The sequence below is a fragment of the Puma concolor genome, chromosome B1 (assembly GCF_028749965.1).
Source record: "Puma concolor isolate L17-30 chromosome B1, mPumCon1.1.hap2, whole genome shotgun sequence".
Taxonomy (NCBI): Eukaryota; Metazoa; Chordata; class Mammalia; order Carnivora; family Felidae; genus Puma; species Puma concolor.
The window spans coordinates 178,701,661-178,990,018 of record NC_141670.1 but is presented as its reverse complement, the minus strand read 5'-3'; positions in this window follow the sequence as shown (position 1 = coordinate 178,990,018).

Here is a 288,358-nt window from a genome sequence, read left to right as displayed (position 1 = left end):
AAAAATAAGCTCCTATGTAAGGGGTTGGACTAGTGCAATGTCAATGTTTCTTATAATTTTAATATTTTTATCTTTTATTTCCACTTTTATCTATCATAAATACACTCATACATCCCCCCTCAGCACTCTTGCATTAATTTCAGCATTTAAATGTTTGGCTTAACTTTATTTTCCAATATTTCCAGGCTTCCAAAGAGTTAAATGCTTAAATATGATGGCTAGGTAGTAAGACACTACACATGTACATATAGATTCTATAAGCATACATTAATAAAAATTAATAACCACATAATATAGCCATATTTACAGAAAAATATAACATCAAGAATACTGTATATTACAAATAACAATAAAATACAATTGGGAGGAGATAGTTTGTAAAAAATTTATTACTTTAGTTTCTTCAATTGTATGTATTTTTTCTTCACAATCATCTCTCATTCTTCTAACAAAAATATTATGTGAGGTTTAGAGTGATTTTGTTGTATATATTCCTAATTTATGCAGGGTGGCTTTTTCCTTCTTTGATCTTTGTATCTTTCCCCCGCCTCTCAATCAAAGTGAGAACCCCCAAGCCATTTTTTTACATTTTAATTTATTTATTTGTTTTTATTTTGGAGAGAGAGAATGTGAGTGGGGGGCAGGGCAGAGGGAGAGAGAGAGAATCTTAAGCAGTCTCCACACTCAACATGGAGCCTGACATGGGGCTTGATCCCAAGACCCTGGCATCATGACCTGAGACAAAATCAAGAGTCTGACACTTAACCGACTGAGCTACCCAGGCAACTGCACCAAGTTATTTTGGTTAGAGAAATACTGTAGGTAATTGTTAAGTTTTTCACAATAAAACTATTTGCTGTCAAGTGTCAGTTCTTACCATTGCTTGTGTGACCATGCACAATCTCTTTATTTAATAATGTTAGGTATAATATGGGCATGAAATAATATTAATATGGTAAGGTTGTTGTGGGTGTAAAATTAGGCACTTGACGATGTGCTCGATCAACATTATGTACAACTATTTTTATTAAATATTTATTATCATTGATGAGTTTCCCCCCACTTGAGATAACCAACTATCTGATTAATTTTGGGATTAAATCTCCTGTTAAAGTCAAACCTGGATATAACTTCATCTCTGGTCAACAGCTTGACTGCAACCTTGTGAGAAATCCTGAGCCAGAAACACCCAGAAAAGCTTCTGTCAGATCGGACAGAAAGAAATTGCATGAGATAATAAAGTATTATTGTTTTAAACTGATAAATATTGGAATAATTGATTTTGTTGCGATAAGCACTTAGTATTTGTTTTTGTATGTGGAAGTGAGTTACTATTGTAAGAAAAAACAAAATGTTGGAATAGTTTTGAGCTGCCCAATGGACTTGGAGAAGAAAATTTTACAAATAAATAAATTAAATAAAGTCTAATGTGTGTTAAAGAAATTGTTAATAGACCCCCCATCTTGGGGAGCCTGCCTGGGTGGCTCAGTTGGTTAAGCGTCTGACTCTTGATTTCATCTCAGGTCATGATTCCAGGGCCATGGCATCCAGCCCTGCATTGGGCCCCACACTGAACATGAAGCCTGCTTAAGATTCTCTCTCACTCTCTCTCTCTCTTTCTCTCTCTCCCTCTTCCTCACAAATAAAATATAGTAAAAAAATAAATAAATAAAATAAAATAAAATAAAATAAAATAAAATAAAATAAAATAAAATAAATGTTTGTCACTTTAAGCAGCAAAATTTTGGGATAATTTGTTACACTGCAATAATCAGAATTGCAGTGTAAAACTAGATGCAGGAAGTCTCTGCAGCAGTATTCCCGATCGCTATTTTATTAACACTTACTATATTTAACGAGATTGCCCATTGATTATCATATTCCAAGAATTTAAGAGTATGGCTCTACCTTTTTCAGCCTTTCAAGAACTTCTGGATAGGCTGCAACACAAAAAATTGACTTCTAGACTAAAGTTGGACAAGCTATTAATCTATACTTGGCAAAAGCATAGCTCATTTGGGTTCTTGTACTTTATTCTTACGTAAGTCTATTTGGTAAGTTTACTGTACCTTACTTCACCCATCCATAAAATTGAGAAATAATTTCTACCTATACACCTCACAGGTGTGTAAAATTAATGAGGTAGTATGCATAAAGCTCTAGAAGCCTTTAGATAGTGCTATAAAACGAGTATTTTATCTCTGTGGAAGGGTCTTATCTATTTTTCTGAATGCTTCCAGCATGATGATAGAAGAGATAAGGGGTAGGTAAGTTGGTAGATAGGCAGATGGGAGGAAAAGTGAATGAAAGAGAGATAAAAATAGAATAATAAATTATAGTACATATTATCTTTTCCTTAATGAAAGTACCTTTTTTTTTTTTACTTCCTGACCACAAGTATCTTAAAGTACATGAAACCTTATATATGATGGCAATCTGGTTTCTTTTTAGTATTCTAAACTAAAGGAAGCTTAGTTGTATCTTCATATTTCATTTGACACTTATTTTTTTCACTTATATACAATTCTTCTTTTTTTAAGTTTATTAATATTGAGAGAGAGAGAGAGAGACAGAGAGACAGTGAGTGTAGGGAAAGGACAGAGAGAGAGGGAGAAAGAGAGAATTCCAAGCAGGCTCTGCACTATCAGCACAGAGCCCAACATGGGGCTCATGAACGATGAGATCATGACCTTATCTGAAACGAAGAGACGGCTGCTTAACCAACTGAGCCACCAAGGCACCCCGAAACCTATATATCGTTGTTTTTAAAGTGAAATGAAACAAAAAGTCGATTGAAAATAATCCAATTTTCTATCTATCAATGATGCTTTTGTATTTCTGTGTTATACAGTGTTTTATACATGAATGTGTGTATATAAATACAACAACATGTAGTAGGACATTAAAATGGAAACTTTTCTGGCTGATGTTAAATGACACACAAAGTAGCAAGAGCAGAGATAATGTGTCACACCAAATTTCCAAAAAGAGAGACAGACCCACCGCTGACTATACCTTCTTCCAAATCCAGTCCAATAAAGACTCTTAATAATGAAGGATATTGGAAATTTAGAGAGAGTCTTTGGTGAGCTTCAGGTTGTGGAGACCTTATAGGGCAGGTTAGGGGGAACTTCCTCCTCATAGCAAGGCTGGTGGGGAGAACACGGAGAGTTTGTGTATGTTCACCGGAACTTGGAGAAGACCGTGTTTGGCATGTGGTTCACACCTTGTCATTCCAAAGAATACAAAACTGCCTTGACTGCCTTGAAAGAGTGAGATAGAAGAAATGGATCAAAAGCAACTCTACTCAAAACAACCAGGACTTAAAGTTGAATTCTTCTTGCCGATGTGAACGTGGATTGTTTAAACAGTGTGCCTTAAAAGTTACCCGGAAGGGTACAAAGACTTTGAAATATAGAGGAAGATGAATATGGTTGAATCCTGGGGAGCCGAGCAAGCATCCTCGTAAACAACACACCAGGAGATACGCAGGACTGTCATGCATGAGCAGAGAGGCCTTCTCTGATGACAGCGCAAAAGGGCTCCCTCCAGAGTGAAATTGGCTCCACCATGTCTGCTCATTATTATATCACTGACCCCTCCGCTGACCACCGCCCACCTCACTTCACTGCCGAAGCCTGGTGGGGCCAAAGGCAGTCTCCTGGTGGGGGGGAGAGGGAAAAAGCTTCCTTTGGACACGCCCTTGCAGGCTTCTCAGCACTGAAGTAGTCAAGAGCCATGGAATGAGAGACGCTTTGAGTTTCGAATTGTGAATTTCCAAGGTTGTGGGCATTTTATTAAAATGAGTCTGTGTTTAGACTTGAAGTTATGTGAACATTTTTTAGTACCTGAGGACTGTAAGACAAGCTAAGGAATATGCCATAAATTTTATCCGAGGACAAAAAGGAACGGATCTCCTGAGTAGTTTGAACAGGATGCGGGAGGAATAAATCAAGTTGTTTGCTGTTGTAGCTGAGTCTCCACTGCACGCATACAAACACACACACACCTACACACGCAATACCAACACCTATATACATCTGTTCCTCAGTTTATATACAAATATATTCCTAATGCACATAGCATATTATATGCCAGCCTTGTTCTAAATACCTTTGTATTTTATGTATATTAGTAGCTTTAATCCCTCATAAAATGTATATTATATATTAGTACTATTACTCCCATTTTATAGATTAGAACATTGAATACCAGAGTAATTAAATCATATGTAAATGTTCACATAGCTGGAGATAGGGAGAGGGAGAATTAAGACACAAACATTCTGCCTTCAAATTCATGCTCTTAACTACTACACTCTATAGTGCATCTTTTTGTTCAAATATTTATGACTGCAAATTAATGTATATGCACATATCTACATTGGTATGTTTATACATATATTTTTATTCTTGTTAATCCTTTAAAGAGCAGTTTGGTTAGGTCTCCTGGGTGGCTTAGTCAGTTAAGTATCCAACTCTGGATTTCAGCTCAAGTCACAATCTCATGGTTGATTCATCACATGGAGCCCTGTGTCAGGTTTTGCACTGAAAACGAGGAGCCTGCTTGGGATTCTCTTTCTCCTTCTCTCTCTGCCCCTCCCCTGCTCATGCTCTCTCTCTGTCTCTCTCTGTGTCTCTCAAAATAAATAAACATTTAACCAAAATAAAGTAGTTCAATTATTTGGGGGAAATAATCATAGTGCATTAGCAATTCCACTTCTTATCTGAGACTATGCTCTGAATCAGAAGTTCCCATAAATTTTATAAGATTGACTTTTATTTGATCTAAATTGCTCTAGATGAATTTCATACACATAGAAACCTACTCCTTTCCTTTGAATTATTAAAAAAAAAGAATGAACATGCCTTTCATATGAGTATACAGTAGTAGGGGGTACTTAGGTGGTTTTTTTTTTTTGCCAAAATAGTGCACTAAGATCTCTCATTACCCTCTTGGGTGAGGCTATATGAGACATTTGTGCTATTTAAACTAGCTTTGGAATGACTTTCCTTCCTTACATATACTTTGCTTTTGGGGTATAATCACAGTCTCCATTTTTTAAATTTGTTGTTACAATGAATGTATTTATCAAAATGGAGAAATATGGCTGGAAGCAGCATATCATAGTGTTTCAAATAACGGACTTTGGAGCTAAATGACCTACGTTTGAATTCTGGCTCACTTTCTATCTTTGTGCCCTTGAACAAGTTACCTAACCTCTTTGTGATCTAATTTCTTCATGTTTATAATGGAAATAATAATAGCAATAACTCATAGGGCTGGGATAAGCACTAAATGAGTTGATATTTATGAGCTCTTAAAACAGCACCTAGAAGGTAATAGGCAAGAAAAAATACTTTGTTAAATAAAACGTTTTTTTGTTAGTTAAGTTGGAACTGAAGTATGTAATTTTTCTTGCTGTTTTTAATATAGTCTTCATTTATAACTCATATTTTATATATATCTCATAAAACATATTTAAATCTCAGACATTTCACTGAATCATTAACTTTTTTTAAGCTTAGAAGACATTAAAGAAGTATGTTGACCAACAAAATAAAACTAAATGACGCTCTAAAAACTGGAAATGTTCATATCGTCATTCATCAGGACTGTCACACAGAAAAAAGACTAGAATATACTATTTATGGATCATGCTATTTCTATAGTGTTCTGGAAGCCCTGGGGAGGACCTTTGGAATGAAACCAAGAGAAAGAAGGTATAATGTGGTAGGAGTGAAGTACAGAGGGAAGGGACCAGCAAGTAACTATGCATGAAGGCAGTAAATCATAGCCACACTACATGTATTCACACACACACACACATGTACCCACACATGCACACACACACACACAAATGACTATTAGTCATTACTTTTTTACATAGCAGTAACATTTGATCATAAGGTACAACTTATGCAATCAGAGAAATAGAATAGGAAAGAGACCTTTTAGCATATATTAGAAGTGGCCCACCTTCCCTTCTGCTTAAGTGACAAACAAGCTAGCTTATGCACGACACCCATATCACTCACTCTGTTTGTCACCAGATAATAGAGATTTCCTGTTCTGGACTCAGGATATCTCTTACTTCTCTGGCGGCACCAGTCTTATACACTCCCAACAGCTGAAGCTGTTTGAAACTCATTTTACATCAGATGTACTGCTCTCTCTCCACTTACTGGCAATAATAGGCTAAATATACCAGTTTCTCATAAAGCAGCAATTTTAATTGAATATGTCTGAAAGTCTGTAGAAAAAGACTTGTTGGGGCGCCTGGGTGGCGCAGTCGGTTGGGCGTCCGACTTCAGCCAGGTCACGATCTCGCGCTCCGTGAGTTCGAGCCCCGCGTCGGGCTCTGGGCTGATGGCTCAGAGCCTGGAGCCTGTTTCCGATTCTGTGTCTCCCTCTCTCTCTGCCCCTCCCCCTTCATGCTCTGTCTCTCTCTGTCCCAAAAATAAATAAACGTTGAAAAAAAAAAAATTTTATAAAAAAAAAAAGAAAAAGACTTGTTGAAGATATTTGTGGGTAGCTCCTTTTTTGCAGACATAGAGATGCAAACTTTAGTGAAGGAAACTCTTATCCTCCTTCTGGCTATGATCCAGAATTACAAAATATTCACACAGTGAGTTTATGTGTTGCAGTGACAAATATAAAACACCTAGAAAACCAGGACAGCCAGCCCAGGATGTCCTACACGTCAGTATATCACGTTACAATTATTCCAGAACACACACACACACACACACACACACACACACACACACACACACAGAGTTCTTGTCAAATTGAGTAAATTGGTCTTATTTAGTTAAAAAAGACCATTATTTTTCTAGTAACATATAGACATCCTTAAGCCTATATTCTTCCAGTGTAGGTAAAAAGGCTTTCAATTGAAGAAAAAAACACTCAAAATATCAACATATTTGGCTATAAAAAAGAGAAAGGTGTATAAATATGTGGGTTGGGGTTTGGAGACATTGATATTTGAATCCGGCGGGGGGTTGAAATCAATGGGTTCTAAAACACCTGAACATGACTATAGTTGATCATCAGATTATTTTAAAAATTTGTTCTTGGGGCGCCTGGGTGGCGCAGTCGGTTAAGCGTCCGACTTCAGCCAGGTCACGATCTCGCGGTCCGTGAGTTCGAGCCCCGCGTCGGGCTCTGAGCTGATGGCTCAGAGCCTGGAGCCTGTTTCCGATTCTGTGTCTCCCTCTCTCTCTGCCCCTCCCCCGTTCATGCTCTGTCTCTCTCTCTGTCCCAAAAATAAATAAACGTTGAAAAAAAAAATTAAAAAAAAAATTTGTTCTTATGTATAAATTCTGTTCCCTAATTAAGTTTTTTAATTGAAGAAATGCTGCTTCCTCAGTAAAATTCTTTATATTAAAAAAAGTTTGCTGAAGCTAAAAAAGAATTATCTTTCATTTTTCTTTGATTTCCAAGGCTGATAGCTAATTTATTCTTAAAAGAGTAACTCTGTCTCTCTCTTTTTCTCTCTCTCTGTCTCACACACACACACACACACACACACACACACCTTTTTCGTTTTAAGAAGCTGGTGAGTACACACCCATATTTGGAAACACAAAACTTTAAAATCATTTTAGGCTTATATTTTATGTGTGGGTATAGCTTTAAATAGTATTCTAGTTATTTTCCATGGATATTTTTATTCGGTGTTGGAATTACTCACAGGACCATCATCAGAAGAAATGTAAATTCATGGAACTAGAGTCATATCAATGAATACTCCCCAGCAATAAAAAGAATGAACCACTGACACATGAAACAACACAGATAAAACCCAAAATCATGTTGAGTGAAAGAAGCCAAATTCAAAACCAATCTATTATATAAGTTAAAAAAATGGCTACTTCTGGAAGAGGCTGAGCATTTGACTAAAAAGAACATGAGGGATTTTTCTGGCTTGATGAAAATTTTCTATATCCTGTTATGATTACACAAGCATATTCAATTATCAAAAACCCAACTGAAGACTTAAGATACCTGCAGGTTATTGCAAAAATAAATATATAAAAGTTTGGAAGGAAATGTGAAAATGTGCTTGTATGATCTATTATCACTAAGTTTTCATCTGTTTTTCTAACTTTTGATATTTTTTAAATTTTTATATGAAGAAACATCAATATTTATACATTTATAACCTTAAACATTTATGCACATACATATTTATAACTATACATTTGAAGCACATATTTGATTAGAGAAAGTAAGATATTCAGTTTTTACTGCTAGGAAAAAAATATATAAGAGCTCCCTAGAAGACATGAATAGAGAAAAGTGGAGGTATCTGAGTTTTCTTGGTCCTTGGAGTTTAATTTTGTTGTTGCTATTTGTTTGTTCAGTTTTTGCAAAAGGCTTCCTTCTAATCCTTTAATCTAACATCCAAATCTCTATTCAGCCCTCTTCTGTAGATAGATTCAAGACCAGATAACATAGTTCAGGTCATGGTCTCGTGGTTTGTGGGTTCAAGCCCTGCATCAGATTCTGTGCTGACAGCTCGGAGCCTGGAGTCTGTTTCAGATTCTGTTTCTCTTCTCTCTCTGCCCTTCCCTTGCTCGTGCTCTGTCTCTCTCTGTCTCAAAAATAAATAAACATTATTTTTTTTTTAAATGTTGAGAAAGAAAAAGAAAGAGAGATACATAGAGAGAGTGGAGAGATGATGAGTACTGGAAACCATAAATTATTTCAGAAGTTTGTTATATGAAACTACAGAGGTATAAGAGTATCAAAAGAAGGATGCAAAATCAAGAGAATATTTTCAGGTGTATGTTTTATTTTTAATGACAGTAACTATACAAACAACTATATTTTTCACCAGTACATTTTGAATAACAAGGATCAAATGAAAATTAGGGGATTTTCTAACTATCGAAAATTTTGTGAAATTACTAGAATTCAAAGCATTCTTAAAACTACTTCTGGATTATCAATAAGTACGTTATATTAAAAGTCAAAAGAAAATATTTGAGAATAAGATCTAGACTGGACTAGAATATACTATGATCTTTATTTTGAATAGTAAAGTGCAGATTTACCTTTTTATATTTAGGTATGTGAAGGATATATTCATCTTTTTGAAAATTAACAATAGGCTTCTAAATCAAACTTTGCAAAGTCAAAATTCTGTTTTCCATTATAATACAATAGCAGAGAAGAAAACAGAATTGTTTTTCTTTAAAAACCTGTTAAATGTTTTAAGGTAAAAATGATTTATTAAATATTATTTGGGTTATTTATGCATAACTAGACAACAATCCAAAAGATTAGATATAGGAGATCCAAAGATTACATATCTTACTTCAACCATTTATTTACTCAAGCTATGCAGTGTATCTCACTCAAATTATACTTCTCCTGAGATTCTCTTGGCCCCACCTGTTTTTTGGTCCTTAGCCATCTGCTCATTGGAAAGTCTGCCCACCACATTCATCCTGCTCATCACATTTGTCCTATCTCTAATAATCAGCTCTCTTAGCCTTCCCAGAGTTAGGGTTTTAACTCTGCTTATCTCTTTATACCCACAGCACAGCACCAGTGTCCAGTGCAACCCAAACTATGAAGGCCAGTTTCTTCCACCATGTCTGGGCTTGCACCACACTGTAGGATGTGGGATCTTGCTTCCCTAGCAGGTACTCAGAGATGCACACTCCAGAAGTGTAGAGGAATTTCTACTTCACAGAGTAAACTCTGTGTAATGGGTAAAAGGAATTAAGAAAGAAATGTCAGATTAATCCATTTTCCCTCTTTGCCCTGAGAGGTTTTTTCAAGGATCAGTAGTCTACATTGTAGTTCTTGAAGACGTCTTGCCAGACCAAGTAACCAGCTATGTTTTCTTTGGAAACTCAGTCCAGCTTCTTGATCAACTTCCCTTTTTTCTTATTCTCTTGCTATTGTATCACACAATAATGCTTAAGTGCATAAGCTTTGTCTCAGGCTTTGTTTTCTAAGGAAACTTGGTGAAGACATTTAGCAACAATAAATCCAGACTATAATAAGATGATATTAAGTCCCCTTACTAGTGACTGTTATGAAATAAACTTGTTTAGGGAGGAATCTCTGTAATATTAGAGGAGATTGAGCATAATAGGGATAAAATGTTGGCTCAGGTTTGGTTTTCTCTTTGAGTTGTGAAGAAGCTTGAGTGTCTATCACCATTGTAATGTAGCAATTATGTGATTTGCAACTAAATTTATATACATCTGACATCATATCACATATGTGATAATGTACATGTTAGACACTATATCTACTTGTGAAAATGGCTAAGATTAAAGTTGCTCTCACAAAACTCACAATTTTTATCAATTTTACATAATTAAGCCTAATTAATTATATGAAGAAAATATTAATTAAGGTACAATTGGTATTTATTTACTATACCAATATGTAAAATAACATGTTATATGTATTAACTGATGTATAACATCAAGAGATTTGAATTATATTCTCAATTCTTTTTTTGGCTTAGCTAGTAAATAACACCTTGAAGAAATCACCTAGCTTTCCCAGTTCTCATCAATTAATAAAATTAATGAATTGAACTATATACATAGAAAGGCCTAATGTTGTGAAAAGCAATATTAAGAAGCATTATTTGGGACAGTATAATAGAGTACACAGATGATGGCTAAAGATCAGAAAGCTTGTCCTATCTCAATGTAGCTGCCTGCTATAAAAGCATTGACTGCATTCAGAAATACTTTAAAGAATGCTCAATAAAATAAATGAGGTCAACGTTTATTACGCTCATTCTGGGTAATTCAGGGCATGAAGAATATAAACAAAATGTGAGATTTTTTCATTAAGTCATGCAACAAGTATTTGTTGAATATCTACTGTGAGATTACTTTTGTATTTGATACCAATAATACAGTAGCAAGAGAGAAAGAGGTGCCCTCGTCAGTTAAGCCACTCACACATATATGACCCAAAATGGCGGCAAACGCCCTTGAGAGTTGTTAGTTGTGTAAGGAACAAGAGAGCGAGAACTGCTCAGGCTAACAGTGGAATTTGTGGTTCTATAACCTCTTACAGAAAGGTTGAAAAATCAAGCTGTGGAAAAGGCAGTCTGGAATTCAAGAGTGACCCTCTCATTCTGTTCATCATCCCTTCTGCACACTGTGTTTTGGCATCCTTCTCCCTAACTGCATCTGGTTTACTCCACAAGGGAAGAAACATGACAATTGGGGGCTGATGAATTCCATCTCTTCCTGTTAAAGCCACTGGTGAGAGACTGATAAGCAGCATCTTTTTGTCTTTTGTCCCAGGCCAGATATCTTGGAAAAAGAGATAGTGTCACAGCTTGACTTAGGTCTACATCCAAGACTCATCAAATTCAGTCACACATTTATCAACTTGTTCCAGGGCTGGGTCTCTGACCAATCAGAATGGACACAGATAGTGCTGCAGAGGTTTCTGGAGAAGGTTTTACTCTCTAATTCCTAGCTCATGGTGCAGTCCAGGGGATCCACGAAAAGGGTCACATAAGCCAGGATCTAAGTAGAAAATGTTGGGAGCTTGAATTTCAACACTGCCTTCCAAAAAATGATCATACTGTTTTAGAAATTGGTATTAATAAAATAGTATTCTTTCTGGGATATAGAGTAATAATAGATTGAGAAAATATATTTCATTTGGTACCTAATAATAAGTATCAAATATACACAAATGAGTATTGGGTTTGCTAGGATTTTCACTTTCTTACATACAAGATTTGTTTATTTTTAATAGTCACTAGGTGGCAATTCTGGGGCCAAAAGGCACAGTATCAGATTATTAGTGTAGTTTTATGATCTATTAAATTTGCTGTTCATAATGGAAAGATAGCATTATCTGGGGAAATTAGCTATATGAGCTTTTTTTTTTCCCCCAAATATATCTGTTTTCATAAGGTTGACCGACTATACAATCCAAATGCAGATAACTTAGTGTTCTTTAAATGTTATTTGACTAATACTCATAATTATGAAAAGCTTCCTACATTTTATTTTATATTCTTCACTTCATGGGATTTCAACAGCTTCTTTTTGATCACTAGGAGTACTGCAGCATAGTTATAGAAAATGTTTGTCTCATTAAAATTTACCCTCCTGCAAGTTCAGAAGATTGTAAGTGTATGTATAATTTTATTTCCACTGGGTGATTTTTGTAATGTGTATGAGCCATTCTCTCTAATGGAAAGTGCAATCGTAAGGTACTTTAAATAGGCATTAATCCTCACAATACATTTGCAAGTTAGGTAAGCAACATGAAGCGTGGAGTCATAATAGGCATTATCCACATTCATCCACCTTCACAGCCTGCAAAGCTAGAAATCACATAGAACGATAAAAAAAAAAAAGACATTTGCAAAAGGAATAGCAAGGATAGTTGTAGTATATTTCCTTTCTGGTTGTCATAGACAGATGAAGTAAAAAAGGAGCACAAAACTGTATTTTTTTTAGAAAAAGAAGGAATAAATTAAAATCGCACAAAGCAATGCAAGATAACTGTCATGTAAAAGAAGAAATAAAGTCTTAGATAATTTATCCAGATAAGGGCATTTAGATATTGACACTATAAAAAATACCTCTTCCCATCCTCTTGCTACAAAGCCTCCTTTCCTCTGTACCTTCATTGACACAATAACTTGTTCTTACCAAATAAATCAATGGAGATAGAGCATTAATTTATTTGGGTGGAAGCTGAAAAACTAACAAACAAAAAAACCAAAACCAAAGCAAACAACAATAACAAGAAAATGTCTTTGAGACGGTCAATACTTCCATGAAGAAAGGATTCCTGCATATCTTACTTAGAAGATACAGAACCTCCCCTGAATCTCCTAAAACTGATGTCATCTTATTGAATAATTTATTTTGTCCACCTTGGTCACAGAACATATTCTATAAGCCTCATAGCAGATATTTGGAATCAGTTGGAACATAATCTGTTTAAAATATATATGGAATATAGATAGGCACACATTAATACTTAAATAATGAAAATAGAAATTTAGTAACTTAGGCTATATTTACACTAGTCAAATCACCAGGTTAAAAAAAATAACTTTATGGGTTTTTTTTTTCATTTTTTTCATATTTATTTATTTTTGAGAGAGAGACAGAGTGCGAGTGAGGGAGGGGCAGAGAGAGAGAGGGAGACACAGATCCCAAAGCAGGTTCGAAGCTGTCAGCACAGAGCCCTATGTGGGGCTCAAACCCATGAGCCATGAGATAATGACCTGAGCCAAAGTCAGACACTCAACCAACTGAGCCATTGGGTGCCCCTAACATTGTGGTTTTAAGCCATCTTCACTTCTCAACTGGATTAAGTGTTTGCCAGTATTCTTGATTACACAAAAAATGAGTCAGTAAGCCACTAAATTAATGTTCAACCTATATTTTTTTATCTACTCTGATGTGATTTCAGTTTATATGTTTATTAATGCCTGCCCTTAAACAGTAACCTTAGATTGTTTATGATATACTGTAAACAATATTAATTCTTATTATTTAAGGTGACTGTGCATTTATATCATTTATGATTAGCTCAGACATGAAATTTTGATCATTCCCACATTTTTTTCCATACTTCTTTACATAAAATAAGGAATAGACTTCCTGAATGTTTTTTTTTCTGTATTTTTCCATTATTAGAATGAAATGAATAAGTGCTTAGATAAACAGTATAAAAATTGTGAGTCAAAAAAAACCCTTCACTATCTGTACCTTGCCTTGGCATACTGCTCTTGCTGATCCAACAGAACTTTAATTTCAAAGACAAACTTTAAATTTCTATCAAATATTTCAAGGACAGGAAAGAAGACCTTTAAAATGTCATTCTTTTATAATAAGTATTTAAAGATTTATGCCCATACCAGAATATCAATTAAAATGTCATAATATATGCATATACGTCAGAGAAACTTTTTATCAGAGGGAAAAAACTTCTAGCAACAGGAATTGAATAATAAAGATAAAAGAGTCACAATCTTCCTAAAAAATATGTCTATTGACAGGTATGTAATTATTCACTTGTTGTCAATTTCCTCCTACGGTTTTTCTACTTATTCTTTTTACTATTGTAGAATTTTAAATCTCATCAAAATATTCCAAAAGTCTCAGTTTCCTTAATCGAAGACTAAAACGCATTCAAAATTTGCCAAATAAAATACCACACAACTTTTAATACCATCAGTATAAAATCTATGTGATAGATACAATCATACGGATTTTGTATGGTCCGTTTGGGAACTGTTTACATACATATACTGTTACTTCTGTTTGTCCCTCAAAAGTCTTATAGAACATTAACATAATTGTCCATGTTTAGTGCAAATTTGGTTTTGGAGCAGTAGAGTATATTGTGACAGGCAGAGACTGTCTGTTTCACTTAAATCTAAGAACCTTAATTCTGTACACATTGCTACTTGACTGCATGAAAAGGCAAAAGGTGGTCATACTATCTGAGGAATACCTGAGGAAGACCAATCAAGCTTCAAGTGCACTGCTGAATTCAGCCCTGAAGTGCCAGAGAACCTAACTGGAGCTTGATGGATGGGATCATGTCAAGTGGTAAGACTGCTGAGTGTTTGCGTAGCCAGAGGCCCAACCTCACTTCTCCAAGGGGACTTTAAGCACAAGCAACAGAGTTGCTTCAATGTTTGTCTTTTTCTGAGAAAAGAAAAAGCTCAGTGCATCTGAAAGCACATTTAGGTCTCCCTGAGCCTATGAGTTTGCACAATGGGTAGACAAGTCAAACAGAGGTGGCTGATCATAACTCTTTTAAATATGGATTCCAAAGCTGCCAACTGATGGCCCCCGGAAGGGGAATAGGGGGCGAAACGCAATCAGATTCGGTGCTAAAGAGGAGCTCTACCATAAGCTAGCTATTTTTAACTTGATGTTGTTCATTAAACAAACAAATAAAACAGTGTCTGGTGAGAACCAGGAGATCTAAAATTAACGTGATGGAACATAAATTGGAAAAAGAGAACATCTAACAACATATTGTGGAAAAGATGTTGTGAGATAGCGTTACTGAGATTTGTGCAGGCAAATAGATGAGTGAAATAAATAAGAATATGCCGAACATTTCCGTGAGGAGAACAAAGAATTATGTGCAAAACCATGGAGAATTTTGAATGCTATGTTCATGTGGAGTTTATTCCCACTTAAATAAATGTTCTAAGAACTCTATTTCTTTTCCTAGCCAAATTTGGCTCCTACATCCCTTGAGAGTTCCTACCTCGGAGTCTTAGCAGGCACACTACTCCTCTTTCCATGAAAATCAAATGCTTTCTGTCAGCTTACTCAAAGTCTATTCCTTAAGGTTTACTTCAAAATTGTCATTTGCATCAAGCCAACCCCAAACACTCCAGTCAACAGAAATCTACCTCTTTGAAAATTTTAATTGTTACTCTGTGCCCTCTCTCCGGAACTTATTTTCTTATTCCCCTTTGAGTTGTTGGTCATCTCAACAACTCAAAACATGTGAGTTCTGTTTCGGACATGTTGGCTTAAAGTGTTCGCATGCCATCCAGGTGAAGATGGCAGCTTCACAGCAGACAACCTCCCCTGTGACGATGAAACTGCGGAGGACGTTTAGAGTCAGAAAGCAGTCTGTGGCTCAAATTCAAGTCCTAACGAAAACTGAGTGGATTGAATGGATTGTAAGAAATAAATTCAGAGAGACGCAGCAGAAAGCTCATACTTTCTGTCCTTCAAAAGTGTTTTTTTCCTGAGATGGTAAGAATCAGCATAAGATTGCAGGAAGTCTGGGCCATGAACGATATTGGAAATCTTGCCTCAGGCACGAGAGCTCCTAGCCATTAGCCATGTGGAAATTCTGCCTTCACTGTGGGAGGGGTGTCAGGGGAACAGAACTTGATAAACTCCTTTGGGAACGCACAGCACCCATCCTCAAGAGATAATTTGCTTAAGTCTCGACAAGAGCAGGAATTAGACTTTAATCTTATTATCTGAAAATTTGTGCATATTTGTTACTTTGTAATATCTGTTAGAGGGTTGAAGAAATCAGCCTCCACTTCCCACGTGAGAAAAATAAACAGTGACAAGATTTTGTGCGTGGAACCTGCATGTGGAAGTTTCTGGAATTTTTTTCTTTGTTACCCCCCACTCAAACCAGGGTGGAGGTGGAGGAGGGAATGGCACTTACTTCTGCAGTTTCACTTTGAATTTTGAAACCATTCAAGAACAGGAATTTAATCAGCAAAAGTGATGAAACCAACATGGGCCATATGTGTTTCTTACTTAATATTATCTGAAGTGGAAAATAATAAAGAGGCTTTAAAAATGATTCTGACAACTATCTTTCTCACAAAGCTTAAACTTCGCATTTGCTCCCGACAAACAGGAGCACATAAATGCATATTGATGTGTTTAGGTTCTGACCGGTAATCAGATAGCTCCCTGGATAAGCATTGGCCTAAAACACCCCCTCAACCTAATATGCAAAATGGGCAAATATACCAGGTCCTGTGGTTTGTCCTGAGTGAGGGTAGAACGGGCTGGGCAAAAAGTGGAGAAGAAGAATAAATCTATCCGTTTTCTAAGTGCTGACTATTTGCCTGACGCTTCACTTGCATTATCTATAATGCTCATAACTACTCGGTGAAGTCGATAACATCCCGGATTTATGGATAAGAAAACCACAAGTCCGGAGGTTAATTAAGTTGTTGGAGGTCACATATGGAGTAATTAGCAGGACTTCAATTTGAACCCGGGTGAAGAAATAGATTTCATCCTGGTCTAAACCTGTTCTGCTGGAGCTTTGAAACATCACGAAGGCTGACCCGTAAGATCCTTTGATCCAGCCTCGGAGACATCTTTGCAAAACTTGTGCCTGGATTTTCATCATTATTCGTAATGGTGGAACAAGCAGGCACTTAACTAGATATTGCAGAAAACATGAAGGAAGCAGAAAGCTACTAAAACCAAAAGTGAAAATGTCCAGGTTGATTACGAAGCCGTGAATTATGCAGAGTGGCAGTGACAGCAAGCAGCACGCTGAGGATGTGAGGGCCAGGCTGCTCCTCTAGTGTTAAGCAGGCTTCAGAATTTCTGACGGGCACTGCCATCTCCAGGCACGTTGTCTTGACTTCCTTTGGCTTCCTCGGGTAGCACATTTCCTAAACTATTAGGAGCTGCATTTGTTTTCTGTAGCTACCACAACAAAGTACCCTGAGTTGGTACCTTAAAACAAAAGACACGTATTCTCTTACAGTTCTGGAGGCCAGAAGTCTGTATCAGTATCAACATCAGTATCACCACCTGTGGCCAAGATCAAGGTGTTGGAAGGGTCACATTTCCTCCAGGGACTCTAGGGGAGAATCTGCTCCAGCTTCTGGGGGCTGCAGTACTCTGATCTCTACTTCTGTCTTCCTACCACCTTGTCTTCTGTGTGTGTCTTTGTGTGTCTCCCTTGTATGGATGTGTTTGATGACGTGCGAGACTCACTGAGATCATTGAGGGTAAGCTCCTTTTTTTAAGATCCTTAACTTAGTTACGTCTTTTGCCCCAGAAGGTAATCGTCACAGGTTCATAGATGAGGGTGCAGACACATCTTTTAGGAGGACATCAATCTGTCCAATATAGCTACCAAAGGACAAATGGACACCTGGCCAGTTTGATTTGAATAACATATGATTTGCTTTGCCTTTTTGGCACCTACTGCATTCTTTTGACTGAAAAGTATGATGGTGATACAGGACTGGTGGACAGATATTTAAAATAGAATTTTAGAGTTTAGATATAATTCATTAGGAAATACAAGTTGAAGGTGGAAGACAAGTCTTCTTCAGATTACAGTTCTTGTCCTTGGAGAGCTAACCCTTCCAAGGGATGTGGACCAGTGTTTGAGTGGATTTTCATATGTGTGCATTATCCAACAGTAAGAAGAAAGTTACAATTAATGCTCTGTTAAATGAGTCTCAAAAGTAAGCACTTACGTGCTTTGGCTACAAAATAAAAGGTTCAGTCAAAATGAGTAAATGTAATTACTATATGCATCATGGAGAATATTATCCATGGATATTCGGAGAATATTCTCAGAAACCATGAAAAAAATCAAATTCAAAAAGTTTGGCAATCTACTCTCTACCCCCAGAGGGGGGATTTTAAATTTATAAACAGTTCATAATAATATTCGTTTCTACGTCTATCAAGAGTTCAGAAAAATCATTTCTCTAACACATATTTATTTGTGTATTTATGTATTTATTTATTTATGTTTATTTGTTTTTGAGAAAGAGAGAGAGAGTGGGTGAGTGAGTAAAGAAGGGAATGAGAGAGAGGGAGAGACAGGATCTGAACAGGCTCTGTGCTGACAGCAGAGAGCCCAATGCGGGGCTCAAACTCACAAAATGAGAGATCACGACCTGAGTAGAAACAAAGCGTCAGACACTTAACCCACTGAGCCACTCAGGTGCCCCTTTAACACATACTTTTATAAAATAGTTACTAACTTTTTAAGTCAATGCTACTTCTTTTGTTTTTGCCTGAATTTCAGCAGATGATTTGGCACAGAAATATCAACAATGAACAAAGATAGTGACAAGGGGATATGTGCAATCCCCAGAGCTTTGTAACTGTGAAAGCATAACTTGTTGGAGACAGACACAGAAGAAAGCGAAGTCTACAACCCGAAGGGTAGAGTTTACAGCTACAAGAGTTTACAGAGGGAAATTATGTAGATAACATCAACAGTGCTAATCTGGTAGAATATTTTATAAACATTAATTCAGACCCAACTCAGAACCAAAGTGGAAAGAACTGATTGGAACCAAAGCAGCACAATTCTGACGTTCCCACCATAAACATAGACAAGGGCTCACAGAAATTTCACTCTTCCTAGTATTTTGATTAATACACCTTTCAATCGTTTGAAGTGTTGCAAAAGATACTTCAAAATGCAAATTGTTATTCTGATTTTAGAATCCCAGGAGGAATATTATAAAAAACTTGTGTCTTATCCAACCTTACAGGGTAAGAGGAATAAAAATGAGGTCTGTTTAAGCTCTAAAGTAGAAAAACCACAAATACAAATTGGGACTCTCTTCCTTTAACATACTAGAGTTCTCTACATAAATTTACATTTCTACAGGCTTTTTCTGTTATATGCACATGCCCGCGAGGTTGGATCTTGAATTCTATATATTTGGAAGCATAGGATGTCAAGTTTTTCAATAAAATGTTTCTCTCTGTTGACAGTTTTATGTGGATGCCCGCTAGGATAGGCTTTGTATACTGTGTTCTGGAATTCAAATAATAGCAATAATAGTAACAATAGTAACAGTAATAAATTTAGCACATATAATGCTTTGAATGAACCAATGTTTGTTCTTATTTTTTTAAGTTTTTTTACTTATTATTTATTTTTGAGAAAGAGAGAGTGGGAGCAGGAGAGGCAGGGAGAGCGGGAGAATCTCAAGCAGGTTCTGTGCTGCCAGCACAGAGCCTGATGTGGGGCTCAAAATCACAAAACTGTGAAATCATGACCTGAGCCAAAATCAAGAGTCATATGCTTAACTGCCTGAGCCACCCAGGCATCCCAAACCAAAGTTTTGTTCTAAAACATTTACATCAAGGATTTAATCTTCAAAGTAGTCTATGAAGTATGACTATGCTATTTTATAACAGAGAAAATTGAGGCATGGATGCATATCTGAAGAAAAAATATAATTTATGAAAAATGGTTGCCAATATTTACTATAAAACCAAGTCAACTAATCTTTGCTAGTGTTATAGCTCTTGTCAAGCTTCAAGTTGTTCCAGATATTTTATTTTATTAAGTTTATTTAGTTATTTTGATAGAGAGAACATGAAGGGGAGGGGCAGAGAGAGAGGGAAAGAGGGAGAAAGGTGGTATCCTAGGCAGGCTCCATAAGGTCAGTGTGCAGAGCCCGACATGGGACTCAAACTATTGAAACTGTGAGATGATGACCTGAGCTGAAATCAAGAGTCAGACACTTAACCAAGTGAGCCACCCAAGCACCCCCCCCACCCCAGATATTTTAAAATAAATTAATGTAATAGCAGAATTGACTCATCTACAGTATATAATTTTAGTACATTATTGCTAGTGCCTGCTTGATTCTTGAATATTTTTAAATGTTTATTTATTTTTAAGAGGGGATAGGGGTAGATGGAGGGAGAGAGAGAGAATCCCAAACAGGTTCTGCACTGTCAGCACAGAGCCTGATGTGGGGATCTAATCTCATGAACCATTAAATCATGACCAGAGCCCAAATCAAGAGTTGAATGCTTAACCGACTGAGCCACCCAGGCACCCTGATTCTTGAACTTAGTTTTCCTTTAATAGAAACTTTGCAGCTTATACATTAATTGTAATAAACAATAGTCACTTAAGCAATTTTTCTCCAAGCATTGTTTAATATTTAAACAAATTCTAATAGCATTAAAGAGCTGAGTGTATTTTCATCTGTAAGGGATATGTTTATGTGTAGGTAGAAATATTATATCTACATCTCTATTTATATATCTAGACAGAGAAAAAGAAACAGAAAAATGAAAGACAAAGGGCAAAACTAGAGACAGGAACAAGGAGTCCAAGAGAGCTACCAATTCTTGAACTTTTAGAGCAAAAACCATTTTTAGCCAAAGCAAACAGTGAAATTGTTTCCTTGATTAACTAAAATGTCACAGAGAATGAGCCTCAACAAAAGCGATTCATGTATGTCTGATTTTCTTTTACTCAGCACATCAACATTCACTTGATAAACTTTTGATATAGGACCAACTGTTTCCCTTTGATGCTGAGTCACAAATTAAGGTTCTAAGTTGTCTTCCATTTATAAACTATACACATAAAAAATAACATAAAGTTTGGTTTGGAAATGGAATTCCAGTAGTGAAATAAAAACTTTAAAAGATAGGAAAAACAATTTAATGCTCTTAATGCTAAATTTGTATAGCATTTTATTATTATTCCCAATTTGTCAGCAGTTTTTTGAATTTATAGTTTAATATTATTATTTTAGTCATTGACTTTCATTTGGAAAAAATACAAGCCCCAAACATAAAAGTGTATAAACATATTAAAAGAAGGTAATTATTCCCTAAATGAACGTTCCTGGAAATCATACAGAAAGACTATAGAAAACAAACAAACAAACAAACAAACAAAACATTTCAGATCTTAGGTGCTTGAAACCTGTAAGGGCTCAAAGTTTTAAATTATTGGCTTAAATATTATGTTATATAATAAAAATTAACATTCTCCATAATTAATATGATAATACAGTATCAAGATAGTCAGCCTACACAAATAGGATATAAATTTACAAAGTACAGTATATGTTTAAAAATTTTCCAGTTAAAGAAATAATCTAAAAAAAATAGGAAAAAATGAAATCATGCAGGGTATAATTTTTTTTCAATATATGAAGTTTATTGTAGCAACATGGATGGAACTGGAGAGTGTTATGCTAAGTGAAATAAGCCATACAGAGAAAGACAGATACCATATGTTTTCACTCTTAGGTGGATCCAGAGTATAATTTAATACTCAAAAATATGAGCCCCCAGTCAGGCTGCTTGCATTCAATTCAAGATTAAAAACCTATCAGCTACAAGCATATGAAAAAACATGTTCACACTCACTGTTCATCAGAGAAATGCAAATTAAAACCCCAATGAGATATTACCTCCCACTCATTAGAACAGGTACTATCAAAAACCAAGGAAGAGAAAATAACAAGTGCTGGCTAGGATGTGGAGGAACTGGAATCCTCGTCCATTGCAGATGGGATTGTAAAATGGTGCAACCACTATGGAAAACAGTATGGAGATTCCTAAAGCAAAATAAAATAAAATTAGAACTACCACATGATCCAGCAGTCCCACTTCTGGTTAAATACTCAAAGAAACTGAAAGGAGGTCTGGAAGAAATACCTGCCTACCCATGTTCATAGCACCACTATTCACAATAGCGAAGAGGTAGAGGCAAAAAGTCCATAGATGGATGGCTGGATAAATGAAATTGGGTATATACATACAGTCGGTGGGGGGAGGGGCTTTTTCTCTACCTATCTCTTATGTTTTTGATGGGGGGGGGCTGAAAACCAAACTGACTAAAGACAATTAGCAAGAGAAGAAACAGACTTTTATTCATATATGTATCTAGGAGTTCAGAGAAAATGTGCCTCAAGAAAGTGGTTGGGACTGGGGTTTTCATACCATCCTTTTTTTTTTTTTCTTTGTAAGTTTATTTTTATTTATTTTGAGAGAGAGAGAAAAAGCATGAGCAGGGGAGGGGCAGAGAGAGGGAGAGAGAGAAAATCCCAAGGAGGCTCTGTACTTTCATCATGGAACCCAATGTTGAGCTCAAACTCATGAACCACAAGACCGTGACTTGAGCTAAAATCAAGAGTGGGGCACTCAACCTGACTGACTGAGTCACCCATGTGCTCTGATTCCAAACAATCTTAAAAAGGAAAAGGGAGGGGAAGAAAGACACTAGAAAATAAATGACTTCTTAAAAAGGGAAGAATGGGAGAGGGAGAAAGGGAGCTTATGGAAAAAACAAAACACTTTTGGCAAAGATGAATCAGCCCTTAGGAGAACAGAGTGGGGATGTGATAGTTTTATAACCATGTATGTCTGTTTAGGCTTGAAGCAGACTTCTCTTGGGTGATGAGTTGATCTTCTGTGGTTGGGAAACTTCTGTGGTTGGGTGATGATTCATGGCAAAGTGAGATCTATTGGAAGGTGTTATTTTCTAGATGAAGGAGTTCAGAAAAAAATAATCCTATTATCAAATGTCTTTAGCTCAAAATTTTTAAGCTGCCATGGTGATGTCTTCTGGAATGCTTTAATATAGTGGAATACTATTCAGCCTTAAAAGAAGGAAATCCTATCACATACTGTAACATGATGAACCTTGAGGACATTATGCTATGTGAAATCAGCCAGTCACAAAAAGACAAATACCATAGGATTCCATTTCTGTGAGGTAATCTAAAGTCATCAAATTTAGAGAAACAGACAGTAGAATGGTGGCCACCAGAGAACGAGAGAAAGAAAGAAAAGGCACATTGTCATTCAATGTATAAAACTTTCAGTTTTATGGGATGAAAAATTCTGGAGATCTGTTTTACAGCATGAATATACTTTATTGAACTGTACCCTTAAAAATGGTTAAGATGGTAAATTTCATGTTACGTGCTTTTTACCACAATTAAAACAAAAACCATATTGAGGAAGGCACCTTTTGGCATGAGCACTGGGTGTTGTATGGAAACCAATTTGACAATAAATTTCATATATTGAAAAAAAATAAAAAATAAAACAAACCCCAACCTTATCAACTAGATAACTTTGACTAAGACACGCTACTTCTATAAGCCTCAATTTTTGTTTCTGTAAAATGGTAATTATGGTAATAGCTCTGGCATATTAAGTAGAAAACTGATATGATAAATGTAAAAGACTTCATGCAAGCCCTGTTCTACATAAACATAAGAGAAAACAAAAAGAAATTATAGGAGGTGAGAGATCATGGGACAAGCTGACGGCAAAATACAGTTTGGCACTCTCTCCCCTCCCCCCCGCCCCCCCCCCCCGATGGAATATGTGTGATCTTCCTCAGACACTCCTGGCTACCCAAGACCAAAGGATAGGGGTTTAAGTGCTTGCCATGGTAGTGTGGGAAACTAAGGCAAATGAAAAATTAAATTCCGTTACTGCCTACAGCCCATTGACAAGTCATTGAAACCAGCAGAGTGACCTCCCTTTAGGAGTTCATCTGTTTTGATGACATTTTGCTAGGGACAAAAGGGAATCTTAACTTGACATTATCCCAACCTCGAGAATTCTGTAAGTCTACTTAGTTTATCTCAACTGCTCCAAGATATATGCTGGCAATCATACTCCAAGCTTATGGCCCCTGATACACATCTGAAGCATCTCATGACTGAGGTTTTATTAAATGGTAATAAATAGCATTCCCCCAGCAACAGCTAGCCCCTCAAGGTCCTAGAAACCTTGCTTCCAAAATACCTTAGAGACTTACACTATCCCTGACCCCCTCCCAACCTGAGGGTATATAACAAGCTACCCCTCATGACCCCGGTGCAGTTCTTCCTGCCCACGGTTCCTGTCCCCGTGCTTTAATAAAATCACCATTGTGCACCAAAGACGTCTTCAAGCATTCTTTTTTGGCCGTCAGTTCTGGACCACCCCCATGATCACACAAAACTTCATCATAGGCATAAAGGCAGAATAATTAAACAATAGTTTGTTTTAAAATGGAATTCATATGACACAAAAAGAGTTTACTCAGATCATAAGTGTGTTAATGATAACCTCGTTGCCTTCATGTGTTTGTTTACTTCTAGAATGAGAAGGCAATAAATCTTGGGACATTTCTAAAGAATTTCTTTTAATAGCCTTGCTATCATGAAGTTGAGATCTTGATTTCCACCAGGATGCATTCCGGCCTCTGAGCACATTGTCCTGCCTCTCACTTTTTTTTTTTTTTTCTTTACAATAAAGCAAACTTTGGCCTGAAGATTTTACCAGTATTTTGTGAAATAATCCAAAGCAAATGGGCAATGCTTTCCAGGATAGCCTGGATTTAGTTAATCAACATTGGAAATTGCCTTGTTCAGTAAGACTGAAATTCAAAGAAAAAATAATGTTTTGGGGTGGAGGGGGAGTATTAACCAGGAAAAAGAAATAGAAGATAAAAAGTCCTAAACTCTCCTTGCATAATGTGTCCATCTTCTCACCTGCTGTTTTTATCTTTTAATTTTTTATTTCCCTCATTATATCCTCATCAGGGAGCATTCCATGCTTCATTGCTTGATGCTATTAAAACTTAAGTTTAAAAAATAATTTTAAATCTCTTCCATCTGTATTTTTCTATTTTCCCATCAAGGATCCCAAGGTTGATTGATATTTGAAGACAGCAGTGCGTGTGTGTGTGTGTGTGTGTGTGTGTGTGTGTGTGTGTGTGAATGCATACACACACATGTGTGCATATGAGTTTTCAAAGCTCAGATTGTTTACCACATCTGGCCTCTCATTCCATAATGACACATCTGATACACTGGAGAATATGTTCTGAATTAAATTTTATCTCTTCAAATATTTGGGAATTGATTGGGAAGGCAATTCACTGGAGAGGGAGAAAGTCCCTTAGGAGTTGATCTCATTTACCTGGTACCTTCATTTCTCAGACCATTTGAGAGGCTAATTACAAATTGGTTTTGATTGTGCTGATGACCCAGGTAGTGACACAGTGGAAAGAAATCACCATTTGAATATATTTTGTTCTAATGAAGGTTACCGACTCAGGAACCCAGACAAGGAATAAATAGAGCAATATATAGGCTGTTTTTCTTTGTTTTCTTAGTATTTACATTGGTAAGCATAAAAAGGTAAAAAGGAACATAAAGCAATAACACTTAAACGATTTCACTTTTATGACTCCTTAGGTAGTAGATTTTCATAGATTACAAATAATTGCTGAAACAACAACATTTGGATATGTCACTTAAAATGACTCTTATTTTCAGAGTAAGAAGGTAAAAAGTATGGAACAGAAGTAGGTGAGTCAGACCATGTCTAGCCATGTTTTGAGTCTCCTACTGTTAATTTAATATTTTACTTTCAGTTTTGCTCACTAAAAACCTCTTAAATTCCTGAAACAACCAATCTTTCCATTGAAGTCCTAAAACATGAGTGCCTGATGTGGATTGAAGGGGTAACTTGAGTCTTGAGAAATCTTATTTATTAAACCCAAACCTCCCGCTGTGAAAGAAGTAGTTGATGTGTTTTTCCTGATGTCTCATTCATTTCCAGTTATCTTTTACCTACAGAAGCAACTGGCTAATCATCTAATATCCTTGATACCTGATGTGATAGTCTAATGTGTTTCTGCTTTCAAACATGAGAAGAAACCCTTCAAAACCAACAATAGGTAAGCAGATGTCCAATAAATCCTTTACACCTTTGGGCTTGAGAAAAAAGAAGCCTCATCTTCACTTCCCTTCTATCATTTTAATATGGCTGAACAAAGGAACAAAGGCTCAGCGGCTGACAGCACTGTCATCTTTCTCCAATTCAGTGAAAGCATACATTTTCCAGGTTTCCTGGCAGTGCATTAATGAGAGAATTGTCAGAGGGAAAGAAGGAGTGGGTTCATGGTTCTCAGTTCCATATGTCAATTCTTTAGCTACCAACCCACTGTATTATGGCTTCTAGAAAATATGCTTCGGTTATTAGTAAATGGTAATTTAGAGAACATTTATGCTTTCACCCTGTCATCTTAGTGACCCTCCTCAGCAATATTCATTTAGATTTTGGGCATGGAGTTACTTTCCTAATATTATCCGACAGCTTCCCTTCTCCTCAAATGCAGATATATATTGGCAATGAGCCACCTCTAATTATTTCTCATTACTTTCCTTCTTCTTTTAGCATGTTCTTACTCTGTGGAGCTTTGCCAATTGCTGACAAAAGCCAAATGAAAAAAAAAAAAGCAGAAGATACTTTGATGGGTAATCTGTTTCAGCAGCACAGTAGTGCCATTCAAAACTCCACTGGAGTTTTCTTGTTGCCAAAGATCATACCTGCTGCCTGCCATGTTAAACACAGGAAATCTGATGCTGCTTTGGCTTTTGCTGTTGCAAACTCTGGAGGCCATAGAGACACCTCAAGAAGACAAAAGTAAGGCAAAGATATACCCATTTATTTATGTGCATATATAATGAGAATATATTTCTCCATCCATTTCTGAGCTCTGCAGGCCTTAACCTGTTATGAAAATGAAAAATCTATTTTCCTTCATTCAACAACAAAAAAAAACATATTGAATGCCTTCTTTATGCAAAGCACTAGGTTAGACACTTGGAAGGGAACGACCTATTAAAAAGGTAACTAAATGTAGCTGGTGCTGAGAAAACTTTTACAGTATCATAGGAAGGATAATGGATAAATGATGATGATGTTGATGATGATGATGATATGGAGGAGAAGGATGAAAAAGAGGAGGAGGAGGAGAAAAAGATGAAGATAGAAGAAGAAGAAGAAGAAGAAGAAGAAGAAGAAGAAGAAGAAGAAGAAGGAGGAGGAGGAGGAGGAGGGGGAGGAGAAGTGGGGGAGGGGGTGGGGAAAATCATCAAACTAGTGTGTGCAATTATATACTTAGGAGTTCAAAGAGACAAGGAAAGTTTCTAGATAGTATTTGAGGAAACTGTTTTGTGAAATAAGTGGAATTTAAGGTCGATCTTGAAGGATAACTATACTTAAGTAAAAGAGAAAGGAAAAATACTTGCCAAACAAGAGAGTATGAAGGTGGATTCATAGAGGTTATATTAAACCTAGTCAGAATCAAGGTTGGTAGAAAAGATATATTATTGGAAGACAGAACTGGAGAAGTAGGTAAGGACCAGATTATAAAAGATATCTCTTACAATACCCAGGGGCATGGATTTTATTCAGAATACACAAAAGTTTACCTATAGGGTGGTACTATCTCTGATCACTACTTCAGGAGTATTAATAATGGAAAATAATGAACATATTGATGGTTATGGGGAGAGGCTCAGATATGCAAGACACTATTAGTAGTCTTAAGGAGAAAAGAAGTGTCTTAATTTGTTTCAGTCTACAACAACAGAATACTATAGCCCGTGTGGCTCAAACAGCAAGCATTTATTTTTCACAGTTCTGGATGGCTTTTGGCATCAAGGCAATAGCATATTAAGCGTCTGGTGACAGACCACCTCCTGATTCAAAGACATTGCTTGTTCACATAGGGTATGGGGTGAGGGAGCTCTCTGGGGTCCCTCTTAAAAGGGCGCTAAGCTCATTCATGAGGGCTCCACCCACCTTCATGGCCTAATCACCTCCCAAAGGCCCCACCTCCTTATGCCATCACATTGGGGGTTAGGAATTCAACAGTTAAATTTTGGGTTGAAGTAGAACAACTGATGGTTACCAAGGGGAAGGTGGGTGGGAGAATGGCTTACATAGGTGATCGTGATTGTGGGGTGCACTTGTTGTGATGAGCACTGGGTGTTTTATGTGGGTATTGAGTCACTGAATTATACATCTGAAAGTACTATTGCCCTGTGTGTTGGCTAACTGGAATTTAAAAAAGAAAGAAAGAAAAAAAACTACACTGTGTATAAATAAAATGTTTTTCAAGTGAAAAAAAAAATGGGTGGGCACAAACATTAAGTCCATAGCAAGAGATAAATGTTCATAATTGCTTGCGTCATGATGACAGCGATGGGAAAGCTGAAGCAGATGATATTCTGCATTACTGGAAACTTTGGAAAGGATGCAGACTCCCTTCTGTTATCTGATCCCGAAACCTCTTTGGGAATCTTTGTTTCTACTCCAAGAAACAGAGGAATAAGAGAGGGGTCAGGGCTGCTTCACAAGAATTCACACCAAAATTCTCTGCTGCACAGTTTATTTCCTACCCTCCAATTTGTGTAAGCAAAACAAATTTAAAACAACTTTATCTAACTTAAGTGATCCCAAAAATGATGCAGGGGAATAAGTAACTGTGATTGCATGTTTCGAATTTTATATTTATTTTATATTTATTCCTAGAACTCTACTTTGAAGGAAACCATCAATAGTTTGAATATGTCATGCAAATGATCTAGTTGCTACAATGGGTCACAGATAATTAGTACTTGGACAGGAGTCTAAGTGGGTGGGCAAGGGTTAACTAAAGACAGTGAACTCACGACCTTTTTTGTTTTAACGGCTTTGTAGAAGGAACTATTTTTGCTAGGTTATTCTTCATACATTTTTCTCTATCTCAATTTTGACTTTCAACCTTCTACCGCAGTCCTTCCACTGGTAACAGGAATCATGAAAATGATATACTGCAGTATTAGCAGGAAAACTCAAAACTTGGCCAGTTAAATTATGTGTAGCACTCCAGGTGTCCTTGCACGGTTTGGAGACGATCAGCCTCAGGGTCTAATCTTATAGTCTTTCATGTGAAGTCCGCACAGAAGAACTGTTCATAATGGAATATCGGTAGGGATTTTCTTATTACTGATGAAATAAACCAGAACTAGGACTCAAATTATTTCATGTATAATATGTTCCTTCCCTTTCATTTTATCTGTGGTCTGAGGATGTGTCCTTGCTGTTTTTTTTTTTTTTTTTTTTTTTTTCAGAAAATGTAAGGGCTTTCTGACCTGATATTCTTTTTTACTGATCTCCAAAAAGCAGCAAATGGTAAAAATTTATTACAGTGAGTGTTTTTAAGTGATATAGGATCCAAATTATGCACATAAGATGAGTTAACCAAAGCCAAACCATCATATGCTAATTGAACTTCTTAGAGGGAGATGAAAAAATAAATATCAAACATGTTAAAAGGAAGTGACATAAATAAGTGTAAATTTACCGGAAGAGCATTTTATTATAGCACCTTTCTGATATTTTAAAAAATGTCATGATGTTTCTTAAGAATTACAAAAATGTTTCCAATTATCTTATATAGCTTATATGCTTACTACAGGTCTCCTCATTCAGTTGTACTTACATTCATTTATTTTCAACAGATATTTTAGGTGTTTACAATATGCCACACAGTGTCCTGGGTGCTAGGGAACAAGATTGCATAAGCCCTAAAGGAGTGGAAAGATTGGTCAGAGAGAGAGAAATTGAGAGAGATCCAAACAAATAATTATTGTCAGTACAGTAATCAGGGAATACATAAGTATGATGCTAGTCAAAAGAGGGAGTGTTTTTGTTTTAACTCAATGAAATAAGAAAAGTTATTTCCAAAGAAGATGCCTGGATTGCATCTGGGAAGGCAGTTTAAGACATCACTAATTAGACAAGAATAATTCCACATGAAAAGAAGTGTCTACGCAATGGGGAAGGAGAGAGCTGGCAGAAGGAACTTATAGAAGTGTTAGGGTCTGATGCTGGGTAGAGTATAGAAAACAGTATTAGTTGTTTTTCCTTTTATTGTTTATCATTACTTGGGTATAATAAATGTTGCATCAACCATGACAAAGAGCAATTGGTTAGGTATTATAAAACACTACACTCAACACACGCACACACACGCGCGCGCACACACACACACACACACACACACACTCCTCAAAATGGCTGATGTTTATCATCCTTGATGAGAAACGCATGACTATCATGGACCTGTTACTTAGAGTTGAGAGAAACTGATCCTGAAATCATTTTATGGCTTATTTTTATCTGTTTTATCATTGCAAATAAAAGCTATCAAATCAAACAACACTTGAAAATCCAAGTTCAAAATTAGACCATTCATGAAGTTTCCATGTTATATTTTCAAATTATGACATAAAGTATAGTGTATTCCTTTCACCAGGGAAATAACATAGTTATAACAGTGTGCCATTAAGTTTACTTGGATACCTTTATTATTTGTGGTCTATTCTAGAATGTGATTACTTCAAATAGAAACAAGAAATTTGGAGAATTGCTGATGTCCTTTACATTATTACCCCCTTGTGTGTGTCTGGTATGTGTGAGTGTGCATGTGTTTAAGTGCAAGGGACTTTCTAGACCTTGGGACTCCAAGGTCTAGAAAAATTGGGCAGCCTAAACAGTTGTTTGGAGTGTACTTACATGTGAATAAAGGGGATCACTTTTAGCATAATTATCTATTACATCAAAAATATTCTGGTCAAGGAGAAACAATGTACTTAAGCATAATTTTAGAGAAAAAGGCTCCCGTTTACAAATGATAAGAGAAAAATCAACTTACTGACATGTAATATCAAGAGATTATTTCTGGGAAAAATTATGGCTCTTATTTTGGCAAAACTGGTTTTGCATTGCTAACGCATTGCATCGGTTAATTGTTAGCTAGTGCATTTGACACCTTTGGTTCCCCGTTTGAGGATAAGTTCCATGAATCCATGACTTTTCTTCATTTTTTTTTCGTATAAGTCATGTTTCCCAGCATAACTTTTTCCTTTACCCAAAAGGATTTTCCTGATGGGACTGTGGAAATTCCACTGACAGAAGACAAATTAACAAGAGAAAAGAAAGCATTTATTAACATGGGCAGTGCACATGCAAGTGAGAGAAACTGATGAGTGTCTCAAAGGGGTGGTTAGAATTTGGGACTTTCATAGCATCTTTGCAAAGAGCACATTTGTAGAAAAGTCACAAAACAAAGGAAAAGGTCTTAGGCTTTTAGAGGCAGCAAACTATGGGGAGGGGAAGGGAAGATAAGGGTTATTTTAATGAGGTTTGTTGTTGTGATTCTTCTCTCAGGACTGTCTCTGGGCTCATGAAGAGTCCAGAGTTGATTCTGGTCATTGGGATTCTAAGTCTGCTTTTAGGCAAATGGTGAGGGAAGACAGAGAGCTTTGGTGTTGGTTGTTTTTCTATTGTTTTCAGCTCAAAGTAATCCTTATGCCAAAGTGGCATATTTTGGGGTGGCATATTCTGCTCCCCTACACAAGGATTCCTCTTGGTGATAATTATTTAAAAAAAAACTATGATTTTTGTTTTCATGTTCATCATCATCATTGTCATCATAGAAAAAGACACTGAGGGAAAATTCACAAATCTGAAGTTGGCAAATAATACACAGATATTTAATACCATGGGAAATGAATTAATAAACAGGAGACTATTTTTCTTTATTTGCCTTTTGATTGAGTTCTCATGTTTCTCAATCTATTAGATGATTGCCTTTGAATTTGAGAAGACTGAAGCCTGGAGGACAAGGTAATTTGCATATTTGTTTACTACCTGAGACACAGTCGATTTAAAATGAACATTATGGAATGTTCTAGCATATTTCATTTTCTGATGTATTAACACTATGCCCTCCAAAGGGCACTTTTCCCAAAGGGTGTTAATAATTGTTACACACATTTGAGAATTTCCAGACTAAATACATTTGAACAGGTGTTGTTGTTGTTGTTGTTGTTGTTGTTGTTGTTGTTGTTTTTACTTGAAGAATTTTTCAGAGTTCAAGATCCTTAGCTTTCACAGGAGTCTATGCATTTTCCTCTGAAAGTAGATGACCATGAAATTTTTTTTTTTTGTCTTCCAAACAGCTTAAAAAATTAATACTAGTTTGGGAATTGATGTCTGAAACAAGAGTTTCATATGTAACTTTAATCAGATTCAACTTTTCGAGAAGTTTAAGCAACATATTTATTGAGAACAAAAAATGATCGGGACTTTTAAAAAAGTAAAAAGAAACACTTGTTTTTGTTTTGTTAGTTGAAGCATGATATTTAAGGATTTTTCCTATAGATACACTTACACATGTGTGAAGTGACATGTAAGAATATTTGTCGCTATATTTTTTATTGGAAAAAATATTAGAACCAACCTAAATATTCACCAATGAGGAAAACCTTGGACATAGTAGGACATAGTATGGTACTTCCATATAACAGAACACTATTATGGCTTGAAAAGAGTAATCTGTTTTTTTTTTATATTCATACTATTAATTCACTCTCTAAGTTGTGTATATATATGTGTGTGTGTGTGTATATATATATATATATATATATATATATACTTGATGAGACTTACATAATAATATGTTTTTATATAAAAATATATACATATTTATATATGTAGAAAAATGCATTAGAATGTCTGTCAAAAAATACTAATAGATAACAATAGTTGTCTGGGATGGGAAAACATTAATGGCTGATTCTCTGATTTTATCTTTTTTATTTTTTCAAATCTTATATTGATATGTTTACTCATCAAACAAACAAAAACATCAAATGATGCAAAAATTATTACAATGATAAAATCAAAATATACAGCAATTATTTTTTTTAAATTTGTTTTTAACATTTATTTTTGAGACAGAGAGAGACAGTCTGAGCATGAATGGGGGAGGGTCAGAGAGAGAGGGAGACACAGAATCTGAAACAGGCTCCAGGTTCTGAGCTGTCAGCACAGAGCCCGACGCGGGGCTTGAACTCACAACCGCTGAACCCCGAGATCATGACCTGAGCTGATGTCGGACGCTTAACTGACTGAGCCACCCAGGTGCCCCTACAGCAATTATTAAATTATAATAAAGCAACCGTATTATTTGGCTAATTCCTTATACCTAGTGCTGAAGCAAGAAGAAAGTCCCTCAAAGGTAAAGTGGAGGGTTGAACTTCTTACTGTTCATGATGGCTATGGTATAGGAAATGTTGAAGAGTTTGGATAATGGTTTTAAATTCCCTTATAAATGTTCTTCAGGACCAGAATCTAGAGATAATCTGTGATGTCACTTTTATTATTTTTTGTTTTTTGTTTTTAGGAATAAAGAATGAGGAGTGTTAGTGTGCTATATTAACAATCCCCTAATATTCTTTTTTAAATGTTTATTTATTTAGTTTTTGACAGAGAGAGGGAGGATGAGTGGGGGAGAAGCAGAGAGAGAGGGAGGGAGGGAGACAGAGAGAGAGAGAGAGACAGAGAGACAGAGAGAGAGGATCCCAAGCTGGCTCCATGCATGGAACCTGACACAGGAGGCTTGATCTCACGACCCCAAGACTATAACTTGAGCTGAAATCAAGAGTCAGGCACTTTACCCACTGAGACACCCAAGCTCTCCTTAACTATTCTTTCAGAAGAATAAATGCATCATCTTGGTTGTTCATATGTGTGGTCTTTTACTAAGATTGTTGCATTTTATTGTTCCTACTATACCAAGCAGAGTGCTGGGCACAGAGGAATTTGGAATTTTGAGATATTGCTGCTATACTAGAGTGATATTCTATGGAAGAAGAGTCTTCCTCCAAATACTCAAAGAATTGGGACAAATTTTAATTTAATTCTGAGCTGAATTCTGTTTTTGATTAAATTTCAAGATATTAGCTCTGATATTAGTGTCACACTACCTGGAAGATCAGATGAGACTAAATGGTGTAGAACTATGTGTAATTAAGGGGTGCAGTAGTGAGAGACAAGGGTTTGCAACACAGAAGAAGGATGATAGCAGGACAAAACCAATGGAGGTAAGATTGGTTTGGAGGGGATTGGAATATATTCCCAGGCTACTATAAAATAAATGATACACTGTCTGGGATTTATTTTAAAAACTGCATATAAACTTTAAGGACTATACTTGTATGCTACTTTAATCTACAATTTAGTAGTTCTTAGCCTACAATTGAAGTATCAAGTACAGTAAAACCTTAGTTTGCGAGCATAATTGGTTCCAGAAACAAGCTTGTAATAAAAAGCACTTGTATATCAAAGTGAATTTCAAGACCAATGGGCTCAGTTGTGATCATGTGACGTTCAGCATCACATACTATTCATATTGACAGACATCGCTTGTTTATCAAATGTTTGCTCTTCTTGCAGAACACTCCCAGAAGTTACTCGCAATCCAAGGTTTTTCTGTACTTCAAATAGTATCAAATATGACAACACCAGAAGATGTTCTAGGCAGAAGTTGGATTGGAATATTGTACACATGTTGTCTTCACTGCATCAACGTAGTGTAAGACTTTAGTCTTTTGAAATGGTGCTCTAAACCTAGGATTCCACACTGGTTCTAAGTTAAAATGCTGTATCCAAGAGTACTTCTTGACCGTAACTGGAAGGTTAGCTTGATGATGCCATTAGAACATTTGCCATAAATGAACCTTTTTTGCAAGGTTGCCAAAGAATATAAAGGGACAGATCACTAAGACTTCATGGCACAATTTACAATATACCAGCAGGTCTTCAGGTTGTAGGGAGGAGTTCAATATCAACACTCAGAGGTTGCTCTGAGTGCTCAATAACTATTGAAATTAATCTCATGTTTGTGAACTGCTTAGCACCATAGGTCAATTTGCAACAAATGAGTACAGATACTGATCTCTTCCCCTAAAATCCCATGTTCCAGGTTTAGTTAGATATTTTTCCAAGCAGAACCCCAAATTCAACCATTGCCAAGCCATTGTTATTCTTTCAAAAGCAAATCTTCCTCTAAATATCTCCATATCTGGAGATGGAATTTTTGTTTTTCTCACTATGTGGACTTAAAAAAAAAAAAAAAGTGGTATCACCAACTTCCTTCCCAGTAGCTAAATCCAAATGTTCATCTTTTGGGAGAAATTTCACATCCACCCACTTTACATCTGCACAACAAACACCCTGTTGCCTCTGTTACCCAGCACAGATGCTCTTGGAATTATATCCTGATTGATAACCCTTCCACTCTCATCTATCCTATTGAAAAAAAAATACTTTAAGGAACTACTGTTATCTACTCTACATATAGATTCATCAGTGCAAATATCTTGTTTGTTCAAAAGCTGGCTCTTCGCACTATTATTAGGACAAAAGCTTACTAGCATCAGGTAGTCTTGAGTGTGTCTACATACACAATATTAATTTCTTTTTCTAGTTATTTGTGAAAGGGATCCAGATATACCACTTAACATGCCATTTTGGCATAAAAATAATTTTGTGCTGATGGCATTTCAGTTCCTGAAATCCCTGGTCTGCCTGAAAGCAGTCTCCCCAAAGAACTCAAGTATCATAAACCCTCTCCCCAGATACAAGTCGGTCTAGTCCTCTCAGAGAGAAGTCAACACCACATCCAAACAGACATCAAAAAATGATCATATCTCACATCTTTTCTCCTAAGGGGCCATTTGTCTTTCCAAAAAGCCTTGACTTTTCCCTAGACACTCCTTCTCCATCCTCCTTTCACCTTACTAAGTTAGGTTTATAGACCCCAAATTCTAACTATCTCTGTGGAGTTACTCATCTCTGAGTACTCCCATGTGCATGCATGAGATGCATAGAAATAACCATTGTTTTTGTGTTGTGAGTCTCTCTTTAGTTAGTCCATGGTGCTCAGGCCAGTGAACCTAAGATGGGTAAAAGAAAAATATTTTTTTTCTCTTCTACACTAACATGACTTTCTCAATCATTTAATTCAGGGTTTCATCAAAGTACCCTAGCAGAGAAGCCTTCCTAATCACCCATAATATATAGCCTCAACCTCTATGTTTACTTACCCTACTTTATTTTTCTTCATAGTATATATCTATACAGTATATGAAGTAATTAGTAATTAACTAATTTAACTAAATCTTTACAGTATCTTTCCCATTCTTTGTGATTGCCTAGAATGATCCTTCTTAAATGGTAGATATTAAAAATATGTATTTGTTGAATAAATAAATTTTAAAAAGTAGTCATGTGGATCATAACTAGGTAATATAGTATATTACTGTAATATTTCATAATCCACTTATCTATGTAGTTTTTCTTATCTAGAATGTACTCATTTCAGAAATTTTGCCTTTCTGTATTTTAGTCTTTAAGATCCATTTCAAATATTACTCTTATAAAATATTTTAGTTATTACAACATGATCCTGTGTCTTCCTGTTATTAACACTCAAAATGCAGTTCTATATGTGTATTCCTGCTAAAATATATATATTCAGTCCTGTATTGGAGTTGTTTGTCTTTTGGCTTTAAAAACACAATGAAATTAGAAACTCCTTGAAGGCAAGCACTGTGTTTTATGTCCCTGAAAATAGACCATAGTAACTGTGACAAGAATCTGACAATAATTTTTGCACTGAATTGGCCATCTGTGGAAAATAAAACTTTCTTCTCAGTCTTCCTATAAAATGTTCTGCCATCCTAATCCACTGAAATGTATGTGTTATAAGAGTAGAGACTGTTTGCTTTCAATTGTCTTATAAATATTTTCACATATTATGAGAACTATATTGGCAGCCATTTTTCTAGTTAACTGCTCTCTGATCCAAAGACTAATAACACTTTTTTTTTTTTTTCATATCCCTCAGAGTGTCCAATGGCTACAGCCCAGACTTGGTCCTATGTTAAACCTCAAGGTGCCTAGGAGACTAGAACATTACCTCCCTAGGAACGTACATGCCAAAGGGATGAAGCCCCAGAACTTGAAAACAAGTTCAGGTCAGAAAATTCTTCTGGAGAGGGCTGGAGTAAGGAGGAAACACTTTCAGAAGCAGAGATAGATGGATGCATTTTCATTTTTATAAAAAGAGACAAATATTGTATGATTTCATGCATATGTGGAATTTAAGAAACAAAACAAATGAAGAAACAAAATTAAAAAGAAAAAAAGAGACAAACAAAAAACTCCAGACTCTTATACAGTGATTAAACTGGTGGTTGTCACAGGGAAGGTAAGTGGGAGGATGGGTGGAAAAAAAAAAAAAAGAAAAAGAAAAGAGAACAAAATAATATATTTTCTTTTTTAAAAATATCTATCTATCTATCTATTTACTTTAAATATATATGTATACACACACACACACACACACACACACACACACACACACACATATATATATTAAGAAAGAATGACCAGGGAGGCAGAGAGAAAAAGGGAGACAGAGCATCTGAAGTGGGCTCCACTCTAACAAAAGCAAGCCTGATACGGGGCTCAAACTCACAAACTGTGAGATTATGAACTGAGCTGAAGTTGGATGCTCAACCTACTGAGCCACCCAAGCACCCCTAAAGTTTATTTATTTTGAGAAAGAGGGGGAGAGCAAGCAGGAGGGCATAGAGAGAAAGAGAAGGAGAGAGAGAGAGAGAGAGAGAGAGCGAGAGAGAGAGAGAGAATCCCAATGAAAATGTGGATGTGGGGCCTGAACCCATGAACCATGAGATCATGGCCTGAGCCCAAACCAAGAGTCCGATGCTTCACTAACTGAGCCAACCACATACCCCCAAAATAATTTTTTTCTTGTCCCTCATTTCTGGAGTGTCTGGATACTCATATAGGAAAATTTCTCATCAGCTTTCATCATGTCATATTAAGGATAAAGACTAGGACTGGAGAAAGGACCAGCACACTTGCGTTCTATGAGGTAATAAGAAATCTCTAACCCAGAAAATATATCAAATGATGCCTTTTTCTTGCCTTTCCCTTGTATACCCTATTTCCTTATGGAATTCATTTTTTTATTTATTGGTTAACAATGAGCTTATAACTTGGTCACTAGGGATATATAAATGGGAAGGATCAGCAGTCACTGGTGAGGCATTTTTTAAAACAAGTGAGAAGTGTTTACTATCTATATAGTATGTGCGTTGGACATTAACAATCATCATGTGGTTATATTTTAGGAAATTAAAATTGGAAGCAATTAAAAATAAAATATTGACCCATACATTTTTATTGCTCATGCGTTATGTGCTTCTGTGGTCCTTGTAAGACTTAGTAGTGCTGTGACAATGAATACAATCATAGAAATGGTTCCATTAAATGCTTTAATCACTTCCCATCTTGAGTATTGCAATTAACTCCTTTATTGTCTTCCTAAATTCTTACTCTCTGAGCATCAGGGGGTCCAAAATGTTGTAGGAAAGAATGGCACTATTTCTAATTCTAGGGCATGGAATCACAACATTATTTTGCTTGTATCTGATTATTAATTCAGTGACAGAACTTGAACCTAAAGTTATCTCATTATATGACTTAAAGAAGCAACTCCTTTGAAGGAAAATTAGGGGGAGAAGTCAAGAGATTGAGAGAGTATCGAAAAGTCATAGCATCAAAGAATGAAAAGAACAAATATTAACAAAAATAAGTAAAAGGAAAGAAATGAAAACTTAAAGATTGTGAAATCTATACACATGATCAGACTTCTATACAAGAAATTCATAAAAAGGAAACTTCAACTTGTGAAGATAAAGGCAGAACATAGTCTTGCTTGGTATATTCTGTTATACCAGAACTTGAGGTTTGAAAAATAATGATTTATAAGAAAAATTAAAAAAAAAGATACTTAGAGTAAATGCATAAGATATTTAAAATATGGTATTTAATATATACTTGCAATGGACTATAATATATATTCATGAAATATTTCAGTATTTGTGAGCTCCAGTTTAGCAAAGTCCATGCAGTTATAAAAATTTATTGAATATTCAGAGGATAATCTTTATCTTTTGACTTTAGGAGCATAGAGGATAAGTATGAAGTTTGATCAGTCTGTTTTTCACTTTCAGTACAGTATTCAATAAGTGACATGAGATATTCAACATTGTTATAAAATAGGCTTTGTAGTAGCTGATTTTTTTTTTTTACAACTGTAGACTAATATAAGTATTCTGAGCACTCTTAAGGTAGGCTAAGCTAAACTACAGTGTTTAAACATTACGCATATTAAAAGTTTTTTTTTTTTTTTTAACATCTATTCATTTTTGAGAGACACAGAAAGACAGAGCATGAACGGGGGAAGGGTGGAGAGAGAGGGAGACACAGAATCTGAAGCAGGATCCAGGCTCTGAGCTGTCAGCACAGAACCTGATGTGGGGCTCAAACTCATGAACCATGAGATCATAACCTGAACTCAAGTCGGTCACTTAACTGACTGAGCCACCCAGGCACCCCAAATGTCAGGTGTATTAAATGCATTTTTGACTTACAATATTTTCAACTTGTGATGCATTTACTGAGACATAACCTCACCTTAAGTTGAGGAACACCTGTAGATGATTATAAACTCGCCTTCTAATGTGTGCATTTAGTATTTGGCACTGCTAATTCATTTGACTTTTTATTATGAATATCCTTCATATCCACCATTTAATGGATATGCATTACACAAAAATGTGGGGTTTTTTTTTGCTATACCTTCACACAGTAAGATAATTGATGTAAAACTTTTCAATTTACATCCAATATCATATTGTAAGATGTTTTGTATTTAATTATATTAATTGCTCTGTGGTTAGCACTTGCTATGGGCTTAGACTTACATCTTTGTCATCTGTTGTTCTGGTTAATTAATTTTTCAATTTTAGTAAATATTTAGAAATAAAATGTCCTCCCATTTTCTTTTTTTCTATAGGTAATATTTGAAATAATTACTTGGAAGATAGATAATTTAGTTTTACTATAGTGTGTGTGTGTGTGCGTGCACTTGTGTGTGCATATCTGTGGTATATAATTGAGAATTTGCATTTATGAAACCATTGTTAATTGAATTTTTGTTCTATACCAGAAGAATAGGGTTCATTCATAAAGTATTAGGTTTTGAAAAGCTGACTAGGAGTTTGGGGACATTTTTGGCTGTGATAATCTTGACGAATATTATTTGCTTCCCTTGTTCTCTGTTGCCTTGAAAAGTATTCAAATTGGCCTCATGCCATTTGAAAAAGCAAAAGGACCCAGTACATGAACCCTAGCCTGGAGCTATTCATTTAATTATTAACACTTCACACATAAACTCTACTTCGTTGAGGGTAAAAAACACAGGGAAGAAAAACATCTTAAGAACTTGTAATATATGTTAACAGTGCTGCCAGCAATTAATGACATTACTATGGACAAGGAGGGGAAGTCAGAAAAAATATGTCTAAAATAATTATTTAGACATTTGTGTTTGGGCAGGTTTTCATTTGGCCTTCTAGATAACAGCACAATTCTTGTTCAAAACATGTTCATTGTTCTCAGCTGCATGTCAGTGACTGGCAGTAATAAAAGATGCCACACAATATGGCTTGTGTCACTTTGTGCAAACTAATTTGTGGTCAAAGGAGAGTCACAAAGCATCCAGCTGGAATATAATTACTTGGTGATGATTATATAAAGAGTCAGTTAAGGCTGTGTCGATGCAACCCAAAGAGAAATGAAGATTTTATACGTATGAAGCTTATTAGTTTGATGTGAGGAGAAAAGAAAACCCAAATTGAATTGCTTTGGATGTAATTATCTTTTTTAGCAATTATCTAGTTTATCTGATCCATGCTCTATTATTTGTCTATTGTGCTCTAACAGCCTACCTTATATTCACATATAAAAAATGGGGGAGGCTATTTGCACTGACTTACCCAAACACTGCTTCTGATTTAAGATAGATGAGAAAAATATCTGGGAATTCACTGACACATATTAATTCATTCGGAAATAGATATTGAGTAAATAGTGTGTGCTGGTCCTGTTCTAAGTGTTAGAATATGGGATAAACAAAACTGAAAAAGTATGTATCAAGGTTATCATTCATCCTAGAATGATATGAATGATAATGAAGGAGTCAAGGTACTGTAGGAAGAGGCCAAAAAAAAAAAAAAATTAGAAAGAAATGTTTTTAAAGCTAGTGTCCACCACATGTCAATATAAATTTAGATATTGATAAATTAACCCTTTACTCTTTTAAATGGTATTTATCAAAAATTGCCATTATTTTCTTGGATCAGAGGGCCAGAATCTGGCTGGGACTGAACTTAGGCTGATTTCATCACATATTATCAGGCCAAATGGTATTTTTTTTTTTTTTTGAGATATTTATTTGAGACAGACACCATCCAGTTCTAGGAAAATGTGTCAGTTTCACTAAGACAATACATTACGAGATCATGGAGAGAGAAGCATAGCCCTTCCTCTATCAGAGATGAGAGAAGCAGAATGCAGAGAGGAGAGTGGTGGACAGTAACTCAAGTCAATTTTTGTTTTAATTAATGTATAATATTATGCCAAAAATTTTTGAGGATTTTACTCAAAAAGATGTTCTATTTTGGGGTGCCTAGGTGACTCGGTTAAGCATCCGACTTCAGATCAGGTTATGATCTCAGTTTGTGAGTTCAAGCCCCCATCAGGCTCTGTGCTGACAGCTCAGAGCTTGGAGCCTGCTTCTGATTCTGTGTCTCCCTCTCTCTCTGTCCCTCCCTGGTTCGCACTATGCCTCTGTCTCTCTCAAAAATAAATAAACATTTAAAAAAATTAATATATGTCTTTTCATTTAGTGTAGGATAAACCATGTACATTCTGAATCTCCAAATGATCATATAAAACAAATAATTTACTAAACTATTATTCAGTAAAAGATACTTTGGTAAATGCTAAACTACAGTAGTTTAGGATTCTCTATGGGCCCCATTTAATCCCTGTGTGGCATTGAAATCATTCTTCCAGCAGGTCACTCTAATTTTGTTGGGGAAGCTGAATCTGATCTGCTCTAAACTGCTGTCAAGATTCTGAAATATGTGAAAACCCTTAGCTCCTGCTACCCCTGGTTAGCACCTGTGTAGACATGAGCAAGCACTGAAACACTTTTGCTCACAAATAGCCTTCATTCTTATAAGAGGATGGAGCTGATAAATCAACCAAAGAAGCTGATAAATCAGCTCAAAGAAATAAAAATATTTGAAAGAATAATCTATAAAGATAATTAACAAAGGTGCTGTGGCAGAGTGACTGAGTTCTTACTCTAGATGAGGGTCACTTTTCTGAAGGGGTGGTTTGAAGATCAGGGTCCATCCAGGTACACAGAAACCACAATGGCTATTTTAACAGAAAGAATTCAATAAAAGGAATTGGTTAAGCAAGCATTGGTGAATGGTAATATCAGAAAAGGATCAGTGAGCTAACAGGGAATATAGTATAAGGAGCAACTCTCACCCTTAACGTTAGTGGAGTCAAGGGGAAATCTGGGACACTCCAAGTACACAAAGTTGGAGGAAGACCAGGGAGGCTGGAAATTCATTGAGAAGGGAGCACTGTGTAGCTCATTTTGATACCATGCGAGCTTAGGGGAAGGGTCTTTCAGAACTGGAACTCAGACCTCTGAAGGAGAAGATGTTGTATGGCTGCTACTGATACCTCCAAAGGGAATGTCTTCATTTTCTCTTTCTTTGTAACAAACTGCCACAAACTTGGTGACTTAAAACAAACTCATTTTTATTATTATTATTATTTTTTTTTTTATATCAAAGTCCTGTAAGTCAGAAGTCTGGGCAGGCTCATCTGCATTTTCAGCTCAGTGTCCCACAAGACTAAAATCAAAACATTGTCCAGAACAGGTCTCATCTGGAGGCACCGGGAAAGAATCACCTCCAAGCTCATTCCAAGCACACCCAGATACTCTCCTTTCTAAGGTCGACTGTTCCATATAACATAACACAATTACAGGAGTGTCAGGAGCTTGTGAATGTGGGGCGGAGAATCCTGGGGACTGTATTAGTTTCAAGGCCTGTGTAACAAAGTACCAAAATTGGGTGATTTAAAACAAGATAAATTTATTCTTTCACGGTTCTGGAGGCTAGAAGTCCAAAGGTAAGGTGTTGGCAAGGTTGGTTCCTTCTGGAAAGCTCAGAGGAAGAGTCTGTTCCATAGCTTTCTTTTAACTTCTAGTGTTGCTGGAAATCCCTGGTGTTACTTGGCTTGTGGCTGTATAATTTCAATCTCTGTTTTCGTTTTCAAATGGCTGTCTTCCCTCTGTGTGTCTGTGTCCTCATGTGGGAACCTGCTTTCCATGTGTGTCTATCTTTAGGTCTTTTCTCCTCTTCTTATTAGAATACCAGTCATGTTGGATTAAGGTCCCAACCTATTCCAGTATGACCTTATTTTAACCTGCACCTCAATTACATCTGCAAAAACCCTATTTTCAAATAAGGCCATATTTCACCAGCACCAGAGATTAGGACTTCAACATATCCTCCTGCTGATTATTTAACACACAACAGATCATCTTTGGAAATTCTGGGAAGAAGAAAGAGGCTTTATCTAGGGGTGGGAAAAGAAGCTGGAAACTGGAGGTGAAACAAAATAAAATTGCTGCTACAACAATTTTCCCACTAGCTTTAAGGGCCGTCCTGAAACAATAGCTAATGAGAATAAGAAGCCAACAGTAAGAGAGAAATATCTTCTTCTCCAGCACTCTAGTATTTGGATATTACCTGCTATTTTCAAAAACATAACAGGGATCCACCTGGAAAAAAAGAAATATACCTTACAGTTGCCCAAGTCCAGGATTGCATATGGGGCATGGAAGGATCAGTTTGGAGGGGAGAAACAAGCTTGATCACTGATGCAAGGAGGGGGAGCACATTGTATTAGTCAGGGTTTTTTACTGGATATACTTATCCCGTATTATATATAATTTAAGAATCGGTTCCTATAATAGTAATTTGTTCATTCAGTTATGGAGGCCAAGAAGTCTCACAGTCTGCCATCTGCAAGTTGGAGAAGCAGGAAAGTCAGTGATGTAATTCAATCTGAATCTGAAAGGATGAGAAGCAGGGAAGCCATTGGTAAACTCCCTACATTGAAACCAAAGACCTGAGAACCAGGAACTCTAATGTCTGAGGGCAGGAAAAGATGGGTGTCCCAGCTCAAGAAGAGAGAGAGAATTCACCCTTTCTTTGTCATTGTGCTCCTTTTGGGCCCTCAGTGGATTGGATAAAGCCTGCCTTCATTGGTAAAAATATATCTCTTTACTCAGTCTACTAAATCAAGTGCTAATCTCTTCCAGAAATACACACTCAGAAATAAGCTATGTGGGCACTTCCAACCCAGTCAAGTTGATAAATAAAATTAACTATCACCTATCTTGAGTTAAGGAAAGAGGTAATTTAAAGGCCCAACCACGAACATGCTTTGCCATGTTTAGGTAAGAAAATTAGAGTTTATAATGAGTGACTAAGAAATAGAAAAACAGACCACTCGGGACTTAGTAAGTGTGTTAAGTGCTATGAGAAGTGTTAGGAAGACTTTCAGCATGGGCTTTTCATAATTTTATATTTATATAAACTCTTTTACAACTATATGGGGAATAAAAGTGGATATTCACTATAAATATCATCTTCTTAGAAATAAATTCTAAATAGAAAAAAAAAAAAATCTATTTGTATTCCCCAATAGTGAACCTGGAAGGTAAAAGAGGAAGCGAGAAGCCTGCTTAGAAAAACATTTCAGTAGTCCAGGCAAAGGGTGACTGTACCTTTGTTTACAGTAATCATACCATTGATTAGATAGCCTTCCCCTAAGCCTGACTAAGCTTTAAACAGGCTTCTTGACTACAGGCCCCGACCTCACTTTGCTTAGAACATTTGTTTTTGGAAATTTGCATTTGTAAATCCCTTCTTAATCTCTTTGAGATATAATTTGTCCTCAATTCAGATCCACCCTCCCCCAAGAATCTGGGACCTATCTCTTTGAAATGTAATCAACAAAAAAGGGCTCTCCTTTCCCAGTCTCAGCGGGACTGTGGGGGTGGGACAGCAGGAACTTAACTTCTTTGTTAAGCTACAATTAGCAAACACAGATGGTCTAGTCACATTGACCAACTTCCTTAACAATGTCCCCCAGTACTTTTCCATTAGGTCATCCCAGCATTTAAAAATCTGTGTTCAGCAGAGTTGAATAGTTGAATGAATCTCTCTCCTTTTTCAATACTTTTGACTCCAATTTTCAATTTTGAATAAAGTCTTTCCTGTCTGTTTAACTGTTTCAGTGCAATTGACCTCTAGTTTATAGATGAAGAGATGTGATTAAACTTGGAATGCTATCTGGAGTTAGAGTTGTTAATAAATTGGATATGGGAATGAATCACAGAGAGGACTAAAAGCTATAACCCAGTTTGCTGAATGGCACAACTGAGTGAATGGTTGTCTATTTACTGTAATGAATAAAGCTTGAGGAATAAATTTAGACAAGATAATCAACAGTTCTTCATAGCTTATTTTAATTTTGAGATATTTATTAGCCTTCCAACTGTTTATATCAGATGGACAGTTGAATATATAAATCTTGATTTATGGGGAGGAGCCAAAGATGGTAATAAAATTCTTGAGTTACCAGCATAGAGATATTTGTACCAGGAGATGATATGAAGTCATTTAGGAAAAATGTTTAGAGTAAGTAAAATATAGAATAAGACAGAATACCTGTGGTATTTCTTTCAACCAAGGATTCTTAAATAGAGGACACACCTTTAAAATAGTCAGCAACAGGGGTGCCTGGGTGGCTCAGTCAGTTAAGTGTTCAAATTCGGCTCAGGTCATGATCTCATGGTTCGTGGGTTTAAGCCCTGCGTTGGGCTCTGTGCTGACAGATCAGATCCTGGACCCTGCTTTGGATTCTGTGTCTCCCTTTCTCTCTCTGCCCCTCTCCTGCTCACACTCTGTCTCTTTGTCTCTCAAAAATAATAAATAAACATTAAAAAAATTAAAAAAAAATAGTCAGCAACATTTTTCTCAAGTAGATGGAGAGTCCAAAGGGATAATATAATGGTTTTATAAATGCATCTATATCTTCATTTATGCCATCTTTATTCAATGCCTGGTAAGATGCCTTGTTCACAGGACCCAAGCATGAAGTGAGGAGATTATATCCCTTTGATGTGGCCTCATGATTTAATTCATATTTGGGATGGAGTGTTGTAAATGTTCTTATCTAGTTCATTTTTATATTAAAATGTCCAAAACCTGATGATAATTAATGGTTTTATCTACATATTTAAATGCATTAATGTTGCATCAGCCCCTCATTTTATCAAATAGCCTTTGAAGGGAATGAGACAGTACAGCATAGTCTCTCCTACAGAAGTTTGATTTGAAAGGCAGGAGATTGAGAAAGAGGGAATTTTCAATAAAAGTGGTTCTTTAGCACAAGCCAGCCCTAAGACAAGGAGTGCGGCAAAGTCATTAAAAAAGCAATAAACAGGGAAAATGTACATCAGATACATGGGACACTTATCAAGGAGTAAAAGGCTTATAAGTGTCCTCAGAAAGACAGGTGGGAGAAAAAAAATCAGCAGAACAAAGTCTCATTCTCCTGATTTCATGCAAGTATACCACACAGAAACTGGCACTTTGCTAACCCTGGGAGAGGTGAAAGAAAAGGTCTGTATTACCAGCAGGAGATGCCCTCAGCCTCTGCCTCCACATCCTTCTTTGTTTTAACATTCTAAGCTCAATTGACAGGACTCACCCCCCACTGTCCATCTCCTCTGTTCCTGTTCATGCTCTGTTGAGTGTTTCTGAGCAAACCAAACTTTAGACTGGACCCCTTAGAATAATTGCTTCTTTGCCTCTTAGTACAGGGAAAATTCTTTCTAAATGACGGTATTACCAGTAACCCAATAGAAAACCCCATCACCAGCAAGTTACTAAACCCCCAGCACACTGTATTTCATGCTTTATTCTTGCAGCGATTTTTATATTCAGTGTATTCATCTCCAAGGATGTTGATTGTCTTTCTTCATCTAATCCTTGCTATTCTCTACTTCTTTCCAAATTTAATTTCGCAGGGTATGCTATATTCGAAGTAGGAAATGTGTGTCCTGGCCTCAGTTTGAGTAATTTCATCCTCTTTGCTCAATAAAAAAATCTATGTTTTCTCCTTTGGTCTGAGAAACAATGTCTTATGAGCTGAATCGTGTCCTTTCAAAATTGGAAGTCCTAACCTCCAAGTATTCGAGAATGTGGCTCTATTTGGAAATGGGATATTTAAAGAGGTAATTAGCATAAAACGAGATCACATGAGTGGGCTTTAATCCAATATGACTGATGTTTTTATAAGAAAAGGAGATTAGGACATAGACACACACAAAGGAAAGACCATGTAAAGACAAACGGAGAAGAAGGTCATCTACAAGCCAGGAAGACAAGCCTGAGAAGGAAATTAACCCTGTTGGCATTTTGATCTTGAATTTCTAGTCTCCAGAATCATGAGAAAATACATTTCTGTTATTTAAGCCACTTACTTTCTCTGTGGCATTTTGTTAAGGCAGCTCTAGAAAACTCATGCACTGTAATACTACTTCTAGTATGGTGTATTTGCTAAGAATGTACACTCTTAAGTCATAGTGTCTTTATACACATCTTGGTTATCATTTAGTTACTATGTAATCATAGAAGAGTTTGTTAATATTTAACTCTTAAGCATTTAGAGAAATAATCTATGCAAAGTTTTTAGCCCTTATGAGAGCTAAACCAATTTTAGCTGTAATTATTATTAGACCCTTACTGTTATTTAGTAAAAATGTTTTTTTAATGGAAACCAAAAGGATTATATGCCTCAAAATGGATTGAAAGACTGGAACTTTCTAAAAATGTCAGGAGTTATGTTTTATAGTTCTATTTTCAAACTTTGCTTCTTGCAAAGTAACAAGCATTTCCAGTGTGCATTGATCTAACAAAAAATTTATGTCACTGAAATGTGAACAGAAACAGAGCAAAGGCAAGGCACTCTTTAAATCTGTTGTAGAATATAAAGGCTTATAGAAATCTCTATGGAATAGATTAAATTAAAAAAGAAAGAAAGAAAGAAAGAAAGAAAGAAAGAAAGAAAGAAAGAAAGAAAGAAAGAAAGAAAGAAAAAAATGATGGCAGAGGCCATGGTCTTCTGATTTGACTACTGTGTTCCCAGTGTCCATTATTCTAATAGGTAAAAACAGGTGGTAGGTCTTAAAATTCGTGAATGAACCAATGTGAATGAGTTTTACAGGGGTATGTAAGAGCATCATACTAAAGATTCAGATGAGAAACTTATTTCTGAAAATTATTTAGTATGTAAAAAATAAAAATAATTTGTAAAAAGTGTCACATATACAATAAGCATAATGGTATCATTTTATGAGAAAATTTATTCTTATATGTTGAGGCTGCCAAAATATCTTTCTTGGTACAGCCAATATTGATCCACATCAATGGACATCTTGTTCTCTCATGCGACATTCACCCAATAATATTTTTCAGAGGTTTGGTAAGACATTTGTCATGTGGTTGTTTCAATTTACTTTATTTGACTGGAATGATTCTGGAATGATAGAAAATAAATGTTTTAGTCTTCTTGCCTATGGATTCCTCTTGATATAGATTTATAAAAGTAATATCATGGTGTGATAGGCAAAATAATGACCATCCAAAGATACCTATGCCCTAATTACTGAAACCTATATTAGATTACATGGCAAAAGAAAATTCAGATTGCACATGGAATTAAGTTTGCTAATTAGCTGACCTTAGGGTAGGGAACCCTACCCTATATTAACCAGGTCCTTAAAATTGGAAAAATGAATCAGAAAATGAAACCAGAGAGGTGGTAACATGAGAAGCCCTTGGCCAGACATTGCTGGCTTTCAAGTTGGAAGAAGCAGGCCACGTGGTAAGGGATGTGGATAGCCCCTAGATGCTGAAAGGAACAGTAAAACCTTTATCTCCTACAGTTTCTAGAAAGGAACATAGCTCTATCAACACTGTGATTTAGTCACCACCCATATCAGACTTCTGAACTACAGTCTTGTAAGATAATAAGTATGTGTGGCTTCAAGCTACCAACTTTGTGGTAATTTTTTTTTTTTTTTTTACAATAGCAATATAAAACTGGTGCACATGACTTCCACTCCACATTAAAATACTTGCATTTTCTCCTCTAGAACACAAATTCATTTTTTAAACTGGCACTTGCTGGTATGAAATTTGATGCATTTTTTATAGAATCAAAATAACCCCAATTTTGTCAAATTCTGTGAAATAATTGATCTATTACATTCACATTAAATCAGCCTGATGCTGAATGATTAAGAGATGATTTAACAATTATGGTCAACTTGTTTAAGAATATTGTGAAAGATTCCTTCTGAAACTATGCAATTCTACGGTAGCTATTGCAAAAGAGAAACAATCAAACACTAATTAAAAGAGATTAGGAAAGATTTTATTTAGTACTATTGCAATAAAAAAGGGCTGAGCTCAATTTCAAATATAGCAAGGACACCTGGGGATTTATAATCAAAAAGCAGAGTGAGGGAATCAATGGATAAAAAACTAGTAGGTGGAGACATCAAGGATTGGGGATTCTTACTAAAGTGGCCTAACAGGATTGTTGCTAAAGGCAGACCAAGGACTTAGCCATCAAGCTGGGGGAAGGGAAACTTATATCAGATATGAAGAATGATCAGATATCAAGAGTAGGGAGATGATTGAGGATTCTTGCCAATACTGGGCTCACCAAGGACAGAGACAGAAGACAAAATTCAAGGCCTAGTGGAGAAGACAGGAACCTAACTAAAGTGTGGCCATGGGAAGAGTCTTTGACTATTATCAAATGTTCATCATGATAAACTTATTTGTCTTGAAAATAGATGTCATAAGAACTAGGAAAGAATTACATCTGTAACATACAGGCCAGCTCCGTTCAATAAAATATTATGTAATCCATTATTATGGATTGAAGGGCATGTGTTGAAATCTAATCTCAAATATGATGACATTTGGAGGCAGGGCCTTTGAGAGCGAATTAAGTGATGAAGATAGTGTCCTCATGAATGTAATCAATGCCCTTATAAAAAAAAAAAAACAAAACAAAAACAAACAAACAAAAAAACGCCAGAGAGATAGATAGCTTGCTGTCTTTTCCACCACAGGAGAATATGACAAGAAGTCAGCAGTCTGAAACCTGGAAGAGGATGCTCACCAGAACCTGATAATATAGGCACCTTGATCTTGAAATCCAGTCTTCCGAACTGAAAAATAACTTTCTGTTATTTATAAGCTGCCTAGTCTATGATACTTTGTTATAGCAGCCAGAACTGATTAATACAATCACAAATGTACATTTATATTTTATAGTATGAGCATTACAAATATAAACAGAAATTGATATATTATGATTAATAATATATTGTATTTAACATATATGATAAATGCTATAACATTTAACATATATGATATGTTTAACATATATGATGTTTAACATACATGATAAATGCTATAATTTATAATTTATAATCTGATCAACATTAATAAGTGTCACAGACTGAGTCTGGAGTTCTTTCTTGTCCAGGAAGAGAGAAGATACAGAAATGAATATGAGAGAGGCTAATATCTGGGAAGAGACAAGAGCTCCCAACAGGGGTCTTGTCTCCTTATTTACTGAGCTCTCAAAATCTTACACACGTGGTGAACGTGAAGAAAACAAGATCTTATATATGTGGTGAACATAAAGAAAACAATCAGAGAGTAATTGTTAACTTGTGTGTGTAAGAAGCAAAGGGTATGGGGGGCAAGTGGATTTTGTGATCAAAGCACAATAGTATATTGTATATATAGTAACAGTATTGGCACCAGACGGAAAGTAATTTCCTGTAAGGGATAAACAAGTTACTTGTGATCTCATTGTAATAACTAGCTAACTAACCTTGGGCGTTTTTGCCCCATTGGTGGCAGCTTCCCGCCCTAAGTTTTTTAGCCTATTTCCCCACAAATAAGACAACTAATGTTCTTTTTCCATTGTAAATCTCAAAATCCAATGTGTGTTTTACAATTATAGCACATTGAAATTCAGACAAGTCATGTTTTATGTGCTCTATAGCAACAAATGACTGATGGTTACATTAGACCGCATGGTTATAGTATTGCCAAACAAAAGTAATGGGTTTGTTATCTCATTCTCTCTTTATAGCTTTCAAATATATTGAGAAACATTGTCCCCTTCAAATAATCTAGAGAGAGGTACTATGCTGGCTAGGAGTTTAGACACAAAACCAGACCACCTGAGTTTAGAAGTCTACTCTACTTCTTACCATCTGTGTAACCTTGTGAAAGCTATTATTTCTGATTGAGTTTCTATATTTTTAAAATGAGAATAATAATAATATTAAGATTTCATAGCATTGCTATGAAGATAATTAGTGGTCTGGCACTGGGGGAGTGCTGTATGTATTAATCTGTTTGCATAGTTAAAGGATATCTAATAGATCTGGGCACTTTACTAGGGAATATACTTAATTTTTTTTTTTTTTTTCTAAGTAATGAACATTCGGGATACCTGGGCGGCTCAATCAGTTAGGCCTCCAACTCTTGATTTAGGTCCAGGTCATGATCTCATTTTTCATGCGTTTGAGCCCTGCATTGGGCTCTGTGCTGATAATGCAGAGTCTGCTTGGGATTCTCTCTCTCTGGCCCTCCTCCGCTCTCATTCTCTCTCTCTCTTTCTCCCTCTCTCTCTCTTTCAAAATAAATAATCTTAAAATAAAAAGAAAGGAACATTTCAAATTTCTCCATTTTTAGGCAACCTGAGCTATCTTCTTCACCCCAGTAGGTATTGAACATATCCTTTCTCAAACTCTCTCACCCTACATGCCAAAAGTAATATTTGGTTCAACTGCAATCTTTTTTTATGTGCAGAAAGTACAACCTCCAACTCAGGCATTGATACCATAGTATAACCATTGATTATTTTTATCTTTCCAATGTATTCTTTAAAACCTGATCAATTTTGATTGTTCTCTTCCTGATAACCTGACAAAAACATTAATTTTGCATCTTTTATATACCAGATGCTATGCCAGACACAAGAGTATAGCTGTGAATAATAAATGCACAAGTTATAGTATGAAAACTTAAGGCTTTGTTTATGTACAGAGTACTAAAGAGACAATTTCAGTATGTTCTGAGAAATGATCTGTTGGGCAAAATTTAAGAGGCTGTCTTCATCCGTTTGGGCCACTACAACAGAATATTGTAGACTGGAGGAGGCTTAGAAAACAAAATAAAATTATTTCTCACAGTTCTAAAGGCTGAGACTACCAAAATGAAAGAGCCAATAGATTTGGTGTCTGGAGAGTGCCTGCTTCCTGGTTTATAAATGACAGTCTTCTCACTGTGTCCTCACATGGAGGAAGGGCGAAGGGGCTCTTTGGGGTCTCTTTTTTAAGAACATTAATCCTATTCATGAGAGTTCTGTCTTCATGATACAACCACCTCCCAAAGGCCCTACATCCAAATACCTGCGTGGGGTGTTTCAGCACCTGATATTTGGAGGACACAAATGGTCTACAGCAGAAGTTAAGGGAGCCAATGACAAGGTCACCTAATCACTTTACAAAAAAATGAGACACACACACACACAAAGCACCTTTTACTTCTTTTCCTGAATCCACTTTCAATTCTTTTTAAAATGAGGAACAGAAAAAAGTCCATTTTCAAACAACCTCTCCCAACATTTATATCACCTCTATGTTTCCTAGTTTTATCAGAGAACCATTAATAGGTTCATAGCATTCTACTCTTCTCAGCTGATTTTTGAATGTCCCAAATATTTTAAATATATTAAGTAAAGTATGTCTACTTATAATTGTACTTCTTTAGAACTTAAAAACTGCATTTGCTCAAAATAATATATGAAGTATCTACTGTATATCCCAAATTATGGGTTGATAGGACACTTAGTGAGTTCAATGGCTATTATAAACATTGAACATAGTAACTCTTTCAGAACATAAAGTAGCTAGAGGTCTTTTCTCTTTCAGAAAAGGGATCATAATTGCCATGGACAAGAAGGAGGTCAAGAAAGTTGACCTCTGTTGTAGAGATGCATATCTTCTTCATGCCTAGAAGGCTAGGAAGCTTCATCTCAATCTGTAGAAAAGCAAGTGAATGTTTTCTTAGTCTTAGTATAACAGAATATTTTTTTTTACTGTGTTATCAGTAGGTGCTATTTGGATATGGAAAACACAGAAAAAGTAGAGAAAAGGCCTATTCTAGGAGAAAGATTCTCAATTGATGTGTGTATTTTATGTAAATATGAAAATTAGAATCACTGATAATGGGAGAATGGTTGTATGAATGGCCCTAATTAATTACCTCCCTGTAGCTACTCTCTTGGCCCTAAATAAATCTAGTCCCCTCTCAGTCTGACACTAGGCCTGGCCATGTGATTTACTTTGTTTAATGGGTTATTAGCACACGGTATAGCAGCTTAAAAATACATGTTTATTTCTGCTTTCACTTTTGTAAAATTTGGCCTGCTCACTCTTGTTTCTCACCACAGCTGTTAGGACATGGCTGGCCTAGCATGTTACGGGTGGAGACACCTGTAACTGAATTGACTTTCCCCAGTTTTCCTGGCCAAGACCATCCTAGATCACTTGACAGTTCACCGCCAAACTCATGAAAGTACACTGAAAGAACATGAAAGAACAGTGGCCAGTGGAACTTGAGCTGATATGCTAAACTCTCCCATTTATGCCCTAAAGTGATCTCAGATGAACACCCTACATGTAGATAAGCATGCACAGTGAAATATATTCCATTTTTGAGACTGATCAAGGCTTTTAGGCAGAAATATCTACCTTAGTTATAATAAAGGATAATTCCTTTCCTTATTACTATTTCCATCTTTTCCTCTGGGTCTGAAATATACTCTGAAAGATAAAACTCAAATTCAAAGTTTACTTTGAAACCCTAAAGGATTAGCTGGGTAGAGCTAGCTTTCTCAAAAGAGAACCAAACATGAACAGGTCCTGCAGCAAAGAGAGAAGAGTGCAATTTCACTCTTATTTGCCTTACTGTTTCCAGATCCTTGTTGTTATTTGTATAAGATCCTTGTTTGGAACAGCCTCCTGTGAGCATATCTCCCAGCTATACCTGGATATGTAATATCAGCCTAAGACTGGGAATTTGCAGGGATATAGCTTCACCATGGGCTTTTTGTGGAGGAGGGAATAATTCTCCTCCTTTGTCCATAATAAGCCGCACGTGAATCATAGTATGCCATTCCTAAACTCCCCACTTTAAAGAAGAAGAAGAGTACCAGCCTGAAAAGCAGAGGAGGACATTTATTTAATGTACATAAATAATTATAAGGTGAGAAGAAGTCTGCACTCTCTAAAGGGAAGATGACATATGGCTCATGGATGCCACAGTAGCACGTGCAAATGTCAAGGCATCACGCTGGAACGCTGGCCTATTTTCTCCACCTTTTGCATTTATCACTTCTTTAGAGATTTATAGTCTCTGAATTTCAGATTTTGGAAGTGTAATGGCTATCACCATGAATAAAATATACCGGTGTACAAGTTATTAATCTCGTGCTCTCCTGGCACTTGCGTGGGGTCTAGCTGAATTTAGACGATAGCATATTCATTCTCTACTGCCTTCACTTAAAACCCTTTTTCGCAACTTTGTAAAATAAGCTTTCTGGTTTGTTTGAATACCTGCTCTGGAATTTTAGTAAGTTGATTCCTTTTCTCAGTGATCTGAAAGATTGCAATGTGTGATGAGAAATGTTCACTCTTGGGGAAAAAAAAAAGAAAAAAACCTTTCTATTTAAAATGTTTACAAACTAGTGTTCATCTAAGATGGGGAAAAGGATTAGCATCAAATGTAACAAAATGCAATAGTACATATTAAGTCAATTTTAATATACGGCAGATGCGGAGATATAAATTCTAAATTATTTTAGGTGCAGTGCCTAAAACATAACATACTCATAGATTTCAAGTAAGATTAAATTTTAATAATATTTCTTTATAAATATGCAGAATCAAAGTGATTTAGATTCTGGCACCATCATAAAGATAGTCTCAAATTTTCAGTTCATCTCTGGTTATTGTCAGTTATGAACAGAATATATGAATTTCTCCATTCTAAGACATTTCATTATGCAAAGATAAATATACAATTATAATACTATAAGATAAATATAGAATTATATGCAAATTTCTTGGATATTTTAATAATATGATATATTCTTTAATAGAATTTTTAAAATGTGACATAAAGTTATCTTCCTAAAATGCTGTGTCCTCAAATTTTTTTAAATTTAAATATTCTAATATTTTGGTAAGCATAACTAACATACATCTATATAAAATAAAGTCTATAGACATGCAGGAGTTCATGAAAATATTGGTGTATGTTGTTTCTCGTTAAAAGTAAAATCTATTTACCAATGTGTTAATAGGTAATTTTAATTCTATGACTACGTGTATTATTTTTTTAACTGGAATTGGTCTTTTGCTGGTTGAATATTTATTTTCATCCCTCTTGAACACGCTTTTCAAACAGCCTTTGGAATAACCCTGCTTCACTTATTAAGAAAACTGAAATCATCAGATCAAAGTATGTTCCATTCTATTGTTGCTTTTGTTTAGAAGGTAAGAAAATTCAGAAATAGTATTGTGGGAAAACATCTGTATTGTGGACTTAAAAAACAAGCAACATACTCGCCACGAAATATTTCAAAACCTTTTGTCCTATTGTCTCGTATTTTCAAACTCATTTCAAACTGTATTCTGTTTTACGATGCACCATCAGGGCTCTAACCACATGTTTTCTTTGCCAGCTCTTAGGTTCCCTGCTGTAGGGAAGCCCAGAAGGGACTTGATCCTTTCTGTCTGCTTCATTTGGGGGCAGTGCTTCTTCAATTCAGCAGGGTACTTGTTACAGGAATAGAAGTTAACTTCAGTTTGTTCATTGTCCCCGTACTTGTAGAACGTGCCTTATCAAATTCCTTCTTGAAGCTACTAGCCAGCCAGCTCCTGTTCCTGAGAGGGCTGGTTGATTCCCAGCTCGTTGGCTCTTCATTTGAGCACCTGAAGTTCAAGCAGCTGAGGCTGGAGCTGAGCAAGACCCATGCCCCTTGGAGAGGTCTGAGTCCCTGTTTTGCAGGGTTCCTTCTCCAAGCTTTAATAATCCAAACCTCTTCCCTTTCTTTCCCTCAGTCCTGTCTCTTGTAGTTACTACCCCTGTAATGCCATAGTGTATCCTCTTTTCCTTTCCAGCTCCCTGACACCTAGTTAACAATACTTTAAATTTTTGGTTTGTATGACTGGGGTGGATTCTGTCTTCTGACCTTGCTGGAAGGTGCAGAAGCAAGAAACACAGTCATTCTGTTTTTCAACATTAATTTTAAAATTAAGGCCTCAATCTTAAGAGTTATGTTCATCCCGGTTTCTAAAACATTATTGTAAACACACCCATACTGTGAATATTGAGGGAGTACCACCTTAAAATAAATGAAAGGACAGAAATTAAAATATAATGAACTGTTCCTGTATGCTAGACCCTATGTTCTAGAAGTTTCCATCATTTACATATAATATCAAACTCAAGGGAAAAAAAGGATTACCCACAGATTATATATAAGAATATTTTTAAATTTTAAATTATTTTTTTATTTTTTAAAAGTTTTTTTTTATGTTTTTTTTAAGAGAGAGAGAGAGAGAGAGAGAGAGAGAGAGAGAGAATCCCAGTGCAGAGTTTGATGTGGGGCTCCAACTCACAAACCATGAGATCATGACCCGAGCTGAAATCAAGAGTCCGATGCTTAACCAACTGAGCCACCCAAGTGCCCCTATATAAGATTATTTTAGAAGTTTGAATTCTTTATACTCTTAAGCGTTCATAATTTAGATAAAAATAATTGCTTAACCTTTAACACAAGTAGAAATTCAATAACACTAGCAATAAATTCCAAAAATATTGCCAGCTACCATGTATTGAACATTTATTTCCTTGTAGGCATTCTATTAAGTGCTTTCCATACCTTATTTCATTTGATCTTCAAAAATCACTCAAGACAATAACAAACTTATTGTCATCACTGTTTTCAAAGGAGGTGTAGATATATCAAATAATTTACAGAAGATTACACGCTAATTGACTGAGAGGACAGGAATCCAGGTTTTGTTTTCTGTTATTTTTTTTAAACAGCAAAGTCTGTGGTTTTGAAAATCATATTTCAATTTACTTTCCAATTATATGGCTAAGGATAAATGAATTTTTACTTAGCTTTTAAAAACTTTTTGTGCTTATTGTTTAATCTGTTGTCAGTAGCTGCACTCATTTCCATAAATTGCCCAAAGTCTCTGGCAGAATGGTCCGCTACTAGTCCTCCTGCTCTTTATTTAGACCTGCTTTTAGTGTTTCTCTTTCTCCTGAACTCGAAGTCTATTCCTCATTTTCTAAAGCCGATATTCATGCAACAATTCTAAAAAAGTCCTATATTTGATTATGCCCCTACATTCAGAGAAGTTAACGGCTATCAAGAGCATCTACACTGTGCTGTGTGATCTAACCAAAAAACTGGAGTGCCATCCATTCATATTTTGGGTCCAAGGGTCATAGTAGTCCATATACTAAACCTAAGTCTTATTACCATTCCTGCACTTACATGAGAAGTGTGAGGTCTAGTGCTTATATAATTCTTTAGATGATTAATGATGCAAAAATAAATGTAATTGATGGTGCCAAAGGTTTCATAATGTTGCTTAGCATAGATTTGCTTGTGTATTAATTAAACCTATTCTATCCATTAGCTATCAATCTATCAATGCTAATTGATAGCTATCAATTAAATAGCTATAGGTACAGAGTTTTGTAGAGGATCAGAATATGCCTCCCCAAATATGCCATTTTGGTGTAAGGATTATTTTGAGCTAAAGACAGTTGGGAAACGGAAGATACCAAAAAGCTCTCTGTCCTCTAAAGGACAGAGGAGTCTTTGACTAAAAAGGAAACTTGCAACAACTCTACACTCTTATGTGCCTGGACACAGTACTGAGTAGAGGCTACTTGACAAATCTTACAAAATGACTCTTATCTTCCATTAGTTTCTTCTTCTATGTTTACCTCTGCACAATTTGCCCTTGTTAAAAGCCTAAACCCCAAGCCCCTTTTCCATTGTCTTTTCACTTTTCTGCAAATTCGTTGTTCTTTACGATGCTATATAAGCCCCAAGTTCTAACCACCCCTTTGCGATACTCACTGAACTTCAGTCACATGTATACATGATGCACATGTTAACAAACTGTTTTCTTGTTAATTTGCTTTCTATCAGTTTAATTTCCAGGCACCCAGCTAGAGAATGGAGGAAGGTAAAGGAAGTTTGGTTTTTTGCTTGTTTCCCCCCCCCCCCAAACTAGTAAAATTCTTTACTTAAGTAAAAAAGCTTGAGTTCATATTGTCTTCTGCCTGATTCTAGAGGAATATGTCTGACAATGGATGCCAGACATATTGTATAAAAAGAGAAAAGTGCTAATATTTGGAACCATCATTTGCTAAAATGTTAAATTGTCTTTGGTAATGGTCACAGAATCCTCCTAAGGAAAGTATTGAAAATGTATTTCAGAATATTTTTCTGGCTAATCTGTAGAACCTGTTCTGTAGAACAGGTGATCCTTCCTTACCAGGATAAAAATATCAAATGGCCCTTGGAAAAAACAAGTCCTGAGTTATTATAAGAATGAGTAGTGAATGAAAAAAAGTGATATTATTCCCCTTTATGGACACATCTTTCACAGGCAATGCAGATAAGGTCTGATTTCTAGACAGGTAGGTAAAGCAGGTGTTGTTGTGCCTGGAGCATGTCAATCCTTGGTGACTAACTCTATTACCAGAAAAGGAGGGGACAAAGTTGTCTCTGAGAACCAGAAGACAGGGATTAGGTGGGGTGGGTGAACACTATTTGAAAAGAATAGTAAGATTTGAAGAGTAAAGATCGCCTGTACTCATTTCATGGTGTTGTAGATAAGTTACAGAAAAGGAAACCACAAAATATCTGACTTCAAGGTTCAAGTATATGATGATATGGGCAATTGTGTCCTGCTGTTCATCATTTTCACAAGATTCAGTATAAGAAGAAATGGACTTTCATTGGAGCCAAGAGGGACTAGGTTTTCACTGAAGACAGAATGAATTGATAGCAAGTATTAAAACTTGATATATGTTGCGAGGGACATTGTGTAACTAAGTATGTCACAGACTCCATGTGGTAAAGAAGTTTAGTGAAAGAAAAATTACTTTGGATTGAAACAAGCAAGGAAGACTTTTTATGGGCCATAAAATGTGACCTGAATTCTATACTAACATCTGAGAATGTCACTGAAATCAAAGTGATCAGGGAATAAACAAGACAGGAAAACATTTAGAATTTGTTCTAACATTTATTTTTTATTTTTCATGTCTTATTAAGTCGGAGAGATTTTTATATGCTGGGCATTGTTCTAAATGTTTGATCTATATTATGTCATTAAATCCTCCCAACAGTGCTATGAACTCAGTCAGGCCCTGGTGTTATCATGACTTTGCAAATGAGGAAACTTGAGCACAAAGGACAAGGTCCCTGATTGTCATTTGGCTACTAAGTTGCTGAAGTGGGCTTTCTTTCCTGCTAGTTTGGATTCAGAGACCAAGGCCTTAACCATTGACAGGGCATGTTGTTCTCTTTCCCAAAACCACACATTACCACGTCCACATACCAAATTAAGACACACTGACATCCAGAATGTAGGGTCGCCTCGATGTTGATTTCCAATTTAAGAATGGCTTTGTTATAAAAAGAAAAAAAAGAATCGCTTTGAATACTGAAAGGTACGCTGAGGTTTTGTTTGTTTTCGTTTCCTTTTTGTAAAAAGCATCTCTTTGTTGGAAAAGGTCTTCAGAGATTAAGAAAGAACTGAAGCTGAATTAAAACTATTATTCTCACAACTAAAGCAGCAAGGTTTTGAAGACAATGAAAAAATGACATGAGCATGTTTTTCCCCTCCATTACTACCTTCTACCCTCCCATGCATACATGTATTATTTTGGTTCTTGATATACAGACATAGTTATTTTCAGCAGTTTACTTTTCTTTGTTTCACCTATTTTAAAAATATGGATTTAGAGCTTCCATGGTCATTTTCCTTTCAATCTGTCCTTCACTCTCGAACAGATATTTAACCTCTTGGTGTGCAGTTAATATTTGGTGCTAAAAAAAGGTCATTGACCTTATACATCATGTAGTGTTGTAAATATGCTTAGAGGGAAACAGCATTCGTTCACTACTTGCTACTGGCGCACTTTATATTTGGCCTCAACACTAATTCTGTTCCCTGCGTATCTGAACGTGGTTAACCGATATTGCCTTCACGTTCTACGGTTAGTTTTTCACCGCAAGTCTATTAACACAGCACTTCTGAGAGACTCTTTGGATTATCGTTTCTTTCTTGGCCTTGAACTTGCAATCACAAATTCCATTTAAAAGGAACGTGTTGCCCCAACGTCCACTACAACAGCCCTGCAAACTAGAAGCCCAGTAGTGAGTTGACAGAACAGATGATTCACACAAACACAAGCAATCATACATAAGAATGAAGCCCCCTAATGCATCCCTCAGCCCACCAAAACAAAACAAAACAAAACAAAACAAAACAAAACAAAACCTTTCTTATTAAGACCTTCCATTACGTCTTTGTCACTTGGTGCAAAGTCTTTAAAAAGTGAAACACTCACTTAACTCTTCATCCCAGCTAGATTGCAAAATTCCCTGGTGGAAAATTAGGTAGTTTGGAGAGTACATTGACTTGTGCAGATGAAAAGCCACCCTAATGGTCTGAAGAGTTAATACGCTCCAACACCCTCCTGCTGTAAATTGGTTGGAGGATGCCCTAGTGATCCAAAACAGTCCATGTTCAAGTGCATCTTTTAACACCTAGTGTGGGAAGGCTTATTTAGCCACTGAAGAAAATTTAAATCACAGACGGCCTGTTGTCTAAAGCATCCTCAAGGGGTGAACGACTACTCTGAAAGCTGCATTAACTCGGTAGAAAAACTTATAAAGCAATCCCCTAGTGGCCTGAAGGAGTTAATGCCCGAGTCTCTGCTAAAGTCAAGTCAATTCTTTAGGGTCAGGAACATAACAGGGTCTTTGCTTCCAGGCCAAAATGCACAAGGGCACTCAGTAACAGCAGAGGGGGAGGCGTTTGATTAGGAGAGGGGCTGACAGAAATGATGGTGTTTCTTTCAGCACTATCTTCGAGGCTGAAGTTGTTAAAGTATTATGATTTGGTGGCTTAAACATGTTGGGATGCTTAAGACTTTTAACTTCTAACCTAGAATAATTTGACACTGTGGGGAAAAGAACAAGTTTTCCTATTTTGAAATATGTAGAGACGAAACCAGCAACTCTGTTGATGCTACAGCTTATTAAAGATGCAAATTAAAAATATCAAAAAGCATGGAGATTTGCTTAACCTTTTACCAAGTGTAAATCTTTAATCTGATCTTAATATGAACTTCATTGATTTACTTAAGTTTAATAACACGGTGAACTTGTGAGGTGTTAACAGTACCTTTAGTGGTCAAGTATTGCATTTTAGAATTGCTAGAATTTTCTAGAATTGCTAGAAAAAGGTTAATTTGAAATCCAGTCAGGAAATCATATTATATTACACAACATATATCTGCTTTAGTGAAGAACTGACAAACTACAAATGCCTCAGAGGAAAAATTCTACTGAATTAAAAGCAAAAGATTAATGTACTTGGAAATGAATTTGCATTCAACTGTAAAACAATGCCATTATGCCATCCTTTCTTTCTTTTCTTCTTTTTTTTTTCTAATGTAAACAGTCATTTCTGAGGCTCCTGTTACTAAATTAGAAGGTTATATAATGCAAAATGCAATTGAAGACATTTGGATTAAAACAAAAAAAAAATCAGTAGAAAGTTTTATTATAAACACTAGCTTTCACTTAGTACTTTATTGTTGGGTTACTTTTGAACTTTTTTTTTTTCATTTTACAATAAACTTAAATTAGCCATGCTACATTAAAAATTTAAAATATACCATGCAGGAAAACAGCCACTGTTATAGCCTTTAGAATATGATTTAATTTAGCAATTTCAGAAGTAGCATTAATAAAAACAATATAATATCCAAATGACAAGAAAATAAGGCAGGCTTCCATGCTTATACAGGCCATTTCTTTCATCTTCTCAAAAAATTAGACTCACAAACATGTCATAATTACTTGAAATTGTCTGCAGTATCAGGAAGAATAGTTTAAAATCACTTTATCACATGCCAAACCACAGTCTATCTCTGACAATGTAAATTAGTCACTACTAAAAATAAGGGATGATGATTAATTACCCGAGAGCATACCTGCCAGAATTACCAGTCACTGGAACCGGATTTCTTGCTGAAACATACACTATAATAATTTAGCTACATGCTTCAACATTTCACCTAGTCTAAGACACAATCTTTATGGTCTGAAAATAAATAAAATATTCCTGAGGTAAATCTGTATGGTGCTAACAGAATAAACAGATAAGTAAACAATTCTGTTAGTGAATATCTACATATAACAAATGCTTATTTTATCCATGACTTGTGATGTCTCAAAAATGGCTGGTCAGGGCAGTTTATATCATTGTCAAATATGACTTCCATCTTGAAAACTCTAATTTGATCCCTATATCCCCAATCATTTTAAATTACTCTTTAGTCTTTTTTTCTTTTCCTTTTTTCTTTTTTGCATTCAGGGAGAACCAGTTCTTCCAGTGAGAAGATCATAATATACTCGTTGGGTTAATATACTCACATGCCTTGGATAGTATTTAGTGGCATGGCTGATTAATTTTCTAAAGATCACTCTTGAACTTCAAACAGGCTTTACATTTCTGACAATTGAGCCATTATGTATATTATATTATCAGATAAAATATGAAATCTTTGGTGATTCTGAGCTAATTGAATTTTGGTTTCCAATTCCTAATGCATTCAATTAATAAATATTTTATTTCACTAGATTTGCAGTTGTTTACTGTTTTCAGTAATAAAGAACTCTGCTAATAACAAAATGCTGCTTTTTGAAATCTCTCTGAAGAACAATGAAAAATTGTTGCAGGAAAGGCCTTTCTTCAGGAAATTATTTAGCTCCTATTGATGGAAATAGATTCCACTCTCCAGAGGTTTTCCTCTTCCCTTATCCCCATGAATTTTTCACAAAGCCCCTAGAGCAATTAATGAATAAATCAGATTAGTTCACTCCACCAATCAAAACTTTTCAAAATGGCCTCTGATTCAGTTTATAATGTTCTACAACATAGATTTGGTGGCCTAGAATGATCTTTGCTATGTCTACCTCTTAGACCTTATTTTTAGCACTATTTCCCCTAACTAACCAAATAAAAGCCAGCGGGTCTTTAATGTATACAAAATGCCAGTCCTCACAAGATATTTGGATGTGCGATTTATTTCTGACACTTGCACTGTTGAATTTGCTTCCAATATGCTTCCACTCTTGATCTGTATAATTAATACTTATTCCCGGTCTCCTTTCATTTTTTAATGTTCCTACCAATATTCCGCTACAACCGCCACCATCACCATCATCACTAAAATCCTTCTGTTATATGGTTGCAAAACATTTTTTTTAACACTTATTCATTTTTAAGAGACAGAGAGGGACAGGGTGTGAGTGGGGGAAGGCAGAAAGAGAGGAAGACACAGAATCCAAAGCAGGCTCCATGCTCTGAGCTGTCAGCACAGAGCCCGATGTGGGGCTTGAACCCACGAACTGTGAGATCATGACCTGAGCTGAAGTTGGATGCTTAACCAACTGAGCCACCCACGTGCCCCAAAACTGTCTTTTGATGTAAAACAGAAAAATGCAGGATGTATTTTTCCTGTATCAAACCTACAAATGCATGCAACATCCATGTTTATTTAGGTCTTTGTTCTGTGCATCATTTTTATAGATTTATCACCAAGTAAATATAATAAGAAAAGAGAAGGAAATATGAAAGAGAAATAGCATGTATAAAAACTTAGGGATCACTCACACAATAAGAGATAGATAATCTGAGTAGCCTTACATCTATTCAAGAAATTGAATCAATTATCAATAAACTTCCTAAACAGAAAACACCTGGCATGGATGAGGTAACTTGCAAATTCTACCAAATGTTTAAGAGAGAAGAGAAAAGCAGAAGGAATGCTTTTGAACTCATTCTATGAGGCCAACATTATCCTAATACCAAAACTCAGACAAAGACACCACCAGGAAAGGAAACTGCCAACCAATGTCTCTCATGAACATAGATGCAAGACCCCTCCACAAAATCTTAACAAATCAAGTCCAACAATGTATAAAAATAAATAGACATGATAACTAAGTGAGATTTATCCCAGGTATGCAGTTTGTTACAACATTTGAAAATAAACTAATATAATCTGTCACATCAATTAACTAAAGAAGAAAATACATGTGATCACATTAATAGAGGCAGAAAAAGTATGTGACCAAAATCCAGCAGTCGTTAATGATAAAAACTCTTAGAGAACTAGGAATGAAAGGAAAATCCCTCGACTTGATAGAGAATATCTACAAACAACAACAACAACAACAACAACAACAACCACACAGCTAACATCATGCTTAACGGGAGAAACTTGAAGTTTCCCAGTAAGCTTTATTTACAATTACCTAAACTTGGAAACAACTGACATGCTCATCAGTAAATGAATGGTAAAAACCAAACAAACAAACTCACAAAAAACCTGTGGTATATCTGTACAATATAATGTCATTCAACACTGAAGAGAAATGAGCTATCAAACTCTGAAAAGACAAGGAGGAAACTTAAATGCATATTACTAAGAGAAAGAAATGAGTCTGAAAAGGCTACATACTTTGGAGTCCAACTATATGACATTCTGAAAAGGTGAAACTATGGAGACAGTAAAAAGATCAGTGGAGATCTTCCCTATGACCCAGCAATAGCACTGCTAGGAATTTACCCAAGGGATACAGGAGTGCTGTACCCTAATGTTTATAGCAGCACTTTCAACAATAGTCAAATGATGGAAAGAACCTAAATGTCCACCAATGATGAATAGATAAAGAATTGTGGTTTATATACACAATGGAATACTATGTGACAATGAGAAAGAATGAAATATGGCCTTTTGTAGCGATGTGGATGGAACTGGAGAGTGTTATGCTACGCGAAATAAGTCAGGCAGAGAAAGACAGATACCATATGTTTTCACTCCTATGTGGATCCTGAGAAACTTAACAAAAGACCATGGGAGAGGGGGAGGAGAAAAAAAAAAAAAAGAAAAAAAGGTTAGAGAGGGAGGGAGCCAAAACATAAGAGACTCTTAAAAACTGAGAACAAACTGAGGGTTGATAGGGGGCGGGAGGGAAGGGAGGGTGGGTGATGGGTATTGAGGAGGGCACCTGTTGGGATGAGCGCTGGGTGTTGTATGGAAACCAATTTGACAATTAATTTCATATTAAAAAAAAAAAAAAGATCAGTGGAGCAGGCCTGGGGGCCTTAGTCCGTTAAGCTTCCGACTTTTGCTTAGGTCATGTTCTCATGCTTTGTGGGTTTGAGCCCCTCTAAGGCTCTGTGCTGACAGCTCAGAGCCTGGACCGTACTTCAGACTCTGTGTCTCCCTCTCTCTCAGCCCCTCCCCTGCTCACACTCTTGTCTCTCTCTCTCTCAAAAATAAAATAAATATTAAAAAAAAAAAAAAAGATCAGTGGTTTCCAGGGATTAAGGGGAGGGATAAATAAATAGGAGGAACACAGAGGCTATTTAGGGCACTTAAAGTAGTCAGTATAACACTATAATGGTAGAGGAATGTCATCCAACATTTTCCAAACCCATACAACACACAACACCAAGAGTGAACCCTAATGTAAAGTGGATTTTGGATGATGATGATGTGTCAATATAGGCTTATCAATTGTAACAAATGTAAACAAATGTACCACTCTGTATGGGATGCCAGAAGTCAACAGTAAGGGACGTCGTGCATATATAGGTATAGGGGGATATGCCAACTCTCAGTACTTTCTGTTCAGGTTTGCTGAGAACCTAAAACTGCTCTAAAAATTAAGTTTATTAATTACAATTATTACTTAAAAAGATAATTATAAAATTAATGAATAGAAAGTGTATTCATTGAAAAAAAAAAGACCACAATGTCTTTTTAAGAAGAACAAAAATATTTAAAAAGAGGAGCATGGGTGTGTGTCAGCAAGATACCTCCTTAATTTGCAAAATATGCAAATACAAAAAAAATAAAGGTAGACATCAATAACTGAACTCAGTTACTGAAGCAGATATTATAAACAAGGCAGTTCAAGAAGGTGAAAACTTGATGAAGAAACTGATGACATAAGATACATCAATGGAATTATAGAAACATAAGTGAATCAGGGAGTTAATCTCCCAATAAGCTGTTTTTTCTTGAAAATATTACCCAACTTTTATAGCCCAATAGGTAAAATAAAGGGATGAACTAAATAATCTCCCAGCCCTAAAATTACAAAATCTTAAGCAGGTATTCCTTAAAATTACTAAGTTCCAGAAGTTGTGAAACATAATAGAAATATGACTCAAAGTATAAGATAATATGGGAAGATAGTTCACAGAATAAAGGTTCTAAAGAAAATAAGATATGTGAAGTCTTTATTGAAAGAAAGAGGATGAAAGAGAGAAAAGCTTGGAAAAAAGATGAAAATAATGTCCTTAGACAATGAGAAATGGAAAGGTAGTTTGAGACGAGGCCAAAGAGAAAAGGGAAAGAGGAAAAATTAGAGAACAGTGCTGTTAAAGGTCAATTTAACCTTCACATCAAAGTTTAACTCAATTTCCTGGATACATTTTGAGGTTAGCAATGTCTTATTAACTTAGTTTTCTCTGACTGCAGCTGGAATCTAAATGTGATCCTTCTGACTGCTGAGCACAGGAACTGGCCCACAGATACTTGAAGGTTTACGGTGGTCACATTCTGCCTGCATTCACCACAGCAATCTCATCAGATCCGGAGGACAAGCACACACCTAAATAAAAGTCTATATGTCTGATATATTGGGATCCTTGATATGCTATGAAGAAGCCTCTCATTTGTAATACTTCCTTCCCCCTTGATTCACAGCTCAATGGGTTAGAAATTTTGGAGGGAACAACCGTGATTTCTTAGAAAGCATACTGGCTTAGAAACTTCAAGTTCAAGTCATGCATCATCTACTTATCAGCCATGCACATTTAAAAGATAATGTTATTTTATTAAATTTTTTTTAACATTTATTTATTTTTGAGACAGAGAGAGACAGAGCATGAACGGGGGAGGGGCAGAGAGAGAGGGAGACACAGAATCCAAATCAGGCTCCAGGCTCTGAGCCATCAGCCCAGAGCCTGACGCGGGGCTCGAACTCACGGACCACGAGATTGTGACCTGAGCTGAAGTCGGGCGCTCAACCGACTGAGCCACCCAGGCGCCCCCAAAATAATGTTATTTTAGAGGCACCTGGGCGGCTCAGTCGGCTAAACAACTGACTTTGGCTCAAGTTATGATCTCATAATTCTTGGGTTCGGGTCCCACGCTGTCAGTGCAGAGCCCGCTTGGGATTCTCTCTCTCCCTCTCTATGCCCGTCCCCCACTTACATGCTGGCTCTCTCTCTCAAAATAAATAAATAAATTTTTAAAATGGTTATTTTATTGTGGTAAAAATATAACATGAATTCTACCCTGTTAACATTTTTTTTAAGTGTGCAATAAATTATTGTGGACTCTGGGCACAATGTTACACAGAAGCTCTCTAGAGTTTATTCATCTTGTGTGACAAAGTGTATGCGCTTTCGTTGGTTGCCCCACCTTGGCCTCTTCCTCTAGTGCCTGGCAACCCCCACTCCACTGTTTGATTCTATGAATTTGACTATGTTACACACCTGATCTAAGTGGTATTATGTGTCTTTCTTTGACTGAACTTATTTCACTTACCACAATGTCCTCAAAGTTCTCCAGGACATGCCACATGATGGGGCAGAGAACAAGTCTTAAATTTAAAAAGGTTGAAATCATACCAAAGATCTTTTCTAATCATAATGGAATGAAACTACTATTTGTCGAAGGAAAGTTGAAAAATTCACAGATATGTGGAACTGAAGACACAGCTTTTTCTGAGTCACCTAAGCTTCCATGAACCTAAATTTCTTAATCTGTGGAACTCTGCCCTCTTATGGTTAAAGTCAGCTTGGGATCTCAGCTGACTTCTCTAAATGAAATGGAGCTGCTGAGAATGTAGTCACTACCTGGGTCATCTGTCCCAGGATATACACATAGTGTGACAATCACCCAGTCTGAGTCTTTTCCTAATAGCCACATCTTCATGAACAGACACTTTTTTAGTAATGAAGCGATTCAGGCAGTCACATGCATGACTGTACCAGAAACTTGTGAATTCACTAATGTCATTATTGCTTTGGCTGAAAGCTACATTCCTGAAGAGCAAATTAAAGTCTGAGGAGGACAGCATATAGAAACAAAGTAGTCGCACAGGCCCATATATGAATGAATTTCTTCAGATCTGCCAATAGCAGTTCTAAAGGTGGGACAAGCAGAGTAATTTCTGGGGGACAGGAACGGAGGGAGACTAAAGCGATTCATGTCATAAAGTCTGTGGGAGCCGAGACTGGCGACAGCGACAATACACATTCCCTACATCCAGTTTTGCTGGAGGCCTGCCTTGCCCTCTGCTTTCTTAGCCCCACCAGGATATGACAAGTTCAATGGAAATTGAAGTGTTTTAGAAAAATTCTAAAATAAACCTCAAATACTTGTTTAGAGGATCCAAGTGATTTAAGTAAGATGTGACAATGGATGAAAACTTGACCGTTAAAAGTAGTATAGCATTCCCCTATACGAGCTATTTGAAAGAGATTATTTTTATCTCAGGAAGCTACATTCTCATATTCGAGAATTTGAATCAAAATTGTTGAATCCTGGTTCACCAGCTTGGTTCCTAACGCAAGGTAATATGAAGAAGATCTAACCCAATTAAGTTTCAAGACGAATGTTTTCAGTTGCATTAATCATTGCTCTGGGAGCTTTGGTAGTTCCTTATATATATGTCAAGATATTAGGGAGTTTGGTTCTATTTTCTTGGGCCTGAAAAAAACTACTCTTTCTGTATTGTCGACATTTCATATTTTAGCCCATACTTTGAGGGTGTTTTCTGGTCACCGTGCCGATCTATTTGGTAATTTTGATAATTTGCCAAATCTGGACATGTTACTTATCACATGCTTCTTCTATATTAACTCCACCAGGCACTCAGGAAAACTATCTCAAAATTGCCTATCATGAAAAGCCATACAATTTGTAACAAACGCTCCGTCAATTTTATAACTTGTAAAAAGTGAAATGGGCACCGATGTGATGGCGGCCAAATGAAAAATCACGGCAAAACCTCACTACTACTGTGTGATTGCTTTCATAACCTCATCCGCTCCGTTTATCCATGAAAAGAATATTCACTATACATTGTTGATCTTCATATCATGTTTCAATCTCTCGTGCAAGCCTTGTCTGAGACCCAGTAATTGTAGGTGTTGTCCACTGCTTTGGAACTCCATTGGGCTGATGGTCAAGGATACAGAGCCACAGCTCTGTGACAGGTGCTAGTGTCCGTGGACATCTATGGTGACCCAGAAGGGGCCTTAGCAGCTGCTTGGATGCCTGGACATAATGAAGGTGAATTTGAACAATTTAACTGACACCATTTCTTCAAGTTGGTCTAAAAAGAAACCCTGATTGTAACACCAGTAACACTTGCTCTAAAAGAAGTAAAATTAGACACTGACGTACTCGTCCAGGTGACAAATACTATTGACTTCCTACTATGTGTCAAGCAGCGTGCCAAGCACTGGGGACAAATGTGAGACAAAGTTCTGTACCACAGGCAGTTGTAGTCTCCCAGAGGGAGATAAGAGACTGAAGAAAAACAAATAGGAAAGTATATTTCTTGGTACTGTTATGATTTATTTCTACATTCCTTCTATGTTCTGTATGTTTTATTTTTAATGTTATTTATTTATTTTGAGAGAGAGAGAAAGAGAATGAGAATGCAAGCAGGGAAGGGCCAGAGAGAGAGAGGGAGAGAGAATCCTGAGCAGTCTTCTCACTGTCAACACAGAGTCGGACGCGGGGCTCAATCCACAAAGTGGGAGATCATAACCTGAATCGGAATCAAGAATCAGACAGTAAACCAACTGAGCCACTCAAGTACTCTAATGTTTTGTATATTTTTTAAAGGGCGTCATCTCTAACAGAAGTCTGCTTTTTTCGGTTAAGTCGTAGCAGTCTTTTATTTCTGAATTGTTTTGATTAATGGTTCAGAAATAGACACACCGCATATATTTTCAAACATTTATTTACCACTAACAAATTATAGAAAAGAAGCTCTACACTCATTAATTATCATTTTCTTCTGGACCTTGCATTTTATTGACATAAACTCAATCAATTTACTTTTTATTCAAACGAAAATTTTGACATATAACCTACATGTAATAATCTGTTTGAAGCATCAAAGTTCAGTCAGCATTGCCAAACATACAACCACCACCACAATCAAAATGAAGAATATTTGCATCGAGACAAAATGTTCTTTTATACCACCAACCCCTGGTAACCATTGACCTGGGTTTTTGTTTGTTTTGTTTCGTTTTTGTCACTGTAGATTGGTATTGCCTTTCCTAGAATCACGTAAAAATGAAATCATCCAGTGAGTACTTATGGCATTTTTTCTCCAGCAGATTTCTGAGATTCATCCATTTTGTTATGTGAATATGTAGTTCATTCCTAATTATTTTTGGGCAGTCAACCAAGTTTGGATACAATAAAATCTGTTTACTCTTTTACCCAAACATTTGGGGTGCATCCAATTTCTATTATAAACAAAGTTGTCATAAACAGTTTTGTAGAAGTCTTTGCAAAGTCATATTTGTGTGTTTTCTTGGGTAAATAAGAGTGGAATCATTCGACTGCATGTTAAGTATGTAAGAAATTGCCAGACTATATTCAGAAGTGACCATAATCTATATTCCCACCAAAAACTAATGAAAATGTGAACTCTAGGTACTGTCAGTATTTAATTTTGAACATTCTAGTGGGCACATAGTAATATATCATTGTGGTTTTAATTTGTATTTTACTAATTCCTAATGCTCTTCTGAATATCTTTTCAGTTACTTGGGGTCATTAGTATATTTTACTTTATGAGGCATCTCTTCAACCATTTTCCCAATTTTATTCAAATTGACTGTCCTTTGATTATTGAGTTGTAAGATACACATGTATATTATATATATATATATATATATATATATATATATATATATATATATATAAACCCCTTACATGCAAACATGCAAACATGTGAGAGATCCATGGAGAATTATCTCTCAACATAAAATTGTATGAATATTAATAATGCAAAACTTAAAATCTGAATATAGATATATCTATAGCTATATATCTATATACCTATATCTCTCTCCATATATATCAGTTAGAAATATCTGTATCTATATCGATATTGATATATCCATATACCTAGATATCTATCTATAGATATTTATAGATACTTATGTATGTATATCTGTATATATATAAACCTGAATGTATATATTATGTATATATATGTATGTATATGTATACATATGTATGTATGTATATGTATATATATATGCATGTATGTATATGTGTGTATATATGTATATATATACAATGACAGATATAGATATTCCAACTGGGAATATTGATATCTATATGTATATCTACATGTATACATGTTTTTACCAACCTTACTATTCATTCTAAAATTACTGTCTCAATTCCTCCCTTTAAATTGTAGTCAAGCCTGAGGGGCCTAGTAGGTTAAGCCTCTGACTTCGGCTCAGGTCATGATCTTGTGGTTCATGAGTTTGAGCCCCATGTCAGGCTCTGTGCTGTCAGCACAGAGCCTGCAGTCTGCTTCAGATTCTGTGTTTCCTCCTCTCTCTGCCCCTCCCTTGCTCGTGTTCTGTCTTTTTCTTTCTCAAATAATAAATGAAACTTAAAAAAAAAAACTTTTAAACACGCAGTCAACTTGTGGACCATTTATGCCCAGTTGAGCATAAAATTTTGTCAGTTTTTTCTATAAGGATTCCCATAGGATTCCCTCAAATCCCATATTAAAAAAATGTTTATTTATTTTGAGAGGAAGGAGGGGGAGAGTCAGAGAGAGAAAGGGAGAGAGAATCCCAAGTAGGCTCCTTGCTATGAACACAGAACTCTACGTAGGACTCGATCTCATGAACCTGACCTGAGCTGAAATCGAGAGTCCAATGCTTAACCAGCTGAGCCACCCATCTCAAATCCAATGAATCAGCATGTAAGGGGGGCCCTCAATATTCCTCTTTCACAAAGTCATACCTCTGTCAGTATCATCATCACCAAAACTGTCAAAATTGTGAATGGTCTGAGATCTTACCTCACTTGCCAGCTACCAAGTTAGCCTGACATGGTCTAATGGATACTAGAAATAAGTAAGACTACTAGGTCAAAGGACATCATTACTCACAACAATAGCAGTCCTCACAGTATTAGATTTTTGTCATGAGGTTCTGTTAAAGAAAACAATATTTATTCAATGACATTTATTGCTGAATGGTAAAGCTGACTTTATTCCAGACCACTGCAGTATGTGTCGGGAGCATTACAGTGGAGTTCTGCAGTGGAGAGAGCTTGGGCTTAATTCCAAATGCAACAAAGAAAACTGGGAATTTATAGCTAAGGGATGAGAGGGGCAGTGGATACAAAATTACTAAGAGGAAACATCGGGGGTAAGAAAGAATTATGCTAAAGTGATCTAACAGGATTCTTACAGAAACTGGACAATGCAGAAATAAACACAGAGGCCCAAAAGTCAGAGAGAGCCTAGTTGAGAAGAGATTTCAGAAGAGCCCTACCTAGATTTTGGTCAAGGAGAAAATCTTTGTCAGTTGCCTACACACCATTACGTGGTGGGAAACGTGAAGAGAGCTATGTGACAGCACACATGCAGTGAGTTGCATTACAGGAGTCTGAATATTAGGAAACTTGAATCTTTCATAATGGAAGTTGACATGTCTATTCTTTGCTCTAGAGAGAGACACTATCTATTAGAATTGGAGAGTAAGTAAACCATCTTTTTGCTCCAGAGAGAGATACTATCCATTATCTAAAGTCATTTGCTGAACAAACATCTCTGAAAAGACAGAACAAAAGGCAGTCAGTGTTTTTGTTTGTAACAGATGCAAACATGGGAGAGATCCATGGAGAATTATCTCTCAACATAAAATTGTATGAATATTAATAATGAAAAACCTAAAATCTGAATTAGAAATAATGTAGCCTATTAGGCACTATACCTGAAATCACATTATTATAATGATAACATTCATTCCAAATATATATATTGGTTCATTACCATGTGCTGAGCATTGCTACAAATTTTTCAGGTCGAAACTTATATTTGGAAAAAGAAATCAGTGTTGCCTTTAGACTCAGACAAGAGGACAAATGATCCTCACATATCAGGAACACAAATATGGATCAATATATAAAAAAACAAATAGTTGACTTTTTTACTTGGAATCTGGAGCTCATTTGTGGTACAGAGAACACTATGACCGTACGTAGCCAGTCACCTTCATTAACACTCATTAGGCCTTAGTGAAATGATTCCCCTTAGCTATTATCCTGTATCCTCCAATAAAAGGGCAACTGTTACAAAACCTATGAAAGTGTTGTATATTGTGTTAGTTTGGAAGGTTCACACTGTTTCAGAGTGTAGAGGAGATTGAAAGCGGGAACCTCTTATATCAGAAAAAAATTAATTAATGCGTTTATTTTTACATAATAAAATAAATCACTTTCCAGTCGTGGAAGAATTTTTTTCCCCCTTTTCCTCTTCCTTTTTCCTCTCTTCCTCTTCTTTCTCCTTCTCTTTATGTTCTAATTCACAGTTCCTGAGGGAAATAACGAGTTATCTCCACATTTGCAATGGTCTCACAGAACACTGAAGTATATTTAAAACATTAACACTGAATAAATCATAACTTTTAAAAATATGTATTTATATTTTTCTAGGCAGAATATTTATAAGACATTATGCTGAATCTTTACATGGTCAACTAAAGAGATATTGGTCATTATAGTTTTATTTTATAGTTATTCAATAGGATTTTAATTAAATATTCAATAATTAATAAAACTTTGTTTAAGCAATTTACTTCAAAGATGGACATATTATAACTATAATCTTGACTTTAAATTTTAACAAAACTTAAAAAAAGAATAAAATATGTTAAACATAAAACCATTTTTAATATTTTCAATTTAACTTTGACTTTAATTTGACTTTTTGTTAAAATACTTAAATATTGTATATGTAGAATAAAATTACATTGAATTTTTTAAACTTTTACATCATCACTATCAATTGAATATAACTTATATGAGAATCTTTATTGTAACAAAATAATTTCAGACATTGCTAAAAAAGCAAAAAATAATATGCACAGATAAGAGCATAACATTTTGTAAGTTATTTATATCTTTATTGCCCATCCAAACATCACTAGCCAGTCAGCAAAGTACAAACACATGCAGAAGAAATATTAAATTCAAACTTTGATATTTTGTAACATTAAATCATACCAAAAAGGCTTTCCACATAGATTTATAAAGCTATAACTTTCAAGAAAAGAGGACAGAGTATATTTCATTTAATAGTTTGTTAGTTTTATTTAGAAACGTTAAATCTTCAGACACATCTTCTGTGGCCCTTCATATTTACTCTTGTCATTTACTGTGCAAATTTCGAGGTGGGCCTTCTGGTTGTAGCCCTTTCTCCTTGCAGGAAGGAAAACATTTCGCATGCCAATGGGAAGAAAATTGAAAGATGTGGATTTCAAAGCCTCTGCTATTTTTGTGATGCTAAATGAAAAACCCAAGGTGGATGGGACATTGTTCAGTAGATAGCATCACAAACATAGGCTGTGCAAAGTTGAGCAAGGATGCTAATATGTGCCACTGAGCTATCCTGTTCTAAATAATAAAAAGAGAACTGATTCTAGGAGGGAAGTTAATATATGGGGTGGAGGGAAGGCAATAACTCCAGTAAACACTTCTTCATGGAGAGTTGCCATATGTGAGTGTGAAGAGAAAAACAAGGAAAATAGGGTTTATCTTTGTAGGGTAATGGAGTCATAGCACCAAATAGTACATCGGTCATAAGACAATCATCTCTGAGCTAACATTTTGGAAGCTGAAGTTCAGATTACATATGCCGTGTAATAGGTGCTATACTAATTTCATTTAAACCTCTCAATATATGGCGCCTCACTTCAAAGTGTTACACAAATGTGAATAAGGCACAACCCCTGCTCTTAGGGAGTTTATAATCTATTAAAGAGAGGCATGTGCACAGATAACTTCAAGTGAGTTTTACAAGTGCTAAAGAAGAATTATATAGAGTTTTACAAAAGATAAGGGAGGATGTAAATAAAATCACCTCATATAATTAGTGAAGTCTCAAAAGGGTGATATTTCAGCTGGTAAACTGTTGATTAGACAGACTGAGGATATATTTTAGAAGGAACAACATCTACATAAGCATGAAGAACCAGATAAAGCTCAGGATGAGCAAGAAATGGCTAGTATTGTAGTTTGTCTAAAAGGTAGAACGTGTAAGGGAGACATTTTTGAAATTACTAAAATCTAAGGGAGAGTTTATTACAATTCATTTTTATAACTTCTAGAGGCATGTCATGCATTTTTTATAGTTTAAAAACGTGTTCCAACTCTATTATCTCCTATTTCCTCCTAACATTTCACTTCATTTTCCATTGAGATCTTTTTTAAACCAAGCCATATGATTGGAAGTAGGGAATTTCATAAGTCTAAATCTTGGACATTTCAGATTCCTGCCAGGATAGTGAGTTACTACAGGCTGCACAATCACTTCTCCAAAGGAAACTAAAAGAGTAACAACAAACAGGATTCTAGAAACTAATGGAGAAAAAAAAAATGATCAAGATCTCTATAAGATAGTTTAAGGATGTCTCATAGATGATTGTATTATGCATCTATATGTATTGCACCTGTCTTATATATTCTGTATGTCTTATATCTGTATGTATTATGTGTCTGTGTGTATTATGTCCTTGAACGGATTATGTAAGTCAGAGGAAAACCAGTGGATACGCATCAATATTATTGGATATGTGCACTATGTTGAAATGAGGCTTGTTGAGGTTTCACATTGTCTTACATTGCCCTCAGAAGATCACTGCATTCACCTTTACTGCTGAAATCAATTGCAATAGCCCAAATTGTGAACTAATAAAATATAATATTTAATATCAGGCAGCCTTATACGGGGGAAAAATAATGAAAATATGAAATATGTGTGACTACCCAGTTGCCTTCTGAATTCTCATCTGTTCTGGTCTCACTCTGTCTCTAAGGATTTTGAGATTATAAATGAAACTGTTGCTTCTAAGGTTTAAAGGTAAAAACCTAACTTGAAGAGTTACTTTCAGAGTGGCAACAAAATTCTCTCATGTGTGTTACACCTATGCCTCCGTATTCGCCATGTCTTTAAAACCACCATGACAGAGAGACTGGAGCCTGGGCTTTAAAATAAGCCCCATGCATGGAATAGCTGATTTCTCCAAGGACAATTGAACTTGCATCAAAATAACTAGATACCAGGAAAAAATCCTTTGATGAAAAATAGCAAATTGTACAATGCATTCCATCTGATGCAGAAATATTGAAACCAGTAGATCAGAATTCGAAATAAATAAAATCAATGCACTTAAACCAAAAAAGATTTTAGCAAAATGAAATAAGAATGAGAAATATAAAACAGAGCCAAGCAGGGAAGTCCTGTTTAAATTGCACAGCATTTGAAATTTGTGCTGGTTTCAATGGACATCTCAATAAACTCACCTTAAAAGAAAGACACGTAAGACAATGTTATCTGAAAACCAATATCACTAATATCCGATATAAGCCATCTTTACAGTTTATCATAAACTGCCATACATTGAACCAATTGTGAATAGGTAGATGACAGATAGAAAGATAGGTAAAGATAAAGATATATGCAAAATGGTAGGGTGTGTAAAACTGTAAAAAAATGTGAGTTTTAAGATTAGATTGTGGAAATTTTCAAGAACAACAGCAGGAAAAGTTAACATGATTGATACATAGAAAAAAATGTTGAGGAAAGATGTACTTATGTACAGATGATCCAACAAGATAAAGTAATTTTTAAAAAATGAGATAAAATGCTTTAAATATTAATAAACACAAACTCCCAAGAATGAAACACAAGAAAATTTATGAAATCAATAAAATTATTCATAAGCTCCAAACATGATAAAATTTACAATGTAAACAAACAAATCAAGAAATGGAGGATTATTTTTAAAGAAAAAATTTTAGATTTATCTTAAGCTGCATCTGTAGATATTATAAATAATAAGTTAATATTTACAAATCATTGAAGGAAAGAACTTCGAGTATAGAATGCTATATATAGCAATGTTTCATTAGTTTATAAAAGCACAAATATTATCATGTATAATTGTACTGAAAAAGTTTTCTAGGTGAAAAATTGGCCTTGACACATTAGAACAATAAATCAAACTGAGATTCTTCTAAGGACATGGAAGACATATGATCAAATAGCTTACTAAATCTTATCACTGCCTAAAATGAATAGTAAAAAATGGCTAAATCCAAAAACAGAGGAGAAATAATAAATTCAATAAGCAAATAACAAAATAGAAAGATATAGATAATATACACTAAATTGGGGAGGGAAAGTAACATGAAGGAATTCTAATATTTTTCTTACCATTTTATTAATTTTGTATTATGTAAAAGTTTTGTTTGTTTGTTTTTTTCTTACATATGCCTAACTGGAAAGTATTAAATACATGATTGCCTTGTGTATTAAATACATATCTGTTTTTATGTTTTCCTACTGGTTTCTGTTGAAAAAGAGAAATGTAGTATTTTTTCTACACTTCCTTCCATAGATAAGCCAATAGGTAGAATTCCAGGAATATTTTTTTCTGTAGCTATTCTTCTCTTTCTTATAACCAGAAATACTGAAACCAATAGATCAGAAATTAAAATAAGTAAAAACTTGTTTTTTAATTGTATATTGGGGAGCCTGGGTAGCTCAGTCGGTTGAGCATCTGACTTCGGCTCAGGTCATAATCTCACCGTCTGTGGGTTTGAGCCCCGCGTTGGGCTCTGTGCTGACAGCTCAGAGCCTGGAGCCTACTTCGGATTCTGTGTCTCCCTCTCTCTCTGCCCCTCCCCTGCTCATGATCTCTCTCTCTCTCTCTCTCTCTCTCTCTCTCTCTCTCTCTGTCAAAAATAAATAAACATTACAAAAAACTTAAAAAAAAAACAACAAAAACTGTATAACATCTTCACAAAAAAACAAAAACAAAAACAAAAAAAAAACCCTGGAAAGTGGCCAACTGCCTACAGATCTGTTTACTACAATAAAGGCAGAGCCTGTTTTGGATTCAGAAGACATCTTCTGAAATGCTTCCCTGGCCACTTCTTAATTGCCTGATTTAGGTACAATTTTCCATTTCCTTGGCCCTAGATATATTTATCTGTAAAATAACAATAAAGACAACTTCCCACCATGCATTCCAGAGTTCTTGTAGTAATATGTAATTCTAGTTTATGAACTAAAAAGATAGGTGAAGTTAGGTTACTAATTAAAGACATGTATGTAACTGTTGCAAATATTTCATTAGTTTATTTTATATACTAAATGTATCTTCCTAAGTGACGACACACCATATATTTAATAACTTTTTTTTACACCAAAAATGTCATTCCTGAAAATATCCAGTCCCCTAAAGAATCAGCGGTCATTTCTAGATTCTTTAAGAAATAGCTACTATTTATACTTAAGTTTATCCTTTAATTATCCCATGAGAAAAAATAAACCCTTGGATCAAATTTAGAAAGAAAGAATGTATATACAGAGATATATAGGAAAGGAAAGGGAAAGACAGAAAGAGAAAAGAAAGAAAAGCTGGTGGCTGTTACTAATACTCAGTGAGATTGTCTATGTATGAACTGGTAGGTGAGCAAAATTCAGAAACACTGAATTATTCCACAAACCACACTAGAATCAGAGCAGAGTCTTGAGAGATTCATCTGGCTGCCATTTGCTTGGGTATAGTTTCTATGCTCTTAATAACCCTTCGTTCCTTGTCAGCAGTGTGTCATAAACACACTGTATAAATCATTAATTGAGTGTTTCACCATTCTACTCTACATAGCCTATTAGCATTCACTGATTCTATAAAAAGTCCATTTTATTTTCCTTTCTCACATGAACCATTGTATTTTTCTATTCACTTCTTTGAGTTCCTGATGTTTATTCATTTATAGCTGACCTAGATTTTTTTTTTCAAATTTTTTAACATTTATTTATTTTTGAGAGAGAGAGAGAGAGAGAGAGAGAGCGAGCAAGCAGGCGAGAGGCAGAGAGAGAAGGAGACACAGAATCCAAAGCAGGCTCCAGGTTCCGAGCTATCAGCACAGAGCCTGTTGCGGGGCTCGAGCTCAAGGACTGTGAGATCATGACCTGAACTGAAGTCAGATGTTTAACCGAGACATCCAGACACCCCTGTAGCTGACCTAGCTTTGAATAAACACTGCAAATATTGCAAAAGAGTCGCATCTTCTTTTTCCTTGAGGAAAGGAAGGCACATACGAACCAGAGTCTATCAATATTGGTCTTCCTCGGTTTAAAATCTATTTTTTTAGGTTCATTTATTTATTTTGAGAGGGAGAGAAAGCATGAGTCAGAGAAGGGCTGATCTATTTTTTTAGGTTCATTTATTTATTTTGAGAGGGAGAGAGAGCGAGAAGCCCAAGCAGGCTCCATATTGTCAACACAGAGCCTCATGTGGAGTTTTAACTCATGGAGGATGAGATCATGACCTGAAGCGAAGTTGGAGGTTAACCAACTGAGCCACCCGGGTGCCCCTGGTCTTCTTCAATTTAAAATTAAACCATAGTTCACAAACTCATAAGTGCATTTCTTTACCTCCCGTTCCTTCACCACTCCTTTCTGAAGAAGATTCATTATGTAACATTATGTTAAGAAAGGGTATATGTATCTGTGGTCATATTTTAGAAACGCATATAAAATCTCAGATGGAGTGATTATATACTTACAGAATCCAATGCAAGAGCTAACACCTATCCCCAGAGGTGACTGGTTTCACTATAAAACTATAAGGACCCTTTGTAGAGTGCCAGTATTTGCCAAGTATTGGTTGGTCATTAAATTTGTTTGCTTGTTTATTTACTTTTTTTATCCCTGATAATATAATTAACACAATAGGGCATAAAGGACAGCTAAAAAGAAATTATATAGTTAAAACTTATATCATTCCATAAAGCAGAGAAGTTTATTGAATGCTTAGCAAATATTTATAAATATTATCTTGAAATTATCCATTGATATACTCATTTGCTTAACATTTATTATGTGACTATTATATAGTAGCAATTGCCCTAGGCTAAAGAGTTCAAACAATAAGAAAAAAAACAATACAAAAAAACCCTTCCCTCCAAAATTAGGTTCTAAACTCAATAAACTTATTATATACAAGTATATTAAATGTGTATATAGATATATACATATATGTAACACAGTAAAATGTCTGTATATAAGTGCATATATATAGTATATATACACACACACAAACATGTTCTAACAACTATAAAATATTAAAATTTTAAAATAAATATTTATAAAATGGGAGATTTAGGGAAAAAGTATTTGAGTGAGCCAGAAAGGTCTTCAGAAAGGCAAATCAGGAAGGTATTGAGGTAAAACTTAAATAATGAATAGGCACCCCACCCCTGAACTCAAGCAGTTAAGTGGGGGATGAGAACTTTCTGATAGAGGAAACAGCAAATGTATTGGCATGAAGGAAAGTTCAATGTATAATAAAGAGTGGCCAAATGCTAGAAAACAAAGAACAAGGACTAGACAACAAAGAGACATTTTTATGTGGGGAGGGAATTTAGATTTTACTTGTTAAGTAATTGTAAAACAATGAAGACTGTGGACTGGGATAGTTTTGTCTTAATTAGCTTTCCCCTTTAAGAGTGATAATTGTGGAGTCATTATAAAGGATAAATTGGAAAGGGGCAAAGTGATTTCCAATTTACTAAGAAGGATGTAATTTTGAATAGATGAAGTGATAACTAATAAATTCATAAGTAGACAGTAGCAATAGAAAGAAAAAAAGATGATATAAGAAAGTTCTTTCACAGAGAGTGGGGAAATAAGGAAACATCTAGGATAATGCCAGTTTGCATTCTTAAAAGAAAATTAGTAAGTCTTTATTGTCCAAATGTGATTGGGGGTAAGACGGATGCTTTCACCAGGGAAAGGATTAGAATATTGTCAATTTTGTGTTCAAATTTAGAGATACTATTAAAGTTGAAATTCTTATGAAGTAAACATTTGTACATCCAAATGAATGTATGGATTCAGTACTTAGCAGGGATCTTGGCTAGAGATACAAATCTAGAAGTCATCAGCATTGATAAAGTAACTTTCTTTGGTAATAAGAGCAATTTAATAATTCCTACAATATTACTACACGAATTCTGAGAGTAGAGGCCCCACGGTGACTTATTATCTCATGATTCATGAGATTGAGCCCCACGTAAGGATCTGCGCTCATAGCATGGAGCCTATTTGGGATTCTCTCTGTCCCCCAGCCCCCTCTCTCTCTGCCCTCCCCCTGCTCATGTGTGCTCTCTCTCTCTCTCTCTCTCAAAATAAATAAGAGTTTAAAGAATTCTGAGGCTATGTCTATTTTAATAATATTTCAAAGGAACAGAAATGGCTTTTAATATTCATTTGTATGATAATAATAGATTAGTGTCATGGAGTGCTGACCATGCTCCATGCAGTTTCTTTGTTTTAGGATAAAATGTATAAACTATGTCAGTTTCATTGAGAATTTAGAGTGCAACTATGAATTCTTTTCCTTTTGTTTCAGACTTCAGTTATACTTATTTATATATAATTTTTCTCTTGAATAGTAAAATTTTATAGATTCTTTATTAACTTTTTATATTTTCATATAATATTCAACACAATAATTAGAAGTCATAATACAATATTTTAAAAGTTAGAAGAAATTTTGTAGCTTGACATTTTTTAATCATATAAAAGGCATATAATATTATACTGAAGTTATTGCAGAAAACATTAGAACATTAGTTCTGGAGAACTAACTAGTCCTTCATGTAGACCTTAATAGAGGACAAAAGTGGGTTTTCTCTATTCATTCCTTGGTTAGAATTTCTACCTAGTCTATGAAGTGCTTTTAGACAATCAATCCAAGTATTTATAAGGAATCAGAAAAATAAATGCTGTCTAAAATTATTTAAAACAAAAAAGAAGACAGAATTTCTTTATGAGAATATTAAGCTACATAATACAAAGATCCACTCATGTGTGGAAGATGGTCACTCATCTATGCAGGTATTAGGCAGTAAGGTTGAGTGAATATGTGTAATGAGATATTTAAATCCCATAAAGACAGAAAATTTTATGGAGAGAGTATTCTCACATCAGTTTTCTTGAATTGTCAAATTCAAGTTCATGCAGCTAGTTATACAAGCCAGATATCTTGGTATCATCCTTGCCCTTCATCTCCTTTACTTCCTACAGCTAATAACCAAGAAAATTAGATCTCTACCTCCTTAATATGGGACAATAATTTTATGTCAATGTTTATCCCCACTGTTTCTACTTTATTTTAGGCAACCATCGTCCCTTGCCTGGATTGACACAACAGCTTCTTATACTTTTACCTGTCACCAACTCATACTCCACCCTGAATAAAGGTTATATTCAATTTCCCATCGCAATCAAAACAATGTCTAAACTCCTGACAACTGTTTTTAGGAGGCTTCGTATAATTTCACCGTCTTACAATGCTCAACACTTTGTGCCTTATGATTCAACCATTATGGATCTTGGCACATGTGTATGTCCTTATTTGCCTTATCTCCTCTCTTTCCTCCCTCGTACCACTTTACCTAGTTAATCACTGAGAGCTCTCTTTTAGTTGCCTTCTCTGAATTCCCAAATCCTACTAAGGTGCCCTTCCTAGAAGTCCCAGGTGCCCACAGACACCTGCTCAATATACTTATATCATGCTAGCAAGGCTGATTTACCCCAAACCCATGACTCAATTACTGCTTACATGAAGGTGAGAATTGTTTTAGATTCACTTTTATGTAATTATTTAGCCACACAACAACAATAAAAATGTAATTACTGGAGTCTGACAAGTAACAATTATTCAGGTATCTTTTGTACTATCTGAAATAATGTGTTATAGAACATAACTGCAGAAAATGTGAAATTGAATTTAGAAGCTTCTTTACAAATGCTTTACATTGGTTTTATAAACTTCATTTTCAATAATAAATAACATATAAATCAGAATATAAAATGTATTTAGATTTCAACATGCACCTATGTTAGACATTTGTCTTCTTTTTTCCCCCTACCTTCATACCTTTTTTCCCTACAAATACATTATAGTATTTAATTTAGTATATATATATATATATATATATATATATATATATATATATTATCTTACCTTCATGTGGCATCCCTCTCTGGCAAGATATCCTGGACTTCATTATAGGATGGTATCTGGGTTCCATGAGAGCAGAAAGAGAGGTATCAGAACTCTTAAGGTTTAGAAATGGAATTTCACATTTTCACTTCGCAGTTTTTTTGGTAAGAGAAAATCATAAATCCAGTCCAGATTCAATGAGAAGGAAAAATGAGAAGACTTAGTTTCTTGAAGGAAAGAGCTGCATGTGGGTACAGGGAGAAGAGAAATTGTGAGCTATTTTTGGAGACTATCTTCTATCACATCTAATATATTATACACATACATATGTGTTATATGTGTGAGTGTATATATAAAATATTAAATATACAATGTTATATATAACATACTGTTTTATATCATATAAGTTACATAAGTTATGTGTAATATAAAAGTTAAGTATACGTTATGTATTATATAGTTATAAGGTATATAAATTTTATATATATTATTTTATATTAGTTATATGTGTTTAGATACATGTTATATGTTATAATGTGACTGAGCATAATCATACACCAGGAATGGCTTTGGGTGTCTAAGCTGCAGATATGAACAAATTAGGCATCTGTCTTATCCTCCTAAGCAAATAATCCAGTGAAAAGAATATTTTATAATTAGGAAGAAAAAAAAGGAAGCCAATAAATACAAAGGGACTTAAATTATGAAAGATAAAATAGAGACGTTGTACTAGATAAGTTAATAAAGGAAAACCTTTATAAAGAGATAATATTTGAGAAGCAATCTGCTTAAGTTTATTAAAAGCTCTTTCTAATTTTTGCAATACAGTGAGTAGAAGTATATATTTGGAGAAGTATGTATATAAAGGAGAATGCATATAGAGTATGTATTTAGAGTAGGAGTACACATATATTACACATATAGAGGGTTTACAGACAACAGAACCTCAGGAGAAAGGGAGGGGCTGATCTGGGCTTGATTATCTAGCTTGCTTGTTGTTGAAGGCAATAGGAATCCAATTAATATTAAAAGGTACTGCCATTCTTGGCATGTAGTCATGGAATAGCAAAAGAAATTATTGCTAATGGACACTGAGAATGAAGTGTCCATTAAAGGCACAATTCTGGGGAACAAATGTCTATTGCCACAGGAAATAAAGGGTAGAGTTACTCAGGACTATGGGTCAGAGTGGCCACTTCTAAAAGATAAACACAGCTTTAAAACTACTGTGGACTGAAGCCTGCCGACATTCTATACCTGTGCTAACATAGTCTTCTGTCTCTTGCAGTTACAGGGTGATTAACCAAAATCCAAATGCATAATCTGTTCCTGCTTATCAGTGAATATAATCAGCTGAAGTCCCAGTCTAACCAGATAGTTGATGTAATGGGACATATATACTATCAGAGAGTGGGAAAGATTCTTAAAATCTGAATCATTTATTTGAGGGATTCAGAAGCCTTGGTATAGCCACACATTCCAAGGCATCTCTTATCCTTTATAAGTAATTATTTATTACCTAGTTGATCAGGCTGTATCTGTGTTTCTAGAAAACCCTTAAAAACCTATGTTTAAGTATCTACCCAGAAGACTTTGATTTAATTGGTTTGGGGTGTGGCTTTGCCATCAATAATTTTTACAAGCTCCTGAGATAATTATAATGTGCAGCCAAGGTTGAGATTCACTGGCTCAGAGTTTTCTGTGCTTTTGTTTTTTCTTTAATGAACAAATTGGAACAGCTGGGACTGGTTTTAATTGGTTGGTTGGTTGGTTGGTTGGTTGGTTGGTTGGTTGGTTGGTTGATTGGTTGGTTGGCTGGTTAGTAGGTTGGTTGACTGAAACCTAGATTCACCTAGGGCACCAAATAAGTTGAGATGACAAACATTCATGGATATTGGTAAAGAAAAGAATCTGAAGAGTATGGGAAGTGAAAGTGCTGGAGTGATTTTAACACATATGACCTTGACGTGTCCATTCATTTCTCAAATAGTAACTTTTTGCAAGTCATTTCATTTCCCCTTTATGAGTTTTTAACAGTAGTTTTCTCATAAGATAATTATGAGAATTAAATAATTTAAGATCACTAAAAAGGTAAGAAAATCCCTGATATGTATTTAGTTTTATATAATTATCAGTAATAATTATGCTGATACTCAGTGATAATGATGAAAAATCACAAGAGGGAAAGTGAACAATCTTTTGTGAAGATCCCAAGAAATATATAAGAGATGGAGTGTGTCAACAAATTTGAGAAGTTTTTAGGCAAGAGATTTCAATGGATAGGATAGAAAATCCTCAGGTGTTAAAAGGAAAGTAATAACATTAACTTGCTAGAGGTATGGTTTGAAGAATTACCAGAATAGGCAATTGAAACAGTCTAGTTAACTAAAGTCATGATCAACATTGATTTTTGGTTTGGGCTATTTACTCATGTAGACAATTAGAATAAAATAGATGGGCAGTCTAACAAAATCCTATATTATTTATAAAAACACACACAAGAAATCAGGAATGGAGATTGGATATGATTTGGAGCCATTATGGCAGCAAACTATGGCTCCTTACTCAAATCCCAGATCCAATTTCAGCCAGTTCACAGATACAGAATTATCTGAATGATGATGACTTATGGCTCTTTACTAGTTTCATTGTGAACTATGGATAGAAAATAGTCCAGGGCGCCTGGGTGGCTCAGTCGGTTGAGCCTCTGACTTCGGCTCATGCCATGATCTCGTGGTCTGTGGGTTCGAGCCCCCGTGTTGGGCTCTGTGCTGACAGCTCAGAGCCTGGAGCCTGCTTCAGATTCTGTGTCTCCCTCTCTCTCTGCCCCGCCCCCCCCCCCCCCCCCCCGCTCGTGCTCTCTCTCTCTCTCTCTCTCTGTCAAAAATAAATAAACATTAAAAAAATTTTTTTTGAAAAAGAAAATAGTTCAATCTTCCATTGGTTTTTTACTACTCTCTGATTCCTTCCCAAAATTATGTTTGTAAACAAGGGGCAAAAGGAAGATTTTCGATTGATTGATAAAAATTTGGGGAAGAGATGCATAAACTTACTTTTTGTATGGATACAGAGTATGAGAACATTTATTATTTGAATGATTACAAAACGATCCCCCATAAACAGGGTAAAAATAATCTCTCTTTAGATGCATGTCAATCTTCTTTCACAGCGATTTCATTTTTGTTCAGTGAACTCAATCACAATATGATTGTAATGGTACAGCTGGAGATTTTGAAGGAGCTGTAAGCATATATTTCCTTACCCTAAAGTAAAACTGGTTACCACTCTTAAAGTTACTTAAGTTTCTAGCAGCAGTGACCAAAGCTGGAAATGCAATATTATATTCCTCTACAAGGAAGTGATAGATTGATTGTATTAGACCCGTTCCATCATGAAGAGACTTTTCCATTCTATCATGTGGTCATGTGTGGGATACTTAATACATTATCATGATCTCCCATACGACAGCACCACTAAAAAGGAAAGTAACTGCAGGGAAAGAAGGCGATAGTTTATGACCATGGAATGCACTGTTCTTTTCACATTCTCATTCACCTAGTGAAGTTAACTCATGAAAAAAAATGGGATATCTAACTTAAGATTCCCCGTAAGCTTGAGATGCTGTCCTGCAGCATGAATTACATGCTCTGGGCAAACTGCTGTTGCTTTTCCCACATCTCAAATATGTGAGTACAAAACACAAAAGGTGGAAATGTAGATAATACATTTCACAACTTTGTCTAATGATCTTCTCCGAAAATATTGTCTTGTATCTAGCATTCAGGAGTGCTATTGAGTTAAATGTTTTAGTAATTAAGGTAAACGTTTCCGACAGGAACCGGTCAGATTCCACCCAGCTCTTCTGGGCTTCTCATCTCTTGAATATACATAAGGGAGAAGAAAAGGGAGGGAGGTGGGTGAGGGTTATTTCAGGGAACTTAGTCTGGCTAAAACAGCAACAGGAAGAAGTATGGATAGAATAAAAGGGGACCTCTGAAGTTTTTCACAATTTAGTCAATGACCAGTGTAAACTTTTATGAGAAGTCTCCTCATCCATACAAAACACAAGATATCAGCTGTTTCAGGAACAGAAGTTGGAGCACCTGGATGGCTCAATGTGTTAAGCATCCAATTCTTGATTTTGGCTTGTCACGATCTCAAAGTTCACGAGATCAAGCCCCGTGTTGGGCTCTCTGCTGACAGAGCAAAGCCTGCTTGGGATTCTCTTTCTCCATCTTTCTGCCTCTTCTCTACCCATGCATACTTACTCTCTCTCTCTCTCTCCCTCTCTCTCTCAAAATAAATAAACAAAAAAGAGAATATTATCTGACTAGGTAAATAACTGAGGCCTCCTGTGTGTTGCCTATAAACAAAGTAAGTATAGAAAGGTTTGAGAGGTTCAGTGTCATGAAGAAAGGCTGGGATCAAAAGCAGAAATGAGGGCTTTTTCACAGTCAGCTATCACCTTCCATTTAGTTTCATGTACATATTTACATCTTTGAGGCAATTCCTTTTCTTTCTTCCTTTAACTAGAAATAGAAAATGAGTAATTATCACCAAAAAATGTGGCATATGGAATTGGACACAGTTTCTGCTGAAACTTTAGGTGTTCTCCCTGAAAATGACAGGTGGAACATAATTGTATGTTGGTTGTGGGGAGCAGTATATTATGGACAGTAAGTTTTATTTTTACTCAGGAAGTGTCATTATAGGAAGAAGGATGTACTTGTATTTGAAGGTGGAAACGGGATGAAATGAACTGGATCACGTTTCTGCAGTTTTTGCGACGGGCTTAACGTTTTATACACACTGTACCTTTCAGCAATTTTGCATAGAATGAATACTGGTGAAAGAGAAGATATTGTCTACCACAAAAGCAAGAAGTCCAAAAAAAAAAAAAAAGAAGGTCTCCCAACTACACTTCTAGATAGACACACCAACAGAGTCAAAAGAGCTACAAACAAATAACTGACCAAATCTCTTGATTTTACTCAGGATTTTTAACTGGATGAAAAATTTAAAGAAGTAACTCCTTAAGTTCTGGGAACGATTCGGTCCAGGGCAAGGACAGTAATGGCATAACCGGTGTCCAGCAGTGGAAGTAGATGGTCATACAGATATCACAAACAGAGGCAAAGTTTTGCACAAGTGTGGTTCTTTAGGTGACTCTGTGGATTTTGTGACCTAGAGCCCAGATATTTGGGGCCATTATTTTTGGCTGTGTACTTTATCTCTTCAGTTATTTTGAAACCTACCCCAATAGCTTCCAAGCAATCATTTATACGCCTAAATTAGCTGAAGTCAAATCCTGAGGTCTGCCACAAAATTATTGGTTAATATATATACCTCCAAGGCTGAAATGAATTCGCGTCCTGGTAAAAGACACTGACAAAAGTGAAACCTAGCAAGAATGGTACAATACTTAAACCGATATTGACCTAAGAGATCAGACACTGGGCTTATTTATTTATTTATTTATTTTTGCTTTTCTAGGAGAAAGTTAAAGTTTAGTAGTGATGAAATTTACCTAAAACAAATAACAATAATGTATTGAGAATTTACAATATAATAAGAAGACACCCTGCCAGAGACTTTGAATACATATTCTCATTTAATTCTAAAACATATATTGGGAAAGGTAGTTTTTATAAAGAATTTTGCTTTCTTCTGGATTGAATTTGTTTCATTATCATATATTCTTTTTTTAAGTTTTTTTTTTTTTTTTTTTTAATGTTTATTTATTTCTGAGACAGAGGGAGACAGAGCATGAGCAGTGGAGGGGCATAGAGAGAGGCAGACAGAATCCGAAGCAGGCTCCAGGCTCTGAGCTGTCAATACAAAGCCCAACGTGGGGCTCGAACACACAGACCGGGAGATCATGACCTGAGCCGAAGTCGGTTGCTCAACCGACTGAGCCACCCAGGCACCCCTTAATTGGCTGGTCAGCTGCAACATTTCATTGTGCTATTTTGGTAGTTGGGCTGGAATTTATGTGATTCACCTTTAACTTATCATAGATGCCCACAAGTCATTTTATAGCACTTCATATAAAGTATGAGAACCTCACTTCACCTAAACTTTCATTTGTTTTTAAGCTTTGTTAGGTGAGCAATAATAAATTCCCATTTTTCTTTTCCTGGTGTCCGTGATATTGTTGTCACACATTTTATTTATACATATCTATAATTCCCATATTATATTATTTATACATTTAAAAAATCAGTGATTTTTGAGGCACCTGGACGGCTCAGTCGGTTAAGCATCTGACTTCAGTTCAAGACATGGTCTCACGTTCACGAGTTCCAACCCAGCATCTGGCTTTGTGCTGACAGCTCAGAGCCTGGAGCCTGCTTTAGTTTCTGTGTCTCCCTCTCTCTCTGACCTTTTCTCTGTCTCTCAAAAATAAATAAACATTAAAAAATTATAATTACAAAAATCAATGATCTTTGAAAAAACTTAAATACTAAGAAAAAGATCATATTCATTCATGTAGTCACTAATCTCTGGTGCCCTTTATTGCTTTTGCAAATACGGGTGTCGATCTTGCATCATTTTCATTGTGCCTTTAGGACTGCATTGAAGATTTCTTGTACTGTGGAAACATAGTTGATAAAGTCTTTCAGTCCTGTATGTCAGAAAATGTCTCTGCCTCATTTTTGAAAGACAGTTTTATTGATACAGAATTATTCTGGATTGACATACTTTTCAAATTTTAATCCCCTGAACTAAAGAATTTAACCTGGCTCAAAGAGAAATATGGCCTTTGCCCTCAGCTTCTAGGAGGTAATTGCTAAATCCTTGGAATATCCTGCCTGATAAGGGCGACTTTTTTTTTTTTTTTTTTTTTTTTTTTTTTTCACTTGAAGGTTTAGGGCAATGCCCAATAGTTAACAGTGTGATTTATGGGGAAGGCGTTGGGTCACAGTATCAGTTTTGACCTGTGGAGGAGTTGGGGACTGAAGTAAACCACGTGGGCTGTTAACCATGCCCACAAAACCAAATCCCAATAAAATCTCTGAGCACCGTAAGGTACTGGACACTTTCCTTATTGGCAATACTCTGCATAGGGTCACATATTATTGTCAGGAACCTTATCACTGTCTGCAAATCCCCTGGGAGAAGACAAGTGAACTTTCCATGTTTAAATTTTCTGGGACTCTGCCCCATCTATCTTTTTTTTTTTTTTTTTTTTTTGCTGATTTTAATCTGTAATCATTTAGATGTAATAAATAGTAGCTGTGAGTATAATAGCTTTCAGTGAATTTTGTACATCCTTCTAGCAAATTACTGAAACTGAAGGGGACCCCCACCGTTACAACTGGTGTCAGAAATGAGAGTGGTCTTGTAGAGCATTGCCAAACTTCACACCTATCTTCTAGTTTGCACTGTTCCCAATGGAAATTTCTTGTCATTCTTCTCTTTCATCCTCTGTACATCATATAATTTTTTCCTTTGGTTGCTTTTAAGATTTTCTCTCTTTTATTGTCTGTAAACAATATGATTATGTATTTTTCAATCTATGTTTCTTGGGCTTGGGATTATTTAACTTTTTGATACATGAGTTTATAGTTCTAATAAATTCGTATTATTTTATTTTCAGCCATTTTTATGAAATATATTTTTGTGTGTGTTTCCCCTCCTTCAAGGACTCCAATTAAGTGTATTAGGTCACTCAGAGTTGTCCCAGAAATAACTGAGGCTCTGTTGATTTTTGTAACTATTTTTCTTCTCTCTATATTCTCTTTTAGACAGCTTTTATAGCTCTTAATCCCTCTTAATCCTTCTGTATATTTTTATCTCAGACATTGCAGTTTTTACCCTTGAAATTTCATTTCAGCCTTTTTTAAATATGTTTCTTATCTCAACTTTCATGTAATCATTCCCCCCCGCCTAGTTTCTAGCACATATACAATACAGAGATATGACATACAATAGTTATATAACTGTTTAAATATCCTTATTAACTAATTGAATAATCTCTTTTATTTCTGGGTGAGTTTGGATTGGTTGTTTTTTCTTCTCATTAAAGGTTGTAATTTCTACTTTTTTGTAATTAAAGAAAACTTTTTTAGTGTTTATTTATTTTTGAGAGAGAGAGAGAGAGAGAGAGAGAGACAAGGGCAGAGAGAGAGAAAAGAGAGAATTCCAAGTAGGCTCCTTGCTGTCAGTACAGAGCGGGACACGGGGCCTGCCCCCATGAACTGTGAGATCATGACTTCAGCCGAAACCAAGAGTCAGTTGCTTAATGACTGAGCCACCCAGGCACCCTTGTAAATTTTTATTCAATATCAGACATTGTATTTTACCTTGTTGGATCAGAATATTTTTGAATTCTTATAAACATACTCAAAGAATTGCTCTGTAATACACCTAGTTTCTTGTAATGTTTGATCCTGTCATTTCTTGTTTTGAAGCTTTGTTAGGTGGTACAAGAAAATTGTTGAGAGTAGGACAATTTTACCCAGCTATTGAGGAAAACAATTCTGAACAGTCTAGCAAATGTCCCGTGACTTTTGAGAATTGTTACTATGGCTGGTGTAATAAGAACTAATCCAAGCCCTTATAATACAAGGGGAAAAAAAAAGAAAAAAACAAAAAAAAAACAAAACAAAAAAACAAAACCCATCAACAACTGCTGATGAGTATCCTGAAGACTGAAAAAAGATCTTGTGCAAATTTCTAGAACTTTGCAGCTCTCTTTTTTGTAATCCTAACTGCCAAGCTCCTAAATGTTAAACTTGATCTTAACTCAAGGAGTTTATTCATAGACTCCTCTCCCTGTTCCACAACCTGGAAACCCTCTCCACTCAGTAAGCTTTCAGAATCATAGTTCTCACCTTATTTTATTTCCATCTCCCAGAGACAACTTTATTTTGTTGCTTAATTTCTAATATATTGAAAAAACATAGATTTAATCTATTTTGTGTGGGGTGTTTCAGTTGCTAGAGGAGAGTAAATCCAGTCTCTATTATCTGATTTTGATAAGAAGCAAAATTCTCTATAACTTAGCATATTTTTTTGTAGACCATTTGTACATATTTTCGTGATGAGTTACCGATAGGTTGAATGGCTTATCCAAGATTATAGCACCAGAAAGAGGTTATAAGGTGTTCAAACCCAGGTTATAAGGTGTATCTGACCCACATCCAAATTCTTAAGGTTTGGTTTGTTAAAGTAAAGATTCCTGAAAAATACCATGGTATTCTTTCCTCTATATTACATCATATCTACTCTCCAAAATAACGTTGCCAGTGTTTTTAATGATACATAAAGGTACCATTTAATGAAATTTGCCTAATATTTATAGTAGGCACAGTGCTCGTTCAACAATCAAAAATCATTAATCCAAATTACAATCACCTTGGTGTAACAGGGTCTTCACTGGAAGTCAGTCTAAATTAAATAACTGATCATTCTATCAAATGCTTACCAGTTTTTCTGTCTTAGAGACAAATCTAGTAGTCAGGCTAGCAAGCAAATATTTGGCAAGCAGTGCATTTCCAATAATGAAACTGATAATTATACTTCTTTCACACAGCTGTAATTGAATAAATCTAATTGCCTCTTCTGCTTAACTTTAATGCTAGGTTTCAAACTGTTGTATGGACAGGAAAGCAACATTAGAGAAATTACTCTAGTGTCGCTGTCTTTCCTATACAGTGGTTTGAACTTCGGCAATAAAGTGAAATGGAAAAGGCTCTATACTCAATTTTCAATTATAGCAAAGGCAGGGAGCCACAATTATCCCTTTCATTACCGTGATGCTTTTCACTGCTGCCTGGGCGAAACCTCTTCACTGTTGTTTGATGCTGCCTTGACTCCAAGTAAGAGCACTTGAAATCAAAGGTTAAAAGTAAGGGACCGAATTAAAGTGATGTGACATATGTAAATGTAAAAATTTACATGAAAAAGAAGAAATGGTGAAGAGAAATACACTGAATGCTAGATTGACTTCCAGAAGCACTATGGAGGATGGAGTGCTTGGAAAAATGTAATCAATCTTTGTTTCAAATTTTAATCATGGCAATAATGCAACTTACTTAAAATTTAGAAGTCTTCCAATAAAGAATATTTGTGTCTTTACATTAGAATATTTTCATAAATTTTGTAATAAACATCTAGTATTTTCTACATTATATTTGCAACATTTCTCAAATAATTAATCCCAAGAGCCTTTACTTAACTGTTATTTCAGAAATATTTCACTGCCCAGCTTCATAATTTTATAATCAGTTGGTTTCCATTTTAGCCATACGTCAACTTTTTCCTTTTTGATATTTTCTTATTTTGAAATGCTAAATTACTAATTACTTGAAAATATCACTCTGGCATCTAAAAATGAATAATGCCGGGGCGCCTGGGTGGCGCAGTCGGTTAAGCGTCCGACTTCAGCCAGATCACGATCTCGCGGTCCCTGAGTTCGAGCTCCGCATCGGGCTCTGGGCGATGGCTCAGAGCCTGGAGCCTGTTTCCGATTCTGTGTCTCCCTCTCTCTCTGCCCCTCGCCCGTTCATGCTCTGTCTCTCTCTGTCCCAAAAATAAATAAATGTTGAAAAAAAAATTAAAAAAAAAAAATGAATAATGCCAACTGCTAATCACACTTTTGTTTGTTAAAGCAGCCACAGATAAACACAAATTTTAATGATAATCAAAGTTATTGAAGGTCAGTCTTGACTCCTAACTGTCCTTTTCCTAAGAAATCTGATAATTAGGTATATGGCTGTAAGTTTATTAAACCCAATGGGGCTGAATGGGGTGTGGTGAATTAACACAGACACCAACGTAGTCACGCTCGTGCACACACACACACACACACACACTTTACTAAGATGCTAAAAACAAAAATCACTTAAAGCTACCAAAGATTTCTTAGGACATGATCCTATTATTACCATTTAAAATACTTTTAGACTATTAAACTAGTGGTAATCCCAGAGAAATTTTCTATTTATTGAAATAATTTTTATAATTTTATTATACATATGGTTCACTTATATTTTTGGATTCTGGGTAGTCACCAATCGTTATATGTTTTAATAAGTTCTGAGAGGGTTTATCTGCTATTCTTAATCTTTAGTTTTAAATTAATTTTTACTTTCCTTTTATTTTTTATTTATTTTTTATTTTTTTTTCAACGTTTATTTATTTTTGGGACAGAGAGAGACAGAGCATGAACGGGGGAGGGGCAGAGACAGAGGGAGACACAGAATCGGAAACAGGCTCCAGGCTCTGAGCCATCGGCCCAGAGCCCGACGCGGGGCTCGAACTCACGGACCGCGAGATCGTGACCTGGCTGAAGTCGGACGCTTAACCGACTGCGCCACCCAGGCGCCCCTCCTTTTATATATAGTGTACGACTTTGTTTTACATAAGAATAATTTGTGATATTAGATTCTTCACCATCCTCAATAATTTGAAAAATTATGAAAAATATGATATTATGAAAAAAATATGAAAAATACCAAATTACTCATATTAATCATCTCAAATTTCTCAATTTGATATTTAATATTATTCAATCTTAAATATGAATATCCACTTAATATTTATTTTATTTGATCGCACTCATATACATTACTTACATAATAAAAATATGCAAATAACCTATCTAAAGATCAAAAGCTCATCTAACAACTTATAACATTTTTAGGCAAAATTGTGGGGACATTTGTATGAAGTAAATTTCTTTTGTACTCTAAAATGGATATTATTGACTGGCATCTATTATTCTTCTAAGTTCACAAATTATGATTCTCATATATTTTGAAGCTTTTATGAATATAAATTGGCACATTGTTTTATTAAAGATGGATATATTTTCCATCCCAAATGTTCTGTGCATTATGACCTTGGCATTCACCCAATAAAAGATGGAGTCCATTTCTCCTAAAAATATAGACAGGCCCACTGCTGACCCTTGGCCAATCAAATACAATGGAATTAAATCTGGGTTGGGCTTTTTAGAGCACTTCATAAGTCTTAAAACAACTGCTTCTTACCTTCTGGACACTGGAGCTGCCTTGTACAAAGTCTAGGCTCTTGTACAAGAGAGAAAAACTGTGTGGAGAGATCCTGAGACACCACATATGTTAATGAAAAAGTTACCTTGAATGTACATCCTTTGAATGATTCCATACAAGTTGCTCTGTAACTGTAAATGTCTGGAAGATCCCAAATAAGAACCACTCAGTATAGACCAGTTAATACACAAAATCCTGAGAGATAATAATAAATTATTATTTCAGCCATCAATTTTGGGGATTGTGATGGTATGTAACAGTAGTTAACAAAAATGGTTCATTTGTGATTTAATATCCAAAATAATAGCTAAACATAATAATAATAATGGTAAATAGTACATTGTACTTCACAGCAGTCTTATTAATTTTACATATTTTAACACATTTGTAGAATCATTATTAAATGTTTCTTCTGGTAATTCTGAATATTCAGAAGCCTAGTTTTGAGTCTATGAGCCAAACTGATTTACATGGAACCTAAGTTCCTGGTTTTCTAAGATTAATCTGTTAACTCCATAGAATTGTGGGAAATAAAGGAAATATAAAATAAAATTAGAGTGATTATTCAGGTATGTTTTATACACATTTTTTCTCAAGTAATATTGATTTACCTCTATTAAGCCCATATACTTTATGGTGAGGAATGCATTCAAATGCAGCAGAAATAAAATTATAGGTTATCACAGTTACACCAAACATATTGAGAACATGGGAATTACCATACCTTCTAAGCAGTTTCTAAACTTTCTAAACACTTTCTAAACACAGTTTCCAAGCAGTTTTTAAACACTTTCTAAGCAGTTTCACAATGAGGAATTATATGGTTGTTAGACCATAACTATACAACAATATTTAAAATCAGCTGTCATAAAATGATAATTTACTGAAATAATAGTTTTTAAAATACCTGCTGTTGGGCGCCTGGGTGGCACAGTCGGTTAAGCGTCCGACTTCGGCCAGGTCACGATCTCGCGGTCCGTGGGTTCGAGCCCCGCGTCGGGCTCTGGGCTGATGGCTCAGAGCCTGGAGCCTGTTTCCGATCCTGTGTCTCCCTCTCTCTCTGCCCCTCCCCCATTCATGCTCTGTCTCTCTCTATCCCAAAAATAAATAAACGTTAAAAAAAAAAAATAAAATACCTGCTGATAAAATTCTTTAAAAAATGCTATACAACTGAAGGCAGAACTGTATTAATTAGCAATGGCTGCATAAAAAAACTTACCCCAGAACTTAAAGGTTTAAATTATAATAAGACATCTTATTTCATAACTCCTGGAGACAGGTATTCAGGAGCAGTTTAGCTGGGAAATTCTCTTTCAGGGTCTGTTACAAAGCTGTTGTTAAACTGTCAGACAGGAGGACAGTAAACATAATGAAGGCTAGAGGAGGTGCTTCCAAGATGGCTCACTAAAATGGCCACCGAGCTTGTGCTGGCTGTTGGTGAGACCTTCAGTTTTGTTCCATACAAATCTCCTCAGTATTGTTTTAGTGTCTTCACCACAGGGTGGTGGGCCCCCAGAATACAACCAAGATTGGGAACAAGGAGAAGCAGCAAAGCCTTTTATATCCCGGCTGTGAAGGCCACACGCTATCATTTCTGCCACAATCTATTTGCTTAGAGACATTTAGGCCAGCCCACATTCAAGCTGAGGGTAACAAGTGCCTACATTTTGAACAGATATGTGCTGAAGAACTTTTGGACATGCTTTAAAACAACCAGAAGAGGTAACCGAATCTTATTTCATCATCACTTTCAAAAATTAATTGATTCAAAATGCTTGGCACATAGTTTATGAATGAGAAATTGAAGGCAAAGAGATTTAACAATGACTGTAGAATTTCTCTGAGATTTTTGGCTCTCTAGGAAGTTTTAATTAGAGATAGCTTGAAACTCAAGTAGTTCCCAATGTCATATTAATTTGATAACTAAAATATAAGGATTTTATTGGGAAAGCATACCACATGTGTTTATATAAACAAGGACCAGCACTGCTGATTGCCAAAGTTAGCCAGTTGATTTGTCTTTATTTTAACTAAACATAGATTGTTATTATCAAATTGAAATGTAAATTCTTTTTTTTTTTTGAAAAGTAAATTATTTCTAACTTTAACATTAATCTTAAACATTTTTTTTTAGGTTTATTCATTTATTTTGAGAGAGGGAGGCAGAAAGAGAGAATCTCAGGCAGGCTTTTCCCTGACAATGCAGAGCCTGAAGCGGGACTCCAACTCATGATCCATGAGATCATGACCTGAGCTGAATTTGTACACTTAACTGACTGAGCCACCCAGGCACCCCAAGCTTAAACGGTTCTGATACACGTTTTTAATAAAATAAACTGAAGCATTAGTAGAGAAGTCAAGTCGTTAAAGACTGAGGCTTGGTCATAAATTTGCTAGGGGTTGAATCTAGGCTTCATACTTGCAAAGTATTTGGCCTTGGGGTAGCTTAATTTCTCTTTATCCTAGTTTACCTAGCTCTACCTAATGAGGATAAACACAGAACCTACTGCGTGGGGTTATTGTGAGGCCTCACAATCTTAGAAGAGTGTAGTTATGCAGCAAGTAATCAATCAATAAATTCAACCTATTATAATTATTAAGAACAATAAGTATCCTGGGGCGCCTTGTTGGCTCTGTCAGTTAAGCGTCCGACTTCGCTCAGGTCATGAGCTCACTGTTCGTGGGTTTGGGCCCCGCATTGGGCTTTGTGCTGATAGCTCAGAGCCTGGAGCCTGCTGCGGATTCCGTGTCTCCCTCTCTCTCTGCCTCTCTGCTCGTGCTCTGTCCCTCCCTCTCTCAAAAATGAATAAACATTAAAAAAAAAAAAAAAAAGAAAGAACAAAAAGTATCCTTAGAGTAAGGCTTTTTAAATTATTTTGATTTTAAGGTAGTGAAATAACCTCAAATGCATGCTTTTTTTCTTATAAAACAAAATATTCAGTTAAAGAGAACAAAGAAGAAGAAAATCAAATTTCCTCTTGAATTTTCATGGCCTCTACATTCAATTTTCCAATGTTTTTTTTTTTTTAATCATCAGAAATCCACTTAACTGACCTACATTGCAGAGATGATTTTGTTTATTATGAAGGAAATCACAGGTAATGGATTAGAAATCACACTCTTATGAATTCTTCGTGATTACCTCCATTGTTTTTTTTTTTTAATCCTAAGCAGATGAGCATCCCCATAAGACCTATTAGTAAGTATTCATTACACTTTATAAAAGGTGTTCCTATGGTGAACTGAGACCAGTAGCCTTAGGTTCACAGGTAAGAATGAGAGGCCTCTGGAGGGAACATATATTTTGCATTTCACAGCTGTGATTGTTTTCCCATTTTATTTATATCCACTGCTTTCTTCTCTCCTATGGGAGAATTAAACAGCAATTTTACTCACTGGGGCAATTAGCACATCACTCACTTCATTTTAAATGAAACATTAAACAGGACCCTTTAGCCATTGTAATAACTGTAACTAGCATCTATATCGTTCTTGATAAAGCCTTCCTGTTCTCTCTGGAATGCTATCTTTATTACTTTTTAATTTTCTTTGGAGGAACCAGAATCAAGTGTTCTATTATAAAGTCGCTGTAAGTCTTGTTTTTATCATCCACTCTTTTTCTTCAACCCAGTTGCCTGTGGATGATTGATAGAAAAACACAAAATGGTAGAACTTATTTTTAATCCTAATATTTTTTTTGATGAAGTATTAATCGATAATCCTTATGCACACAAGGTATATGTAATCTAGTATCCTAGTAATTTTATTTTAATTTTTGTGCTAGAAGAATGCACATAGGAAAAGTATATCTAGTGAGAAATGTTGTCTAGGGAGAATTATTGTCCTGGAATGTCCTAATCCTTACTATGCTCTTTGTGAGGAAGGGCGCTTAATAGTTGTAATGCTTTAGACAGTGGGTGAGGTATTGAAGTCATTACAGGGGGCAAGGAAATTAACATTAATTGCATATATTTCCATTATTAATTAGCACACTGTTTCTATTTTCTATCTTGCCCTAAGTGTGTCACTGTATATTTGTGTTATTACATTAAAATCTATGTACTAGGAAAATCAACTGAAGAATTTTAGGCCACTAAATTAAATGTCATTAATTCTTTTTTATTGTTTTCTATTTTAATTTCAGCATAGTTAAGATACAGTGTTGTGTCAGTTTCAGGCATACAAGATAGTGATTCAAAAATTCTCTACATTACTTAGTGCTTAGCGTCATAAGTGCACTCGTTAAACCCCATCACCTATTTCACCCATCCCCCTTCCCAACTCCCCTCTGGTAACTGTTCTCTATAGTTGAGTCTATATTTTGGTCTCTCTTTTTTTTCTTTGTTCATTTGTTTCTTAAATTCCACATATGAATCAAATTATATGGTATATGTTTTTCTCTGACTGAAGTAGTTTTCTTAGTATTATACTCTCTAGGTACATCCATATTGTTGCAAATGGCGAAATGTCATTATTTTTATGGCTGCATAATAGTCCATTGTGTATGGAATACACAGCTTCTTTATTCATCAGTCAAGGGACACTTCGTCTGTTTCTATAATTTGGCTACTGTAAATCATTCTGAATAAACAGAGGAGTGCATGTATCCCTTTGAATAAGTGTGTGTGTGTGTGTGTGTGTGTGTGTGTGTGTGTGGTTTTTTTTTTGTAAATACTCAGTAGTGGGGTTATTAGATTGTAAGGTAGTTCTATTTTTAACTTTTTGAGAAACATCATACTATTTTCCACAGTTAGATGCCAATTAGTTCTAATAATTTTGGTAGAACTCTGATATTTTTGCATATTGTTTATTGATCAAATCATTCATATTTTCTGTGGCAATAAAAAATGCCAAAAACTTAGTCTTATTCTGTTATTCTCAATAAAATTTTTCATTTGTATTTGAGTGGATGTTTACCTTAGTTTTTTCAAATATTTTTAAATACTCAACAATGGAAATAACTACCATTCTGTATATTTCAATATAAATAACTATAGCAGACTTTATAGCAGTCTTCTCCTCTCTGATGAATCAGTTTTGATTACTTTTAATTAGATCATCTTTTGAGATATTTCTTCAAAATAGCTTAGAAAGTAATTCTTACTGTTTTTCCCCATAGCTAATGAAAGTTTAACCTGCTTATAATTACTCGCTGCATTATATGTCCCACTTTCTGAATAATCATGTTATGTTTGCTTGAAATTATTCACTAGAGTATTTCTAAAAATAACCAAAGAAAATGTATTAGTTTCCTTCTCATTTTTTCAAAGCCTTAGATCTATGAATTGGACATACCGTCATTAAATTTTAATAAATGTAAACTTTGGCTAACTTCGTATAGTTGTCCCTCAAGTCATACACTTTCACGTAAAGAACACAGTCCTACACACAAACTAATCTTGATCAAAGTCACAGAAACTTGTTTGTATTAAATTTCAAACAGTAACACAAACATTCTGATTAAAGGTCCAGTTATTTACCATGACAATCTGCTTAGTTTTCAGGTGCCCAACAAAACACAGACTTAAAATATTTAGCACCTCTAAGTATCTCCTCTAAATTATAAAAGCCAAATTTTACTAAAAGTAGTGATCAGCTCAGTTTTTCCTTCTTAAAGTTTTCACTGTAGCCCTCCATGTTATAAACCCTAAAGTCTGGGGTTTTTTAATATGAAATTTAGTGTCAAATTGGTTTCCATACAACACCCAGTGCTCATCCCAACATGTGCCCCCCTCAATGCCCATCACCCACTTGCCCCTCCCTCCCACCTCCCATAAAGCCTTAGTTTATTCTCAGTTTTTAAGAGTCTCTTATGGTTTGCCTCCTTCCCTATCTGTAACTTTTTTTCCCCCTTCACCTCCCCCATGATCTTCTGTTAAGTTTCTCAGGATCCACATAAGAGTGAAAACATATGGTATCTGTCTTTCTCTGTATGACTTATTTCACTGAGCATAACACTCTCCAGTTCCATCCACATTGCTACAAAAAGCCATATTTCATTCTTTCTCATTGCCAAGTAGTATTCCTAAAGTCTGGGTTCTAAAGTTAGGCCTACATTAAATGAAAGAAGAAAGTATTTATTATTATAAAATGAGAACTTCAATATACTGGCTGTTGATAGATTAGAATTATTGAGTGGAACTGCCCTATTTGTAGTAGAGATTACAAAGTAGTATAATGAAGAAGCTGTCTTCATTTGTATGTTCAACTGCCAACAGCTTTCAAACCCCACTTCACTCTCTGCCTATCTGGGCCCACTTCTAGGAAAGTGAAAAGATAGACTCAGTGTTCCCTCTTTTGGCTCTGGAAGGGAGTTCAAACCATATAATCCCTGGAGAAGGAACCCTCCCTTCAAGCAGACTCCCTAACCATTTGACCCACTTTGCTCTCTTAAACTATTCTTAGACAAGTTTGGGTGTCTGCCCTGCCCTTCATAGAAAACCTCATGATGTGAGCGATAAAAATTAATGTCATTCGTAGTGCATGTGTGGCATCATTACTGTTAATATTTAAATCAAATTTTGGGTAGGTTTTGATTCCACCCTTGAAGGACAAGCATAAAACAGTTAGCAAGTAAAAGGGCTGCTTTATCACATTTCTATATATCTGTGCCAGGGTTAGAAAAAAATCAGTAGACTCTCACAAGCATCACAAATTCAGATTTCTAGGGACACAAAGTTTTAGTAAACAAGTGAAATACATTAGAGGAAATCTGGTCATCTAAGAAACATCTGTGCACCTCCACTAAATTCCCATCATTCATGTATGGCCTTTAAAGTTAGATTTTATAATTTTCTCTCTAACTGATAAAAGCTGACAGAAAGGAAAGGAATATAAGACAAAAACACAGTATCATCAACTGGACTTAACTGACATTTGTATAACACTCCACTCAGTTCTAACAGAATAAACATATTTTAAAAAAAAGTTTTTTATTAGTTTTCTTTATTTTTGAGAGGCAGAGATAGAGGGTGTGTCGGGGAAGGGCAGAGAGAGCGGGAGACACAGAATCCGAAGCAGGCTGCAGGCTCTGAGCTGTCAGCACAGAGTCCAATGCGGGGCCCGAACTCACAAACCATGAGATCATGACCTGAGCCAAAGTCAGATGCTCAACCAACTGAGCGACCCAGGCGCCCCAGAATAAACATATTTTTAAGAATGCCCATGGAAATCTGAAAAACATAGACTGTATACTAGAATATAAAGAAGTCTTAATATATATATATATTTTTAATTTACATCATACAGAGTGTTTTTTTCTGAGCACAAAAAGATTAAGTTGAAAATAAATAAATTATCAACATCCACGGATATCTCATGGATCAAAGAAGAAATCAGAAGGGAAGTTAGAAAATAAAATAACAAAACCTCAAAATTTACATGAAGTAGTCAAAGAGGGGGCTCAAGGGAAAAGTATAGATTTAAAGTTTCATGTTAAAAAAGAATAAACTACATGATAAATGAACGTATTTTAATAAGCTACAAAACAAATGACAATGAATGAAACTTAAAGTAAGCAGAAGTAAAGAAATGAAAGATAAATGCAACTGAAAGCTGAAAATTACTAGAAAATATAGTGAAACCAGAATTTGTCTTTTTGAGATGAATAATTTGGATAAAATGAATATATATCTTGAATGACTCAAATTACTAAAACCAACTGGAATAGTTCAATTGTCCATTGAAAAAATACATATAAATGAAACATCTTTTCACAAAGAAAATTGTCCCAGCTGGTTTCTTTGGTGGATGCTTCCAAACACTTAAGGAAGAGATAAGACCAAAAAATAATCCTTAGGAATATATATCTAAAAATCCATATTTAACAGAATTTTAGTTCATCAAATCTACATTAGATACAATGGGTAATATACATTAAATAATATGTATTTATCCAATGATCGTTCAATAGGAAAAAAATCAGCAAATGTATTCTATCATATTAAAAATAAAAATAGGGACACCTACGTGGCTCAGTCAGTTTAGTGTCCTTTCTTGGTTTCTGCTCAGGTCATGATCGCATGGTTCATGAGTTCAAGCCCCATGTAGGGCAGTGCAGAGCCTGCTTGGGATTCTTTATCATTCCCTCTTTCTCAGCCCTCCCCTGCTTATGCAGGTACTCTCTCTCTCTCTCTCTCTCTCAAAATGAATTAATAAACCTTAAAAAACAATAAAAATAAAAACCATGTAATCAGTTCAGATGCAGAAAAAAACAACATTTGACACAATTCAACATGCCTTAATAATTAACTCTCAGGAAACAGAAAAAAAAAGGTGGTGGTGGAGGGAACCTCGTCAAACTGGTAAAGGGAATTTACTAACAATCTAAAGTTTAGGGGCGCCTGGGTGGCGCAGTCGGTTAAGTGTCCGACTTCAGCCAGGTCACGATCTCGCGGTCCGTGAGTTCGAGCCCCGCGTCGGCTCTGGGCTGATGGCTCAGAGCCTGGAGCCTGTTTCCGATTCTGTGTCTCCCTCTCTCTCTGCCCCTCCCCCGTTCATGCTCTGTCTCTCTCTGTCCCAAAAAAATAAAGTTTAATTTGTACTTCATTACAATACACTGAATATTTTCCCTTGACCCAGTCTGGATATCTAACCTCCCCCTTCTCTTCAGCATTGTACTTGAGTTCCTTGCCATTGCAGTAAAATAAGAGAAAGAAATACCTTTCACACATAGGTGAAAGGAAGCAGTGAAACTACATTTGATTACAAACATCATAGCTGTGTGTATAGAAAGTCCTAAACAATCTATAAATAAGCTTCTAGATCTTGTGAGTTAGTAATGTCACAGGTTAGAATGCTAGTGTACATGTTGGAGAACGTATATACGTAATTTCAAGATGACTTATATGAAGCTATATTAATCAGTAGAGTGAAATAAGTCTATACCTACAGGTCAGTGAAGTAGAAAAAAAAGAGTCTAATAAATAAATAAAACATATGTTACCTATTGAGTTTGGACCAAAGTGACAAGGTAATTTAACGGTAAAACGATAACTATTTCAACAAATTGTGCTGAAATAGCCAGATATCCACGTGAAAAACAAAAACAAAAACGAAAACATCAGTTTGAACCCTCACCTTGCAACCTGTATAAATTAACTTGCAATGTGTCATAAAACTAAATATAAAAGATAAAATTATAGATTCTTAATGAAAAAAAACTCAAGTTAGTCAAAAAAAATTTTAAATAGAAACCAAAAAGTATAAACCTATAAAAAAAATTGACAAAATAGTTTTTTTCAAAATTAAAAATTTCTGTTCCTCAAAAGTTATTTTAAAAGAATGTAAAGGTAAAGGAAATGTAAAGGTAAGCAATACACTTTTATAAAATGTTCGCAAAACACGTGTGACAAATGACTTGTAATGACAGTCAATGAAAACTACGTATATTTAATAATAAAGTTAAGTACATGAACCTGTAAACATAAAGGGAAAGTTTTTCATAGACACTTCAAAAGAAAAGCTATATGAGTAGCTAATAAGAAAGGATGCATAACATCACTAGTCGTCATTAATCGACCTGATTAAAACCATAATTAGATATTACTAATTACCCAATAGAATAGCTAGAATTAAAAAAACGACAAAAACAAGAATTGGCAACTTGTGGAGAAATGGAATTCTTATGATGGTTGTTGAGAATGTATAATGATACATCTGCTTTGGAAAAGAGTTTCATAGCTTAATATGAAGTTAAATCTGTATGTACCATATGACCCAGCTATTGCATTGGTAGGTATTTTATCAAAAGAAATGAAAGCATATGTCCACAGAGAAACTTGTACATAAATGCTCATAGCAGCTCTACTGTAGTATTCTCAAACTGAAAACAACCCAAAAGTCCACCAACAGGTAAATGGATAAATGCAGTCCAGTGTATACACACTTGCATGGATACACATACGGCATGTGGCTCAGCAGTAAAAAAGAAATGAACTATTGGTACATGCAGTGATGTCTATAACTCTCAAAATAAGTATAAAGTGAATTGAAAGTATGAAGAAGCAAAACAGAAAAGAGCTCCTGCCACGGGCACATGCAAACAATGTAAGAAATACAAGACGTAACTCGGCATATCCGCTCTCCAAGATTTTATTTATCATCCTCATGCTTTAATCAGACAAAATATCACTTGAGCTGACCAACAGGTAATGTTCTATTTAATTTTAACGTCACTACAGAATTGCCTTAAATTTTAATTAATTTTGATAGGTATTCGTAGATCCTAAAGCAGATATACTACTACTCTCTAAATTAATTAAAGGGAGTTTATTTCCACTGCCAAAGTATTGTTCAATCGACAAGAAACACAACATCAGTTCTACCTTTATTAAACTATGTCTTTAGTGTGTCAACTATAGGCAGGTAATAAAGTTTGCTTTTTACTATACTTTGTCCAATTTTTGGTACTTTTGGAATATGTAGCATTCTGAGCATCAAGGAATATATTGACAATCCTATCATGTGATACAGATATTCCTAATATTCTCCCGTCCAGTTATATGCAGAACTCCACTTATGGGTTGTTATTTCCCACCTTGTGGCCATCATATGTTTTTGTACTTACACCCATTTATGCCAGTCCTTCCAAGGAAGCCCTCCTTTATTATTTATGGCACCAGCACATCTTTATTTTAGTATTTGTTATATAAATCAAAATGGTATTTCACATTGATGCTATAATTTAGTTAGCTGAGTTACTTTTATTAATGCCCAAAGTAGTGAGATTGTATTTGAAATTATTTGTTGACTACACGTTGTCAATACACACACATATATATGCGGATGGATAGTAGTTGAGATTAAGTAACTGCAAAATAAGGAATACTCAATCTAAAGCATATTTATAAGTAAGTTTTATTTATTGTTTTGAAAAACAGAAGGTGCAAATTAATTTAGAATGGAAAGAGAAGTAAAAAGTAGTGAAAATTGGGGGGGGGGATAAGGGTTTAACACTAGACAATATAGAAGGCAAAATTTCCTGAATTTAATCCCTGTACTCTGATATCATCTATAAATCTAGCAGATGAATACCCTACTTTAATTGGGGCACCCGGGTGGCTCGGTCAGTTAAATATCTGACTCTTGGTTTTGGCTCAGGTCATGATCTCAAGGTTCAGGAGTTTGAGCCCCTTATCGGGCTCTCTATGCTGACAGTGGGGAACCTGCTTGGAATTTCTCTCTCTCTCTCTCTCTCTCTCTCTCTCTCTCTCTCCCCTCCCTTTTCTGCTCCCCAAAATAAATAAATACACTTAAAAAATACCCTACTTTAGTTAATCCACATTGAATGATGGATACCATGTGGATACACTGTGCTAAGCTCTTTTATGTAATAAAATTATGAAACCCTTAGGTTTCATATATATATATATATATATATATATATATATGTACAAATATATATATATATATATATATTTCCTTTACAGAGAAAACAATTCAAATTACAAATTATAACTCACCATAAGAAGATAGTGCTTTTCAAAAGTTCTATAGTACTTAATCACGTATAGTAAAAATAGATGAGAATCAATTATAGTAGTTAATTCATATCATTATTAGAGAATTACAGAAAACTGCTTACATAATTTAAAATCAGAAAGACAGGGGCACCTGGGTGGCTCAGTCGGTTAAGCATCCAACTTCAGCTGAGGTCATGATCTCCTGGTTTGTGAGTTTGAGCCCTGCATGGGGCTGTATGCTGACAACTCAGAGCCTGGAGCCTGCTTCAGATTCTGTGCTTCCCTCTCTCTCTGCCTCTCCCCTGCTTGTACTCTGTCTCTCTCAAAAATAAATTCACATTAAAAATATTTAAAGCAAAATTACAAGATAAATAGTTGCCAATAATGTCTTTGGTGTACTGATACTGAAAATATCTCTGTGTGTTTCAGTGTACAAGAAAGGAATTAAATAATTAGTCGTGAAACCAGGGCTTTAAGATCTCTCTATACTGAGCCAACGTATATGGATTATTTCATAAAGAACTTAACTGATGAGGATAGAGCAAACTATGGGCAGGTGAGCTCCTGCCTCTGAAAATGTCCCCCTTTGGGGCGCCTGGGTGGCTCAGTCGGTTAAGCGGCCGACTTCGGCTCAGGTCACGATCTCACACTCCGTGAGTTCGAGCCCCGCGTCGGGCTCTGTGCTGACCGCTCAGAGCCTGGAGCCTGTTTCAGATTCTGTGTCTCCCTCTCTCTGACCCTCCCCCATTCATGCTCTGTCTCAAAAATAAATAAACGTTAAAAAAAAATTTAAAAAAAAAAAAAAAAAAAAAAAAAAAAAGAAAATGTCCCCCTTTAGTTCCGTCCTACTGTCATGTCCATCATTAGTTAATGCAACAATCCTTCTCATCGCCAACAAGCAAACACAAAAATACCTTTCCCTAGGGTTGCCTGTTGCATGCTCCAAAGAATGCAAGGTGCTTATGAGACCAGGTGTGCACAACAGGAAGGAGTTAAGATAAAGCCGTCAGAATGATAACAATCGTGCCTTGATGAGTTCTTGTTATTTTAAGACACACCTGCTCCAAGTCAGCAGGATTTCTGAGGAAAATCAGAAATGTGTTGGATGTGTCCCAAGGCACATAAAAGATTGAATTCAATTCTGTCGAGCTGATGTTTAGAAATTTACAGCAGTGCTGACTGGGCTAAATGGCTTTCTTGCAGAATTCCAGAAGACACAGTGCTGTATTTGTCAGAGAAAATTACATAGCAGATCCCTTGTGAAAAATGTATAACCTCCTCCCTCACCTTTCCTTCCTCTTTCCTTGAGTAGGTGTGCCAGATTTGACCAACGTAGAAACGTGATAGGAAGTACACCATTATTTATAAAAAAAAAAAAAAAAGACTCACAGTATCAAGGTTGATTGATGATTGCCACAGTGATTGGTATTATATACCATAGAGACTAATCTAATTCTGTAAGTAAAGATATAAAATATGTGTGCATTTATATGTACATACACATATTTATATGCATTCACACACACAAAACTCACTGGATAAGAGAGTTAGATATACAGGTGCACTTTGTTTCATTCTGCTTGCAGATATTGTGTTTTTTATCCATTGAAGGTTTGTGGTGACCCTGCACCAAGCTATTCTACTGGTGCCATTTTTCCAACAGCATTTTTTCCCTTTGTGTCTCCGTTTCACATTTCAGTAATTCTTGCAGTATTTCAAACTTTTCATTTTTATTATATTTGTTTCAGTGATCTGTGATCTGTAAATACAACTTGCTGAAACTCAGATGATGGTTAGCATTTTTCAGCATTAAAGTATTTTTAATTAAGTTATATACATTGTTTCTTTAGACAAATAGACTTGAATATAGTGTAAACATAACTTCTATATGCACTAAGAAACCAAAATATTAGTTTGACTCACTATATTGTGATATTTGCTTCATTGCAGTGATCTGGAATGAACCGAGAACATCTCTGAGGTATGCCTGTGCATAAATATATAATCATTATTGTCGCCTTGTTCTTTGTACTTCCCACTATTTTCTTATTTTGTTCAAAGAAGGCCCACTGGTTTTATAATCAGAAGAAAAGGCAATAAATGTTTATTTCTATTTGTTGGGGAAATGTAGTATATAAAAATATAGAAACTAGAACAGTCCAAATGTATTTGGGAAATTCAAATAACATAATTCGTTGCCTATTGCGGTTTACTAAAATTTAAATGTGTGCTCCAATATCCCATATTTTGAATTACGATGTTCATGGAGAAGTATTGACATGATAATCATACGTCAGAGGCAACCATAAAATGGAATTTTATCTAATATCCTGACAGAAAAAATGTATGCATATCATGTGTCATTTCAAAGAACATTATAATGCTATTTTAGGAAATATATTTAACTCAACATGAATACATGAAGAAATGATATCAAATAGAACAAAAGGCAAAAACTTGAGAAAAAGATCAAACCCATGAGGAAGGTTTGAACAATAAAATATATGCCTTTAGTTCCTGTCTATTTTCTTTGTATGAGATGAAAATTCACACTGACATTTTCAGCAAAGATCACAAAGAGAAGGAAATGGAATCAATTACATGCTATAAAATGGCTATAAAATTAAAACAACAGCGACACAACTAAGTTGGTCTGTGGCCTAAGGGAAGCTCAGCTACTCTATCAGCAGGGCTTTAGGGAAACAATCATTTCCCCTTGGGCACACATACTTTAGATCAACTATTTTGTGTGATAAATATTATCTAAAAATACACTCATAATAAGTACAAAATAAAGGTGTGAAGAGATATTTCTTATGTTACTTAAAATAGATTGATGGGCAGGGTGGCGGGGGTGGGGGGGGAACTCAGCATATACTTTAGTTTCAGAAGCTCCCTTAACAAAGGGCAGGCAAGAAAGGGTCAGAAACCACAGGTTTTGGTGTTTTGTTGTTATTGTTGTCTTCAATTTTTAAAATAGAAATGGGAGTAGGACCTACTTATTAAGTTGTTCTAGAAATTAAATGAGATAATAAGCTTAGCTCAGAATCTGGCATACTAAGCAGTAAAATATATTGGTTATTTTTATTATTTATAAAATGATGAATTGTTATTTGTTCGTAAAACCATCCCAAAATATTATTTCTTTCAGTGATTCTCTCAAGATGTCTTGTTGGGCACTGTGTTCACAGGGATACTCATGAAATGATTAGATTAAATGTACCAATACTGTATGGTTACTAACTATATAAACACAGGCTTCCCCAAGGAAGTACCTACATCATGATCAGATTTAAACCTACTTCTGAAAAATGAGAAGCCCAATGCACCATGAGGGTGAATAGAAAGCCACATCTTTGTCTACAGTCGGTGACATGATGGGCCAAAGGAAACCCCCCTGGCAGGAACTAGTGTAAAAAAAGCAGGTCAGGGGGCGCCTGGGTGGCGCAGTCGGTTAAGCGTCCGACTTCAGCCAGGTCACGATCTCACGGTCCGTGAGTTCGAGCCCCGCGTCGGGCTCTGGGCTGATGGCTCGGAGCCTGGAGCCTGTTTCCGATTATGTGTCTCCCTCTCTCTGCCCCTCCCCCGTTCATGCTCTGTCTCTGTCCCATAAATAAATAAAAACGTTGAAAAAAAAAAATTAAAAAAAAAAAAAAAAAGCAGGTCAGAAGATAACATATATGAATGGACATCTAGTCTGTTATTCTGTGCAGAAAACATAGTCATATTCCTTAAGCCCAGAAAAAAATGAATCAATTATACTAAATGTTTCAGATAAAATAATATAATATGATGCAATGTATAATAATATATAATATAATATACTATAATATAATATAATATATAATATACAATATCTATATTTGAATCAGCCTCCAAACACCTCAAAACTCTAAAAGTGATTATGGAAAAAATTTACTCTTCAGATTCTGAAACACATATAAAGATTAAAGGAAAATAAAGAGTGTGTGTACTGACTGATAAAAAGTAAAAAAGAGTAATAAAGAGTAAAAGTGCAAAGTATGGTCCTCAGACTCCAGGGGGTAAGAAAACAATGTACTGTGATGAAGAAAGTGTTAACAATGTATATGTGTTTGAAAAAAAAAAAAAAAATGGGAGTGCCTGGGTGGCTCAGTCAGTTAAGCATGTGACTTTTGTATTCAGCTCAGGTCATGATCTCATAATTTGTAAATTCTAGTCCCACATCGAGCTTTGTGTTGACAGCACAGAACCTGCTTAGAATTCTCTGCCTCGCTCTTTCTTTGCCTCTCTCTCGCTCACTCTCTCTTTCTCTCAAAAATAAATAAATAAACATTGAAAAAAAAAAAGCTTTAATAATACTCTGAATTTTGGCAATAACATGACAGCTAGCATATGTGAGTTAACCTAAGGGAAGGGTGAATTATGAGTAGGATGCTTTTTCCTTTTAGCATTGAGAATCATGGGTATTTTAAATTTACACTAAAAGATACCACCACCGCCCTTAAAACAAAAACAAAAACAAAAACAAAAACAAAAACAAAAACAAAAACGACCATGGAAAAGAGACTTGAAAACAATCATTCTAAAGAAATTTGGGTTCAAATGTAATTCCACTTATATACACATAAGTGAAAAAATAGGAATAAATAGAGTTGACACTTATGATACACCTGTTATAAACCTACCATATACCAAATCATGAGGCAAGTGATAACCTAATCAGACCCAATAGGAAATAGGCTAAAATTTTCAATACTAAGACATCTTTTATAAATATGGATTTTCTGTAATATGATAAAAATGTAACTTTTCCTGAGTATATTATTCTGAAAATTTCACTGATTTCAGTAAGAGTAAAGTATTATTTTTCATCAGAATTTCAACTAAAAAAGTTCTGCATGTATGTTTTATATTCTAGTTAATACATAGATAAAAACAATTTTTACAAATAAACATACACTCATCACGCTGAAACAACAATATTTTACTGACTCGGATGTGTAATCACAAAACTGGGAGAGCACTGGTGCGCATGCTGGAGTGAATGACCAGCTCTGCGTGGAAATCCATGTCGTGGAGGAGGACGGTTTACAACCTGGCACATGAAGAACTGAGAGTGTTGCTTTGGTGTAGGGTGAACTATCCGACTGAGAACATGATGTGCAGAAGCAAAAACCTACTTTGTGTAGATAGAGATAGGAGATGCTTAGGCAGGCATGACCATAACAGATTGCATGAAAGACCATATATACATTGTTCTTTGTTATTTTTTAAATATTCATTTATTTATTTTGAGAGAGAGAGAGAGAAATAGCATGAGTGGGAGAGGGGCACAGAGAGAGAGAGAGAGAGAGAGAGAGAGAGAGAGAATCCCAAGCAGGCTTTGCCCTGTCATCGCAGATCTCTAAGCGGGGCCCCATCTCACAAACTGTGAGATCATGACCTGAACCAAGATCAAGATTCCAGTGCTCAACCCACTGAGCCACCTGGGTGTCCCATCCTGTTTTTATTTTATGATCATTTGTCATTCTGTCCCCCAAAAGCGGCTCAAACAGAACAATTAAGATGGAATCAAAAACTTTAAAGGTAGAAAAGTTCAAATGTTCATTGAAGAAGTTTTCAAACATTTGGGCTTTTGTCTTAAAGACTTTAATGAGATATAATCTACGCACAACACAATCCACATGTTTAAAGTGTACAGTTTAATGGGTTTTAGTATTTCTGCACATATGTGCCACCATCAGCAGGGTCAATGTTTTCTAAAGTTTAATTAATCAATTAATTAATTTATTTATTAATTTATTTATTTTTAAGTAACTTCTACTGCCCACATGGGGCTTGATCTCAGAGTCCAACCAACTGAGCCATCCAGGCACCCCTGTCGCAGTCAGTTTTAGAATATTTTCACCCCCAATTGTTTTCAGTAGAAATATTTCTTTAGAAAAAGTGACGCCCAATATGTCAATGGGCAAGAGAGACTTTTGGTTCCTGTTCTCAAGTAAGGAGCTTGGAAGTCACCACTCTGTCCTGACAAGTAAGGGCTGAACAGACCGAAAAAGCAACAACTCTTCCAGGATGTTTAAGAGATGGCATTTTTAACTGTTGACCTCAAGGTTGGAGAGATTGGCAAGTGAACACAGGAAAACTTAACTGAGCAGAGACTCTAGAGCAGAAACAGCCTAGGGAATCGGGCCCAAGGAAAGAAAACCTGTTATAACAGATTAATTTCTGGAGGCTCCATGTAGACAACTTTGAGAGTTAAGAACTCCAGGGGTATGCAGTAATAGGGGATTCCCACAATACTGCAAAATATATCTCAAGAAACTCCACTAGGTTCCCACAGTAAATATTGGAGAAACATCCCCTCATGGTTCTAGCAGACAGAGAGGGGACAGGAACCATTTTGAAATAAGCTAGAGCACTCTTGTTTTCAACAAGAGAAACTAGGAGAAACTAGTTAACCAGAGTCTAAACTTTGGGGAGTATTGTCAGGGCCTGACTGACCGCCCGGGGGGGGCGGGAAGGGAAATGTCAAACTCTACCCACCTCTGGCTATCCTGTCCCACCTAAAGGAAAAGAAAAAAAAAATCCCTGAGAAACACTTGTGAAGTTCACAGTCCAGAGGTACAGGCTCACTAAAAAAATGAGACCTAATCACAGAAATACAGATGCTTTCACTCCACCCACACCTCACCACTATATCCCCAAAGGCCTATTTATAACATTTACTTTTACCCAGTACATCATGTTTGGCTATCAAGAAAAAAATTACGGGGTATAGTAAAGAACGAGAAACACAATTTGAAGAGATAGAAATCATCAAAAGCAGACATGGCAGGGATATCGGAATTATCAGACAAGGATTTTATTTTTTTTTTTGTTAAGTTTTAATGTTTATTTGAGACAGAGAGAGAGAGAGAGAGAGAGAGAGAGAGAGGCACAGAAAGAGGGAGACAAAGAATCCAAAACAGGCTCCAGGCTCTGAGCTTTTAGCATAACAGAGCCCCATGGGGGTGGGGGAGAGCTTGAACTCATGAGCCATAAGATCATGACCTGAGCCAAAGTCAGGTGCTTACCTGACTGAGACACGCAGGCACCCCAGACAAAGATTTTAAAACAACCATGATTAATATGTGAGGGGCTCTAATGGATAAAGTAACAGCATTCAATGACAGATGGAAACAGATGTAAATCCTATGAAAGAACCAAATAGAAATGCTACAGATCAAGTACAACTGTAGCAGAAATGAAGAATGCTTTTGATGAGCTTAGTGTAGACTGGACACAGGTGAGGAAAAAAATCTCTGAGTTAGAAGATATATCAATAGAGGCTTCAAAAATTAAAAAGCAAAGAAAACCGGGACTGAAAAAAAATCAGAACAGAATATATCCAAAGAACTATGAGACAATTACAAAAGATACACAGATGTGTAATGGGATTACCAGGAAAAGAAAGAGAAAGGATCAGAATATTTGAAAGAATAATAAATGACATTCCTGCAAATTAATGACAGACACCAAAGCACGGACGCAGGAAGGTGAGAAAACACCAAACAGAATAATGCCAAAAAATGAAGTCGGTAAGAAGTCATGCATAATTTGAGACAGTGTAGACCGTCCAAATGAGTTCAGCCTCCATCACACCCGTTTCTCCTTTTACAGCTGAGAAAACTGGAAACCATATCTGTTATGTCATATGACTAAATTCTCCAACTTAACTACAGAATTAGAACTAGATACATAAGTCTTTCCTTGGATGGACCCTACACATCACTGTGTATAGAGGATGCCATGTCTTAATGATCAAGTAGATATGGTATTACTAATGTAATCATGGTATTCTACAAATTAAATATTCTTAGTAAAATAGCAAGAGCCTATGGAATACTTCAAGGTGCCATTTCATGACTATGGATTAGTTTTAAGTAATAAATAAAATTTCATGACATTTTTCAAATTGAGTTCACATTTTCTGATTTCATCAAGGTATCATTTGAGACCAAATGTGATTCTACATTAATGCATTTAAATACCTGGGATCATTTTATTTTTAGCAGTCAAATCCTTCATAGATGTATTTGCTAAACAGGACACTGAGTTTGATCTTGCTATTTTTTTTTTCTTTTTCATAAACACACTTGCAGAAGCTAATTATTTTCAATGTTTTCCCTGAAGGACAGATATTTGGTGGTGAGAACGGGCACAGTTTGTTTCTCATTGCTTCCTCTGATAACTCTCCCATGATAACTCTCCCATGCAAACAAGACAGGCTGAGAAACACATAATCATGAGGGCACAAGAATCCATATGTGAGAAATCCTCATTATATTTTGTAAGTGACAAAAAGAAAAGATTTTTTTGGTACGGTAGTACACTGTGACTCTGCTAGCTTTCCAGATTTAATCAAATGGGGTTCATGATGGTGGGAAAATAAGCATCCTTCAAATAAAAAGAATTTAAGTATGACATACACAGAAGGAATTTAGACTTTTGTGGTTTATGAAAATTGCATTTGTGCAATGTATTTTTGGGTATTTTCCAACATAGGAACATTTTAATGTGAACATTAGAAAATTTATGGGGCGCCTGGGTGGCGCAGTCGTTAAGCGTCCGACTTCAGCCAGGTCACGATCTCGCGGTCCGTGAGTTCGAGCCCCGCGTCAGGCTCTGGGCTGATGGCTCGGAGCCTGGAGCCTGTTTCCGATTCTGTGTCTCCCTCTCTCTCTGCCCCTCCCCCGTTCATGCTCTGTCTCTCTCTGTCCCAAAAATAAATAAACGTTGAAAAAAAAAATTTAAAAAAAAAAAGAAAATTTAAATAGCCAAAATGTAATTAGATAAACTTATAATAATAATTTAAAAGTTAAAATTTAATTTTACAAGTGAGGCTTAAATTTGCTCAAAATATCATTCGTGTTCATATGTGGTGAAAATATGTGTTCTATTCTTGTCCAAATCTATAAATGATTAAATTCTCTTTAATCTTTGATTTAATATAATTATATTCTATTGTTATTTGCTTTCAGAATTTGACAACTTTAATTAATGAAATTAAATCATTGTCATTATGAAATTTCATGGAGAATCATTGTTACAATTAAAAGACAATAATCATTTTTCAATTAAAAACTGCAAATAATGAAATTAAGGAAATCGATTGTACTTATATTTTGTATCATATGATACCAGCTAAAAATGATACTAACAAAAATATTTAAGGAAATAAGCATACATTCCACATATATTACTGGATATATTGTACAAAAATAAAGCTAATTAAGTGAACAGAAAAATCTATTTTACATACGTAGGCAAAACAAAGAAACTCACTTATGGAAACAACTCACAACTGAAGAAGTGGTTTGACTGAATGAGCTGATTCAACATGAAAAAAAGGTTCTTGCTGCCTTGTGCAGTCACTACAGAGAATTCTGATTTTGGTACAATGAGAAAATACTAAAGCACAAAAATAAGAATAAATTCCGAAGTTCACATGATACGTACGGTTCACGCTCAAATATGATTCCAACTGCTGTAGATAAACAGTAGTTGTGAAAAATAATGTGTAATTATTTTAATGAGAATAAAATTGTATGCACAGCAATATTTTGTAGCATATCTGAAACACATTTGTAGAAGTATAAATGTGCTGTTGAAAATAATTGGCTTTAAAATATTAATTTCCTTCCCTTATTTCCCTTCCACAATGAACTGAAAAGCCTAAATAGAGTAAAACATATTAAAAATACCTGGTGTTTCCTGAGGTTCTATTATATGCTAAATACCATTCTGTAAGGTCTGTATATTTGATCTCATTTTAATTATCATGATGTAGGTCAGCAGTTAACAAAATGCTGCCTGGAGGCCAATTCAGTTGGCCCCCTGCTTTTGTAAATAGAGTTTTATTGGACCTCCACCTTAATTTGTATTGTCTATAACTACTTTGAGTGATCGTAGAGTTCGGTAGGTGCAACTGATCAATGATTAGCTAAACCGAAAATATTTATTACCTACCCCTTAACAAAAGAAAATAAAAAGTCTGGCAGCTACTAATGTAGTTAGCATGACTTTAATTTTCAATGAAGCTTAATGTCAGGATGGAAGTCATACACTGTAAACCTTGAAGTCAGAAAGGATCCCAATTTTGATTGACTCTAGGTGGTTGTGTTTCTGATATTACACAACCCAAGAGTTCAGAAAATCAACTACACAAGGATAGGATGGCATAGATTTTTTTTTTTTTTTTTAAATCAGTTGTTCATGCATAAATGTCCTGGGGTTTTATTTGACTGAAACTCAAAAAAAAAGTTTATATAATCAAATGCTGAGTTTATAGAGTAGTGGAATACAGCCCCCCAACTTTATTACAAGTACTCCACCACTGTTCAGATACACTATCATATTTATTTCTCAGTACCTCATTCCTTTGTTCTTCCTTCCTTCCAGTTGCAAGTGTCCCTTTTATAATTTAAAGCTATTTCACTGACTCTACTTTGGATCCCCTATTTTCTGACACTCCCAAATCCTTCCTCTGTTTATTAGTCTCTTTCTTCACAGACAACGTTTTTGGTTAAAAAAAAAATGCATTCAATTACGGTGCCTATTTTTTCATCTTTACTCAACTCATTGTGGTCTGGCATCTGTCTCCTTCAATTCACTGAAATGGTTGTGGTCAAGATCCATAAAAATATCCTTATAACTGAGGTCATTAGACACTTTTAGATCCTCATCTAATTTAACTCATTATGTTTTACACTATTGGACACTGCACTGATACTGAAACTGAAATAGTCCATACCTTTGTTTTGTGAAGTCACTCTCTCATTGATCGTCCCTATTTTTCAAGCTACTGCTATTTTCTTTTTTCATTTTTATTTATTTTTGAGAGAGAGACAGAGGGTGAGCAGGGGAGGAGCAGAGAGAGAGAGGCAGACACAGAATCTGACACAGGCTCCAGGCTCTGAGCTGTCAGCACAGGGCCCGATGCAGGGCTTGAACTCATGAACCACAAGATTGTGACCTGAGCCGAAGCTCAATGCTCAACCGACTGAGCCACCAGGAACCCCATAGGTTGCTGCAGTTTTTATCTTCTGAGTGGATCTATTTTTCTCTTGATGCCACAAATGTTAGTGTTGTCAGTATTCCATAGGGGAACTTGTCTTTTTATTCTGTTTATATTTTCCATAAAGAAATAGGAAATATTTAAATTTCTGTTGCTTATGTATTGCTTCTAGTGTCTTTAATGAATATTTGTACAATTAATAAATGTAGAGTTCAGTCCATATTTTCTTCTAAATTCCAGAATGATATATGTAACTGCATTTGCTATGTATTTACCTAATACCCTAAGGCATCTCATGTACATCCCAGTCTAATGACATTTTGGTATTTGTCAAATGTATCTTCTTTTACCCCATGTGCTGTGTTCTCTATCACAGTAGATGTTATTTTCCTCTACTGTGACTCAGGATAGGAATATATCTTAATAACACAGTCAAGTCTGTGTAAAATTATAATAATAAACTATTAATTAAAAAGAGAAATATGCCATCAAACACGTTGTCATGTTACATTTCCTCATTGATGCCGTTGTCCTAAGATGAATAAAAATGACAAAATCAACATTCAAAAGTTGCTTGGGAGCACAAATTCATAGCCAAGTGTTTTTTAGGTCTTTATTCCACTGGGCAAACAACATATGAATAAATATCTGTACAAAACAACTCTAATATCAAAGAAAAAGTACAGGTTAAATAAGTTTCACAAAGATAGTTAAATATTCTAGTTATTTTATTTTATATATTTCATAATACTGATAGGGGAAATGCTCACAATTGCATAAAAATGAAGGATGCCTCAAAATGTTTTAGGATAGTATCTGTAGGACAGTCTCATATATATTATATTGTTATATATCTCTCTATAGGGCCAGATAGATATAGACATATCACAGATTATAACATGGATATAGATCAATGTGTTTAGAGGTATAATCAGACGCTAATAGAGGACAGCATAGCCTAACAGAATAACTAAATAATATACTACTTTTCACACTCTGGCCAATTTGCTTGGGAGAGTTATTCAACCATGAATGTTCTTGATTTTTCAGAGTTGTATCACCACCAATATACTGATAGGGTTGTAGTGACAGTTTGTTGAAAACATCAGATATATAAACTCATATATTATCCAACACAAGATAGGCACTCACACATTGAAGATGATCATTTTAAGAGTTAATATTTGTAAATGATGGGACTATAAATTCAACTATGGCTATAAAATCCTTTTACAGTAGAACTTACATGGTCTGAGTTGGGAAAAAAAATAAACAGATATGGACGATATAATTTCAGGTAGCAATAGAATATAGCAAGCTTGGGAGGGTAGTCCTTGAGAAACCTTTGTTATATATGGTAAGCAGTGATGACTTCTCCAAAGGGCTGAATGTGAGCTCAGATGTAAAGGATATCAGTTCTGGGGAAAGAGTATTTCAGCAGTGGGGCAGCAATAGCAAAGGCTCTGAAATAGGAGGGACGTACAGAAGTTGTGGCTGGAATATACTGAAGGAGGGAGAAGTACACGGAAAATAGTCAAAGATGTAGACAAGAAACAAAGCTCCATAAATATTTTCACATTCCTGTGTGGACAGGGCTTTTTGAGCAATGAGCACTGGAATAAAAGACGATTGAACAACAACTCTTAAGAGAGAGATCTCCAAAGAGATAGTAACTCTTGTCACTCATCAGGGTCACCTGTCTACTTTTCGGAGTAGTAAAGTTGTTGGTTATAGAAAAGATAAAATAACACATATTTTTAAGTAAAGTTGTTGGTTCTAGAAAAGATAAAATAAGACATATTTTTAAGACATATTTAAGACATATTAATCAGCTGGGTGTATGTAATGCCATATATAGATTTATGGAAGATCGTGGCAGGAACAGGTTTGAGAGGGAACTTACACTGACTCACACTATGACAAAAATGTGTATTTTTTAAATGTTAAAATATAGTAATAAAAATGTTTTAAGATGTAAATTCAGGAAATAAAATGTAAAGTTTTAGAAAGGACACCAATCGTGTGTTGAAAGGACATAAATTTCTGAGTTTAGAATTTCCCTACTACTCTAAGCTCTCTGAAATTCTCTAAGCTCTCTCCTCTGGTTTTCCTAGTTTCCATTCATTGGACTTTTACTCACATTGTCCTTTCCTGCCTAGGCTCATAAGGTGATGATTATTTACATCATTTCCCCAGTCTTTATCTTATTCCCTTTCTGAGAAATAATCTTGCAAGTTGAAACTCTTTGCTTTCTCCAAAAACAAAGTCTCAGGTCATGGCACCCACCCCCATAAAATGCCTCCATTATAATCTTTGCAAGAACACCATTGTTCTCTTATTCACTATTAAATGAGAACATCTATTGGCTAAGTTCCTTTTTGGATCCATAGAGGTATTTAAAATAAAAAGCATAATATTATAATTTAAGATGAACTGGTACACAGAAATACAATCTAATTGGAATTAATTTAGACAGTCAATCACAACTCTTGATGCTGCCAACAAGGGCTCAGATTAGCGCCAACATTGATTGTGGTTCTTTTCTGACAATTGTTTTATGGGTATTAAATGGAATGCATAATAGCATTGAGCTCAAAGGAATCCTGCTGCTTTCCTCTTTCAAACAGGACTTACCACTGCTTACTATAAATCTCTGCATCCATTCCTCTTCTAGCTTGTTACAGCATTGATTCAAATCCTTGATTTGTCCTTAGTTGCATCTTGTATAACAATTTATCAACTGTTTTGCTGAGATCTAGATAAAAGACTCCTACTGCCTTTGCCTCATTTACTTCACTACTCACTGCAAACACTTGATCAGATCTCTTGGGCCCTATCCTTCTATATCCTACAATGTTGGCAAACCCCACACTTGATGCTCCTCTCTTGAAAACTTGCATGCTTGTTTATTGTAATTGAAACGCTTACTAGTTGTATCAGTTTCCAGGAGGCTTTTCATTTTTAAAAAAATACAGGCAATTCAACACAAATCATTTTTTCTATTCAGGTTCTCAGAGGGATGACTGAAATAGTATGCTTCAGATTTTTGCATCCTTTTTGCCTATTTTCCCCTCATATCACTGTGAGGACTGCTGGCCCCTCTCTTTCTGAAACTCTGTCTTACACAGGCCCTTTCCATACCATTCTTTAATGATTTTCCTCCTATTTCTCTAACCACTTTCTCTTTTTCTTCCTTGTCTGTTTCTTCCTCCAAAAGTTATTTGAGCCCTGGTGTTCATCAAGGTTTTGTACTCAACTTATTCTCCTACTATATATATATATATATATATATATATATATATATATACACACACATATATATATGTATATATATACACACATATATATATGTATATATATACACACATATATTTTCCCCCCCCACTGGATGATCTAATTTCTTCTTGTCACAAACCCTGTTTACTCCCTTGAAACTTTGTTGTTCACATGTCTGATGGATTTTTCTAACTTGTCTTTCCATAGGAATGTTAAATTCAACATTTCTATAATTAGCCTCATTTTTCACTGTACAATAGCCTGTTCTTTTATTCCCTCTTCATTTAATGTTACTATCTTCTGCCTTGTTTCTCAGTCTAGAAAATTGAGTTATATTAAACCTCTCATTCTCTCTTTCCAAATGCAATTAATCACATCCTACTGATATTTATTGGTAAAAGTTTCTACATTCTGCTTCTTTTTCTTGGAGTTTCTCATATTATTGTATCAGGATTATGTCAAGATTCTCCTATGTATTCTTTCTTGCTATGGCGGGTCCTCTGAAAACCATCTGTACATTACAACTAGACCAATCCATTTCGCATCAACTGTTAAAATCTATCAACTGTTTTCCATATTGTAGGATGAACTTTAAGCTTCTAGCTTTGAGAATACAGTCCTACATATTGCAACCTAAGTATGCAGATACATTTTATATCTCTATCTATCTGAAAATCTCATTTCTGGCCATTTCAATAAGTTACAGTTCCTTTACATATTTGCCAATGCGGATCCTTTTGTCTAGAAACCATTTTCTTCCTCATCTGAACTACACTTTGAATTTCAAATATCAGCTTGGGCTTCCTCTTTAGTAGAAGCAATATGTCTTCTACTCTCTACTCTCATGGCATCCTGGGTACACAACTCCACCTCACTTGTCACCACATGTTGAAATTGACTATTTTAGTGAAACTCCTCCCACTAGTCTGTGAGTTAATGAAATAAGGCTTTAATGCCTTTTTCATCTTTTTGTAACTAGTATTTGGCACAGCATTTGGCTCATGAGAAGTGTTAAGTAGAATTTGCCTGAAGGAAGTTACTTTCTAGAGAATATTTCAGTTTTTACCCTCCTTGAACTTGAAAACATTTAGTACTCTTGACTGTTTTTTATCTTAAAAAAACAATCTCCATTTCCTATAATTCTGCAACTTATTAAGAGTTATCATGCCTCAAAATCTACTCATGCTTTATGATAGATACTTAGGGTATCTATGCTTTCTCTGTTCTCAACTCTACCTTCTTCGTAGGTGACTATATTTAGTTCTATGCATTAATTTAGTATGACTATGTTGACATCTTCTATGATAATACCCTTGGTTCCAGACCTGCATATCCCATTGTCAAAAAACATTTTCATTTAGTCTAATTGACATGTCAAACTCAATATATGCATGTTTAAACTATTATATTCTCTCCAAAATGCATTTCCAGTGGTCAATATTCACGTGATAAAAGTATTCCCACCTAGCTGCTTATGTCAGAACTTGGAATTCATACTCAACTCCCCCCTTTTATGTCACCACTCACCCTTAAGAAATCAATTACCCAAATCTACTGATTCTTTTTCTTAAACTCATCTTAAATCTAATATTTCTTTTCACTTAAGTTACACTCCCTAGACCAAACCACAGTCATCTTTTGTGCAACAACGTGAAAACCTCATAATTAGTACATGTCTATGCTAGCCTCCCTTCAATGCATTCAGAATGTAGTCAGAAACATTGCTTTTTTTAAAGTATAAGAATAATACCCCCCTTACCAATGTCCATATGTAAATCTCTGGGACCTGTGTATATATATTTAATTTTTTTAATGTTTATTTATTTTCATGAGAAAGAGACAGAGAGAGAGAGAGAAGATGGAACATGAGTGGGGGAGGTGCAAAGAGAGAGGGAGACACAGAATCTGCAGCAGGCTCCAGGCTCTGAGCTGTCAGCACAGAGTCCAATGCAGGGCTTGAACTCATGAACCAGGAGATCGTGGCCTGAGCTGAAGTCGGGCGATTAACCAACTGAGCCACCCAAGAGCCCCATGGAACCTGTGTATATTAATTTTCATCACAAAGGGGATGCAAATGGAATTAAGACTGCTAATTAGCTAAGCTTAAAATAGGGAGCTTATTCTGGATTATATGGGTAAACCCAATATAATCACAAGGGTCCTGAAAAGTGGAAGGAATAATCCAAAGGGAGAATCAGAGAGATGACATCATGAGAAAGAATAGGCTTGATGTTACTGCTTGGAAAGTGGAGAAAAATGACCATGAGTCAAGGAAAGCACACAGCCTCTAGAAGCTGGAAAAGACCAGAAAATGACTTATAACCTAGAGCCTCTAGAGAAGAGTTCAGCCCTGTTGACACTTTGATTTTAGTCCAGTAAAGACCTGTGTCAGACTTCTATCCACAGACCCAAAAAATAATACATTTGTATTGTTTTAACCACCAAGCTGGTGGTAATTTGTCACAGCAGCAATTGAGAACTAGGAGACAAATTGGTGCTCCGTCATGTCTTCCTCACATTGTGTCTTCTGTTCTCCGTATTTCATATCCATCCAACTGCTCATTAACTATCAGTTGCTGAACAAAATCGTCTCTGATCCAAATATTTATCCTGTAGCCTCCCAACTCCTGGTGTAAGTTGTCTGACACTTTAGCTAACTACTAGTATTGGTCACGATCTAAATTAACTGATTGTCATGTAATTATATATTAAATCTCTGCCTCTTTTTTTTTATATATTCTGATTTTCATAATTGTATGGTTTTGTGTTCTTTTATAATTAAAAACAAATTTAAGTACTCTCCATGCCCAATGTGGGGCTCAAACTCATAACCCCAAGGTCAACAGTCATTTACTCTTCCCAACTGAGCCAGCAAGGAGCCCTAAGGTCTCTGCCTCCTTAATGAGACTGTGAGTCCAGGAGGCAGATACCCCCCTACAGTCAACTTTTTTTTTTTAATCTTCAGAGCCAGCAGAGTATCATCCACTTAAACAGGCCCTTAATGGATATTTGTTAAATAGGAAATGCATTTATTCATTGTCTTCTGTGTAATATCAGTGTAAAACTTTTGATATGCCATATTTTTTGACTTCTCACAGTATCTCAATAGTATAACTATTATGTCTGTTTTACAGACAAGAAAATTAAAGGCTGAGTAGCTAGAAATTTCTCTATAGGCCATATGATTAGCAATGGCTTAGCCACAAGATGAAATCAAGTCTTTGAATATTCATTTACTGTGTTATTTTAATTATGCACAGTGGTCTTTTGAGAGATGCTACTATGGTCATCAGCAAACAACAATCAGGTCAGCTATCCTGCTTGAATACTGTTAGTATTTGAAGACATCTAGAAACACTAAAAGCTGAAATAAAAATCTATTAACTATCAATTTATATCTGTCACATAGTATGGTACAGAATATAAGTAACCCTGATTAAACACAGTTTGATTTAAAAAAATGAATCAGTGAACAAACTGATGAATGAGTAAACAAATATTTTAGGTGTTTGTCTAACTTTATTTGGAGTAGAAAGAATGTCTGGGTAGAGAAGCCGTGAAATAAATTAAAATCTTAGCAGATAAGTTTTTCAGTTATAGCTTTTTCTGAAGCTAGTCCAATAACGTCTCTCTTCCTCCCTAGTAGTAGTTCTAAGTTTATGGGATAAATAGGGGAAATAAGACCATTATGTCTGAGGATACTACATTGATATTATTATCCTGGACAACAGTGAAAGTGAACTTGAAGTGAACAGTCTGTCTAAATTAACGTGACTCTACTTACGTTAAACTTTATGGAAAAGAAAAGTGCAAGCAAGAGAGATACTTAGCATACATAGTAAAAATATCAAAAAAAGAATAATGATTAAAAATAGAAAAAGAAAGGAAAACAGCAATGTATACTCTCAGTTCAAAACAAATTGAACATTAGTTGATGAGGTTCACTTCCCTTAAGATTCTCAGGGCACATGCAGTGTCCCCACGATGCCCTCTTGCTCTAGTGATTTTATGTTTGGAGCAACGTGACAAAGTTCGTGTTGATTTCCTGATTCAGCTGAAACCCTTTGTGATTCTCTGGTTGCTTGAAGCCAGGTAGAAGTTATAACTGTTTGGAGAACATAATATCCTTTATTAAGTTCCTTCAAGAGTTCATCAAAGTGTGTAGTTGACACGAGCACACATGTAGCTGGCGTGTTATTTGCTCTATTTTTTTTTCCTTATTTCTTGGAAGAAATGCCAAGGCACTATAGCATAAAAGGTTAAAATATGGGTTCATAATTAGACAGGCATTGAAAATAAATCCCACTTCAAAATCCTCTTATCTCAGTTTCCTCGTCTGTTGAATGTGGAGAATAAAAAGACCCACTGCATAGAATTGGTTAGGGAGTAACAAGGTAACGCATACGAAGTTCGGTGTACCGTGTCTGACATATCTTAAGACCCAGATTTATTGAACATGAACTATCATTATTATATCATAATGCTAGTCATGATCTCATTACCAAATATAGAACATTCTAAAAAAGTCCTATTAAAAAATACTTAATGGTTTACTTACCAGTCAAATACTGAAACTCCTTTATAGAGCTTCAGTTTGTACTGTCCTGAACAAAGACTATAATCTTTTTATAGATTCTCAGTGATAGACTAGACACATGGCTGTGACCTCTCTGAAACATATATTATCAGTATCCCTTCAAATAGCCATTTTATGTTTTCTTATTTATGATATAAAGGTTTACTCTCCTATACCCTGCTGAGTGACACGAGGTCTCATCTTCTCTGTCTGGGAATCCTGAGGTGCTGCCTCCACTGCTGATCAAAAAATAAATCTTGGCAAGGTTTTGGGGTTTAGCTAAATATGTAAAAAAAAAAAAAAAGCCTGTAATTTGGATGTGTTAAAGAACGGGGATGGGATGGCTCCTCGCTAGTGAGCACTCTCCTCCTTTCCTGTAAAACAGTGCTAAAAAATTAAAAAAAAATAACTTTTTACATTTTGAATTTGTATTCCTTTATTTTCTATGACTAAATCTTCTCTTTATACATATTCACGTATTCTGAAATAAGAAGAAGCTAAATGGCAAAGCCAATATTCTTGGAGAAAAACTAGTACAAAGCGTTGATATTTCAGTGATCCATTCCAATTTTAGAACCACTCCATCCCATTCGTTTGGTCTTTTGTTCATTTATTCACAAAGATTTATTGAAAACTTACCATGTATTGTTATATTCATTGGAATAAAACTATTAAACCAGATGGAATCCCTGTTACTTGGTTCTTCTGATTTCCGATTATTATTAAATAGAATGACCTTGCTTCTTCTCAAACCACAAAGACAACTGTATTCATGATACAGCGGTTCAATTAAAATACATTAAAAAATTCCTGTGATAACATTAAGCATGATGGGTCAAGTCACCATTTCTTAGAATCTGTTTAATATTTTCTATGTATATTTGACTCTATTAAGATCTTCTCCAAAAAATGTGCTACCATTTAAAAAACAAGGAATCCCAAATATAAACACATGTATTTATTTGTCACATTCTATTTGTCATGAACTAAGTGTTATATAAACTTTGATGTTATTTGACTTATTGCAAAGTAAATGCTTATTATATCTTAAAAGTCTATTTAAAAATTATTTTGAAAGTTAGAGATTTTTTTTCCGCCCTACGAAGAAGTAGCATATTTTGGCTGGGACCAAAAAAAACCCCTATTTCTAGTACCTTTGTTTCCTTTCCATAAATCATTGTTCACAATGGTGAGCCAATTTACTATTAGTGTCATCGATCCTTTCCACTGATCTTACATGACCGTAAAGAATTTTGTCAAAGGCTTTCCAAACATCTAAGTTTAAAATCCTCTTTAACACCCTTCCCACATTTGTCTACCTGGAGTGAAATCCCTGAAGAATTTTACAAAAGTAGTGAGTGATTCCTTTTATTTCCTAAATGTGTGTTGTCTGTTCTTAATCAAGCTGAGCTTTTCAAAGTGGTCCCCATTTGATCTCCAAAAATAGTTTCTGAAAGTTTTCAACATAACAGAAGCTGAAGGAAACTCTCTGAAATGCCTAAGTGTGTTTCCAAGACTGGCCTTCAGTTAGTATTTTGTTTCTGTCATATATTTAAAGGAATGATATCTTTATAGAAAAAAATATATAAAATATTGTAATGCCAAAAGCTACATGCCTTCTTTGAAACTTAAATATATTGGCAAGAAAATTTTTCAAATCTATTAATTGGCTATCATACTGTATTATTTTTTCATTGATGTCAGGGAACAATATATTTTTCTCTCCTATCAGAATATTGGATCTATTCATGCAGTTCTGAATTTTGGTAGCATCTCTAAATGGAGAGGTAGGGAATAGCAATGTTTGTCAAAGGTTTATCTTGAAACTATTAAATTGTTATTATTGTTTCCTAGCAATTCACTGTAAGTCTCCATTTAGTATTGAATATAGACCACAAAAATCCTGTGTGATTTTGTTTTGAAATATCTGATAATAATGTAAAGTTCTAATGACTTCTTTGCTCAGGATAAATGTGTGATTTTGAATGAATGACTAATTTTCCAAACCTCAGATTCCTTCATAAAAACAGGTTGCCAGAAAAATTTAGAAAATGGTGCAAGACAGAGAAAATTAGATCATAAAGAATGTTTGCCTTGAAATCACTGTGTTTTTCCCTGTCCCGTGTGTTATAATGAACTTGGAAGTTCTTTGCAGACATGCAGTCACACCAGGTTCTCAGTTTTCATCTATTCAGAGATTAATCTGATCCCACTGAGGTGTCCCTGTGCCCCACTGCTACTCGAAACTGCCTAAACATATTCTCCAGTTTTTTTTTTTTTTTAAACTCAGTTTTTTGTAACTGCACTGGCGGATTACTTTATTGGATCTCCCCCATCTTGAGGTAACTTTTTTGTATCATATTCTTTATGTTAATAATGACCAAGAACCTGGGCTGGATCAGCCTGGATGGATCATTCAGTTAAGCGTCCACATCTCGATTTCGGCTCAAGTGATGATCTCACAGTTCATGGGATCAAGCCCCACCTCAGGTTCTGCACTAATAGTGTGGAGCCTTTTTTAGATGCTCTCTCTCCTTCTCTCTCTACTCCTCCCCCACTCGCTCTTTATCTCTGTCTCTCAAAAATAAATAAACATAAAAAGAAATGACTGGGGCACCTGGGTGGCTCAGTTAAGCGTCTGATTTCAGCTCAGGTCACGATCTCACGGTTTGTAGGTTCCACCCCGCATCTGGCTCTGTGCTGACACCTGAGTCTGCAGCCTGTTTCAGATTCTGTGTCCCCACTCTCTTTGCCCCTCCACCCATTGCGCACACACTCTCTCTCTCTCAAAAATAAACATTGAAAAAAATTAAAAAAAATTAAAAAGAAAAGACCAAGAGCCTTTCCTCCCATAACTAGCTTGTATTTTCAGCCCTTTTTCAATAAAGTTTGGTTCATTGAATCATAGGTACATACCTGGAGAGAAGAGGCACTGATTAAGCAGCTCTTCATGACATGACGATTTTCCATACTTTCAGCCAGTAATACTAAAATAGATTTTCTATTTAAGAAATTAATCAAGAAATTATTCTACTCCACTTAATCAGCACAATGTTTCAAAAAGGCGATAAAAGAAAATCTGATTTTTTTGTGGGTGGGATTTCTCAATTTAGGGTTCATAGGCACATAGAATTTTCAAAATAGGTTTCATCTGAAAACCACACTTTTGCTAACATTGTATGTAAAATCATAGGCACATGACCTCTTACATTCTCTGGGAAAGAATATTCAGGCTCAAATGAAATTTATCATGGATTTCACAATACACATATGCTTACATACTAATTACCAATTTCTTTTACCTATTATTAAAATGTGTGATTGCATTTAATTATCAACAAAAACTGGGGCGCCTGGGTGGCGCAGTCGGTTAAGCGTCCGACTTCAGCCAGGTCACGATCTCGCGGTCCATGAGTTCGAGCCCCGCGTCGGGCTCTGGCCTGATGGCTCAGAGCCTGGAGCCTGTTTCCGATTCTGTGTCTCCCTCTATCTCTGCCCCTCCCCCGTTCATGCTCTGTGTCTCTCTGTCCCAAAAATAAATAAACGTTGAAAAAAAAAAATTAAATTATCAACAAAAACTGAGAGAAAAGTAAAACAAATATAATTCTACATGTTTCATAAGTAAAAAAGGATTACTGGTAGTCTTGATTAACAAAAGTAAACACAGAGAAGTGGGAGGATCAGATTTTGAATAAGATTTCTGATCTCTGTCCCACCAGCTCATGCTTCCAATTGTTCCAAATACTTATTTGATTTTAAACCCTTACCTTAGGTACTGAAAAAAAAAATCATAATTCATCCAAATTGTTTGACTCTCCCCTACCAGGACACAATCTCATTAGGTCTGTTAATTGCCATATTGACCACTATTTCCCTCAGACATTTCATCACATTCCATTGTTTTCCTTCAGGCATCGACTTTTTTCAAGCCAATCAAAATCTGTGGTTGTCCATCAAGTTTTCCCCAACTTTCAGCTTTAAAATTTCGACCATTTATTCAATTAATCGTATTAGTCTCCTACCAATTGCCTAAGAATTATAGGTAACAAAAAAACAAAACAGGCTAGCTATCTAATCTTGTTCTCTCACATGTCAGTTTGTGAGTCTGTCTACTGAGCTGTAAGGGCATTTAGTATCGTTTTTTCCCCTTTTTCAATGGCTATTTCACTGGATAAGAGTTGAGTTACAGGCAGACACATTTGCCATATCAATGAATAGAGTGAAATGTACTGTTCATTGATTAGAATGCCAGCTTTTACATCCAGAATAAGCAAGTCTTTGGAGAATGACATGGGGAAAGTAGACTAAAAATTACAAAAGTATTCCACACTATTAAAGCTGGACAGGGGGAATTCATACACATGAGAGTGATAATGTGAATTCTAATTCTAACACTAAGGGCAGAAAGTTCAATAAATGAGGCACCCACTTGCCCAGTAACCACCTGTTCCTTTTAGTAGAGGAGCTACAAGGAACTATGGCTCTACCTTTGAAGAAGTCGAACTTTATTATTATCAAATTCTTTCATAAAATTGGAATCCACAACAGATGGTTATTACCTGTTGACTGAAAGCTGAGTGACTAGAAGTTCACTGTGAGGCAGCACAGACATCATTGGTAACTTAAATTGTGAGAAAGTTTTGCTTTACTTTGAGACTAAGTCGCTGTAATTTCCACACATTGGCTCTAGAAAGTAAACCATTTATGCCAACTTGCATGAGTCTAAACAGGTACAAGTCTTTGAGATGATGATTAGTAGACATGCTTTTCTGATAACTCTGGTCATTTTCCTCTTAGGCATTCTGGTGTGTATACTGCTTTCAAATATATTGTAATACCCAGACTGATTATGCTACATTATGCATACCATATGTATATACAGAAGAGTTAAATATAATATCATTTTAATGCCCAGAGTTGATATTATTTTAAAAGATTTCAAAGTTCTTTAAATCAATGATATGGTTTTGGAGTGGTGGGGGTGGGGTGGGGGTCCAGAACCAATAACCAAGAAAGAATTTTTGAGACTTTTTTGGTAAAAAAGGTCATTTTATTAAAACAAGGGGACAAGACCCATGGACAGAAAAAGCTACACTGGGGTTGTGGGGGGTTACTGATTACATACTATGGAGTTGGGGAGGAGAAGCCCAAAGGGAAGTTTCCTGAAGGACTTTCATGAGAACTCATAGGATACTGGAAGCCTAATTATTGTCAAGAGAAGGTTGATTTTCCCTCTAGCAAAGCATTACCATTAAGACAGTTGGGGAGTTCCTGGAGAAATGTTACATTCTATTAGCCTCAAGAATTTGTCAGTGGGCTGCAGATTCCGAGGAAATTCAATTTTATCTAAATTTTCTTCTTACCTTCATTCCCCACATCACTACAGATGGGAGGGTAAAGTTAGAGCTCTAAGAAACTTTTTTTCTTTTGGTAAATTATTAAAACAATTGCAGACTGTTGGAGACTCGTGCCCTGCATGACTATGACCTCTATCAATTAACCATTTGTTTTCCTCTTTCCTTCATTCTTGCCTTCTACTCCTTCATCGCTCTATATAGTCTAGATTTTCTACAGTCAAATAAAACAGCTTTTTCACAAATCTAAGCCAAAATATTATTATTTTATTATTTATAAATATTCTCTTGCACATTTTGATCTGTAGCCTGTTTCTTCTATCATTTTGATTATTACATTTTAATCTATGGTATTAGCTAACTATTTACCAACAAGAAGCAATTGGGGACTTATTAAAAAAAACACCTTATTAGGCAATAAAAATAATATGTAACATTTACTATAAACCAAGCATTTGTATGAGTTATTTTAATTTTTGCAAAAATTTTATAAAATATATACTACCACTATTCCTATTTAAAAGATGGAAAAAGAAGATGCCCGTATACAGGTAACTTGACCAAGGTTATAGCTAAATCACACATCTCTGGCCTACCTCATTGTCTTGAAGCCTGATTCAGTTCTCTTTTCCCATACAATAATTTCAAACTTTTAATACAAGACTCAGTCTCTGATCAAGGAAAAAGACCAATATTAGATCTCCCTCAACAATCTTACAGACATTTTTATATAGACCTGAATTCAATATTTTATTTTTTAAGCAAGATATTAGAATATCCTTCCTCATCTACTGTGTCCTCGTAAGGAATTCCTGGAACATAATCTGCATATAGGTAATATAGGAATGAGTGATAAAATTGCAGGTAAGCATTAGAGCCCATTTTGGCCAATCTATAAGCCAGGTGATCAATAGCATGTGAGCCCTCTTGCATGAAGACTCTTCCCAGGAGTACCATGGAAACTATTTGATAAAGGAAATATTTCAAATTTAAAATAAAGGAATAGGGACTCGGGCAAATATAACAGAGACTAAAATAAAAATACCCACAGAGTGGTATACCATTCAGTGAAAACTGGAAACAAAAAAGTAAAAACAGGCTTACAAGTGTGGGTACACATGTTTTATATTTCTTCAATAGATTAGTCAATTAAAAAATTATATGGGGTGCCTGGGTGGTTCAGTCGGTTAAGCGTCTGACTTCGGCTCAGGTCATGATCTCACGGTTTGTGAGTTTGAGCCCTGCATCGGGCTCTGTGCTGACAGCTCACAGCCTGGATCCTGCTTCAGAATCTGTGTCTCCCTCTCTCTGCCCCTCCCCCACTGTACTCTGTCTCTGTCTCTGTCTCTCTTAAAAATAATAAACATGAAAAAAATTAAAAAAAATTTATAAGCATTCCTAAGGTGCCTGGGTAGCTCAGTCCATTAAGCATTCTACTCTTGATTTCGGCTCAGGTCATGACCTCATGGTCTTTTGGTTTGAGCCCTGCACCAGGCTCTGCACTGATGGTGCTGACCTTGCTTGGGATTCTATCTCCCTCTCTCTCTCTCCCCCTCCCCACTTATGCACACATGTGAGTCCTCTGTCTCTCAAAATAAATAGATAAACTTAAAAAATATATAAGCCCTCTTTATTTAAAGGACTTGAGTTCCATGGCCATAAAATTATATTCCAAATATTTAACAACTGGTAATGATGAGGATTTCCAGATTTAGTTCTGATAAGTAAAGAGCTTTGAATGTGTGGAGCGCCTGGGAGGCTTAAGTCAGTTAAGTGTCTGACTTCAGCTCAGGTCAGGATCTCAAGGTTCCTGAGTCTGAGACCTGTGTTGGGCTCTGAGCTGACAGCTCAGAGCTTGGAGCCTGCTTCAGATTCTGTGTGTGTCCCCCCAACCCCTCTCTCTCTCTGTTCCTCCCTTGGTCACATTATCTCTCTCTCTCTCTGTTTCTCAAAAATAAACATTAAAAAAATTTTCAGAAGAGCTTAGAATGTGTCATCCCTAACCTTATATCAAGAGAATACTAGTTGAACCGAAAACTTTGATTGGATATGTCAGAGAATTGAGGTCACAGGCGTAAGTACTGCCACCAAATACTGAATTAGGTATATTTTGAAAGATATAAAGAGATCCTCAAGATTTGGTTACCTAGAACACAAACTGGTAGACACCGTAAGCTGGTAGAAACACATAAATGGTGATTTGGATCAATTGTTGGAGGATGAGTAGGTCAAAAATGAGAGTAGAAGATCCTGGGGCAGTGTTGGTGTTAAGATACACTGCTTCAGATCTTTGTTCTTTTCACCAGGTTATGATGGAGGGAATGCAGAACTCCTAGAAAGCTCAACACATGACCCTGAGAGAGGGATGGAAAATGTAGCTGTCATAAAAAATACTCTTCTCTGGGGCGCCTGGGTGGCGCAGTCAGTTGAGCGTCCGACTTCAGCCAGGTCACGATCTCACGGTCCGTGGGTTCGAGCCCCGCGTCGGGCTCTGGGCTGATGGCTCAGAGCCTGGAGCCTGTTTCCGATTCTGTGTCTCCCTCTCTCTCTGCCCCTCCCCCGTTCATGCTCTGTCTCTCTCTGTCCCAAAGATGAATAAACGTTGAAAAAAAAAAAAAAATTTAAAGTTGCAATCCATTGTGGATGACACTTAAAAAAAAAAATAATACTCTTCTCCTTTTGTTAAAAAATTTATTAATTGATTTTGAGAGAGAGAGAGAGAGAGAGAGAGCAAGCAGGGGAGGGGCAGAGAGAAAGAGGGAGACAGAGAATCTCAAGCAGGCTCCCCACTGTCAGAACAGAGCCTGATGCAGGGCTCGAACTCACCAACCATGAGATCACGACCTGGGTCAAAACCAAGAGTTGGACGCTTAACTGATTGAGCCGCCCTGGTGTCCTTCAGACTCTTCCCCTTAACAAAAGCCTCATTTCTTCTTTTTAAAAAAATTTTATTTTATATTTGAATCTTTTTAATGTTTAATTAATTAATTAATTAATTTAATTTTTTGAGAAAGAGATAGAGACCAAGCAGGGGAGGGCCAGAGAGAAGACAGAGAATCCCAAGCAGGTTGCACGGTGTCAGCACAGAGCCCGATGTGGACTGCAAACTCACGAACCACAAGATCATGACTTGAGCTGAAATCAAGTATTGGACGCCCCACCCACTGAGCCACTCAGGTGTTCCACAAAGGCTTCATTTCTAGGTAGGAAGGACATCACCGGCTTCATTATCCAAGGTGGGGGAATTAAACTACAATCCAGATCTCTTGTCTCATTTAGTGAAAAAAAAATGAATAAAAGACATTATCAATAGAGGAGAGAACTTCAAGGAAATGGACTGTAGCAGGTGAGGGTTAGAGGACAGGAGAAAATGTGCCAGGGCAAGGCACACCCGGGAGACACAGTCCCAGTAAAACACTGGGAATTAATTAGAATATTTGAGATCATCCCCTTCCTCTATACTCTCCTGCCACACTAACAAACCTCCACTGATAATAATAGGGGCTTATAGCTGAAAGAACTGCAAGACCGACCCTCCCTGGGGAACAGAATACAGAGAAGCCCAAACACAAAAAAGGAGTCAATAAACAAGTGTCTGGAGGAATTTGAAATGTCTGGCAAATATAAACATATCACACATTAAACCTCCCATCCCTTGCCAGATTAACATAAATTCTTGCACTAGAGTTATATTTACTTCATTCCCTATTACCTAATATAACATGTCTGGCTTTCAGTAATAAATTACAAGGGGGGCACCTGGGTGGCTCACTCAGTTAAGCTTCCGACTTTGGCTCAGGTCATGATTTCACAGTTCATGAGTTTGAGTCCCGCATTGGGCTCTGTGCTGCTGGTGCAGAGCCTGCTTGGGATTCTCTCTCTTTCCCTCTGTCTCTCTCTCTGCCTCCCTCCTCTCTCTTTTTCTCAAAATGAATTAATAAATTAAAAAAAATAAAAATAAATAAAATTATAGACTACTGATACAACTTTGTACAAAAAAAATAGTAAACTGTATACTGTAAAAGGGTGGATTTTATGTAAATTACATCTTCATAAGGTTGTTAAAAAACAAAAGGGAAATAAAACTTTCATGTGATGGAATTAATTGCCAGAAGATCTCCTCTGAAAGTTCACAAGGAGATTTTCAGATATATGGAAAATGCTATAGGTCCTGAACTCAGGTCTACCTAGAGAGCACAAGAATACAAGAAAATGAACAAATAAATGTAGTATATATTACTTTGTTTTTTATAATTGATATAACAGATAACTGTACGTGTAAAGCAATAACAATGCAATGGATGTTTATAGCATAGAGATGTGTGCAAAGAATGACAGAAGTATCAAATGGATAGGAAAGACTAATTGGTAATGCCAGATGATAAGGTCACTGGACTACATAGAAAGCAGTATAGTTTCATTTAAGGTAGACTCAGATTATTTTAAGATGTATATTGCAAACCCCAGGGCCATGAAGTTAAAAAAATAAGTGAAAATGACCTATCAAGAAAGATGAAATGGAAATACAAAAGATGCTCAATTAAAACCAGAGAAGGCAGAAAATATATAAAACAAAGAGAACAGATAACAAGTAGGAAACAGTTATGATAGCAAATTGTTTTGGTCTTTGCCAACAATGTGTTTAAATAAACTCTGGTTCATTTTGCAAATATGACAAGTGAATAGTGTATAAGGCAATGTCTTTTAACTTACTAATAAGAAATAACACACTCCAAAGCAGATTTAGATTAATCACACCATTGTTCCAGGCAAGGGACATGAAAGGAATAAAGTTCAAATTCAGTTGATATGTACCTTTACAGGACTTGGTACTTGGAAGAGACAGCTTAGCCAAATGAAAAGGGATGTCCATCTGCTGGTGCAAAATTGGAAGGCCATTGGTGCTAGGGCACATTGCTAGGGAACAGGGGTACTGAGGAAGATGGGCAAGAAAGAATTTTTCCAGGGGTCATTGTCTGGCCTCATCACTGTTAGTAAAAGAGTCACCCGTACCGTGGCAGGAGCTAATTCTCCCAGGGTCCTCAAAGAGATCTTTTAGATCAACAAAGGATAGTCTCTTGCCCCACAATTTTGGATACTCATCACAACTCTCAGGATTTATTATTTGTATGTCTCCTTCTCACAGGTGCTTCTTCCTGTATTTGTGATAAGCCCCCTGTGGAGCCTCTCAGCAGCAGAGCCTTAGGTTCTTATGGGTGAGGACACATGAGATGATGACATCTTGACACAACTTACTTCATCCTTATATCAAAACAACTTTACTTCTAAACATAACGTTGTCCATCTTTGCCATAAACAAGGGGATTGGAAATTCCATCAAACCAACACTTAACAATGTGTCCTGTGATTCCCCATCACTAGTCTCTCATTCACAAACATTCATATATTTCAAGTATGCTTCTTTTGACACACATTCTTTTTTTCTTTTCTAATGTTTGTTTGTTTGTTTGTTTATTTATTTATTTTTGAGACAGAGAGAGACTGTGAGCTGGGGAAAGTCAGAGAAAGAGAGAGACAGAGAATCGCAAGCAGGCTCCCCACCATCAGCACGAAGCCCAATGTGGATTTTGAACTCACAAGTTGTGAAATCACGACCTGAGCCAATACCAAGAGTTGGACACTTAACCCACTGAGCCAGGTGCCCCTTGATGCACATTCTTTTTCACCATACTTTAATGATGTGTTTAAACAACCATATTCCTGGGGCGCCTGGGTGGCTCAATCGGTTAAGTGCCCCACTTCAGCTCAGGTCATGATCTCACCATTTGTGGGTCAAGCCCCTTATTGGGCTCTATGTTAACAGCTCAGGGCCCGGAGACTGCTTAAGATTCTGTGTCTCCTTCTTTCTTTGCCCCTTCCCCACTTGTGCTTTTTCTCTTTCAAAACAATAAACAAACAAACAAACATTAAAAGACACCATATTCCTAATGTTACCAATATAAGCATGATAAAGAACTCTTTAGTGTGGTACCATATCCAATCACCCAACGACCAAAAAAAAGTTAAGCTTGTTAAACCACTCAGTTCAACTTCCTTGACAATTACAGTTCCAAGGACAATTACAGTTCACTTTTATAAAGCTCCAGGGGTACAAACTTGCATAGCACTACCAAGCACGTGTTTGTTTGCCATGACATCAGAATTCAAGGTTGTCTTTAGTTTGGGAAATGCATGTTTTGTGTCTTTTCAACATCTGTGAAGTCATTTTGACTTTATTAGTATCATCTTCCAAATGTTCTTTTACTTATGTTTTCCAATATATGATTTATATTTATTAGATTAATCTCAGGATGTTTGATGTGAAATATTTCCTTGCTTATGTTAATACTTCCTTTATCTTCCATTCAACTCAAACATCTTTTTCCTTCCAGGATCATCTTCATTACCTGTTCTACTTATATCCATCCCAGCATTACATGCTTTTAAAAAATTTTTCCCTTGACTCCAGTAAATTAGGGTGAGATTTGGCTTAGAGAATATTTTCCTGGTCCAATTTCTCATATTATATGTAACAGGGTGAGGAGGCATCAAAGCCATAGTCAGAGGTGTTTGTCCCATAGATATAGACAAAGGTCCAGCAGTAAAAGGGTATTTTGCATTCATCCAACAAACATATCCTTAGGAACATATTGCCCTTTTATCATTAACGTGTTTTCTGAGGGCTGTGGGTTCCACTCTCCCTTTTGATAGTGTGGAATCAATCATAAGAAAGAGTGTGCTATCACAATGTCATGTTTCCTCCTGTAATGCTAACATAACCATTTCATCATTGCCCATGAAATCATAGCCTTTGGAATGGGTGGAGTAAATTTTGACCTAACACTATCAATAACCACTTTAAATCTTAAGTGGTCTAAATATTGGTTACAATAAATTATGAGATTCAATTTTAAAAATGCATAGTACTTTATAAATAAGAAGTGTTAAAATTGCATTTCATTTTCTAAATAAGAAAAACTGTACATAGTGTTAAAATCTGCAACAAATGATAGAAATGGCAGGACAAATTGTCAAATAGGCAAATTACTTGAATAGTTGAAATTTTTGATAATTATTAGAAGTGATGAAATTGTCTTTCTCTTATTTGCTTTTTTTTTTTTTTTTTGCATTTCTTTTTTCCTCTCAATCTCTACCCAAACTATGCTTCTGCCTCAGTCATGATTTAATAGCAACAAAATAAGCTCTTTCAATAACTTCCCTATTGAATAATTGGACACTATGTGACTTCCAAACCTAATAGGTAGAAACTTTTACTTATATATGTTTTTTTTTTTTGAAAAAAAAAAAAAAAAGAATGTTTATTTTTGAGAGAGAGAGTGCAAACAGGGGAAGGACAGAGAAACAGAGACACAGAATCGAAAGCAAGCTCCAGGCTCTGAGCTATCAGCACAGAGCCTGATGCAAGTTTGAACCCACAAACCAGGAGATCATGACCTGAGTCCAAGTTGGATGCTTAACCAACTGAGCCACCCAGGTGCCCCTTATATATAATGTTCTTAATGATTAAATATTTCCTCCCCATTTTTGTGGAATTAACGTTACTAACATTAAAACTTCTTCTAAGTGTTATAATACTGAGATTTTTATATACACTATTCAATAGTCTCATAATAAACTAAGACAAAAATTATCTTAGAATATCATATTTGGATTTAGTTTTATTGACATTCATTTTTAACATACAGAGTATTCTAAAAATCTTTTGGGAAAGTATTAAGTTTTCATAAATTTATTTATTTTTTTTTTAATTTTTTTTTTTCAACGTTTTTTATTTATTTTTGGGACAGAGAGAGAGACAGAGCATGAACGGGGGAGGGGCAGAGAGAGAGGGAGACACAGAATCGGAAACAGGCTCCAGGCTCTGAGCCATCAGCCCAGAGCCCGACGCGGGGCTCGAACTCACGGACCGCGAGATCGTGACCTGGCTGAAGTCGGACGCTTAACCGACTGCGCCACCCAGGCGCCCCAGTTTTCATAAATTTAAATACATTAAAATTCTTTATTTTCTTCATTTTTGTTAAAAAATAAACAATTTCATGTAATTTATAAGAAAATCCTGTGGTTTTCCTTTTGCAATAAGCATTATTTTGTTTTGTATAGCATCCATCTATTTGGTTGGGCTTTTTGGTTTTATTTTTCCTGTAGTGTTTCTGTTCTTTATTCCCTTTGGTTAGTTTTTATATGTGCAACTACTTTTGTTATTAATCAGTTTGTTTGATCAATTTTTTCTTTGAAATATAAAATATAATTGTTGCCTTTATTATATCATCATGTATTTTTTTTAGAGCTCACTTTTCAAGTTTCACCAGAATTTCCAAGCTGCAATTTCACTTTAGCAAAAATAAATAAATAAATTGCCAATAAGGACGTAAATAGTTTTCTGAGTTTCGTTATTTCAAATCTCAACTACACAGATAGGTTATTTATCTGTGATGATTGTGATTTATCATCATAAATAGAGAGTATATGGATGAATGATTTAAATGGACTTTAATTTAACTTTGTTATTTGATTGGATTCTTCATAAGTGGTTGCATCCTTGCCATTGAATATACCAAAGGAAGTCAAGTAGAAATCCAAAGAAAAAAATTTTCTGATACTCCAGGCTATTTTTCTACAAAGTTACTGATACTATCTGTGCAAAATTCAATATGGTTTATATATATTTTTTCTTTTATAATTTTTTTGTTTATTTATTTATTTTGAGAGAGACAGAGCGTGAGCAGGGGAGGAGCAGAGAGAAAGATAGATAGAGGAAAGAGAGAGAAAGAATCCAAAACAGGCTTCGTAGGGTCAGCACAGAGCCTAATGTGGGGCTTAAAAACATGAATCGGTGAGATCATGACTTGAGCCGAAACCAAGAGTCGAATGCTTAACCAAACCGAGCCACCCAGGTACCCCTCATATATTTTTTGAGGACACTTTTTTTTTCAAAAATAAATGGAAGTTTTGTACATCATTTTAGATGTCAATGTGTTCAGCTCCACGAACTTAACAACAACAAAAAAACACATTATTTTTAAAGTCTTGGAATTTTCATTACTGAACAACTTTTTAGGAAACATTAGAAACTTTGTCAACCATGACTAAAATCTTCATGTTTTTTCAGTGTCAGCCTATTGATAGTGATGCTGTTGGCCAGAAATGCCTGAGGCTTTCACCTGAGCCGGAATTACTTAAAACCTGCCACAAACATTTCACCTACCAGAACCAATACTGTGCCTGGACCAGCACTGTGGTTCTTATTATGATTGCAGGAGACACTTCAGCAAAAACCATCTGGGAACTTTAAGGAACAAGATTTACTTATTCCTAATCCTGGAGGGTACATGTCACACAGGAAGTCCACACAGCAAGGTCAGGGGTAGAGAGAGAAGGAGGTGTCAGGGACCTGGAGATTTGCAGTTACTAGTGCTCAAGGATGGGGTGCCTAGGGTTTCACTGGTTCACTCTTTACTGACAATTTTAAAGCCTAAGAACAGGAATTAGGTGGGGGAAGGGAGAAGTAGGGTCATTCAATCTGGTCAGTTATCTGTCGCCCAGGGCTCTCTAAAAGGGGAACTTCCTGGGTAGGACAGTTTGGTTCTTTAGAGTTGTTTTGCTAGTGTTATGCTGATGGATGTCTCCGAAATGAATGCTTTGGCAATGAAAAGCGTAATGACAGGCACTTACATTATAATCAGAAAGCTTAATTTTAGGCACTTGCATTACCCTGGATTTATTTATTTATTTAAAAAAAAATTTTTTTTTTTCAACGTTTATTTATTTTTGGGACAGAGAGAGACAGAGCATGAACGGGGGAGGGGCAGAGAGAGAGGGAGACACAGAATCAGGAAACAGGCTCCAGGCTCCGAGCCATCAGCCCAGAGCCTGATGCGGGGCTCGAACTCACGGTCCGCGAGATCGTGACCTGGCTGAAGTCGGACGCTTAACCGACTGCGCCACCCAGGCGCCCCTATTTATTTATTTTTTAATGTTTATTTGAGAGAGAGACAGAGCATGAGCAGGGAAGGGGGCAGAGAGAAGGGGAAGCACTGAATCCGAAGCAGGCTCCAGGCTCCAGCTGTCAGCACAGAACCCGACGTGGGGCTTGAGCTCACAAGCCATGAGACCACGAGACCACGAGACCTGAGGGGAAGTCAGATGCTTAAGTGACTGAGACACCCAGGCGTGTCCACACTACACTTGATTTATAACTCCCTAAAAAATATCTCTTAATTTCAGCTGACATGTTATATGTTATTACATGTACTAGATTATTCTGTTATGCCTATGTAAATATCATTTTATAATCTGAAAATCCTCAATTATTTTTAACGACACAGTAGATCTTTTTTTTTTTTTACAGTTCTGATTGTTTTATATTTTTTTCTTTATCAACGCTAATGAATAAAATATTTTCTGAGCTTTTCTTTCTGAATTCAATTGCTTTTTTGTGTGAAATTATTTCATGTCTCTTTTATTTATGATGGTAAATTTTCTTTGTTTCAAGCATGAGCTGAAAAGAATATAAATGACGTTTTAATAAGAAATATAAATTTTTAACACTTTCAACTTTTTTTTTTTTTTTTTTTTTTTTTTTTTTAATTTTTTTTTTTCAGCGTTTATTTTTATTTTTGGGACAGAGAGAGACAGAGCATGAACGGGGGAGGGGCAGAGAGAGAGGGAGACACAGAATCGGAAACAGGCTCCAGGCTCTGAGCCATCAGCCCAGAGCCCGACGCGGGGCTCGAACTCCCGGACCGCGAGATCGTGACCTGGCTGAAGTCGGACGCTTAACCGACTGCGCCACCCAGGCGCCCCTTCAACTTTTAACAATACAGCTTTTGAGCATAACTGGTAACAAACATTTTCATGATATGAATGTTACTCATTTTGGTTGAAATAATCAAGCTGTTTTTCAATCGAGAAATATAAATTTGTTATATTGGTATTAAAAGGTATTAAAAGGCTTTCTAGGTTCTTCTGATTTGTGCGAAATGTCAGTAAGTGCTGCAGACTCTTCATTATTAAACCTATTTATTCTTTATCACAGACTCAGAAGACTCATTTTAGTATTTTAATGGATATTTGACAAACATTTTATCTCTTTGTTTTTTTCATAATTCCCTGATTTTGAAAAATATTTATGCATAAATGTTTTTCTGTGCAAAGTATAACTTAAAATTACTGAAAATATTCTAAATTTGTGCTTTGTAAATGACCAATTTGGTTAATTTATATTCATTTCAATCTAAAGAGCCTATAAATAAAATAATACATAAAAAGATATTACCTCCACTGTTTCCACAGAAAATTTTGTATTAATATAATTTCAGGATCAGATTAAACAATATAATATGGGGATATACACTACTCATAATTTAATCAGGTAATTGAAGATAAAAGAATCAAGAAGAGATACTTTTTAACACATGCCAAGCCTACTTGTTCTAGAACCAAATATGCTTTGATTCAGAGACTATTCTAAGATCCTGCATAATTTTAGCATCGCCAACTTTCACCTTTCTTCCTTACAAACTCTATTTTCCAATTTGTAGCAAATGGAGAGGCATTGCAATCTAAATTATAAATTAGATGTTACTAATATTATTGTTAGAAACAACTATACAGAGAAGAAACAAAGGTAAAGCTGACTGCATAAACTCATTAACACCAAACTGATCTAATAGCAATTTCTATTTTTGAAAATTCCTTGTTCCTTTGTCTATCCAGGGACACTATCATGGATCCATATCAATTAACAATGGCCCACACCAGGGAGGATTATATCATTATGCATATGAGCAAGGTGATTCAGTTTCACAGTTTTATAAGTAACTGGTTTATGGTGGCCGATTTTTGGGAGTTTTACTATTATCTATTGTTCTATTTTATAGTTCACAATTCTCAAAGGAAAGTTAATTAAGCATGATTTTTTTAAGAGATAGGCTTCCTCTGGGGCAATGCAAAAGTCCTTTTCATATTTCAACAGTCACTTGCAACACACAAAATTGCCTTTTAAAAATGTCACTTGAAAATCACCACAATACAAAAAAAAAAAAAAAATCATCAGTTATAGCAAAGCCAGCCATGTAGCCACCTAAAGTTAATAAAGAACTCAGAGTGAAGCAAAAGATACCAATAAAGCAAACATTTAGTCATTCTAAATGTTCCTTATTATTAGTCTTATTGGAATAAAATTGGCATATATTTGTTTCAGGTGTACCACGTAATAGTTTGTTATTTGTATACACTACAAAATGAATATCGTAGTAAGTCTTGTTAGCATCCATGACCAAAAAATTGATCTCCTTCACCAATTTTGCCTGTTCCTCTCCCCTGTCCTTGTTCCCTTCTGATAACCACCAATCTATTTTCTGCATCTATGAGTTTGGATTTGCTTAGTTTTGCTTGCTCATTTATTTATTTATTTATTTATTTATTTATTTATTTATTTTTTTCAGATTCCATATATAATATAAATCGTATGATATTTGGTCTTTTTCTGTCTCTCTTATTTCACTTAGCATAACACCTGAAGATCCATTCATATTGTTGCTAATGACAAGATTTCCTTATTTTTCTTTTATGGTTGAGTAGTATCCCCTTGTGCATATACACTTGTGTGTGTGTGTGTGTGTGTGTGTGTGTGTGCGTGTTTTACACATGCACAGTAAGGTCAAGAAAAAGCATGGAAAGGGCACTCTGTGGCTTTAACGAGTCTTTGTCTGAAAGTACCCAGTGCCTTAGCAAGGCATAAGGAAAATGCAAAAAGGGCATTTACCAGCAAAGAAATCCCAAGTGGTCCCTACCTTTCTAGCAGATGCTTTAAGATTAGCCAATGAATATCTTTCTCATAGAATCCAGTTACCTTTCAAACTACTTCTGGATCTAGGACAAGTGAGTTTATGGGTAGCACCTCAGAATCCCCACAGTCCTTTCAGTCCCCTGGACATAATAAGGCCCATTGGTTTCCAAAGACACATGTTTTTGGAGTCTCATCTTTCTAAAGCAAGTCCCTGATATAGGGCACAAAGCCCTCACTCACTCCTCAGAGAGAAGCTCCACATCTGTGGGATCCCTTTCCGTGATGTGTCATGTGCTGGGGTGGGATTTTTGGTAAGACCATTATCTCTGTCTCTCCTGCCCTTCTCAACATGGCCTCTTCCCTCTGTTGTGGAGGGGGGTATTTAGCTATTTTTCCATTGTTTTTCAGCAGGAATTATTCAGTATGTACCTGTAGATCTCCTATATCCACGGGAAGAGGTGAGTTGAGGGTCTTCCTACACCCTGCCTCCCTAAATGTTCTTACACGCCCTAGATTTGAATTTCCATTCCTGCTGTTCCTGTTGTTTCCAAGCAACAACATTATTCCAAGTAACACCCAATCAGTTAATTTTTCTCCTATAATATTCTAGGGGAGCCTGGGTGGCTTAGTCGGTTAAGCATCTGACTTTGACTCAGGTCATGATCTTGTGGTTTGTGAGTTCAAGCCCCGCGTCAGGCTCTGTGCTGACAGCTTGGAGCCTGGAGCCTGCTTCGGATTCTCTCTCTCTCTCTCTCTCTCTCTCTGCCCCTCCCCTACTCATGCTCTGTCTCTCTCTGTCTCAAAAATAAATAAAACATTTAAAAAATTTAATATTCTAATTCTGCCTGTGGAATTGTCATTTTTATGTTTACAAATTGAAATTTTATATATAACTTATATATAATAAATTACAAATACATTACTAATGTTTCTGTACTCAGGCTTTTTATCTGTTCTTCACTTTTATAACTTAGTTTTCTCACAAGAGGAAAAGATAAAAATGTTCTGTATTTTCTCACATTCTTCTCATATGGGTCTAATCGTATTTTTGAACTCATGAAAATAATCTATTGATTGTAGAAAATTATTTACATAAAATCTAGTTCACTAATATCTTCATTTTGACTTAGAAGGAGACACATTGAATTTAAATGATTAATTGTTACGTTTTATCCTTTAAATTTTTTTTTCTAGATGACTTACAACAAATGTTGAACTTTAATTTGGTAAGGTTTCAAAAGTAAAAGTTTTTTCTGGTTCCATGAAGGATTTTTAAAAAATGGTTAAGGATCCAACTTTAAAACGTGTGAATGTTGTCTGAGAAAGGTTTGCTGATTTAGCCATTTTAATTCTCACTGAACACTTGTGAGACATACGGTTGGCAGCTATTATTATCCACTTTTTCCTCTCACACATTTGTGCTGCACTGTGATAGAACAATGGACAACAGTAGGACTTTTAAACACATGGTCATTTCATTGCTGTTTACAATTAGAGAAAAAAATGTGTATGTCTATGCAAACATGTCACACGTAGATATCTTTAGGTACTGTGTGCACAGTATCTTATGCACTTGGGTGGAAGATACTTTTGTTCGATGTCCCTCTGATTCGCTCTAGTTTTCTTCTAGTCCGTAGTATAGAGCCCAAACAATACCACTTCAGAGGATGTGCTGCTTATTAGTTAATTGTTAGAAGTAGCCCACTGTCCTAAGAAGATTTGGATTTATGGCAAGATCTAAAGGATTTAATCATTATACATAGAAATAAAACAAAAATAGCATACATTTAAAAACTATGTCTATAGTAGAGTACCGCATAGTCCATAATAACTTATTATAAAAATTTCAGAAAGAAAGATTTTTGGAGACCAACATTAATGTTTAGGAGATACAACATATCTTAAGAAAACACATCATTTAAATGGAATAGTAAAGATTAAAAACTTAATCACGGGGCGCCTGGGTGGCGCAGTCGGTTAAGCGTCCGACTTCAGCCAGGTCACGATCTCGCGGTCCCTGAGTTCGAGCCCCGCGTCAGGCTCTGGGCTGATGGCTCAGAGCCTGGAGCCTGTTTCCGATTCTGTGTCTCCCTCTCTCTCTGCCCCTCCCCCGTTCATGCTCTGTCTCTCTCTGTCCCAAAAAAAATAAATAAACACGTTGAAAAAAAAAAAAAAAATTAAAAAAAAAAACTTAATCAGATAGAACACAGCAAATAAATTAGTGAATAAAACCTACAGGTGGCTTTGGCCAACATGGCTAGCTGTTGCCAATGTTTTCCCTCTCTCTTCATTTTCAATGATAAAATAATTATTTTTAGCTGGGTGTATTATAGGGCCGCTTGCAACAAGGTTTGCATTTCCTGACTTCCCGAACAGAAAGGTTTGGCCAAGTGACCTTAGGATAAGATAAGCTGTGGGCCATTTTCAAGAAATGTCTTTGGGGTGCCTGGGTGGCTCAGTCAGTTAAGCATCTGACTTCGGCTCAGGTCATGATCTCACGGTTTGTGAGTTTGAGGCCCGCTTCGGGCTCTGTTGACAGCACAGAGCCTGGAGCCTGCTTCAGATTCTGTCTCCCTCTTTCTCTCTCCCTTCCTCGCTCTCTCTGTCTCTCTCTCCCTGTCAAAGTAAATAAACATTAAAAAATATTTTTAGAGAAATGTCTTTAATAGCCAGGTGCAAATCCTTCCCCTGCTATTTGGAAAATAGATATTACATCTAGGGATTAGTTCTTACACCAAGAGGCAGAGGATGATAATGTGATCACAAATGGGGGACCCATCCCTTTGGATGGTGCAGTTTCCATTATCAAACGTGGAGCAATATTGTGCAATGCTGGGTACGTGAAAGAGAACTTAACTGATCTTTCCCTTTAATTGCCCTTTGCCCCTGTTATAAAAGTTTCTTACCTCTGAAACTAAATAATCAAAACAGTTAAAAAGAATGAAATGGATAAGTGGGCCCAATTATAAATTAGATACAGAAAATGACATATTGTTAACACATATAAAGAGAAAATAAAAATATTGTAAGAAGTTTGTCAGTTATTTACTAATCCGCACGAATGTTTCCAACATATTTTTTACTTTCTTAAACAAAACCCAAAATTGATAAAATAAATGGAAATCAAAATTAACCAGTAATGATGATGATGATAATGGTCATTATAATAATACTAATTCTAATAATAATAAATATGTTTTCATCAAACAGTATGAATTATTTTAAAAAGCTCCATTACAGTAAATGATGAAAGTTACCCAAAACATGTTATAAGCAAACCTTTTTCTTTAAGAACATTGACATGAGTCATCATCATTATTATCCATATTTATAAAGTGTGAGGTTTCCTAGAGTGTTACTAAATGTCATCTTATTACTTAATCACAAACACAATAAAGCATTTATCATTTGACAGGTGAGAAAATTCCGATTTAAAAATATTAAATGATTTTTACAAAGTCATTAAGAATGGACATCATTGTGGCTTGAATACTGTGTGTGTTTTTTAATGCTTATTTATTTTGAGAGGGAGAGAGTGCTAGCCAGGGAGAGGGGCAGAGAGAGAGGGAGAGAGAAAAGCAGGTTCCATGGTCAGCATGCAGCCACATGTGGGGCTTGATCCCACAACTGTGAGATCATGACCTAAGCCAAAATCAAGAGTCAGAGGCTTATCAGACTGAGCCAGCCAGATGCCCCTGAATCCTGCCTATCTGACTCTGAAGGATGTATTCTTATCCACTACATGTACTATCCTTCCCAAAGATTTTCAAACTGGTCTAATTTTTAGGAATGTTTATAGATGTTACTTGGTGAGGGCAGTTCAGCAGGGGAATTTTGGTAAGTAATGATTAATCAGTTAATTTTCTCTAGGTCGCATTTTTTAAAAATTATTAAAATGCTAATGCACTTTTGGATTTCATGAAGGAGGCTATCATGCTAGGATTCTCAAACATATTTTGGTCATTAAATGGTTTTGAGGGTATAATTGGTAAACCTGTGTTCCACTTAACTGCTTTTGGAATATCACTATAGAATACTCACAGGCATCACCAGAGAAGTAAAATTTGTATATGGCAATAAATTTGTCACATTTTATCAATCACCATGTTTGAAAAAGGCTAGCATGGATTTTTTTTTCAAGGTCTCAGTCTTCAATATTGGTTTCACCTTTTTCCTCTATGTGTATCTTTTTCTGCAAATTTCCAAACTTCAAAATTAGCTATCTTTCTCTTATGCTTGTGAACTTTTGGGATTCAATCATTCATATCATCTCTCTTCCTATAACACTTGTTCTTTTCAACAAAGGTGAGAATCCACAAATGGTCCAATGTACCAACACCCTGTCGAATTCTCTTTCTCTCTTTTATTTTAGGTTAGGCATTGATTTGACTCCATTGAATAATATAAAATAATGAGTTTCATACCTTTTTTATGATATATTTAGTTTAGTATCTTTCTTCTTTTATTGCAGGATGTCAGACATTCAAATGGATGTGAACTCGTAGCCCTGTCCATTATGTTATTATTATTAAACTAATTGTTACTATTATTATGAGATAGATTGGATATATTCAAGGATATAAAAATATATAAAGAACACCTGTTAAACAACCTTATTTAAGAAATAAAATATTACAAATGAAGGTACTAAGGGACTGGTTTACAAGAACAGAGAAATCCACAGAAAGTTGGCTCCACAGAAAGTTACTGGACAAAATCGTAGGAAAACTATAGATGTAGTTTGTAATTTGTAGGGGTAAGTGACCGCATAAAGACTTGCAGTGAGACTGGAGTGTCTGCATTTATGTTTACTTACCAGAAAGGGCTCGCCTCCAAATGAAGTCCACTACCAGGGTCAAAGCAGATGAAGATGCCCGTATTTCAAAGAGGTGTCTTTCTGGCTTATCCACATACTAGCTTTCTTTTCTCTGTGTATGCTCAATTCCATCTCCTCTTGGTGCTCCATTACCTGACAATTACCTCACACTGGTTGTGGCTATGCCCACAACAGTCTAATAATTTTTCTCTTTGTGTTTCATCTATGAACTTCTTCCAGGGGATAAGAATTAGAATCCAGCATTCGTCTCCACCTCTAGGAATTTTGGTTGATCTGCCATTTTCCAGCATACCATTAAACTGCCTTTTTGCTTTAATATTGTATGTGAACATCCTATATTGCAATACCTCGTCTTCTTGCTGCATTGTATCATTTTCCCGACATTGGAAATTTGTTAAATTAAAAGTCAGTGTGACACATTCTGCTGCTTTCCAGCAAACATTTACACTGTTAGAGTCTTGCTCAGTGGAGTAAGTACAGTCTCCCTCCTTGTTAATAATGAATATATTGCTTGTTTTGGACCCAGGAATGCGATGGAAGTGATGTCATGTCCAAGCAGAGAATTTATAGGTGCTTGAGCAGTTGTCTTGGGCCCTGGTAGTCCTTTCAAACACCTTGAGAACATCAAGTGTCCTGGGAACACTGAAACTCACCTGCCTATCCGTGAGCAGGTAGTACATATTTGCTGTTGGAAATTACTGACATTTTGAAGTTGTTTTTAAGACAGAACTATTATAGCAAACTACAAACAGCATATCGTAAAGTAGAAGAGATCCAGATATCCTGGGTTTGACTCTCAGCAACTCCTACTTCTATGTGAACATCAAGTGAATTCCTGAAAATATTGTAGCAACTCACGTCAATGAGTGTGTGACAGAAGATCAAGTAAATCATGTGCGGATTTGGCTTTCCTTGAAAGCCATCTGCACTTCCATCCAATGTGGTATTAAGCTTTACTGTCTATATAGACAAAAAATTCATGACCTTAATGAATTCAGGTACTGTCCTTCCTTCAAACGTTACTTACGGTCCTAACATTCTGAAGTACTTCTAGTTGGCTATGATTTCTTTCCCATGATTTTTTACTTTGGAAATTCCAATCTTAATTTCTAAAATATTTCTTCCTATCATCCTCATCAAGCCACCTCTTGCTGACATTCACTATGCAGCTAAAACAACCACTCTTGGGGGAGGTTTTCGGTGGTCTATTTTTTTTTTTTTTTAAGTTTATTCGTTTTGAGAGAGAGAGAGAGAGAGAGAGACAGAATCCCAAGCAGGCTCCTCACTGTTAGCACAGAGCACAACACAGGGGCTCGAACTCATGTACTGTGAGCTCATGACCTGATCCAAAATCCAGAATCAGATGCTTAACTGACTGAGCCACCTAGGTGCCCTTCTGTGGTCTATTATTCTTAAGTAGATACCCTGCACTAAAGGGTTTCATTTTAAAATCACTTTACCTTGCCCTTTATTTGGCCAATAGCTCCTACAGATAAAGAATAATGCCATACCTCACATGCCACATTTTAAGAGTTTAATAAATATGGATATAAGATTATTATTATTCTCTTCTCTGATAATCTGTATTTTTTGTTTTTTTTTAATTCTAGCTACATTTTCCTTTGTATGATATTGATATAAAGCAGATGCTTATGTGTTTGTATCATACATAACATATTATTTATGTAGAGTCAAAAAAAGTATTTCAGGTTAAACACAAACCTCAAACTAAAATGCTGTGACAGAGGAATTTGAAAAATACAATGATATAGTCATATGGAGAAATAGGCTGATTCCTTTATAGATTGGATATTATAATTACTTTTTAAGTCATTTAAACTCATAGAACAAATGGAAACAAGATATGTGTCTAATTATAAAATAAAAAAGTAATATAGTCAGGAAAAGAACAGTTTTTTGGTAAGATCTAACAAATTTTTACACTGTATGTCCTTATACACATGATATGGAAGTAAAAATTGGATATAATTCTCAACAGAGATTTTCAGAAAATCATAAACAGCTTTCATTTGCTCATTTCTTGTCCTTAATAAAAGCCAAAAACATGCTATGAAGATTAATTGTAGTTCTCATTCCTACTGTCTTTGAATTGCTAAAGAAGAGGTATTATGATTTATTCATTTTAATTACCTTCAGGCCAAGTACTCTCCCATTTCACATAAGAAATGTCTTTAATTGGAACCCTTTGGCCCTTTTGCTAAGAGTTAAGTGAATATGATTTAGCTATAAAATATATGCTTTATATAACATGTTATGTATGTTATATATAGTATAAAATGTTATATGTAGGTTATATATAATATATATTTTTAAAAACCTTCCCAACTATATAGATACACCTTCTTTTACGAATGTTTCTAATTTGTCTTTTAGTACTCTGAAGTAAAGAACATTAAAGTTTTAACATTTTTTATTGAAGAGCGTATTTATGCTTTAAACAACAGACATACAGATGACAAGCTTGAGATTAAGCAATAAAAATAATACTTTTTTTTTTCATTTAATAAAGTCATTTCCCAAACCCGCACTTTCTACAAGTTTTGTCAGGAAACTACTGCTAATCCAAAAGCTCAAAATCTTTGTAATCATTAGTTAAGTAAACTGATACTAAAGTATACAAAATATTTTAAATGGTGTTGTTTGGAAATGGTTTACTTTTTAATCAACAAGACGAACACTCACAGTATTAAATTGATACAAATTAAATTGCCCATTAACACTTGGAAAATCTCAATTTTTAGTCATCTGCCAGGGGCTATAGAACACGTTATTTTGGCTATAACCATAATCTGTGTTCCCCACACATCCTTACCTCTCTCAAGATTTTGTTGTCAAATAGCTTGATAAATAAATTGTCATAGTTTTTGACCAGGACATGATAATCTTTCTAAGTCTCTCAGAAAATAAGTCAATGTATCATTCATGAGGAAAGCCAATATTTCTAGGGTCTTTCCAATTGTTATCCATTATTTTACATTAATGAAAAAGAATAAGTATAATTTAGCATATTTTGGAATGCTCTAATATCAGAAGTATAATTTTTTTTCTTTTGGAATTTAGATTTTAATCATTGTATTTTAAAATTATTATTCACGTACTACAACTGTTCATTTATAGGCCAGAATTTTACAGGCTTAGTCACAGAAAATGAGGAGCATAACATACGTTCCGGATCAGGCTCCATTCTATTGCTCCCATATCATGTCTGTGGAGAGCATACAATTGATGAGGAAGTCAGCAGGAGAGATTAATGTGACTGTTGGACGGAACAAGTATCTGTGATTCAAGAAGTAAATTTTGGTACTAAATTAGTTGAGAGATAAGAGATGTATTAGGAGCCCATGAATATGCTGACTACTTACATTACTCCTATTGTATATGCATATAAATTGCAATAAAACAGGGGAAGTGTCTTATTGGAAAGGTTGGGAAGCAAAGTTATTAAACTAGAGAACAGAGGTCTTTATTTGAAATCAATTATTCCTCAGCTAAATTGTCAATGACTCTAATATAAGGGAAATAAATTAGCAGAATCTACACAATAGTATAATTCTTCAGAAGCTCCGTATTTATATCTAGTGATAAAATAAATATATCAAATTTGATCACTAAATGATCAATACTTTATTCACTGAATACTGAAATGGTGTGTGATAAAAGAGGTGTCAAATATAAATCAAACAGATTCTCCTGCATAAAGCCTACAGTCAGGACAGGAAGATTACCTAGCAACAAAACCAACTACACTGCAAAGTTAAAATGGATAAATCATTTATTAAGATGGACTTTGAGAGTTTAGGAAAACTATAACATATTTCCATGAAAGTCTATTATCAAAGGAATTCAAGTAACATATCTGCATTCAGGGACTAAGAGAATAGGATTTATAATTTAAGAATGTAATTCTAAGGACAAATTGGAAGACCTAAATGTAGAATAATCATGAGTCTCTGCTGAGGTAACTAATAGAGGCTTTCTTTAGGTATAGGCAAAGCTATAACTAAAACTTATTATGTTATGATAATTGTGTGCCCCCCAAATTCACGAGTTGAAGCCCAAACCCTCAGTGTAGCTGAATTTAGAGATAGGGTTCTTTAAAGAGGTAATGAAAGTTAAGTGAGGTCATCAAGGTGCTTTCCCTAGTCCTTATTAGGGACTTGTGTCCTTATAAGAGGAAGAGACTGGAAATTACTGCCACCACCTTCAACACAACTACCCAAAGATGGCAAAATGCAGTAAGGGTCTGAGGGCCATCTGCTAGCAGAAGCCAGAATCCCCAGCCCAAATCTGGACCACACCCTCCTCTCCAATCACATCCTCCACCTGCCCACATTATTTAAACCAGAGGGGATGTTTCTAATCTGAGGATGTTTTGACAGGATGCAGCCCCTGCAAAGGATCTTGGTCATTTGGAAGAAGGTACAATGTCCCCTCTGGCCAGGGGAATGTGAGAGAAGGAATAGTGACGATTTTTATTTTCTTTGTTTAAGGAGCTTGCTTAGTTAATATAAATAATAAAAAAGCCTTAGTATATTTTCTGTAACATGGAATAATATTCTAATGTCATTAATTTTTCTTTTTTTGAGTTTCAGACCAAGCACAGATGCCATTTAGATTAATACATTTTTGAGGAGTGTTCCACAGGAGAATTTTATGACATAGTAGGTTTTTGGTGTCAGGCGAGCACCAGGAAGTCTTTTGTTGAGAGACTTTCTCTCAAAAGCTCAGAATCCTTGTTTTTCCTCTGACCTTTTAAACATAAAGACACAAGATTCCTCAGCAAGGGGGGCATTTTCTTTGTCTTGGGTCCTTGGGGATTTGCTCTGGGCTGAGATTGCTCAACTGAGGAAAGAACAGAAAAGTTCTGAAGACCTCCCCCACCAACAGGGGTAAAGGGTAAAGTGTCTCTTAGAAAGCTGATGTAAAAGCTTAGAAGTGCCCTCCTCACTCCTCTTCTTCCTACTCCCTTCTCAAGGACACAAGACAGAAAGGCTGCTCTGTCAGAAGGCAGCCATCTACAAGCCAAGGAGACCTCAGAATAAATCAAATCTGTCAAAACCTTGGTCTTTCCTCTCTCATTGTTTTTATTATTCATGGATCCTTAAAGAAAGATAAAATTTAGGTAGACAGAGTCACATTTTTGGGGGACACCAATCATTTTATGGAGTTAGCTTCCTTAATCGAAATATATAAGAATTACTTGGGGTTTTAATATCTAGAATGATGGATAGAGTAAAAACTTCTGAAAATCTGATCCTGTATAATAGTACCTACAGCAGTCCCCCCACCCCCAATTCTTATAAACATCCACAAAAAAGAGCTCTGTGTGGTCATACTTGGGGCCTTCCTCCTATGGCTCTTTCACTTTGTCCCATAGCTGATCCTTCTTGTTCTCCAAAGCTATGAACCATCTAACTACAAAATAAATCTGGCCGTGCCATTGCCCTTCTTAAAAATAAGCAAACAAACCCAACTCTCTTAGTCTATTTTCTGGCACTAACATCCAACAATGGCAAGATGGGTACAATGGCCACTCCTGCAAACTTAATCCTTTACAACTCTTTTGGAAAGCAATATTGACAATATTCCCATGTCACTCATGGGAATCTATTTTAAAGGATAAACATCTATGGGAAATAACAACAAAAGAATCAGTGGTGAAATATGTAACAGAGGAATTTTATTCTCATAGCCTCTTCTGAAATGGTGGTGGCAGCATATTATATACTACTCAGATAAAGAACTGAAACATGTATTCACTAGGTCCTTTCTTACTCTCCTGGTAGCTTACGTTAAAGCCTTTATGAAAGCTTTGATAATAACATCTCAGGAATTTTTAAGAGAAAAAGGACAGCCAGGGGGCGCCTGGGTGGCGCAGTCGGTTAAGCGTCTGACTTCAGCCAGGTCACGATCTCGCGGTCCGTGAGTTCGAGCCCCGCGTCGGGCTCTGGGCTGATGGCTCAGAGCCTGGAGCCTGTTTCCGATTCTGTGTCTCCCTCTCTCTCTGCCCCTCCCCTGTTCATGCTCTGTCTCTCTCTGTCCCAAAAAATAAATAAATGTTGAAAAAAAAATTAAAAAAAAAAAAAAAAAAAAAAAGGACAGCCAGAATAGACAGATCATTCTGTGTATTTTTCTATTCTGTGAGAATAAAGATACATTTCATCTTTTGTATTTTTACACACTTCTTCTAATTTCCTCAAAATATCATACTTATCATAATACTTAATAATAAGCCTAATTAGTTTACTTTGCAAAAAAGCCCTAACATTGTGTTATAGTATAATTCTCCATGTATTCTATCTAATGAAAAGGCCATGTGCCATACAAAATAATATATATACATTTACATGTGATAGTGATAGAATTGGGTCAAGTAAAGACATGCTAAAACTTGGATGACTTTATCTTATGAGGTACCTTGAAATACTAAACTAAGCAACATTATCACATGTAATACCCCATTGATGTCCACTGCTTCTGGTAAATCTTTTCAATTTCTACACAAATTGCCACATTAAAAAATTTTTTTGGGGGTGGCGCCTGGGTGACTCAGACAGTTGAGTGTCCAACTTCAACTCAGGTCATGATCTCACAGTCTGTGGGTTCGAGCCCTGCGTTCAGCTCTGTGCTGACAGCTCAGAGCCTGGAGCCTGCTTTAGATTCTGTGCCTCCCTCTCTCTACCCCTCCCCTGTTCATGCTCTGTCTCTCTCTGTCTCTCAAAAATAAATAACGTGAAAAAAAATTTAAAAAAGAAATATATTTTTTTTAAATCAACACTTCGAAAGACCTGAAGATGTTTTACATAATGAGAAATACTTAAAATATACGCATACTATGGTTTCTCATGTCCGGTCCTTTTCAGACACACCTAACTCTTGGAATGCTCCCTCTTTTCTGTCTACCTGACAAAAATTGTTTTATGTTTTAGACCAAGTCAGAAGCTTCCTACAGAGCATCTTTTTCCTAATACACAGAATAAACCAATTTCCTTTCTATGCTTTCTCATGATTACTGCATGGTACTGAGATTTTTTTCCCCTAAAAACCTGTCACTCACTTAATTATACTACTTATTATATAGTCATTGTTTTGAGGCCTTCCTGTGACTGAGGCTGGCCTGATGATAGTACTTTATTCCATTGGCTACCATGATTGATTCAAAGAGTTGGCACATAATCAATGTTAATTCTATTAACATTTTACATTATACATTATATGTGTATATAATATATGTATATATAATTATACATTATACATTAACATTATATTTTCCCTCTTCTCCTCCCCTCTCTCTTGTTAATTTTGAGTGGAAGAAGATAACCCATTTCCTCTTGTGTTACCAAGAGCTTTCACCATCTCCTTATTTCTATATGCTGGCAAACAGAAAACTCTAGTCAGAAATGGGAAGAAATGAATTTGCATGCACAGAAAAACTATTGCGAAGAGAGTAAAAAAACCTACTGAAGACATCAAGGCCCTTGTTTTAAGTATTTCAAATGTGCACTGCGCCCTTGGTCTTTATAATTGTGCAAGCCCATTAATCCACATTTATGCTGGAGCTAATTTGAGATGTGTTAATGTCACTTGCAACTGAAAGATTCCTGACTTACGTACATACCTACGTTAAGATTAAGATTTAGCTTTAGTACTGACAAAATTTAGTTCAACCAATTAACATCTGATTAAAAACATTTTAACCACATTTTCTCGATGATTACATTCTAAGGCACTAAAGCGGAGGGTGTTCTGTTTTGGGTTTCTTTGAATATTGAGTAGAAGATAAAATTATTTGAGTATTCATGAAAGAAAAAGCTAGAGGGAGAAATATATAGTTCAATGCTTAGCAATTAGGAGTTCAAATTCATGGAGGATAGAAACCTAAACACACACACACACACACACACACAAAGAAGGAAAAGAGAAAAGTCTTCATGTTTCTTCTGTGTACTCCCTTTCCCTCTGTAATTATGTACATAATAGGGAAGTCCCATTAAAAAAAAACAAAATGCCGACAAAGAATATATTAAAGTTGTTGGTGTTTTTAAATTTTTAATTAAAATGCCCTTGTTGTTGTAGTAGAAAGGCATTTTCAGTTTCTTTTATAAAAATAGTAGATAGGGAGTTACAAATGGTGATCAATTACATCTGGCTTCACCATATGGAAAACTAAGTCTTTTAGAATTAGTTTTTTTTCTGGCATATGCACCTTTGTATTTTACAAGGCATAAGGGGCCTATGCACTACGCAGGAATTTAAAAAGAGAAACTTTATTGTATTGTTCCCTAGTGTCTAGCTAATATGAATTCTCAATTGGGTTGGCATTTTCTTCTCGATCAGTTAACTGAAATCATATTGTCACAGAACAGAGACTCATCACTAAAGACTTACTTTCAGTGTAATTTTTACATTGAATGATTTCTCTCTTAAACATTTGGTTTGTCCTTTGTAATAGATTTTGCACACTGTAGTTGTCTAGGCAATAGGCAGTGGACAACAGAACTTCCTAAATAATTGGAGGGAAGTATAGGGGTAAATGCACTGAGAATTAAAATAAAACCACTGAGTAGAACTGCAGTGGCATAAGATTGGCATCTACATAAAATTCTCTTTCTTTTCAAGTTGACTTATCCTTTTGTCAGATCCAAACTATGTTGGCCATGTGAGCTGCCCTTCAGTCAGCCTGAGAGCTTGCTTCAGTTTTCATTTGAAAAGGAAAAGGGGGGAAATGGGGCACCTGGGTGGCTCAGTCCCTTGAGCTTCTGGCTTTGGCTCAGGTCATGATATCATGATCTCACGATCTCATGATTCATGGGTTTGAGCCCTGCATTGGGTTCTGCACTTATAGCTTGGAGCCTCAGATTCTGTGTCTCCTTTTCTCTCTGCCCCTCCCCTGCTTGTGCTCTCTCTCTTTCTCTCAAAAATAAACATATAAGCATATATATGTGTGTGTGTATATATATATATACACATATGTATGTGTATATATACACACACATATATATGCTTATTTATACATATGATATATATATATATATATATATATATATATATATATATATATGAAATGTATATACACATATGAAAAGGGAAGGGCAGATATACATATGAAAGGGAAGGAAGATTCATGAGCAAAATCATCATCTGGGACTATTATTGTCCTGATGCTGTATGCATGCCACACATTAAGAAAAAGTTTCTGGTGATTCACTACTACTCTCTTCTAAACTCTATTATCTATTTTGATCTTATAAATTCTAGCTTTATTAGTAACAGAGAAGGCATATAAGCAATTTCTGCTGTTCTTATTTTTCCAAGAGTTGTATTTAGCATGCACATCACTAGACTCCTTTTATATATCAATAATATGTTGATCTACTATACCACACCTGTAGGATGGGGATACATGTGGCACTTAATGATCTTGGGACATTGCAACCAGGTGAAATTTTTAAAAAGTAAAAGAAAAACTCTACTGAACTCTACTGAGTAATTTGGAACCTATCATGTTCAGATGCATTTTCTAGCCTTTTTTTTTTCTTTTTTCCATAGGAGAAAAGATGGCTGTTTTTAAAGACACATTTTTAAGAGCCAGACATATTAAGATACACTGGTTCAAGAGCCAGAGTTTGTAGGAGCTAAAGACTTGACAGTTTAGGTTCTGTGACAGAGATGAATCTACTATAACTCTTGAATCAACCATAAGGTTTTCAGGAGGTTTAAAGTTTGAGGCTCTGGTGTCTTTCAGTAATGACAGAATTCTGTAAAACAATCTGAACCTGCATATGTCAAGACAAAATAGATATATGTAGGATTCTGTAATTGACTGTGTGTACATTTGAACAAAGTTGTTCAAAGTTAAGTTTCTAAACAACAGCAAACTTTCCTCTTATATTCTCCTTTTGACCAAAATTAACACAAATTCCCAACTTCCACCACCAAATTCACTAAACACTTATTTTTAAAAGTATCCCACAGGGGCGCCTGGGTGGCGCAGTCGGTTGAGCGTCCGACTTCAGCCAGGTCACGATCTCGCACTCCGTGAGTTCAAGCCCCGCGTCAGGCTCTGAGCTGATGGCTCGGAGCCTGGAGCCTGTTTCCGATTCTGTGTCTCCCTCTCTCTCTGCCCCTCCCCCGTTCATGCTCTGTCTCTCTCTGTCCCAAAAATAAATAAAAACGTTGAAAAAAAAATAAATAAAAATAAAAAAAAAAATAAAAGTATCCCACAAATAAGAGTCTGTCAGATACTTGTTCCATAAAATGGGGGACAAAACCCAAAACCCAGCTCTGAGAATTTACATAATCTGCATCATGTTGAGTATATTTTCAGAGGAAAGTTTCAAAAGGAAACTTCCCCCCGGGAAAACGAGAAGTCTAGTTCAAACAGTCTCTTATACGGATGTTTTTGGCAGGAAACATGGTGGTTGTGTTACCAATGATGGAACCAAATCCACATGAGTAGTTTATTAATGGGATACTGGGTCAATTGACATTACAAGCATATAATCAACTTGAAAATGCTTATCTTTGGGGCGCCTGGGTGGCTCAGTCGGTTAAGCGGCCGACTTCGGCTCAGGTCACGATCTCACACTCCGTGAGTTCGAGCCCCGCGTCGGGCTCTGTGCTGACAGCTCAGAGCCTGGAGCCTGTTTCAGATTCTGTGTCTCCCTCTCTCTGACCCTCCCCCATTCATGCTCTGTCTCTCTCTGTCTCAAAAATAAATAAATGTTAAAAAAAAAAATTAAAAAAAAAAAATGCTTATCTTTTTCTGACACGGTTTGGTTGGTTGGCTGAATTCTTTCAGTCTTTTGTTCTAATTTGGCTGTAAATCAATTGGATTGTGTGGCATCAAAGGCTTTGCGTTTTGTGGGCTTGTAGTGATAATCATAAAAGTTACTGGAATTCCAACCTCATCCTCCTCATATTATATGAGCTGAAACAAGTCTAAGTATTAAAACATCCCAAGGCAATCTAATATGCACACCTCTCCCGTTGATCTAGTCCATTAAAAAGTCAGTATTTCTTATAGTACAATAACATTGAAGTGTGTTTCTAAAATAGAGGAAAATTAAGAAATACTATCATCAGGCATGAAAATAGAGTATATGTATTATCCATGATTAAATAAACCACAACAAATCATAATATTTAAGTAAAATTTACTTGACCAATTTTTTTTAAATCGGCCAAATATATACCTAAAGTATTAGTAAAATAAAGGGACAAATTCTTAGAGAATTAAGTGGCTTTACTCACTACTTCAAATTTTATTTAACCTTTCAAAACAAATCTATTTCTGGCCATCTGTACAATCCCAGACTGCTTTCATCACCTGAAGAAGGCTGTCTCAAATATAATCCATGCAGCAAATCCATAAAAATCGCTCTTTAGTGAACACCTTGGCTACTTAAAATGAGAAGCATACTACCAATGTGTATTTTTTCACAATTCCTTGAAATCTAGTTTCAAATTCTGAGAGTTTATGCCCATTGTAACATAAAGAATGAGTTAAATTTTGGCTAAAAATGATTTCCCTTGTAGGGACGCCTCAGTGGCTCAGTTAAATGTCTGACTCTTGATTTTGGCTCAGGTCATGATCTCCTGATTCCTAGGATGATGGAGCCCTGCATCTGGCTCTGTGCTGACAGTGTGGAGTCTGCTTGGGATTCTCTTTCTCCCTTCATCCCCTGTTCATGCTCACTCTCTGTCCAAATAAAGAAACATTTAAAAAGTAGCATTAAAAAATTATTTCCCCAATAATTTTAAAATATTTTCTTGATTTTTTGACATACATTTATTAGGTCTTTATGGATAAAATATTGGTTAAGATTGAATTCGGTTGTTAGCAACAGAATACCACCACATTAAGTGGTATGTTTTATTTTCTCTCTCTCTTGCTCTCTTCTCACTCTCTCTCTCTCTCACACATAAGCTTAGCTGAGGGAAAGACATTTTCTTTCAATTCTACTTTCTTCAATTGTTGCCTTTCATTTTCAAGGTTTCAGCCCGACTACTGCACCCCACGCACTGTACTTTCATTTCTAAATGGAGTAAGGAAGGAACTCAAAGCATAGATCTTAAGACATATTAATATGTGTGTGTGTGTGTGGTTTATTATTATTTAAGTTGATGTAAAATTCACATAAATAAAATCAATCACTTTAAAGTGTCTAGTTCAGTGGCATTTAGTACATTACTGATATTGTGCAACCATCATTTCTAGCTACGTGCATAAAATTTCCATCAGCACAAAAGAAAACCCCATATTCATTAAGCAATCACTATCTAGCCGTTGGTAAATACTAACCATTTTTCTGTCTCTATAGGTTTACCTAATTCTATATATTTCACATGTATGGAGCTATACAGTTTGTGACCTTTTGTGTTGGGGTTCTTTTATTTAGCCTAATGTTTTGGAGGTTGATTCACATTGTAGCGTGAATCAGTACTTCATACCCTTTTGTGATGAAAATCAGTTGTACAGATATACCACTTTTTGTTTTTGCATTCATCAGTTGATGTAAATTTGGATTATTTCCACTTTTAGCTATTGATACTATCGCAGCTATGAATATTCTTTTATAAGTATTCATTTGGATGCCTGTTTTCAGTTTCGAGGGGTACATAGTTAAAAGTAGAATTTCTGGCTTACATGAGAATTTTACATTTAACTGTTTGGGGACCTGCCAAACTTTTCCACAGAGACTATGGTATTTTACATACCCACAACCAATGAGCGGTCTTTGGTTTCCCCATATCCTTGCCAATACTTGTGAGTTTATTTTTCTATTTTATAGACATCTGACTGGGTATGAAGTATTATCATAAGTTATCACTGCACTATTGACTAATGATGTTGACCATCTTTTCAGGTGTTTTTTTTTTACCTTTTGCATATTTTCTTTGGAGACACATTGAGTCAAGTCCTTTGCTTACTTAATTTTTTTTATGTTTATTAATCTATTTTGAGGAAGAGAGAGACAGAGCACAAGCAGAGGAGGGGCGGAGAAAGAGGGAGAGAGAGAGAGAGAGAGAGAGAAGGAGAGGGGCAGAGAGAGAATCCTAAGTAGGCTACTCACTGATGCTGGGCTCAAACTCACCAACCTTGAGAACATGACTTGAGCCAAAGTCAAGAGTCAGATGCTTAATTGGTAATAAGAAGCCACCCAGGGGGCCCAAGTCCTTCAGTTTCTTTTTTACTGTGTTGTTTGTTGTTTGTGCTTTTATTGTTGAGTTGTAGCTTTTTATATATATATTCTGGATATTAGATACTCATTAAGAATATGTTTTTCAAATATTATTTTTCCATTCTATAGGTTGCATTTTCACTTCCTTGATATTTTCTCATGATGCACAAAAGTATTAATTTTTACTAAGTCAAATTTACTATTTTTTCTTTTGTTGCTTATGTTTTTTTTTAATTTTTTTTTTAACGTTTATTTATTTTTGAGACAGAGAGAGACAGAGCATGAACAGGGGAGGAGCAGAGAGAGAGGGAGACACAGAATCCGAAACAGGCTCCAGGCTCTGAGCTGTCAGCACAGAGCCCGACGCGGGGCTCGAACTCACGGACCGTGAGATCGTGACCTGAGCTGACGTCGGACACTTAACCCACTGAGCCACCCAGGCGCCCCATTGTTGCTTATGTTTTTGATGCCATATCTAAAAATCCATTGCCAAATCCAAGGCCATGAGGATTTCACCCTTTATTTTCTTCTATGAGTTGTACAGGTGTATCTCTTACATTTACGTCCTTAATCCCTTTTGAGTTGATTTCTGTCTATGATATAAAATAGAAGTCCAACTTCATTCTTTTGCATATGGATATCTAGTTTTTCAAACACCACTTGTTGAAAAGTTTATTTTTTCCTTATTGAACTGAATGATCATGGCATCCATATTGAAAACCAACTGACCATAGAGATATATTGGTTTATTCACAAACTCTCAAATCTCTTCTCTTGATCTATATGTCTATAAATAAGCCTATACTTTTGTTTAGATTGCTGTAGTTGTGTAGTAAATTTTGAAATTAATCCTCCAATTTTGCTTTTCTTTTAAAGATTGCTTTGAGTATTTTGAGTCTTTTCTAATTCTATATGAATGTTAGTATCCTTTTTTGTTTCTTAAAAATAAAACAAAGCAAAACAAAACAAAGAACTTTTGGGATTTTGTAGTGGTTACATTGACTTTTTAGGTCACTTTAAGTTGTATTGCCATCATAACAGTATTAAGTCTTCCAATCTATGAACACAGGATACCTTCCTGAGACACTAACCTTCTAAGCCCTTCATGTCTATGTAACATAAGCCACTTGTTATATCCCTATAACTAAAGAAAACCTTGAAGATTAATTTCAACCTTTTGCTGCCCTGAAAACACTGGAATTAATTTATAAAGGCAGAATGTGAAATGAATATTGGGGGAAGGGCAATTAACAGTGTCTCTGTACCTCATAACTAAATTCATGTAGAAATGATGTTTTTAGTTTCACAATCACTTTTTAAAGGCATTGAAAATTGGTAGAACCTTTAAGGATCAGATTAACTAAAATTATAGAAAACTAAGAACCACTCGGCCAAGGGCTATAATTGGAGCACTCACACGTGGGTTTCTCACGCCATGAAAGCCAGCTCTAAATAAGAAAAATATCAGGGGCACCTGGGTGGCTCAATCGGTGAAGCATCTGACTTCAGTTCAAGTCATGATCTCACAGTTCATGGGTTTAAGCCCTGCATTGGGCTTTGTGCTGACAGCTCAGAGCCTGGAGCCTGCTTCAGATTCTGTGTCTCCCTCTCTATTCCCCTCCCCACCCAGTTCATGCTCTCTCTCTCTCTCTCTCTCTCTCTCAAAAATTAATAAATGTCCAAAAAGAAAGCAGAATATCAAAGAATTTGTAGCTTTTTGCAGGCCACTAAAATCCACACCCCAGCCACGAATTATTTCCACTCCTGACACATAAAAAATACCCACTCCCATGACTTTCAAAGGTCTAATTCATTATAGGAACAAGATCAGGTTTGAAGTCCAAGACTTATCATTTAAGTCAAGTACAGGAATAAATGAGGTTTCTCAGGTATAGTTATTTTAAAGCTAAAGACTTGTGAACTAAAAAGACAGGCTATTGGCCTAAGATTTTTCTGAGGACATAACACAGGAAATCATACTCTCACAATGAATTTCATTTTATCTGTACATATTTCTTGTTTTAAGAATCATTTTCTAGAAGCGTCTAGAAATGAGAAAAAATTTCATTTGCAAATCCAGAATTCCCCACTCCTTGATTTATCCCCAAAATGGTACTCAAAATCATCATAGTTCTTTCTTTAATTTATCTCCCTCTCCCTGCATTTTATAACAGGCAGCTAGTAGAAGTCAGATATCACCGCCCAGATGTCACCACCTATGTCGCTCTGCAAAATCTTTCTGGCTAAATTGGATACTAAATTAGATACCCTTTATATTTTCCATATTTCTGCAGGAGACATTGTTGCCAAATTTGCCACCATTACATAACAATTACTCCTTTCCTCTGGTTTTCAACATTTTCTCACTATCCTTCAAGCCTATGAGTCATGAAGCCTCATCTTTCAATTAGAGTCTTCTCAAAGTCCTTCCAGCCTCTGCTTACTGCCTAGTCTGAAAGACAGTGTCCTGTGTCTTAGGCTTTTGGTATGTTATACTCCACTTCCAGATACCAAAATCCCTTCAAGTTCTATATCAGTCTGTAATAAACTGCTTTGTAACTTAGTGGCTTAAAACACCATTTTCTTTTGTGAGTCAGGAGTCTGAAAGGCTTTGGCTGGATATTTTTTCTCTAAACCACATGGTGTTAAGTGGGGTGTCTGGGGCTGGAGAATCCACTTTCCAGGTTGCTTTCTTGCATGTCTGGCACTTGGGTTGCGCTGCTAGTTAGTTGATGCTGGGAGCTCAACTTGGGCTGCTGAAAATGTGCCTACATGTGCCTTCTCCATATGTCCTGAGTCTCTCAAAGCTTTTGTGGCTGGTTCCCAGAGGGAATGAATGTAAACATTACCAAAGTGGATGCAGAAGTGGCCAGCCTCTATGGCCTTAGCCCAGGGACAGTACATCATTCTTCCATTTTTGCTTATTTAAGGAAGGCACAGAGCCTGCCCAGATTCAGCATGATGGGACAGAGTGGACCCCACTTCTAGATGGAAGGCAAGCCAAAGAGTTTATGGCTGTCCTCCATCTTTAATCTGGAACTGGTAAGATTTACTGAAGCTGAACACATACACATTTTGCCACTCAACAAGCTTTTTCATCCAGCATATTCCATTCAGTATATGCTCAACACATGCATGTGCATATGTTTCCAAAATACATGTTCTGGAAGGTTCATAATATCACTATTTGTAATTTAAAAAAAGGAAAATATTCAAATGTCCATTATGTACAACTCATAAGAAATTTTGGTATATTTGCAAAGATAGAATATATGGAATTGTACTTAATAATCTACAAATAAATATGGACAAAAATTATAAACATAATGTCGAGTAAAAGGCCAAAAGAAAAAAAATATATGTATATATCATTCCATTTACATAAAGAAAAAAATAAAAAGGCAAACTGAATCTATTTGGTCAGATATTGATATAACATGAATTAGGGGTTGAGATTCTGGTTTGTTGGGATATTAACTTTCTTGATCTTCTTTCTGGTTCTGAGTTATGATCAGTTTGTGATTATACACACACACACACACACACACACACACACACACACACACGTACATATTCAACTACAATAAGTTAACAAAAAAGAAAAGAAAAATTATGATCTCACACTGTATCAGCTTTTGTATTTGCTATTTTAGCAAATTACCAAAAATTAAAGTAGCTAAAGTAACACATTTATCATCTTTGAGTTCTGGAGGTCAGAAGTATGAAACAGGTCTTCCTGGGCTAAAATCAAACAAGGCTGCATTCCTTCCGAACGCTCTAGGGGAAAATCCATGTCTTTGCCTTATTCAGTTTCTAGAAGCACCCCGTATTCCTTGTTTCTTAGCCCCTTCCTCTGTCTTCAAAGACAGCAGCATGACACCTTTAAATCTCTGACTGTGAGTGTCTTGCCTTGTGATTAGTTGGGTCTACTCAGATCATTTAGGACAATCTTCCCATTTCAAGCTCCTTAACTTAGTCACATGTACAGAGTCCTACTGCTATGTAAAGTGACACATTCTCCGATTCCAGGAATTAGAACATGGAAATCTCTGGGGGAATCATTGTTCTGCCTACGATATGTTTTATTACCTCTAATCTACCTTCACACTTTCTTTCTTACTTTCCACCATTTCTTAGTTATATTCTCTTTCTTCCAAAGTGAAGAGTTTGGGTTCATTTATCAAACGGACCTATAAGAGCCTTTTCCTCATTCTTTGTGTAGTTAAACAAGAACATTTATGAGCAACTGGGGTAATTTTTAGATGAATTGGATAGTGAATGTTCATCAAATATCAGTTTATTTTATAGGCACTGTAAAATGTAGACCCTGTGTCACTGATATTCGGTGCAAGGAATAAACCAACATACACAAAAAAGTATGGTCTCACTATTTTAGTTACTTTTTTAAAATTAAAAAAAAATGTTTGTTAATGTTTATTTTTGAGAGAGAGAGAGACAGAGAGACAGAGAGCAAGCAGCGGGGGGACAGAGAGAGAGGGAGACACAGAATCCAAAGCAGGCTCCAAGCTCTGAGCTGTCATCACAGAGCCTGATGTGGACCCCCAACCCACAAACCATGAGATCACAACCCCAGACAAATTAGGATGCTTAACCAACTGAGCCTCCCAGATGCCCTTTGCTATTTTAAATAGGAAATGTGTAATGCATGAAATCAGGTACAGTATTTACATAATTATTTCAAGGAAAGTATGAGCAGGTCCTTGACTGAGCCTCATCAATGTATTCCCACAAAAACTGAGAGTGGATTAGTCAGAGTTACTACTCTGACTGGAGTAAAGTTAAATCAAACAGAAACATTCTACTGTTGTCTTGCTCTTCTCATGGTCTTGTTGCCAGTAACAGCACTGCCAAAAAAAAAGTCAGAAGAGGGTGTCTTCCTCACCTCGGCCTTCCATATCTTACACAGGAGCACATAATTGGCAAAATAGCTGCAAGTAAGTCTAGGAAATGGGCTTTTACTTCCAATACTTTTTATTTTATTTTATTTTTTATTTTTTTTTAAATTTACATCCAAATTAGTTAGCATCTAGTGCAACAATGATTTCAGGAGTAGATTCCTTAATGCCCCTACCCATTTAGCCCATCCTCCCTCCCACTACCCCCCCCCCAGTAATCCTCTGTCTGTTCTCCATATTTAAGAGTCTCTTATGTTTTGTCCCCCTCCCTGTTTTTATATTATTTTTGCTTCCGTTCCCTTATGTTCACCTGTTTTGTCTCTTAAAGTCCTCATATGAGTGAAGTCATATGATTTTTGTCTTTCTCTGACTAATTTCGCTTAGCATAATACCCTCCAGTTCCATCCACATAGTTGTAAATGGCAAGATTTCATTCTTTTTGATTGCCGAGTAATCCTCCATTGTGTGTGTGTGTGTGTGTGTGTGTGTGTGTGTGTGTATATATATATATATATATATATATATATATATACCACATCTTCTTTATCCATTCATCCATCGATGGACATTTGGGCTCTTTCCATACTTTGGCTATAGGACACAATTCTAAGATTTCTAAGATTTGCCACTGTGAGTCAACTTCGTGGGATTGTGCTCTTATTATATACAACCCACCATCTGAGTCGCTTAACCGTAACAAAGTTTTTCTTCTTGCTACCACTGCATGTCAATAGTAGCTCTTCTCTGGGACGGCTCCATCCACGGTCATCAGCTATGACCATTTCATTCTGCTTCTGTCTGCTCCCTGAACCCTTCTCATTCAAGGCTCCAGGCTAAAGCAGCAACCACTTTGGAACATGCTACTCTCTTCAGAGTGCTGCCCAAAATACAATTCACAGTTTCCACTCAGAATTTGCATGCATAAGGGGTGCCTGGGTGGCTCAGTTCGACTTTGGCTCAGGTCATGATCTCACAGTTTGTGTGTGAGTTCCAGCCCCACATTGGGATCTGTGCTGACAGCTGGGAGCCTGGAGCTGACTTCAGATTCTGTGTCTCCCTCTTTCTCTGCCCCTCCCCCGCTCACACTTTGTCTCTCTCTCTCTAAAAAATAAATAAAAATTTAAATAAAAAAGAATTTGCATGCGTTACTTATGCTCATATTCCACTGGTTAGGTAAATCATATGTCCCAGTGACAGTTCAATGGAGTGAGGAAATATACATCTCCTGCAACAAACACTGGCCTCAGGTAAGTACAATTCTACATTTCCTTCTTTTGAGAATTTTGGAATTTCCTCTTATTCTTCATAACAAATTCCCTCAAGTTAAGTTAGCTTGAATGAGTCTTTTTTTTTTTTTTTCTTACAAATAGATGTAGGTCAATCAAACAATTATACTTAAGGTTATCAAATATATGATTCATTATTTATACCCACTAAGTAATGTCTGATACCTGGTAAAAACTCAATAATAACTCTATAATACCACTTGCCAAAGAGAAATGATATCATTTTCATGTGGCAAAAATACATTGAGGCAGATCCTACTATTATGCTAATTTCAAACAAATGGATATTGAGGCTAAAGAACTTTTAAAAATGTTCTCAAAATCACATAGCCAAAGGCAGAGTCAGAGTTTGAAGTGAAGCAATCTGACTCAGAAACCACGTTTGTAACGAAATGCTATATACTTAACTGAAATAAACACTCTGTTTAGTTAGAATATGTTAACTACAATGATAATGATACATATTAGTTCCATTTAAGGTTTTACATGTAGTACATATAACTATGGTTGAAGTTAAATGTTCAAGGAATTGTTCAGGGTCTATTTGCATACATTACCTCTTTAACTGCATATTTTCTTGTAGTTGCTTTTAATATGACAGTTTCTAAGACTATAGGAATCTAAGTAGATTTTTTGCAAATATGGCTACAATAAAGTCTTCCTTACCAATGTTCATGACTCTTTAAGTGATTAGCTTTGACTCTCTTCCCATCAAGAGGCAATATCTGTTTTCACCCTTGAATTGGGGTTTGGGAAAAGTTAATCAATAGGTGTGTTATATCAACATTTCTAAAAATAACATCGTTAGTTCTATATACAAGTGAAAGCTAGTAATTAAAGGAAAAGAAAGACACACTTATACATTGCGATTTTGGGCGTTCAGACAACTACAGGTGCTACACAACAAACCAAGCATGTTTTCAACCAAAGGAATCAGAAGTAAAATGTTAACAAAGGGTGTTAATCTATTCTATTCTAAACTAAGTTTAAATGGTGTCCCCCAAATTTTGAATTTATCCAAAGTGTTTGTGTTTATATATCCTTTTACATGCAACAAAATATTTTTTCCAGTTTATGCTGTTTATATGAAATAAAAAAATAGTACATATTTGTTAATAATGAGCATATAGTCTGTTTTGTTTTGTTTTTGAAAGTGCAAATAATATGATCCCTCTTTCATCAATCACTCTTTTTGTTTCTTTGTTTCAAGTTTTTATTTAAATTCCAGTTGGCTAACATATAGTGTAATATTGGTTTCAGGAGTAGAATTTAGTGATTCATCATTTACATATAACACCCAGTGCTCACCACAGCATGGGCCCTCCTTAATTCCCACCACTCATTTAACCCGTCCCACTGCCAACCTCCCCTCCAGCAACCTTCAATTTGTTCTCTATAGTTAAGAGTCTGCTTTATGGTTTACCTGCCTCTGTCTTTTATCTCCCCTATGTTCATCTATTTTGTTTCTTAAATTCCATATATGAGTGAAATCAGATGATATTTGTCTTTCTCTGACTGACTTATTTTGCTTAGCATAATATACTCTAACACCATCCATGTTGTTGTAAATAAGCAAGATTTCATTCTTTTTATGGCTTAGTAATATTTCATTGTGTGTGTGTGTGTGTGTGTGTGTTAATGAACTAAGAAAATACATACAACAGAGTATAATATAACTGCAAAAAGGAATGTGAAATTTATCCACATTCTATATGAAGGGACAACCAGGATTAATTTTAAGTTATAAAAGGTGAAATACATATACTAACCTATGCCTCTTTGAGGTTCAGAACAATTGAAAAATGATAGGGAAAGAGGACCCCATATACATAAATACCTGTGTTGTATTCTTAAAAAGTCATGGAGGCATAACCATAACATTTTTGAAATATTTGCTGACAGACAAGGAAAGGAATAGATTAGAGAGGGTAAGATAAGCACCTAGCTTCTGTGGATATACACATTTTAAATGTGACTTTGGAAACATAAACTTTTGGCATAATTATAAAATAAAATTAAATACCAAGGAAACAATTCCTAAAAATTGAAATTGGAACAAATGAAACTGCATTCAGTTATAAACTTGTGACTTGACCACACAGAATGGAAATACTCCAAATAACATTTAAGCTCAATAATTTGATTATACATACTGGTGGGATATGGTCTAAAAATAAGAAACATTCAGCACAATGTTTATAGTGACATAATTATTATTTTTTTCACTAATTATATTGTTCAAATTTTTTGTTTATTTATTTTTGAGAGAAAGAGAGAGAGAGAGAGAGAGAGCAAGAGAGGGGCAGAGACAGGAAGACACAGAATCTGAGACAGACTCAAGGCTCTGAGCCGTCAGCCCAGAGCCCAACGTGGGGCTTGAACTCATGAGCTGCAAGATCATGACTGAGCCAAAGTCAGATGCTTCCCTAAGTCACCTAGACATCCCAATTGTTTATGGTGTTGTCAATTTTGAGACTTAAGCATGTAGTGTGAGATAAAGCAAGTAATTAATTTTGTGTAAAAAAAAAAAAAAAACTAAAATTGTTAATGTGAGAGAATAGAAAGTGAAATGTAAGGATATTGAAATGAAGTAAGGATCATATCAAAATTTTTTTTAATGTTTATTTATTTTTGAGACAGAGAGAGACAGAACATGAATGGGGGAGGATCAGAGAGAGAGGAAGACACAGAATCTGAAACAGGCTCCAGGCTCTGAGTTGTCAGCACAGAGCGACGCGGGGCTCAAACTCACAGACTGCGAGATCATGACCTGAGCGGAAGCCAGACACTTAACCGACTGAGCCACCCAGGTGCCCCTGAACTAAGGATCACATAATTCTGAAGACCAACTGAACTTACATTTCATTTGAAAAAAATACATATTTTCTAGATCTGTTAGCTAAAAGAAACAATTACCTCATCCAGGAACACTCCACTTGTATAGCGTTTGGTCTCTACAAAATAATGCCATTGTAAGTGACAGGGTTTCTTAGACTAAAGGCTGCTTCATGTCAGGGAGAGAAATGTACATAAAGATTCTCATGCATCAATGGCACCAACAAAAGACTGCTAAGGTCACATCAAAAGAAAAACCAGCTTGAGAAACTTCCCCCTAAGACATGTTGGATAATTTGACCATTTTCAGAACAATAACTCAATATATTGAAATATGTAACCTATATTTAAAACATGATTTGATAATGTTAATTAGAAACATATTTTTGATTATTTTGCTGCAGGCTGAGAAATCAATTATTAGAAAATGTTAAAGAGAAAAGTTTTCCTGTCTTTTCTATACATAAATTGTATATCAGAGTAACTAAACACAACTAGTTAATAACGAGAAATTTATCTTCATAGAAATATTCCAGCAATAAGCAAAGAAGGAAAAATGAATTAGAATATTCTTTTTTTTTTTTTTAATTTTTTTTTTAACGTTTATTTATTTTTTGGGACAGAGAGAGACAGAGCATGAACAGGGGAGGGGCAGAGAGAGAGGGAGACACAGAATCAGAAACAGGCTCCAGGCTCTGAGCCATCAGCCCAGAGCCCGACGCGGGGCTCGAACTCACGGACCAGGAGATCGTGACCTGGCTGAAGTCGGACGCTTAACCGACTGCGCCACCCAGGCGCCCCGAATATTCTTATTTTGGGGCACCTGGGTGGCTCAATCGGTTAAGCATCCAACATCAGCTCAGGTCATGCTCTCACAGTTTGTGGGTTCAAGCCCCACATCAGACTCTGTGCGGATAGCTCAGAGCCTGGATCCTGCTTCGGATTCTGTGTCTCCCTCTCTCTCCGGCCCTCCCCTGCTCACACTCTGCCTATCTCTCCCTCAAGAAGAAATAAACATTAATTTTTTTTTAAAAAAAAGATGGACTTATTTTCCTTTAATTATCTAGATTAAGAAACCAAATCTACATACTATTTTTATAGTTGAGAGGTGTATGATATTTAGATATAATCTGTATAATACTTCAATTTTAACCAAGTTCTTATATACAAGTTAGCTCGTTTGATTCCGCAAAACAGTTATAGGAGACAAATGTACTTATTTCTACACAAAACTTTTCAAATTAGGAAACTGAGTAAAAAAATCTAAGTCTAGAGGATTTGATCCAGAACATATCACCAACAAATCAAGATTGCCAAACAAATGCATAACCAAATTTACCATTTCATCAGCAGCTAAAAATTAAGATGATGAAATATCACTTCATACCTATCAACTAGACAAAGTTTCAAAGAGATAAATGGGTTAAAAAGGCTCTTATGTACTGCTGATAGAAACAGATGAATGTTTTTGCATGTTGGAAATGCGAAGCGCTCTTAAAAACACAGTAATGTTGGGGCACCTGGGTGGCTCAGTTAAACATCCCACTTAGGCTCTGGTCATGATCTCGCCATTTGTGGGCTCCCACCCTTCATGAGGCTCTGTTCTAACAACTCAGAGCCTGGACTCTGCTTGGGATTCCATGTTTCTCTCTCTCTGCCCCTCCCCCATTTGCACTGTGTCTCTCTCTCTCCAAAAATAGATAAACATTAAAAAAATGAAAAAACAGAGGGGTACTTACGTGGCTCAGTCAGTTGAACATCTGACTTTGGCTCAGGTCATGATCTCAGTTTGTGGGATTGAGCCCTGCATCAGGTTCTGTGCTGGCAGCCTAGAGCCTGGATCCTGCTTTAGATTCTATGTCTCTATCTCTCTCTGTGCCCCCCCCCACTTGTGCTCTCTCTTTCTCTCTCTCAAAAGTAAACATTAAGTTAAAAACAATTAAAAAAGACACAGTAATGTCTATTTAATTGACACACACACACACACACACACACACACACACACACACACTTAAATCCAGCAGTGTTACTCCTATAGATTTATTTAATAGAAGCCAAACATCAACATGTAAGATTGGAAATTCCTACAGAATGCACAAGGATGTTGATTACCATATTGGTTACCACAGTGGTTAAAAAAGATAAAGAGAAATCACACCAACATTCGAATGGATGGATATATTATGAAATATCCACATATGGAATATGCATCCTTTTAGAAGAATTGAGTCCTGCCGTATATTACAGTGAATATGAACATGCAGTGTGAGGCACATCTGTTAAAACAATGGAAAAGAGACACTGATTTGGAGGGATTTCCAGAAAACATTACCAAGTGAGAGAATTGCAGAAAAGTGAGTATAACAGAATTCCATTTTCTATAAAAAAAAAAAACACTAACAAATAAAATTTGGATTTATGTACACCTGTGCACTCATATATACATTTATACAACACTATGATATGAAAACAAGTAAAATGAAAATTTTTATCGTAAGGTGATACATGGATAATATTGGGGAAGGTGGAGCTGATTAGGGTAGATAAGGGATAAAACAGAAAGGACAGAACCATTTTTTTAAAAAAAGACAATTATAAGAATGTATATAATCACAGTTATGCATGTAGGTAAAATTAAAATATACCCAAATGTTGGAACTAAATTCAAACAAATTAAAAAATAAATGCATACCTAAGGATCAATTTTTTTTCTGCTTTTGATACCCAGAATTAACCATTAATATAAAATAGCAGAGAAAAATGCTCTTTTATTAAACATATATTTTAAAACAAGATACCCTTAACAATAATCAAGTGAAATTATTTTGGTGAATCTTTTGTTCCCTCTACTTTTGGAATACTATTCTCCTTTTGGTAAAAGAAAGATTTCTTTTGTTTCTATTTTAAAACATTATGGATTTTATTAATATTATGCTCTAAGGTATGTAAAATATATCCACTTTCCTTATTTGAAAGTTCTACTTCACGTTTTTATACTCTTTTAACAGCTTTCAGATATATCTGAAGCAAGATTGAAGAAAGTTATTTTATGCACAACTCTATAGATTTATTGCAACATTTATCATGCAAAAACTCTAGCTTCCAAGAATGTGTTGGCCCTAGGCAAAGGTGGGGTTTCCCCACAGGGATTTTATTATCCCACATTGAGGAATATCTGTAACACAGTGGCCATTGTCACCAAGAGCCTCCTCTAAGCAATAGAATAACAAGTTGGAGAAAAGAATAGACAGAAATTTAATTTTAATTTAACTTTTAAAAGATAATCTTTGGGGATAATACATGTTTTTCACTAACCCTTTATAATAGATTTCCATGTATAATATTAATATACTAAGTCCAGCCTTCAAATCATTGTTGTTAGAGAAAGTAACAACCTTAAGAATATCAACATCAAATTAACAATATTGAAGGCAATTTTTTAAGACTTTACTGCTCATTCTAGTTTACAGAGACACAAATGGATTATGCTACACCCATATTTATTCCTAGAATGTTTTTCTTACACTATAAACTAACAAACAAATAAAAAAAAACACACAAAATAAAGATATGGTTTATTCCAATCAAGTGCCCAAAAGAACAAAGTCTTTCATAAAATCTGTCTATAATACAGAACATAGCAGAAGTTCTCATGTTTTGTCATAATACTTGTGAAATGGGTTACAAGTAAATGTTTAGTACTAATAATATGCAAAGTTTGGCTTTGTTTTTAAAAATTCTACATCATAGAAATTGGATTAATGGTTAAAGTAAAATATTTTATATTAAACTACATAGATATATAATAAAATACAAAGAAACATTCTCATTTCAATATCAGTATACTGTTTTAGCGTTGCAAGTAGGTAAAGTGAAGGTTATTAGTCATGTGAATTTCTAAGGAAACAAACAAAAAGAAAGAATATATATTGCCAACAATTAGCGTATAGTACCAGTTGGAAGATTGGGCATAGTCTCTAGTTACCTAACTGACTTTTTCTATGTAGAGAGCTAGCATTGGGTGTGTGTGTGTGCGTGTGCGTGTGCGTGTGCGTGTGTGTGTGTGTGTGTGTGTGTGTGTGTGTAGAAGTTGAAAAATTGCTGATGGAGGAAAAGAAGCAAAATATACCAGCACTGGTAACAAGAAAATGTGTCAACACTATGTGGTATATATAAAGTATGTGCTAGAAGATACAGAAACATATTTTATGTGTCATTTCCTTATTTTCATACTGGTGTACGACCACAGGATATGCCAGGGGCATTAGGGAACCATGAAAGAATCATGGCACATCTCTTGGGAATATACTTTTCTTGAAGCATTGGTGGTAACTGATGAGCAAAACCCAATTCTGGCTGTTTTTCTATTTGCTGGTTTATATTAGAATTGATTGAGGAGTACCCATGTGAAATATGTCTGTCCAAGAAAATGTGAGATGATGAATCTTGAAGGATTTCTAGGGGAAAACAATGTAGCTGGTGTCAATACTTTACCTTTTTCCTTGCCTTGGGCAAAGATACACTGGAGTTTAAAAAGCCATTTGCAACCATGATTTAAAAATCTATACGATAAGAATGATAAAGCAGAAATGGAATTTTTCCTTTTATGAAGTCAAGACCCTGCACTATTCCTAAATTCCCTTTCTTTAGATCCCTGTTCTGACAGATTTTTTAAAAGAAGAAAGCACTTTTTTAGTAAATATTATTCAGTTAATTCACTATAAGTATTATTTCCTTGTAGATGAAACACTCCAGACTAGTATGCAGAAGTGAATTGACTTAACTTTCAGTTTGTGCCACTTTAAACTATATAAAATGTTAATGTTACAGAGTAGAAAGAAAAGTTTACTATTATTTTTAGTTAAATCAGAGGATTTCTAAAATATTGTACTCTTATTGAGGGATACTTCATAGCACGCTCTATATTCTTGGGGAAATTTTCTACTTTCCTTATACATATAAGATTTGGATATAACAATAACAATGTTAGCAAACACAGGCATTATTTCATCAATATGAATATGCTTCCCACAGTCTAAGATGATCATTGTCTACTAATGTTATTTTTATCTTATTATTATTGAATAAATATTAGTGTAATTAATACTGATACATATTTGGGATTAATCATGATAATGAAGCACTTTGCGTGAGGTCAAAGTGAAGTGAAAGTCAGACAGAAAGAGAGGGAGAGGCTTTAATCAAATGCAGAAAACATCAGAGAGAGAAACTGGTCAGTAATGAATCTGCATAGCCAGAAGTCAGAGAATAGGAATAGGAACTGGCTAGCCTACACATTATGGGGCAAGAAACATCAAGGAAATATCAAAGGCTTTCTTCCTTTTGAAGCTGTGTCTCAGGGCTGGAGTTGAGCCTTGTCTGGTTTTCAGAGAGCCCTATTCCTATAAGTCTGGGGAACGGCATGTGGCCTGGAAGCTGGGGTCACCCTAGACCCTGCAGAGTTGGAAGAGTACTTGAGTTAATGATTACTGACACTTTCCTAAGACATTTTTAATTTATACCAAAGCCTGATTTTGTACCATTTCAAATCACTACAATTAAAATTTTTGCTATTTAGAATCTTCCATTCCAGCCATGACAGCAATTGGTACTGAAATGGATGCTCCTGTCTAAATAGTTATAAAACTGGGCACAATATATGAGACAAGACTTTTCAGGAATTAGACAATAGACTGTACAGGACTATGACCCTTTAGAGAAAGGAAGCGCACATTCTCACATTCCCACTTTCTTCTGAGGTCACTTTTTAGCCACTATAAAGAGAGGTAGAGAGTAAGCAGGGCACAGAGTTCTTTACTGTGCCCAGGAAGGGAAATCAGATTTCAAGCCTCCTAAGGAGGCTAGAATTTATGGGGCAGATTACCAGAAAAAGGGAGGTATACAGATGGCAATCCCAACAGTCTACAAGATAGTTATATACAGGTGGGGCAAGTGTTAGTGAGACATGCACAGCAGGAAGATGTTGGCCCAGCCTAATCAGAGTACAGAAACCTCACGGTACGTTTCTAGGAGTCAGTTAAGACTCTATAAAATCCACTTCTTAGAAGTGAAGGATCATGTTCCAAGGGCATCATTCTGGACTAAGGATACAACTGAAATAGAACAAAAAAATAAAACCAATCTTGACTGGATGGTTATTCAACTGCCTCCGAGAGGGAATCTCAATACTCTTTAAAGCAGGATTGACAAGCTTTTTTATAAGGGACCAAACTGTAAATATTTTAGACTTGAGGACCACAAGGTTATATCAGAACTAGCAAATGAGCATGGCTGTGTTCGAACAAAACATTATTTATAAAATATGCATTAAGTAGATTTGATCCATGATCATAATTTGCTCACCTTTGTTTTAAAGGAAGACAATATAAACCAGACACCCTAAAACATATCCATGATATTCAGGGTTAAAAAATATTGTTGTTTAGCACAAAGACTTTCACTTTTAATCTTGGTGTGGGTCAAGTGGCAGAAGCCAGTTAGGAGTGAGTAGCTACCCTCTAACTATACAATGGAGTGCCGGACGTTTGGAAGTCCTTAGTTGAACATTAATATCTTTGTATAAGTATAAAAATGTTACTCTCACATTATTTGTTATATGAAATATTTTAATATTAATAATATGACACATGTTTACAGTTGGAATGTCAACTGAAAGTGACATATATAAAATGAAAATTGTGTTTCCTAACCAACGTTTCCTATCCTGCAACTGTTTCCAGAGATAACCATTTTAGTTCTCTTGATTTGTTTTTTGTGATAGCTATTTTCATGTATCTGCATTATTTGTCTATATGCTATTCCTTAGGTTAGCAAATTTAGTCATCATCTATTTATATTTCTTTTCTTCTTATAGGTGAGATTTTGGCCTTCTTCCACAAATGTCATCTAACCAGTTCGATTTTTCCCAATGATAGAACTAATTTTATTTTCAATCAATAAAAAGTCATAATTTTTGTAATTAAGCAAATATGGGTAAAAATCACCAAAGAATATACTCTAGGTATATTTTTATTCACATAAAGATTTTTGTTAGTATTATTAGTGCTGTTCTTGTCCTTCTTTTCCTCTTGTAGAACTTTTGTATAAAACTAGTATCTTTCATTTCTCTTTGCAGAACATTGTTTCCAAAAGATGTATAACATCAGATATTATGCTGATGTTCATCATTTACAATTCATAGTTTACAGTGTGTGGGTGTGTGACTTTTTTTAAATCTATGTATCTATCTATTTATCTATCTATCTATGCATATTGCTCGTTTATATCTACCAGAGGCTTCATTCTCCAATTTGGACTATTTCTTCTTTAGACCTACTCTACATCATTGTCTGGGTATTCCTTTAAATTCTCTTGATGAATCTACTTGCCAAGTTCCATTTTATTTTCTTCCTTGTTTTAACTTCCTTGTTTTGCCAGAAAACAGTGATCACAACTTCGTAAAATAGCATCAGTATGCAAACAAATTTTGAGAGATATGCTTTATTTCATAAATTTAAAGATAAACTTTTTTTAAATACCTGAAATTAGGATTCATTTTTTAAAATTGGTGGTGCCTTATGATCATTCTCAGCCAGACAGCAGTATTAGTATAGAGATAATTGTTAACACATATATTGAACTCACTCCAAAAGACATTTGCTGATATTGTCTTGTAAGATAACAAGGTACCAGGATAAAAATTTATCTAATGAGGGGAGAGTGAATGACTCAGTCAGTAGATCATGCTACTTTTGATCTTGGGGTCATGACTTCAAGACCCATGTTGAGTACTGACATTACTTAAAAAAATTATCTAATGAGTGATAGAGCCTTTGCAACATTACTGTTATCTTGATGTCACAGAGAAGTGCTATGCGGGAAACCAAAGACATTATTATTCTGATTATGCTGAGCCAAAAGTAATCCAGAAAAGTCACATCCTAAATGTAAAGAAATGTAAGATATGCTTTAACCCTCTCAGTCAGGATTGGCCACATTATACTAAAGAAAATACCCAAACTGCTGTAGGTTATTACATTAAGTTTTTTTTTTTTTTTTTTTTTTTTTTTTTTGTCTATCATAAAGTTTTATAAAAATTGTTATTCACAAAGCAGAAATTCAGGGTGTTTTTTTATCTTGTGATTCCATCAATTTACCTGAGACTACCTCCACAGTCACTGAAAAATTAGAGAAGAGAGAATGGAAAACCTACCAGATTTGGTTATTCACTGCATTAGAATTCACTAGAAATAATCACATGAGCCCACTCAAGTGCAGACCATCTAGATTGTGATGACTTTATTGTGGGAAATGGAAGTAAACCTGATATTGGTGAATACAAATAATGTTTATCACAGTCCATTCCTTGTCATCAAACATTTGATTTATGCCAGAGATTGATAGAGCCCTTCTCAAGGAAGGCAAACCCCCAAAACCATTCCATCTCAAGATAGACTTCAAAGGAGAAGAGCAGTAGTACATAGTAATTTTTCCATCTTTTTTAGACGAGGCCTTTTTTTGATCTGAGGACCTATGAATGAAACACCACCAAGAAGAAAAATTATCCATCCTTCACATCCTTATGCCAAAATTCAGATAACTGTTCTTCAAGAGCCACATGAAAACATATGGCCACTAGTCCATAGCATTAGGAAATCCTATGTGCACTAAGTATTCCAATTCTGGGAAGAGAATATTCTTATTTTCTATTTAGGTGCTAATTTTCTTCTTTGTGAGTAGCTTCCTTCTTGTCCTCTGGGGCTGCCGGTTTCACTCTGTGAGAAAGAGATTGCTTCCTTTTCTATTATTTTCATTGGCCAATCTGAAGTTGACAATTGGAATTGACAACTTTCTTTGTCTACTGACTGCTCAACAATGCTATTTTTTATATAAATTTTTTAATGTTTATTTATTTTTGACAGAGAGAGAGAGAGAGAGAGAGAGAGAGCGAGAGCGAGCATGAGCTGGGTAGGGGCAGAGAGAGAAGGAGACACAGAATCTGAAGCAGGCTCCAGGCTCTGAGCTGTCAGCACAGAGCCCGATGCAGGGCTCAAACGCACAGACCGTGAGATCATGACCTGAGCCGAAGTCAGATGCTCAACTGACTGAGCCACCCAGGCGCCCCAACAATGCTATTGTTTTTAAGGTATATCATAGTTACTCATTCAGTCCAGTTTTATGATTTGTTAGGCAACTGTACAAGAACTCTCATATCTGCTTTATTTCTTTGTTTTCTTTCCCCCCTCATATTTTGTTCTTTGATTTGACAGAGGCAACTTTGAAGTCACTGCAATTTTAAGGGAAGGCTATAGCCTTATTCAGTTCTTTGCCTAAAATCGTATCATGTAAAGGATTTGCTGCATTCAAGACCTTTAACCTTACTTATAGAATAAGATTAATCTATCTATCTTATAGCTAATCTATAAGGCAGATTTGCTCATTTGGAAGGATTTATTGTGTGTTTTCTTCTCCTGTGCTTTCTCAAACTTGTTGTTTATTCATTAGATGGAAAAGCAGCTGCCTTTTCCAATTCTACAAGTCCATGAATTTCTGGACTCTTTTTTATCTTCTCATACCCACATGCATACCAACTAATTCTTCACAATGATCATTCCATTCTGGTGATATCTAGCAAAAACACCATGGATAACAACCAAAGGACACTGTGATTTCATTAAAAATGTAATCCACTTCCCATGGTAGCATATAGTGTAATTTTAGTGAATGTTTTGCCACTGAAACGTGGAATGCCATCATCCTAGCCCCCATATTTGTTCCTTCACCACTCATTGCCCACTGTATATTTTACATTTTGTATGCCATTGTCTTACTTTTGTATTATTTTTTGCATTCATCAGAATAAGATATATTAGGCTGCAATAACAGAATTTCAGTGATTTAATGGAATAAATGTTTATTTCTCATTCATGCAAATTCTTTTGTAAGTCCTGCTCAGGTGTCAGGGCAACTGTCTTCTTTGTAGTGTATCAATTTTCTAATCTGCTTCAAACCCGTGGCTCTAACATTGTTGCACGAAGCTTCATCCACAAGGGCTGTGGCAGGGGAGGAGACAAACTGGAGAGTCATGATTGAGCTTTTCAACACCTCAGGACAGAAATTTCACATTTAACTTCTATTCTCATTTTATTGTCAGGTCTGTGGGCATGGCAATAGCCCACTGCACGATTGAAGATCTCAATCTTTCATATATCCAGAAATGGAAGAGAATGGACACTTGTAGGATCTACCACTTAAACTAATTTGGTCATATCCTCTTTTTATTAAGGCTAAAGATCTGTATCTAAATAAGATGAAGAGATTTGCGAAAGGGTATATAATACACATTTTGTGTGATAATAAGGCTTATGTCATTGTTTTCTAAGCAGTGTTTTTTTTTTTTTAATTTTTTTTTCTTAGTGACACATGAATATGTTATGTCTTGGGGCTCTTGCGTGGTCTAGTTGGTTGAGCGACCGACTTCGGCTCAGGTCATGATCTCATGGTTTGTGAGTTGGAGCCTCACGTTGGGCTCTGTGTTGACAGCTCAGACCCTGGAACCTGCTTCTGATTCTGTGTCGCCTTCTCTCTCTGTCCCTCCCCCACTCATGCTCTGTCTGTCTCTGTCTCAGAAATAAATAAACATAAATTTTTTTTAATAATAAAAAAAAGAAAATGGTATTTTAACAAGCAATGACATCATAGACTTGATGAAAAATAGTACAGACAAATATCTGATATAATTTAAATAAAGTTTATATGTGTATTAAAGTTGCACTATGTAAAAGCCGAATCAAAACCCATGAAAAATTTTTCAGTATATACATTTCTTGGATTATTTGTTTTTAATATGTTAGGTGAAATTCACATAACACAAAATTAAATACTTCAAAATGTACAGTTCATAGTATTAGTATATTCAGAATATTGTGTAACTATCACCTGTAGTTTACAAATATTCCAAAATGTTTTCATCAACTCTGAGGGAGAACCTGTACACTAAACCATCACTCCCCATCCCCCTTTGCCTCAACCCTTGAAATCCACTAATATGATTTCTGTCTGTATGGATTTACGTATTCATATTGTCTACACGAAGAATACATTTTTATGCATTTTCTTTCTTTCCCTCTTTGCAAAAACTTTACTTAATAAGCAATTACTATTTTCAGGAATGATCTTAGGTAATTACCTATTTATCAAATAAATATTATTTATGTATTTATTATTTATTATTTATTTATTTTTATTATTTATTTATATAATATTTATTATAAATATTAAGAAAATAATACTTGAAAGACAAAATCCATTTAACATAAAAATATTGCCTATACATTCTGTGCTGACAGCTCAGAGTCTGGAGCCTGCTTTGGATTCTGTGTCTCCCTCTCTTTCTGCCCCTCCTCCACTCACACTGTCTCTCTCTCTCTCAAAAATAAAATAAAAACATTACAAAAATGTATTGCCTATACAATAAAAAATTGTCCAAAATTTTTTGAGCAATTTGTTTTATATAAGTTTGCAGTAAGAGTTTTGCAACTGGGAAAAAAATGTCAACATTCAGAATAAAATACTAGTTTGATTTTTTTTTTTAACAGTGCACTGTCTATAGTATATGAATCACAAATGGAAAAACTCAGGGGCACCTGGGAGATTCACTTGATTAAAAGTCAAACATCGGCTCAGGTTTGAGCCCCACATTGGGCTCTGTACTGACAGCTCAGAGCCTGGAGCCTGCTTCAGATTCTGTGTCTCCCTCTCTGTCCATCCCTCCTCCACCTGTACTCTGTCTCTCTCTCTCTCTCTCAAAAATAAATAAAACATTAAAAGAACTACAAATGGAAAGAATTATTCATACATAAACAGTTTTTATAAAGTAGCTATCAAGATATGGAAAATAAAATAATATTAATACTAATAATAACAATAATTCGTAGAATTGTCTATGGTGTACCTGTAAGAACAAGAGTGGATTTGAATTTTTTAAATGTGACAGGCTCCTGAAGAGAAAACTTATTCCCACCAGTGTTCCGTGATCCACGATTTCAAGATCCTGGGTGAATATAAGTCTGGTTTATTTCAGTTTTTCTCATGCCTGCTTGTGTTTCAGAGTCCCCTAGGATGTTTTCAGAGAAATCAAATTACATTAATTCTCATACAGGGCAGTAAAATTATAATCTCTGGAACTGCACATGGCCACTTACAATTTTTAGGAGCCCTGTGTAAATCTAATGAGAAGCTGGTATTCACCAAAATCACTGATGTTCGGAAGGCAACAAAACAACCAGCATAATCAACAAAATCACACTTTCTTTGCAGTTAAACTACACTGAGTTTCATTATTGCCTTTCATTTTTGACCATTTTTAGGCAAGTTGCCTTAACTCTATAAACTTTAATTTTCTCCTCTGTTAAACAGCTGATGGCAATTTCTACCCCACATCGTGTTCTGAATTTTTGTCAAATTGGCATCACTCCCAATGCTGTTCTTTATAAGGTAGAGAAGAAAGCTGGATTTGTTGTTCACCAGAATCCCCTTCCCTGTGTAATACCTACTTACAATGACAATAAAACAGACTCTTGTTATTTGGCTGGGGAATGGGAATAAATTATGTGATTCCTGAGAGGTGGCTCTGGTCAGATGTGTGAACAAACATGAGATTCACAGAGCTTGGAATTGCTTCTCTACAACCTGTTACAATTCTGTTGACAGAGACAGGTGGGGCATTCCTGAGGATCACAGCAGGTTTCTTTGAGAAACACCTGCTCCATAGTCCTGGTGAAGGGCCTCAGCATCTCTACAGGTTTAACCTTCCACCTACAGCTATGTTGGCCTTTGTTGGTGACTATACTGATCTTTGTTTTCCTTCCTTTCTCCATTTCTTTCATCTCAATCCTAATCCCTACGTTAAAGTTCTTGTTTCTGTTTTCCTGACTGAGCCTAGTAAAATAGCATTATGGGACAGTTTGAGAAGATAGCACCGTCTTTGAGCACAAGGTCAAAAATATTTGGAGAAAACATATGCAGGACAAAGCTGCAACTCCCTAATGTGGTCACTCTTCTTCCTGGCAAGCTTCCTTGATGGTACCTGGAGACAAAAAAGAAAACCAAAGACAGAAAACAAGCAAGCAAGCATGTGCACTATATGCCAGTGGTATTTATAGTGAGTCACCTGTCACCAGTATGGCCTATCCGCCATTTTGCAGTATCATCAAAGAGAAACAAACTCAATAATCTCTAGCTCCTCAACATTCAATTTGGCACAGAAATCTTCTCAATGTTGTATCAGATCCCTAGAAAAATCCACATAACGGATCGCCTTACTGACTAATTGTAATAATAAAGCTCCCACTAAGTCCATGTTTAATGCTTAGAAAAAAAATCAGTTTAAAATCAAGCATTTTAAGCATCTATTCTGAGGCCTGGAAGAAATATAATCATAATCATAACAAGAACTAATGGAGTTCCCTATATTTCATATTGCTCTGTTAATTATTGGAACAATAACATTCAAATTTGGTGAGAGCTTCAGCGAGTGTATTTCTGGACTAACCCCCATAGCTAGTGCTGAAGCCGCACAACCCCACAAATACTACAAAACAAGTGTAAGAAAATATATTCACTCTATACCCAGAAACAGTAATATCAGAATGCAGCCAACTCTCAAATATTCAAATTGGTTACTTTATTCTGTTTTTCATTTACTTCCCTCTCTATGACCTTTTATCTTACTGAACTTTTAATTTTTTTAATGTTTATTTATTTTTGAGAGAGAGAGAGAGACAGAGACAGAGTACAAGCGGGGGAGAGGCAGAGAGAGAGGGAGACACAGAATCTAAAGCAGGCTCCAGGCTCTGAGCTGTCAGCACAGAGCCCAACACAGGGCCCGAACTCACAGACCATGAGATCATGGCCAGAGCTGAAGTTGGATGTTTAACCAACTGAGCCACCCAGGCAACCCTTTCATTAATCCCTTCATGCACATTTCAGAATATGAATTTTCAGGGATTGGAATTTGAGAAAAGTTGTTCTTTATAAAAAATAAAATAAAATTGAGTTTTGTCTACTTTTCATTACTTCTCCTCAATGTGGAAAGAAAAGTTACGTTAAGATCCTCTTCCTTTCAAGTCAAGAGATAAACATTTTTTCAAAAGAAACTTGAAGATTTTATGTATCCCATGAATTTTTTAGGGACACAGTATTCCAGCTTTTGCCTCACTCTTGAGAAACCAAGAGAGTACAAGTCAGGGTACACGGTTTTTCTGAGATTGAGTAAAGGCATGTTGCTGCATCTATGTTTGTATGTGTTAACAGCTTTGGCTCAGGTATACACCATGTGTAACAAATCATGTCCAGGAATGGAAAAGAATCTGTACAGGATCGATTGCTGTGTCATTCAAAAGGATCACTTGCTTGGGCAAGCTAATGCCAAATTCCTATGGACTGTAAAAACAACTGTTAAGGAGTAGTTAGGCATATATATATTTTTTTTTTCATATCAAGGACATTGTAAATGGAAAATTCCAGTTTAGGGAATATATATCTCTGAAGAGCCCATAAATGTTCAACACAAGTGAAAGAAACATTTTAAATTTCTGACACTCTAGGTAATACAACGTCAATAGCAATGAACTCCAAAATTTCTTTCACCTTCCTTTTCTATCCCCTTATCTCTATATCTCTCGACCCAAAATGGTCAGAAACCAGAGCTTGCAAGAAAGAGGGAAATGGGTAAAGCAAGAGACAGACTAAGTGAGCCAAGTCTATTGTGACCCACAGGTAGCTAAAGAAATGTGAAGCACTAGAGATTCAGGGATGCTGTCAAAAGACAAGGATCCTAGGTTGCAGACAGGGAACTTTATTACTCCTGGCACAGATGCAACTTGAACTTCTGTCTGTAGCAGTTCTCTATGTGGTCATGGGCCTGCAGAGATACTGAGACTGTAGTGGGTTTGCATCACACATGGTGAGGAATCCTGAGATAGAAAACCTCACTTTTATAATAGGCTGCAAACAAACATCTCCAAATAAACATCTAAAAACAAACGTTCCTTTGTCTCAGACAGAAACATTATTTGTGATAATGATAGTTTAAAAATGGATATAAAAAGAAAACAATAAAACAAAACAAAACAATAAAACCCCACCCTCTTCTCCAGAGGGAGACATAATCTCTCTTCTTCAAGGGTTGTGTACTATGCAAATATCTTTGAAAAAATAATTCCAGAATAAAAGCAGGTGGTCCCTCTACTCTCAAGATGTACAGAAACATGACTGGCCCATGGAGAATAGTCTTGAAACCATTGCCCATCTGTAATAGACCAAAGCAATGAGATGTGCAAAAATCTTAACGTTAATTAAATGTTTTAGTTTGAGATGATTTAAAATACTTGTTCATTTTGTTACTACACTGAGATTGTGTTTGGGGATTTGAAGTAATAAAGCATTTTTAATTATGTAAGAATGATTTCATTTCAGCGTGTGGGTACAACAAAGTCTAAATATTAATATTGAGGAAGATTGAGAGAAAGAGAGAGAGAGAGAGAATGAGAAAGAAAGAAAGAAAAAAAAATGGAAAAGAAGGAAGGAATAGTTTATTATTATGTGCCAGGATTCATAGTTTTTCATCATTAAACTGGTTATAGATTAGGTAACCACATAAAGAAAGAGATCTGTAATAATTAGAATTTTAAGTTTAAAACAAACTAACAAAAAAAAGTCCACAATGTCTGCTTTTACTCCACCATTTAATGGTCTAATTAACATTCTACATGATAGTATACTAAATTTATGTAATATGGGTGAATTTGTACATTTGCACTATGCAAAATGTATGTTTGACATTTTCTATTTATACATTTAGAAAATGCTATCTCAAATACATTTAATTTTGATTCATTGTGAAAAAAATGTAAGCAGTTTGATTAGAAATAAAGAGGATTTGTGGTTGACTAAAGACTAGAAATCTCGGGGTGCCTAGGTGGCTCAGTTGGTTGAGTGTCTGACTTTTGATTTTGGCTCAGGTCATGATCTTGTGGTTCATGAATTCAAGTCCCACATTGGGATCCTTGTTGACAGCAACAGAGCCTGTGTGGGATTCTCTTCCTCCCTCTCTGACCCTCCTCCACTTTCTCTGTTTCTCTCTCTCAAAAAAAAAATATTAAAAAAAATTTTTTAAAAGACTAGCAATCTTAAGTTTCAAAGAGGAAAATACAATTTTCCTTTTAAACATATAAATTCCAATCTGTTAATAGAAAATGTGAAAGATCAAACTTGGAGAAAAAAGAACCACTTCCTTTTCTTTAGTTTGCAACTAATAACTAATAAGATATTAGAAGTCACTAAATCACTATTGTCCTAATTCTTATCATCTAAAAATAAAAATAAAGGACAAGCAAATAATTTTACAAATTATAAGTAAAATTCAATACCAACCCTCTTGCCTAGAAACAAAATGATTTTCTAAAATTAAAATGATCTCAAAGGGAAAGCATAGCCTTGTCTAAGTGATAGTCAACATTTTTATGGTGTAAAAAATGAAAACAAAAGTAAAACTGACACATAATAAAAGCAAATATAAAATTGGAAAAATGCAGGAAATATTAGAACAGAAAAATATAATATTAAGGGATTTAAATTCTTATGGAACACTACAATCTCAATTACTAATTCAGTGAATTATGAACTTATACTGGATAAATCCAGTGGGTTAATATTTAAATCTAATAGGTAGTAAACATATTCAAAATACTACTCCAAGGAACTACTATTTTTCATTTGTTAAACAGTGAATAAAATGTTATTTCCTGATTGTAAGAAATTGCATCAACAGTCCTGTGCTCTTAAGGTTGCTTTTTAAGCTTCTGTGATCCAGGCCCTTTTATATAATCATTTTGTATTCTCGACTCATGGCTTCCACCTCAAGATCACTATTAATTTCCAGTCATTGCTTCCATGAATTAATTTTTTTAAAATCCCATTTACAGTAATGTCAAATAACACAAATGGCAATAAAACAAAGTACTGAGAAATAAATTTAACCAAAGAGGTTCAAGATCTCCACAACGAATATTTTAAAACATTGCTGAAAGAAATTAAAGATGAGAATGTGAAATTGTACACCTATTTTTAATAGTGGCACATTTAAGTATATACCTGTTAAATACAAAGACTTGTAGATGAATGTTTTAAGCAACTCTATTTATAATATCTAAAGAAGGGAAAAGCCCAATGTTCATCAGCAGGTGAATAAATAAATATGTTTGTGTCCATACAATGGAATACCACTCAACAAAAAAACAAATGAAGGGTTAACACATACAGCAACATGGATAACTCTCAAAATTATTATGTGAAGTTAAAGCCAGACAAGCAACAATAAAGACTGCATGATTCTGTTTATGTGAAATTCTAGAAAACGCAGATTAATATATTGTTTAGGAATGTAAATAATGGTTGTTTGGAGACACGGATCAAGGAAAAAATGGATTTCAAGGGGGCAAGAAGGAAACTTTTGGCAGTGATAAAAATATCTGCTATCTTGCTATCGTGATGCTTTCTCAGAAAGCTACATATATATTAAGTTACTCGAATAATATGTGTTATTTATTGAAAATTATATTTAAGCATTTCTCAAAAATTTGTAAAAATTATACAAATTGCAGGAGAATAAACCCTCAATAAGCCTCCATGTAGCATAAACACATCTTCTATTGCAAATGTGTATCTACTATCTGTTATTAATTTAGTTTTATGCTGCTAGGCTGTGAGGAAAACATAGTGGGAAATAAAAGAGGGTGTCTGCTTTCATAGGACTTTCCATATACTAAGGAAACCATATAACTTCAATAAGAATTAGAATTAATTATAATAAAAGTTATTATGAATGTTATGCCAGTTGCTGTGGGAAGACCTTCAAAAGACAGCTACTATTTGTAGCAAGTTATAAATCAGTGATTTTCTAAAAAAACATATTTAAGTCATGACCTGGAAAATGAGTAGTAGTTGGAAATATCATTAAGTTTCAGAGACAGCTGTAGAAAGGATTCATATAGGGCAAGACATTTACTCATCAATGTTATAGAATTATTTTTATGGCTGCCCTGTGGAGAATATATGGTGTAAGGATAAGAGGATAGGCATGATTTCCAGTTGGCAGATCTTTTGCAGGAATATAGGTTAAAAGTGATGATGTCTTGAATTAATTAGCATGGTGTATATAGAGAAAGAAAAAAATGGATGAATTATAGACATAGTTAAGTGGTGGTAAGGTTTGTAAGACTGGTGACTGATAGAATGCGGGAAGCGAGGGAGAAAAGTCACACACTGCTTCTGGTATTCCCTTATATAGAGGAAACAATGGCAAGAATGGATGTGCAGGGGGAGAGGAGGAAAGTAAAAAGCTTTAAAGTGGTAGAGAATTCATATTTGGATGCAAGGAGTTTAAGATGCATTGAAACTGTGGAATTATTTGATAGTTGAGCATTGGGGAGTAGAGCTCAGATGGGGAAGAAATAGACAAAGATAAAGAAAATTCAGAGGTTATATATCAAGCAAGTCAAAGAATAAGAGTGTTTACTGGATGGCTAACCGACACATGAAAAAATGCTCAACATCACTCATAATCCAGGAAATACAAATCAAAACCACAATGAGATATTACCTCACACCTGTCAGAATGGCTAACATTAACAACTCAGACAACAGCAGATGTTGGTGAGGATGCAGAGAAAGAGGATCTCTTTTGCATTGCTGGTGTCAGTACAAACTGGTGCAGCCATTCTGGAAAACAGCATGGAAGTTCCTCAAAAAATTAAAAATAGAACTACCCCACGACCCAGCAGCTGCACTACTAGGAGTTTATCCAAAGGATACAGGTATGCTGTTCCGAAGGGACACATGCACCCCAATGCTTATAGCAGCACTATCAACAATAGCCAAAGTATGAAAAGATCCCAAATGTCCATCGATGGATGAACGGATAAAGAAGACGTGGTATATATATGCAATGGAGTATTACTCGGCAATCAAAAAGAATGAAATCTTGCCATTTGCAACTACATGGATGGAACTAGGGGGTATTATGCTAAGTGAAATTAGTCAGTCAAATAAAGACAAATATCATATGACTTCACTCATATGAGGACTTTAAGACACAGAACAGGTGAACAAAAAGGAAGGGAAGCAAAAGTAATATAAAAACAGGGAGGGGGACAAAACAGAAGAGACTCAAAAATATGGAGATCAAACAGGGTTATGGGAGGGTTTGTGGGAGGGGGGATGGGATAAATGGTAAGGGGCACTAAGGAATCTACTCCTGAAATCATTGTTTCACTATATGCTAATTTAGATGTAAATTTAAAAAAAATAATTAATTAATTAATTAAAAAATTTTTAAAAAATATAACCTGAAAAAAAGAAAGAGTATTTACTAAAAGAGTTGTATCAAAGGCTCTGAATTGATTTTGTCCTGTGGTATAATTAGCATCTGTGTATAGTTATGGCTCTATGTTTCTGAACTAACTTACGTGCAAAGAAGTTGATAAACTATATTTACAGAAAACAATTTTTACGATTAAAATATACACTTTCACATTAAAAAATTTTCAGGAAGATTTCAGTCTCTCATATGATTTAATTTTCTCACTTCAACCAAAATAATATAATTTCCATCATTTTCTTTTCTTTTTAATCTCCAAAATTTTCTTAATTGGACAATTTGTAAACACAGACTCATCCAGCCCATTCACAGATAAGATTAACACTACTTCTTGCACTGGTCGCACCAGTGCAACCCTCTGATTTTCCAACCCAGGTCATCTTCTTCCCTGGCTTACCTCTACTATATTTCTATATATGCAGCCACTTCAACACAAAGGCCTTGAAGTCATTTAGAGCAACAAAGACTTGGGGCACCTGAGTTGCTCGGTTAGTTAAGCATCAAACTCTTGATCTCAGCTCAGGTCATGATTTCATATTTCCTGAGTTCAAGTTCCATATCGGACTTAACGTTGACAGTGGGGAGCCTGCTTGGGATTTCCATTCTCTCCCTCTCTCTCTCTCTGCCCTTCCCGTGTGCTCTCTCTCTCTCTCTCTCTCAAAATAAATAAATAAATTTAAAGAGAAAAGAGTGAAAAAGGCCTAATAAGAAGATATAAAAGGAAGAGATGAGATATGTGTAGTTAATGTAAATACTTTACTGGTGCCTGGGTGGCTCAGTCAGTTGGGCATCTGACTTCAGCTCAGGTCACGATCTCATGGTTTGTGTGTTCAAGCCCCGCGTCGGGCTCTGTGCTGACAGCTCAGAGCCTGGAGCCTGCTTTGGATTCTGTGTCTCCTCTCTCTTTGTCCCTCCCCTGCTCATGCTCACTCTCTCTATATCTCTCAATAATGAATAAATGTTAAAAAAAAATTTAAATAATTCAGTGGGAATATATAATTTTCAATATTTTAAAACTTTGAGAATGTATAAATGTTGGTAAGAAAGGCCTGATAGAAGATGATTAATATGAATTTATCATGATGTCAGGAAGCCTAGCTATGGGATTTTTTCCAGCAGCTCCCAGAAGTCTGCATAAAGGCAAAAAAGAAATCAAATCCTTTGAATGAAAGTTTTGAGTGTGTGTGTGTGTGTGTTATTTCCTAGAAGGTTGTCACAGAAACAGAAAAACAAGGAAATGGAGAAAATTGTCAAAAGAGTCGTGGAAAAGTTGAGCCATGATATGAAGTCACTTGCATCAGACAGAGCTCTTGGTTCAACCATCATAATTGAATCAGACAGTAAATTGATTAAACGATTTTCATACCTCATGGAGTCTCCAAGAGTGCCGGGTTCAGTCTGGGAAGTTACTCACCCAGAAAAAGCACACAGAACAATAGGAGGATTGTTTTAGGGAAGAAACTACTGCCACAACCATTCTGCACCGGGTAGCCCATCAAATCCCTTGGTGCTTTCTTTTTTTAAATTTTTTTTTTTTCAACGTTTATTTATTTTTGGGATAGAGAGAGACAGAGCATGAACAGGGGAGGGGCAGAGAGAGAGGGAGACACAGAATCGGAAACAGGCTCCAGGCTCCGAGCCATCAGCCCAGAGCCTGACGCGGGGCTCGAACTCACGGACCGCGAGATCGTGACCTGGCTGAAGTCGGACGCTTAACCGACTGCGCCACCCAGGCGCCCCTCCCTTGGTGCTTTCATAGGTAAAGCAAAGCATTGGATAGCAAAGCTCCTGACCCTGCCGTCCTCCCAAAGCTGGATACCTCCAATGCCTCCTCAGGAAAGATGAATTCTGTGCACATCTGCTTGCTTCCTCACTTTTCAATCATTGACCTATGTCAATATCTACAATGGCAAGTTTTGGCTTCATAACAGGAGAAGTCTCCCAAGGCCAAGATGGGAATTCACAAATTCTTGATGATCACTGCATGAAAAATGTCTATATTTCTGCTCCTATGTAATTTTTTTAATTTACTCTTATTTCTTCCCCCAAATCAACAGGAAACTTTGCCCTTGGAGTGATGATTTTTTTTTTTCACTTCTCCCAGGAATTGCCATAATGGTATTTGATGCACCCATGTCTAGAAGATGTACTTTGGGCCCCTCATTACTAGAAAGATTCACAGATGCCTCTATGTTGACTCAGCTGGTTAAATACACATTTTCAAACAAAATATTTGCAGCAACTGATGCCAAATTCCTCCTGACATTCACAATAATATTGAACTTGACTCAATCAGACAAGTACAACAATATTTGGAACAAAAGCTTCATCTAGGCTTTATCTGGCTAGAGCATTTAGCACTCTTTTTTAGTTGCAGTTTGAAAAAGACTTTGAGAAAGTATTGGTGATTGAAGTTGTGCAGCCATTTAATTCAAAAGGCATGCAACTACTATTTAAAGCATCTTCTAGCTTAATGTTAAATTGTCCTTAAAATAGTTCTGGTTTAAGCCTGCAAAAAGCTTACAACGTGCTCAGTCTTTGTAGAACATTTTTCTCACAGGTTGAAACTAAATTACTACGACAGTATCTTTAATACTATGTAAATAAAAATTTTTAAATTTCAGAAAATATCTGACAAGTAATTCCTGTATCTCTTTGTTACGTAATTACACTTAAGAACAGAAGTAGGGTTTTTTTTTAAATGACCAAGATTCAGTTTAAACTAATGGTTTTAGGTAAACACACATAGAAACATGTATTTAGAAAAAAAAATAATGAGATGCTAATAAAACCTAATATCCTCCTGTTTGTATAGGTCTACATCAAAGCGTTTGGAGAAAAATGTATCACAGTCTGATATATGCAGGTATCTCTTCAATTTGTACTCTGAATGTCTTTTTTTTTTTCAATCTTTATTTATTTTTGAGACAGAGAGAGACACTGCATGAGCAGGGAAAGGGCAGAGAGACAGGGAGACACAGAATATGAAGCAGGTTCCAGGCTCTGAGCTGTCAGCACAGACCCGGACGCAAGGCTTGAACTCGTCAACTGAGAGATCATGACTTGAGCCGAGGTCAGATGCTCAACCGACTGAGCCACCCAGGTGCCCCTGAATGTCTTGATTATGCTTGTTTTTATATTTGTGCTTTGTAGTCCCTATGAGCTGAGACTTCGTAAGGTTTTTATAAATGTAAAAAGGAGAGAGACATTAAGAACAGAACAGAGGCACAAGGAGTAATGTAAGCAGTCTGGGAACAAATACGTATTTTCTCCTGGTCATCCTCAGGAGAGTTCAGTTTGCTAATCATGCAATGGCAAATGCCAATATCACTGTCCTTATGTTACTGGAATAAACAAATGTTGCTTCAAAAGAAATCCTGTGGCACATATTACCGTATTTATACACCCAAATTGAAATCGATACTCAATACATAAATGCAGTTTGATTTTGGGGAACAAGCTGTAATCATTGACTGAATTTATAGCTTAAAGAATGTGATTAGAGTGATGAGAAAATGGAAAATATACAAAGAAACAGGGTTTTTAGAATAGAGTTACTAAATTAAAAAAAAAAAAAAAAGGGAAATCATCATGGTTCTTCGTGTGAAATGGAGGGAACAAAGTCGAACTTCTGATCGAACCATGGTTGTGTCATGTTCTGGTTGTATGGCCTTGGTTGTGTTACTCTATTTTTCTAAACATCTTATTCCTCCTATATAAAATGTGAGTATTAATACAATCTCAGATGGTTCTAAGGACTAAGTTAACAAACAAACAACCTGTAGACAACATCTGATGTATGAAATGATAATTTAAAGGTGTTTTTCTTTATTCCCTTGGCATCTAACTCATCTAATTGGTAGACCTAATGATCTCCATGATCTCAGGGTGGGATGCTACAGGAAAAAGGAAAAGAAAAAGATGTTTATACTACAAACAGACATGCCCTTAAGAAAGTTAGGGCAAAAGTAATAGACTTCATCCATGCATTCTTTAGCTTAATAAATATTTATTTACTACCTATTATGCTTCAGATTTTGTTTTCATCATTTAAGACATATCAGTGAAAAGGCAGCAGAGATATCTGTCCTATGGAGCTTTTATTACAGAGATAATAAATAAAAAAAGTATCAGCAAATATAGTAAATAAGTAAATTATATTTTAAAAAATGAAGAAGTGAAGCAGCTCCTGGATGGCTCGGTTGCTTAAGTGCCCGACTTCTGCTCAGATCATGGTCTAACAGTTGGTGAGTTTGAGCCCCATGTCTCGCTCTGGGCTGACAGTTCAGAGCTTGGAAACTGCTTTGGACTCTGTGTCTCCCTCTTGGTCTGCCCCTCCCCTGCTTGTACTGTGCTTTTCTCTCTCCCTTTCTCTCTCTCTCTCTCTCTCTCAAAAAAAAAAAATAAATAAATAAACATTAAAAAAATTTTAATGAAGAAATGAGCAGACTAATAGGGGACTTAAAGTGTTCCAGTTGGGAGGGAAATCTGTAATACTAAATAGACTAGGAAGAAGTAGACCTAATAAGAAAGGTAAGATTTGAGCCAAGATTCGAAGAAGTGATGGAATCAGTCAAGTGTATATCTAGGGATGGAGTAGTCCAGTCAGAGGAAATATCTAGAAAAATACACTAAGGTGGGAATATTCTCAGTATATTTTAGTTGCAGAGAGGAAGCTGGTGTAGCTGCAAATGAACAAGCAATGAGTGAGACTTCTGTGACAAAGTCAGAGGTAATGGAGTCACCACCTGCCAGGAATATCAGGGATTGTAGAAGGACCTTGCAGACCATTTCAATTCCTTTACCATTGTATTTGTGGAATGAGGAGCCATTGTGAGAAGCTTGACAAAGAGTAACATGATCCACTTACTCTGGTTAAAGAATAGACTATAGAAGTCCAGGTATGGAAGCAGGATAATCTATTACAAGATTGCGTTAATCCAAGAGAGAAATAGGGTGGCTTGGCCCAGAGTGGTAGTACTATAGTGATGACAAGTGACAGTATCTTGGATGTATTTTGGACTTTGAGCAAATAAGACTTGTAATATATCCAACATAGGATATAAGAAAAAGAAAAATCAAGAATGACTTTAAAATATCCCCCCTAAATATTGTTTTTTTTTTTTCAAAGAAGCAGGAAAAAATGGTTGTTAACCAACTGAAGAAAAGTTATTGATGGGACTAGTTTCAGGAGAAAGAGCAACAATTTTATCTTGGCCATGTTAAGTTTGAGATATACATTAGATATCCAAGTAGAAATGTCAAGAGTGATGGAATATCAGGATATGGAACTGTACTTGAGAAAATAAATCAGAGTTATAAATATATAGATGGTATTTAAAGCTGTGAAGCTTGATTATGTCACCCAAGAATTACTGCTCTGATATTCAGTTATTAAAAAGAAGGGACATATCATAGATTATATCATGGTTCCATGGTATGAGATCTAATGCCTAACTACAGGGTTGGGTTTGAGAAAGAATTATGGATAACTAGGCACAAAAAAAGTGTTTGTAGATATATGCACAGATAGGTGTTAGACACTATGATAGGAGTCTATGGAATTGTTTCCAATCACTCCAGTGAAGTACAAGTAAGGGCATCCGCTGAAGATGAGTGTGAAATGATATACTAAGTAACTGACTAGAAAGAAAAAGAGGTGAAATAGCGAGTCTTGATAGTGGGACAGCAAATGAATGAACAGAACATACCTTGAAAGCCATGAAGTGTTAAGAAGCCACAGACATATTAACTGAGATTCAGTCCCTGTGGTTGTGTGTTTTCCCTATAACCATGTGAAGCTGCACAAGAGCCAACACAAAATAGAAGGAGTGTAGGATTTCATCACGGTTTTGGTTTAGCCAAGTGTGTAAGACAAATGAGTCAAGGTAGACTTGGTGAGGGATTAAACAAAAGACAGATTGTAAGAATTGACTGTGGAATTACACTGGATAAAGAGCAGATGGGGACATCAAGGGGCGAGAGACAGTAATTTGGAAGACAGTTCACCCATAGGTCACATACATCTATATATATTTTTCTTTTTCTCTATCTCCATTTTTATTTCTATATCCAGATCAACTATATACACCCCATAGGAGTGGATGATGTGAGGAGAAGGGAAAAAAATAAGGGACCCTATTGCAGGTCAATCACATACCCTGGGTTTTCCACAATGGTTGAGCCAATTATTGGTAACAAGAAAGCAGGGCACAGCAGGGGCAGGAAATAAGTATATTCCTTATAGATTTAAGGGATCCAAAACAAACAAACACAAAACAAAACAAAACAAAACAAAACAAAACAAAACAAAACAAAACACATATTTTCCCTGTACTAGATGCCTTTGGAAAATTAGAGTGAAAAACTCTCTTGATCATCTAGGCAGACAAGTCTTAGAAACTTCACCAAGTTTTCTCTTACCAATGGTGGCAGAGGGGTAGTAGCAAAATAAATTTCAGGGCACCTGAGAGAAGCTTTATAATTGTCATTAAAAGTACTAGAATTAAAGGAGCCTTAAGGAAAAGAATTGGGGATTGACACAGGACAGCAGGGTCTGAGGAGAGAAAACTTAAGCGAGAACAGACATCTTTGAATGGACAAAGCTCTACCACATTTCATTACCTTGGTCTTCCTGAATTTTGTTGAGACTCGTTTTATGGCCTAATATGTGATCTATTCTGGAAAATATTTCATGTGCTTCTGAAAAGAATAAGTATGATGCTATTTTAGAATGGAATATTCTGAATATACCGGTTAAACCCATCTAGTCCAATGAGTCATCAAAAGCCACTGTTTCCTTGTTGATTTTCTGTTTGGATGATGTGTCCATTGATGTAAGTGGGGTGTTAACATCCCCTACTATTATCACATTATTATCAATGAGTTCCTTTATGTTTCTTATTAACTGCTTTAAGTACTGAAGTGCTCCCATTTTGGATGCATAAATATTTATAATTGTTGTATCTTATTGTTGGATTGTCTTTTTAATGATTATATAATGTCCTTCCTTGTCTCTTGTTACAGTCTTTGTTTTACAGTCTATTTTGTCTAATAAAAATAAGTATTGCTACCTGGCTTTCTTTTCACATTCATTTGCATCGTAAATGCTTCTCCAACATTTCAATCTGCATATGTCTTTAGGTTTGAAATGAATCTCTTTGTCTGACGTGTGTGTGTGTGTGTGTGTGTGTGTGTGTGTGTGTGTGTGTCTGTGTGTGTGTGTGTGTGTGTGTGTGTGTGCGGTTATCTTTCCCTCTTTCTGGCAAGAGTCACTTTGGAGTGGTGCTGGGCACTGTAGGAGCTGACTGCACCCTCCCAGGCCTAAAACATCACCCTATATGCACCCTGGCCAAGAGCATATTGGAGAGGGCAGATGTGGTGAAGCACATCATAGAGGAGTAGTGCAGAGGTTCTAGCAAGCTTTGAGTGCTGAGGGGAGGGACACTACAGCACCTGGGCTGAGTCAGGCTGTCCAGAGGGGTGGATTGGCAGGAGTACAGTGTGAGGGAGTGGGGCAGCAATGCATGTAAGTTAGGTAGCAAGTTACACGGGTGGCTGTGTGCTTATGCTAGAGAAATGGCATCTGCCAGCTTATGCTAGAGAAACAGTTATGCAGAGAAATGGCACATGCAAGTTCCTTTGTTCCTGGAGGAGTTCCCCAATCATCTGTCCAAATAACTCTCCCTCCCATATGCCCTCGGCACCTTTCAAACTGCTGCTTCTATGTTGTATCTCCATGGGCTGTTTGTTATGCTGTCTCTTTAAGGGCAGGGACTCAATTTCTTCTTTGCCCCCCAACTCTCTGAGAACTGATTTTTCCAAATTCCTATTTTAAGTCTTGCTGGTTGTAAGAACTCAATACATTCAGCCCTTCTGGTTTTCAATGCCAATGTTATGGGGATTCATCTTTTGTGCAGGCTCCCTGGTGTAGAGGGTCTCTTTCCTGCCTCTCTCCATGTTTATGGCCTCCCTTCCCCACACGGATAGTCTTACTACTCTTTTTCGGTCCTGACCACATTTCTGCCCTTTCCACTCTCTTCAGTGTGGTCATCAATCTCTTTTCTATGTTTAGTTGTGGGGTTTATTCTGCCAGTCTTCGGGTCATTTTCTGGGTTATTTACGCTAATGTGAACATTGTCTAGTTATGTCCATGGGATGAAGAGTCCTCTGCTCAACCATCTTCCCCTGAAGTCTTCTGGTTACTGCAGTGACAATGGTAAATCAACTTCCTCCCCTTCTGTTTTTAAACAGATGTATCCTCTTATAGAAAATAAATGAACTGGACCTCAATCCCCAATTATGAATTGTTGGTCAAATACATTGGATTTATTTGACATGTTGTATTTTATTATTATGTGAAATTATTAGGAAAAAATCATTGAAAATAAAGTGTTCCTTCTATATAAGGAAAATGTGATTTCAATGACAATACTTTCAGTGCATTTGAATTTAATGAAAACATATTCATTAATTTTGATTGCTATTACTTAAATTGTCTAACATCATTTTCCTGTAGCAGAATCAAGTTGGTAATTTCAAACTAAAAATGGCATACAACACTGATCTGAGGTTAGAAATATTGCTCAATCAATTTCTTCCTATGCTTTCAAAAGTCAGTGAGCTCTACCAACTTAATAGTATTCTTTCTAAATCAGATAAGAAGAATGGATTTTTTTTCCCAATGTGTGAACCAAATGAGGGAATAAAGACTTAGTCATAGATTTTTCTGTAGTGATACAAATTTATGAATTAATGGACAACACTTCCAAATGATTTCATTGCCTAAGGCAGTTTCACCCAAGTAGCTCTATAGTAATAATGCAATTGTAAATGTTTTGTCATCATCTTACATTACTTAGGAAGATATATTTGAGAGATTTATCTTTGAATACCCATTATCTAAGAATATGTGCCTGTAATTTGCTTTTTAATGCATTCCTAACATTTCCTCTTCAGGCTCTGCTTAGTATTGTAGGAACAACATTGTCCAAGTGCCTTTGCCTCTGGCCAAAGATTGGAGTCAGAGTCAGAATATAGCTCAAATGTAGTAAAGACATAAGATAATTTCTATGCTCTCTGTTTCCAGTGGCTTCACTGGCACCATCTCCTTCTCTTCATTATTCTCTTACAAAATACACCATCCTTTTGTGTCAGCTCTTTCTAAGGTTTAGTCCTTGCTATAGAGTACCAGCTTCAAGGCTCTGATAACATCATTTCTCTCATGTGTCCCTACAGTTTTAGGAACGGTAGTGTTTCCTGCTGTTTCTAATCCCTGAGTACTTTCTCATAAATTGTCTTCCTTTGGTCTCCAATCACCCATGTAACCAATTCCTTGTGTTAAATTTTCTCTGATTAAACACTTAGATGGTTTTAAATTTCCCTGCATACAAACAGATCATTGTTTCTTTTTCAGGCATAAAGGGATAAAGACTAGAGGAACTCTGAGATGATTCTTCTTATGAGAGTGAATCTCTTTAACAAAACAGAACTTCCAGCACAACCCTCTAAAAAAAAAGGAAATTGTTCTTAGGAAATTAAAATGTTTATTCTTTGTATTACATATTAAGAAATCTACAAAGGAAATCTCATTACTATGCCCCTGGATGACACTTGAGTACTTTTTTTTCTAAGTGTTTAAAGTCAATTAGTGCCATTAACTAATATATTTCTGGTGCCGTCTATATACTACATAAGCACCATTTTATCTACCCAGAGTCTAAAGATATTTTATACACAATCACTGCCCTCAAAGATGTGATGAAATAGAAATAGAAATAAATAGAAAATTAGAAAAACAGGGGCGCCTGGGTGGCTCAGTCGGTTAAGCGTCCGACTTCAGCCCCGGTCACGATCTCGCGGTCCGTGAGTTCGAGCCCCATGTCGGGCTCTGGGCTGATGGCTCAGAGGCTGGAGACTGCTTCCGATTCTGTGTCTCCCTCTCTCTCTGCCCCTTCCCCGTTCATGCTCTGTCTCTCTCTGTCTCAAAAATAAATAAACGTTAAAAAAAATTTAAAAAAAAAAGAAAATTAGAAAAACAAAATAATAGTCGTAACGTTGATATGTATATGATGATATAAGAACATAGAAGAATGAAACCTAGGCAGAACAGGCTTATGGAAAATCTCATAAAAGAGTTAAATATAATTTTAAATATAATGTGATATATTGATAATTTAAATATCTTTACTTGTGAAATCCCTAGAACACATTCCTTTTTTTTAAATTTTTTAAAATTTATTTATTTATTTTTGAAAGAGAGAGAGCGAGCATGAGCAGGGGAGAGGCAGAGAGAGGAACAGAGAGAGAATCCCAAGCAGGCTCTGCACTGTCAATGTGGAGCTCGATGAAGGGCTTAAATTAACAAACTGTGAAATTATGACCTGAGCTGAAATCAAGATTTGGATGTTTAAGCGACTTAGCCACCCAGGCACCCCACATTCCTTTTGTAATACATATATTTCTATGGAACCCTATAATGATTCATATGCCTATTTACCATAGTAACAACCCGAGACCTAGCCCAGACCCTCACTGGCACACTGTCCTGTACATCCAATAATATGATACAAATCCCTACATTTTTCTCTTCTAAAATTCCTTTCTCAACACATTTTTTCACATATTCAGTTTTTAATATGTTCCTCTCATCTTTACCTTCTATTGTAACTTACTGGCTTTTTTCTAATGACAGATTTACCTGAAACCATTCATGTAAAGCCCGCACTATTGTACCTTGGGGCCTTGGGTTTGGGCAGATCATCTTCTTGTGCATCACTATAGTTTTTAAATAATTTTTTCTCTTGTCTCCATAAGAATTTTCTTTTCTTGCTTATCTTCATGACATTTTTCTACTATTTCCCCATAAACTTCATTAAAGTTATCTTCAATGGCTTTTCCTGTTTCTAGATTTCTAAACTCAATGATCAATTATCTTTTCATAGTTTTTTTTAAACACAGATATATTTGGGAAAATTGACAACATTCTCTCTCTCTCTTTTTTGGACTTCTTTTACTCTACATCTCATATTTTTTTTCCTACCTCATTGACAGCTTCTGATCTTTCTCTTTTATTAGCTCCTCTTTCTCTCCTGACCTATTAACTTAGGCTGCACCTTGGGCTTTCTCTAATTATTTATCTATAAGCAATCCAATGAGCATTCATTCAGTCTCCTGATTCTTAAAACAAGTATAACCTATACTTCTATTCTGATTCTTCTACACTGACTTTTCTATAAAATTCCAGATATACAAATTCAAATATGCACTTTCTACAAAATTCCAGATATGCATATTCAAATGCCCACTTGATGTCTTATCTTAGAAGTTTAGCAAGCATCCCAAACTTAACATGGACCCCAAAGGCTTATTGGTTACTTTCCAAAATCTATCCCTTCCCAGTCTAAGAATGCTCTCTTTGGGAAACTCCATGATAAGTCATACAGTTTTTCAAGCCATCCATTTATGTTTAGTCTTAGGCAATTATTTTTATAATTCTTATATCATTCCATTAGCAGTTTATTTTATCTCTAACCCCAAACATATCTGGAATTCATCCAGTAAGACCTATTACCTCAACTATCCCTGATCATCTCTCATTTCTCACCTGGCCATATGCTTCATGCTTCTAGTTTTGATCCTTTACAACTTATTCTTCAAAATAAAGCTAGAGTGGTCTTTTATATTTATTAATTTTTTAATGTTCTTTTTGTTTTTGAGAGAGAGAAAGAGACAGAGACAGAGTATGAATGGGGGGAGGGCAGAGAGAGAGGGAGACACAGAATCTGAAGCAGGCTCCAGGCTCTGATCTGTCAGCACAGAGCCCAATGTGGGGCTTGTTTCTACAAACCGGGAGATCATGACTTAAATCGAAGTCAGACACTTAACCAACTGAGCCACCCAGGTGCTCTGGTAGTTCTATTTTTTTTTTTTTTTTATTGAAGTATAACTAACCTATAATGTTATATTTGTTTCATATGTACAATATAATGATTCAGCAATTCTGTACATTACTAAGTGCTCATCAAGATAAGTGTACTCTTGATCTCTTTTATTTCCAAGGTGATGATCTTTCTCTTTCAACCCTGCCCTAGTTCTTGGTTTTCTTGCAAATCTTACTTTTTGTCTTTATTTTTCAGAGAGAGAGAGAGGGAGGGAGAGAGAAAGAGAGAGAATAAGCAGGGGAGGGCAGAGAGAGAGGGAGATACAGAATCCAAAGCAGGCTCCTGGTTCTGAGCTGTCAGCACAGAGCCCAAGGCAGGGCCTGAACTCATGAACCGTTAGATAATGGCCTGAGCCAAAGTCGGATGTTTAACCAACTCAGCCACCCATGTGGCCTTGGAGTGGTCTTTAAAAAACAATGACAATCGTGATACTTACAATGAACCCACACATACATAGTGACTTGACTTAGCTACAATTCCTTTATCTGGATTCTTTTCCCTCATATTGTAGGGCAGGAATACACATTACTTTTTCAGGGAATTCTAGGATAGCTATCTTAAACTCCATAAACTAGGTTAGGTCGTATTGGTGAGTATCTCAGCATTCTGTATTTTCATCATAACTCATCACTGTTATCATTATGAACACATATGTCTTAGTCAGCTCAGGCTGTCATAAAAAATACCATACACTGTATCTTAAAAGAAATTTCTCACAGTTCTGGAGGTGAAGAAGCCCAACATCAAGGTGAGGCCAATTTGGTTCCCAGTGAAGGCTCTCTTCCTGATTTGCATACTGCTCCCTTCTCACTGTGTGCTTACATGACCTTTTCTTTGTGTGAGCATGTAAGACAAAGAGAGAGACAGACAGAGAGAGTTTGAGAGAGAAAGAGTGAAAGCTCTCTGTTGTCTCTTCTTGTGAGAGAACTAGTCCCATGAAAGGCCCCAACTGTCATGACTGAATCTAACCCTAATTACTTCCCAAGAACCTCATGTCCCAATATCATCACATGGGGAATTAGGGCTTCACAGTGTGAACTTTTGAGGGAGACACAAATATTTGCTCTATAAAACATATTATACATTATATAAATATTAAATGCATAAATATACATATATATTATTTATATTTTAATCTTTCCCTTTATAGTATAAGTTACATGACAGCAAACAACATTTCTATCTCTTTTGCATGTATATTTGGTGGTGTATAAATGTCTGTTGAGTAAATGAAAAACTTAGTGGGCAACGGAAATAAAATTTGGACCTAGAAATATAAATTGATGGGGTGCCTGTATGGCTCAGTTGGTCAAGCATCTGACTTCTGCTCAGGTGATGATCTCGCGGTTTGTGAGTTTGAGCCCTGCATTGGGCTCTGTGCTGACAGCTTGGAGCCTGGAACCTGCTTCGGATTCTGTGTGTGTCTCTTTCTGCCCCTCCTGTGGTCACGTTCTCTCTCTCTCTCTCTCTCTCACTCAAAAATAAATAAAAAATTAAAAAAATTAAAAAAAAGAAATATAAATTGAAGCACAGATGAAGTTTGATGTTGTCATGATGTTGCCAAAACAATAGTTTAAGAGAAGAGGAAAATGTTGTGAAGTATTTTGCAGTGTTTCAAAAATAAGGCCATGGGTTTGAAGACTTAATGGTAGACTTGGTTTTGGTTACAAAGAGTCGCAAACTATATAATTAGTATTTATGTTTTTTTTTTTATTTTTCTACTTTATAAGCCTTTTGTCCTATTGAATTAAGAACTAATAATTACTTACTGAATAGGAAGAAAACCCAAGAATTTTTGGTGTTTTAGTATTGTCTTAACTTATTTTAGTCTCTTATAAGTTAAAAGATGATGCTTATTATGAATCTTAAGGTGAGGTGCAGAAAGCAAGAATAAAATGGAAACCACAACAAAGTGAATGATGTCAGTAAACCTCTAAGTTAAGGCTTAGATTTCAGGCATTCTGACAGGTTTTCCAAGACAAAACATAAATATGTTCTGTTTTCAACTCAAGTTGGGAGTGCGACTTTTGAATCTCTCTCCTGATTTCTCTTTGTTTTTTTGGAACCTGAGACCCAGAATAGAAATATGCCCTAAAGACCTTTCCAAGACTAGGAGTTACTCATCTCTAATGCTAACTGCTGTTAAGTGTGAACTGGTCAGCAAGGACAAATACACATATATGACATACGAAATAATATCATTTTTCAAAAGTATGTATTTTATGTGAGCTAGCTATATTTCATAAACATCTGCCAGTAAGATATTAAACAAGCAGTTAGAGGAATGACATTCACAAAACTTACTGGTAAAAATAGTGAATGCATCTAACTAATAACCAGTGAGATTTACTGCTTTTGCCAAAGTCCTGTGGGTGGGGAAAATATTGGTCAGTGTGTTTTTTTTAAATAAAAAATGTAACTTTATTCAGGTGTCAGAATAGTTCTGTAAAATATATTCAATGGAGGGTTATCTTCTCCTGCCTTTCCATGAAAACATGCAGGTCCTCTGTCTTTTCAGCTTACTCTTACATAGTACCATTCTTGCAGTCATTCTAAAAACTAATATAGTCATGATTCAGGTAATAAATTCCCAGTACAATAATATATAACAGAAGACATAACTAAATATAACAAAACATCCCTCCTCCTCTCCCCAGCCCAGGTCTGTGTGTGAAAGGAAGCTTAAACTTTTCCCACTTCTTCTCATTTCCATTACTATCTACACATTTTTTTTACTTTATTTTTAAAACAGTTTTAGGCTTATACCAAAATTGAGAGGAGAGTATAGATATTTCTCATATACCACATGACCCTACACAGGCATAGCCTTCCCCATTATTACATCCCTCTCCATAGGGGCACAATTGTTTCAATTGGTGAACCTTCACTGACACATCATAATCTTCCAAATTCCATAATTTGCATTACAATTCTCTCCTGGTGTTGTATATTGTATGGATTTGGATGAATCTATAATGACATATCCATCATTATACTATCATGCAAAGTATTTTCACTGTCCTAAACTCCTCTGTGCTCAACCTAATCATCCCTCTGCTCTCCATCTTTCTATTCCTGGCAACCACTGATCTTTTTACTCTCTTCATAGTTTTGCCTTTTCCCAAATGTCATATATTTGGAAACATACAGTATGTAGCCTTTTCAGATTGGTGTCTTTTACTCAGTAATATGTTTAAGTTTCCTCCATTGCTTTTCATGGCCTAATAGCTCAGGGTTTTTTGTTTTGTTTGTTTTGTTTTGTTTTTTGTTTTGTTTTTTGTTTTTTTTTACCACAGAGTGATATTCCATTATCTAAATGTATCACAATTTACGTGTCCATTTACCTACTGAAGGATCTTTTGGTAGTTTCCAAGTTTTGGCAATTATGAATGATATTTTTCCGTCTGTATCAGCCCAAAGATATTGCTGATAATCTCACAGTAATGTATTATACTTATGAATATAAAATAGACTATAATTCCATCTCTGAATGAAATGAGTTTCACAGTAAAAAGGTGTCTGAATCAATAATGTTCTCACCAGTTAACACTGATTGATATATTATCATTGATAATCAATGATATATTAAAAATAGATAAAAATAATTTATTAATAACTTATTATGTATCTGGAAATAGAGAAACAAGATTTATAAGATTCAATTTACCTTCATTGAGCTCAGGGTGGAGATGAGTCTTTCTGACAAACCTTTAGTCACCTATGTCAGTATTATTTGATGCAAGCTAAAAATATGGTTCTTCATCTTGATGCTATGAATTTTTGATTTAGTAAATCTGTGAATCCCTAAAATATGTATTTTTTTCTAAAAGATATATTTTAATAAGTATCTTAGATGACTCAGATATTTGAGATCAACCTTTGTTCTAGGACATGACACCCCAGAGAAGTACAAAGAATAAAATAATGCAATTGAGAGTGATATCATCAGCAAGATGGCTGAAAGGATACCCTTCATTTATATCTCCCCCTCATCAACAATAATTTGGCATCCATTCATGGACAGAAATGCCTTTGTGGAAGGTTTGGGATCCAGGTGGAGACTGTGAAACCTGGTATAGAGCCCTTTTGAAAAGGAAGTCCAAAGTAGCTGACTTGTGGCTAGAAACAGCTCTGTACTCTTGGGCCTAGCTTCAGTCCAGCTTGGCTTTGGTTCTGTCATCAGCAACATACACAAAAAGACCTGAGAGGAATCACACTTATGTGTTGGATGATAGGCATACAGACCTCAGTCTTGGCTGTAGACCCTGAAATGACCTGTATACCAACTGCAGCCACTTTTGCCATGATCTGCCCATGAGAGACAATCTTCATGGATGATTTCTCCCACAAAAAAAATTGAGAGTATGTGAGTGAACATCAGGCCTTCCCAGCTCTGATGGACACTGCTAATGAGATGCATCTATCTTGTCTAATCCAAAATTACTGAGGCATGCTGTATAACCAGGGGACAGAGAGTGTCTGGGAGATATCTGAAGAGAGAAATAGACAATAATACAATAATATCAAGGACATCAATATTCCACTTTCAGCAGTAAATAAATCATCCAGACAGGAAGTCAAATGGAAACATTGGCTTTGAACTATCCTTTAGACCAAGTGGACCTAACAGATGTATACAGAACACCATCCCCCAGCAGCACGTTCTTAACAGCACATGGACCATTTTCCAAAATAGATCACATGTTAGCTAACAAAAGAAATCTTAGAAAATTTAAGAAGATTAAAATCACACTGAGTATCTTTTGATCACAATAGTAAGGAACTAGTATCTATAACAAGAGGAAAAGTAGTAACATTCACAAACATGTGGAAATTAAAGAATACATTCCTGAATAAACAATGGGTCAAGAGCAAATCAAAAGGGGCACATGGACTGTTCACTCAAGTTAAGAGGAGTGAATGACTCTTGATCTCAGGGTGGTGAGTTTGAACCTCATGTTGAGTGTAGAGATTACTTAAATAAATAAAACTTGGGGTGCCTGGGTGGCTCAGTCGGTTAAGCATCCAAGTCTTAATTTTGTCTTAGGTCATGATCTCATGGTTTGTGAGTTCTAGCTCTGCACTGGACTCTATGCTGACAGTGTGGAACTTGCTTGGGATTCTCTCTCTCTCCTTGTCTCTCTCAAAATAAATAAATAAGCTTACAAAAATAATTTAAAAAAACAACCTAAACTTAACAAAAGAACAAATCAAAAAACACATAAAAATATATTGAAACAAACAAAAACATAATATACCAGAACTTATGGGCTGTGGCAAAAGCAGTTCCAAGAGGAAAGTTTAAGGTAATAAACACGTACATAAAAGAAAGAAAGAAAGATACCAAATAAACAAACTAACTTTACACTTCCAGGAACTGGAAAAAAAAAAGAACAAACTTAGCCCCATGTTAACAGAAGAAAGAAAATAGAGCAGAAATATAGAACAGAAAAATATAGAAAAAAATCAAAGAAAAGTTGTTTTTTGTGAAAAGATAAACGATATTGACAAAATTTAGCTAAATCAATCAAGAAATAAATAAAGAAAAACCAAAAAAAAAAAAAATGAAGTCAGAATTGAAAGAGAAAACATTGTGACTAATGCCACAGAAATACAATGGATCACAAGAGACTATTATGAACAATTATAAGCCAAAATTTTATAACTGAGAGGGAATAAGTAAATTCCTGAAAACAAACTAGCAAGACTAAATTATTAAAAATAGAAAATGTGAATAGAACAATAATGACCGAGGAATTTTAATCAGCAGTTAAACCTCCCACTAAGAAAAGCCCAGGACTGCATGGTTTTAATGGTGAATTTTAGCAAACATTTAAAGAAATATAGACAGTTTTTCTTACACTCTTCAAAAACTGAAGGGAGAGAATACTACCAGTTGGTAGTATTTGCAAAGGCAGCATACCCCTGATACCAAAGCCAGTGAAAATGCAACAAGAAAAGTACAGACCAGCCTGATGAATACAGATGCAAAATTTTCAACAAAATACTGGCAAACTGAATTTAGTAGCATATTAAAAGGATCATACACCATGATCAAGTGGGTTTTATCCTGGGGATGCAGGGATTGTTCAATGTACGCAGATTGGTGAATTTGATAGACCACTTAAATAGAAAGAAAGATGAAAATTATATGATTCTCCCAATAGATGCAAAAATGTTTAGATAAAATTTGACATTACTCATGATAAAAACTCTCAGTAAGTGTGGTATAGAAAGAACATACCTTATCAGAATAAAAACATACACGATAAACCCATAACTAACTCATATTCAACAGTGAGAGGTTGAAAGTTTTTCCTCAAAGATCAGGCAAAAGACAGAGAAGCCAACTTTTGCCACTCCTATTATTCAACATAGTAATGGGAACAACCAGGCAAGAAAATAAGATGCATCCAATCTGAAAGACAAAGAAGTAAAATGGTCTCTATAGATGATATGATTTTGTACATAGAACACCTAAAGGTTCCCCAACAAAACTGTTAGAGCAAATCAACAAATTCAGTAAAGTTGCAGGATACAAAAATCAACATAAAGAAATTAGTTGTGTCAAAGGTTGTAAATGTCCTGCTAAAAGTAAGATCAATAATTTAATGGGATCTCATGTATAGCATGGTGGATGACTACAGTTAACAATGCTGAATTATAGACTTGAAAGTTGCTAAGAGAGTAAATCTTAAATGTTCTTACCATAACAACAAAATCACAATCATATGAGTTGAAAGATGTGTGATTGTGGTAGTCATTTCACAATATATACCTATACAGAATCATCACACTGTAAATCTTAAATTTAAACAATTTACTTTGTCATATATGTCACTCTGGTGTTATAATGTCAGTTATACCTTGATGAAACTTTTAAAGAGTCCCACACAATAAATGAATATCGTATTGCTCTGTCCAAATATCCTCACCAGGGTTGCAAATATGCTTGCTGGTGTTGACACATCAACCTTTAACCAAAGAGACTACCAGCTACTGATAGATTATAATTTATCCACTCAGAATTGCCCTTACCCACTGGAAGCTATCTAACCCATGCTTATTTCCCCTCTCAGAGCCAACATGTAGCCAATATCTAGACGGGGAATGAATAGAATCAGCCTCATAAATTTTGAAGAAATCTTATAGCTCCTTTCTGTTGAGATTGGCTGAGGCCTCAGATGCAACTGCATTCATTGATATCTTCCATGCAATATTTTCTTTCTGAGCTTCTTACGTGTACCTCCTGTGTCCATCTTCAGCAAGCCACTGTGTGAAAGTCTTCAGAATCTGTTTCTAGAAAACCCAATCAAATGGACGCAGCATCAACTACAATCCTCACTTGACCGCACATTCTCTTCTAGTTCAAGGCATAGGATAGAAGCCTGTGAAAGGTTTGAGTACATTAAAAATGGCATATCAGCATGTTGACAAATTTAGGCCCAAAGATGATAAGCTTCAGATCTTAAAGTATTTATTTTTCTAGCTCCATATTTGCGATCCCAGTGTCTATCCCTTATTTCTTAATTCCCTCAGTCTTTTATTCCTTGTTTCCATTTTCATTCCATCCTTCTTTCCTTCCTTATCTTTTTTTTCCCTACTTAATTTATTCTTTCCTGTCCACTTTGCTCCTTTCTTTTTGTGAAGAAAATTATTGGATATGTGTCTTTCTTCCTGGTATGGAAGAAAGAGCAGTGATTCAAAGAGGAAAAAAAAATCTTACCTTAAATGAGCTTACATTTTATTATACAGAAACAGAAAGTCATCACACAAAGTAACATAGATAATATATATATATATATATATATATATATATATATATATTTTAATTTTGATAAGTTATCTGAAGGAAAATAAAGCAAATAGAAAGGATAAATATTATTAGGTCATTGCTATTTAAATAGAGTCATCAAAGAAGTACACTGATAAGACATTTGTGCAGATTGGGGAGTAGAGAATCCTGCAACCCACAGCCTGGTCTTGGAAGCTTCTTTGCCTTCAAATGTCTGATATATTCCCTCTTACTGCCAGAGACTGGAGTGTTACTGGGGAGCACTGATAGTGGGTGATTCTACCCCAACAAGGACCTAGTGGACAATGTTCCCGGTCTTCCACAGGAAGGGAAGATTCAACCATAATAAGCAACTGTTATCAGTGGGATGATGGGACAATGGACAAACTATACGTGAGGTTTCCATATTAATTGTTAGAATACCATGTGGATCTACAAATAAATCAGTACAAATTTGAATTAAACATCAGTGATGAAGAAAACAAAAAAAAATAGAAAAATAAGTAAAACTAAAAATTGGTTCTTTTTTTTTTTTAATTTTTTAATGTTTGTTTATTTTTGAGAGAGAGAGACAGAGAGACAGAGTGTGAGCTGGGAAGGGGCAGAGACAGATGGAGACACAGAATCTGAAGCAGGTTCCAGGCTCTGAGCTGTCAGCACAGAGCCCAACGCAGGGCTCAAATTCACCAACTGTGAGATCATGGCCTGAGCCGAAGTTGGACTCTTAACCAACTGAGCCACCCAGGTGCCCCCAAAGTTGGTTCTTTACGGAGATCTATCAATTTGATAATCCAATAGGCAAACTATCATGAAAAAAGATTCTAATTACCAATTAAGAAAAAGAAGTGATACAACCTCAGAGTCTAAAGATATTAAAAGAATTCTAAGGGAATATGATAGCAATAATAATAGGTGTAGAGAGAAGATGTCAGAGGTCAGGACAAATTCATAGAATTATTATGATTTTTTTTGAAGCTAGGATAGCAGACAGAAGAAATGCCTGGCAGCAGATATAAATTAAGTGTCATTTTTGTTTCATCCTTATGATAACAATGATAATTGGCATTCCTGAACTTAAAGTTTAGTTAGAAAGACTAATATATGTATACGTACTATATATACATACCTACATACAAACATATATACATACACAACCAGTATTGATATTGACACTGGAAACAAAATTATCCCAAGTCATCAGAAAAATACCTTACAAAAATAGTGATAAATATTTCGGTGGTGTTCTTATGTGAAACTCACCTAACACATTTTATTTATATGCTTTTCTCTTCGTATTTCACACTGTGTGGCAGTTCAGATATGGCTGATGCCAACTGACATCTCAGAATCTTTGAAATGTTTTAAATTTTAGAACAAGCAATTTGAATTTTAGGGTAGTAGACTTTGGGCTCAACGTAAAGTGACCGGAATGGATAAGAGGAGGAGACTGGAAAGCGGGATATTACAGTAATTCAGTGTTTATATGGCAAAGGTATAGCTATAAAGGGTAGGCTCACTTACAATATATTTAAGAGGTAAATTATAAGATATTTGGTGATGGATTAGATATGGGAGTTTGAGCTAGGGTAAAAGGATGACTATTTTTCTTGTTTATGTGACTGGATGCATGGTGGTACCATGCTCTAAGGAATATTATGTAAAAGTGATATACATTATGAAAGCCAAAAAAAAAAAAAAAAAAAAAAAAAAGCAGTGCCAGGAAAGGAACTTTATTTTACCTTAATGAATAATTTTATCTAATCCCAAACAAAATAGATCTTTGTTAAAATGTCAGGCGGTACTGACTTTTGTTAATAGTAACAATTGATACCATTGGAAAAAAATTAAATATTCTTGACAAATTTGGGCTGGAAAAAATGGCACATAGTTATAGCCCCCCCCCCAAAAGAAACCTAAGAATGGCTAAGGGGTATAAACTGGTAAACAATTAAATAGATAATAACAGTATTAAATAGCTTTTTTTCCTGAACATGTAATTAAAGACTTTGCTCCAGTGAAAATTAAGAGAAAAAATGGCAAAGTGAAAAAATTCAACTGTATTACATAGAAAATTGATGAAGTTTTAAAATATGTTAAATAGAGTTGTTTCTGGAAGAAAATTCATCCATATCGATATAATTTTCATTAAAATGTTTGTTTTCATAAACATGTAGCTAAAAATTTATTATATACAAAATATCAGAATAAAAGTGGTGGTATTCTTTATTTACCATACATATTTTGACTGTCTTTTATGTGCTAAAGATTAAACATATACTGGACCTACAAAACTTAATACTACAATAACTGGCCTAGCTCTGTTGGCTGTCCATTAAGAGACACAAGGAAATATGTTGACAGAAAAGGGTATTGTAAGTGTCATGATATTAGTTTGGAAGGATCCCGTGGGCATTTATTAGAAAAGATGGAGGGTAAATATCAGTTCCATGATATGATAATTCTTAGTAGAATCTCTTTGTTCTTCATGTGGGCCACTCCAAGGATGTTCTTGAGGTAGTATTTCCTGTTGCCACGTAGGTCTTCGCTTCTAGAATTCTGGGCACATCTGAAGCCACCAAAAGCTGCATGCTCCAGTGTAGAAGTTGTGTTGCTCTTTCAGTTCTAAATGTGCTTCACTCCAACCTTCTTTCACCCCCTGTGCTCACCTCTTGCCCTCATATATGTAAGTTAAGTAAGCATGTAACTAACGTTCTACTTTTCATCTTCTCATTTGTCCAGTAGTGCATTGTAAGATCTTAGTTACCCTGAAGAAAATAAATGTTTTTACTCATTCCATTGAATCCACTGAAACAAAGAAACAATAGTTGCTTTATTTTTTTTTTTAAGTTGACTTATTTATTTTGAGAGAGAAAGAGAGAAAGAACACGCACATACCAGCACAAGGAGGAAGGGCAGAGTGAGAGGGAGAGAAAGAATCCCAAGCAGGGTCCACGCTGTCAGCACAAAGCCCGATGCAGGGCTCAAACTCACGACCTGTGAGATCATGAACTGAGCTGAAACCAAGAGCTGGCCGCAGGCCAGCCTCGAGTAATTGTTTTATTTTTTTTGTCAGCCAGTGAGACTGTCTCTTTTTCCTTGCCATTCCAATACCTTTGTTTATGTAAATCATAATAATAGGAATGGTCCGTCTTTTACCGACTTGCTGTCATGAGAATGATAGGAACATTTATTTACACATACTCACTTGTAGGCTCAATGGGCTAGAAATCCCAGCCTGCAGCTGAGCCAAAAGAACAATAAGTAAATCAATAGTCACTGAGCCTTAGGTAGTTGGTATAAGAATGACAATAGAGAAAACACTGATATTCCTATCACCTTGACCAGCTATGCAGAACATGGAACTCATCTATAAAACTAGATCTAAAGTAATCTCTGATGTGAAGAGATTCTGTTTCCAGAATCTCAGAGATGGTTTATATAAATGCACTTAATGATTCCCCTAATACCTAGGAGAAGAATTCAAAGACATTACTTTTCCCAACCCATCGCTTTGTCTTGCCATAACGATTGTTCTGCCTCAGGAGTGCTGCTAAATGTAGTTCAGATGTGGCATAGCCACGAGTATGTAGGATGGACTTTGACTTTGGCACATCACTGCAATTTTACCTTTTCTTCTTATTGTCTCCAGATTCTGTTAAAAGGAAAAAGAAAATCAACAGGTTTATTTTTGCCTCATCTCTAGTTTTAAAAGCATGTAATGCTAGTGGTCTAAATCTAAAATGAAAACTACATTTCTGCTACTGGTGTTATGATGCTAGTATTTCTTCTACAACACAAAAAAAGTTCATGTGTTACTGTGCTATGATAAAACAATAACAAGAAGAAAAGTTTAAAGTCACATCCCTCTCCCCTACTTGCTTTTACATTGTCAGCAATTAATTTTAAATTATCTGGGCACTTTATCCTAAACCAAACCTCCAGAAATAGTATCATCAATTTTCCATCATAATCTAATCTAGGCCCTGTAATAAGAATGATTTCATGTGTCATTATACAGATAAACTCACTGTGAATATACAGGTAAGTATTTTGACATGGGATCCAAAGGCATTTAAGAAAAGGGATAGAACAAAAACTCATGGCCTTGCATTGTTAATTTACCTCTTAGCTACAATCATAACTTGTTTTCCCAAATTGCGAATAATGCTCCCAATATGAAATCAGCGAAACACTAGGAATGCTAGTGAAAATAGGAGGAAGTGGTTTGAGCTAAAGCTAAAAATATCCTAGAGATACTGATACTATTTGCATAGTACAAAATGGTAACTTTCCCCCAAAACATACCAGACTAAAGGGTTATTTCATGTAGTTCAAACTTCAGACATTTCTTTATAGGAAGAAACATTGAGGATATGCAATTAGAATAGCTAGAGAAAAAAAAAAAAATTAACGTGGGACTTTGGTGCTAGAAACTTAAAATGCAAGAGGTCAAAAAAATAGCTATAGCACCATAGAAAAAATATAATTATAGCACTCAATCAAAAAGGTTAAGGTTTCTTTTGATATAAATACGTTAGAATATTCATTTCTATAATTCTGATTTTATGTGAAAAGCTTTTAATAATGGGATGAGAAAAATCTTTTTAGCTGTCTTCCTACATGGCAGCTAATTTATACTATCAATAAAGAGTAACACTAACATTTAAACCTCACGATACTCTTTGAGCCATATACTATAATAGCTTCATTAAATAAGAGTACAGAATTAAGCAACTTTCCACAAGCTCATACTACTTGTAAGGAACTACGTTGACATTTGAACATAGGTTTAGTTTGATTTTTAGAACAAGGAGATTTTCAGCTGATCTTATAGTGTGATCTTAAATAACCTGATGAATATACAAAAATTACACAAGTAAATAAATCATAAATATACCATGTAGGCATAGCAATGTAATAAGAAAGAACTATTAAATGTAAAGCCATAATGTAGACATTAATATTGATATACAAATAAATTACTATAGAGATATTAAGATTACGTATATGCCAAATGATCATAAAGGTGGGAGAAATTAACCTTAAATGAACTGATAAAATACAAACAATGAATGGTTTGATAAGTGTAATTGCAGAAGCAAAGTTAAGCCTTAGGAAATGGTTGGATGCGTTTGAGAAGAGGAAAAAAGGTAACGATGAGCACAATATCCTAAGAGAAAGAACTCCTGTCTCTAAGGTTCACCAGCTGTGTGGTCCTGGAAAAGTCATAAAATGACAAAAGGGTGCATTTAGAGAACATTTAGAATTTAACCCAAGCCCTTCCTTCTACAGATGGAAAAAACTGAGGTTCATGAAGTTAATGACTTCTGTATATCCTGAAATCTTCACTAATTATGTACAGAGCTACTGGGCTCAGTTTACGTGTCTATAAAATAGGGAGAAAGTGATAAACTTGTCCAGCTAATGCTAAGCCTTAACACTTTTTTTTTTTTAAAAAAACAGTTTATGAATCTTGTAGAGTAGATTTGTCATACTATATAATTATTGTTTCTTCAATGGGGAGAACTTGTGATCTCTCTTACGGCACAGAATGTTCCTTCAGGAGAGAGACCCTCTCTTCTTTTCCATTGTAGTAATTGAAAGTATGAATGGATGAAGGAGGTTGATGTAAACAAGGTAAAATGACTTTAAATAGTAAAGCTTTAGTAAATACTACATTTTTTAAAATTATTTTTTCAACATAATGAGATGCAATTTATCATCCTATACCTTAGGATAGTGAGAAACTTCGATTCTCTGATACTTTAAGTAATACCAGATCTATTTGTTTTTATTATGAAAGCTTTTAGACAATTAGGACCAGACTTCATATAAAACTGATTTTGCTTTTATTTCATTAATTAATTAATAATTAATTTTTTAATCCTAATACTCTTCACACAATTTTTTTTAATGTTTATTTATTTTTGAGAGAGAGAGAGACGGAGCATGAGCTAGGGAGGAGCAGAGAGAGAGAGGGAAACACAGAATCCAAAGCAGGCTTCAGGCTCTGAGCTGTCAACACAGAGCCCCATGTGAGGCTTGAACTCACGAACCATGAAATCATGACCTGAGCCAAAGTCAGACGCTTAACCGACTGAGCCACCCAGGCGTCCTGATTTTGCTTTTAAACCTTTAATGTATTTGAGATTTTTTTCACACACCTCATTGTGTATCAGTAGGTGCAAAAATTGGTAGCCTATCAAATTTAAAATTTATTGAAATTTACTAGAAGAAATGACAAAAGAACCTGGCCCACAAAGATTTTCACACTCAGACACAAACACAGGTATAAACAAAAATACACTCCAACACTACAGAAGATTTACTTCAAGTTTGGATCCGTTATTAGTGTATTTAATTATTTAGCAACATCTTGTTCTATCAATTTGTTTAATATTTTAATGACATTCCACTTAGCATTCAGCAGCAGAACTATGTAGATAAACAGCAGCATCCTTTACTGATTCAGACTTGTTCTTTCCTATTAATAGGAAGTTACAATTTTCTTTTAATTCCAGAATTCAGATGCAAATGTCTTGAACCCTATTCTCCTAAAAGGAAAAAAAAAAAAGGAGTGAAGAGTACTTAACAGTGATTGAATCAGACAGTTGGTACAAAATCATGGGAAATGTGCATTCTAAAGAGGCAGATAATTGTACAAGCATATTGCATAGAATACATAAGGGGAGCCCTGCAGGTCAAAAAGTAGAAGCAAAGCAATTAAGCTAAGTATCCACTAAATTGTTTTTCATTGTCTAATTGAAAAGTGATCACAAGGAATCAGAAAGGTTTAAATTGAAAGGGTTTTTAGTTTAAATTTGACCTCAAGCCAATGTTATTTAAATATGCCAAATGATGTATTCAGAAAAGAACTTTTCTAGAAATTAAAAAAAAAAAAAAAAAAAAAGAAAAAGAAACCCACTCAGGTCATATATTTGGATCCTTTCTGAATTTCTTTCACTGTAACTCAAGCATATTTTCCAGCTTTTCGTTACTAAAAGGAACAAACTTATTTACCTCAAATGTGAACATTACAAATTTATTTGGAAATCTTATCTTAATCACTACATGTTTCCAGTGGAACAGAGTCATCCATTCATTCACTGCTTTTTGCTGAATAATTTAGGTCATTTAAGGAAAACACGACGCATTGGCCTACGTCAATTCATCCATTCACTCATTGCTTTTGGTGAATAATTTATAACATTTAAAGGAAACTGATGGGGCGCCTGGGTGGCGCAGTCGGTTAAGCGTCCGACTTCAGCCAGGTCACGATCTCGCGGTCCGGGAGTTCGAGCCCCGCGTCAGGCTCTGGGCTGATGGCTCGGAGCCTGGAGCCTGTTTCCGATTCTGTGTCTCCCTCTCTCTCTGCCCCTCCCCCGTTCACGCTCTGTCTCTCTCTGTCCCAAAAATAAATAAATGTTGAAAAAAAAAAAAAATTAAAAAAAAAAAAAAAAAAAGGAAACTGAGTATTCACCTAAATCATACAGGATTGTTAGTCCCCTCAGCTAACAGACATCACAAGCAATCAATGCTACTTATTACCTCATATGCTTGGTGAAATTTGATTCTTATGTTGATCCAGGATAATAACTGTAGAGTTTAGAGACGGCTAACATAAAATCGAGAAAGAAAAGGAAAATAAAATTGTTCTTTCAAGGATCTATTCAGAGGAGCAAACCCATGCTTTGCCCTTCTGACAACCATTCGTTTCAGGCACCAGAACAGCCCTGAAAATACAGACGTTGGAGATCAAGAGGCACCATGCGTGGCTTCATCAAAAGCAGCAGGTGTTCAAACTCAGCTTCTCTCTAGGCCTAAATGCATTCCCTTTGTGAGGCTACAACTTTCAAATTGGCTTTAAAAGGACTATTCTGTCTTTGAATAAATGGAGTAGGGCAGAGAAGAGTAGTTTCTGTTGCTCCCAGTTCTTTTAGGCCCCCATTCTTTGCAAGCTCAAGATCAGGCCAGTGAATGCTGGATTGTGAGGTGTCTGGATACAAACAGAAGATGAGCCTCCTAGGTCCTAAGCAATGAACCTTCTCTCGCATACACACACCCTACGCAGATTGTGCTCTCTCAGTGTTTCTAGAATAATTCCATGAGGCCCTATTAAGAGTTTGCTTAATCAGAGAAAATATCAAAGCGTTTAATTGTTTGCAATTCTTCTGAAGTTGCAGAAACCAACAGCCAATTAGTACTCAAACTCCTCTTTTCAGATGAAAACTAATCTCTTTTTAATAGAAACTTTTCCTACTCATTTTTTTTTTCCCCTGAAAACACACTCTGCAACCCAATCACATTTAGAATACAGTGAAACAGAATATAAAATGGTATTTTTCTGCAAACTATCATCTTTTCTGGTTCATTTTCAAGATCTTTGATATTTACATATGACCTTTCCATTTTTATTAACAGTTTATTGGATTTTTGCATTCCAGCCAGCAGAAGAGAAAGGTAATTTACAGAAAGATTTGACAGTTATACACACAGCTATAAACTTCAGTCCATTAACTTATTTCTCATGTAACCTTTAGTCAATTCTACCAAAACATCCATACAAGCACATGCCTTTTCCTTTATGCTAAAAAGCTCTTATTATAAAGCCCTATTTATAGAATGTCAAATGAAAGGAAAACCATTCTATCATGTCTCTTTATGGTTTACAGATGTTTACAGCTCTTATTTTTTAGGGCACTAAAGCAAAAGTCAAAGATTTTTGTAATGCTTAGATCTTTATTAGATGAGAGTGGATGCATATTTTACATCTTTTATTACCTGATTAATTTATATTTATGGATTCAAAATGGCAATATTGTTTTAATCGATCCACTTTAAATGGCAGCTTAAAATATTTTTATGTAATTCATTGTATTGTCTGAAGCTACATATTTTATTTCTATACAAAGTATAGCAAAATTAAGTATATTAAAAAGGACATTTGAACCTTAAACTTTGCTAAAACATTTCTTAAAAATGAAATAATTTTGTTAGCTTCCTGAAAACCTCAAGTTGATAGACTTTTGCATAAATGAAAGGACACAACTGAATTACATAAAAGTGGAAATGTGGTATGTTATTCTCTTTTTGCACAAAATGGATTGTTTGTAATTAAATATTAATATTTAAATGCATGGCATAGCAATCTAAATGGATTTTTTATTCCATTATGCCCAGAGTAGTTTCTTTTTGAAAAAAAAGAAGAAGAAGAAGAAGAAGAAGAAGCATTAAAGATAAGCAGCAAAATAAAAAAAGGGAACTAGAACAGAAGAAAATATCCTTTTACATGAATCATGTTTCATCATTTATACAATACTGTAACATAGAGTGTTTTCTCCAATACAACTTCACTGTAGAAAAATAGAAAAACACAAAAGAGAAAAATTATGAAAATTTATAAAATGAAGAAATAGGATGAATAGTGATAGGGTGCTATAAATCTCAATTTGTCTGCATACCTTCTGCATGTAGAAAGGAAAGAATAAGTGAAATACGTTGATACAATTTGTAAATTAGTAAGTAGTTCAATTAGGGCCAAGTGGGCTATGCAAGCGTGATACCAGGAATGTGAGCGTGAGATATCATTACCATTTATACCTTGTGGATTCCTACAAGGTCCATTGAGTATGAAATGCACAAGACAGAAAACTCAAGACATTCTGGAATTCTTACAAAATCTGATTCCTATTTATATATTTATATGAACTTTCTAGAGTTGTAAAGGGATAAACACATTAGATTGGTATATTCCTGTGTTATATATTAAATAAGGCCAGCTGACCTTCGGAAACAGGAGTGACAAATTTACTCAAGAATAGTGTTTCACTGTTCTTCATCTCTTTTATTTCTACATAGCATCTTAAAGAAATGGAAAAGTTCCATAGTGCCATCTGGTGTGAATTACAGGAACAGCTTCCTTCAAACAGTGCCTACTAGAATATTCCTCCAAGCAGCAAACTCAGACTGCTACAAAAAGTAATTATTAAAACACAAAAAGGACTTAACCAATTTGATTAGAACATATATGTTTTGAAAACCTTTACCTTATTATCTTTCTCCAAGGAAATTAAATTGTAATTATTAGGATGTGTATATGTATTAGTTTATATTAAGGCTTTTTTTTAACAATTTGTATTTATATGAAAAAACTCTTTATCAAATTTCTTATTGGTGCATTATTAGACGTTCTTCACACTTTAATTTAAATTGTAATTACTGCTATGCTAATTTGCAGATAGAAAATAATATTGGTCCCACAGTTTTTCTGTCAATTTGACATTGTGTTTGTGCATGTGGATATTTAAATTGCAAAAGTCAGACGCAGACCTCCATGAAATGTTATGGTGTGTTTTGTCTCATACACTTCCTGTTCATTTGTATTTCATCATATGTTTTATATACATATATATTTATATTTATATTATTATTTGTGTCTATGATTTCCATTGAAAACCTAGTACAATTTTTATTCTTTAAATACTTCACAATATGCTAAAGTTTTCTTTAATATCTAAACTTTTACTCATTCTTCATTATGTGTATGATACCAGGTTATTTGTCCTGCAGTCTTCATGTTTTCTATTGTGTCTTTAGTCATTTGAAGACCAACACTCTCTTATATCTTCTGGCCCTTTTTTATATTGCATATGCTAATGTCCCAAATTGTAGACTGAATATGGCCTATGCAAACTCTAGAGGCTTTTTATGAGACTAGAGTCCTGATTTCTGACTTTATTTTGACAAATAACACTAAAATAGAGAGTTCTTTAAAGTCTTATAGGGCAGACTCTCCCAAAATCATAGTTTTTTGTATATTTTTAAATTTTTTAATGTTTATTCTTGAGAGAGGGGGAGAGAGAGAGAGAGAGAGAGAGAGAGAGAGAGAGAGATGGAGTGTGAGAAGGGGAGGGGTGGAGAGAGGGAGACACAGAATCCAAATCAGTCTCCAGGCTCTGAGCTCTCTGCACAGAGCCCGACATGGGGCTCAAACTTGTGAACCATGAGATCATGACCTGAGCTGAAGTCTGATGCCCAACTGACTGGGCCATCCAGGCGCCCTTATAGTTTCTCATATTTTAAAGCATTTACAACAAAACACTATTTTCCCTCAAATAATATGCCTTTAAATATTTTGATGTGTAAACTATCTGAATTTCCATTACATTTGGAGAAACTGTGCAATAATCATCATCTATAGCACATGCTTGTGTGTGTGTGTGTGTGTGTGTGTGTGTGTGAGTGAGTTATTCATTTCTAAGACAAACAAATTTCAAACAAGTCAACAAGGGGAAGAAGATCACTTTTTAAAAGCTCACTGTATCCTCAAAATTAGCAAACCTCTCTGGACAGGCTTTTGGCCAGTTACTCTTCAAAAATGGACTGAACAGTGAGAGTCGCATTAATCACCATTTACACCTTTCTGTATAGAAAGAAACAACAATGGCCTATTTTGACAATGCTTAGGTAAATTCTATCTGTGGCCGAAAGGATAATTGAATGCTTCTCAAAACATTAACCTTCACAAGCCATGTCGTTACTCTACCAGTATTGTGAGGAAACCATATCAGGTACTGAATGCCAAATAAACAAATAACTGATTGAAATTAGAGGATGCATAAAAGGTGTAAACTTGGTTTGTTTTCTTTCTGAAAACATCCATGGAGTAATAATGAAAATAAATTAGCAAACTCCAAACAAACGGTAAATATCCCAAGAAGGAACAGTGTATAATTATTTGTGATACACACTCAAAGGACTTGTAAATGTTAGTAAAACCATATATGTGATTTAGAGAAGTTAAAAGAAACTTACCTAAAATACCGATTTCTAAATTGGATCTTGAATAAAGAGTTGCATTGGGAGACATTACAAAGAGATCGTTCGATCTTGTTAATGAAGAAGCACAGTTAAATCTAAGTCCTGTAGGTGGGAGTACATATAGAATATTCAAGAAATCTGAGAACTGCTAGTTATAGCACAAAGTTAATTTCAACCAAGCAATAAATGTGTTCATATGGCATTTCTTACTGGCCCAATGAAGTGGTATGGAAAGAGAAGTGACCCATGCTCCATATTTAAAAGATTTTCTCTTTTGTTTATTTTCATCAGGTAACAGCACTGGTTGAAAGCATTCTCTCACCAAAGTATGTCTGTATGTATGTGCTGCACAGGCACATGCACTTTGCATTGAGCAGCATCAGTAGAAAAATTTGAGAGAGCACTGGTCACAGATGTGTGAGAGGAAGAAGTTGAATGTTGGCTTTTATAGCTAGAACTGTATTTATTGCCTTCCAAAAGTAAGATGAAGGGGATAATGGATTGATTATGGCCGTACATGTTACAATAACCTCACATATTAGAGATGACTACTCCCTATAAACGAATAGAGTCCTAGAGATCTTATTGTATAACAGAGTCAAGTCAGAATCAGTCTTAGAAAATGAAGCCATGGACTAGTTATTTGAAGATGCTATTTGAATCATCAATTAATAATGATTTAAGACCATCAGGATATGCAAGTCACAAGTTCCTGCCAAAGATGCTACTTTGGAAAATAATAACATGTATTCAAGTACAAGGGGAATTGGCAATGGTGTTTTTACGCTGAAGTTAGGTGTAAAATAATTATTTCTTAGTCTACACAAATGTTATTTGCTCACAAAGATTTTTTTTTATGTGTACAAGGGAATAACAATGACAGAAAAAAGTTACTGGTTCACAAAAAAGCTCTGAGGCACTTACGTTTTGATGCTAAGACCTAAAATTAGGACTATATGCTAATGCAGAAGGTCGTACCATAATTCACTATAATGTGGAGCATACTGTAAAACTTTGTCTCCATACACAGAAAGTACTGAATAATGAGGAAACAACACTGGTGATGGGGTTGGCTGTATATCTATCACTGTATTCATGAAATGAAAGTGTGCAACCTTGTTAGCAATAAGGATCTGAGTTGATATGAAAGATACTCGTGATGCAGTACAAATTACATGCATATGTATATTCAAAAGCAAAATCTGGTTCTTTGTCTTATTCGATTGATAAAATATTTGTCCTCAAGGGAAATGTAATTCAAATACTGCCATGATGAAGTGCTCTGCTTCTCTGCGGTTCTTTTCTGATTGGGGATATAAAGGTGACAAGTGGCAACTCTTGAATCCTAGAGAGGGTTGGGCTGTATGTTTAGAATGATGGCTGGGCTCCGGAAATATTCCACATCAGCTGAGAACGTTAAAGCAGCAGAATTCACTTCAAATGCCCATTATACAAAGAATGTAAACTGAAATGACAGCTGCCTATAGAGGATGGAAAAATTTAAACTTTTCATCATTCTCCCCTAGTCTATCTTTACTGAAATAATTCAAGCTGGAGTTATCCATCCAAGCAATCATTTACATTCTTGGACTCACTCAGCAAATGCTCATGTATAATCAACCTAATTCCTAAGAACATTTTAAAGGCATAATGAGACCAAATATTTTAAACTAGATCATAATACTGTACTGTGTTGCAATGTTATAGCACCTTTCAAATTAGATTCACGGGTCACTAAAATTCATTATTTAAAGATTAGAAGTCTCTGTCATAGATCAGCATTTTTATAAATGAGGATATGCTATCAATCTAGACAAAGAATCTTATTTAAAATTGCAAACCAAGAAGAAAGGAGTATTGGTGCTTTTAGAAATTATATCTGTCCTTCAAAATGCATTTAAAATGGTTCACCTATCGGCCTTTCCCCACCCAAATAAAGAGTGATTTCAAAACATTTGCAGCTTTCACCATCAATTACACCTGTCAACCTCAACATGGTCAGCCAGTCCTTGCTTTATCACTTCTCAAGCCTCACGTTGTGCCATGCTTTCCTGCATTTCTCTCAACTCTAGCCATTATAGATTTCTCTAATCATGTCATGCCTTGCCTCTGTATCCTCTTTTCTTCCCGGAAAGCCAAATCCCAAATTCTATTTTATAAATCAGGTCTTGATTTAAATAGCATTATCCTTAAGGAATCTTCTTTTGAGCCTCCCCAAACTAGGTTAGATACCCTTCTGAAATATCCTATTTCTCAAAACTGTTGCTTTTAAAACACATATACTCAGTCTGGACCCCTGATAGGCCACTGGATCACTCTGACTGAAGCAGAAATTAAGGTCTATCAGTACCAGATGTAGACAGATATCATAGATAACAGAGCTATCACAAAACCCCAAAAAAGTAACAATGTTATCTCGTTCAGATGTCCTCTCCACTGTTTCTGTTTTTGTTTCATGCTGGTGAGCTGAAGCAGGAAAAGGTCTATAATGGAACAAACTGTTTCAGATTAAAAGATGATTGAGTCTAGGATTGAGGATGTATTTTCTTCTTTGAAGCAAACCCTGTAGGGTCCTCCATTAGTACTAAAACCCCAAAGGACTCATTTAAACGGTATACTCCATACAGCACACTCCAATGCTAGATACTAAATTAAGAAAGATGAAGGCACATGTTGGAGTTTGTGTAACTAACATCCCTTTTCCTTGCCTGATGTAGGAACAGTTGGGAGATAGTTATAGAAGTTAGACAGATGGAGGTAAAAATAATACTGTATTAATAAAGTTCTTTGTTGAATGCATGAATTCGGCTTTGGCTCGGAGCCAAGAACATTTGCTAATACTTCACCGGTGAAGTTAGCAACCCAGACAAAGGCAAATGGTTAAATTTAAGCCTCACCGGAAGGACAGGGCTTGAACTGCTAAGCTTAACAGGAATCAAAAACTGATGGGAATCCATACTTCTTCTGAGAAGACTTATCCCCAGAGTTTTGAGTCACACATGCTTAGTTTTGGCCCCAACTTTTCAGTGCCCATTCCCACAAGATGATTGTGTAAGGAAATAAGAGTGTTAACTCAAGGGATCATTTCTTCATGGAAATATGAAGGAGACGCATTTCAAATCACAATAGAAATATCTTTATCGAGTAGCTCAACAAGTAGAAGACATCCTAAATCACACTTTGTCTCATCTTAATTAATTAATTAATTAATTTTTCAAGTTTATTTATTTGAAAGAGAAAGAGCACATGTATGTGAGTGGGAGAGGAACAGAGAGAGAGAGAGAGAGACAGAGACAGAGACAGAGACAGAGACAAAGAGGGAGGGAAAGAGATCTGGTTGTCAACCAGAGCCAGACCACGCGGATCTCCATCTCCCAATCTCATGAAATCTGCAAGATCATGACCTGACCCAAGATCAAGAGTTCAATGCTTAACTGACTGAGCCACCCAGGTGTCCCTCATATAATTTATTTTTATGTTCTATTAATTAATGTTAGCTAGGTAGGATTCAAAGAACCTCCTGTATACTTACTTGAAATGAGCACATTTATATTAGTATTCAAAATGGGACATGCTGAGTTAGAACTCTTCATTTCCACTTGAAATCCTTTTTTCCCCCTCACTGTTAGGCTCATTTGTAGACTTTATTATTTCAAATTATTTCTTTCAATTGAAATAGTATTCAATTATTTCAAACTAATGATTTCAAAATGATTTTATAAATTATAAAATATGAGAGAAAAATGTATTTCAGAGATTTTTCTAGCCTGATTTAACATTTTACAAATAATGAAATTGTAGCACAGAGAAATGAACCAGCTTGCTTGAAGCAACTTGGCTATTTAGCTAGGTTTTGTTAAGATATGCAATTAACTAGAATATTCTAGCATGACTTTTTCTTTTTATGTAACTCTAAACATATTCTAAACACTCAACATTACTAAATATGACTTTTCCCATATCATCTTAAATGTTACTTCCTATAAGAAACTTCAGAAACTGATTGAAATGAACTCTCAATTTTCCCATTGCTTAAATATCAACTCAGACCTTTTTCAGGTCTGCTGAAATACAGTTTTTGATACATCCAAATATTCTTCTTTACACAGTCCCCAAAACCACACTGGAACAACATAAAGATTTTTGGTTCTGTCAACCATCAGGACCCAGGTGTGCTGCACTAAATCCCACCTTTTACGTTGTGCACGGCAGATCCCTGCCCTTTTGGTACAGATGAAATGAGCTTCTACATCGAATTTCCTTTGGAGTACAGTATTCCTACAACTAGAGCCTTGTATTGAAGTACAGCTTCAATTACTGGGACACTTACCTTTTACAAGGCACTGGCAGCTCTTTTCCCACTATTGTTACTTTCCTGGAGAAGGACCACTGGGGTGCCTGGGTGGTCCAGAAGGCTGTGTTGAGTGTCCTACTCTTGATTTCAGCTCAGGTCATGATCTCACAGTTCCTGAGACAGAGTTCTACCTTAGGCTTTGTGCTGATAATGCAGAGCCTACTTGTGATTCTCTCTTTCTTCTCTCTGACTTTCCTCCTTGTACTGGCATGTGTGTGTTCTCTCTCTCTCTCTCTCTCTCTCTCTCTCCCTCTCAAAATAAATAAATAAGCAATAAATAAATAAATAAATAAATACATAAATCAAAGCACCACTAACCACTGGTTAATTTACTCACCTGAATTGGGTCACCTACATTTCTTTATGTGTCATGTCTGTAATATTCTGCACTATAAACTGGCTGATAACAGCATGGCCGATGTCACTGGTGTTCACACATTGTCATATACAAATACTGTTTGTAATGACACATGAAATTATATTCCTAAATAGAATTTCACTTGGAAAACAGCTTTTGTAAGTGTATAAAGATAAGATTAGACCCATCCAACTATCGTCAAATATTTGGTACCTAGCACTCCCTGCCCCAGCACACTTTCCTGTCTTCATCTCTACAGGCTCAGTATGCTAAACCTTGCTCACGTTGCTATTTGAAATTACCTCCAGGGGATATCTAAGAACTGTAAAGCGTGGCCTTGGGCCACAAGGTGCTTGTGGTTCTACCAGGTATAAAAATGAATACTTCCTAAATGACAACACATAATCTGACTACCATTCTATGCAAGCTACATTCAACTCTCCATTTTCATTCATAAACAAAACAAAACAAAACCAAAACCAAAACCGTCTATAAAGTAGTCTAAATTCAACTGTCTCTGATTTTTATTCTCTTATTCTTTTCTGAGACTTTTTTTTAATATTTTTTAACGTTTATTTATTTTTGAGACAGAGAGAGACAGAGCATGAACGGAGGAGGGTCAGAGAGAAAGGGAGACACAGAATCTGAAACAGGCTCTGAGCTGCCAGCACAGAGCCCGACGCGGGGCTCGAACTCATGGACCGCGAGATCATGACCTGAGCCAAAGTTGGTCGCTTAACCAACTGAGCCACCCAGGCACCCCATCTTTTCTGAGACTCTTATTGGTACTTTCTCCCAGCCATTCTATAAACAATGTTCTTACCAAATTTATTAGTATCACCCATGTTGCTATTTCCAATGGTCAAGTCTAAGCCCTTTAAGTCTTTTTTAGTAATATTTGACTCAGCTGATTGCTCCTTTACCCTGCAAACACTTTCTTTCACTGGCTTCCAGAAAAGTATATTCTCCTTGTTTCCACCTTCTGCATTGGCCCTTCCCAGTAACTATCGTTGTCCTTTCTTATCTTCCTGATTATTTATTATTAGAGTTTTCCAGGGCTCAGTTCTAGTATCTCTACTGTAACTTCATTTACTTTCTTTCTGAAACAATTCAATTGCATAGCTTTCAATACCAAGTATACACTAATGCTGATGTTTCCCAAATTTATGTCTCCTGCACTGACTTCTCCCTTCATCTCTAGATTCAAATTTCCAACAGTTGATTAATAATTGATATATTCAACAAATATATATCTCTACTTGAATAACTAACTTTAACATGTCTACATCTAAATATTCTATCCCACACACTTCCCCTCCAAAATAAGCCCCTCCTGTGGTCTGCTTAAACTTAGTGAATGGCAACTCTAACATTCCTTGAGACAAAATCTTGAAATTATCCTTGGTTCACTCTTTCTTTTTTACTCCACATTCAAATAGTCAACAAAACCAGTGGTCCCGACTTTGGAAACATCAAGAAACATCACCACTACAATCCTGGTCCATAATGGCATCACTTCTCACAGTCTGTTTCACTAAGATTAAAGTTCCATGTATTAGCAATGACCACAAGGCTTTTATATTGGATGTTTCCTCTGCCTGTGACCAAGGATGGCTTCATGGGTGTGTATCCAGTGTAGTCCCAAACACTTCACAATAGAAGTAGTCCCCTGGCTTGGAGTTTAGTGCTTTACTGTTACCTTTTGAAAAGATGAATAATTTTATCTTAGAATATGTGTTAAAGGGGCGCCTGGGTAGCTCAGTTGGTTGAGCGTCTGACTTTGGCTCAGGTCATGATTCTGTAGCCTGTGAGTTTGAGCCCTGTGTTGGGCTCTGTGCTGACAACTCAGAGTCTGGAGCCTGCTTCAGATTCTGTGTCTCCCTCTCTCTCTGCCCCTCCCCTGCTCATGCTCTGTCTCTCTCTCTCTGTCAAAAATAAATAAACATTAAAAATAATTAGAATATGTGGAATATTAGAATATACTTTATATAAATAAAGTATAATGGGAACACGGTGTGTATGTTATAGACTTGGAGTCTTGGCTCAAGTGAGGTCCATCCTCCCACCTCCTCTCTCTATGAGAATGGATTCTCAAGTACCCACTTCTCTGTCCCCACCCAGCAACCACTGCCATATTTCTCCCCGATGGGAACTTAGATGTAGAAATGAGGGGAGTCAGTGTACAAAGTCATGAGGCTGAGCCCCAGGGGCTTGTGAGGGTGTGCACTTGCACATCAAGTATCCCACTCCCAAGGAAGTGTGACATTAAATAGAAAATAAAAAATACATGACAAGTTGAGACAGATCATGAGAAAAAAAGAAAAGCTTCTTTGATGCTTATTGAACAAGAAATCTTCATTTTCATTTTCATTTTATACTGCTCACCCAAAATTATGTAGCCAGCCCTGCTTATAACATTGTGCCCCAAGAAATTTACATAGATAGATAACTTCTTGATCTTCAATTCTTTGCTCAAGAAAGGCCTCCACACTAAGGTTTTGAATGACCACTCTTCTAAGAATCAAATCCTTTTCCAAACACACACTTTCAGTTCCCAAAAGTCAAACCATCTTTTTAATTTTTTTCCATGGCATTTGTTCTTATCTGGCATTCTATATAGGCTATGTATTTATTTTTGTTCATCTGTTTCCTTCCACCACAAAATGAGCCCTATGAGTTAAGGGTTTAGCCAGTCTTAAGAATTTGAAGATAACCATGTTCATGAAATTTGATTACCCTGTTTTTAAAAGGCAGCTTTGTACTTAAATTCTCTTTGTGTTTAACTTGACTAAACACTATCAATTGTGAAGGGCAGTATACCTAAGGGACATCTTTATGTTCATCTAGTCACTGGGTCCAGATATAGCATAGAGAAGTAAGCCCAGGCCAGATTGACATATACCAATTCATATGGAGAGTATATCTGGTTCTTACATTTCATGTTAAACAGAAACTGAAAAAAAAAAAAAACCACAAATCTTCTGGTATATAGAAATAAATATTAGGAGAATGCGTAATTATTAAGAAGATATAAATACACTCTAATGATCTGAACTACAGAATATACTTAAGAATTGTTAGTATTTATATGTATATATGTTTTACTTAAGCTGTAGAGAACATATTTTGTTTGGTAACTTTTAAATGAATGTGTGTTTTTGCTATTTCAGTTTTTTTTCAGGGATTTATAAATCTGTTGGGATAATTAGGTCTTTAGAGAGGTGAGAAAGGATGAAAACAAAACATTATTGAAGTATAATGGTGTCAAGAGAATGATAAGGAACAAAGTTACAGAACAAGGAGCCATGTTCAAAATTATAAAGTGTATTTCATATAGTACATAACAAAAACTATTTTTAATCTGCTAAGTTTCTAGTTTCAACTCTTTAATTCAAAATTAAAATCATAATTGAAGTTGCCATTATTTATTTATTTTTATTGAGGTATAATTAAAGTTTCCTTTATTGGTTTAATCACAAAAGCACAGAAAACTGTAGTACATTTAGAAAACTACAAAGGGCAGTCAAACAAATTGAGAAATTCAAAAGTTTTGGCCAAGTAATAGTATTTTGGTAAGCCATCACAAACAACGCAACAGGAAAAATTGAACTAGGAAAGGAAGGCACATTTTAATTCATTTCTTCGACATGTATTTATTGAACACATAGTATGTGTCAGGTACTCGTCGATGTATTTGGAACATAACAATGAATAAAACAGAAAAAGATCCCAGCCTCAGCCATCAAACAGTGAACTGAATGGAAGAGGTGAACATTATTACCAGATGAAAGCAACATTTGGAAGGAGAGTCGAAAGAAGCTAAACCCACAACACATGCGTGGCAAGAAATCTGCTAACAAAACACATTACACAACACTTCTGAATGACTCCCTGCCTCGGGGAAATACAAAATAGAACACAAGGAGGGAAAATTCACCCAGAACTGCAATCATAACAACTATAAGAAAAATGGCACTGAATAAAAGAAACGCAGTAAAAATATTGTAATAGAATCAATCCCAAGCGGCATACAAATTAGACTTTCTAAGAAGCCAGGAAGGGAAAGCCAAATGACAACAAAGAAAATGAGTGGTCAGGATCAATCATCCATTTTAAGCCTCAGGCTCTGATTATCTATGAGAATCAATGCTGTGTATATGTGTGTGTGTATATATATATGTATATACATACCCACCTGTGTATACAAACACACACATGTAAACACATGTATATCTATTATATAGCAGCCACTAGAAATATGGCCTTTAACTGCATGGCAATATAGTGTTCCAAGGAATTTTACAAAAAAATTTATATATATATAATATATATATATATATATATGGCATACAACCTTCACATAGAATGACACATTTTGTTCCAAAATTCAGCTGTTTTCCAAGAAACAATAGTCATTTTGAACATTCAGCATGGCTTGTACATTACAGGTTTGTTTTTTTCCTTTTCATGATTCCATATTCTCTGGAGGTACAGATATTATTATTAAGTAAAGGTTTACATTTAACTTAATCAGGTTACTGTATGTAAACTAGCACACAAAAAAAGTGTAGGTAGGCTCTTTTTCAGGAGCTCGGCTAAGCTAGAGACATGGCTGAGCCACCAGGGCAGCCAATTAAAGCAATAAGGAGCCAAAATGAAAGTAATATTAAAGCCTGTAATCACAAGAAACCCAACCAAGGCCATGTGCCAAGTCCCCTGTTTCATTTCTCCCAAAGAATGGCACACCAGTTAAGGGTCTGATGGATCAACACGGGTATGGGGTCATGGTCTCTGTGTCTTATTTTGCCCAGGGATCCCCCAACCAAAATCTCTGGTAGTTTTCTGGACCCTGGGTGGCAGCTGGGGGCAAGGGAGGAAGGTTAGGAATGGAAAAGTACTGAGTATTGATTCAGAATGGAAAAAAAGTACCTTCAAGCATTTCCCCTCCTCTTCTCATAAAGAGACCTTGGCAGAGGTGCCCGAGGAGGATCTCTGCCAAAAGCCCCAGATAAAGAGACCTGGGAATGCAGATGTCTAAGCTAGGAAGGCAAAAATGCATAAAAGCGTGACCCGCCAGAAGGGCCTGAGTCCTTGACTGCAGCCCTTTTCAGAGACTGCAGTGCATTGGCTGTAAACCAGTCTGTTGGGCGGGCAGCTTTCCTTGCTGAGGCCTGCCAGACAAAGCCTTTGTAATCATCTCTGGCACGACTTGAAAATCCCACGTAAGTTTTAACTATGAGGCAAACTCCTCACTACATTTAAGCTCAACATGAATTAGAAAAACCCAGGATAAATGTCACAACCATGGAAAATGCTTGAAAATAAATAAATAAACATGTTGGAGAAGTTGCTGTTTCTTAACGAATCCTTGTGGCTACTATCTCGCCCTGTAATTAGAAGAAAATGCCTCATGTTTTTAGGATGTTGTTTACATTTTTTTTTAATTTTTTTTTTCAACGTTTATTTATTTTTGGGACAGAGAGAGACAGAGCATGAACGGGCGAGGGGCAGAGAGAGAGGGAGACACAGAATCGGAAACAGGCTCCAGGCTCTGAGCCATCAGCCCAGAGCCCGACGCGGGGCTCGAACTCCCGGACCGCGAGATCGTGACCTGGCTGAAGTCGGGCGCTTAACCGACTGCGCCACCCAGGCGCCCCATGTTGTTTACATTTTGAACGGGAAGGGAAAAAGAACTTGTCTTCATAATTCATTCAGCTGCCTATAGTAGAAATCAAGAAAGCCTTCTTGATTGGCCTTATTTCCAAACTTTTCATATTTAACTCATAAAAAAGTACTGTAAGTTTTAATTCCTCAATACTTCATTCTATCCACAGTTTGCCATTTTCTTCACCCACCAACATATGCCAGACTAGTGTCATTTAGCATCTAGACAGCTAATGATGTCTATGGATTAATGTCTCTGCATTCACCTCTAAACCAGTATCTGCAAAATACAACCTGATCATGCCATCTTCCACCTCCCAATGTTCTCAATTCCTGTATCTTTCCATAGTCTGCAAAAGCAGTCCAAAGTCTACTTGGCCCTACGTGACATACCCATTGCCTAACTCCCTATATTCATCTTTGCATAATTGTTCCTATACCTTCCAGATACACTAAAGTATTCCAGTTCCTCAAACACTGCACACTCCCTCTTATCTCAGAGCTTCTGTGCATGCTGTTACTCTGTATCCTCTCTAACTCCCATCTCTACTCAACTCATTCTGTGCTTGTAGCTTGTTGATTTTCTTCACATCCATTATCACACTGAGCATCATATATAAAGTTGCTTATTTCATTAAAGACTGTTACCCATGAGACTGTAAGTTTTAAGATAGCTGTAACTATGGACTTGTGCTCCTCATCTAGTTGTTTTCCATCAAGAAAAGTTGATCAGTGAGTATTTTTGTAATGAATGGAATCCATATTCATGGTATTGGCTTCCTGATCTTTCTTTTTTATCTTCTGGGATTGACTCTTTTAGATATGCATTTGATTCTACACAAATGACTTTTCTAGTTCATTATACATGTCTACAGAAATAAATCATATGATGCCTTAAGAAAACAGGGGAGATAAACTATAACCCAGTGTGGACCTTCCTGTAAGAAAGCTAGGAACATTTTTCACTATTCAATGGCCTTCAATGTGTTTGTTGCAGAAAAAAAAAAAAAAATTAGAGACGAGTACATTAGGGTTTGTATATAAATGAATTCCTGTGTATATTGTCATCTCCAAGTCTGTGGCAACATAAGAAATTACCAGAGATATAATTTCATCATAAAAACAATACTTTCCTCTTCTCAGTGACTAGATACTATGCTACAAAATAAAATCTTAAATATAGTCTCATTGTATTTATATTACTATAAGTATTTTCTTTATAGAAGTATAGTTCATGGCTATGTATGTATCTTTTCCCATTAAACCTATAAGTCTCAGTAAGCCTCAGAAGTGTAACAGAGAAAGAGACTTGGAAAATGGGTGGTGAGAAGGCAAATGATGCAGCGGATACGGACAATAGTTTCTCAGGAAATTAAAAATAGAACTACCCTATGATCCAGCAATACCACTTCTAGGTATGTGTTCAAAATAATTGGAATCAGGATCTTTAAGATATATTAATTAGCACTTCAGTGTTCATGGTAGCACTATTCACAATAGCCAAGGTAAGGAAACAACCTAAATACCCGTTACAGATAAAGAGAATGTGGTATATACATACAATGGAATACTATTCCATAGTATACTATATGGGTACTATACTACATGGAATACTATACATATGAATTCCATACTATACTACACTATACTATACTATATGGAATACCTATACATACTTTATGGAATACTATTCAGTTTTAAAAAAGAAGGAAATCCTGCAATATGTGACAATATGGATGAACCGTGAGGACATCATGGTGATTAAAATAATTGTAGAGAGACAAATACCACATGATTCCACTTGCATGAGGTATTTAAAATAGCCAAAATCAAAATCAAAGAATCGAATAGTGGTTGCTAGGGGTAGGGGAACAGGGAAATGTGGAGTTACTAATCAAGGGGAATAAAGATTCAGATAAGCAAGATGAATAATCCCTAAAAATCTCCTGGACAGCATTGTCCCTATAGTCAACAAATAATATATTAAACACTTAAAATTTTAAGAAGATGTATTTAAAGCTAATTTTTCTTTGCCACAGAAAAATAAAATAATAATTTTAAAAAACTTAGCCAGACTGTTGGGGAGAAATAAGTTCTTTCTTTACAAAGAGTCCTTATGTGTGATTTATAAATTGAATTTTAATGAGACTTTACAACACAAAAGGAAGGTGACTTTTTTAAAATAATGTTTTTGTTTATTGCTTTTTATTTAAAAAATTTTTTTTTTAATTTATTCTGAAAACAGGAGAGAGCACAAGCAGGGGAGGGGCAGAGAGACAGAGAATCCCAAGTAGGCTCAACACTTTCAGCACAGACCCAATGAGGGGCTTGAACTCACAAACCGCGAGATCATGACTTGAGCTGAAATCAAGAGTTGGTGGCTTAACCGACAGAGCCACCCAGGGACCCCTCAAAGAATGTTTTTAGAACAAAGACATTTCTCATGTGTTCATTTTATAGTTTTCATAAAGACAAAACCCAATAAATGTAGACTGCTAAATTTGTTTTCTATTATATGATTACTTTGTAAAGACAGAGAAATTTGGTCCAACTCAGCACTTTACAGATAAATTAATAATATGATTTTATACTACTTTGGTTCACTGATCTGACAACCTTATGGTGATTATTAATACGAAGATAATTTGAAAAATCCATCTAATCATAAGGTTTGCATTTAAATTCTTAAGGTACATAGGCCACACTTCCACCTCCATGAAAGAATCTCTGACAAAGAAATATAAAAGTGCTTAATAACCTTTGAACCATGGCTTTTAGAGTGCTTACACTTTAATAGTCCCTCAAGAATTGTGTGTGTGTGTGTGTGTGTGTGTGTGTGTGTATTTGAATTTATATATATTTACTGTTTGTGTGTACATATCCCCTCACATATGTTTAGGTTGACATCCAAAATTTTTGTCATAAATGTAAGTAGTTGCATATGTAATTTCTGATGTATTATAAATATTGAATTTAAAAATAAAATTGCACACAACTCATTTAAATATTTCAACTGAATCTAAATGTCATGGCAATTTGATACATTTAAAGGAAGATGAAAGTTGAAAATTAAATTACTAAAAACCCTGGAGCAAAAATCAGACATCCCAGTGTAGATTATGACATGTGCGACAAGAACAAGTTAGAAATGCATAGACATGAATCCAGATTGCTAGAACTCTCCCACATCACCAAGGCCTGCTATGAATTACTTAGTGAAGGCACATGGCAAGCTAATGTCAGATTGCTATAGTTACAGACGGAATGTTTGTTCCCATCCAAAATTCTAATGTTGAAACCTAATCCCTAATGTGATAGAATGTCAAAGAGCCTTTGGGAGCTGAGCAGGTCCTGAAGGCTCCGTTCCAGGATTCATTAGTGCTCTTATATTAAAGAGACCTCAGAGAGCTCCCTTGTCCTTTCCTTCATGTGAGGATCTTGGAATTCTCAGCCTTTAAAACTGTAATGAAGAAATTTCTGTCTACCCAGTTCATGGTATTTTGCTACAGCAGCCCAAATGGACTGAGACAGGAATCTACTCAGTAAGTAGTTATAGCATAATATACTCGTTCTGGATAGTACTATGCTTATAATTTTCATGACAGTCTATGGGTTCAAGTATTGTCAAGTGTTTCTCTCATTAACTTAGTACATTTTCTTACGATTATATTTATTTTGTTTTAATTAGGGACACGATAGCTCACCTTGATGCAGTCTTTTCTTATTGTTTATATCTCTCCTTGTTTTCAACTCCTCCAAATTTTCCACCCTTCAGTAAACACAATAATTAATTTCAGTCACTGGAGTACAGTGTAATTTTGGCAATCTGGCCTTATAAACAGAGCTATAGTTATTAATCAACACGACACAGTATTCTTGAGATGAAATGGTTTATAAATCCATTTATCATTCCCTACCTCTATTTTCCACATTCAGCTGAAGGAAAAGGGTACTTCTTATCATTGTAGTATTTCCTACTGGTAAATGAAGTGCCCGTCGGGATGAGTATAGGTGAGACATAGCATGAGATGAGAGATTAGAATAGATGATGCTGTGGTCATTGCCTGAATTACTCTGCAGTTGGGTAGGAAGGGTAGGCATGCTAGTGATTTGAAAATAATTAATGTTTCTCCATGAATACCTTTCTTAAATCAAAAAATGACATAAATACAAAAGGGACTAGAGGTCTGAAAATTACGAGTGGAAAGACCAATCCATGATGCAGTCAATATTTATTACAAGCAGAACATACTTTAAGATTGATGTCTACAACATTGCCCTCAAGGCTTACACTACCATTTTAACTCACTGCCTCATAAACAACATAAGGCTGTTTTATGGGTGATATCAGCCATTCTTTATTCCTACTATAGATGTCCACTGTTGAGGAATAGGTCACCTCTCTAAAAATAGACTTCTGGTGCTGTCAGCTAGAAATAAAATGATATCATCCAGGTGACAAAAATTCTCAAAAGATCAGTCCTTGATAATGGTAGATTCCAGAATCACATTATTAAAATCACGTCATTTGACAGAATCTGATACGAAATATGAATGTTAAGGCATGCGTTCAAACTTGATTTTATTATTGTTAGAACAAGTGGTTTGTCCCTTTGACAAACCAGAGTTAAATCCACAACTATGGTATAGTAATCTAACTTTGTTTGGAAAATGAGGTATGCTTTATACTTATTTAAACAAAATATATAATTATGAGTTGGTGATACTATACCAAGTAAGAGTGTTAAAAACTTTTTTTTTAATTTGGATAATTCTATATACTCTGAAGTTCAAATCCTAAAGGAAAATTTTTCTATTCAACTATGATAATCATGAGTATTTGGCATTTTTCAAACCATGATGTGCTAACTAATAACTTTGCCTAAAGAAGACAGAAAAAAAATCACATATTTTAAAACATCTCAAAATAGTACTTATATCCAACTACAGATGAAGCATGTATATAATAATACAGAAAGTGTCTACAGTACATAAAATAAGGAAGCATTTCAACACTATGGGTAGCAATCTGAAAAAGACAAAAATGTCTGTAGAAATACATGAAAAAAAATGGGGTGCCTAGATAGCTCAGTTGGTTAAATATCCAACTCTTCGTTTTGGCTGAGGTCACGATCTCATGGTTTGTGAGATTGAGCCCCACGTCGGGCTTTGTGGTGACAGTGCAGAGCCTGCTTGGGATTCTGTCTCTCTCTCTCTCTCTCTCTCTCCCTGCTCCTCCCTCTCTGCTCTGCCTATCAAAATAAATAAAATGAACTTAAAAAAAGAAAGAAATGAAAAAATAATACTTCAATATTATTCATATTCCTTGCCTGTAGTTATTATCATTATTAATATAATTCGGCATTGTACCCCAGATATTCATGAAAGAGAGTAAGCTGCTTTTTTAATAACAAAAAATATTTCAAGATTATGATGTTGCACAACTCTAAACATAATTTGTTTATAATATATTTTTAAAATATTACTAAAATATTTTCAGGAGCTATGACATTTAGATAACAAAAGGCATTCTTGAAAATTGATGGTAAATGCTAAAATAGATATAACTTCTTAAAAAGTTGAATATATAATATATCCATAGCTATTTTATTCAGTTTTTCATTGCTGCAACATGCCCACTTATGGCATGAACTGATGGAGCTTATTTCCATTATTCAGAGTATATGAATTCTGCCTGTGATAAGATAACTTTTTAAAAAGTCTAAATTTTAGGCCTATTATCGAAGAGCAGCTGTTTTTTTTTTCCTTTTTTTTTTTTTTTTAATGGTGGGATCTTGTTAAATGTTAATGGTCATAACATAAACCGTATTGACATGCATAATTAATTTGAGCCTCAAAACAACTTTATCATTACCATCAACTTTAGGAGTAGCAACTTTGATGAGTTGGTTACTTCATAAATAACTTTGACCCTAATTTTCTTATCCAAATATTGTAGGGGTTTATTTTGCATTCTTTATTTAATTTCTAATGACATTCTCTAGATAGTTGTCACTTCCTTTCATGATCTCCCATTTGTTTCATTTTGGTATGTTTTCTTATTCCTTTAAGTGCTATATTTTATTTATTTTATTTTTTGTTTTTATTATTTATTTTTGAGAGAGATACAGAGAGAGAGCAGGGGAGGGGCAGAGAGAGGGAGACAGAGGATCCAAAGCGGGCTCTGTGCTGATAGCAAAGAGCTACATATGAGGCTTGAACTCATGAACTGAGAGATCATGAACTAAGCGGAAGGCAGAAGCTTGACTGACTGAGCCACCCAGGTGCCCCTAAGTGCTGTATTTTATTTTGACTTATCCATTAAGAAATAAATTATGCTACAAGATTATATTATTTAAGTTAGTACTGCTTTTAAGTTCGAGACTATCTATATAAATGAGGAAGATGGTACCACAATTCTTTAGGCTTTTGAGAATTCTGCATTTTCAAAGGAGTATCTTACTTTCCCAGAGCTGTCCTGAGATTCACATTGCTCGAATCTGCTAAATCATGTGTCACATATTTATGTATTTTCCAACTACCATTTTTTTTTGCTATGTCTCTTCTCTGGTTCACTCAGTTCATGAGTTCGTGTTTAAAAAGATCTGTACAATGGTTTTAATAAAATGTTGGAGCCGATTAAAAGTAAATCCATATGTGTATAATTCCTTCGTTAGCTCAGAGAATTATTTTTGATCATTATCTTGAAAAATAACAAAGAATAATGAATCCTACTTTCCCATTTCAAAATTTACTACCAAGCTACAGTAATTGTGGTATTGGCCTAAAGACAGATATACAGAGCAATGCAACAGAACATAGAGTCCAGGAGTAAGCTCTTAACATTTGTATTGATTTTCTTTTTCTTTTTTTTTTTTAATTTTTTTTAAAATTTTTACTTCTGAGACAGAGAGAGACAGAGCATGAATGGGGGAGGGGCAGAGAGAGAGAGGGAGACACAGAATTGGAAGCAGGTTCCAGGCTCTGAGCCATCAGCACAGAGCTGGACTTGGGGCTTAAACTCACAAACCGTGAGATCATGGCCTGAGCCGAAGTCGGTTGCTCAACTGGCTGAGCCAACCAGGCAACCTTGTAGTCAGCTGATTTTCAACAACTGTGCTTAGAAAATCGAATGGAATAAGAACAGACTTCTCAGGAAAGGGTGCTAGAACAACTGTATATCCTTATGCCAAAAAGAGAGACAGAGGGAGAGAGAGAAGTTGGAGTCCCATTTCAAACCATACACAATATTAATTCAATAGAAGTCATATACCTAAATGTAACAGAAGAAGCTATAAAAATCTTAGAAAAAAATATAGTAGTCCATCCGTGTTATTGGAATAGGCAATGGTCTCTTACATGTGACACCAAAAGCACAAGTGACAAATATTTAGAGATAGAGATAGATGTAGATATCAATAAAGTGGACTTCCTCCAAGTTAAAAATGTTTGTGCTTCATAGGACAATGTCAAATTTTGAAAGGTAAGATATGAAATAAGAGAATATATTTATAAATCATATTCAATAAAGAACTTGTACTCAGAACTCTTCTAAGTCAATAATAAAATAAAAATATTCGAATTTTTAATAGGCAAAGGATTTGAACACATAGTTCTCAAAAACATATATGTGTGTGTATATATATGTATATATATATATATATATATATATATATATATATATACATGTATATATATACATGTATATATAGAGAGAGAGACAGAGACAGACAGACAGAGAGAGAGAGAGAGAGACATGCCCAACATCATTATTCTTTAAGGACATGCAATTCCAACCTACAATGAGTTGCCACTTCATACCCATTATGAGAGATAAAATCAAAAGGACAGATAATTGCATCAGAGAGCATGTGAAGAAACTGAAATCCTCATATATCGCTGATATGAATTTTGGAAATGTCACAAAATGTTGAACATATAAGTACCATATGATCCAGCAATTCCACTTCTAGATAAATACTGAAGATAAAAAATAACAACCACAGAAAACTGTATATGAATGTTCATAGCAGCATTATTCTTAATAGCTAAAATGTATAAACAGTCTAAATGTCCATCAACAGATGTATAGATGAATAGATGAAACATGGTATATCCATACAATGGAATAGTATTTCACAGTAAAAATGAATAAATTAATGATAAATGCTCTAATATGGATGAACCTTGAAATCATTGTGGTAAGGAAAATAAACGAGCCATATATTCTGTGATTCTCTTTATATGAAATGTGCAAAACAAACTAATCCATGGAAATAGAAAATAAGTTTGTGGTTGTCTAGGGCTGGGCAGGTTTGAGGGGGAGAGATGTTAAAAGTAACTGTTAATAGGTATGGGATTTCTTATTGGGGTGATGAAAGTATTCTAAAATTAACTGTGGGAATAGTGTACAATTACATGAATATACTACAACATATTGAGCAGTACACTTTAATTTTTTTTTTTTAACCTTTATTTATTTTTGAGACAGAGAGAGACAGAGCATGAACGGGGGAGGGTCACAGAGAGAAGGAGACACAGAATCTGAAACAGGCTCCAGGCTCTGAGCTGTCAGCTCAGAGCCCGACGCGGGGCACGAACCCACCGACCGTGAGATCATGACCTGAGCCGAAGTCGGACGCTTAACCGACTGAGCCACCCAGGCGCCCCTTGAGCAGTACACTTTAAATGGGTGAATTACATGTTATGTGAATTAGATCTCAAAATATGTGTAAAACATTATAGCTAATTGCCATAAAATTATATTGAAAGAGTCAATAAAATCTGAAAAGTCCAAATAACAGGTATGTTTCCAGTTTTTTTCATGGCTAAGACTGACTCATCATCACCAGGAGCATTTTTGCCGACAATGCTTCTAAGCCTTTTGTGACCCGATATGGGGATCTAGTAAGAAATTAACACAAAAAGTAATCTTATATACTTGGCAAAGAATTGGTTCCACATACAGAATCAGAAAAAAAAAAATGTGTTTTCCTGGATATCCTCATCTATCTAACAATAATGGCAACAACCAAACCATAGTAGTGGTAGTTAATAGATATTAAATGTTTAATATGTTAAATATTAAATAACAGTGCTACAGAAACACTGTTCTAAGGGTTTTACAAACATTAAATTTTTGATCTTCACCATAGCACTGTGAGTTTGAAACCATTATATTCTTCATTTTACAGGTAAGCACACAGAAGTTCAATAAGTTGTCTGTGATCACGCCGCTAGTGAGGATAGGATTAGAATTATGACTGTCTGGTTTTGGAGTTTGTGTTTTTAATTAGTATGCTTTCAATAGCAACATTGGTTGTATAATATCTATGGAATAGCTATGGAATAATATCTACGGAATCATAAAGGGGTGAACAAAACCCCCAAAACAGCCTTCAAATATTAGGAGCTTTTCAAAGAATAAAAAAAAATTATGAATATTAGTGGAATCATAAAATCAGAAGATAGAAAGGAAGTCCACCATCTGGATTATGCTGGTGAATGTTACACTAAAACTAATTAGACAGAGGGTATAATAGTATATTTAAATGATAAATTAGACAAACATCCTAAAAGATGAAAGTTAATATGCTGGGGCAATTCCTCATCTCATAGGAAATTAAACCTCTTCTGATTATAATAGCTCTTACTAATTATTATAAAGTACAAAAGAGAAAAAATATACATTTTTAACAATGCTAATAAATCACTTCTCTATATAATCATGACAAGATTATATGCCAGGTATTGCTGGCTATACAAAAGTTAAGAATACCTGCCTTATGGAAAAGCAAACTTATTTTCTTAATTTATAGATGTCTGTAAAATCTATCTAGAGTTGTTACTATATAACAAATAAAGATTTTTGTCTGAAGAGTATCAACCTAATGCAATTTGAGTCAATTTGGACCATGCCACAGGTCTAGGTTTCAAAGGAGACAAAGAAAAAAAATGATACCTAGCAATTTTACCTAAACTTTAGAGATTATAAAAGTTGCAACTATGGTAAAGTGTATTCTAAGAAAAATAGTTAATATTGTATAAATATATGTGCAGGTAATTTTAATCTGATAGCATTACTAACACTTAAATAATTATGTCACAAGTAATATATGTCTTCTGGTGTCTCAAATTCCATTTAGTTTGCCATTTCTATTATTCAAGTACATTGATTTCCTTAATCAATATATAGTCAATAACTAGAGGTTGAAACAAAGTATTTGTCAATAGTTTAATTAGACAAAGTTTTGAGGCACTGAATAATGCTAATGAAATTTTTCCTCTCGCATATAAAGGTATCTTTGACATCAAAGGACCCAGCTATCAAATATGTAGCTGAGATGCTGTAAGAATATTGTGAAGATGGGACGCCCAGGTGGTTCAGTCGGTTGACTGTCCGACTTCAGCTCCGGTCATGATCTCAGGGTTTGTGAGTTTGAGTTCCTCATCTGGCTCTTTGCTGACAGCTCAGAGCCTGGAGCCTGCTTCGGATTCTATGTCTCCCTCTCTCTCTGCCCCATCCCCATTCATGCTGTCTCTCTGTCTTAAAAATAAATAAAAACATTTAAAAAAATAAAAAAAAGAATATTGTGAAGGTTAACTGAATAATGAAACTATAGATCAGTATATATGAAATTGGAACCATTCAGGGAAAATAATCAGAGGCATTATATATTTCATCTAATTTTGGTTTATTCCACAAGTATTTTTATACTGATTTAATGAACGTATCTTTTATCATAACCATGTGTATGTGTATATATTTTAAGGAGGTAAAATAAAATTACATAGTCTTTAGCTATAATGTAGTTGTCTCCTGAAATCAGCTTGCATTCTGCTTTTTAAATATAAGTGCAAACTTTATAACATAAATACAGAGTTATAAGTGCTTCTACATTATTGATATTTGAGACCACACCTAAAGATTGTATAAGTTTATAGTCTAAAGATTGCAAAGACTGTGTGGATTGCTATGTAATCTGAAATGTATACTGAGTAGGCTATTGATATTGAAAGCTTCAAATTAAACAATAGAGTGTATAACATCATGTCACATAATTATAGTTGTTGAAAAGGAGCAAAGGTTGTGACCATGATTGTTGGCAGTGTGTAGTGAGTAATGATAGGTTATCTGACTTTTAAAATTGTAGTGACAAAAATATTTTATATGAAGAGTAAATAATATGCAATTTCCCAATGAACTTAATTCATATTTTTTTGAATGACAGGCTCTGATCATATAGAACAGAGTCTAAAATATCATTTCTGAATATAACTTAAATTAGTTAATGAAGTTAATACACTACATTGATGAGATATTTGTAGATAGTTCAGAAACAAGTATCTAAATAGAGAAACATTAGAAAGGCACTAGAACCTAAGCAAAATGAATTATTGTCAGATGACTTAAAATTTAGTCCTGGAATTACCATCACATGTATATTGACTTAAACACAATCTTTTAATTTTCAGATCTTCATTAATTTTATATGTTCCTTACATTAAAAAAAAATAAGATTGTTGAAATAGATTACTCTTAACTCCAACCCTTCTCCTTCCAACTATTGATTATTGTAAATATGATACTCAGGGATAAAAGTTTTGCAGGGTGCCCAAGAATGATTACTATCCCAACCCTCGATCCCGCTTTTCCTACCACATTACGTGTGTGTGTGTGTGTGTGTGTGTGTGTGTATGTGTGTGTGTTTGCGTATTAGTACCAGTAACATTCTTCAGTTCATGTTCACTCAAGACTGGAAGACACTTTTATATTTCTATTAACTTGCGTGTATTCAAAATCTATAATAACTTTTTAATGAGGACATTTTCCTTCATTGTCATCAATATAATATATATTAAACTTGTATACAACTTTCATATGAAAATTGTGTATGAAACATGGTTACTTGAAGTATGTTGAAGGATTTTTCTGGATAATTATCTTACTTATAGAATAAGATGTCAAGGTTTATACTGAGGGTAAAAAAGGAAATGACAAGGTGAAAAGTTTGAAGAAAAATAAAGTGGTTTAGAGGGTCCATTTGGTGAAAGGGTGAGAGATTTACCTATCACATTAGTTTCTTATTGATGCTATATTAAATTATCACTGACTTAGTGGCTTCAAAGAAATTTATCACTTTATGGTTCTGAAAGTCAAAAGTCCTAAATGGATCTCTTTAGCCTAAAATCAAATGCTGACAGAACTGCATTCTCTCTAGAGGAAGGAGAAAATTTGTTTTTCAGTGTCTAGAGACCACCCTTTCTTTTCGGCTGGTGCTCTCCTTCCTACTGCCACATTGTTCTAATAGGTATGTCTGTTAATGACATCACCTTTGGACTATCTACTTTTCTCTTTCCTTTATTAGAACTCTATATTGGGCATACCAGATAATCCAAGATAGTTTCTCCATTCCAAGATCCTTAACTTAAAGATCTGCAAAATCCCCGTAATCATGTAAGTTAATGCATTCACATTTTCTGGGATATGTGGATATGTTTGAAGATGTGGAGGTTTAATTATTCTGCCTATTATATTCCATCTTCTGGTCTCCAAAGATTCATTGGCATCCCATATGCAAAATGCATTCATCCAATCTTAGCATTCCCGATGGCTCAACCTATTTATAGCATCAGTTCAACATACTCAAATCTCATTGCCTATATCACCTAAATCATGTATGGGGTGAGACTCTGGGTACGATCCATCTTAAGGTAAATGTCTTCCCCACGTGTAAATCTGTGAAACAAGAAAACAAGTTATCTACTCCCAAAAGACAATGTTAAGACCAGTATAGGATCCTAGCTACAAATATTCCTATTAAAAAAATGAGACAGTGGGAGGGAATATGTTATTAAACTCAGCCAGGTTAATAACATGAGGTTTCAAGGTCAGTGGATAATTCCATTCATGAGTCCACCATCTGGCCTTGAGGCTCTACCCTCATTAATTTTTATTTTTTCATAAAAGAGAATTCAGAATTGGACATATTTGAGAGAAACATTACCTTGCCCACCACTCATAGAAATACCTAGCATTATGGGGCATCTTGGTAGCTCCATTGGTTAAGCATCCAACACTTGATTTGGGCTCAGGTCATGGTCTCACAGTCTTGAAATCAAATCCTGCCTCAGGTTCCATGCTGGCTGCAGAGCCTGTTTAAAATTTTCTCTCTCTCTCCCCCTCTTCCTTCCTCCCATTCATTCTCTGTCTCTCAAAAACAAAAACAAAAACAAAACAAAACAAAAAAACCCACAAAACACACAAAAAAAAACCAAAAACCAAAAAAACAAAAAAACAAAACAAAACAAAAACCCTAGAATTGTATAAATCAAATAATAATTGGAATCCTTGAAATTTAAGGGTATCTTTATCTGTGTAATACTTTCTAGCTGTATTTTATAATATGGTATATGCCTAGAAGAGTAGAAACTCAAAAATATGGGCCAAAATCTGGTGTGAAGATTTGACAGGAGATTGGAACAGACAAAAGACAATGAACTAGGTATTAATGATGAAAGAATGGTAGATAATATATTTAAGTCAAATCAAAATATGACAATATAGAAAAAGGTGAGTGCCATGGACTGAATTGTCACCTCCAAAATTCATATGTTTGAAGAATTAACCCCCGGGGTGGCTGTAGTTGAAGATAGGATTTTTATAAGATTTAATTGAAGTTAAATGAGGTCTTAAGAATATGGTCCTAACCCAATAGGACTGGTGACTTTATCAGACGAAGAAGAGAAGAAGAAGAAGAAGAACAAGAAGAACAAGAAGAAGAACAAGAACAAGAACAAGAAGAAAAAGAAGAAGGAGGAGGAGGAGGAGGAGGGGAGGAGGAGGGGGGAGGGAGGGGGAGGAGGATTGGTGACTTTATCAGAAGAAGAGAAGAAGAAGAACAAGAAGAAGAACAAGAACAAGAACAAGAAGAACAAGAAGAACAAGAAGAAGAACAAGAAGGAGGAGGATGGGGATGGGGAGAAGGAGGAAGAGAGAGAGATCTTTTCCTTGTTTTGATAAAGAAAAAAGTCATGTGATTACAGTGAGATTGTGGCCACCTTCAAGCCGAGAGGAGCCTTGGAATGACACCTACATTGCCAGCACATTGACTTGAACTTCCAGCCTCCAGAACTGTGAGATATAAATTTCTGTTGTTTAAACCACACAGTCTATGGTATTTTATCATGGTAGTCTGAGTAGAATAATACAGTTAAGGGGATGGAAATTTGCGAGGAAGAATAATATTTAATTATATTCCTCTTGAATTTTAAGAAACACATTTTTAAGAAGTTATTGAGTGAGAAATTGAAAATAAAAGGAAACTAGCCAGACAGATTATAAACTTTCATCTTCTTGCCACTGCCCTGGTTAAGGTCCTCTTTACCTTTTGCCAGGAGAACTCTAATTTCTTTTTTTCAGTCTTCTTTCTTCTAGCCTGGACCATTACAATCCACACTCTTCACAGCTCACAATGTCACTTTTCTAACAAGTAACCTTAATACCAACATTCCCTTACTTCTAGCGTCCTAAAGTTTTAATGAATCATATACATCACTTAATTCAATCCTTACTTTTTATTATTAGCCAATAGTCACTGATCCTAAACCCAAGATCATAGATCTGTTATCCACTGTGGACACCTTCACAAACCATCATTTTTCAGTGATATCTCTGAGGCAGAAATGCCCCAGCCTTCACCAAATGATAGAGTCTGTTAGATCTGTAAGTTAAGAGTTCAAGAGAATTGGGAAAAAAATAAATTTTAGAGTCATCAGAATGTAAATAATATTGGAGACTAAATTAAGCCAAAGAAATCACTGTCGCTATATATTATAAAAGTAAATCATCCCTGAACCATTCTCAAGTTTAGAGGTTGGAGAGATGAAAACAGTCCAACAAAGGATACTAATGACCTGAAAATGAAAGAGGGAAACTAGCAGTAACTGGTGTCCTGGGGCCAATAAAGTAAGTGTTTCAAAAAAGGGAGAGTGATTTTGTTGTTGCTATCGTTATTGTTGTTTTTGTTTGTTTGTCTATCAATAGGTCACTAAAGGTGAGGACTGAGAATTGACTTTTGCATTTAACACTATAGAGGTGATTTTTTATTTTTACTAGGGCAGGTCAAGAGAAAGTTTCATTGAATAAAAAGAGAAACTTGAGACAACAATAAAAATGGCTCTAGGGAGGAGGTTTGCTATTAGTAGAGGAAACAAAAAACAGTGGATAGGAAAAAGAGAAGTGGGAGCAAAAGGATATTTTTGTTGTTGTTCGGTTTTTTAACCTGGATAAAAAAGCATCATGGTTGAATGCTAAAATGAAAAACCAAGGAGTAAAGAAGAGAATTTTTTTCCTTCTTTCTTTCTTTCTTTCTTTCTTTCTTTCTTTCTTTCTTTCTTTCTTTCTTCCTTCCTTCCTTCCTTCCTTCCTTCCTTCCTTCCTTCCTTCTTTTCTTTCTCTCTTTTCTTTCTTCTTTCTTTCTTTCTTTCTTTCTTTCTTTCTTTTATTTCTTTCTTATATATATATAATATTATATTATATATTTCATATATATATATATATATATATATATATATACACATATATACATTTCAGAAAAGACATGGGAAAATGGTGAAAGGAGGTGATTTTTACTCCATGTACAGAAAGATTCTTAGGAGCATGCATTGTCCAACTATGGAAATGGGAAAGGAAGTGTAATGTTTGGTATTTATTCAACTATAACCCTAGATGTAGTGAAATAAGAACCGTGCTCTTCAGCAGACAATGAGAGTACTGAAAGATGAGTTAGAGGTTTGAAGAGAGAAAATAAAACAACCTAAGTGAACAGGAAAGCGAATTATAAGGGTTCATTTTTTTAAATTTTTTAAAAATGTTTATTCATTTTTGAGAGAGAGAGTGAACAGGGGAGAAGCAGGGAGAGAAGGAGTCAGGAGGAGAAGCAGATTCCAGGCTCTGAGCTGTCAGCACAGAGCCTGACGTAGGGCTTGAACTCACAAGCCATGAGATCATGACCTGAGCTGAAGTCGGACGCTTAACCAACTGAGCCACCCAGGCGCCCCTATAAGGGTTCATTTTTAAAGATAATGATAAAAGATACACATATCTATCAAGCACAGCAAAGTAAAATTAGGGAACATTTGTTTAAATGAGCTTTCTTCAAAAAGAAATGGGTGTATATTATGTCTGTAAACAAATTTTAAATCCAAATGAAATGAGATGTATTTTAGGAAGAACAATATGAGCAATATAAATGCATAAAAAATGAACAAAAACAACAAAGAACTTGACCAATAATTTAAAGAAATCAAAAACATTTTCAAATAATGGGTAGTATCTAAGGTCATGGTCAGTGAAATCAGGTATTTTCAGGTTCTTATACTGACTGTGTAATCCTGGCCAATTTTTATGCCCCAGTTCCTATATATACAAAATAATTGGCATAATAATAATACCTGTCTATAATGATTTTGTTATACCATGAATTAAAAAATAATTTGTGTAGTTTTTATTGTGTTTACTGGCACATAAATATTGTTATCATTATATACACTCTCTATTGCCTTGAAAATGCAATGTCCTTTTGGTTTTACTATAAGTCCTGTCAAAGCTTTATGATATTAAAATGTTAGGTATTTGCTATCTTAAATAGTCTAACATGTCTATATAACTTGAACAGAAAAATTGGCAAAAGTTAGAAACATAATATTTACCAATATGGCTAGAACTGAATATAATAGTATATTGAAAGATAATATACAATTCTCATCCACATATAATTGCTGTAAAATTTATTATACCAAACCTAGTGCTTTAAAACAATGACTTTTAATGTTCTTTATTTTGTGAGTCAGACTTTCAGGGAGGGCTGGGCTAAGCGGTTCTCTCAAGTCTTTCATATGGTTACAGTTGACCATCTCCTGGGGCTGCTGCTGTCATATGAATTGCCAATGACGTTGGCCATGCAAGATGACTTACTCATCCAGCTGGCCTTGATACTGCTGAATGCAGCATTGTTGCAACTATCTATTGGAGCACCCGACATAGTCACATAAAGTTACCTCAGGACCTTTTCAGCAAAGGTGGTTCTTTATGACTAGTCGGAAATCTCACAGGGGCATTTTTGCTATACTCTATAGGTCAAAGCAGTTATAAGCCTACCATATTCATGGCGTAGGGCATAGACTCCCAATTTTTTGATGGAAATAGAGACAAAGTGTTTATACATTTTTTTTTCACCACCACATGTAGCTATGAGGAATTAGTTGTCTTTTTTTTTAATGTCTATTTATTTATTTTGAGAGAGAGAGAGAGAGTGTGTGTGTGTGTGCCTGCACATGAGCAAGTCGAGGAGGGAGAGAGAGAGACTCCCAAGCAGTTTCCACACTGTCAGTGCAGAGCCCCACATGGGGTGCAAACCATGAACTGCGAGATCATGACCTGAGCTGAAATCAAGAGTCAGATGCTTAACCAACTGAACCACCCAGGCGCCCCAGCAATTAATTTGAAGAATATAAGAATGGTTTACCTTAGAACTTTAAAAGACAAAGAAAGTGATCTTTTCAATAGAAGCAGAAGAGATATTCAATAAAATTCAACACTTATTCTTGGTTATAAATTTGAAGAATAAGCTAGTAAGAATCTTCTACAAATACTATTGACTGCCAGCGGGGAGAAAAAAAACACCATCAGTAGAACAATATTTATTCATTTAACAAATATTTACTCAATGTTTATTCTACATAGAGCACTTTTCCTTTCATTAAAGATAGAGCAATGAATAAACAATGTCTATACTTACATGGAATTTACTAGAATATGAAAGGAAAAAATAAAGAATACTATACCTGATCTTATCTTTATGTCTGGGAAATTCCTACTCATTTTTTCAGGTGACAACCTACTAGTTAACTCCTACAGTAGGGGTTGACATAACTAACGCCTGCAGGCTAAATTCATCTCATCCTCTGCGTAAATAAAGTTTTACTGAAACAGAACAATATCCATTCCTTTTCTTATGTTTCTGGCTGCTTTGATGCTATGTTGGTAGATTGGAATAGTTGAGACAGAGACCATATGTTCTGCAAACCTGAACATGTTTACTAACCAGTTCTTTAAAGAACAAATTTGACAGCCCTTTTCTACATTAAAATTTCTTGGATTTACCAAGCAAATTCTCCTGTTACATAAACAATACACTTGGACTCTGACTATAATAGATCTTTTTATATTATATTAACTTTATGTTTCCCGTGTCACACATACGTTTTAGAGAGTTAGAACTATGATGTAATCATTTCTGAAAACCAGCTACTAATCTAGTGTAAGATATATTGCAGTACTCTATTTAAAAAGTTTATAGCGGCATGAATAAATGATTGAGCTCTGTGTCCAGTCTTGCCTCATTACTCTTTGTCTCTCAGTGATCTCTTCTATTCCTGCAACTTAAGATAACACCTTTATGAAGATTAATCCTCCATTTTAAAATGTCCTTTATGCTTTTCAACACGAATCTCCAATCAAATATGTCGCAGATGATTCAAATTCAATATAGTCTTACCAAGAAGAATTATTTTCTTCCACTAGAAATATACTTGGTTTTTTAATCGTCATTTCAAATCAATAGCCTCACCATTGTTCCAGAGAGTATGGTATAATGCTGAAGAATATTAGCAGGTGAGACAAAGAGGAAGGAGATGTAAGTATCTTCATTTTATCCAAACTAGATAACTGGATGTCAACCTGAGCATATGAGGTAATGGACAGGATGTTACCAATCGGCCACCTACTCATGCTCATTTTATCTCTGAAATGCTTGTTGGATTGGACTTGTTTCCATTCTCAGCGCCACTAAATGCATTCATTTCCCAAAGATCAGAGACACAAAAATTTACTAATAGAAATCTGAAATCTAATTCTAATTGTCCTCCCTCTTAACTGACTTCACGAAATCCATTCTTTATTTATTATTTAATAATGTAAGAGTGCTTAGAACATAAAAGCCAGAGTGCTAGGTTCTGGGAATAGGATAATGAATAAGAGAGTCTCAGGTTTTCAAGGCATCTATTTGAATCACACATAGAAATTAAGTTAAAAAATTACACAAATTTCTTCTTGGGACACTATCGTCAGTTTTTTTTAATAAATAAAAACAGAAAACTCACTCTCCCCTGATCAAAATCCTCTGATTCTTCTTTCCCCCATGTAACCTCAATTCCCTCACACATCTTTCAAGTTGCCCCTTTCTGATATGTTTATTTTTGTTTCAACAGTACTTTTTTTTTTCTTTTGAATACCATTTATGTTAGCCATTTCCAGCATCTGTCGTATGCACTTTCACATCTCAGTAGCATTGCTCAAACTTCTTCTGAAGCCTTTCTTAAGCTCCTTTCTCAATTGCTATCACCAGTGAAAATCAATCTCATCCCTTCCCCCACTACCCAGTCTTTTCATCTAAAAATATATATTTCTTTATGTCTGGGTGAAATCTAAATCCACCTTATACATTATTTATTTGTATATTATTCCTTCAGTAGATCATATATTCCTAATTTAAAATTCTCAATTATCTTGATATTTCCTATGGGTATAGCACTGTAATACATTCGTGGGCTCAATACATACCTATTGTGGCTTTGAAAAACTCCCATCACCATGTTCTCCTTTTAATCTCAAAGGTTATCAAAAGAAACTTAAAGACTCAGGAAAACCTAGTCTCTAAAGCAGTTTAGCAAGTTTGAACAAAGTAAATTAGTAACTTTAAAACAGAATTATGTAGGGACTTCTGCCAGCTAAGTAAGAAAAGCATGGGACTCTATATGTCAGGGTCATGAGTTCGAGCCACACGTTGGGAGTAGAGATTACATCAATCAATCAATCAATCAATCAACAAACATTAAAAAAAAAACCCTGCCATACTTAAAAACAGAAACAAAAAACAGAAGTATATACTTATTCAGATTTCACAATTATTGCAACAAATACATTTACATAGGTTATTTGTATTATGAGTTTATTTTATTTTAAAAACTGTTCTCTAGGGCCACCTGGGTGTCTCAGTGGGTTGAGCATCTGACCTTGGCCCAGGTCGTGATCCCGCGCTTTGTGGATTCCAGCCCCGCGTGGGGCTCTATGCTGACAGGTTCAGAGCCTTGAGTCTGCTTTGGATTCTGTGTCTCCCTCGCTCTCTGCCCCTCCCCTACTCTATCTCCCAATAATAAATAAACATTTTAAAAAATTATTTAAAATGAATGAATAAATAAATAAATAAGTAAATAAAAATGGTGCTGTAGTATTTTTAAGCAAGTATACCTCAGATAAAATAATATTACAGAGTTTGTTTACAATGCATTGGTTTCTACCAGAAAAACAAAATAAAGCAAATAGTCTAAAATAAAAATAGTGGAAATGACAATGTGTATATTAGAATTATATATAAACAAGTAGAATGTAATTTTAAACTATAAATATGATCTAGAAATGTTTTAGAAGAACTAACAAATGGTTCATATTCTGCTCAAAATTAAAAGTCTCTAAAGATTTAGACATTTGAGAGAATACTTTAAGAGACTGGTTTAAGAATATGCTTAACTCACAATTTAACATGAAGAATTCCTTTTCTTTTAAATTATTTTTGAAGTTTGTTTATTTTGAGAGAAAAATACAGCATGAGCAGGGGAGGAGCAGAGGGAGAAGGAGCGAGAGAGAATTCCAAGTAGGATTCGCACACACATTGCAGAGCCTGACACGGGGCATGAATCCATGAACCTGTGACATCATGACCTGAGCTGAAACCAAGAGTTGGACACTTAACCAAATGAGCTACCCAGGTGTCCCTGACAGAATTCTTTCTTTTCTTAATTATTTTTAAATGTTTATTTATTTGAGAGAGAGAGAGAGAGAGAGAGAGAGAGAGAGAGAGAGAGAAGATCATGCGCAAGCAGGGGAGGGGGAGTGAGAGAGGGAGACTCAGAAACAGATTCAGGTTCCAGGCTCTGAGCTGTCAGCACAGAGCCCAATGTGAGGCTCCAGCTCACATACCATGAGATCATGACCTGAGCTGAAGTCAGATGCTTAACTGACTGAGCCACCCAGGCACCTCCCTGACAGATTTTTTAAAACAAATTTAGGGGTGCCTGGGTGGCGCAGTCGGTTAAGCGTCCGACTTCAGCCAGGTCACGATCTCGCGGTCCGTGAGTTCGAGCCCCGCGTCGGGCTCTCGGCTGATGGCTCAGAGCCTGGAGCCTGTTTCTGATTCTGTGTCTCCTTGCTCTCTCTGCCCCTCCCCCGTTCATGCTCTGTCTCTCTCTGTCCCAAAAATAAAAATAAATAAATAAATAAATAAAGAACTCCTCTAAAACAAATTTAGATTGTCATTTTTTCTCTTAGATTTATAATAGAGAATAATTTAACCTTAAATTTCTTTAAAATCTGAACAATGATCCTGTGATATGATTATCAATATAACAACTTTGTGTATTCCCATATTTAATCTGGTTCTCATCATTCTTTTTTGAGAAGAGGACTTTCATATAATATTATTATATGGCAGAAGAAACAGAAATAAACTAAGAACTATACTGTGAAGAAGTGCTTAAAGCATTTGCAAGCATTGGTTTACCTACTTTTTTAAAAATAAAAAATTTAATGTTTATTCATTTTTGAGAGAGAGACAGAGCACAGAGAGAAAGGGAGACACAGAATCCAAAGCAGGCTCTGTTATGACAGCACAGAGCCAGATGCAGGCCCTCAAGCTCGAACTCACAAACTCGGGAACCCAGGAACGTGAGATCATGACCTGAACCAAAGTCAGATGCTTAACCAACTGAGCCACCCAGGCCACCCTGGTTTACCTACTCTTAAAGCGTGAATCAAGCAATATATTTCGGAATTAGTTTAAAGAATGACATCTAAAGTAATGCACAATGTGTGTGTGTGTGTGTGTGCACGTTTACTTTTTAAATTAGTAATGAGTTCACCTTTAGCCTGCAAGAGAATAGTTTTGACATAAACTATTCAAAAAACAAGAGTCTAAGAAGACTTTGGGAAACTTCACTACCCTTTTATGAGGTCAGGTAATCTAGATGAATTTCAAGTTACTGAAGGGTAGTGAATTGATAGGTTTATGAATATGCAAGTGTGATGAAACGTATTTTTATAAATAATTTAACTTTTTAGTAGTAATGAATTCAACCTACATATACAAGTTAACAATGAAATGATCCAATAAATATTATAGAGAAAAATCTGCATTTTCCCTAGAAACTCAGAAATGAAAACATTTGCACATGAGAAATTTCAACTCATTTCTACAAGGTGATGTGTTACAGCAGGCTAAAGAAAAAAAAAACTATAATTTTTTGATTAAGAAATAAAAACAATCTATGAAAGAAGATAAATTATACACTCAGCCAAACCAAATTATTTCCCTAGAACCCCAAACCCCAAGGAGCAGAAATGATGGTAACACTGGAAAAGCAAAGTGAGGATAAAGTATTCTTGATTATGGTCATATAGCACAAAATAAATGAGGTGATGGAATGTTGAAAGAGTGGAGGATCTGTTCATCCGTTTCTTCGGAACTGCATAACATTGATGTTTAAAGAAGGAAAATAGAAATGTTCTCATAACTGGCTTCTAATGATGGTATTTCTATAAAGTAGAAACAGAAAGTCCTGCCCCAATAGACAGGGAGGATAAAGTCCTTAATGACATGTCACTGCAATCATATGAAAAACTTGAGAGAACTGACCAGCCTAGATAGTTAAAACTTAAAAAAAAAAAATTGAATCGTTGAAATACCTTTGCAATTCTGAGAAGCAGTTATAAGTGCTGGTGCTATCTGGAAGAACTGAATCCCAGTTGTAGGATGCTGACTAAAATTGGGAATCATGTGGTGACTTATGGAGAGCCACCTCCATGGCATTAGAATAAAACAGGATTGCTCAAGAAATAAGTCTATTTCCAGCAACAAATGGCCCAAAATAAACAGGATATACTTTGAATATGGATACCACCATATTAAAGGTGATATCTCAAAGGAAAGAAATTATAACTGATCATATTTTATTGTTCTATTTAAAGAAAAAACTATGTAGAAAATGGTGATATTATTGAAGCCAGCAAATTTAAAAGAAAAATAGTTTTCTTTCAATGTTGCCCATCATTTCATTCATGGTTCTTGCACTTAGTTAAATGTCTTAAGTAGAATTAACATTTTCAAAGTGATCCTTTTGAATTCGATTTTCCTACTAGACCTTCAAAATCACCATTTACTTAGAAAGAACTATATGTCTAAAATATTTCTTTAAATGAACGCTCAATTCTGAGGAACAACTTGAATCTACTACTTTATCATAAATGTAATTTACATATAGATTTCATATTCTTCTCTGTATTAACAATATAATCTAAAAATGCATTACAATGTTTGAAAGCTTATTTGTTCAAGTGCACTTTCTATTCGTACTCTATAATGCCATTCAGAGTAGTATTACAGGGTGGAAAACAAAAATTTCATTATTGATTAGAATACACGTTTAAAGGTCAGCTGTAGCAAAGCATTTTAAAACCTGATTATATTATGCTTGTTAAAGTTTCTGCACACCTTTGAATTTCCAAGTAATTATATTTAAACAATATATTGGCAGGAAAAATTATGGCTATGTTGCCAACTGTGACATTACTAGGTCATTTATAAGTTTATGGCATTTAAAGTTTCTCATGATTTCAAAGAAAACAAAAATTTAGGTTTATATTAATTTTAAAACTAATTAGGTAATTTTACATATTGTATTTCCTTTAGTAGAAAAGCTATATACATATTATATTTATATTATACATTTATATATTATGTATTTATAGTATATATTTATGTGTTATTTATATATACATATATTCAACTGATTATCAAAACTTTCAGATATTACATTTTTAAGTCTTCAAAATTATTAGATTTTTTGTTCCTTGCACAAATCTTCACGTATGTTCACCTTATCACCCCTATTTTCCAAAACAAGACCAATTTCTCAAGTATATTATTCTTGTAATTTCTTGTGTTTTTAAACTTATTGACATTATTCTCCTAGAGACAGATTAATGCTGTTTACTTAATCATTATATGAGTATTATTTTATAAAAGTATACAATTATTTTTACTAAACCATTTTATACACAATTTACACTAATTGAAATCTGTGACATCATGTGTCCTTTAAATTACTTCTCAATCTACATGCAACATTTTCATAAGATGTGACAAAAGTATAAATTAAAAAATAACTTCAATATTTTCCGAAATTCTAAGTATTTTGAGAAAGAAAGAAATCCAGAGTACATTAAATGAACTGGTTAAATTCAGTTTTACATGTCTTCAATCATCTCTAATGTCTGTCTGTGAAAAAAAAAATGGAATTAATATAATACTAGGATATAGATGTCCATAATAAAATAATCAAATGCATCATATTCAGAAAGATCAGTAGATTATCCTTTTGAGAACATTCTCAGGTATGTATAGCAAGGAAGATAGAGTTTACATCATTCAGTCATCCTTCTTTATCATGTCCAAATATCAGTTCCTCTGGAAATAAAAAATGGATCTAGGGTGCTTCTATAATTGTTCAAACCCTGTATAATTACGGTATAAATTTTTATGGCTAAGTCTATGGAATAAAGACCAAAAATATTTCCTTTCAAAAGAGTGATGTCTAGACCTAGTGTATAATATTCTCCTAACTCTGATAATAAATCCTTTTTAAAAGTTCACTGCAGGGGCACCTGGGTGGCTTAGTCAGTTAGGCGTCTGACTTCAGCTCAGGTCATGATCTCAGGGTTTGTGAGTTGGAGCCCCGCATGGGGCCCTGTGCTGGCAGTGTGCCACCTGCTTGAGATTCTCTCTTTATCTTTCTCCCTCCCTCTATCTCAAAAATAAATAAACATTAAAACAAAACAACAACAACAAAAAGAACCCAGTAGGTTTGTTTCCCTCTAGGAGCACATTTTTGAAAAGTTTAATAAAACACTAAATTTTTTTAGCAATCCACATCAAGGGAGAAAAAAGAAGAAGTATATCAGAAAACACATAGAACCTCAGCAATAAAGAAGTATATTCTAAATTTTTTTTTTCATTTATTTTTGAGACAGAGAGAGACAGAGCATGAGTGGGGGAGGGGCACAGAGCAAGGGAGACCCAGAATCAGAGGCAGGCTCCAGGCTCTGAGCTGTCAGCACAGAGCCAGACGCAGAGCTCAAACTCACAGACTGCGAGATCGTGACCTGAGCCAAAGTCGGGCACTTAGCCGACTGAGCCACTCAGACGCCCCAGGAAGTATTATATTCTAGAGATTATGGCCATGGTTTCCAGAGCCAGAACTCCTTGGTCCACATCTTAATTAATGTTATTGGATGTGTTATTAAACAAATTAGTTATCTTTTTTTAGAACTTAGTTAATTCATCTGTAAGGTAAGGATAATATTAGTTCTTAACTCACATTTTTTTAAATTTAAATGTGTGACTATGTGTAAAATATATGCCTGGCATAGAGTAAAACCTGTATATGTGTTTTCTCTTATTCAATAGATGATGAACTCCTAAAAGTCAGGGATTTTTGTGTGCTTTGTTCATGATTATATCCTCACACAGCACATGGTAAGTAGGATTTCATCAATATTTGTTAAAGGAACAACCGAAAATGTGGGAAGTTGTGGAGGCTGTGGTATCCCTCTCAAATTCTTCCTCAGCGCTGTAGAACTCACTGCCTCAGCTGCTGGGGGTGTGAGGGTTAAAGGCTTTCAGGAATGGCCTTAATAAAAAAGTTACTTTCTCATGGGCCCTTCCCACGTCGGCTGATCAATGCCAAGGCATATAGGCCATGTCCCCTTGCAGCAGAAAGGGACAATGATGAAGGGCCATTCTGGCACTGAACTCTCTGTGGAATCAGGATCAGTTAACCTCTTTGTTGAGACTGTACTGTGTTTCAACTTCTCACTGGACCGATCTTATTTCATCCATCCCCCCAACTGGTGTTGGTCTCTAAAGCACTCCTCAATAAACTTCCTATATCTCGATCTCCATGGTAGAATCTTTTTCCTGGGTAAGCAATGAAAAAGTAACTTTTTCAAAGACTACCCTCACATAAACCCTTCAGCTGTTTTATTATTACAATATATGTAACTAATATTAATCATTTGGCATTAAACCATTAGAAAAGATGAAAGAAGAGAAAAAGACTATGGCAGAAAACCTTGAGTTATTTTATATTATACATGTACACTAACAAGCAGTCAAAATGAGATAGGCTTTTCTTCCTTCTTCCACATTCCAAGGATCCATTGTAAGGAGTATTTATCTAAATTCAAATCTAGCAATATAGTAAAAAGTGAAATACTAAATCAGGTATGATTTATTGAATAAATAACAAGTTCATATAGCTTGGGAAGTCACACTACATGATTTTATCATTCCAACCGGTCAATAAAGAACCACCAAATTGTCACCTTGAGAAGCACATATTAAATCTCGACATCCATTACTGATTGAAAAACAAAAACGAAAACAAAACAAGACGAACTTACAAAACATTTACTACACTGTGATGGGAATTTGCTTTTGAAAAACACTAAAAAATATCTATTTGGACCCAAACCCTAATATCAGATCTATCAAGAAAAATATAGATTTTCTAATAAAGGCACATATAAGATAAATATGCTTAATGTAAATGTAAATGTCATGTAGCACTGTGCTTTGCGGTGGTCTCAGCCTACAGATAGCTAGCAATGCATCAGGGGCACTCACCTGGACCCAACTACTAGTGGTGAACCCCCCACAGAATTTCTGCAACCAGAGCCAAAGTTACGGCTGGCCCAGCCCTTTATGACTATTGTAAGCCACACCTCAGCAACAACCATGAAGGAACTTTGCAAACACAAGCTTTACTACTTACCAGTCCCAGAGGGTACACAACATGCTTGGGGCCACATGGTGAGATTACAGGTAGAGACAGTGAGAATGTGGACCCGGAGTTCTGTTTTTACGAGGGTCAAGTGTGGGGTGCCTAGCATTTTGCAGGTTCACTTTTTATTGATGAATTCAGGATTGATGAATCCTGAAAGCAGGATTAAAATGCAGAAAAGGAAAAGCGAGCAGTCAAATAGTTAAGTCAAACAGAGCTCTCTAAAAAAAACTTCATGGGTCCAACATCCTGGTTCCTTATCTGGTGTTTCTGGCAATGTGTTTATCCAAGATGGAAGTTTTTCAAGTGGAAGCTTTGGCGATCAAAAGGTAATATCAAGCACTCTCATTATAGTCAAAAAAAAGCTTACTGTCAAGTACTTACACTACACATTATTCTGGAAATTAACTCAAATACTTTTTTTTTTAATGAGGCATAAATTTTGAAAAAAAGACAGAATCCTCCTCTTCATCATTATCATTAAAATAATTCAATTGAAATACCCAAGACAGTAAGGTAAAATCTAGGATAACTATGAATTGACTTTAGTACAGTGACTGCAAAAGGATATTTTTTGATGATGGTCACTCAGTTGGAAAACAGTGCCAGCAAATTTCTCTATGCTATGTCATCATGTGAAACTAAAAAGAAGCTTCATTTAAAATGGAATTGGGAGGCCACAATGGGAGGGCTGTCACACCCACATCATGCATTGATGAACTCCATCAATTGCCTTCCCAAATGGAGCCTACGTTACTCCTCCATCAAGAGAAAGAGTTTCTCCTTGTCCAGCAACAAGCTCAACCAACAGTAATATAACTCAGTCAATGAGAAACAGGTACCACCCTGAACTCTCACTTTCCTCCATTGTATTTTTGTTCAAAGCGGCCCCTCCCAATGTCCTTCTTTTCTCTAGAAAATTCCTCTCCCCTTATCTCTGGACTTGATTATGGTTTAACGTAGCTTTCATGTCCCAAATTGCAATTCCTCTGCTATTCCCCAGTAAACCCATGTTACTAGTAAAATAACTGGTTGTTTTATTGTTAGGTTGATACAAATAACAAGATAAACATTTAGTTTGATAAATATACAAAGAATTTAAAACAAAAATATATTCTTGTGATTAGACTTATCACCTGCTGTTATATTTGTATAAGAATTTCTTTTTCCTTTTCTTTATTAGGACAAGACATCTGATATCCAACTCTGTTATTTATATATGTTTAAAATACATATTTTACAATATATATAGTATGGTTTTATATATATATCCATATATAATATGGTTATATATGTTTAATACGTATGTTATATATGTTTCATGCATATATATATCCTGCATACATGCCCCAAACCCACTTAAGACTATGGCTACAAGATCCATGCAAACAGATGCTAATTATTCTTTTTATTCCTCAGAAAATATAGAGGTCACTATACATTCTTATCATATGAATGAACAATACAGACCAAATACAGGAATAATATAATATTATTAAACGTTGGTCTGATACTATCAAAAAATCATAAATTTTTATTTTACAGTTTTCAAATGCTCAGGCATGGGTAGTTGGTACAGGAAAATATGTTCCTCTAAGCAGTTTTAAGCTCAAGGTAGTGCAACCTTTACACTAGAGTGTTTACCTGACTTCCAGCGAAAACATAGGTTCAAACAAATGTTTTGCACCTGCAGAGAAGAAAAGGCCCAAATGAAGCTCTAACTATCATGGCAAAAGGGACAAAGGGCTATGTAGGGCAATCCTGACTCCTGGGCTCTCCGTGTGCTCCAGAGTAGATTAAATGCTTGAAAAGGAAGAATATGTTTTGGCAGCATTGCTAGATCTATATCCCTAGGGCAAAATTGAAGACATAGTTGCATTCAATACAGACATAGATCTCCAGAAAGATATTTTCATAAGCAAGCATTGCAGGCATTCAGCTGTGCGTGCCAAGAATATCTCGGGAAACAGAGCGCAGGTCTGGAATGAACATGCTGGCATACAGAGGAGACGGTTGAAACAGTAAGTGCTTCAGTGACACCCAAAGCAGCAGGAGATGACAACAATGGTAGTATCAGCAGCAAAAAAAGGGCTATTTTTCCATTTATAAATGCAATTGAACATATGGCTAGCTTAATTAGGACTTTTCTCATTAACTCAGAATAGGCAGCCTCCATTGAAGCACCCTCGAAAGAGAATCTGCATGAATAACGATCTATAGGTTTGCAAAAAGACCATTTAATAAGTTGGAAACCAAGAAGTCAGCTATGAGCATCTGTGCAACATTTGCTTATTTTTACCATATTTAGTCACTCTCTGCTGTGTACCAACAGCCCTCGAGCCACATTCAAAGCTCCCATTGATAAGAATGGTTCATTTAATGCCACCTTCGCAGAATCTGCCTGTAGTTAGAAGTTGAAGCACCATTAAAACACAGAAAAATATCAGCAGAGCTGTATGCAAAGAAAGCACGCATTTGTACGTTGTAATTATGTTAGAGTTACAGGTGAAAGATGAAAAATAAATGTGGAGTTTTCCAATAAGGAACCTGACACTGACAGAATGGGTTCCTTTTCTCCACCACAAATAAAATGAAAGTGAGATTGAAATTAACCCGAGAACCTCTTGCACCACAGATGCACATTCGGAAGAGAGCATAATTCTTTGGAATTGACCCTTGTTTTGTGCTTCTTTGTGTACCTAACATCAGGATTTGGAGCAAGGCGGGGATGGGAGGCCAAATCAAGGAGCAGGTACTTAACATGTCTGGATAAATGTGAACAAAGAAGCAAAGGTGGGCTATGCTTTTGTTCAAAATTTAAAGATGCAAATAAGAAATTAGGACAGGAAGTTAAGGGCCCAGACTTCAGGATTAGAAGAACTGGTTTCAAATATCCATTACTCCACTTCACCTTAGACAAATTACTTACCTTCACTTAGCTCATTTCACAGTCAATAAGATGGATGTGTTAACATTACTCTGCCTCAGGGGGTGGGCGTGAATGGTAACCATGACAATGCGTTTAAAGCATTTTAGCAACACATCTACTACTGAGACCAGCTCCACAAATACAGGACGTTTTGAGTAAGAACACATTGATTTTAGTGCTTAAATTATGTGTATTTGAAGCCCAATGCTTCTTTGTATTTTATTTATGTAGATGGAGCCACAAACTCAATTGTTTTGAACCAGATTATCCTGATTTGTTTTAAAATTATCAAAATTGGCTAGTGTACTTGTTAAAAACCCAGGTTCTCAAGGTCTTCCCTGGGAGATTTCAGTTTAGTAGAAATAGGGAAGGGCGTGGAAATCTGGCACATTTTGGAAATACAAGCCACGTGGCTAGAAATTAAACACAATGGAAGTAAACCTTTCTCAGTGCCTTGTAACAAAACAGGTAATAACCTGGAAATGATACATAAGGTCATTTTGTTTCTTCATGTTTCTTTTTTTTTCTTTTTTTTTTTAAGTTTATTTATTTTTGAGAAAGAAAGAGAGAAACAGTGACAAAGGAGCAGAGAGAGGGCAAGACAGAATCCCAAACAGGCTCCATGCTGTCAGCAGCAGAGCCCAACACTGGGCCGGAACCCAAAAACCAGGAGATCATGTCCTAAGTTGACCTGAGCAGAGATCAAGTCAGATGCTTAACTGACTGAACCACCCAGGTGCCCCTGTTTTTGTTTGTGTTTTAAAATAAAGACTGTGTTTTCATAGAAGAAGTGAGCAGCAATGATCCATAAATAACAACAACAGCAGCAACAATTATTCTAAGGCAATCTGTCAATAATGTCTAAGTAACTCAGTAAACATTTTCTAAATTTACCTAAGTTTCAAGCCGGAGACCATGACATTAACTTGATTTTCCAGGCTGTTCAGAAATTTATGAAGTAATATAATGAGCACTGGCTTAAGATTATTTTTGTTGTTGTTAATTAGTGCAACTTACTACACGCAATTTGCATCGGGAGTATTTTAGGTATTTGTTTCTCCTTCAAAGAACTAAAGGATTGCTTAGTTTCAGTTATGAAGAACAAGTATTTAGTATTTACTTAAACCTTTAAGAAATATGAAGAAATAAGGCCTCCCACTCTTGATTTCAGCTCAGATCATGATCCCAGGGTCATGGGATGGAATCCCGCATAGGCTCCAAACAGAGAGTGGACTCTGTTTAGGAGTCTCAATCTCTGTCTCTGCCCCTCCCCCACTCACACGTGTGTGTGTGTGTGTGTGTGTGTGTGTGTGTGTGTGTGTGTGTGAGCGCACGCGCGCGCTCTCCCTCTCTCTCTCTTTCTCAAAATACCCCCCCCCAAGGAAAACAAAAAACAAAAAACAAAAACCGCTGAATATCTGAGTTTGAAATTAGGGCGTGAAGTTCCTAGTATATATTTAATAAAATGTCTCAATCCTTTGACATTCATTTGACCTTACTAAATTTTATTCTTGTTGGTGCCACGACCATGTTGTCGTGCTTAACTTTTGTGTGGCTTTAGCAGAGCCAAAACGCCTTCTCTTCACTCTTCTTCAAGTAAATAAAACACAGTGAAATATTTCAAAAATATTTTTTGAAGTTCCAAGTGAATAAAAAATTGGGGCTTACAAATATAAAGTTCTTAATATACCGTAAACAAGTTGCTTTTCGGGGTTTCCCTACTTTTCTTATTCTCTCTGGACTATAAGCTATGTGGAAAGAGACCTTCACTTCCAATTTGTGAATCTATTGTTCCAAAGCAGAAACAATTTAGCATTCTCTCCTGAGCCATGATCATTGAAATTCAGATATCTTCAAATACAAAATCTATAATAATGAAGCCTCTCTTTGGCTTCCCAAGGCCTTACTTCTACTTACTAACTTACTTCTAGTGTCAAATCTGCATATAAACTCTTAAAAAAGAAATTTATGCCAGATACTATCGGTTAACTATGGAATTTTAGATGACATTATAATTCTTTCCACAGTGCTAGTTTCTAATTCTCTATTTCTTACTGTGTATGTGTGTGTGGTAAATTGCACCAATAAATTGTGAAGGCCTTAAAGGAAGAGCCATTTTATTATAAATTTTCTGGCACTGTCATTTTTAAAAATGGGTTGAAGGTCATTAAATAAAATTATGAAGGCAAATTTAGCAACGAAGAAACTTCCCTTTTGTATCACCAAGGTAGGCTGTAAGTATTATGTCTTTCCTTGTATATATTTCCTAACCTTTTCAATGGAAGACAACTCTCATGGGCTTTTCATGTTTCTGCACACCTTGGAGCAGAGGTACTGATTTAAATTTGTTCCAGACTATTTTTTTCAAGGAGGTTTATATAATGAACAGACTTGATGCAGAGATAATATATCCCTCCAGAGCAAAGGGCAGGCATGCTTACCTCCATTTTATAAAAGATGGATCTGAGTTCCCTAATCTCAGGGTCTTTTTCTCATAATGAAACTCACAACGTGTGCGGGAATCCTCTGGCCCACTTTGCATGGCCCTATAGAAATTGCCGGTCAGAAGACCAATGCAAAATGATGATACATTGGCTACTGCCACTGCTGGGACTAATCGATTGTCTTTTTCTCTGACCCTGGAGACTCTTGTCTTCTTCCAGCATCTATGAAAACATGGATATTAACTTGGCTTGCAAATAAGGTAAAATCTAAAATACTTCACAGTTCTTGACAGATGGAGATAATTTCTTTTGTATAACTGCCTTTTAGTTATCTTAACTATATGCTGTGCAATATGCCCTGAAGATCTAAAGTTCATGGGAATCCTGATATTAATGGTGTTATGAGAAGGGAGAATTTAAAATGCTCAATTATTTTTGTTGTTGTAAAATATGTACTTTGATTTCCAAAATCAAAGATTTTTAAGTATGAAAAAGCACATTTAACATGACAACAAGATCCTTGTAATATATGGATATTCCTGCAAATGAATTTTCATCTGTTTGGCTCTAGTCTCCTTCTAATCTACCTGTATCTCCTTTTGATTCTAATCATATATGATTGCTCTCAGGGGGAAAAGCTCCACTTTCTTTCTACTAAGTCATTTTTTTTTCCTTTTTCTGAATGAACTCTATACAAGTAGTAATTCTAAGTCACATATCAAGCAGCAAAACTGATGAGTGGTGAGGAATTAAGGTTATAAAAAGTTCCAAGAACTAAAATTCTTAGTTTAGATACTAGTAGGGGGAAAAAGAGATAGAGAAGATTAAGATTTTCCAAGCTGGTCAGGGAGCTGATCAGATTCAGGACAAACAGCATTAGCACAGTGTTTGTGGCTCAAAGATAAGAATTAGTGTGAGAAGGAAGAGAGATTAGGGAGGGGAGAGAGCCATGCCAGAGCATTACTGGGACTGTCTTCCCTTCGTCTTATTTATTTAGTCTCCAACAGCCTATCAAATTCCTTATGTATATTTAAAAAATATATAACCTGTGCCTTTTTTTCCCATCTTTGAGAAACCACGCTTCCCCAACCTGACTGGTACACAGCTCTCCTTAAACTCGGAACAAAGCCATCTACAAACTCTGACTTTTTGCCTTGATTAAAAACAGGATCACCTCATTAGAATCATCCATAACTCATCTTTTCCATCTCTCATTACAGGATTTTCACTTCTCGTTGATATTTTCTCATTTTCCTTTGAGTGTAGACTCTGCTTAATACACCATTTCCTCGGGTTTATAAACAGGGATGCTCAATGTTCCTTTCTGTCTGATTCGTTACTAGCCTCAGAGGGACACCGACAATGATCCCTAATTCTTTTGAACCCTCTCCCAGTGCATACTGCTAAATGCCCACGATACTGTGGTGCCTTCAGGAGATTATTTCCCTGCTGCCTCACTTCTGAGATTCTTCATTTACATGGTGCCATGTAAAAGATATGTTATGGCTTGTTGGTCATATTTCTTTTTACTCGTTTTGGTCCTCCTGATTATTTTTGCCATTATCACTAGAAACAATTCCCATGCGAGAAGGAAGGAGATACATGGGGTAGTGACATTTTAACTTAACACCACCAGACAGTATTTTCAAAGCTAAAATCAACAGAGTTGATGCCAAGAAGAATTAACATGTAGCTCAATATTATCCTCCATGGGAAGAAAGCCAAGAGAGTGATGTGGCTTGCCAAAATTCTGTAACCTTTTAATATGAGCACTGTCTTTCATTGGTATTATTTTTGCAGGGAAAAATAATCACAAACTCACTTTATGAGAATAGTTTGTCTCCTGGGAAATGTAGAATTAAAAGGAAAAAAAAGAGCTGTATTGTAATCTTATACTGAATATTACCTTTCCACTTTATTTGAAAACCATTTTTTTTCCGAATACATACTTTTTGCAACACTTTGGCAATAAGTTGGGCACACAGATAGATTTGATAGGTTAAGAGGCATCATAAAAGGTGACACTGGTTAAACTGCTTAAACTGGTTTGCAAATGTCAACTCTCCACATGTCTCCCAATGCTAAATTCCACGGCAGTGTTTGGTAGATTAAAATTGGCCTTTGTTTCTTTTGTTGTACAGAGTTGTTTATCTTGATGAAGTCCCAAGAGGTCACATTTGCTCTTGTTTCCGTTACCTTCTGTGAGGTGACTAGTCAGAAGTTGTTCCTACCGAGCCCAAAGAGGTTGCTACCTGTGTCCTCCGAGAGGATTTTGATGTTTTCCTGTGTCACATTTAGTTATTTCATCTATATGATTTCACTCATACGTGGAATTTAAGAAACAAAACAGATGAACATGGGAAGCAGGGGGTGGGGGGGGGAGAAGAAAGGGAAAAAAACCACAAGAGATTTTTAATGATAGAGAACAAACTGAAGGTTGATGGAGGGAGGTGGTGGGACATAGGCTAGATGGTGATGCCTTAAGGAGGATACTTGTGATGAGAACTGGGTGATGTATGTAAGTGATGAATCAGTGAATTCTACTCCTGAAACCAATATTGTACTGTATGTTAAATAAAAAAAATAATAATAAAAATGCTCATTATGGAAAATGACATTGACAAATGTCAGAAATTGACATTGAAATTGACAAATGCTATATTAGAGCTTTTTAAGTTTATTTTATCCTAAAGAGCTGGTTTACTGCAACACAGCTGTTTACAACTAAAGATATAAACATAAAATCATGAATTATTATTAAACCTCAGATGTTAGATATTCTGTTCAAAATGCCATCTCTGACTTAAGCTTAAGGAAGTCTACACAGAGGTATCAGACTGTGAGTTCAGTGTAGACATCAGTTGGTGCTTAATAATTCCTATTCTAGCAGTTCCTACTCAGATCATTGCTAAGTAGAAAGAAAGAAAGAAAGAAAGAAAGAAAGAAAGAAAGAAAAGTAATAATAGAAGTATTAGAGTCGACCATATGGGTATGCAGAAGTTCTATTCTCTACTTAACAATAGAAATTGAACAAAACCAAGAGACTTGAAGCACTGTTCTAATGTTTTATTTTCCCATTTTTATTCATTGTTTAATATGTATTTTTGAGAGAGAGAGAGAGACAGAGAGAGAGAGGGAGACACAGAATCCGAAGCAGGATCCAGGCTCTGAGATGTCAGCACAGAAACCAGTGCCGGGTTTGAACTCACAAACCGTGAGATCATGACCTGAGCTGAAATCAGTTAAGACTGAGCCACGCAGGTGCCCCCACATTTTTATTCTTTTAAAATATTTTGATTTGACCTGAAAAACTGTTTTCAAATTATCATATATTACAGTTTTTTTTTTTTTTTAATTTTGGAATACAGTGTGTTTTTTCCAAAGAAAGTTTGTCAGGTATGTAAAAATTACTTAATCACAACTTATTAAAACACCACATAATTTTGGTTAGCATTCTATATCTCAAAGTTTTAATCCATTCCCATAAAATCTAATGGTTTATTTGGCCCATGGCATAAAATCCATATTATAAAATATAGTTCCACGTTCTTTCCTCCATGGCATGTATACAAGTTAATAACTATATATTTGTGTAATTCTTAGCCAATATTTTTCTCTCACAGGGGAGGGGCTAATTCTGTTTCTCTTACTCTTATATCTCAAGAAGTGACACATTTCTGACAAATAATAAATAATTTTTGAAAGAACAAATAACTGAACTGAAAAATAAGCAAATATCTTTAATATAGTCTAAGCATTCTTCTCATTTCTTTCTCCAAAATAATTTTCTCTAAATAGAGCAGTTTGATGATTCCCAAATTACCTTTTACTTTGCACTCTATATACTTTTAATCTTTTTCTTGTCTCTGCTTGGAATGCTTATCCTCTATCTAGATTACCTGGTGAATGCCATGCATTTGTAATTGTTGGTTCTCTGATACCTTCCTTGGTAAAGTGGGCCAAAACAAAATTCATTTCTCTATCATTTGTTTACTTAGATCTTGTTGCAAAACATTAAGAATAATAAATAAGGTTAAATTAAGCTAACGGTATTCAATAGCACAAAAATGGAATCATGTATATTGACTGGAGTGTATATTAACTTTTCCATGTGTCTCTGCCTGTTTTAATTAACAACTTAAAAAGTGGATTGAGTTACCATGTCCTTCTATTTTCTAGCCTTTTTTTTTTTCTGTAGTGTTTTAGCTGCTTTAATTATTGCTGATCACTGACCTGAAGCAAAGAAGCAATTTTCTTGTAAACGTACTAATTACCAACTAAGTGCTTGGTATTTGGGGCATAGAAAGCAAGGAAGAAGTGCAAGAGTTAAGATGCTAATAATGAGTGCTTAAATATGTAGCATTTCTACTTTGAGAGACCAGATACTATGTTTCAATGTGAATTTCACAAACAATCTTTATTTACTTGCAATATTCTATCAAAACAATACTATTACAGTGTGTGGCTACCCTGAGTCACATTTTTAAATGTGTCACACTGTTAAAATAATGTGGGACAAATAGACCACTTAAATTCCGTGTTATTATTGGTCACTGTAAGTGTTATTGTTAAGGAGAAAAAAAGAAAGACAGGGAAATTAGAGATTTATGATCATGTTATGTAAAAGCTCTCAAAGTATTTTAGTCTAACACTATAGAATTTTATCAGACTTTAGTATTATATTATTCTATCCAATATGAATATCCAATCTGAAAAAAAAGATTAAAGTTTTCATCGAATGCATAGTCACTCAGAATATATAAAAGAAGATAAGGTTTAGCATGTGTTTCTAATTAGATGTTTATAACATACAAAAAAAATTATTTAAAATTAGAAGGCACTTTGGCAGCCATCTAATCCTAACCAAAATCATTATAACACCAAAAGTTATATTTATTTACTTTTAATTTTATTTATTTATTTTGAGAGAGAGAGCACACACACACATGATCAAGGGAGGGGCAGAGAGAAGGAGAGAGAAAAAAATCCCCAAATCCCAAGCAGGTCTGTGCTATCAGCACAGAGCCCGACTCTGGGCTTGATCTTACAACGGTGAGATCATGACCTGAGCTGAAATCAAGAGTTGGATGTATCAGACTTTTTGATATGATGCAGTGAAGAAATTGCTTCACTGCGACTGGGGAGTGCTGCTTAACAAGGGTTGCAGGGGTGCCTTTTGCAAGGTCTGGGTTTGTGCTGTTGGATAACATGAAGGGTCTAAGGGAAACAGACTAGACTGAATTCTGTTTCTGAGGCAGGAGTAGAAGAGAGTAATAATCAAAGACAGGGTAATGTCATGAGGTACGAGCAGTGGAGTAATTGGGTAGCCATAGTAATGGATTAAAAAAAATCATTGGTAAGAAAGAAACTATTACTCAAAAAGGGGGTTCATATGGTATTTTACAACTGCTGTATGACTTTGGGAGAAACAAGGCTTCTTTTTAACTTTGCTTCTAACTGTACCTTTGTCCATCCTCCCAGACTGATTTTAAAGGTAGGGCTACTCTGTTTCTTACTCAGTCCAAGCTTATTTTCACTCTTTGTGTACTTAAAAGTTTTATATTCTTTTATCACCATAAATGAGTGATACTCTTAGTCTGTTTAGGCTGCTATCACAAAAAAAAAAAATACTATGAACTGAATGGCTTATAAAGAACAGAAATCTATTTCTCATAGTTTGGAGACTGAGAATTCCAAAATCTTGGTGCCAACAGATTTGGTGTCTGGTGAGCCCCCACTTCCTAGATGGCTGTCTTTCCACATTGGAAGGGGCAGAAGGGGTAAGGTTGCTTTCTAGGGTTATATCCTCATTACCTAATCACCTCCAAAGACCCCATCTCCCAATACTGTCATTTTGAAAGTTAGGATTTCAGCATGGGAATTTTGGGGGCAAGGGAGGGCATAAACATTTAGATCATAGCACATTCCTATATAAATGTTGGTTATTGTAAGCAATGATTTTTTTTTTTCTTTAAAGACAATCCCCCTACTGTATTAAAGTTTCTGAGGGATCAGAAGTCTAGCTATGGCTTAAGTGGGCCCTCTACTCAATCTCCCAAACCAACGCTCAAAGTGTAGTTCAGGATGTGACCTCATCTGAAGGCATGAGTGGGTGACTGAGGAAAAATATGCTGCTAAGTTCATCCAAGTTGTTGTCAAAATTGATTTCCTTGTGGCTGTGGGCTCCACATTTTTTTCTGGCTATAGTAGGAGGCCACAATCAGATCATTAAGCCACCTAAAATTCTTAAGGCTGCTAAAGTTCGTTGACATATGGATGTCTCAATGTAGCCACTTACTTTATTAAGCCTGCAAGGTGAATCTCTGGCTCTTGGCCATGTAATATAACTTAATTATGATAGCAATATAGTATTGCTTTGCCGTATTCTGGTAGAAGAAAGAGGCAGGCCCTATTTGCACTCAATGGGAAGGAAATACAGAAAAGCATAAAAACCAGGAAGTGAAAATAATTGGAGATTAACTTACAATGACTAATGTCTCCACAATGACTAATGTCATATTTTATAGTGTGAAGCAAAACTCAATATGAATAGTGTTAGTACTACTCAATGACATCCATATTTTTCTTTCATCTACATTCTTTATTCACTTCATATAATTTTTTTCTATAGACATCAAACACCTGAAGGCAAGCTGTTTTAATGCATTCAATTTTATTTGAAATCTATTAAAACTATTGACTTTTCACTTTGCATCTATATTTTTATATAAAAGTCCATGTTGCTCTCAGAGAATATTAAACAGTTCTTCAAGAACATGACTGTAACTTCCATAATCTGTTACACTGAAACTGGTTTCCTTTGGCCTTCCATCTCATTCATTATCTAAAGATGTGTTTGCTTTGCAATTTCATAAAAGTGAAAAAAAAATGTTTGCGTATACATCTATCCATCATCCATCTCTTAGCTGAAATACTGTGTTGAAAATATTTCCCTATGTTACTTTGTTGTTGGAAATATGTTTAAAAGCTATATTGAATTGTAACTTTTAGTCTTAGAAAAGTCCCCGAGGAAATGATAGTGATATTGGCTATTGTCTAGATAGCTAAAACATCGCTAATTTTGAAGCAACTATTTTAAAAAATGAGTAACTGTTGACAGGTAATTACAACTTTTCAACACCTAATTAGGAATGTTGTCACAGAGGTATCTTTTCCTTCTTTTAGCCACACAAAGTATCTCTTTCATTATAGTGTCTGGTGTACAGCCAATACTATAGAAACTGCTCTGTAGGTTCAACAAACAGTTGTTCAAAAGAGTCTCAGCACAAACAAGTTCGTGTGAATACACAGTGATACACATATTCTTTGACTGATTCAGAGATCTTGGATTTTACTTAAACATATATATTTGAGGGGCGCCTGGGTGGCGCAGTCGGTTAAGCGTCCGACTTCAGCCAGGTCACGATCTCGCGGTCCGTGAGTTCGAGCCCCGCGTCAGGCTCTGGACTGATGGCTCAGAGCCTGGAGCCTGTTTCCGATTCTGTGTCTCCCTCTCTCTCTGCTCCTCCCCCGTTCATGCTCTGTCTCTCTCTGTCCCAAAAAATTAAAAAAAAAAAAAATATATATATATATATTTGAAATGTAATTGTTCTTCTCTTAAGGGAAATCATTCCAAGAAGACATCATAAAGCACACTAAGAGAATGTTGCATTTTTGTTGTATATTTTTATATAAGGCAATCATTTCATCAGGATGACCTCATCAGAATGTTAAGAGAATTATTAGCTTTGCATATCGAACCCTAGTTATTCAAAGAAGTATCTTCAGGAGTTAGAGATTAAAAACACTCTGTGGGGATGTAACCAAGCCCCAGCACCATTTGAACCAAAGGAGCTCCACGTTTACATTCTATCAATCTATGATTATTGATCCATCAATTGATCAATCAATATGGTCAGTTCTTCAAAAAGTTTTCAGCTCTCCTTGAATTAACTTAGACTTTTGAAAAACCTGTTCTAATTGGCATACAGATGTATTGTTTATTTAAAAGTACTGAACAACCTGTTCTAAAAGCCACATGAAAATAGAAAGGATCCAAATAGCATAGAAAATCTTAAAAAAAAGAATAGATCGAGTCCCTATTCTAGTGCATGTCAAAGTTTATTTTAAAGGAACAGTAATTAAGTCTCAAACAAAGAAGGGCAGAAGCCAAAGGACTCTGAACACCAGAGTCTGGGAGGAAAAGAGAGTGAATCTACCAGGAAGAAAATGGGGAAGCTGGAGAGAAGATGGGTGGGTGACTGTGAACTGGGGAAGGTAAAAGAAGGCCGTGTGGGCACGGAGGCGAGGGACCCCCTTCTGCGCAGAGACAAAGGGAAGAGAAACAGCGGCGAGGGAAATGCAGGACTGTGTCTGGACACGAGAAAGACCTCGGACTGAGGCTGAGAGGGATCCGATCTCTAACTGTGCGGCTTTCTTCAGACTGGGGCCTGCTCCCTGTATGCGCCCCTGGGGAGGAGGGGAGCCAGGGGCCTGGGTGCGGTGGTAGGTGAGGGGCTCAGTTCGCAACTGGAGAAAGTGGTTCCCTCCCTGGAGGGCTGCACAATAGCACAGAACCTGCTTGGGTCCGCACCCCCCCCCCCCCCCCCCCCACTGGCACAGTGGCTGGGCCTAGGGCGAAGTCTGCAGGAGGAAAAGACTGCCGTCTCCCTGGAGTGCATGGGAAAAGACAAAGCCTGCCTGCGTCTGCCACCCTGGGGGCTCACCTAGCAGAGGGCGGTGGCTCAGTCCTCAGTAAGAGAAGGCGGTCCTCCCTGAAGTGCCGGGGCACAGGCAAAGCCAGCTGGGACCACATATCGGGAGGCAGTGAGGCGCTTCCCCACTGCCAGAGCGAACAGAGCAGGATTTTGAATCCTAGCCAAGCTGAGGGTCAGCGGAGTTGGTGGAGCGGGAAGGACCACCCCGTCTGCACCCAAGGCACGGTGAGGACGACTCAAATGGAGTCCACCAGGTCCGGCTCCATGGAGAAGAGACTGGGAGATCACCATTCCCCACCCCCGCGCCCCCACCACCACCAAGGCGGTGCCTCAGAGATCACTCCCAGGCCCATAGTGGAGGTGGGTCCAGACTACACCAAACCACACCCCTTGGCGTATTCACCTGAGCGGCACAGACCCTGCAGAAAGCTCCTCCCAACAAGACCTGCAGCATTGCCTGCATTAACTCTAGGTCAATTCTGGATATATAGATATATTCTCCCTCCCTCTGCTCCCATTTCTCTTCCTTATCTTTTCCCTCACCTAGGCCGGTTGCTCTGGTTATTGGTCTGTCTAAACAGGCATATTTCATCCATTGTCCTGATACATGTTTACACCTCCTGCTTTACACTCCTTTGTCTCACTATATATATATATATATAATCACGTCATATAGTTTCTCTCTCTGGGTAACTTTATCTTCCTTTCGTTTTCCCTGCCTCCTTCTTTATTTTCTTTCTGTCTCTCCAGGTTAAGCCTTTTAGTCTCTCTGCCTAATCAATGCTTATTTTTTCTTCCCAATGCTCCTGTCCTTTCTCTCGTTGTCTGTGCTCTTCCATTAGCCCCGCCTCCACCCTCTTCTTTACATGTAGTAGGTGTTTTGGGGTTTTTTGCTTTTAGTCTTCAGGTTTTTGTTTTTGTTTATTTGTTTGTTTGTGTTATTTGTTTGTGTGTTTGTGTGTTTTTGTCTCCTGTTTGTCTAGCTGTTTTCCTTTAGAGGGCTACTCCAAGGAACAAATCAAAGCACACCTGGTGGAGGGTTCAAAATATTACTATGAGTAGGGTAATAAAGTAACCAAAGTCACAAAAAAAAGAGAGCAAGCAACAATCCCCAAAAAAACACTTCCTGAAGGGCCAGGCCCTGGACAGTGTATGACCCTCATTTAATATAGCAGTGCTGGTAGGTGCAGAACATACAACAAGCTTTTAAAATGCGTAAGGGACAGAAAACTGGCCAAAATGATGAAACGGAAGAATTCTCCTCAAAAGAAATTCCAGGAAGTAGTGACAGCTAATGAATTGATCAAAACCGATTTAAGCAATATAATGGAAAAATAATTTAGAATAATAGTCATAAAATTAATTACCGGGCTTGAAAAAAAGCATAGAGTACAGCAGAGAATCTATTGCTACAGAGATCAAGCAGCTAAAAAATAGGCATGATGAATTAAAACATGCTATAAATGAGGTGCAAAATAAAATGAAGGTGGCCACAGCATGGATTGAAGGGGTAGAGGAAAGAATAGGTGAATTAGAAGATAAAATTATGGAAAAAGAGGAAGCCGAGAAAAAAGAGATTAACAAAATCCAGGAGTACAGGGGAGAATTAGAGAACTAAGTGATGCAATCAATTGGAACAATATCTGTATCATAAATTCCACAAGAAGAAGAGAGAGGCAAAGGGGCTGAAGGTATACTTGAACAAATCATAGCTGAGAACTTCCTTGATCTGGGGAAGGAAACAAGCATTGAAATCCAAGAGGCACAGAGAACTCCCCTCAGATACAACTTGAATCTATCTGCACAACATATCGTACTGAACCTGGCAAAATACAAGGATAAAGACAGAATTCTGAAGCAGCTAGGGATAAACGGGCCTTAACATACAAAGGTAGACACATAAGGGTGGTAGCAGACTTATCTACTGAAACTTGGCAGGCCAGAAAGGAATGGCAGGAAATCTTCAATGTGATGAACAGAAAAAACATGCAGCTGAGAATCCTTCATCCAGCAAATCTGTCATTTAGAATAGAAGGGGAGATAAAGGTCTTCCCAAACAAACAAAAACTGAAGGAATTCATAACCACTAAACCAGGCCTATAAGAGATCCTAAGGGGGACTCTATGAGTGAAATGTTGCAAGGATCACAATGTACCAGAGACACCACTACAAGCGTGAAACCTACAGATGTCACAATGATTCTAAACACATATCTTTAAATAATAACACTGAATGTAAATGGACTAAATGTTCCAACCAAAAGACATACGGTATTAGAATGGACAAAAAAACAAGACCACTCTATTTCCTGTCTATAAGAGACTCATTTTAGGCCTGAGGACACCTTCAGATTGAAAGTGAGGGGATGGAGAACTATCTATCATGCTACTGGAAGCCAAAAGAAAGCTGGAGTAGCCATACTTATATCAGAGAAACTAGACTTTAAAGTCTGTAACAAGAGATGAAGAAGGGCATTACATAATAATTACAGGGTGTCTCCATCAGGAGGAGCTAACAATTATAAATATCTATGCACCAAATTCGGAGGCAACCCAAATATATAAAATAATTAATCACAAAGAGGTTAGAATGGGAGAGAGCCAAAACATAAGAGACTGTTAAAAACTGAGAACAAACTGAGGGTTGATGGGGGGTGGGAGGGAGGGGAGTGTGGGTGATGGGTATTGAGGAGGGCACCTTTTGGGATGAGCACTGGGTGTTGTATGGAAACCAATTTGACAATAAATTTCATATATTAAAAAAATAAATAAATAAAATAAATAAAAAAATAAAATAAAAAAATTAATCACAAATATAAGCAACCTTATTGATAAAAATGTGGTAATTGCCAGGGACTTTAATACTCCACTTACAACAATGGATAGACCATCTAGACAGAGAATCAATAAAGAAACAAGGGTCCCAAATGATGCATTGGATCAGATAGACTTGACAGATATATTTAGAACTCTGCATCCCAAAGCAACAGAATATACTTTCTTCTCGAGTGCACATGGAACATTCTCCAACATGAATCACATACTGGGTCACAAAACAGCCCTTAATAAATATGAAAGAATTGAGAGCATACCATGCACACTTTCAAATCACAATGCTATGAAACTTGAAATCAACCACAGAAAAAAGTCTGGAAAACCACTAAATGCATGGAGGTTAAAGAGCATCCTACTAAAAAATGAATGGGTCAATCAGGCAATTAGAGAAGAAATTAAAAAATATATGGAAACAAATGAAAATGAAAATACAACAATCCAAACGCTTTTGGATGCAGCAAAGGTAGTCCTGAGAGGAAAATACATTGCAATCCAGGCCTATCCCAAGAAACAACAAAATTCCCAAATACAAAATCTAACAGCACACCTAAAGGAAATAGAAGCAGAACAGCAAAGACACCCCAAACCCAGCAGAAGAAGAGAAATAATAAAGATCAGAGAAGAAATAAACAATATAGAATTAAAAAAAAACTGTAGAACAGATCAATGAAACCAAGAGTTGTTGTTGTTGTTGTTGTTGTTGTTTTTTGAAAAAAATAAACAAAATTGATAAACCTCTAGCCAGGTTTCTCAAAAAGAAAAGGGAGAAGACCCAAATAGATAAAATCATGAATGAAATTGAATTATTACAACCAATCCCTCAGAAATACAACCAATTAACAGGGAATACTATAAAAAATTATATGCCAACAAACTGGACAACCTGGAAGAAATGGACAAATTCTTAAACACCCACACACTTCCAAAACTCAAACAGGAATAAATACAAAATTTGAACAGACTAGTGAAGAAATTGAACTAGTGAAGAAATTGAATCAATTATCAAAAATCTCCCAACAAATAAGAGTCCAGGACCAGATGGCTTCCCAGGGGAATTCTACCAGACATTTAAAGCAGAAGTAATACCTTTCCTTCTCAAGCTGTTCCAAAAAATAGAAAGGGAAGGAAACTTCCAGACTCATTCTATGAAGCCAGCATTTCTTTGATTCCCAAACCAGATAGAGACCTAGCAAAAACAAAGAGAACTACAGGCCAGTATCCTTGATGAATATGGATGCAAAAATTCTCAAGAAGATACTAGCAAATCGAATTCAACAGCATATAAAAAGAATTATTCACCATGATCAAGTGGGATTCATCCTTGTGTTGCAGGGCTGGTTCAATATTCACAAATCAATCAATGTGATACATCACATTAATAAAAGAAAAGAAAAGAACCATATGATCCTTTCAATTGATGCAAAAAAGCATTTGACAAAATTCAGCATCCTTTCTTAATAAAAACCCTCAAGAAAGTCGGGATAGAAGGAATATACTTAAATATCATAAAAGCCATTTATGAAAAGCCCACAGCTAACATCATCCTCAATGGGGAAAAAGTGAGAGCTTTCCCCCTGAGATCAGGAACACAACAGGGATGCCCACTCTCACCGCTGTTGTTTAACATAGTGTTGGAAGTTCTAGCATCAGCAATCAGACAACAAAAGGCATCAAATGAAAGGCATCAAAATTGGTGAAGATAAAGTCAAGCTTTCACTTTTTGCAGATGACATGATACTCTATGTGGAAAACTCGATAAACTCCACCAAAAGTCTGCTAGAACTAACACATGAATTCATCAAAGTCACAGGATACAAAATTAGTTGTATTTTTATACACCAATAATGAAGCAACAGAAAGACAAATAAAGAAACTGATCCCATTCACAATTGCACCAAGAAGCATAAAATACCTAGGAATAAACCTAACCAAAAATGTAAAAGATCTGTATGATGAAAACTATAGAAAGCTTATGAAGGAAATTGAAGAAGATACAAAGAAATGGAAAAATATTCCATGCTCATGGATTCGAAGAATCAATATTGTTAAAAAGTCAATACTACCCAAAGCAATCTACACATTCAATGCAATTCAAATCAAAATTGCACCAGCATTCTTCTTGAAGCTAGAACAAGCAAGCAATCCTAAAATTTGTATGGAACCACAAAAGGCCCGGAATAGCCAAAGTAATTTTTAAGAAGATCAAAGTAGGAGGCATCACAATCCCAGACTTTAGCCTCTACTACAAAGCTGTAATCAAGATGGTATGTTATTGGCACAAAAACAGACACCTACACCAATGGAATAGAATAGAGATTCCAGAACTGGACCCACAAATCTGTGGACAACTAATCTTTGACAAAGCAGGAAACAATATCCAATGGAAAAAAGACAATCTCTTTAACAAAATGGGAGCACTGGGCAGCAACATGCAGAAGAATGAAACTAGACCACTTTCTTACACAATTCATAAAAATAAACTCAAAATGGATGAAGGACCTGAATGTGAGACAGGAAACCATCAAAACCCTAGAGCAGAAAGCAGGAAAAAAACCTCTCTGACCTCAGCCGCAATAATTTCTTACTCGACACATCTCCAAAGGCAATGTAATTAAAAGCAAAAATAAACTATTGGGACCTCATCAAGATGAAGAGCTTCTGCACTGCAAAGGAAACAATCAACAAAACTAAAAGGCAACCAATGGAATGGGAAAAGATATTTGCAAATGACATATCGGATAAAAGGCTAGTATCCAAAATCTATAAAGAGCTCACCAAACTCCACACCCAAAAAACAAATAACCCAGTGAAGAAATGGGCAGAAAACATGAATAGACACTTCTCTAAAGAAGACATCCAGATGGCCAACAGGCACATGAAAAGATTCTCAACTTCACTCCTCATCAGGGAAATCTAAATCAAAACCACACTGAGATACCGCCTCACGCTGGTCAGAGTGGCTAAAATGAACAAATCAGGAGACTATAGATGCTGGAGAGGATGTGGAGAAATGGGAACCCTCTTGCGCTGTTGGTGGCAATGCAAACTGGTACTTTCGCTCTGGAAAACAGTGTGGAGGTTCCTCAAAGTTAAAAATAGATCTACCCTATGACTCAGCAATAGCACTGCTAGGAATTTACCCAAGGGATACAGGAGTGCTGATGCATAGGGGCACTTGTACCCCAATGTTTATAGCAGTACTTTCAACAATAGCCAAATTATGGAAAGAGCCTAAATGTCCATCAAATGACAAATGGATAAAGATGTGGTTTATATATACAATGGAATACAACTTGGCAATGAGAAAGAATGAAATCTGGCCATTTGTAGCAATGTGGATGGAACTGGAGAATATTATGCTAAGTGAAATAAGTCATACAGAGAAAGACAGATACCATATGTTTTCACGCCTATGTGGATCCTAAGAAACTTAACAGAAGACAATGGGGCAGGGGAAGGGGGAAAAAAAGTTACAGAGAGGGAAGGAGGCAAACCATAAGAGACTTAAATATTGAGAACAAACTGAGGGTTTATAGGTGTGGGGGAGAGGGGAAAGTGGGTGATGGGCACTGAGGAAGGCACCAGTTGGGATGAGCACTGGGTGTTGGATGGAAACCAATTTGACAATAAATTATATATAAAAAATAAAACTGGAAAGAGATGACAAAAATAAATAAATAAATAAATAAATAAATAAATAAAGGTACAGTGATTAAGTAAGTAGTATTTGGATACAAAGTAAAATAAACAGATAAATACAAAATGGAAAAAAGCACACATATATTTATGATTAGTTGATTTATAACAGAGTGGTACTTCAGAGGGATATGGTGCTTTCAATAAATGATGCTGAATCAATTGGCTATCCATATGGAACAGGTGAAACTTAATCACTTCCTTTATACCAGACAAAAAAGCTGTGTTCCAGGGGCATTCTAGTCATGAATTTGCAATGCTTCTAGAAAAAATAGAATATCTTCTCGAATTTGAATTAGATAACAATTTCTTAAAGAAGGCCGAGTACAGTAAAATAAAGGAAATATTAATAAATCAGATTCTAATTAAGAACTCTGTTAACAGAGTAGTGATGGACTCTCCCATATGTTGGAAATTGATGGGTAAATTTCAAAACTTCTCTTGGGGCGCCTGGGTGGCGCAGTCGGTTAAGCTTCCGACTTCAGCCAGGTCACGATCTCGCGGTCCGTGACTTCGAGCCCCGCGTCGGGCTCTGGGCTGATGGCTCAGAGCCTGGAGCCTGTTTCCGATTCTGTGTCTCCCTCTCTCTCTGCCCCTCCCCCATTCATGCTCTGTCTCTCTCTGTCCCAAAAATAAGTAAACGTTGAAAAAAAAATAAAAAAAAATAAATTTCAAAACTTCTCTTAAAATACAATTGCAAAAGGACCTTGACAGAGTCATTTCATTTGAAACAATCATATGAAAGTCATTAAAACTGTAGAGTACTTTCAATATATGTTCACATCAGCATTATTTGTATCTATAAAATGTTGGAAACAATGAAACTCTCAAATTAAAAAAAAATTAATGATTAATATTAAATGTATACAATGGAATGTAATATAGCCATTGAACACATCATTTAAAGATTTTTTTTCATTAAACATTCAATTTATGGAGACTTAATAAAATAATAAAATTGAAAAAATATACGCCAAAATGTCTTTACGCTAAGAATCTCTTTTTTAACATTATCTATAGAGAAAAAGTAAAATGTAAGCATGAGGTTAAAGAGTATATAGAAAAAAGATATAAAGAATATATAATTATACACTTGAAACCTAAAGGAACAAATGATTTTGAAATAATGATCGTATTTTATGAACTCACTGAATGAAATGATTTTCTTAGATTCATTTCAGTATCCTAGAATTTATAGAAAGAGCAGTCCTTATGAACTTGGGTTTCTAAATCTTTCATTTCTTGGTAGAATGAAGAGAGGGAGAATGGATGGAACATAAGAAATTAGACAAAGGGTCTACAGATTAGAGATCTTCAAAAACAAAATACATATTCCCCAGAAGGAGTTAAGGTGAGATAAAGCCCAAACACTAAAAGTCCAATTTATTAAATGCAAGACATGAAAATGCAGAACTTCTGTAATAAAGACTTCCTACTCTTCTGGTCTGCTTAGAGTACCTCTTTGCCTTTGCCTTATTTTTATTTTTCCACCTGTATTTCACATTGCAAATGCTGAAATGAGAAACCTCAGTAGGATTTCCTTAACAGGTCCTAGATAATGGAAAAGACTTCAGAGTGCTTCCAAGGGATTCCTGTTCCTCAAATCTTCCCAATTACTGACCTATCTATATTGAAGAATATATATTCATTCCATGAGAGTTGCTTCTAAATCGAGTAAAGCAACATACTTGAATAATACAACATTGACAAAATCTCCAAGGAACAACCCAGGACTATACATATGTAGTCTTCTCATTCAACCAAGATCCTGTGACCTTTCACCCATTAAATTTTAGAAGAATGGCTTTTCTTGGTGGACATCCACACATCAATTTGAGACCACAGTTCAAATAAAGTTACTTGGAAAAAGATCCTGTAGGAATTGCTTTCTAAATAGGATAGAGAGTGGAGACAGTGGTTCTTTTATGAAAAGGGCAAAATTCTCTGCCTTTGTCTACTCTCTTGAAAACCTTATAGCCAATCTGGTTTGAATTCCCAATTGTGCTTTAATCTCAGTGGATCAAAATCTTATGAGCCAAATGTAGAAATTGTTAGAAGGGGAAATCAGTTGATGTCCTTGGATCAGGTTGCCCAAATGCCTAGAGGAAGAGATTTGGGAAGACACGATTTTTCCCTGGAGGTAAGGAAGACAACACAAGGATCACAATTTTTTGCACTGGGTATGCCCAATGTCCTCTATGCTTTGCTCAATATTCCCATCTCCCATGCACACATATCAGTCAAGTCCAATTTTAAATCCTATGTATCAGAATAAATGAGGACAAACCTGTGTGCAACAAGACAGTGGGCCAGAAAATCCCACAAATTATTTGTAAATTTAGTGGAAACAGGCATCCAGTTAAACAAGAAGAAGAAACGGACATAGTTACAGTGTGTACCTTCTACAGACAAACCAAGTAGGGTTTCTGAAAGTAAAGCCAATAGGATACTATATATAATACTGGTCATCTCATTTGGGTGCATTCAGAGAAATGGCTTTATCTTGGCTCTATAGCTGTTAAATAAAAATTAACACTAAACTGGAAGTTAAGCATGTCTTTCCTGGAATCACAGGGTGTTAGGTATAGCATTGGAAAATTTATCTAACCTATTTTATGCTAAATGGGACACTAAAATGAGAGTGAGTCTCAATGATTTAAGACGGTTTTTCTGGATTTTACATTTTGTTGTTCTCTTTTGTTTGATCTTTAAATTTGAAATCATTTTTCTTTTTTTGTGATCCATTCTACACTCCCTGGATTAAGGAAAACATGCATATTTGCATATTGAAATAGTAGTGTCTACTAGATGCGTAAAAAAATAAAAAAATAAAACATACTCTTTGGAAAGTAAGTTCTCACTCTTTCCTCACAGGTATGGTGCTGTGGGATTCTTTCCTGGCTCCTCCAATCAGGACATGTCTTGAAGAAGAAATAGTTGTCTCTTTCATGTAAGTAGTATAAAAAAAAAAAAAAAAAAAAAAAAAAAAAAAAAAAAAGGAGAGTGGAGCAGTAGCTCCCAGAGAAGAGAGCTTTGCAGACATCATTCAAATTGATGCTAATTCCTTTAGAATGATCCATTGAAGTGCTAATGATGCAGTCTCACTGCCTCTGGCCTAAATGTTCTGAACTCTGCTTCCTCCCTCAGTACTCTACTGTCTCTACAGTGCAAAATGAAAGTTACAGCTGTGGACATTCTGCTAAACAGTAGGCATTTTTTTCACAAGACAACTTACTACAGGGAATTGTAGCAAAAGGGGAAAAAACTTTCTACGATGATGGGTGCTGTTTTACTTATTTTAATGACAAAGATAAGTGACCATCTCCCAGGAAAGCCTCAGACAAGGCACAACTATAATTTCTTGGGTGTAACTGTGTCCCAAGAATTAAAATTCCATATGGGTGCAAGCTTTTTGTTGTCCTCAAGGGTGGCTTTTGAATGTAGAAACGTCTTCTCAGAAATTTAAGCAATTAGCATTCAGTTTATGAAAGCTTCAGTCTCAAAACTTGACCTCCACCTTAAGCTTTTAAATTCAGCTGGCAAATCTTATTAGACTATGCATGAGTCTAGTGAATTTTAACAAACTTTGAGTAATTTTGTTCTTCTCTACGAATTCAAAAACTTTTAAGCAGAATTTACATACTTAATATATTTGTTTTATTCGTCAGAATTCAATATTCAGATTTAATCTTCTGAGCACTTAACTGATTCTTACGAATATAAAGAAATGAAATTTACACACACTGTGAACCTCAACTTCTCTTCCATGCTGTAGTGCCACACATACATCTAATAAGATTTAAAGATAAAATATAACGTTAAGTCAATTACTCACATGTATTACATTTGAGTAACAAGGTAGTTATTCTAAAAGGCATGGGCAGAAAGAGCTGCACAGGGGTTGTAAGGGGTGATGGTTATACACTTTCAAGTCAGGAGGGGGTTAGGGACAGCACAAGTCTCCGAGGAATTTTGGAAACGAGGTTTCCAGGACCTTGAGAGGACTAGCCAGTGTTAGGAAAGTGTCATTTATTACTGTTTAGTAAATCTTTAGTCATGAGACCCTTTTAGATATATATCATTGGGCCATACACTTGGAGGATAATTGCTAACATATATCTTAGGTAGTAGAGATACAGGAAGTTTCCAAAGAAATTTCGATATGTTTAAAGTAGACTCACAGGATCCTGGGGGTTCAGGATACTATTAAGGTAAGGTTGCCTTTTGCCCGTAGCCAAGTGTCAGCATCTAGGTGGCTGAGCTCCCAGAAGAAGGTCACTCTGCCTGTTTTAAGGACGTGTCAATGGGCGGTAAGTAGTAAGAACATTTAATTTTTTCTTTTGCCTTTGTTTCCCACATCACCTATCAAATACGTTTGGCCTCTCTTTGTTTCTTTTTTATATTTACTAATTTCTCTAAAATCATTTTTATTTTAAAAAGTGTGATTTTCCCACCTCTTAATTCTTCATCTTTAGTTCTTGCTGTTATTCATCATAATTTAATATACATTTTTTGAACTGATTTTTCTCCCTCACCTCTACTTTTTGACCTGTCTGCTCCCTTTTCATATGTTCCTTACATCCAATAATCTCATGTTTACTTTTAATAATTTTGATGTGATTATTTTTAACGTTCTTTAAAATCACTTAGAAATACTAGTTTATAGTTCTTTTTTACATTTTTTAAAATAGTTATCTATTTTTGAGAAAGAGAGAGAGACAGAGTGTGAGTGGGAGAGGGGCAGAAAGAGGGAAGCACAGAATCCAAAGCAGACTCCAAGCTCTGAGCTGTCAGCACGGAGCCCAGTGCGGGGCTCGAACCCACAAACCATGAGATCATGACCTGAGCCAAAGTCAGACACCTAACCGACTGAGCCACCCAGGCACCCCACTGGTTTACAGGTCTCATCTGTTTTGGTTATGTAACTCTTCTTGTAATTTTGTTGCATGTAAACCAATTATTCTGCTTATTATTCTTTTTATAGTGATATGAGGTTTGACTTCAGTCTTTTCCTCTAGATTACATTTAGGTAAGGTCTATTTTCCTGTATTCTTAGGAGGTGCTTGTTGTATAAGGATAGAAATTTTGAGCCAGGTTGTTTTTCAAGCGACATAGTTCTAGGGTTCCCTCTTCTGTTTTTTTACAAGTGTTAAAACATCCAGACTTCTTTATGAAGTATGCCTCTTACTTCTTTCTCCCTTTTGTCCAGACCTTCTCTGTCTCTGTCTCTCATTCTCTCTCTCTTTTTTTAAAATCCATTCCTAGATTTCCTATTCAATTGAGATTAGATCACAGGTTTCACACTGTTGAAGGAATTTATCATGGAAGGAAATTTTAGGTGGTAAATTTCCAGAGTTTATAGGGTTAAAGCCATCTCCAAATGGACTGAATTTCCACCCATCTTGCCCTCAGCAATGAATTGTAAACTGTATAGCCTATACCCAGTTTTGAATGCTATTCTCAAACCGAGTCATTAAAGTTTCTATGACCATTAAAGACCCTTCATTTGGGTAGTCTGTTGGCTCTTTTTCTGGATTCTCAGGTTCTCAAAGAAATGAGAAATTCCTTGTCTTATTATTATTTTTGGTTCATTTGCTTTTGTTCATCAAATCTTCATGCTTGTGATAATTTGACCCATTCTATTTCTGTTTTATAATTTATAGATACACTTTTTACTACTTTTGTTGACATTTTTCCTAGGCCCCCCCCCATTTTTAGTGGAAGAGATTCAAGGAATTAGATTATCAAACAAAAGAAAACAAAACTAAACACACCATCGCAGAAATTTTGTTTTCTTGCTCTTCTGTTGTTTAAATGTTCCTCATCTACCCATCTAATATTTAGTATTTACGGTACATTCTGTATAAGTTATTTTATTTTATCTTGAGAGGTCCAAATTTATTACCAAAAAATGATTGTTTTCTTTTTAAAACCATACAATTTTATTTCTTTTTAAAATTATATAAAAAAAAAAAGGGGGGGGGCGCCTGGGTGGCTCAGTCAGTTGAGCGTCCAACTTCAGATCAGGTCATGATCTCACAGTTCATGAGTTTGAGCCCAGCGTCAGGCTCTGTGCTGACAGCGCAGAGCCTGGAGCCCGCTTTGGATTCTGTGTCTCGCTCTCTCTCTGCCCCTCCCCTGCTCATGCTCTGTCTCTCTCTCTCTCTCAAAAATAAAAAATAAAAGATTAAATTTTTTTTAATTATAAAAAAAAATTATGCCTATTTTTTTCATGTGTATCATCCTCTCACAAACATTTTGCAAACTCGTTGCTTTTTCTGTTTTTGTTTTTTGTTTTTTTGTTTTTTTTGCCTAGTGTAATTCTGCTATACATTAGCTTTGGGTTTGCTATGTGAACGATAAAATTAAAGTGATATAAATGATTTTATGGTGGTTTCAGTGTAGGGTGAGCTGAAATAGTGTAAAGTGATTTATGTAACTGAGTATTCACTATTAAAATATATTTTTTGTTTGATTTTTAGTGCATCGTTACTTTTCTATAAATTACTTAAAATAATATATTGTAGGGGCACCTGGGTGGCTCAGTTGGTTAAGCGTCTGACTTTAGCCAAGGTCATGATCTCATAGTCTGTGAGTTCGAGCCCTGTGTTGGGCTCTGTGCTGACAGCTCAGAGCCTGAAGCCTCATTCAGATTCTGTGTCTCCCTCTCTCTCTCTCTGCCCTTCCCCTGCTCATGCTCTGTCTCTCTTTGTCTCAAAAATAAGTAAAGACATTAAAAAAATAAAAATATATATGTATTGTAAGCTCCTTGCATTATAGTAACAAGATTTCAATTTTTTATCGTTGTCTTAGGAGCATGTTTCATTTAATAAATACTTATTTAGTACCTACCATGTATTGTTCAGGAAACAGTGGTGAATATGAGATGTGAGGTGTCTGTTCTCCTATATTGCTAATAATTACATGAATTATTTGAATCTGGTATAAATGGCATCAGAAAATTGACTAAATCTAAGTAGAGACAGAACATTTCTTTGAATGTGATTCCTTGAATAAAAATCTGGTTAGGTATAAGTGTTGACATTTATATTTATTAAGGTATTTGATAGATAGATAGAATGTTGCCGTTTCCATTGTGAACATACATATCAAGAAAAAAAGTACTTGGTTACATTCTCCCTTGACATACTCAGGTTTACTTTGCTACCTTCTGATGCTATTTCATCAGAAAACAGGCAGCTTTCTCTTAAGTTGTTTCATTCCTTCAGTAAAACAAATTCTCCTTGAAACATTTAAATTCACATTTTGAATTTCCATGATACCTCTCTCTTCTCTTCAGTAACCATTTTAATCCAATTCTAAATGACAAATTCTTCCTCAAAAGAAAATGGATAAAATCCATCCTCTTGAAAATGGGACTTAATACAGCCCATTTGGCCTGGCATGAGGGTTTATTTATGAAAAAAATAATAATAATTACTACTCGTAGATTTGGTCACCTTTGTTTTTTTTATCTCAGTATATGATATATTACAAAGAATTGTTTACTTTTATTTACATGTTTTAAATATTTTTGGAGTAACTACATGAACTAAACATTGCTTTTAAATGTTTTTGTGTTAGAACTTAAGAGTTACACATTTAGTTTTATACATTAATAACCATGGTTATAGATATTGAGAAATGCCAAGGAAATCTCTGGATAGCCAAATGGGAGTCCAGTGGTTACTTTTAGGTATACTGTCTTTTGAAAGATGCTATGAAGAAATATATATATATATATATATGTATATACATATATATATATATTTCTTAGATTATCTAAGAAATATATATATTTCTTAGATTATTTTGAATGAGTGATATCTTTTTTTTGTTGTCAGAGGATTAAGTATTTATTTTTATTTGAAGCATATTATATGTATATATTATTTGAAACATATTATATATACATATACAATATGTATATTATA